Source organism: Uloborus diversus, chromosome 4 (assembly GCF_026930045.1).
Source record: "Uloborus diversus isolate 005 chromosome 4, Udiv.v.3.1, whole genome shotgun sequence".
In the NCBI taxonomy this organism is placed as follows: Eukaryota; Metazoa; Arthropoda; class Arachnida; order Araneae; family Uloboridae; genus Uloborus; species Uloborus diversus.
In genome coordinates this window covers 61,737,727-62,026,084 of record NC_072734.1, presented here as the reverse complement: position 1 = coordinate 62,026,084, position 288,358 = coordinate 61,737,727, and the positions used below count along the sequence as shown (strand labels likewise).

The 288,358-nt window shown below is 33.9% G+C and overlaps 5 protein-coding genes across 5 annotated transcripts in view; 2 read left to right on the top strand and 3 right to left on the bottom strand.

The window, feature by feature from the left end:
* Positions 1-17,471, bottom strand: part of LOC129221410 (vacuolar protein sorting-associated protein 45-like) — a 262,766-nt gene extending 245,295 nt beyond the window's left edge. The window contains exon 1 of the mRNA XM_054855891.1: positions 16,759-17,471. Coding sequence (XP_054711866.1) covers positions 16,759-17,421 — 663 coding nt within the window. The 5' untranslated portion in view covers positions 17,422-17,471. The remainder of the gene's footprint in view (positions 1-16,758) is intronic.
* A 104,936-nt stretch (positions 17,472-122,407) lies between these two features.
* LOC129221178 (XK-related protein 4-like) lies at positions 122,408-147,117 on the bottom strand. The gene is made up of 5 exons (XM_054855630.1): positions 147,046-147,117; positions 142,799-143,201; positions 136,728-136,930; positions 134,579-134,963; positions 122,408-123,295 (listed from the first exon to the last, which is right to left on the bottom strand). The coding sequence occupies exons 1-5, from the start codon at positions 147,056-147,058 to the stop codon at positions 122,995-122,997; spliced, it is 1,305 nt and encodes a 434-aa protein (XP_054711605.1). The 5' UTR covers positions 147,059-147,117; the 3' UTR covers positions 122,408-122,994.
* A 31,645-nt stretch (positions 147,118-178,762) lies between these two features.
* On the top strand, positions 178,763-190,782 carry LOC129220598 (uncharacterized). The gene is made up of 3 exons (XM_054855028.1): positions 178,763-178,809; positions 183,096-184,768; positions 190,705-190,782. The coding sequence occupies exons 2-3, from the start codon at positions 183,104-183,106 to the stop codon at positions 190,780-190,782; spliced, it is 1,743 nt and encodes a 580-aa protein (XP_054711003.1). The 5' UTR covers positions 178,763-178,809; positions 183,096-183,103.
* An 8,146-nt stretch (positions 190,783-198,928) lies between these two features.
* LOC129221528 (chitobiosyldiphosphodolichol beta-mannosyltransferase-like) lies at positions 198,929-264,603 on the bottom strand. The gene is made up of 13 exons (XM_054856018.1): positions 264,255-264,603; positions 250,137-250,217; positions 246,959-247,062; positions 235,665-235,813; positions 228,536-228,625; positions 226,284-226,394; positions 223,481-223,587; positions 221,005-221,043; positions 216,464-216,520; positions 211,630-211,740; positions 202,490-202,604; positions 201,412-201,487; positions 198,929-200,029 (listed from the first exon to the last, which is right to left on the bottom strand). The coding sequence occupies exons 1-13, from the start codon at positions 264,391-264,393 to the stop codon at positions 199,886-199,888; spliced, it is 1,323 nt and encodes a 440-aa protein (XP_054711993.1). The 5' UTR covers positions 264,394-264,603; the 3' UTR covers positions 198,929-199,885.
* Positions 264,604-265,206: 603 nt separating this feature from the next.
* LOC129220597 (uncharacterized) lies at positions 265,207-287,313 on the top strand. The gene is made up of 9 exons (XM_054855027.1): positions 265,207-265,282; positions 271,923-272,182; positions 272,361-272,420; positions 279,673-280,023; positions 280,142-280,246; positions 281,702-281,814; positions 283,110-283,272; positions 285,695-285,903; positions 287,056-287,313. Exons 4-9 carry the CDS (start codon positions 279,867-279,869, stop codon positions 287,311-287,313), a joined length of 1,005 nt encoding a protein of 334 aa, XP_054711002.1. The 5' UTR covers positions 265,207-265,282; positions 271,923-272,182; positions 272,361-272,420; positions 279,673-279,866.
* Positions 287,314-288,358: the final 1,045 nt, after the last annotated feature.

Genomic DNA, 288,358 nt, shown 5'->3' with positions numbered 1-288,358 from the left:
AATTTCAACTATTAGAGGTTGTATATTAAAAAATTGTCAAGTAAAAGGGTATTTCTTGCGACGGCAATCATTATATTAATTTCTTGTCATTTTAATCAGAAATAAATAATATCAGCTCTCTACAATGCTCCTTCAATTCTTTCCGCCAACCTTGTGCTAAGAAGTATTACTGAACTGTACTATTGGATCAATTCCCCTGTACCTTAGCAGAGCCTTTAAATGTAACCAAGTTTGGGTTTCACTTCGATGAAAATAAAACAATAAAACCACACCTGATGATGCAGTCGGTGTAATCAGAGAGTTTAATTCCATCCTGCGAAGCAAGAACTGTAAATAATCATCTTGTAAATGTTTTATTAATAATTCATCTTGCTGTAAATATTGTGCTTTTAAGACTAAAGCAAAAACCCATGAAATACAAAATAATCGGAAAACAGCGATTCAATTGAATAATTACAAGTCAACTAAAAGGGTTAATTAATACTAAGATTTTTAGTATTAATATATCAGAAATTCAGCTTTCAGAATGTCTGATATATTAATACTAAAAATCTTAGTCATTTTATGTATGCATATTGATATTCTACAGTTATTTTTGATACGCATTATTTTACTAATTTCATTCAATTGGTGATTTTTTAAAAAGAAATCTAGTTTATAATTTTATATTTATATTTGTTTTGATATAAGCTCAAAGATGCTTGTAATTTTTTATATTTATTTAGTACATATTACTTCTTGCAATATTGTTCCTTGTTGGGTAAATTATATAAAACAGGGCTGTCCAACTGCAAAGAGCTCACGGGCCAGAATTCCGGTCACTGATCACCTGGCGGGCCGCAGTTTGAAAAAGTTGAACAATACAGGGCCAGATGGGCCCATGGGGCACAGGCCCAGGGCACTAAGAATGGAGTACACCGAAAGAAAGGGGGGATTCGTTTGAGCACCAGCGTGTAGGGTAGGACTGCTTGAACTTGACCTGTAGATGTCCTGTACCTTTTTCTCCCAATACAATGAAAGGAGTAAAAGAGCGATCAAGACGGAATTTCGGGGACCCCGGCTTGACCAAGAATGGTAGTCTCGGATGCTTCTTGATACCATAAAATGTCGAAAAAAGAGATATGCTGCATAAGAAGTTAGCGGGCCGCACAATATGTGTTGGAAGGCCGCATGCGGCCCGCGGGCCGCCAGTTTGACAGCCCGATATAAAACAATACCAGCAATATTCATTTGTCCAAAGTAAAAATATAAATCAATAAAAATAAATTAAAATTACATTTGAATTGAAACTACCGTGGGCTTGATTTCCTAGTTCCTCTCAAATTTAAAGCAGTATATAACAAAATTATTCTTGCTATTTTTATTTCGCGTTTTAACGCATTTTTTCAACTTTATTGATTCTCTAAACGGTTAAATAACTATAATAAAGAACTTATCTTTGGAAAAAAAAATGCATATTTTATTTAAAATTTTTGCTTGGTTGTGAAAAAAGGAATTTTACTCAGAAACCAACAAAGATAGGACTATGAACATATTTAGGTTTTTCAAGCCCTTGTTCTGTTGCATCTATTGCCTCATTTTTCAGTGTTTTACGTCCTACGGTTTGCGAGTTATGAGTGTTTTAGTAAACGGCGCCCCCCCCCCCCACTCTTTACCCCCTCCCCCGGGGATGTCGACCACCGAGGGGGGAGACGATATGAGTTTTCATGATCACTATAGTGCCTGTGTAGCAATAATCGAAAATAATTTTGTATCAGGTTTTCCACACCAGGTCAAAACTTCCCTACAGAACCTGAACTATACTGCGAATCGGGTTTGAGCTTGCTACTGTCATTTTGTTTTTCAACGCGTTAATAATACATAAATAGCTTTAACAGACTGAATAATGATATTTAGGGTTTTATTTATTTGAAAAATATTTAAACAATTTTTATTTAGAATTTATCTTGATAAAAAAAGTGTGTTTTGAGTATTTTAAACAAATTTTTTGCTTTTTTGCAAGAAATGCAATTTTACTCAGAAACCAACAAAGATAGGACCATAATCATATTTAGCTTTTATAAAGCCCTTGTTTTTCTGAGTCGATGGCCACCTTTTTCAGTGTTTTATCTCAAATATTTTGCGAGTTTTGAGTGTTTTAGCAAACGGCTCCCCCCACTGCTTTCCCCTCTCCCCCAGAGTTGTCGACCACCCAGGGGGGCGACGACATGTGGTTTCATAATCACTATCGTGCCTGCAACATTAATCAGAAATAATATTGCGTCAGCCTTTCCATGCATGCTCAACCCTCTTCAGATCCTGGACTTATGAGAAAAGACACAGGTCATCATTTAAAAAATGATGGTAAAAAAATAATTTGAAAAATAAATAATTGCAGTGTTTTCTACAAATTTACCATATTGTCAGCAACATTCCCTGAATAAGGAATTTTTCGGAAGGTCACAGAGACTTCTCATCGAGGCACCCCTAGGTGTGAATGAAACCTGATTTTATTATCCCCCCCCCCAACCCTGAAAACTTACTTGATCTTTATTATACCCTAGGAAGAGGAATGGAAATAAACGACTCCTTTTTTCCATTGCTTTGTTGTCAACCGAAGGCATTATCTTCGCGCCATAAAAAAAGTTTTAATTTTTAAGAATAAATAGAAAAGAACTTTCTGTGCCTACATCGTCAAGAAAAATATCTTCTCGCATTCGAACTAAACATAATATTCCCCTCAAGACTGGATGGTTTTAAGGCATTATCCCCCCGTTCCACCCCATTTCTCTCGATTTCGTATCCGGCTCAGCCGAACACTCTCCTTTCTGTGTCCGGCCGGGAAGGGATTTCGTCCGGCACACCTCTTGATCGATGGGGACAGAGGGCTTTCTCTTTTCTTCCACGGATTATGTTTGATGGACACGGGAAGCTTTCCAGAAAAGGTTTGCTGATTTTACCCTCTTGAACAAACTCGCGACGCTGATGTCTGTTTCTATTTTTATTTCCCTTTTGAAAGTCTTGTTTTTCCTTTTCCGCTAAGACGCATTTTCAAAGGAAAAATAAACATACATCAATGCTAAGATGATAGTATATGTTTTGTGCTTCGCTGCAAAGAAAAATATCATTATCTGCTTGATATTTATCTCAAGCGTGATGTGTGAAGAATGGCTCCATCAGAAAGAATATATTCTAGTCTTAAGGGAAAAAAATCAAGTTATTTTCTTTTAAATAAGAATTTTATATCATACATTAAAATTTTAAGCAAGGGTAGAAATGTAAATAAATAAATAAGTCACTGGTCCGTCGGAACAGTAACTGCCAAATTTTACTGGTCAGTATACACTTCCTTTCTTGGTTTTAATGGTCTGCCTAAGCAGCAAAAGAAACCAAAATGTATCTCTGAAATATATTCGCAACTCCAGCGCTCGAATACGCTACATTGCGGTGATTTACAAAACTGCCGGAAAAACTAAAACTTTGCCACGTTGCGTTCCATGTGTGTCTGTTGACGTAAATACAGGCATTTTGTTCTGAGTATTTATTAACGCAATCGATGTGTCTTAGTTCGATTTCTGTAGCTTTCAGATACAGAAATTGTATCGTCCCTTAGTAGTATTCTCGAACTTCTCAGAATAATGTTAGTTTTCCTTATTTCCTTCTAAAATGTGAGTTGATTGAGAAATGGTTAAAGCGAAAACTCTGGATTAACAAACTTGGATAATGTTATACAAGGTAAAAAATTTTATTGTTTTGTATGAATTTGTAAGAATATGGGTTTTTTTTTAAATCTTAAATTAATTTAACTAACCAGCAGCATTTAATTTTACAGCAGCATTCAGTTGGAATGGACAGTATGCAAAATATTTTCTTGAATATATTATCGTAGAACAAAATGAAAAATGTCCGAGAAAGAATTTACTTTATTCCTTTTATTCTCAGTTGAAAGGTTTCGCCAAACTTGTTTAGGGTTACAGTTTTAGTATTGTGCGAGCAAAGCAACCTTGGCGAGATTTCGCGTTTTTAGTTAAACCATTTTTAATTTTTATCATGAGTGGAATAAAATGGTAGTAAGATTACAGAATTCGATAAGTTAAAAGCAGTAATGGTCATTCAACTGAAAAGAAAACTACTACCATATTTCCGTGAGAATTTTGTTGATGATTTGCATAACATGACATAATTAAATCGTAACTCAGAAATTAGAAACATCGAAACAGAAAAATTTTAAATTAACCGATTCGGGAATTTGAGAGAAATAACTCAGCTACAAATGCAAAACAATAAGCGCTAGCCAAGCAAGGCAAAGAAGTATTATCTTCTTTTGATAATAATTTGTAATGTCATATTAAATTTTTCTAGCATTAATTGTCATTCTTGTCAGGCCACAATTATTATTTAGTTTTATTAGTAAGAATTGATAAATATCGAATTCAACATCGTGGAAATGGCTGCTTAGAACTACGAACTACGTAGTGTGCATTAATGTTTGACGTTTAGTAATGCTTCTTGAATTCTAATCTCTTTCTACGTGGGCCAAAATATCCTCAGGACTTAAAATATTGATTTAAAAAGGATAAAACAAAAAAATCATACATACGAACAAAAATCACAACACTTTTAGCATTTTCTTCGTTACCACGTGCGTTTGTTTTAGTTTTTTCGTCCGCCATTAGAATGACTGCAGTGCCCCCTATAGTTCGTTGGAGTTGCGAATTTATACAATGCTTCAAGTATTGTTTGATTATATTTCTATTTTAACTTTTATATTATTTAACTTATTATAACTTTTAATTTAATTCTTAACTTCTACTTTACTTTAAAGAGGGCGCAGTTTTTGTTACTCAACGTTAAATCCCTGTTATTCGCAACTCCAGAGCTCGAATACGCTAACTTGAGGTGATTTAGAAAATTGCCGAAAAAAGTAAAACATTGCGTTCCACGTGTACCATTTTGGGCAAAACATGCAGTTTGTTATGTGTATTTTTTTTATTTGCGTGATTCATCCTTTGGAATCGTCATCCACAACAGCGTAACATCAAAAATATCTGCTAAAAAACTGTGAGTACGCATTTTTTGTTATATATGAGTGAATTTGAATAAATATTAGTTTTTCATTTCGATGAAAAAGAAGCGGAACTTAATAACATTAGGTGGGCACTGTTGGGGGGACATGCTGAAAAATTATTGCTTTTTCCAAGTAATTGATTTAAATAACCTTATTACTACAGCATCTAACTGAAATGGACAGTATGCAAATAAATATTCTTGAAAATATTTATCGCAGAATGGATTGAAAAATCCAGAAAGAACGTTAAAAATTTGAACAATAAATAATAAAAGCTTGGAACTTTAGGGTTATTGTTTTAGTATTGTGTGAAAGAATAATGTATCTTGACGAGATTTCGCTTATCAGATAAATTATTTCCATGACGAATGAATTAAATGTATGAGGATTTAAAACAGAACTGCCACTTCATATCCGTGAGTATTATTAGATAATTTTCACAGTATAGCATGACAGAATTTTATCATTTAGTTGAAAAATAGAAACATATGAAACGGCGAGAATTAAAATAAATCGATTCGAAGAAATAACTTAATTACATAAATAAAACAATTTGCGCCAGCTAAATAAAACAACGAAATATCATCTTCCTCTTTTGATAATTCAATTATAGTCATAGAAATAAATTATCTAGTACTGAATGTGTTACTCATGACAATCTTACGGTCACGTACAGTGCACAATGTGACAAAAATGTCAGCAAATGCCGGAAATGTCTCTAAACTGGACATAAGTACTAATATATAGAAAAAAAAAAGCAATATAAAATGAAATTGTTGTTCGAAGTGAACCAAAAAGTTTTGAATATCGAAGTCAACATCGTGAAAATGGCTGCTTCAGAACAACTTACTGTGTGTTTTGCATTAATTTTATATTTTCGTAATACTTTTTGATTTCTCATTTCTTTCTACATGGGTCAGAATAACAAAATAACTTTGAAAATTCTTTTCAGAAGAATGAAGAACAAAAAAAATCATGCTTACGAACAAAAATTTCTGCCATTTACTGAGCTTAGAAGCAATGTATACGTTGCAGCGTGCGTTTGTTTTTCCTTTTTCATCCGCCATTAGACAGTGGCTGCAGCGTCCTCTATAGTTCGTTGGAGTTGCGAATCACAAATTTGCCATTTCAACTGCGCTTGTGCGCGGACTTCGCTGATTTCAAAAATCTTGCTAAAATTAATGACAAATATTTTAAATTTGTTAATTCGCAACTCCAACGAACTATAGGGGGCACTGCAGTCACTGTCTAATGGCGAACGAAAAAACTAAAACAAACACATGTGGTAACGAAGAAAATGCTAAAAGTGTTGTGATTTTTGTTCGTATGTACGATTTTTTCGCTTTATTCTTTTTAAATTAATTTTCAAAGTCTTGGGGATATTCTGGCCCACGTAGAAAGAAATGAGAATTCAAAAAGCATTACTAAACGTCAAAGATTAATGCAAACTACGTAGTTCGTAATTCTAAGCAGCTATTTCCACGATGTTGAATTCGATATTTATCAATTCTTCATAAAACTAAATAATAATTGTGGCCTGACAAGAATAACAATTAATGTAAGAAAATTCAATATGACATTTCAAATTATTATCGAAAGAAGATGATACTTTTTTGCCTTGCTTGGCTAGCGCTTATTGTTTTACATTTGTAGCTGAGATATTTCTCTCGAATTCCCGAATCGGTTAATTTAAAATTTTTCTGTTTCGATTTTTCTAATTTCTGAGTTGCGATTTAATTACGTCACGTTATGCAAATCATCAACAAAATTCTCACGGATATATGGTGGTAGTTTTCTTTTCAGTTTGATTGACCATTATTTCTTTTTACTTATCGAATTCTGTAATCTTACTACCATTTTATTCCACTCATGATAAAAATTAAAAATGGTTTAACTAAAAACGCGAAATCTCGCCAAGGCTGCTTTGCTCGCACAATACTAAAACTATAACCCTAAACAAATTTGGCGAAACCTTTCAGCTGAGAATAAAAGGAATAAAGTAAATTCGGAACTCCAGTGCTCGAATACGCTACCTTGCGGTGATTTACAAAACTGCAAATGAAACTAAAACATTGCCACGTTGCGTTCCACGTATGTCTGTTGACGTAAACACAGGCAGTTTGTTCTGAGTATTTATTAACGCAATCTATGTGTCTTAGTTTGCTTTCAGCTCCAGAAATTAATTCGTCCCTTAGTAGTATTCTCGAGCTTCTCAAAATAATGTTAGTTTTCATTATTTCCTTAATAATTGGAGAAAGCGAAAATTCTGGATTAACAAACTTGGATAACATTATACAAGGTAAAAAATTTTACTGTTTTGTATGAATTTGCAAGAATATGGGGTTTTTTTTAATCTTAAATTAATTAAACTAACCATATTTTACAGCAGCATTTAGTTGGAATGGACAGTATGCAAAATATTTTCTTGAATATATTATCGTAGAACAAAATGAATAACCGAGAAAGAATTTACCTTATTCCTTTTATTCTCAGCTGAAAATTTTCGCCAAATTTGTTTAGGGTTATAGTTTTAGTATAGTGTGAACAAAGTAGCCTTGGCGAGATTTCGCGTTTTTAGTTAAACCTTTTTTAATTTTTATCATGAGTGGAATAAAATGGTAGTAAGATTACAGAATTCGATAAGTGAAAAGAAATAATGGTCAATCAACTGAAAAGAAAACTACCACCATATATCCGTGAGAATTTTGTTGATGATTTGCATAACATGACACAATTAAATCGTAACTCAGAAATTAGAAAAATCGAAACAGAAAATTTTTTAATTAACCGATTCGGGAATTCGAGAGAAATAACTCAGCTACAAATGGAAAACAATAAGCGCTAGCCAAGCAAGGCAAAAAAGTATCATCTTCTTTCGATAACAATTTGTAATGTCATATTGAATTTTCTAGCATTAATTGTTATTCTTGTCAGGCCACAATTATTATTTAGTTTTATCAAGAATTGATAAATATCGAATTCAACATCGTGGAAATAGCTGCTTAGAACTACGAACTACGTAGTTTGCATTAATCTTTGACGCTTAGTAATGCTTCTTGAATTCTCATTTCTTTCTACGTGGGCCAGAATATCCACAAGACTTTGAAAATTAATTTAAAAAGAATAAAGCGAAAAAATCCTACGTACGAACAAAAATCACACTTTTAGCATTTTCTTCGTTACCATGTGTGTTTGTTTTAGTTTTTAAGTCCGCCATTAGACAGTGACTTCAGTGCCCCCTATAGTTCGTTGGAGTTGCGAATTCTTTCTCGGTTAAACATTTTTCATTTTGTTCTACGATAATATATTCGAGAAAATATTTTGCATACTGTCCATTCCAACTAAATGCTGCTGTAAAATATGGTTAGTTTAATTAATTTAAGATTTTAAAAAAAACCCATATTCTTACAAATTCATACAAAACAATAAAATTTTTTACCTTGTATAACGTTATCCAAGTTTGTTAATCCAGAATTTTCGCTTTCACCAATTCTCAATCAACTCATATTTTAGAAGGAAATAATGAAAACTAACATTATTTTGAGAAGCTCGAGAATACTACTAAGGAACGAATTTATTTCCGTAGCTGAAAGCAAACTAAGACACATCGATTGCGTTAATAAATACTCAGAAAAAACTGCCTCTGTTTACGTCAGCAGACATACGTGGAACGCAATGTGGCAATGTTTTAGTTTTCCCGGCAGTTTTATAAATCACCGCAAGGTAGCGTATTCGAGCGCTGGAGTTGCGAATAAATATGAGATAGCAACAGATAAAAATTAGAAATCACAAAGCTTTCTCTGATTTAGTTTTTAGACCTCGGTCAAGATTGAGCTTTGCGTCTTAATTATTAACGGATTCGGTGTCTGATTTTTCTGTCCCTTTTCAGTGCCGAATTTTTAACCTCAGAAGAGCGTACTAGAATTGCAGCATCACTACCAATACAAAGCCAAACTCTCAACCTAAATAATAATGTATAATACTAAGCTGTTTACGCATAACGTAAAATATCCGCAAAAGACGGATTTCTGTAGTCATATTCCAATCATTTTTTAAATATAACTACAGACATCCGTGTTTAATTATTAACGGATTCAGTGTCTGATTTTTCTGTCCCTTTTCAGTGCCAAATTTTTAACCTCAGAAGAGCGTACTACAATTACAGCATCACTTCTAATACAAACACGGAAGACACCGAATCCGTTAATAATTAAACACGGATATCACGGATCCAGTTAAAACTTGTCCCCAGCATTTTGCGTCATTACCATCCGACAGTTTTTGCAGGCTTTCATGACCAATAGACTAGGTGCAGCTGGCAGTTCAAATAATTTTCAGTTTTAGAATCAGCCATCATAATTTTGTTAGTAAAATGCGAATTGTGTGTGCAGAAATTTTTAATCTTCCTGGTTAGGTCCATTTAATATCAAAGTAAATAGAAAAATATTTACGTCAGTCATTACCATCCTTACTCATAATGAGTTACTTAAAACGTTATTGTACAAGTTTTATGTCTTGTCAGATGAAATACATTAAAATGTCATTACCATCCCGCGCAAAAGTTATAACATGTAGTTGGTAATACGATAGACAGAAGATAAAATTATACAAAGTACATTATTTCTAATATTTAATATACTTAACTTTTTTGAAAGTTATTTTTTTTTAAACTTTAGAGGTTTTATTCTATAAGGACTCCATAAGGATCGGAGCTCTAATGAGCTCTGATTTAACGGAGCTCATAAGAAAAAATTAGTAGATAAGTATTTTTATTTATTTTTTTCTCTCCATATTTTAGCATTGTTAGTATATTTGTTCTGGTTTTAAATAATAAATTCGATGAAGGATTAATAAATTGATTGATTCATGGACTAAAATCAAGGAAAACTAACAAAATATTTTTTCCCATAAAATTTGTCAAATTTACAAATTTAACACTCAATATCTCTAAAATAAATGAAATTGTTTCACGAACTTTTGCAAATTAACAAAAATACATATCTTGCCGTTCTAAAAAATGCCAAATTGCTCTCATTGCTTGCGAAAAGTTGAAAAATTTAAAAGTTTGGAGTGAAAGATAACACTTTTTTAGAGAATTGCCTGTATGTGGGTGTGTGTGCGTCTGTGTTTATATATACAAAATCAATGAATAATTTTTTAACATTATTTAATCACTAGAAAATCGCCCGTCACGGTATGACGGGTGAAAATTGCTTCTACATTTGAGCGAAGCCATTGCCTGCTTGGGGGATATTTTGATAGTTGAAATTGCAACCCCAACTCCAGTGGATGAGCCCTAAACTCCAATAGGTAGCGTTCATTGTTGACCACTTTTTTGTTTCTTTATCCCCCTGAAATGAGTTTTACCAGTAAAACAATTAAGTTACCGGATCGAGTTCAGCCTCTTCACAATAAAGCCTTTCCCAGCATGTTAAACATTACCAAAACATATTATCATATTATCATGCAGTGGCGCGAGTTTCATTGTTGAAACTCGTGGGTTACTCGATCATTGGCTATTATATGTATGAAGAGTATTATGACGGTATAATTAAATCTTCTTGGATTACATTATGTTCTTTCCTAAAACTTTAGCAAAGAAAGCACATATGAAACTCGTTGCAGAGAACGTGGCCTTAAAAGTATTCTGATTGCATCCCCCCCCCCCCCAACTCATATCAGATACGACTTTCTAAACCTGACAACCCCTAGTTCTCTGATCATGCGTTACTGTCAATTACAGATTATTGCAATTTAATATCGTGTGGTTAATTAACTTTGAGTAATGAAACATATTTGATTGCAGTCGATAACCCCAGCTGTTGCTGTCTACGGACGAAGTTCCACATTGAAACAATGCAAAATGCGGAAGATATCTAGATTACGAATGTACTAGATAAGGGTGATGTGATTGAGATGCTCAATATAGAGTTTGCATTGTAGCTTGGGTGCATTAGTATTGATTTAAAGGCCGTATGTGTGAAATTTAGATTCAAGGAAAATAGGGTTGAAGAGATGAATTGTAATTAATGTAAAGCAGAGTATGTTGAAAAATAAAATGTTCGCTACTGCAATGGAAATCATAATACTTATACAGTGGCTCCCAAAAGTGTTCGTACAATTTGAAATGTTTTAGTAAAACCAAAATAACGCGAAACAGAATTCGAATATGAAGTTCAATATTTTTTCACATCATTCCTATGTCATTTTAAATACAACCCAGTAGTTTTTTTTAAATATTGACAAATCTTCTCTTTGAAATGGGTCAAAAAACGAAGAGACAGTGAAATAACACGCCACAAAAGTCATCGTACGCTCAACTATTTTCGAATAAATTCAAGATTAAAAGTATCATATGCCGTTTATTTAATATTTTTGCATTGTATTGTTCCTTAAAAGTCATTTGGCTTTAATTTTTTGTTTATTTATTTCTTAATATTGTGCTTATTACTTTAAAATGGCTGGTATGCGTAAAAAACAACAAACATCATTCGAAATTTGATTTTTTCCTCAAAGTAGCGATAAATTGGTTTCAAATGTCTCAAAATTAGATAATTTATACGTTTCCATAGGAAAGTGCTAGATAAAATGCTTTAAAGAAAAGAATCGGACCGAAAACAAGGTAAGAAAAGGTTAACTGGCAAAGTTAACAAAGCGTAATCGAAAATTTAAAGTTAAAAAAGTTATGAACAATACACATTTGAGTGCTGTAAATGTTTCTGCAGAGTTAAATGAAAAATTTTACATTTAATTTTTGCCTAAAATTGTTCACCAAGTTTTCTGATTAGCTGGATTAAATGGGACCTCTTCCCGCTGAAATTTTCTTGGTCGTGCGAAAAACAGAAAACTTACGCTTTTCGTCGCAAAATCAATGATAAATAAGCTCAAAACGTTTTACAATTACGTCTTACTTACAAATTAGAATGAATTTAACATTTTTGGTTAAATTGTTGTATAATTGTAAGTAGAAGAAAAAATTTGGAACTTAATCTTAAGAACTTAGTTGGATCAGTTAATCAGGACGGTGGATGTGTTACAGTGTGAGGGTGCATATCAGCATCAGGACTTGTTAGTTTGGAATTTTTTTATGAAATAATTAATCATACCGGTCCCTTAAATATTCTAAAACCTAATTTTGAACTCTTAGCCAAAAATTTGGTTATTGGAAACAACTTTGTTTTTTGTCATAGGTGTACAAACACTTTTGGGAATCACTGTATATATAATAGGGAATGATCGAGTAACGCTGACGTCATCAACAATGGAACTCGCGCCACGTCATAAAAATTTGATAATATATTTTGGTAGCGTTTCACATGCAAGGAAAGGTTTTAATGTGACGAGGCTGAACTGGATCCGATTACTTAACTGTTTTACTGGTAAAACTGTCATTTTAAGAGAGTGAAGAAACGAAAAAGTGGTCAGCAATGAACGCTACCTACTGGAGTTTAGGGTTAATCCACTGGAGAAACAGGCAATTGCTTCGTTAAAATGTGGAAGAGTAGAAGCAATTTTCACCCGTCATACCTTGACGGGCGTCCTTGCGATCTAGTTACAAATAAAAGTTTGATTTATAAAGGCTTTTAATTGATTGAAAATACAGTAGTTCAACGGTTGTTAAAAGTGCAGTAGAACTCAAAATATTCCGAATACATTGGGATCGGACCCCTTTCGGATGATCAAAAATTCAGACAGTTGGATTTTTCGGAAAAAGCGTCTATTTAAATTAGTTATTGCGTTTATGTCGAAAATGGAGGGGAAAAAACGATTTTTAAAGAAAGAGAGCTTTTAATTAATCAAATGAAAAGACAACACATTTATATGTAAAGTGTTCTTACAAGTGCTGTACATTAGAAACTAATAATAAAACTGCGCTATCAGACGATGACTTATCATCCCAGGAATGATCATGTTGAACTTACATTAGCATCGTAGTCTAATCTATTTTAAAAGTTGTCTCTTTTTTAACTATTTATTTATTTATTTATTTTATCTTCTAAAAGCGATTTTAATAGCCGGAGTTCGGATAATTGGAGTTCTACTGTAATGAAGAAAAAAAAATCAATAGCTGGAAGTCGAATTTAAGGAACACGAAAAATGATGAATTTGAAATTACGCTTTTTTAAAAGTATTTTTTAATTTCTGATTAAAGTAGAATTGTTCTAAAATATGTCTCCATATTTTATTTTTAAAAGCTAATTTTAATTAATCTCATTAAATTTCCTTTGTCAAATGTAAACTTTGTAATAAGTACTGCAATTGAAACAATTTTTTTCAATTTGAAGTCACACATTTCTTGGTTACAAAAACTCTCTATTAAGAGCACAAAAATTAATCTTCAAATAAATCATAATATCGCGAAGTATCAATAAAAAAACTAATAATATTTTGCTCGAAAAATGCATGAAAATTAGGTTAAAAAAATCGTTTTTGTTAGGTAAAAGGAAGCATAAATACGATTGCCACTCTTTTTAGGAAAAAAAAGGAGTAAGAGATGTTTTTCAAAAATTTCAAAATATATTTTTTAAATCACGGTTAAAAAGTTGTTTACATTTTAGTACAATAAAAGCGGCAAAAAGCAGACAGCAGAATGTCCTTGTTTATAGCGTTTTCTCTCTTTGAAAGTAAGCAAATGAAAAACATAGCTTGACTTTGGTAACTTGATGCCTGACCTTGTTCGAATTTATTTATGTTTCGGTTAAAAGAGGAGACATTCGTAGATGGGTACACCGAAATTAATCACTATCGCGGCGCAGACCAGTTTTCTTCACCCCTATTTAAATAAATGGAATCGTTTAAGCCTCAATGTTCAGAAAGTCAACTTATCTGGGATAGACTTTTATCGTATTTATTAGTAGGGAATTCGATCTAGAAAGTTGATGAACATTTACTAATAGCCAACAGTATTGCACGCTCGAGATTATTCTCTTCTTTTTTTTTTTTTTGAACTCCCCCCCCCCTCCCCCTCTTGTAGCCCCCTAAGAAACAAAAAGCGTTTTCAGTTTCACTGATATTTTTTTTAAATATTAATGCGCTAAATCAGGTTAAGTACAAAATATATTTAAGTTAGTAGACAAAAAAAGTTATTTAACTTTATTTTTTAAAATCATGCAAAAAATTGTATAAGTTATCAAAAATTGAATCCATTTTGATTTTCCGTTATTTTTGAGATAAAGAAAGATTTTTAAGCTCTTCTTCCCAAAGAACCACCAAATAGTGTATGGAAAAACACTAAAATAAGTGTCTATCGAAAGAATATATATTGAAACATTTTAAAGCAAAATTGTTTGCCCTCGTGTCCCCGTTGTAGCGTTATAAAGTTACAAAGTTTGCTAAAATTCTAAGAAAAGCGCCAAATTTGAAGTCTCGGCGAGTGATTGAAGTACCCTGTGATTCCACCGTCTGTATGTTGCAAGACTTTCATCTGCAAAACGTATGGAAGATGTCTTCCATTTCTCACCGGAACTCGCTAAATGTGGTGAATTTTCTTAAAAATTTCGGAAGATTTTATTTTGATAACGAGGACAAAAGAGCAAATATCTTTTTTGTGTCCAATAACATCTCTTTCGTTTGATACTTGGCTCAAATTGTTTTCATTGTTACATTGTCGTGTGGATTCCTGGTCAGAAGGAAATGCTGATTGTAGTTGACACACACTAAGTCGAAAATCATAGTTTTCATTGGTATGTTTTTCTATAAAAAGAAGAACATTTGATATAAATTCTAAAATTTGAAGAAAAACATGAAACACTTGTTAATATTATACTAGCTGCGTGCCCGGCGTTGCACGGGCTACCTAAAAAATGTAAGAGCAGTCCAGTTGATGCTTTTGTAGTACACTGACACTAGTTTCTAACGCGTTAAGGAATAAATAAATGCGCGTAAAGCAAGGTTTGCAAAACACCAGTAAAACATATTTTTGCCAAAACACCTCATCAACGTTAATAATCGTTATCAATGATACAAGTTATGAGTACATTTTCAGTCAGCACAAAAGGGGAAAATATATGCATTATCAACTATAATCTTTACTCACGTTAAACTGAATTACATCTGATAGACTATATCGGAAATATTTATGCACAATAACAATCCGCTTTTTACATAAAATAGTCTACTACCCGGCGTTGCCCGGGTGTTTATTAATGCAACATACCACTCAGATAAATATTTGGATGGATTCTATCCACATGGTCGTACAAGAATTACATCAATCCGTTTTCCAGGTACAAACCCTCAAAGAACTCAAATAACTTGTCAATCACTCATTTACTTTACGACGTGCACGGTCCTCCTCGAAAATGAAAGTTATGTCATGTGACGCGTATTTAACAATCAGGCTTGAACAAAAAAAAAAAAAAAAAACCAGCAAAATTTTGCTGCAGATTACGGCAAAATAATCGAAAAGTAAACAACTTAAACACCATGATTACAGGAAAAGCCTTAAAACAAAAGCCTAATTTTATTTCTTTATATTCGAGAAAAAAAATTGCAACAGATGTTTCTTTTCAATGATTTTCTTCACGCTGTAAATTTTAATAAAAGCGTTCATCCGGAAAGTTGAGTTGAAGCACTGAATAATAATTTGAATGGAGGAAAGCCTTCGAAAAATATGGATTTTATTTTGAAATCTAAGAGTCATAATTAATAATTTTTAATTGATATCTCCGCTAATTATTATCGGAGGATTATGTTAAATAGCCAAACATGAAGACGGGAAGATGACGAATCCATCGATACCTGGTTCGATGGTCAGTTCACTGTCGTTCGGGAGAAGAAGCTTGGACATAGATAGATAGATAGATACTCAGATTTTATATGTATAAGATTGCATGACTATATATATTTTTTCCAAATCAAATGGGAAGTGCTCAATTCGTCCACTTTTGAATGTACGACATTTGTACATGGTAGTTAAATTCCACTCTGAACTTTTTCAAGTGTGTCTGTGTCGGCTGATTCCAGATGGCTGTTATGAGGGAGCTTAGTTTGGCTAATGTAGTCTTTAGAGAAAGCTCACAGAACAGGCGTGGAATTGCACAAACCCCTACAAAAAGAGCTCGTACACTGTGAGATCCGCAGATCACGGAGGGCTGTAATGTTGAGTTAAAAAATCGTAGGAAAACACGAGATGTTCCACTACATCACCTTAAGTAGTTCTATAACTTTACGAGTATATAGGCTTCAGTTTTAATCCCAATGAAATGCCAGTCTTTTCCACTTCTTCATTTGTTTCAGGTCCTTTTTGACACTACCTTACCTGGTTTAAGAATCGTTCTGATATTCCAGGAAGTCATATTTGAATCCAATTTCCTTTTCCGATCTGATTTGCCTATGAACTATGTATATATATAGTCTATAGTATGTTTTTCTTCTACTGCTTCTGTAACAAGGTTTTTTTTAACGAGGTTGGGTGGTTAAACCAAAGTTTAACTGTCGAGGAAGGATTTAGTTATAACTCTGAACACTGAGCATCCGTTTTAGTCTCACGTTTGCTTTACTGCACGCATGGACTACGTTGGGACCTTGCTACTCCACTCAACACGCGGAGGCTTTCACTTACTGCTATTACATTATTCGATCAAAAGGGATTAAATTTTCGAAAAGTTATTATTTTTTATAATCGTATCATTGTATAGAAACACCCTGCATTACCAATGAGAATAAAGAATGGATTACGGATAAATAGAAAAATGAATGTTTTGACTCACCGCTAGAAGATGTCCCGCGACGTAAGCCATTCCGATGGAAAGGGCTCCAGTGCCCAGGGGCTCCCTGCCGGGTTCCATGTTTGCCAACACCGTGATAGCCACCACCGCCGATGCCAGAAACTCCAGCCCGAACGCTTCGCCGCCCCCGACCCAGGGCGGGGGCTCCGTCGCCCCCAATCCGGCGACCGCCCTTAACCCTGGGGGCGCCAGCCCGTACAGGATGGCTGCCCCGGCCAGGGCTCCGGCGCACTGGGCGCCCACGTAGGCTGCGCCCCGTGCCGCCCCGATGTGCCTCGTGACCAGAAGGGCGGCCGTCACGGCGGGGTTCATGTGCGCCCCGCTCACACCTCCCAGGCACCGGACGAGCGTCGCCACCGCCAGGCCAAAGGCGAGCGCCGCCCTCAGTTGGACGGCGGCGTCGTCGGGTGGCGGGGGCGGCGCCTTGGTGCGCAGGCTGGCCCCGCAGCCCAGCACAGTCAGCAGGAGCGTGGCGAGGAACTCGGCCCGTACGGCGCCCCAGAATTTCCGGTCTCTCAGTTCCTGTCTCAGGGGCGCCGGGTCTTGGGGCAGCGACTCCATGTACCGGCGCATCGCCTCGACGGGCGGCGGCGGCGGCGCCCCGGACTTGGAGTCCGGGATGCAGAACAGGCCGTCGGCGGACATCTCTGCCCGGACTCAGCTGCCTGGCATGGCACGCACATCCGCTCGCTCGGAGATCCGGGAGCCTTCTGTTTCGGATTTGGAGAGCGTGGGGATTTCTCTGCCGGAAAAAATCCCTTCTCCGGACAGCGGGGGAACTGAGATGCGCAGTTGCGGTTAAGCCCCTGTCCAATCTTTCCGTAGTTGTTTTAAAAAACGTATTTTGTATGATATTGTTACGAGGCCGCCTTCACCATTACTTCGGGCATTCTTTAAATCAGGAGTTCTCATCTTGGAGGGTGAAAGAATTTCAACGGAGACGGGCGCGCGTGATTTTATTCCAAAAATCAAGTAAAAAATTAAAACTAAAAGTTACTCCATTTTGAGGTGTGAATAGTTTTGTGATTTAGGTGTGAATATTTTTGTGATGTGAAGTTTTAGAATTTTTTATTTTCGAAGGAAACAGTTTTTATCCACATACCCCTCTGAATCTGTATTCGAAGCATTAGCAGGCATGACGTCAAAATATCGCGCGAGGAAAGACATTAAAAGTGACCTAAGGTGTGCTTTTTCACAAGTCCCAACTTAATACTCAAAAACTCGTCAAGAAGGAGCAACTTTGATCCTCGTTTCGATTTTGTGAAAGACACTGGTAAATATGCCAACCTCTCTTAGATCCTAGATTACTTCAAACTTCTTTGTATTTTTAGTTCTATGATTTTACGTGTTCTAACAAGACTATGGTCAACATAAAGTTATGTGTAGTAATATTAAATTTTGTTACTATATTATTGATCTTTTTATTTTATAACCAGTTTTAGTTATCCCAACTACCTTTAGTTTCGATTGTACTCCTGTTTTGACAACATATGGTGATTTGACGGGGGCGGGGAGGGGCATGAACTCACATTAGTGCTCAAAAGGGAGCGTAGAGCCTGAAGAGTTTAGAGCACTTGTTTTAAACAATAACTCTTTCTTGCGGAAAATACAGCAAATTCATTTACAAATATGTACAAGTCGTTAAAAATTGCTAAAAACATCCACGGCAGTCTCACAAGTCGCATAAATCGCCGCAAGCATAACAGTAAACACGTGTTCACTTCCGAATACAATAAAGCACTAATTTGTGCGTCATTTACCTCTTAGTTTGTACTTATACGAATAAATCCAGGGGAAAATATCAAATGAAACCTAATTGCTGAGCTAATTTGAAAATGGCGGGAAAACCTAGCACATAAAAATAAATTTTTAAAAAAAGAGGGAGAGGGTGTAAGTTAGTTCGAGTTTTGTGAGGCACACCTCTTGAATGTAAGCACACTTTCATGACCTTGCTTGAATTGTAGTCTCTATCATATAGGCGGCTCGTACGGGGGGTTAGAGGGGAGGGCAAGGCGGGGGGAGGACCCTGCCCCTTTACTTCCAAAAGTAAAGGAACCTTGCCCCCTCACTTTTCAGAGCTAAAAATTAATAATAGATTGAAAAATGATTTTTATAGGGTGGATTGATTTGTTTTACGAAAATAAAACTAAAAATATTCCAAATAAATGAATTTTTCCCTTCTTATTTCATACGAATGGAACTTTAAAATGGAAGAGGAAAGTCCACAGTGGCCACCCGTCTCAATTTCGATGCTATATCCCACATTTTTAGAAGTTATTTAATCAGTAATATTAAAAACCAGTTATATAGCTCAATTTTACAAAAAAAAAAAAAAAAAAAAAAATCAGCTTCAGGGCCACGCCTCCTATCCCCAACACTTCTCTTGACCCCCCCCCCCTTTTTGTGCAGCAGCCGCCTATGCATGATAACTATCAATGATATTAAGTTTTTGGCCGGTTGCTTTTTATATGTATACTAGCTGCGTTGCTCGACTTTGCCCAGTGTACTTTGAAAATGAAAATTGTGTCAAGTGACGTATATTATTCAACAATCAGGCTTAAATAAAAGTAAAAAAAAAAAAATCATGCAAAATTTCCCTTCCAAACAATGAAGACAGACATTAAAATCCCAACAAAACATAAATGTGAAAAAGAAGCCAAGTTCGGTTGAAATGAGGGGTGGGAAAGACGGTGTCACCGACAAAAAAAAGTTCAAATCTAAACAGTTACCAAGTTCCATAGCAGTTCCTCATAGAAGTTGGATTTTCCTATGTTCTTCAATTCCTTTAGAAAACAATTTTTTACTTGCTTTGATAATGGATTTTAAACTTACGGCAAGTTTTAGTCATCATTATTATTATTTTTTTTTTTTTTTCAAAGTTGCCAAGTTTTAAATCCAATAACAAAGAAAGTAAAAAATTCCGGTACCGTACCAGATTCAACCAATCACTGAGCGTCTTCAAATTTTACATCTTGTTTACTAACGCCATCAGGGGCGTAGATAAGGGGGGGGGTTTGGGACAACCCCCCCCCCCAAAAAAAACGTTAGTCTCAAAAAAAAGAAAAGAAAAAGAAGAGGGAAGAGAAAGAAAGAAAAAAAAATTAAGACGACTTTTTTCTGAGTAACAAAGGTCAAAAATTCACTTCGCTCCCCCCCCCCCCCCCAATGCCATTGAAAATTTGCTCCATGTGTGACCCTCAAATATAAAGACGTCTCCCTCTGCTGCGACAATTTTTTGATAATTGAGTGAAATTTGACACTTCGCTTTAGAAATGAGATTGATTTGTTAAATCCACCACGTATATGCAGCCTTTCTTTGTCATAGATTCTGCAAATTGTTAAATATATTTAATTGAATGAGCCGCGCAGTGGGAATATTGCATACAGTCGAATCTGTATATTTCGAATTTCACATTAAAGAAAAAAAATCGAGATAAAGAGTTTTGAAATACGGGGGCTTAAGAAACTTTTTATAGAAATTTGAAATATGAAAAATGATGGTGAAAATTTGAAATCGATACTAAAGACAATATGGGCTTTTGATTAAAATTCCTCTTTATTAGTTTTGTTAGGCATTTATTCTATTATTACATTATTGAGTGCTTCATTGCGAGTTTAAGGAATCATTTTGACAGTAAAAGAAACTTTAAGCATATCTTTTTCAGGAAAAAATCTTTTATTGCTTTTTGGTCCCTGATTTTTTTTTTTTATTCATTATTTATCCTCTTGAGGTTAGCAATTGTAGCAAATCTAACTTGGCCAGTATTCTACGATTTTCCTTTTTTCATCACTTGAAAAAATTTTATACTTTCTTTTCATTCCTATCATTTTGATTTTCTAAGGAATCGCAATTTTAAGAAAGAGAGCAATCAAAGAACAGTACTAATCCAGATAACAGCGAAATGGCTTTTAACTTGAAGGACCTTTAACCATGAACTTGAAATGTTCATCTTACATATGTCAAACTTGTGAATTTCACCCCTTTACTCTTCTTCCAAGAAAGTGCGCGAAACGACTGTCCTTTGGTTAATCTTCCTGGAAAGCCTATTCGTTTCTAACTAATATTTAAAATTTTTAAATCTAAAAAAGTTATTTATCTCAAAACAGTCTATTTATCTTTTAGATAAAAAGTCTGTTTCTAACTTTTTATCTAAAAAAAGTTAGAAATAGTTCGAAACGAATAGGAAAGCCTATTCGTTTCTAACTAATATTTAAAATTTTTAAATCTAAAAAAGTTATTTATCTCAAAACAGTCTATTTATCTTTTAGATAAAAAGTCTGTTTCTAACTTTTTTCCACTGCCTCCTCAGCTCTTGAAGACAATTCCTCTGTTTCTGAGTTGAAGAAAATGTTTTTGTTTGCTGCTTTAAAGATCATTGGGCTTCGAATCCAAAAATAATAGCATAACCGGAATTCGAGACGATAGAGGTTTTAGTTGCTCTGGTCTCGTGTGTGTCATAGGTCATAGTCAAAACGACCTTTACTAACCACAGTATCCATTGCAATCACATTGATTTTTCAGCCAGTATTTACTGAGTTTTCTTTTGGAAACGTACAGTCTGTTTAAAATAGTACATTCTAAGTGAAAGTTGTTGCATAATGAAGCGAGAAAAACCGATAACAAGCTTTTTTAAATCCAAAGAAAAAAATTAGAATGACGAAAAGGATTGCTGAAAAAAGAGAAACTTAACGTCGTGTGAAGAAAACGAAGTACAGTCTGCGAAGCAGCACTAGTCTCATCGGACCCTTCTGAAGGTAATTTTATTTTAATTCAAAAGAAAAACTGCATAGCATTACATGAATAAAATGTTTAAAAACGAAATGAATCTAGATTATTTCTATTAGCTTGGTTCGGATTAAAAGGTAGAAAATAAAAAAGACTTCTGTTTATAATACCCGAAATTGCTGTTGCTCTCTCAAAAAGATATTTATGTAAATTCTAAAGCAGCTAATAAAATTAAAAATAAAGACTTGAAAAGAGAATGGTATGATGGTATGATGTTGAGCGAATAAATTTCCACCGCCAATATTTCTTCCCTAACTTTTTTATTAAAATTTTATTAACTGCTTTAGAATTAGCATAAATGTAAATGCATAAAAAGCAACATATAAATATAACAATATGAAAAGCAATTTCATTTTTTGCTGGTTATAATTCACGAAGTCTTTTTTTATTTTGTTTCATACTTTTAGTGCAAACCAAGTTAGTAAAAATAGTCTTTATAGTCTGACCACCGATGAGATTGAAAGTCAAACATCCAGTTTACAGGCGGAAATGGAAGTATCTATTAGCTTTAAGGGATGCCAGCTTTTGTAGATGTGTGTTAGCCTCTAAATTAAGCAGCCACACTGAAATGAACGGAACAAGCTCATCAGATATTTGATATCCCCCTGATTTGGAAAGACTGGTTTTGACAAGACGTTGCTAGAAAATTTCACTTTAAATTAAATGGAGGGAAAAGAAAAAAAAGTTGAATTTTCCACAACACTAAAAAAATAAAAAATTCTTTGCTTTTGTTTTCTTTGACACAAGTATCGGAATTGGGGCACCCCATTCCAAAGTATGTAAGATTCACCTCCCTCTTATTTTTTTAATACTAAAAAAATTTACATATATACATATACATACGTACATATATATATATATATGTATAAACACACACACACATATATATATATATATATATATATATATATATATATATAAACACACATATATATATACATATATATATAGAAAAGAAGACCCCCCCCCCCCGGAAGTCGGGTCTAGCTACGCCTCTGACTGTGGAAGAGCGCATTGCCAATGTGGAAAATAAGTTCGAAGAAGAAGACAAGAAATTTACTTCATTTAAGGAAGAAATAATTAAGGACATGGAAAGGAGATTGGCGACCGTAGAAAGCAGCTCTGTACAGTTTGGCGCTCCCACATCGGTTGCTCGACCGTCCATTAAACTTGCCACATTCAATGGGAAAACTTCGTGGCAGGTTTACAAAACTCAATTCATGACAGTGGCGGAAGCGAACGGATTCAACTCTGCTACCAAGGCCTGCCATCTTGCAGCATCCCTGAGAGGTGACGCAGCGGACATTCTTCAGACCCTTCCGGACAGCCAGCGCCTGGATTTCGCCGCCCTCACATCTGTGTTGGAGCTTCGCTTCGGTGAGAAGTGCCAGAAAGATTCCAGCCGACTCCAGTTGAATTCCCGTTTCAGAAAACCGGAGAAACCCTGCAAGAGCTAGCGGCGGACGTCGAGAGACTGTCTCATCTTGCTTTTTGCGACTGTCCTGCGGATGTTCGAGACAACCTGGCACTCAACTACTACATCGAGATCCGGAAATCCAGAAAGCTCTACGGATGGCGGATGTCAAAGACCTGAATTCTGCTTCAGTATATGCGATGAGATACGAGGCCGCTCAAGAAGCAACCCGTGTGGATCGCCATCTAATCCGGACTCAGGAAGCTGAGGAGTCTGATTCCAGGTCGTCCCACCTCGCTGAACTTGAGAGACAACTCGGTGACTTGGCAAGACATCTGAACAGCATAACAGCCCAAAAGGAACAACAGCAGAAGTGCTGGAAATGCGGTAGTGAAGGCCACCTGCGAAGGAGTTGTCCGGCTCGCCAAGCTACGCGAGGGAAGGAAATCACCACCACCAGAGCTCTGCAGATTTCCTCTTCTAGTAGCGGCAGTAATGGACTTTTCATTTACGCACATATAAATGGGAACCCCTGCAGACTGATTGTCGACACTGGAGCCAATGTGACAATCATTAGGACAGATGTGGCTCGTGAATTTGGATTGAAACTGTTGTGGACATCGCCACGCGTAAGTCTCCAGACTGTGACAGGTGACAAAATCGAGATTAAAGGTAAAGTGAACTTGGAAATAATGTTTGGGAATGCCACCTACAATCATACGGCATTCGTCGCTGATATCACGGACCCCTTCATTCTCGGATTGGACTTTTTAAAGAAATATGACTTCACTCTCGACTTCAAGACTAATGAGCTGCACTCGACGAGGGAAGACATAGCCATCTTCAACGTTGAAAATGATGTAAAATCCGCTCATCAAATAATAGCCCAAACAGATTTATCGATTCCCTCAAGGTCAGAATCATTAATACCTGGCTCCATTGAAGAAAGCAATAGTTTTCGGTTTGGACTCATTGAATACCCTAACCTAAGCAATAGCCAAAAAGGAGTGCTGTATCATCTACGCTTGTGGACCTTTCTAAGGATGTAATTCCTGTAAGAGTCGTCAACGTGAGTGAAAGGCCAAGGAATATCCGGAAAGGTGAAGTGTTGGCAACTTGTACTCCAGTAAACTGCATCATTAGAAGAATCAATTCCCACGAGACTGTGTCTTCTGAGTCCTTGGCATCGAAGTTAATTGGGAGTGCACCCTTATCGAAAGATCAAAGAACTACTGCGGAACAATTGGTGGATGACTTCAAGCATCTGTTTTCATCGGAGTTATACGGTCTACATCGGAGGATGTTGGCCGTACGAATTTAACGCAGCATAGGATTAACACTGCAGAACACCCCCCCAAGAAGGAAGAGGTTGAGACCCTCCTGAAAGAGATGAAGTGGAATGATGTAATCGAACCCTCATCCAGTCCTTCGGCCTCTCCCATCGTCTTGGTCCGAAAGAAAGATGGCTCCACCAGATTTTGTGTCGATTACCGACGGCTGAATGAAATCACCAAGAAAGACAGTTACCCTCTTCCACGGATAGACGACCCCTTGGACACTCTTTCCGAACACAAGTGGTTTTCGACCCTGGACTTGAAGAGCGGCTACTGGCAGGTTGAGATACACCCTGATGACCGAGAGAAGACAGCGTTTACAACTGGACAAGGCTTATGGCAGTTTAAAGTGATGCCCTTCGGCCTCTGCAATGCACCAGCTACGTTTGAGCGTCTTATGGAGACAGTGTTAAGAGGACTTTCCTACGAATCCTGTCTGGTGTACTTAGACGATATCATCATCGTGGGACGCAGTTTCGAAGAACATCTGGCAAATCTTAGGAAGGTGCTGCAAAAGCTTAAGGAAGCCAATCTGAAGTTAAGCCCGTTCAAATGTAATTTGTTCCGCCGGGAAGTGAACTACCTTGGTCACATCATCGCTTCTGAAGGTGTACAAACCGATCCAGAAAAGGTATCTGCGGTCAAGAGTTGGAATCGTCCCGAAAACATCCATCAGCTGCGAAGTTTCCTGGGGCCCTGCACGTACTACAGGAAGTTTGTGAAGGTTTTTTCCAACATTGCACGACCTTTGCGTAAGCTGACGGAGAGCAAGCAAAAGTTTGAATATTCCATAGAATGCGAAGATGCATTTCTACTACTGAAGGAGGCTTTAACACCAACGCCTATCCTCAACCTGAAAAATCCTTCATCCTGGACACCGATGCGAGCAACGAGGGCATCGGAGCTGTTTTATCCCAAGAAATTGACGGCAATGAACATGTCATCGCTTACTGGAGCAAATGCTGATCAAAGTCGGAGCGAAATTACTGCGTCACCAGAAAGGAGTTACTGGCCATAGTGAAAGCTGTAGAACACTTCCATCATTACCTCTACGGCTGAAAATTTCTGCTTCGGACAGATCATGCCTCGTTAACTTGGCTTTTGAACCTCAAGAATCCAGAAGGCCAGATAACCAGGTGCATACAGCGGCTCCAGGAATATGACATGGAGATCAAGCACCGAAAAGGGTTGTCTCACGGTAATGCAGACGCTTTATCAAGGAGACCCTGTCCTGAGAACTGCAATTATTGTTCCCGAATCGAGAAACAGTATGGAACGACTAGCCCTACTGCCTATCAGGTGACAGTGACTCCAACATCATCAGAACCTGGTCCATGGAGTGACGGCCAAGTTCGAAAAGATCAACTTGAAGACCCCGACATAAAACCAATTTTGGAGTTCATGGAGAGTGACAGTCGGTGACCTAGCTGGCAGGACGTTTCCATCTTCAGTCCTGCAACAAAAAGATACTGGGCTTTATGGAACTCGCTCCATTTACGGAACGGCGTTCTACACCGAAAATGGGAATCTGAAGCCGGCAAAACATCTAGGTGGCTATTACTACTTCCCCGATCAAGGATTTCAGATGTTTTAAAAGAAATACATAGTAGTGCGACTGGAGGACATTTTGGTGTCTTGAAAACCCTCAATAAAGTTCGGGAGCGCTTCTTCTGGATCAAGGCGAAGGATGACGTGGAGAAGTGGTGTCATTCTTGTGACGCATGTGCTGCTCGTAAAGGACCGAAGAAGAGAAGCAGAGGGAAGCTACATCTGTACAACGTTGGAGCTCCTTTCGAACGAATTGGGATCGACATCCTGGGTCCTCTACCAAGAACTGCTGATGGGAACAAATACATTCTTGTTTCCATCGACTACTTCACCAAATGGCCGGAAGCATATCCCATTCCAGGTCAAGAAGCTACCACCGTAGCAGAGACTCTAGTCCAGCATTGGATCTCGAGATATGGAACACATTTGCAGATCCATTCCGATCAAGGGAGGAATTTAGTCTCTGCTGTGTTTAAGGACCTGTGTCAAATTCTCGGAATTGAGAAAACTAGGACAACACCACACTGTTAAAACCCGGGGTTCCAGACGAGTGAAAATATTCCCTCTAAGGTGAAAGCATAGTGCCTGAAGGTGCAACACAGGCTAGAAAATAGAGCAGAGGAGCCAGAACATCATGCAATCGCAGAAAGACTCATTGCGCATGCGCTTTTTGCCTTAGACATGCATTCAACCACCTCAATATGGCGGACAAATGATGATTGCGTTTGTGTGTCTTTCACATTGAATGAAGTACACTATTGGATTAAAACCCAACTTTTCTAGGATTAATTATCCGAAATGACAAGTAAGTACAGCTTTTGATCACTTTGTAGCTTTTAGGGCTTTCAAACATAGTTAAGTGTTTAAAAGTGCATTTATTGCTTTTCAGTAACCGTTAGTCTTCTAGTTCCCGTTTAGCGTTACTATCGTGAAATTTCCATCATTCAAAACGCTACTAAAAATATCTGTCATTATTTTCTTGAATACTTGATAAGCAGCTTTTATTAATCACCAAAAGAACCTTAATAAAAAGGTTTCTTGTGCTGTAATTATAACAGAAAGCTAGCGAGAAAAAAAAAATCTCTCTTAGTCTAGCTCTTTTTTTTTTTTTTTTTTTTGCTTTCTCATTCAAGTGTTAGAATCATTTCCTGTTAGCGGTTGATGCTCGATAGCGTTAGAAATTCCTTTTGGTTTTTTATTTAACTGGTTGAAAAACTTTATGTGCATTTATTTTGTTACTCTTTTTTAACGTTTATGAAACGATTTTGTTCTTCTGTAATTGTAATATCCCAGAATATTTTTGGCTCATCATGTAAATAATCCATAAGTACAGCTATGCTTCATTTTCGGAATACGTCATGTTTTAGTAAATGTATAATTTCTCACATGTTTTAAATAATTACTCGTTTTTAAATTATAACGTATTTGTGACAGATGTTTGATACCAAGTGGAGGGGTAGATATTTATTGTTTTATTAATTTTTAACATTACTTTTTGTTAAAAAAAACCATCAGAACCCTGAATTTTTTCACATGCTTTTTAACGGCCCCAGAGTTATTATTCATATTATTTATTTTATGAATTTTTAAGAAAACGATAAAGATTTCACCTGTCCGCAAAGTTTTTCATTTGCTTTTACCGCTCCCGTGAGTCAAAAGAGGTTGAGAAACACTGAGTTAGAGCACGATCAGATGAATTAAAGCTATGAGCACTTCTTAACTATGTTGAAAGCTCTGAAATATGATCAAATGCTGTAATTACATGTTTTAATCATTCCCAATACCGAGTTCAATGTGAAAATGTCCAAAACGTAGAATATCATAAATCAAAACAAAACTTAAAAAAAGAAAAAAAAAATACACAACTGTATAAAAAACGCACACAATACGGGGGAGGGGGGAGGAGGATCTATAGTAAGGGTGCCATTTCTCTCTCCGAAGGTTCCCTTTTTTCACTCCGGCTGTCTAGTTTTTAAAAGGTGCCTGTTTTTCACCCTATTTAGAGGTGCGTTTTCGGCTCCGTATTAGGTGCCGCTGGTGAACAAGCGTTTCTCCCCTGAAAGGTGCCGAATGCATCCTGTAGTTTTAACAGTGCACTACACCCACAATCGGACGGCATGGTGGAGAGATTTAACCGCACAATCCTGAATAATCTCTCGCTTATGGTCTCCAGAAATCAACAGGATTGGGACAAGAAGCTACCTTTGTTCCTGCTGGCCTACCGCAGTGCTGTCCACGAGACTACCGGATATGCCCCATCTCAGATGCTCTTCGGACGAGAGCCTCGGCTACCCTGTGATCTCGTCTTCGGTCGTCCTCCGGATGCGCCTTCATCACCTGAGGAGTACATCCAGGTTCTCCAGGCCCGGTTGGAAGACGTTCATAACTTCGCACAAGAGCGAATCAACATCGCGGCGGAGAAGATGAAGACCCGATACGACACAAGGTCTACTGGACATGAATTCAACGAAGGCGACAAGTTTTGGTTATGGAATCCCATCCGACGGAAAGGTCTTTCACCCAAATTGCAGTCGCATCGGGATGGACCCTACAAAGTCCTTAACCGACTGAATGACGTCGTAGTGAGGATCCAAAAATCACCTAATGCAAAACCTAGGGTTGTACATTATGATCGGTTAGCCCCTTACTATGGCCATAGCTCATGAGTATATACGTAAACAACCATGGTTGATAACATAAAAGTTGTATATAATTATTTTTCGCTTTTAATGTTTTGTAATATTTCTTGTTATTATTGTGTTTCCTATGCATTATTGGTTATTATTTAATGTGTGTATTTATGAACTTATGATAGAAGTTTGGCACTCTTTCTGGGGATTGTACTGCCCGGGACCTGCAGTCCTTATGAAGGGGGCGATGTTGCAAATTCTGTAAATAGTAATTATTGTAGTAACGTAACCTGTAAATAGTTTCCCGTAATGAATATACAGCCCCTGTACATTCGGCTGAAGTATACGAACCCCCTATTTTTTTTTCATTGATAAAATTTGTGAATGAAATCAGATAACGGTCTACGAATTTCGAGAAGGATTTCGAATGTTGTGGAAACTTTTCGATGTTTATAAAAGCGTCCCGCGTGATAAAAAGTTTAGTTTCGATTGAGAATTCGAACTGAGAGCGTATTTGCTCTGTTTATTGCGAGGCATTTCGCTGTGTTGTTTTTCGTATTTGGAAGTAAATACGTGTGTAAACGTTGAGTTTACGGTGTGGTGTGATATTTGCTTAATTGCTGATGATTAATTTTGCAGTTGTTGACGATCTTTCTTCTGTACATAGTGTAAATAAAGCTCCTGTGTTTTTATCAAGAACTGTGTCGTCCTTTCAAGAAAGTTGGAAGTCGCAGCGGATCTGCTACAATATGTACCATTAAAAGTCAAAAAGATATCTGCAAACGTTCAGAACTTAGTTTCAATATTAAAGCTTGCAGAGTCTAAGCAAAGTAAATAATATGAAAATGGAAGCTGCTCTTGTATTATAGATTAAAGAGATCAGGAAGAAAGGCCGTTCATGCCTCAAATAGAAAGTTATTAAAGAAAAGGCGAATCAACCGTATTTAAAAATGTGTTAGATAAAAATGACGATCTGATTATGAAGCATAAACCATCATTTTATATCTTATAAATATTATTACTGTATCTACTCTACACAGTACTATTATACTGCAGCATTTTATTATTACTACATACTGTGTATACCGTGTTTTATTTGGTCTTTCCCTCCCGTCGGTCATTTATTTTGTGCCTCTTTAGTATTTTAAGTTGAATAAAACAGCTTTTTTTATCTTTTAAATACAGTAAAAGTTCTGTTCTTTATGTAAGAAACTAATGTATAGTTAAGGAATGCTTGAAAGCAGTTTGAGGGGTTGTTTACAAATGTCTAAAAAAATTTGGTATGTTTCTAAAAAATTTGAAAATATACTTTTTTACACAACGCGAAATTTCGACTTACGGGAGGAGTCTTGGAACGCATCCCTCGCGTAAGTCGGGACTCGACTGTAGAAGAAAGTTTCGTGATGGCCACAACATACTAGTTTTTATAAGTATTCATATGTATTATGTTACAGTTAGGTCTCAAATGCCATTTAAAAAAAATCCCGGATAAAATAGCTTCTAGTGATTAAAGAAAAGTGGCTACTAAACTAAAAGTGTCCCGCAGTCACTAAGAACTTTAAAATGTTTAGGTCGATTGCGATCGCAATCAATTAAATTCCCCATCCATTATTGATCAAATAAGTTCAGTCTCAAATAATTGGCTTTTAATGGGAAAAATATGGAAGTAAGCTAGTATATGAACAGCAAAAAGGAGGACTTCGTTTTTGGGCTCCCACCTCTCCCCTTCACGCTTCTTTTCTTTTCCTTTCTCCAAAGCGCATAAACTAATCCCATTCCTGAAACGTAGCAGTGTCATTTTTCAGAATATTTTTTTTTTCAACCTCTCAGGAAAGTAACCATCCGCGTGGAAAAACAAACAGAAGCGTAAATCCCTCCTAGATAACACGTTACGCAAATTCCCCGTCTCGCAGGGGAAAATCCCCATCTCGGAGGAAACTCTTCTCTCGCCGGGGTGGGGGCGAGGGCAGGGGATTCCTGTCGGTGGTTTCCATCTGGACGATAAGGGGTGGAGTAGATGCTCCTGGTGATTTGGCTGGCTCTCTTTTTCGAATGACAAGAGCCTCGTTTGTTGTTGGTTGCTCCGATTAGAATTTTTTTTTCGTCTGGAATTGAACAAAATGTTTGCTGACGTACAGAAAATGAATCTTTTTTTTTTTTGTTCGAGAAAAAGAATGTGACGTAATTAATGCATAAATAAGCAAATGCTGCGCCGGTATGCTACGCTTTTCGAGTTCTTTATGAACCGTTTTTTTTATTTCGACAAAATAAAACTGACGTCCCTGCGATGTCATTCATTTTAATTATTTTTGTAGAAAAACGTTTCCACAACGTCATTTGTTTCATATGTCATTGTAGACCGACGTCTCCGAGCGTTTCTTACTTCAAGTACCATTGTTGACTGACGTCTTTGAGACGTTATTCATTTTAGGTGCCGTTATAGGCTGAAGTCTCCCTGTCGTCATTCATTTCAAATACCATTGGAGAATCATTTAGGCGATTACATTAATGACATTCGCTAATTCCTTTTATGTGCAATTATAGACTAACGTCTCCAAGCGTTTCTCATTTCAAGTACCAATGTATACTGGGTCTTTGAGGCGTCATTCATTTCATGTGTCATTACAAACCTAGATGTCTCCAAGACGTCATTTATTTCAAAGGCCATTTTAGGCTGAAGTCAATGACGCGTCATTCATTCCTCGTGACATTCTAGTTAAACGTTTCCCAGCCGTCATTCATTTCAAGTATGATTTTAGAATGACGTTTCCTCGACGTCATTCGTTTTATGTGCCATTATAGACTGATGTCTCCAAGCGTTTCTCATTTGCGAATACTAATGTAAACTTGCACCTTTGAGGCGTCATTCATGTCATTACAAACCTAGATGTCTCCGAGACGTCATTCATTCAAAGGCCACTTTCGACTGAAGTCTCCGACGCGTCGTTCATGCCATGTGCCATTGTAGACTTTGACGCCTTTTATTTCAAGTATCGTTGCAGAATGACGTTTCCGAGAAGTCACTCGTTTCATGTGCCATTGTAGACTGGTGTCTCTAAGGGTTTCTCATTTCAAGTATCATTGTAAACTAAACTGACATATCCGACCATGTCATTCATTTCATATGCCATTACAAAGCTAGATGTCTCTAGGCGTCATTTATTTCAAGTTCCATTATAGACTGAAGTCACTGACACGTCATTCAACTCGACATAAAATGCACGTCCTCTGCCTAAGGTACCCTTAGCCATCTTAAGAAATTACGACAACATTTTATTTGTCCCCACAAATCAAAGCTTGAAAATTTATGTAACTTAATTATTCTATCTCTTGCATGAGTTTTATTCGAAAAAGAAAAAAAAAAACATGTAAATGAAAATCAAATAAAAATTTCAAAATAGGATTTACTAATTTCATTTTATGGCTGTTTGTTAGGTGGTTTTAGCAGTTGTTCCCAGAACTACTAAGCTCCATAGACGCATTGTTTTATTAAGACAATCAGAAAGTGGACACCGTAGATGAGCACCCAACCTTCTCCCTATAACCAAAAATATCCTAAAATAGATTTTTTGGGACTTCCATTTCAAATATTTTTCTATAAGGAACCTCTCCCCTCTTCCCTAGTCTAACGTCGCCAAAAACAGCTTTTTTGAATTTTTTTCCCAGGGAACCGAGCGTAACTTTCTTAGTATTAAACTTAAATTAGAAGTTTGATATAGAAATCTAAAGGAATACGGTAAGGGCGGCTGTTTCAAGTCTCTGCCCCGCCTCGTGAAATCCGCGCTGTTTATATACGTCTACGTACGTATACATGCGCTTAAAAGTGAAAGTCCCTCCCCCTCCCCATGGAAAAATTTCTTGCTACGCCACTGAAAAGGTGTGAGGAGAGGGGGACGTTAAAATTGGCTTCATCCCTGTGTTCGGACAACGGTGTACAGCTTTCAGAAGAAAAAAAAAGCGATGAAGAAACGTGCAACAGTGAAAGGCACGAACATTTTGAGTCCGAAATTCGAGATTTGAACTATTATTTCAGGGTGCGTTTGCATTGCACCGCGGCACTGTAGCACCACCAAGGACCACTACCTCTGCAAATGCCGCACCAGCACAAAACTATGTCAGACTACTGCAACCGATTGGACTCCTCTAGAAAGCATTGGATGATGAAAAGGTGTAAAAGACGTAGGTATAGTTCTACTATGGCAAGTTAAAGTCTGACCTTGAGAGGGTTTTTTTTCCTTGAGGGGGCCCCTTTAAAGTGGGAAGGGTTATTTCCGCCGAGTTGAGTAGGATTGCCGTCGCAAAGTACTTTCTACAAAAAAATAGACTTTCTTTTTCACTGAACTACATAAAAAGGTATAGTCTCTCAAGATCAGGCCTTAACTTACCTAAAATCGAAAATACCAGTAATTTTTGTAAAGTTTTTTCATACTTTATTGTTCTTTTTTTTAACTGACTCATTGGTTAGTGCTCGGGGTTATATTTTTACTAATTTAATCCCTTTCACATATGTAGTGCAACAATATTTGCCTAATTACTTTAGCGTCAAATTAAAAAAAAAAAACATGCAAGTGTATTTTATTCATGACTAACTGTGTCGTCCCGCTTTGCACGGTCTACCTCGAAAATAGAAGTTACGTCAAGTGACGCATATTCAACAATCAGGCTTCAATTAGAGAAAAAAAATACTGTAAAATTTCCCGTCGAAGTAACCATTCTTAAAGAAAAGAAACGGCAAATCGAAAATTCCCGAACAAATTGAACGCAACCCTCTATAAAATACAACTAAAATCTTTGATTATCTTTTATTGGCAAAACAAAAAAAAAAGGACAAATCGTCAAATAATAATCAAAAGGAAATATGCCCCCCCCCCCAAAAAAAAAACGAAAACAGATTTTATTTAGACACAGTCGGGAATAAAAAGTGGCAACCTTCTGAATGGTTTTATTCACACTCTATATTGCTATTGAAGTACAAGCTTTTAAAAAACGTAGGCACACGTAATCCCCTACTGCGATTTAAAATGTTATTAAATTTGCATTAATCGTATTGGGATACCTTAAATGAGGCTCCCTCTTCCTACTTCGTAAAGCTGTATATTACTAATTTTCATCGAAGAGATAGTGTCGCCAAATACTGAAATACTTCTAGTGATTATAAAATGTTGCTACCCGAAATGTTTCCAATAGTAAAAATTTGGCAACTGTTTGAAATTGTTCGCAAAGACAAATTAATGGAAGTTTTTGTGCTGTTTATGGATTTGCTTGATTTAGTTGGCGAATAATTTTACGTGTTAACAAATTCAAAGAAAGAAATATTAAAGAAATGGCGATATTTGGTTACATGGTGAAAACCGAGAAACAGTATTGCGCACTCTTTAGCTTCACAAACAGCGACAGTTGAAAAAATTGCCAAATGCCTTAGCTATTAAAATGATTCTACAAAGAAAGTTTGGCTAGATTCCTGCTGATTGATTAAATACCCAGTCAACGCAAATAAATAAAAAAAAACGCATTAATTGCCTCAAAGTTGCATTAAAATGGAAAATAATCAGCCAAATCCATGTATTATCTGTCAATCTTGTGCAAAAATCTTACTTCTAAATTTTACTTGAGAAAAGCCTTGAACAGTCACGAAAAGCAAAGATAGTCAACACCATGGAGACTACACAATACAACAATTGTGGCTATCGACTGGGAGTTGAGATGATACACTAAATACTGTATTGAGTTGAGGAAAGCCTTCGAACATGGAACTAAAAAGCACATAGCTCGTTTTTTATTGTACTTAGAAATTTCGAACAGGTGCCAGCTTTTGCAGAAAAATTAGAGCTTTCGATGGACATATAATGTAAATATGTGCAAGTATTTTTTCATCCCCATATTGGAGAATTTATACGAAAATTGTGTTTTATTGCCCCCCTAAGGGGGTTTTGTCCCCAATAATGGGACGAAAACTACCCTATGTGTTATTCTGATGCATAAGCTATATTATTGTAAAGTTTCATCAAAATCCGTTTAGTAGTTTTTGCGTGAAAGAGTAACAAACATCCATACATCCATACAGACAAACTTTCGCATATATAATAGTAGTAAGATACTATTTTCAGTTTTAACATAAAGGCAATAATCGTACTTACTTCTACGAAACCCTAGACTTTCAATATAATCATTAAAAAATTCATACCAAGCGTGGACTCTCTTTTAGACCATATAATGCTTTGTTTAACTTATAAACACTATTGGATATTGGATTCATCATCATAAACTTGTGGCTGTCTTACATAAACTTCAGATAACACTTTACCATTTAAAATGCTGTCTCGACATCCATTTGATGTATGCTTAAACTATGCTGACAAGAATAAGAAAGTAACAGTTTTAAAGTTTGCATTTTAGCAACAGGTGAGTATGTATCATCAATGCTGTCTTTTGTTGGAACCCTCTAACAACTAACTTGGCCTTTAAAAAACATCCCCTGGTTTTCTTTTAATCACCATTTCACATCTAGAATTGCTTTATTCTGCGGTAATCTCAGTAGTGTCCAAGTATTGTTTTTGATAAGACGGTTCATCTCCCTGTCCATTGCCTCTTTCCATAGTTCAGCTTCATTGCATGTTATCGCCTCCTTGAAGTTATCTGGAATCGTAGCATCACAATAATTCGCGTCAACATTATATCCGAATTCTTCATCGAATCGAACGGGTGGTTTGACTTGCCTTTTCGGTCTCGTTTCACTTTTAATTTCATCATTTTTTTTTTTTTTTTTTTGCATTGTCTTTGAAACTCTTTTTATTACTTTGCCCATTTGACGCTTCTTCAGTTAGTGTCTTATCATTTGTATCATGACTGTCATCTTCCTCATCACAGTTTACACACATAACGTCTTCTTCAATTATGTCAACATGCCTGGCAACTATTATTCTATTATTGACCAAAACTCTGTACCGATCTTCCGTATATCCAAGCAAAATTACAAATTCAGCTTTTTTATCCTATTTGGTTTCTCTTTGTCCATCTGGTACTCTGACATACACTTTATTGCCATATAGTTTTGATTCTTTTGCAAAAGGTTTTTTTTTTGTCAAAAAATATTTCATAAGGTGTCTTCCTCAGTACAGTATTTGTCATTGTCCTGTTTTTCAGATAAACGGCTGTTTTAATTACTTAGGCCAATAACGCCTATCAACTTTTGCTTCTGCTAGGAGACATCTAGCGAGGCCTTCGAGATAGGAAGGCCATCCAACTAGCAAATGACGTCATCGTTTGTCGATCCACAATGATATTGGGAAGGGAGCACTTCGATTAATATTTTGGTTAAATAAAACTATTTGGTTTATTTATTATTGTCTTCTGTTATTCAAGTAGCATTACAAGTTCTACTTTTTCATTTGAAAACATAAAAAGGAACCGATAATCATACATTAAAAAATACACTGAGCTTAATTCATAGTCTTACAAAGTATTCAAATAACTAAACACGATTTTATTTTACAATCATGTTAAAACAAAGTGCTAAATAAACACAGTTTTATTTTTCATTAGAAATTGTTTTTTAACTAATCGCATTTTAAGTACTCGTATATTGTATTGAAACATTAAGTCTTAAGAAGTATTCAAATAAATAAATGAACTTTCATTTTACAATTACATTAAAACAAAAAATAATATTACTATTGTATTTGAATAAGAATTAAATGAAATTTTAAAAAATAAATAAACATTTTTACTTATGTAAACGGGAAACAGGACTGCAATATGTTTCAAAGACATAACATCAAATTAAAGTACATAATACCAGATTATTAATGTTAACTTAGCTGAGCAAATTTATGCTTTTAAAAAGACGTGAATGCTTGGGTGCCATCCCCAAAGTAGACGGTGCCCTACCCCCTTCAATTATGAAACCTTCAAAAAAAAAAAAAAACATCTCCATCTCTCTTAAAATTTCAAGGGCACAGTTATTTATAACTATAGCCGTTGAAAAGCTATCATTACTATGAGACTATGATTCCGACCCCCCCCCCTCTCTTCGGTGGGCACTCTCGAAAAATTACACAGGAATTCAACTTGAAAAACGTTAATTAAAGAATGAATGATACATCATGAATACTGTATGTTGTATATCAAAAAATGTATTCAATATCTAAACAGCGTTTTTTTTTTTTGGAATTCGGCTACTTTCCCATTTTTAGCTTTTTCTGCTGCTAATGATTCTTGTGTGTGTGGGGGGGGGGGGGCTTTAATTGTTCATCATTTTAGGCTTTTGAAAAATTATTTTTAAAAAAAGCATTAATTGATGACAAAGTAATATTTTTCAAAAAACTTTTCATAGAATGACCATTTTACCAACTTTCTTTAATACTTAAAACCTCATATATGTTAAATTTAGATCAACATTTTGCTAAGTATGCTCTTTTAGGAAATCAATGTGACAGTTTTGTGACAAGGGGAAGGGAGGGGATAACAAGAAGTGTGACATCACGCGTTGTTTATAACAAAATGCTCATGTTGAACAGCGTTACATGTAACAAGGAGGAGGGGGGGGGATTTGTTCAAAAGTTTGTAACATACTTTATAGACAGCCCTTTAATTCAATTTATGTTACAGTTTCAGAGTTCCTGAAAGCTTATTAACAGAAAACCCAAGGAGTTCAAAAAATATGTAGTTCAAGACATTTTGCCCTTTTTAAGCATAAACAAACAAGCATAGAGCATTTGGCAAAAACATGTTGTGTATCCACTGCTCAAAATTAATCTTTCGCAAGCCCAGAAATTATGAATACCGTTAACTTAACCACAATGTGTGCATAAATATCATAAAACCTAAAGACAACAGTGAAAAAAAAAACCATATATATATTTTTTAATTTACGCACAGAACCAGCTTGTTTGAATAACATTGCAGGGGCGTAGTTGGGGGGAAATGTTTAAGTATCGAACCCACGACCTCCGGCGTTCAAATCTAATCTTTTATCTCAGAACTACGAAAACCCATCAAGGAATGTTTTTTGATCAAAATAACACATGCTAGCGTATAAAACAATTTAATCGAAACCGAAAATATAAGATTAGTTCAGTTAAAAGCCTGTTTCAATAAACTTGTTTACATTTTTACTGAATATCAACACCAAGTTACGCTTCTGATAGCAACAAGTATATTCGCAGAAAATTTTGACATTTGTATATTGTTAGTTTGGAAAATCCATTTCGAATAAATGCGTGTTCAAAGTTGAAAAAATAAAGAAATAAAAAGTTGCAAGTTAACCGTTTCAAATATTAAAGCAGTATGCTGAAATTACAAATTACAGACAAAGATATCGGAAAGGAAACTGACAATTGTTTGTGTAATGGAGGAAAACTTAAGAAATCTTAACTGCATAAAATGTAAATTTGTTTATCTGAGAAAAGAGTACTTACCTCCGAACTTTAAAATTTATTCCATGAGGCGTCCAGCTTTTTGCTTTACATGCAGGTTGTTCGGCAGCGGAACTCGCTGACTCACTTTTCACTCAGCAGACACTTAAGACTTATATTATACATATATTTTTTAATTGCCTCTACATTCCGGCACGTGGGAAGGAAGAGATAAATCCAACAGAATTGTATTCAAAAATGTGCATCCGAAGTTACATATTTCCTATTTCATCTATATCAACCAGAGCAAGCAACACTACTGGTAAACTGCACTGTTTTTAAGTTTCGCGCCAATTCAAAGATCGACTACTGGTGGCGTAACGAAGCGGGGGGGAGGGGAGTTGTCTGGCCTGTTATCACGTGGGTCTCGCATCTAGCCATTAGGGTCTGGGGGGGGGGAGTAGTCAATGGGGTAAAGTGGTCATTCTTGTGGCTTGGATATAAATGTTCGAATGAATGTGAAAATCTCATTATAGAGTAGAGCAGTTAGAAACTACATTTTGAATACAAAATTTTACAGCTGGCAGCATTTTATTTGGTTAAAAAAAAATATTGTGTGTGAATATGAAAAGTTTTTAAATTGAAACACGTCTTTTAACTTCCTTGGGAAATTTTGTTTGTTAGAATTATGAACAGATTGACTGCATAGGAAGCTTCCTACATGTCTCAAGAACTCTTACACATTAACAGTTATCTGATTCTATTTTAGTTAATTTTTTAGAACAATTTAAATAAGATGGGCTAAAGTGTTTATAATATTAGGCTTAACAAATATTGTTCTTCTACTGTCACTTAATCGTTAAGTATAAAGCAGATATAAATTATTCATTTCACTTAATCTGCATTGTTGTTACAGTAAATGGGGTTACATATACGAGTGCGTGCGTATGTATACGCATATACTCGTGTAGGCACGTATATAGACGTATTCACATAAATGCACCAATAAATACGTATATGGGTATCTGCAAGTATTTTCAATCTATACAGATATACAGACATTCGACTATATACGTATATACCCGCTTATACTCGTACATATATAAACACCTGTATACTCAGGTAGACACGTATATACGCGTACGTACTCGAGTAGACACTTACATACAAGCATATGATAAAATACAAGTATACAGGGGAGTTGAAACTTTTGCGCAAATTATTAAAAGGTGTTAGAGGGGAGGATAAGAAGTAAGAGTCATGAGGAACATGGTCACTAACTCAATGCTGACGTGCTACATACACGCAATGCCAGAAACTACTGGATGCGAAATAGGTCACAAATTTATCACGCAAAGACAATTTTACACAACATTTTAGGTCTCAAGAAAGTTTTAAGGCGATTGATGAAATTTGCGGCCTTCAGCTTTAATACATGTGCGTCGCAATCACAAAGCACTCTCTGTTGCAATAACGAGATTTTTGAAAAACTTTCATCAGTCGCTGTGCCTTTGTTGCGATGCTTGTATTAGAGCTACTACAGGCTGTAACTTTTAACAACTGCTCTAAATATTTCTTAAAAACTAAAATGTTGAGTAAAATCATCTTTGTGTAACAAATTTGTGATTTGTTTTGTATCCATCATTTTCTGGCTTTGTGTGCATGTAGCGCGTCAGCGAACGTAAGTTCCTTATAATTCTTTGCTTCTTATCCTCCCCTCTCACACCCCTTAGATTTTTTCCCAAGAGCTTGGATTCACTCTGCAGGCACACATGTATATAAGCTTATATACTCGTGTATACCACGTAAATGTGCGTATATACACGTCTATACAGGTATATAATCGTATTTGCACGTTTTCCTACTTATATAATCGTGCTTCACAATATATACAGATATATGTGAGTAGACACGTACAAACACGCACTGGATGTATCCATGAATTAACTCGTGTATACTCGTATATGTGTATGTACGTGTATATGCGTACATACAGTGTACAGCAGACGTATACACGTATATATATGCGTGTATACGTCTACTGTACTCGTATATATTCAGATATGCACGAGTATACTCGAGATTCAAGTGCATACACGCATATGATGTTCGTTTACACGCTCATGTACCCGTACATCCAGAAACAAGTGTAAAAAATCGAGGAAGTTGAGAATTTCAGGGGTTTTTTCCGAAATTTTAAACATTTTTGGTTTAATGTACTTTTTCATGCTACAGAACGGAGAAGTTACGTTTAGTGAAGACTTCAAAGCAAAAAAAAAATCTTTTTGAAATAAAATAATATTTTCCGATCGCGCAACGAACCTACATATTTTTAAAAATGTGAACTTTAAGCCCTTTTTCAGCACTTTTTTTCTTTTAGTTTAACGATCCTCATAAGTTCGGTACGAAATACCAATGAAAGAACGTTTGTTTATAAAATAAATGTGATATTTTAGTACTAGCTTGCCTGTGAAATTGTCCACATGGCCCTTTAATCCCGCGAGACTCGTATTTGTTTATGCTGCTCAGTACAGTGTATGCATCTAATACACCCCATTACCGTCTCACGATCTTGAATTTATGAGCTTTTTAGTTGGTTTGTGTCTATAGGTATCTTACTTAAATGAATGAAGCAGTCGTGCTGGCATCAGTATTTCTCAATGTTTCTAATGTGCGTGTGATGTCTATTTGCTCTGTTTAATGTGTTTCAAACATGAATCCATCTTTGCAGAAAAGAATTACGAGAAAGTCCTTTGAGTGCCCTATATTTGGCCACCCGAGAGATTTGCCAACAAATAAGCTCCTTACTTATGAAAATGTACTTCAAAATTGCTTTCAAGAGAGATTTGAGTTACATAGAAAAGTCAATAATACGAAAATGAGTTTTTCCATTGTTAAGGACAAAAAGTTAAATGTATCTTTGATAAGGCCTCGATTCCTACAGTTTCCCTGAAAAGAATTACTCAGTTCATTGATATCTTCTACAAAAAAATCTCAATTTCATGAGATCTTACAACCGAGACAAGGATAAACCAAAGTTTAAAGAAAGGATTGATAAATTTAAAAGTGAAGAAGGAAACTCTTTGACGTCTCTGCCTGTAAGTGCGTAAAGAATGTTATTTGCACTTGTAAAAAGACCCCAGACATTTGTGAATGTCCAATTTACATGAAATGTGCGAGTGAAAAATCTGAAAAGATACTGATCTCTGAACAAAGATTTCTCTATCTTCAGAGGAAACATGGCATAGGAAAAATTGGAACTTTGGACCAAAAGGAAACAAAAAGGTTGAAAAAAAGATTTCAAAGAAAAGCCTATGCCTTAAAACGAAAAGTTTCTGAGTGCGTTTTAGTCATGAAAGATCAATCTGATCTTTCAAATGAAGAACAACCAAGTTCTTCAGTCAAGAGAGAAACTGATAATGATTACAAGTCAACCGACCCTGAGAGGAAAACCCGGTGGCAGATGAGGATTAAGCTGAAAACTACGACACTACAGCGTACCTGATCGTGCAACTGCTGCCATAGCATCCAGTGTGCTCCAAGACGTTGACTTAGTGACTGAAACAGATACTTCCAAAGTTGTTGATGGACAAAAAAAAAAAAAAAAAAATATAAAACATCTGCAAAGTGGCATTAAACAAGACTCCGTTCGGGGTATTTATTTTGACGGAAGAAAAGATGATACTTTATTTTTTAAATAAAAATGAATCCAAGCAATTTTGTCAAACAGTGAAAGAAGAGCATTATTCTATTATCAAAGAACCTGATTCCGTTTACATTGGCCACGTGTCTCTAAACTCTGGATCAGCCAAAGACATAGTGAATAGCATTGCATTATATCTAAATGAACAAAGAATTTCACTGGATGGTTTAGCCATCGTAGGTTGCGATGGTACTAAAATCAATACTGGGTGGAAAAGTGGCACGATTTGTCAATTTGAAATTTATATTGGACGACCATTGCAATGGGCTATTTGTTTATTACATTTCATTGAGTTTCCTTTTCGCCATCTTTTTCGGCATTTGTATGCTGTAACAACTGGCCCAAGTTCGTTTTCTGGATCAGTAGGAGAACAACTCAGAGGTTGCGAAGAATTGCCGGTTTTCAAGCAATTGACTGTACAATTCCAGATGTAAACAGAAAGAGCTTGAGCAAGGATCAAAGCTATCTTTTAGATATATCTCAAGCGATAAAGGGTGGCAATTGTCAAAATGATTTGTCAAACCGTGACCCCGGCCCACTCTCACATTCCAGATGGCTCACTTGTGCAAATAGAGTTCTTAGACTGTACGTAAGTGGATCGATCCCATCAGGTGAGTTAAAACACATAGTGACTTTTATTTTGCGATGTTACATGCCGGTCTGGTTTGAAATAAAGAACCGCAAAAATTTCACAGATGGTGCCATTCATGTTTACAGAACAATTCAAACCTGTCGATACTTACCTGACAATCTAAAACAAGTTGTTTACCCTGTCATTGAAAGAAACTCTTTATTTGCGCATCTTGAAAACTTATTAATGGCAATGGTGTTTGATGAAAGGAGGCACATAAGAGAACTAGCGTTTAAAAGTGTCTTAAAAGCCAGAGAGTTTCTTTCTAAAGGCAAAAGCATTAGAAACTTTGTCATTCCATCTCTAAATTTCGAAGCAGAAGATTACACAGAGATTATTAATTGGAACACACAAAGCTATCTTCTCCGCCTTTTCTTCGAAACGGTCATAACAAAGACATTGAAAATTTTATTGTAACAGGCACTATATCCGACTGGGATATAAAACTATTCCCCTGCCATACGCAAGCTGTCAAAAGATGTGTGAAGTTAGTGACGGAGGCTTCACTCAAAGTGTGTGGATTTAAATCAAGAGATGGCTACATAAAAGCAACATTGAAATCCAGATCAATTACGCCCGAATTTTCCGAAAAAATCTGATAATAAATTAGCTTCAACAAGAAACACTTAAAACAATAAGACTTGTATACTGGATTGTAAATTTGGTAAATATTTTATAACTTTCTATTATTTGAAAATATTTCATTATTGTAAAGAATGGTAGTTTTGCATGTTTAGAAGATACCTTAAAAGTCAAGAAATAAATTAATGTTTATGTGTAATATAGGGTTTTTTAAAAGGCTTTTCCCTGTAACACCGGGGGAAAAAACAGCAAGAACAATTTTACTTTTAATCACTAAGAAAAGATGAAATTCTCCCCTTTTTTTACTTTTCATTCTTGTTCCTGGATCAGATGGTATTATTCGATCTCAATGTTTTTTTTTTTTTTAATTCTGAAGGCTTCACCAATCGTAACTTTTCCGTCTTAGAATATTAAAAAGAAACGTTGGAGCAAAATTTTCAAAAAATCGCTAAAAAACATGAAATTTTTCATTTTTTTCAAATTTTTAGGCTCGTTGCGGGATCGGAAGATATTATCCGATTTAAAAAATTTTTGTTTTGTTATGTAAATCTTCACCAATCGCAACTTTTCTGCACTATTACAATTCGAAAATAAAAACTTTGTTTTTTTCGTTCCACCCTAGTGCGTATGTGTATATGAAAGTATGTGCGTATGTGTATATGTACGTATGTGCGTATGTGTATATGAAAGTATGTGCGTATGTGTATATGTACGTATGTGCGTATGTATCTCGCATAAATCAAAAACGGTATGTCCTAGAAAGTTGAAATTTGGTACGTAGACTCCTAGTGTGGTCTAGTTGTGCACCTTCTCTTTTGGTTGCATTTAGATGTTCCTAAAGGGGTCTTTTACTCCTTTTTGGGGCGAAATCATTGTTAATTTCAACGCTAACTCAAGTGGTGTTATAATTTGTCAAACATTTGGCGATATATCGATAACCTTTTGGCTTCCAAATTTTGCCGCCAACTTGTCGAAAAATTTGGCGATTTTTTTTTTTTAAATTTTTAAATCTGGTTTCAATTCGGCCAAATTTGGTGATGTTTAAAGAGTTAACCACTGAATCACATTAAAATTACCATTAATTGGGAAATAAATCTGTGTAAAACGTTTTTTGTGCTTCGGTTCGCAAGAAACTAGAGGCGAAAATATTTAGTGTTTCCTTGCTTACTCCAAGGCGCTTTTATCATTAAATTGGCGTAAACGGAAGTCATGTGATGCACACATCAGCTCGTTTTTGAAATGTAGTGTAGTATAAATGCATATCTTTCTGCAGTAGCACAGGCATCCCCCCCCCCCCCGCCTTTTTTTTGGCTTTCGAAAAAGACCTTATTTCCATCCTGGGTGCCCAAGTACCTCCCTGCCAAATTTGCTCGTGATCCGACGTAAACTGTTGATTTGTAAAGGGAACATGCACACACACATATATACACACATATTCTTTGTTTTATTTGTATAGATTATATTAATTTTTAGATTATTATAAGACAAAATGAAATAGATTGAGAACCTCCGGATTCTTTGATATGAAGATTCCCTTTTCACGCTTTGTCCACCTCCCTCTCGATGCACACAGCACGGGTCTGATAATCATTACTCTTGCATTAACAATTACATGATTCTGCAATTAACAATTTAATAGTAATAATTTTCTGTAATTAGTAGTGAAAATTTATGCTCAAGAAATTCATCGCGGAAAAAAAAATAAATAAATAAAACGCCTGAAAATCTTTTTCGTCTGTTATACAACTCAGTTTTTAAGCGCACTTGAAAATTGGTTAGCAGCTCATCATAACACATTTTGATCTATTCCAATTTAGGTAAAGAATTTTGCTGAAAGCAAGTAGCAAGATTATAACGTTAATAGCATTTTCTTCTGTATGCTCGAACAGTGCACAAATCCTTCATTTTTCGTCCATCCAATCAGAGGAATTTTCTTTAGTGTTCAGAATGTTCTTCAGGAATTTAGGGTTATAACCTAGAACAACCACGAAGGACTCGTAAAATGGAGCATCTTTAAATGGGTAAAAAAGAAAAGAAAAAAAAAACTTTCGAAAAGATTTTACTGCAGCTATTCAATACACTACTAGGGCTTCCTCCATTTTTTACTTCCTTGTACGACGTAAAGGACTCACGAAACATTTCCCACTCAAATTTCATCTTAAATCAGCATTTTGATCACTGAGTCAATTTTGTCTCATTTTGTCTTAAAAGTTTATACTCGTTCCAATTTCAAAAGCACTTATTTTTGCTAGCCGTAATTTTCCGAAAACTTAGATACGCGTGATTTCGCGAGTTGAAAATTTCGCAAGTTTTAATGAATAGAACCAAAAGTTGGAAAATTCGCTACGAAAAAATATTTCATGAGACTTAAACTTTCACTATTTCGAAGGACTCACGAAAATTAAAACCTCGCGAAAATTAGCGCTTTTACAGTATTCATTAGTCTTTCGAATGAAGGGGGGGGGGGGGTCATCCATGACTTTACAAACCAAACTCACACTTTGCATTGAAAAGAGGTACCTGGAAGTCACTAAATACGTGTTCGCAATCAGTTGCTAATTCGTGCTTTATCAACGTTGTTTACTACTGTTTCTTCTTGGAACTGTGCCTATTTCAACGAAATTAAAAAAAGGTGTTTTAAAAGTATTTTCATCATATCAAAGAACCATTACAACCAGCAAAGATACTAATAAGAAAGATAGCCAAAACGTACATAGAATAAAAGGGACACTCATTTCAAAATAGCGTCATAGAGTTGTACCTACAAACTTCCTCCTCCTTTGTTTGCAGTGGACATTATATTTAAAAACTGCTGTCTAGCAAGGACTAGTAGCAAAGGTCAGCTTCCTGTGTGAGGCAGATAATAATACTTCCAAAAAATTCGTTTTTTTTTTTTTTTGGAGTAATTACCAATTGTTTGTTTTCATTTAAGTTTATGACGTCTTTTGATTTTATTTTCCCTCCGCCTTCCTTTGCAGCACCACCGTCGACCGGCCCCTCCCGATGCTGCTCTTCTAGCGAGCACCGTCTCTAAGTTGCGTCCATATCCTGCAAACTCGCGTGCACACACACACTCCTACATACACACACACCACTGCGCACAACCCGCACGCATACACACACACACACGCGCGTGTACATAAAAGCACCAAACGCGGGTGTACACGCGCACGCGTAGATACACACGTCTGCATGCATACATGCGCCTACATATACGCACGCGCCTACATACACATACACACGCTCGTGATTGCGAAAAACATAATTTGAATTCAAGGTGCCGAAAATTCAATTTTTTTATTAATTTTTGAGATGCTCCCCTTCTACCTCTGCGATACAGTAGCCTCTCCAAAAAACCGGATTAGTGGGACTGATGGAAGGAAACTATCTCAATTTTGTTGAAACATGGAGCACCAAAGGTACAAAATACATGTCATTTATGCAAAATGCGGAATAATAGCGAGGGTTTTAGTTTTTTATTTAATATATATATATATATATATATATATATATATATATATATATATATATATATATATATATATATATATATATATATATATATATATATATATATATATATATAGATAAAAATGGAGTTTGGTAAATTTGTTCCCTAAGATCTCAGAAACTACCCGGCAGATTTGGCTGAAACTTTCACCGTTTGTTCAGTTTGGTACTGGGAAGGTTTATAGACCAGTTCGAAAAAAATCCGATTGATAGTTCCCTTTTTATTCCAATTTTAGTCCCAATTTTCGCATAAATGCTCCAATATGGGGGTGGAAAAAAACGTGCACATATTGACATTAAATGTCCATCGAAAGCGCAATTTTTCTGCTGAAGATAGCATCTGTTCAAAGTTTCTAAGTTGTATAAAAAACGAGTTATGAGCTTTTTTGTTCCCTGTTCGAAGGCTTTCATCAACCCAAGTCATTATTTAGTGTGTCATCTCAACTCCCAAGAATTGTTGTATTGTTGAATATTTTTGCGTTTCGTCTGACTTTTTGAGGCTTTTCTCAAGTCAAATTTTAAAGTAACGTTTTTCCACAAGATTGGCTAAAAATAAATGGATTTGGCTGATCATTTTACTTTTAAACGAAACTTATGTAATTAATGGTTTATTATTATTATTTATGCTGATTGGACACTCGCTTACTATATCCAACCAACCAGCAGAAATATCGCCAGAATTTTCTCAGAAAGATTTCAGTAGCTGATGCATTAATTTTTCTTTTTGCACGATTTCAAACAATCGCCAAATTTTACTACTTATTTTGGAAACATTTCGGATAAAACCGTTTAGCGCCATTTTTTTTTTTTTTTTTTTTTTTGACCAAAGGTATCTCAGCATCTGGCAACAATATTTCTATTAAAAAAAAATTAGTAAGGAGGGGGGTATTATCGAAAGTTTCCCGAAATGATTCTCGCAAATTTGGTAAGATTTTAGTCCGCACCAAGTGCCCACAAAAATTGAAATTTCCCAAAATAACTAAAGCAAGTGTAAGGGGAATACGGGCGGCTACATTTTTTAAAACAGTTCGTACATCAATAGCCATACAGAGAAGGTTTTAGATTTAAAAAAAAAAAAGTACTAACAGATAAATCTTTTTAAACATGTAAAGTTTATTTTCATATTTCGGAAATTCTTCAAATTTGTATATGCTTAAATGTCGTGCTTTCGTTTCTAATTGAATACTATTTTGTTCTTTATATTTATTGCTATTTTAGTTTAATGAGTAAGGAGGAAGCTCGATTTTTAATCACGTCAAAAAGGTTTGTTTTAAATTCTTTCGCTTAAAACAGAAAAAAAGGGCAAGTAACGATTGTTTCTCATAATTATTACTGACCCAGGCAACGCCGGGTATTTTTGCTAGTATATATATATAAATGGACTTTGGTAAATTTGTTCCCTAAGATCTCAGAAACTACCTGGCAGATTTGGCTGAAATTTTCAGCGTTTGTTCTTTTTGGTACTGGGGAGGTTTGTAGATCAGTTCGATAAAAATCCGATTGATAGTTCCTTTTTTATTCTAATTTGTCCAAATTTTCACATAAATGCCCCAATATGACGGTTAAAAAATACGTGCACATATTAAAATTATTTGTCCATCGAAAGAGCTTATTTTTCTGCTGAAGATGGCATCTGTTAGAAAGTTCTAAGTTGTATGAAAAACGAGCTATGGGCTTTTTTTGTTCCATGTTCGAAGGCTTTCCTCAACCCAATTCATTATTTAGTGTATCATCTCAACTCCCAGTTCATAGTTAGAATTGTTGAATGTTTTTACTTTCTTCTATATCTAATATATAGAAGAAATTATTGGATTCGTGCAAATTTTCGAATTTCGAATTATGACGGATTCGAACGTTTTGAGGTGTGCTGAGTCCATTTCGACTATTTTTGGAAAATGTCTGTGTGTACGTCTGTGTGTGTGTGTATGTGTGTGTGTCACGTCTGTGTGTGACCAGTTTTTTGTGGCCGCTCTACAGCAAAAACTACCGCATAAAATTGAACAAAATTTGGTACACATATGTGCCCCTATGTGAACTTGTGCCCATTGGTTTTTGGCGCGAATTCCTCCAAGGGGGGTGGAGTTTTTTGAGTTACGCGTGCTTGCTATTCCTCAGGAAGTAACTGGCGGAATCAAACAAAATTTGGTCCATATGTTGTCATCAACAGGAACAGGTGCTGATTCAATTTTGGTGTCAATAACTCAAACGGGGGTTGAGCTATAGAACGTTTTTTGTCGTCAAATGTGACTGCTGTATCTCAAGAAATAATGAACGAAATGAAAGAAAAATTTATCGGCAAGTAGCCCTTAGTGAGTATAAGAGCTGATTTCATTTTCGTGTCAACAGCTAAAAAGGGGGTAGCGCAATCGCCCGTTCTTTTTTTCCATTGTGAGTGCCCTATCTCAAGAACTAATGCTACGTTCTGGTTGAAATTTGGAATATATGTGAATCCATACGTAAACAGGCTTTGGTTCAATTTTGACTCCAATCGCTCCAAGAGGTGTTGATTTTTTTTTTTTTTTTTGAATAAAAATAGCTTTATTAATGCAACAATAAGAAAGATAAATCATAATAGATTGTCGTCTGCGTATTTCTCGTGATTTTAATTGTATGGAAATGATCGGAAATATTATCTCAATGATTTAAAATTTTTAACTGTTGCCATCTTATGTTTGTTAACAAGTAAAATATTTGTAATTAATTCAAGCAAGGCTTTTAAAATAACTTTCAATTTTCGCTCTCTGCTTTGCTTTTACAATTCGCAACTCCAGCGCTCGAATACGCTACCTTGCGGTGATTTAAAAAACTGCCGAAGAAACTAAAACATTGCCACGTTGCGTTCCACGTGTATCTGTTGACGTAAACACAGGCAGTTTGTTCTGAGTATTTATTAACGCAATCGATGTGTCTTAGTTTGCTTTCAGCTACAGAATTCGTCCGTTAGTAGTATTCTCGAGCTTCTCAAAATAATGTTAGTTTTCCTTATTTCCTTCTAAAATATGTGTTGATTGAGAAATGGTGAAGAGAACTCTGGATTAACAAACTTGGATAACGTTATACAAAGTAAAAAATTTTATTGTTTTGTATGAATTTGTAGGAATATGAGTTTTTTTAATCTTAAATTAATTCAACTAACCATATTTTACAACAGCATTTAGTTGGAATGGACAGTATGCAAAATATTTTCTTGAATATATTATCGTAGAACAAAATGAAAAATGTTTAACCGAGAAAGAATTTACTTTATTCATAGCTGCCAACCTCAAGATAAAAAAAATAGGAGCACTTAAGGGAAAATATAGGAGCAATGAGGGTTAAAATAGGAGCACCAAATCGTGCTAAACCTTCCTTCTGTACCGTAATCTTCTATAAGTTATAAGCACCATTACAATGAGTTTCTGAATTTTCATGTTAGATTTTCAACAGAACTACAACCAAGTTTAAAATAAAAATATTTTACATTAAAAAAGCATCATTATACATGATTACTGTTTGATTTAATAAAACTGCAACCCTTTTTAAAAATATTCTTTTATACATATCCTACATGTATTGAAAATGCATTGCATAAGAACAAATTGAAGATTAAAAAAAAAAAAAAAAAACACGATTACTTCTTATACTTGGAAGTAAAGCAACTTCATAGTAAAGGTCAATATTTGGAAATCTTCTAAGTGGCCACTAGACTCCAAAAACTTAGTGGCCACCACTGTCGCCAAATTTTGAAACACAAACTGGAGGGGGTATGGGGCAGTTTTTACAACGTTCATAAAAAAATATATATATATAGATGAATAGGACTTCACACATTCTAAAATAGAGTCATTCAATACTTTTTTGTACATGGAAAATTCAAGTTAAAATAGGTTTCTGATTTATTTTTTAAAAAATAATAATAAAATCAATAAATAAATGAGAAGTCAGCAGGAACCTTTATTTAGATGAAATAGACAGTTTTTAGCACATTAGCATCCAAACCAATGAGGATAACATAATATTCTGAAGAAAAAAATTTTGCATTTTTTAAGAAAAAAACTAAGAATTTTCCGAAAAAAAAGAAGCCCATTTTCGCATTATTTTCAATAGTTTGCATTGCAATAAAAATCTAATTCCGATTTTGAAAACTTGAGAGTTTTGTGTACTTAAATCTCGGAAATGACCAAATATGGCGACTAAGTCAAATATTCAGACATAAAATTTTGAATTTGTTACATGAAAATAATTTAAAAATAAAAAATCCCCATGAAACTACAATTTAATTGAGAATCTTTAGCACATTCGTGTCCAAAGCAATAGGGATAAGATGAAATTTTAAATAGTATAATTGTTTTCATTTCTCAATAAAATTATTTAAAATAACCAAAAAAAAAAAAAAACCATTTTGCAGCACATTTTGCTGTAGATTTTAAATCACGTCAAATAGGTGTGTTTTAAGTTCTTCCACTTAAAACAGAAAACAAATGCAAGTAACGATTGTTTCTCATATTACTGCTAACCCAGGCAACGCCGATTTTTTTTTTTTGCTAGTATATATATATTGCTGAATGTGGGTCCGAGTTTTTGAGATCCGGTTTTGAGAGAAACTGCTGTATGTAATAGATCATCATACATAGTTGTATGCACAAAATAGATTTTCCATTTGGTTTAATACATTGAATGACATGTGACTGAAATTCAGTAACTAAATTTCATCGAAGAATTAAAATACTCGCTAACTTGAAATCAGTTTTTCAGGGGTGACCACCTAAAAAGAAGGGAGGGGATGGGATCACGGCGCAGAGTGCGCCATTGAAATTTTTAGAGGGAAGTTTTTAGGGGAATTTTCTACTTTTTGAACGGGGAGGGGCTCTCAATCTTGAGGGGTCTTCGTGATAATTTTTGGGGAGAGAGGGAGTTTTAGTTTTCAGTTAAACGCGCCTTAAGTAAGTAATTAACGTATAGAGGAGTGGTGTAATTTTTTTTTTTTTTTTTTCACTCCTGCGTACATAGGATTAATTCTTTTAACTGTCTGAAAGTTATGTTGTAATATGGATAAAAAAAATTGGCAATGCCAGTAATAAGCTGGGATGTATTATATGTACTAATACTATATCACCATCAAAATGGCGCCCCAGTAACGGTTTCGTCCGAATAGGGATTTGTATTTTATGTCTTTCTGGAATTTTTCCGGTTCCAGAAAGCCAACAAAAAGATTCTCCTTCGATTTCGGAAGTTATTCTTCGGGAACGGAAGATTAGTTTTTTAACGACTTTGTATTCGTTTCGGAAGTGCAAAACGATCGATTTCTCCTACGCAGCTAATCTAAAAGAGCTGCCGAGATATTTGGGGTGTTCTCACTATCACATTTTGCTCGATACTGCATTTCCCCGAGGCCATTCCACGGAGTAAAATGTAGTTAGTAGAGACAATAAAGTCTTATTGTGTTATTTAAGGGATGAGTTCTTGGAATACAAAATCAAAGAGCGGAACTAATACTAAAACTTAACTTTAATGGATGTAAGAAAAAAATAGTGCATAAACTGAATTTGAATGCTAAGAGATTTTAGATCCCTTTTCTATCATTTTTTCACATTTAAAAAGTTTTATATTCTTTTTTAAAACAATAGAATCAAAGTGCGCATTCATTCGATTTTTTTTTCTTTCGAGATGGATGTTCTGGAAGTTTTTTTTTTAATTTTTTCCTGGAGCAATCTCGAATTCCTTATTATCCTCACTTGACCAATGTTGATATTTCTCTGTTTTTTCCAGATTGCCATGACGACGGACGGTTGTTTTTAATATTTATTTAGATAGTAAAATTTATCTTTATTACCACATCCTAGTCACCATTTTTCTGTGGATATGCCTCGTATTACCTATCTTAGAAAATCATCAGTCATAATATGACAGGTGCAAATTTCTTGGCCATTTCCTTTCCATTCCATTTGTAGAAACAAGAAAGCCAACGAGTACTTCCGGTAAAGTTTACATTGTGCAGTTTTTTAAAAGCTTTTGCCATGCTGCAAAAATCGAACACGTGTGACTTTTTTCGATGAAATACTCGCAAATTTCGATAAAATTGGAATAAAATTCTTGGAATACTTCTTTTCTGGATGAAAGGGTTTCCAATCCCGCTCCGATTTCAGTCCCGTGGGATTTCGTAATTGTAATGAGCCAGTCCCGCGGGATTGACTTTATTTTTTTAAAATAGAAAAAGTTGTGCTTTTTATGAAGGACTGCTTTTGTTACTTGAATTAGTAGTTTTTTGGATTTCGTACAGCAGTTGTACAGTAAGGTGGATCGAAAAAAACGAAATTTTGAATCTTGATTTGGAATACCTGCCAAAAGCTGTGCATGTGTAAGTGCAACACACATGTAAAATATTATCCAGTTTGAAAAACTCTTTGAGGGTCCTACCAAGGCTTAAATTTCTCCAAAAATAGAAAAAAAAGGTCAATTTTCCAAAATTTTTATGAAAATATTGGTGTTTAAAATTTTTGTTATAATACGGTTAAAATGCTTCCTTTGAACACTATTTTCATGTATCTTCCCAATTATTTACAGTCTTTGCACCATTAAGTTCGCACATAAGCCGTTGAATTTCGCGAAATTAACCAAAAACTGACTTTTTTAAAGCTTTTTTGCACATTGCAATATTTCTTCTTTTAAGGTCCAGTTTTCTTTTTTACAACGCCTGTACAGAATGTAGTTTTAAACGGAAGGGAAGTTAAACTTTATTACATTAACAGCCCAGAATTCAATAAAAAGAAATGGCTGCATTTCGAGTTCCATTCTACCTTTTCCATCTGCCGAGCCACATGTATTTAGTATAAATGTATTATTCATTTACATTAGAAGTAAACTATCAAAATGATTTAGTTGTATTAACTAAAACAAACATAGAGAGAAGTGCATTGGTTACAAAGAATGTATATTTACTCACACACAGTCACTCTGACATATAAACATCAATATTTCACAAAATGAGGGGCTTGAATAGTATCAGTTAGTTAAAGCCACATAAAATAGTCACTTCGTCACATCCATTCATGAAACCTCTTTGAAATCATTTTTTGATTCAAACGATGAGATGATACTTCGAGGTTTGATTTTTGTTCATATGAAGCCATCTTTTGCCGATTGACTAATCACAAACAAAGAAGCTTCTGTCACCATATTAGCACAGCGTTCCACAACCTGCGTGTGACAGGGCAACTAAACGAACGCAAAATCGGCGATGGTGTTTTTAATCTATTGTTGCACATTCTTGTCGGTTGATAACATCATAGTAGTCTGATGCATTAAAGTTAATCTTTGAATTATAGAATTCTCTCATTTCTTCATGAACAGAAACCACTTGTATTGCCTTCAAAATCTTCGCAAACCTAGTTCTCTGATGTACTTTCGTTTATCAGTGATCACTGCAAGAGAATTTTTTCCGGTTGACAAAAATAGGCATTTCGTTGAATGACAAGATCAATAATTTTTTCAGATTTTCACTTACGTAACGAGATGCTGTAATAACACTGATGAGGAACAGCAAAGTTTTGTTTCAATTCCAGAAGAAGAAAAATTTGCAACGGCTATACTCCCGCCAACAGAGTCATCAACAGCTTTTGGTGTTGATGGCACTTCAAAAGTGGAACAAATGAGGCTTTCTCTGCCAACGCTATCAACAGTGTGCTACCAGTACGGCATTTCTGACAGATGTGCGATGTGCTGCAGCAATTGCTTCAGAAACATTACAGGATTTTGGTACTGTGTCGAATAATTATTGCTCCAAAGTCCTTGATAGGAATAAAATTCGAAGACTGCGACAGAAGTGTCACAGGTGTCACAGACAAAGTAAGTGCTTCTTTTCAAAACCAGCAAACTAGAAGTGAAAGGGTTTGAAAAGTACATTTTTCGATAGTGGAAAAGAAACTATGACAAAAATAAATGGTTGGAAACGGATACTATAGAAGAGCCATAAGCGAGGAATCCATGGTTGAAAAATCCAATTCTCTTTATTTAGGTCATGTGACGCCAATTTCTGCTGGAACTGGAAAACATGTCACGACAGCAATGTGATTTTTGAACTGGAAATTTGTTTAAGCCTTAAGGATCTTTTAGCTTTGGCTGTGATGGCACGGCCACGAATACCAGAAAAAAGAACGGTGCAATTGCGGCCATAGAGAATTAAAATTGGACATCGTCCCATGGTTAATCTGCGAACTGCAAGCGAGCAGCCTTTGCGTCACCTGTTTACATTACTTGATGGTGAAACTGCTAGTCCATGTGAATTTTCGCAGGTCCAATAGGTAAATTGCTAGACAGATGCGACAATTTACCACTGGTCCGGTTTGAAGCAATTACGCTCCTTGTCGTAGGTGCTGGGCTGTTAATGTAATGAAGTGTAATTTCATTTCCATTTAAAACTTCATTCTGCTCATTCATTGTAAAAAGAAAAAAAAAGGACGTTAAAAGAAAAAATATTGCAATGTACAAAAAAGCTTAAAAAAAGTCAGTTTTTGTAAATTTCACGAAATTTTAGGAACTTGTGTGCGAACCTAATACTGCAAGGAATGTAAATAATTTTGAAGATACATGAAAAGCGTGTTAAAAGGAAACATTTTAATGGTATTACAACAAAAATTTTAAACCTAATTATTTTCATAAAAATTTTGGAAAATTGACCTTTTTTTCCTATTTTTGGAGAAATTCAAGCCTTGGTAGGACTTTCAAGGAGTTGTTTAAACTTGATAATATTTTACATGAGTATTGTTCTTACACATGCACAGCTTTTGGTTGGTATTCCAAATTAAGATTCAAAATTTCATTTTTTTCGATCCACCCTATTGTACAGCACTACAAAATCAGAATCCAATCCGTAATTACTGCTTAAAAATTTTTGCTTAAAACATAATGTGTTTGATGAAAACACGTGCTGTGGCTCCACTGCAGTTGGTTTTTCTGAGGTTAAATAACTGTGGACCTTTAAAAAAATATCACCATTGACTTCATCACCTTCTGAAATAGATTTTTTTTCCCCTATGCTTGGTTTGTGCTCAAGAACTGCAAATTTCGGACAGAAACGAGGTCTATTGGATATGTGTTTTGCTGCAACCAATTTAACTTGCATTGAAAATACCTTTGTGGCTTCATTAACTTTTGTCATTGTATCAGTGCATTAGATTCATTACAGCAAGGGGTGAGTTCTGCTTGGTTTCACCAAGTCGTAGTCTTAGTAAAAGTTTTTAGATAACTTCGCTAATTTTACCTCTCACTTGAAAGATGCATTCAAAAACTTAGCTTTAGCTTAACTTACTGCACTATCATGCGAGTCAATTAGTGTTTCATCTAAGTTTCTGTCGCCTCGTTTAGAGCCGTGCCGTATATAATACCGAAGTACCTAATATATAATGGCAGGTTTTACATGGGTTTCTTCTTTGGAGAAAAATATTGCGCACTTTTAAAGTTAAAGGTTTTGAGTAGATTCCTTAAGCTTGCAGAAGTTCTCCAACATTGCATTGAGGCTATCCCAGCGGATTTTGCAATCTGCAATACACTTTCCCTATTTTTTCTAAAGCATAATTTTCTGTATTTTAAACTTCAGTGACAGTTTTCGAAAATGTTTTTAAATTATACTCATTTTTTCAATTCTTGAACGTATGAAAACTGAAAACTTGAATGAGAATATCAATGGGGTTGTTTCCTTCAATCAAAAGTAGTACTTTTTAAACTGAAATTGATAGAATAAGCAAAAAAAAAAATAATAATAATAACATGGACACAGAAAATACTTTTATTTTCCCAACGGTTATTTTCTAATTAATTTTTTAAATGTCCGATTTTCAAACAAGGCGTAGTCTTGATGACGTCACAAATGATGCTCTTTGGCGCATTTTTCTACCACGTTTCCACGTTACGATAATTCCTATTCCTATTCCTATTCAGAGTCACAACTGACTACAACTGTATTTGTGTCGAGGACTGCATACTAAGTACCTTGCCTCCATTATTTTTATATACCGATAAATGGCAGCACCATCACCGGATCGAACAGTTAATGAGAATTTAGAAGTAGTCCAGGAGCTAATAAGCCACTAGAGATGAGTTCGGGCTCATTTTTGAGAGCCCGGGCCCGCCCGAGCCCGAAAATTTGTAACCGAGCCCGTCCGAGCCCGGGTGATATTGTCTTGGACCAAAATCCGAGCCCGCCCCGGACCCGAAGGAAACTTTCTTGTATCAAAAACCGAGCCTTCTACAGTCTGACAGTTCTCTGTTAATGAAAAATGTTATGTGGAATATTCTTCATTAACAGAAGTTTCTAAATTTTCTCAAAATGCTCCACTTCAAATGCAACACTTTATGACGAATTGCAATAGTAATCGAAAGAAAGCACTATAAGTAAACCGTTAATTTATTTTCTGTTTTTTTCTTTTTTGGGTTAAATTTTTACATTGATTGAACTGATTTAAATGTTCCTTTCATTTTCTCACAGTAGGAAAATGTTTATTTGCTTTGAGTTTGTTTGGAGATTGACGATTGAATATCTTTGCTTGAGTCCGAGCCCGAAACCTATTTTCGGTTCTAGAGCCCGAGCCCGCTTCGGGCTCGAGTTCGGGCTGTCGGGCCCGGGCTGAGCCCGTCTCTTCTCTAATAGCTACCTGGTGCTAGCACCCCCAGAGGTATCGTTTCACTTGGAGGACATTGAGACCACGAGCATATTTAACGTCGCCCAGTCCCCTTTAATGACGACGGTGGGTCTTCGACCATCGAGGTTCGAACTCAGGACCCTCTGGCCTCGAATCCGACACTCTACCGATCGGGCTACCACGGCCCTGCGTTACGATAATTAAGAAGCGAATTAAAATTGCGCTCTATGCTTGTTATCAACCATATCGTTGCCAATACACGTGAATAAAGATGCGAATTAAATATTTTGCACTGTGAATGTCAGCACTGAATGGCATTTCATCATTTTTGATGTCATCGGCAGAAGCGTAAACAATGAAAGCGCGCGGATTAAAGTAATTTTTTTAAAAGCAGTAAACTTAGTCAAATTATTTAAAAAATGGTCAGATCCTATGTTTTTAAGCATGCGCTTTCAGAAAAAAAATGCTTCTAAAATTTTTGAAACGACCCTATTCATTCACAGAAAAATATACTTAATTATTTTGTGTTCTTAAATGGTAAATCCACCGTTCATCATATGAAACGCAACGTTTTTCTTTCTCTTCTTGCAGATATACGAGGAAAGGGATTCAAACTTCAGATGATGCTTGTGAAAGTAGTAGTTTTAGGCGCGGAAAAAGTTGGAAAACGTTTGCAGGGAAAAAAATTGCGGGATTAATTCCGCTAAATATCACGCGGGATTCGGGATTGGAAACCCTATACCCTATGTTCTACTCTGTACTTCTGACAAAGTGTATGCAAAATTTCATGATGATCGGTTGAGTAGTTAAGGTGTGAAAACATTACAAATGAACAAATTCACTTTTGCATTTACATGTATTAGTAAGGATAAGGATGAACTAATACGTATTTAATTGAACGTGCAAGAAAATTCTATGGCGTCCGCATAAGATTTTTGCAAAAGTGTTTCTGCCGTTCATTCCAAGTTTACCTACAATAGTTCATTATTGCAATTGTTCGCTACATTTAGAATCGAATGGGCTTTTCTTTTCCAATCTCTCCTTTCGTTAGCTCAGCAACCACCGGGAACAAGCGTTTGCTTTCAAGGGCGTCAGTGTTCTCTTTTCATTCCAATCCCACTGATTGGATTAGGAACTCTCTCCTCACTGGAGAGGACGGAGGAAAGACAGAATTAGCACACTGGGAGAGAAGTGTCTGTCATTTCGTGAAAGAAGTTCCCGCGGAGAAAGCTAAAAAGAGAAATTCTATTATCCACATTATTTGTCCAACTTTTTCATCGGAAGCTTGTATCGCTTTCAATCCGTTGACATTGGTGACTGCGAAATTTGAAAAAAAAAAAAAAACTGTCACTAATCAGATGGTATTGCTTTCATTTTCGCAGAAAACATTTGGAATCACGTAACCACAGGTCTACGCGTAAGTAATGAATTTAAACAGCGAGACGATTAATAAAAGGAAGCGAAAAGTTGAGCCAGTTTGAGCTTTCTTTCAGACAGTGCCTCGTACTTCTAGCCCTTCTTTCATGTATACTTTATATTAAACGAGTCGGGGGGCGGGGGGAGCAGTGGCGTAGCCAAGGAGAGGGTCCATGGTGCCCATACTCTCCCCAAAAAGAGTAAAAGAAATCAAAACTGAAAATATTCATTTTTTCAAAGTTTAACTACTCGTATTACAAAAGAAAACTCGAATGTTGATTCATATTTCCTAATCCTCACATTATACTATAAGAAATATTGAATACATTTTTCCTTTCTTTTCCCACAAAAAAGAAAAAATAATAATAATAAGTAATAATTAGTATGAAAAAAAACATCATGTATTATTTCACTCAAAATTGCTGTTACGGCAAAATACACTTACGATGTAGTGTCTAGAAAGAAGCAACTTCAAGAAAACATGATCTGAGTCGTTTTGTTGAAAGTAGGTTGAGGTAAAACGTTTCAAAAACCAGAATTATTAGTTCACAAGCAAAATTAGATTTGTGAACATTTGTTATTGGGCTGGGGTTTTTCATTTTTTTTTTAAACTTTGTATGCAATTTTATATGTATAAAATTTATATTAAGTATTATCAAAATATGAATACATGGACCCCCTTCGAAATTAAATCCTGGCATTGTACTGACTGCTGTGTGTGAGAGGGGGGAGGTATCGGGTGTAGGAAGTCAAAGGGCTCTGATAATACTACTGAAAACATCATTAAACATGCACAAACATTTGTTCTTAGACGAAACACGCAGAAAAGCACATAACAAAGCATTTAGTTAATATCAATCCATATCTTCCTCGTACATCGTTAACACGCCGTCGATTCCTCTTTAATAGACTGTGTCACACTTCGAAACCATTTAGTTATTGTTATTAATATATTTCAAAAACATTTTACACTTAAACTGTTGTGTTTTCTAATTTGGTAAAAGAAAGTTAATCGCTTAAGACCACAAAGTTCTCGTGACTAACCTGAATGAAACTGCATTTTAACTTCATAACCCAACCCTTGGGCTTCAAAAGAATAATTGCAATTGTATTGCAATACTTATGCAGATAGGAACCTTACATAATTAAAAACTGAGCGTATGTACCTATCTATATCTATATGTATACTGTCTGACCATCGATTACATGGAAAGGCTAATATCCGGTTTATAGGTGGAAATGGAGTTATCTATTGGTGTATAGGGATGTTAGTTGGCTTGTTTTAAATGTGCACTTTTGTCTCTCTATTATTTAGCCTTAGTCTTTAAGAATTGAAAATTTGCTCACAGCAGCATTTTTTAAATCTAAAGCATATTCGATCCATATTCTCACGGCAAAAATTAATTGATTTATTCAATCGCAACAAAGTTCTGAGCTTACCATTTTGCTTTTACGTTCTTGAACGAAATGAAAATATTTTCTTTTCTTTTTGTTGTTTCCATGGTAACTATTTTTGTTTCCCCTTACTTTATTTTTGAGAATGCAATAAATGGATAAGGCACTAGTGATACAAAACGCGTGCATAAAAATCTCATCATCATTTTCCCTTCTCCCCTGCTAGATTCATTCAAATGGAATCGTCTTTACTTGGCAGATTGCCGAATTACATACAATCCGTGGTCAAACAGTGTATATATCTATCCATGTCCGAGTTACTTCTCCCAAACGCCAATAAACTGACCATCAAACCAGGTATCAATGGATTCGTAATTTTCTCGTCTTTATGGTTGGCTATTTAAAATAATCCTCCGATAATAATTAGCGGAGATATAAATTTAAAAATATTAATTAGGATACTTAGATTTCGACATAAAATCCCTATTTTTCGAAGGCTTTCCTCCATTTAAATTATTATTCAGTGCTTCATCTCAACTTTCCGCAACAATGTTTTATTGAAAATTGTAGCGTCATTGAGAAGAAAGATGTTGCCATTTTGATCCAAATATGAAGAAATAAAATTCTGGCTTTTGTTTTGAGGCTTTCCTGTAATCAGGGGGTTTGAAATGTTTCATTTTCGGTTATTTTTACCCAATCTGTCGCAAAATTTCACGGATTTTTTTTTTGTCAAGCCTGATTGTTGAACACGCGTTACTTGGCATACTTTTTTTTTTCTAGCTGCACCGTGCAAAGCCAGGCGACGCAGCTAGTGACTTATTAAAAATCATTGTTGTTACAGGACAGTAGAAGGGAACGGTTAACAAAAGTTTTAAAGTAAGCTGTAATTAGATGTGTAATGCTTTCTTCAACAATAAATTTCAATTGTGATCAGAGAACTTGTCCCAACCTAGCTCTAAGGACCCTCCCTATTCCAGAAAAAAAAGGGAGGGAGGTTATATTCTGCTTCGGATTGACGTCATCATAACTCCTCCCTCAAACCGTTTCTGGTTGCGTGATTTCTATGATGAGATGGTTTGAGTGGAGTGAAGAGTCATGACGTCAATCCGAATCAGAATGCTACCGAATATTTCCTGAAATATGATCTTTATTCCCACCTCATTAAAATGTTGAGAGCTTGAATGTCGAGAATTCTAGAGGAGAAGAAGGGTAAATAATGTTTCTTTTCTTCTTCTAAAAGAAGCGGGGGGAAACTAGTGGCTAGAACACCGAATTTGAGTCAAAGACCGAACCATCAAGTCCCACCAAGTACATTGTCAAGTCACCATGGGCCCGAAAACCCTATGCCAGCCTTATTGGGCCGGATAATCCCACAGTGGTCGTATAGTGCATTGTGTTTGTTTTATGGATAAACTGTTGAATATAGAGGAAATAATAGTTGGATTCACTATAGCACATTGAATGTTTATTAAATACACTGTAAAAAAAATCCGAAACGTTACTGGGTATTTCCGTGCTACGTTTCGGGATTTTAATGGTTTTTATCCACTTCCTGGAAAAATCAAGTATCACTGTCAAAAAGTTTCCTGAATGGTTACAACTTGCACGAATGCAGACTTTTCACTGTTGTGAGAAATATTTTTACTTCCCAGTTTAAAGATTGACTGAGCGTATTTATAAAGTGTATCGGCTTCAATTAAATTACGGCTTGTCCATGCTAATTAAACTCCCATAGGGAGCGAATAAGTATGGACTACGTTGCTTTTCAAGAATTGCAAGCGAGTAAAATACTCATTACTTTCTTGCAATTCTCGCTTAGCTTTGGTCATATTTGCAATAATGCTCTTGGAACTTCCCTGATGAATCAGGAAGATGCCAAGCTATTGTATTATACCTTCAAGTTCATTCTAATTTTCCAGAGACAACTGGCTTTTAACGGAAAGATTTCTGAATTTTTCAGGAGACTTCCAGGATAATATCGGGAAGGTTACTGAATTTTAACAGAAAACGTTCCTGGATTTTGCAAGATATGTTACTGTTAGAAATTTGGCACATCAGCTGCCCATTATTTTCCAGGAACGTTTCTGAATCGTTTTTGCAGTGTATAAAAGTATACATACAGTTCTAAACATAGACTAATAATAAGAATAGACCGAGCTATGGCAACCCTTTTGCTGCTCATAAACCAAACCATGTGACTGGTGGATATCCTAACAATAGCGGGCGTTGATCGTAGCAGACGATCAAACAAATAGCGAGAAATAAAATTAATGGTATTGATGGAACACGGAAGAATGATCTTATATGGAGTCCGATTTGTAAATTTCTTGTTCTAAGTTGTAAATATTTTGTTAATATAGTGAGTTTTTCGTTTAGATAGTATTGTGCCTTTTTTTTAGTCCATTTAAATAACTCTCTAAGCAATAAAGGATGCAAGCGCCCAAAAAGAATCGGCAAACGGTAAGATTTTTACCTACAATTTCAATTTAAGATACCGATTAGTACATTTTTGTGTTAACGGAAAACGTTTACGCCATTACGTTCACGCCAACGCTGACGTAGCAGTTCCAAATGAAATAAAAGTTACTGGAAACTGTGATGAAAAATTAATTACTAATGTCAAAATAATGCATAACTAAAAGAAAAACAGTTCAATCTCTGCACCTGGAAAAAAATTATAATGAAAACACATTATGTCTTAAAATACATGTCGAGTGCCAAACTATAGATAATGTTGCCATCTAGCAACCATGGTGCCAAAGTTTTCACCAAGCCTCCCACCAGTCACATGATGTATCCATGAACCAATTTTTTTCATCGGCAAGTCTGGGAAAGCTCGGTCTACTCTTATTATTAATCTATGGTTCTAAACTACACTGTAAACACGATTCAGGAACGTTCCTGGGATATAATGGGCAGCTGATGTGCCCAATTTCTGCCAGTAACATATCTTGCAAAATCGAGGAATGTTTTTCGTTGAAATTCAGTAACCATCCTGAAATTATCCTAGAAACGTCCTAAAATATTCAGAAATATTCCCGTTAAAAGCCAGTCGTGTCTCTGAAAAATTTGAGTAAACTTAAGAAGGTATAATATAATAGCTCGGCATCTTCGTGATTCATCAAGGAAGTTCCAAGAGCATCATTGCAAACGTGGCCAAAGCTTAGCAAGAATTGCTGGAAAGTAGCGAAAATTTTACTCGCCTGCAATTCTTGCAAAGCAACGTAGTCCATACTTATTCGTTCCCTGTGGGAGCTTAGTTAACATGGACGGGCCGTGCCTGAACTGAAGCCGATGCACTTTATAAATACGTTCAGTTATTCTTTAAACTGGGAACTAAAAATATTTTTCACTACGGTGAAAAGTCTGCATTCGTGCGACTTGTAGCAATTCAGGAAACTTTTTGACAATGATACTTGTTTTTTCCAGGAAGTGGATAAAAACCATTGAAATTCCGAAACGTAACACGGAAATATCTAGTAACGTTTCGGAATTTTTTTACAGTGTAAGCTTAGATAATATTTAACCTGATTAACTGAATAGTCCTTTAGTACATTAGCAGGGCGTATAAGACTTAGAACATAAAGGATTTCAAATTAAACACGTCGTAATTCCGCTCTTCAAAGAAATTAAACTTTAAAGCGATCCTGCAGATTTAAATTAAGTAATGGGAAGTGGGAGTTAAAATAGTACGCACCAAGATTTCGGCCCTTCATTCATAGTTAATCCAAGGGCACTCGCGCGCGTTTTCATCTCTGACTCCGGACTAAATGCCTCGGAGAGATCTACAGCTTTTGGTACACCTATAAGCTCTTGTGCACCAATCTATCCTCCGAAAAATCCTAACTCCCCGTTTTATACCGGGGGACGCATTCCTTGATCGGGATACATTCTTTGAGGATCATAGTTCAAACAACTGGAGAGCCAGCTTCCTGGAAAACCCTTTGTTTTATGGGATACGGTGCGTCGCACAGTATCACTATGGAGTTTTGTTATTTCTAAGATTTCTATTTTATGCACTCGGAACTGTCAAGACTTCAGGAGTTATATTTTGCAGTTGTAACTCAGGGACGGGAAATGTCTGAATTTTCCGAAAGAAGACAACCCCTTTTTGATCCAAGCGGGCATCACAGAGAGGAAAAACAAGCGGTGGGAGAACTTTCCCCCGTTGTGTGGGGGACAGAGAAAGTCAGAGTCGCGCGTTTGGCGTTCATCTGGTCTCACACAACGTTCACTGAGCAATGACAACGGCAGGGCAGTTCACTTATCGGCCATCCGTCCCGTCCATTCCGTTTTTTGACGTGACGGACTGCCGACGAAAACAGGGTAGCATTCACATACGGTCGCCGCACATCAATCACGTGGTTGAAATCACCCACCAGAGAAAAGAGTACGCTGCTTGGCGGGAACCAATGAAACGCTGTCCTGCTTTTGACGGGCATCAGATATCAAGGTTCTTCTGATCGAAACCGGTCCCGTTCAAGACGGCTTGCTGTCATGGTAACCAGCAAAGAAAACCTGTTTCGGGAGGAAAGAAACGTGATGGACGGAACGGACGGCCGATATGTGAACAGTGAATTTATACAGCGTCTGCACATTACGTTCGCCACGTAAAGCGGACAGAGCAACGTTTTCCGAAAAGGGAGAAGCATTCATACTTTGCGAACGCGAAAAAGGCACATGTCAGTCTCTCACTCAATAGAGAGAGCTCGCTCATCTCGTAGAGACCAATGAAATGCGACGTCCAACTCTACGGACGTCTGATATCTGGCTTCTCATCCCGTCGACGGGTCCCGTACAATACGGCTTGCTGTCATGGCAACGCAGGCCGAAAACTAGTTTTAGGGAGAAAAGTATACGTCGGTGACGGATGTGCAGACGCAGTGTAAATGTTGCATGAGACGGGAGAAAATTTCCCTCCCCGTCAGCCTCATGAGTTAATTGTGAAGTAGACATAATCGGTGGTGCTATCTCTCGATGGTTGAGGCAGTTTTTGTCGCTCTGTTAATGATGGGCGGGAATTAGATGCCCCTTAGCAAATTGCCATCTATAGCTACGCCGTTAACGAGGACAAATGCCGAAAAGTACGCACATCTGAGGGGAAAATATTTTTTTAATCAAAAATAATTCATTACATATGAGCCCAGGCCTTTTGTTTCAAAAACCTTCTGTTTTTTAAACCGTATTTTTTTCCATTTGTAGTCAAAAACTCACAGCTACAGATACGCCCATCATTTTTTTAAGGAAAGGGTCGGTGAGGGAGGGAGCACAGTTGCTTGCCCATGACTTTGAGAAATTTATTTATTTACGTAAAAGTGGGTGTGGTTTTTGTTGTTTTTCAGAAAATTTGCTTCTAGAACATGCCCTTTACCCCCGTTCGGAAAAATTCGAAATTTCTGACCAGGCTTTCGAAATGTTTTATTCATTCTGTTTTGACAAAATGAAGAGGCACCTGTTCATCTTTCACATTTTCCCTTTTGTTTCAAACGATGTGAAGACGCGTTAAATACAAAGAATGCGCCCACGGGAGAGGGAGGCTGGGGAAGTATAGGACGTGCACGCGAGGAAACTTTTGTCTCTCTTAAACAAGGCTGAGGGAAAAGACGCCGCTTTTTCGCTAATCTAATTCCTGAAAAGCCCTCTTCCGAAAGAAGCCTTTAAATATTTTCCGCTTAAAGAAGTCATTTAAACGTTAATGAGATTCCGGGAAGTAACAATAAATCACGTGTTATGCAGATTAAACTTCTGCCTCTTTAGGTGCTCGTTCCTATTTTTATCACGTGATCCGCTGGAGGAGGCTGCCGTTGTTAGGACTCTGGATTTCATGGAAAATTGCTTTCGTAGACGTTTTATTAACAAAAGTGGATTTCAAGCAAAAAAAAAAAAAAAAAACCTTTCAAGAGAGGAAGATTTTTTTTTAAATCTTCGAGGAGTTTTTAAAAAGGTCGTAGCGGTTATCAATGCTTTTTATCGGTATTATAAAGCATATCAGTGCACTAGGCTGTTGAATCAAATGAGTTGATTGGATATCGGTGAAGTTGAACGTGTTTACATGTTTTCTCCCTCCCCCCCCCCTCATTCGAATATTTTACGGGAAGGGAGGCGGAGAGGCTGATTACCTTTTGGAGGAAGTTTAATCAGTAAAAAAACCTTTCCCAAATGCCTTTTTGTATGATCTTTTTTTTTTTTTTTGAAAAAAAAACTATTATTTCCACAAAATTTGGAACTACACAAAAATTAACAGACATAAAAAAAATGTAAGTACAGTAGAACGTCAAGAATCCGAATGCCAAAAATTCGAAACGTCAAACATCCGAATGCACTTCCATGATGTTTAAACCAACAGTTTGACAATTACAAAGAAACAGATACATTTCTTGCGCTTTCTTTGAGTAAAGTTGGTGTACTTTTCAGAAAGTCATTCAATTCTTTTTGTTCAATCACTGATGAATAGTTTCTCACACAGTAAATAAAGTACAGTACAATTTCGTTTATATGAACTGGCACCAAATGCAATCCGGATAATCAGAGTAGTATAAGAAAAAGCAGAGAAATTTCTTAAATAAGTAGATTTATTGTTCATTACAACAAAAGTACTAGCCAAGGAAGGTGTCACTGAAGATTTGGTATCGAGAAGAACTTTGACAATCTCAGAAATTTGCTGTAACACGAAAACTTTGAACCAAGAGCTATGTAAGTCGTGCCGTTTCTATCAAAGCAGATCAAGTCATCCAAACAACAATTACTATGATTGAAAGTGGGTACATCAAGTGCCTTTCCTTTCACTCAGGTCAGAAAATTTATGAGACTTGTACTAAACGTAAATTAGTGCAGGCATCTCCCGATCATCTTTTACATTGTGCAGGACTTTACAGATATGACATCTATTCCAGTCCTCTCCTGGTGTACGATTTCTGGAAGATTCTTGGGCTCATGGACCTATTCTAGCCTGCTGATAGACATGAGGAATTAGTCCAAAAAAAAAAAAAAGTTTTGTAACAAAATGCATAGAATTGCGAAAAAGTGAAAAAGTGTTTTGAAATGTTTACAAGATAAAACATTTCAAAACACTTTTTCACATCATTTCTTAGCAAAAAAACTGTTTTTTTGATCAAACACGTGTGACGTTCAAATAAAGAACGATTGCGCAAACGCTTCATCTTAAATATATCAAAATAAAAAGCGAATGCTTAGTGCACTTATATTTCCGTTCTTACAATCATAGCTATGAACTATCTACACACATGTTTTAATGAACATAATATGTTTTAATGGCTAAAAATTTGATCCGGATAATCCGGAGATCCGGGTAAACGAGGGCCGGATAAGTGAGGTTCTTCTATACAGAGAATATTTTCCCCTTTTCCGTTCTTACAATCTTCCACGCTTACCATACTCTTTATACGCATCGGAAAATGTCTAAAAAGATATGCATTCAAGAAGTAGTGTTACTAATGTTTGTACATGAGTATAAGCACCCATATAGTTTTAAATTATCTATGTGAACATAATGTTTTTTAAAGGCTACAAATTTGTTCCGGAGAACAGGGTAAACAAGGATAAGCAAGGTTATATAGTACAGTGAATATTTTTCCTTTTTCCGTTCTTAAAATCATAGTTTTGAATTATCCATGTGAATATAATTGTTTTTAAGGCTGTTCCGGTAGAAAAACATGCTAAACTTGACTCTTTGGGAACAGCGACAAAAAAAATCTAATCGCCGGATTGCAATGAAACTTTTTACTATATCAGATGAATGTGTAAAAAACAACGTGCATGAAGTAAATTGCTGCTGAGTTACCTACATTTATCACAAAATGATATTAAAAAGTACTTTTTGTCAAATATGAAATATTTCTCTTAAACACATTCATGAAAAATCATCTAAACACAGAGATTCGAGATTTTTTTCTCTGAACCATAGAAACAATGTAGACGCATTGCAATTGAAATATTTTGTAAATATCATTAAAAAAATTTTCAATGCTCACGTGTTCTGAAACTTACTCGATTCTGTCCACTAATCTTATAGTTGCCTAAAGTGCCAATAGATGGCGTCAAAAACTCGAATAAGTAAGGATACGTGAAATTAAGGTCTATTTTATTAATAGCTCGGCTTTTTTTCTCATTTTTATGCTAATAAATGATTCCATATGGACCATAAACTTTCTGTAACAAGTTTCATTCCTTCATATTCTTCATAAATCAGTCTAGATTTTTTTTTCTCTAAAACCAATTGTTCGTGATCGCGTGGAGATCCCGCCGGACAAATATCGCCATCAGTCAGTTTTGCAGATGAACTAGATTTTTGCGAAAAAGTGAGGCTTTCCATGCGTGTGCCCGAAGTGATGGCCAGTGGTATCGGATGTCAGTGCTTGTAGCTTGGGCTCGAGGCGGCAGTGATTGTAGTCAAGGAAAGAGAAAGGGGGGAGGGAGGACGTCCCCGTGTGTATTTTCCGTGTTATTAGAAACAGGTGGGTGAACTAGAATTGGAGGGTTGGCCTACGAGTGCTCGCCACACAATCTTTCCTAATCCGCAATGAATATCTTTCTAAATTGACGCAACAGAGATCATTAAAATTTCGTGATATTTTATTTCAACAACGATTTTAACTATTTTTCAAGAAGTAATTAATATTTTCTAATGTTAACGAAGGACAAAGATGATCTGAAAATAGTTCTTATTTAATTAAAAAAACCTTGCTCAATCCATTTGCGCAGGTGTGACATCTTTGTGCATATATTTGCCCTTTATAACAAAGAGCAAAGTATTATGTATGATAATATATGAACTTTCAAAAAAAAAAAAAAAAAAATTGAACTTGAAAAGTAAAGATTTTTACATATTGTGTGCGTACGCGTAATAGGCTCAAATCATTACCTTGTAGACACGAAACTTTTTTAGAAAGTAGGTACTTCGTATATTATGTAACGTTTAATGGTTTTTATATTTGAATGTATCAAAATTTTAAGACAAAGCTTAAAATTCTGGGAATAAATTGCAAATACAAGCATAAAAATGTCAAATTTGTGCAAATGGATTAAATAAATCTTCATCTCAATTTTATACTTTAAAGTTTTAGACTTGGAAAAGTAACAGATTAAGTAAACATGATATTGATAAGCGTTTATTTAAATTGCACAGGAAGTATTATAGTGTGATCCGCGAGTTACTGACCATCAGCCAGTAAGTTGAACTAAGTTGTAACAAAGGTTTTGATTTGACCATTATGAAGGTTTACGTACGATATACTTACAGAGACATCTAGAAGTTTTCAAGGAAGTCACTTTTCTTACTGGTGCAAATTGTTATCAGATAAAATGTTGAATCACCTTTTTCTAGGTTAAATTTAATTTTACAGGTTCATTTACTGAGATATGCTGATCAATGCTTATTCTCAGTGAAGGAAAAAAAATGCATTTAATAACTATCCATTTATGCTGTTTGTTATTGAAGGTTGGTCGATTACATGCATTGATCTAAAATGCCTTCAACGCCAGTAATTAACAAACACGATCTACCTGTAGTAATGACATAGTTAAATGCTAGTTTTAAAGCTTTTTTCTTTATACCAAAGTAATTACAAACATTTTTATGCTAAAGATATGAATGTGTATAGTACAACTTTTATTGAGAAAAAAAATATTTTAACCATTAATTGACTAGCTTGGTTAATTACTAATGCTCCTGATCAGCGGTTCCCAATCAGCATGTTGTGACTTCCAAGGGAGTCGCGAAGAATTTCTTATAAGAGAACACATTCAAAAACATATCATTAAACAGTTTAAAAACTAAAATATGTAGAGGAAAAAAATCATTTTAGAGAAGCATCAATACTTGAGCGTAGTGGCGAATTTAAAGAGCCTGATTATCCCTCAGCATTATTACATTTTGGTTTACGGACTTGCATCCCTACAAATTGCCGCGAAAGAGTCGAAAAAAACCTCACTATAACATTATCTAAAATTGTCTGAAAGTTCGTTTTTGGAACTTCAATATCGAATTTTTTTGTGAGACAGTCTCTTAACCCCAACCCTCATCCTGAAAGATGTCATGTAATTGCGTTTTCAGGACTTAATTTTGGAAATATTTCGAGAAGTTCCTAGAACCCTATCCCATTCCCTAAAAATAGCAAAGAAATGGATTTTTAAGCTTTCAATTTCGGAAATATTTCACAGGAGTGCCTTCTATTCCTTTTGCATAATTAATAACCGTACAAACATTCCTTTTCAGGATTTAAATTTTAAAAAAAATTCCGGGTGAGGGTCTCCGATCGTTTCGCCTTGCCATCAAAGATAATCTACTATTCTATTTCTGAAACTTAAATTTCCAAAGTTTCCTTCATATTACCCCCAATCATTTCTCCCCCCCCCCAATCACTAAAACTTGATTAAAATACGTTTTGGTAACTTCAATTCCGGAAAAATTCCGGGGGAGAGGCTACCTATCCAAACATTTGCCTAATATTTAAAGGAACAAACAAAAAATACGAACAAAAAGACTACTTTTTTTAAAAATATTTCTAAAATCCAGGGGGTTCCAATGGCCCCTCCTCACCCTGATTTCCCAAATGACGGACCTGAAATAAACTTTGAAACGAAATCCAGGAAGGATAGATCGTTTTATTGATTTTTAAAATATTTTTGGGGGAATACCCCATTGGATCTCTCTTTTTGCTACATATTTTCCTGGTTTTCACCTCTCTAGCCCTTCCGAAGAATGCTCGTAGTCATAGTATATATTCCATTCTCCTCCAAATAAAAATGATGACAATCAAATGACTACTCATCATCGAAGGGGGGGGGGGAGTTCACTAATCTTGCTAAAACAAAAGGAAAAAAAATCAGTATTTAGTTAAAATTTCATCACGTTTGGGAAGCAGAGAAGTGCTTGAACTAAATCCAATAAGTAACTTTTCTAACTTGGTTGTCCGTTTTCTGCTCAAGTCATTGTGGCAAAACAAGACGCATGTTTTATTCTGATCAACGTTTTGAATACAACCAACTTTAAACTATAATACTCAAAAATATACTGTCGTGAAATGTATGATAAATTTACATTTTCCCCAATCAAAATTGAACATTTATATCTCTCATATACAGTCGGCTTCCGCTCCAAAGCGATTCAACTTACGCCAAATGCCTATAACGCGAGTTTTTCTCGAGTAACGAATGTTAGAGCTAACGCAAATTTCTCACCCACAACACGAAAACTTTTGGAAAGGAATCGTGGCGCAAAATGACGGCTTCGCTATTTACTACTAAATATTAGTTTCGTGAATATACTTTCATCCTTTTAGCATCACTAACTGCTCTAGTTCCCACCCAGCGCTAGTCAAAACATCGCTTTGTTAGTGTGTATAAATAACAACTCCACAATTTTCTTTTAATATTTTAAATTCTAAATATGAAAGGTGATGAAATATTCTGCACCAAAGCACGCTGTTTCATGCTATGTTTGTGAAGATAGAAAGAAAAAGTGAAAATTTGTGACAAGATAAGGAATTCTTGAACGCTTGAAACTCTAAAAAATGGTTCGAAGGCAGTGGCGGATTTACCAGGGGGGTGGTGGAGACGACCGCCCCCTCCGTAACTGTCATTTTCGAAAACCAATAATATAGAATTAAAGGAATTACTAGCTTTTGCTATTAATTTCAATCAAGTACATTCCACAAATTTGCTTTAAATTAAGTTGAGACAGTGTAGTCGAAGATGGACAGCATTACCCACTTTTTAATTTGAAACCGAAGCTCGCCCCTCCCCTCTTTTTTGAACATTAATAATTTTTATATTTCTATATGTATCTTCCAACCTTTTTCTTCCATGGACTACACTATACTGGTATGATGATACATTTTGCTATGATTTAGAACAGTGGTTTCTAAACCTGGGGGTGATAGCCACCAAAAGGGAGATTTAACTCTTGAGGGGAGCGATAAGTTTGTGAGGGGCGATAGGGGGTGATTAAAATTTAAAATACAGGCTAAAAGTGGGCAATTGATTCCCTCCCCCCTACATAGTGGGTTGAGGGGAGAAATATGGCTTCCACGTTTTTCAACCGCCACCCCCCTTGAAAAGAATGTAAATCCGCCACTGATCGAAGATAGCACAGCAATACTGTATAGTACTATTACAGTGTAGTGCTTTATTATTACTGCATACTGTATATGTACCGTACTGTTTTTTTTTTTTTTTCATGTCTCTCTCTCCCATTGATAATTGATATTGTGCATCGTTTGAATACTGCTGTTTTTTTTAAAATACGGTAAAAATTCAGCTGTTTATGCAAGAAACGGTAATATATTGTTAAGAAATGGTCTGGAACAGTTTAAAGGGTGTTTAAAAATGTCTTAAATAATTGGATAAGTTAATACAAAATTCGTATATTGTACACGTATATTTGTATATAACACACACACACAAAATCAACTCCTTCAAAGTTTCAGTAACGATACTAAAGTTAGTTGAAATCTATGATCTAATAAACTTTAATTTTAAAAGCACCAGCTTTGATACGGTGCTCCAAAACTTGAATTTGTTTATATATATATATATATGTTTTTGTTTTTTTTAATTATAAAATGAGAAAAAGCTTACTGATGATCAATTGGGTGACGGAGAATTAAAAACAGCAACAATAGCGATAATAATAATGAACAGAAATTTAAAATTAACTTTAAATTTCTTTCTATTAGAATTATGTTGTCTGAAAATTAATTTTTTTTCTCTCTTTTTTCTTCAAGTCCTTATTCTATTATACCCTTCTCAAATAGTTTCAATTATGCGTGCTCAGTCATTTAAAACGAGGGGCATCATGACCGGATAATTGGACAGTTCGGGCAATTAGAGTTTGGATAACTGGAATCCTACTTTGATATAACACAAATGTAATGTATCTTCAAACTCAGAAACCTGTAATTCTGTTATGGGGGAAAAATTCACTTCAGAGAACTCATAATTTAAAAATATTGATTTTATTTTTAAAAAACCATTTTTTGTGAAGTTATTTCTGAAATTAGATTTTTTTGGAGTTTTAAATAATAAAAAATGTAATAAACATCCATGGAATGACACAACCAATGATTAAAAAAATTATAATAACGAAAATTTAAAAAGAATCGCCGTTTTTGGTTCTGGACCAGAAATGGCAGCCGGGGGGGGGGGGGGATTTTGGAATGCCTCCCCTTTGTAAAATTTTTGTTTATACAATGTCTACAAGCATGCCGAGTTTCATAATTTTATCACAATTTGCAGTTTCTTCCCCCGTAGCCCCCCGACTATTTCCAAGTTAGGCGAAAACTAAGATCGATCTCGGGGGGGGGGGCTGTTCCTCCCCCTCTTTGCACGACTGGGCCCTGTTAAATGCCGTAAAAAACTATGTTTTCTTCTTCAAAATTTTAAAAGATTCGTACCACCAAGTTTTCTCTGTAATTCCATGGTAATTTTTGTGGACCTTTGTCATGAACAAAAGGTAAAATTCCTCGTAAAGATTAAAAAAATGTGACCTTTCAAACACAATTTTCTTTTAAACTGTCCAAGTCTGATTTAACAAACTTTCCAGTCTTTTCTATTACTATTTAGCAATTTCTATAAATGCAGCATGAAGGAAACAAAGCTTCTAAAGATTAATATTAAAAAAAAAAAAAAATACATTAGATTGACAACTTTTATTAGTAGATTTAATAGCCAAAAAGAAGACATTTCTAAAATATGTTGCGATAAATTTACCGAAGTTTCCGCGGTTAAAAAGATGAACCCTTAGTATAACGAAATCATTTCTGATCTAAACTTCAAATCGAAGCAAAAATGCTCTCATCTCATTTCTCTGCAGCGGTTTTGTTTGCTTTTCCGATTCCTTCGCGCTGTCAATGCCTGAAGGCACTTGAGGGGTGTGTTTCGAACAATGAAAGACATTCCTCACTGACTCCTCTGAAGAACAATATCTCCTCCACACAAATTCCGGTTTGTCCCCTTTTCTGGATGTCGCGTAAATCCTGTCAGTTGTAAAACTAGTTTGCGGCTAAAACGTACAACGAGCATGATGCTTTCGTCACAACCAGGGTGCAACATTTTGCGCCATCTATTGGGTAAAGGAAGTTTTTTTCATAAAATGGGACAGTCTTAAAGGCTACAAATTTGATCCCGAGAACCGAATAAACGAGGGCCGGATAAGCGAAGTTCTACTGCACAGAAAAACTTTTCCTTTTTCCTTCATGTTGAGAAAACCGCGGAAGTTAATTTTATTACATTTTGTTAAAAAATCTAGTAGTTACATATTGTTGCGTCCTTTTAGGACATCAAGAAACACATCCATATTATAAGACACATTTCACTCCAGGGTTCCCCGTACCTACCACTATTTTTGGTTTAACCCTGAATAACCCCTTGTGATATACGACCCTGAAAACAGCTCTGATTTTTTGATAAAGACCAAAAACCGAGCAAATTCCTGGTTCAGCACCCCCAGAGGTATCGTTTCACTTGCAGGACTTTGTGAGCACGAGCACATTTAACATTCCCCAGTCACTTTTAATGAAGACGGTGGATCTTCGACCGGCTAGGATCGAACCCGAGACCCTCCGGTCACAAGTTCGACGACTTACCGACCAGGCCACACAGCCCCAGATTCACGGAAGTCTTATAATAAGGATGTGTTTCTTGATCAAATGATGTCCGAGGAGCAAAAAAGTCCAATCCTTTTTCAATGTTATGTTCCGATCTGGAATCATCAATGAGAAATACGATCTTTACCGGAGTTTAATGACCATCTTTTCTCTCGTCGCGCTCATTAACGGGATGCTGCAAATCTCTATTTCCATTAAACAATGACTCGTGCCGGAGGAAGCCGCAACTTGTGATGCAAAACAAAAGACGTTGGGAAATTGCAAACCGGGAAGGAAGCCGTCGAAGTAGAGAAAAGAACTGAAGCCACTTTATCCATTAAAAGTCGAAAAGAGTGTACTTTGGGGGACTTTTTTTCTTCTTATTTCTCTCCGGAAAGTGGACGGAGAAGTATCTCATTCCATCCCGGAGCGGGGAGGAAGGGAGAATCTGGATTTGAGCCCAAAAGGCCGGGGGCACTCCTTGTCTCCCCCCTCCCTCCTCACCTAATCGAATGCGAATTTGGTCGGAGGAGGATGAGGTTTCGAGTCATCGTAAAACTAACTTTCGAATCGCACAGAGCGAATTCTTTTGGGATAATTGTATTTCGAAATGAGGTTCCGAACTAAATTCCTATTTATTCTTAAAAATGGGAAGTTAAAAATTAGTTTTGCTTCCTTAGCGACGTATATCGTAGTCCCATTTTTGAAACAAACTTAAGGAGACCCCCATTCAATGTGGGTATGGAAGAGGGGGGCAATTGCCACCCTAGCTTCAGAAATTGAGGTGTTTTACAAATATGTCATAAATTAAAAGTCTCTATAAATTTGTAAAATTAGAAAATAGAAGCAAACATAATAGCAATGTTAGCCTAATTTTTCAAATTTCGAAAGCGATGGTGTAAGTGAAATTTTTCAGTTTTCACTAAGGTAGAAAGAAAACAACTCATCAAGCGAAGTGACATATCTATACGGGAAAATATCGTAAGAGAAAATGTATTGGATTCTTAACGATATTGTCAAAACAAAACGATTATTATCGAAATCTCAACGATTGCGCCATTAAATATGTACCTCCTTCAAATCTTTACTAATATTATAAAGAGAGAGGTCGAATTTTTGTGTGTTTATATGTTCGAGGTAATCTCCGGAACCACTGCACCTATTTGAAAAATTCTTTCACTATATGAAAGGTGCTTTCTTACTGAGTAACATAGGCTATAATTCGAAAAAATCCGATAATTAGTTCTTTTTTTATTCAAATTTAGACCCAAATTTCAGGTAAATTGCCTATTATTGGCTATTAAAGGGGTGAAAAATTACTTGCACATATTGATATTATATATCATTGAAAAGGGTAGAATTTTCTGCGTTCTAAACAATTTATTTCAATGCTCTAACTTAATTACGGCGGGAGTAATTTGCGTTTTTAGCTCGAACTTTTTTAGGCTTAGCTGAAATTTTGGCACTACTTTCTTCATTAAATCTATCAATAAAAAGTGAAGGAATTGTCCTACAGTTTTCTTTTTGACAGCATTGGAAAAACCGAGATTTTTTACTTCAGATCTCTCTCGACCTGTGGTCGAAAAAAATTAGCTTCTACCTTCAAAGGAAAAAAAGTTACAAGCGTTTTTAAATCAATTTCGAAATACGTCATTTTGCCACGGAAGTATAAAGTTCATGCTTGTGGCACCTGGGGCGGAGCCCCGCATCCACTTGTGTGCTATATTTTGTTCAAATTTCCCCGAAGGGAGGCATAGCTGTGATTGGCCGAAGTGAAAGCCGATCGAGAGATCCTGGCGGCTCCAAGGGAGAACAATTAAGGGGGACACAGATGCATGGGAAAGAGGGGTGAAAAAAGGTACTTGAAAATGCGAAAGGAAAAACAGACAAATTAGTCCAAGTTGCTTAAAACTTGAACTATGGAAGATAATTTCTCTTAACAAGTTGCCTTGGCTTTACATTTTGACTCAGGTTTTCAACCATTTTATTTTCGCGTTTCCATGGTTACGCTTTTTGAATCCATCGTTTATTTCCATCTTTCTCATTCTTTCTTAAACTTATTTTATTTCATGTTTCCATGGTTACGCTTTTAAAATCCATCTTTCGCATTTTAATTTCTTAAAAATATTTTAATATCTGTCGTCATTGTTTGGAAGGATAATTTTGCATGGTGTTTTTTTTTATATTTAAGTTATTCTTTAAGTTATTAAGTTATTCTTTTAATTAATTGTTGAATATATGTCACTTGACAAATTTTTTGTTCTCAAGGTAAACCGGGCAAAGCCGGGCAAAGCAGCTCTTAAGACACGTTAGGCGCTGAGCAGTTCCGTCTAGGATTATTGTTTTAAGGCAACCGTTAATGTAATTCATTGTTTTGGCGATTTGTTTTGAAAGAAAAGAAACTTTTGATTTGTTTTTATCCGAGTGAAATGTACGACATTTTCCTTTTTTTTCCCCCGATGATTTTTGAATGTTCCACGGGATTTTTTTTTTTTTTTTTTTAGACGGATGGATTATGATAGCGTGGTTGCTGGGCAAGTTTGGCGATAAACAATAGAGCTGCGGAATTATTTTTACATTTGAAAGATATTATTTGATGTCTTTCTTTAATTATTTGGCGAAATATTTTAAATTGCAGTAAAAACCGCTTCACTCGCTAAATAGAGTTTTAAAGCAACTGTAAATATAATTTAATGATTTGACGCTAAGTTTTAAATCTCAAACAAACTTAAATAGTCAGTAAGTTACAACCCTAGTCTGGTCAGTGCTAATTCTATATTAGCTACCAGTTTGTTTGGCACTCTTGGCTTCCTTAAGAGGTTTTTCACCTCCAGCTCAGTTAGTCCTATGCCGGGCTGATGAGTGCTAATATGCACGAAACTGCAGTCCTCGGCTGGAATTGACTGAGCTGGCGGTGTATTTCATAAACTTAAATAGTATTTCCTCTTTTTTGAAAAGGTGTGTACGCATTTTATACAAAGAAAAATGATCATTTCACATCAGAAGGGGAGGGGGCGTCAGTTTTTTTTTTATTCAACGGACTTCCATTAAATTTTTAGCACGGGCATCGCTGTGCGGGTACTGCTAGTATGCAATAAAGCTATATATCTTATAAACAACAAGTGTTCCTTCCTAGACTTTTTTTTTCAATTCGGAGGAAGAGTAATGTTTGAACCCTTCTCGAAGTTTACCAACATTAAATATCTCAAAATTTTTTGTTGTAATGTGTAAAAATGCAAAAAGTAGTATCTTTATATATTAGTAGGCAAGCCGTTTTCTTTCGGTACCGTACCGATTCCGACGACCCGTTCCGATTTGTTACGACAATCCTTACAACTGCCAAGTAGGGAATCTCTGACGATTTTATTCGTCATAGCATTGGCTTTACAGCATGCAAGAAAGTCGAAGTACAACTGTTGAGAATGGCCGAGCATGGTGCTGACCAAGCCGAAGTTGCCGAACGCCTGGTGGAAATCCTGGGTGAGACAGCCTTTTATTCAGCCAGTATGGCCCCCCACCTCCAAACTCTAAAAGATGCTCAGTTGGAATTCTCCCCAGCTAAAAGAACTTGCAAAAGTCCCCCTCCTGCTACTTCACCTCTTATTGAGGTCAGCAATCAATTCTCATCTCTGGAAAAACAAGTGGAAGATAACCCCTCCCCCAGTCAGGAGCCCCCTCCCAAACTCCCCCCTATCGTGGTGCAAACACCACAAAATTATGCTGATTTTGTAAAGCATCTCACCCAAAACTGCAAGAATTTCCAAATCAGGAATAGGAGCAATAATGAAAGTGCAATTTTCGTGGATGATCCTACTGCACGTAATAAAGTTATCATGTATTTAAATCTGTTAACTTTCAATTCTACATTGGTAGACCCTATGGCCAAAAGGTCTTAAAATTTGTAATTAGAGGACTGCCCTCAACAACCTCCACTTCTGACCTGCTTGAAGAACTTACCGCGCAAGGATTTAAAATTAATAAGGTAGCACAGCTTAAAAGAAAGGACAAAACTCCACTCCCTCTTTTCCAGGTCCAACTCCCCCATTCCAAAGATTCGGCCGCTTTTTCGGACCTAGAAAGTATTCTGAACACAAAAATTTCTGTCGAAAAATATCGTAATCGTAAATCTATTCTGCAATGTTATGCATGCCAGGGTGAAGTGCCCTTCTCAGTCAAAATTATTACCACGTAATGATAATTCTCTAGTATTATATTTTCATCCATATTTTTAATGTCTTTTAATTCTTAAATTTAATTATTTTATTTCTATTTAACACAAACTGCCGAATGGCAACACGTAATTAAAAAAAGTGAAAAAGACGCACGAGATCGTGTTCCAAAAATTTGGTCTTGAGAAAATAAAAATGACGACTTCTTGAAGTATATGTGATGTAAATAAAGTTTTGTCGATTTTTATAAAATAATGGAGTCAAATTCTTATACAAAATTAGGGTGTTGTTATAAACCTTCACAACACTCTCAGTGGTGACCCACGTTTTGGACAAGAAAAAAAGGAAAAGAAAAAGAAGACGGACAATGCTTTATTCTATGGTATGCTCTTCACTTAAAGTCATTCACTTGAAGGGAAATGCTCTGGCCTAAATTTTATTTTCGTGTAAAGATAAATTTTATCTTTGACTAATTTTTCTTTGTTTTAATTTAATTGCATTTGTTTATTTTACTTGTAAATTCTCAGTTAAATTTTAAAATGTCGGTAGAAAGTTTAGATAATGTTGAATTTACCAATAATACTGTACAAAGTGACTCAGTTTTGAGAGTTGCAACCAGATTACCTCCACTATGGAAAAGTAATATAACAGTTTGGTTTATTCAAGTGGAGGCTAGTTTCAATGTTTCACGTATAACAAATGATGAGACGAAGTATAACTACTTGTTATCCGCCATTGACGCAGATACACTTAGCGCTGTTTCGGATTTAATTATAGCTCCTCCAGAGGGAAATAAATATCAAGCTTTAAAAGATAGATTAGTTAAAGAGTTTTCCGATTCGCAATCAAGCCAAATACGGAAACTTTTGTGTGAACTTACATTAGGTGATAAAAAACCATCTGTTTTACTTCGGCAAATGAAAGAACTTTCACGAAATTCAATTACTGACGAATTTTTAAAAACCATTTGGTTAGAGCGTTTGCCAACACATATTCAAGCCATTTTATCAGCATCAACTTCAGAGTTGACTGAACTGTCCATTTTAGCTGATAAAATTCATGAAATAAAAATGGAGCCATCAGTTTGCAAAATTTCAGAAACACTGAAACATAGTGAACAAACGACGCAAATATCAAATTTGCAAAATCAAATTGAGCATTTAACCATGCGAGTTTCTGAATTAACTAAAATGGTATCAAAACGTTCATTTTCAAGAGGTCGTAGTAATCATAGATATAGGTCCCAATCTAGGAGTAGACGAGTTCCAACACCCTCAGATAATCAAAATACATCTGAGTTTTGTTTTTATCATGAAAAATTCGGCGATAAAGCATTTAAATGTCGCCAACCATGCAGTTATGATGCAGTTCAAAAAAACTTGCCATAGCTGCTATGTCTAATAACGATATTTACCCTGACATAGCAGCACATAAACAGTGTAGATTACACATAATGGATAAAAGTACGGGATTCAATTTTTTGGTTGATAGTGGCAGTGATATTTCTTGCATTCCTGCCCATTTTTCATTCAAAGCAAAAACTCCCATCACTTACGTGTATGCTGCGAACGATTCAAAAATAGCTGTGTACGACCACAAGGTGTTAAATATCAACATGGGATTGCGTAGAATATATCAGTGGCCATTTGTTGTAGCAAATGTTTCTTGCCCAATTCTAGGAGCAGATTTTTTACAAAATTTTTCACTACTAGTAGATTTAAAGAAGTCGAGATTAATTGATTCAGTCACTGGTTTGACAACGAAGGGAGAGTTAACTAAAACTCAATATAGTGGAATTAAATTAGTCTCGGATAATATGGTGTGTGTAATTATTTAAAGATTTTCCCGAGTTATTGAATCCTATCCCAAATTTCAAAAAACCAGTCAGTCACGATACTGTCCATTATATAGAAACAAAAGGACCGCCTTTATTTTCTAAGCCCCGACGTTTACATCCAAAGGTATTAATCGAAGTTAAAAAAGAATTTCAATACCTTATGGATCAAGGAATATGCCGTCCTTCAAAATCTCCTTGGGCTTCTCCTATTCACGTGGTACCAAAAGCGGATGGATCTTACCGTATTTGTGGTGATTATCGAAGGTTAAATTCGGTCACTGTGCCTGACCGTTACCCTGTGCCACACATACACGATGTAACGAACATTTTACACGGCAAGAAAATTTTCTCTAAACTCGATATTGTTAGGGCATATTTTCACATTCCAGTTTTCAAAGATGATATTCAAAAAACTGCAGTTACCACACCGTTTGGTAGTTTCGAGTTCTTATATTTAAATTTCGGTTTAAAATGTGCAGCAAATACGTTCCAAAGATTTATTAACGAGGCACTTTCAAATGTAGATTTCGCTGTTGCTTATTTAGACGACATACTAATTTTTTCCGAAAATGAAACGGAACACTTAGAACACATGAAAATTGTATTAGGTAGGCTTGCCAAATATGGTTTAAATGTGAATATTTCCAAAAGTGTTTTTGCTCAAACTGAAGTATCATTTTTAGGACATGATATTTCTTTTGAAGGAATTAAACCTTTAAAATCAAAAGTTGAAACCATTCAAAATTATCCTAAGCCAAAAACAATATCAGAGCTTCGACGATTCATTGGATTAATAAATTATTTTAGAAGATTTGTTAAACATGCAGCAAGACTGCTTACCCCTTTAACAGATCAAGTAAGAGGATGTAAAAAGAATGATAGCACTCCTATTGAATGGTCTCCAATTTTGAATGACGCATTTGAGAAAGCTAAACAAAGTTTGATTGGCGCTGCATTGGTCTTTCCCTCGCAGGATGGGCAGTTAGCATTACACACTGATGCTAGTGATTTCTCCACTGGTTCAACCTTAAGTCTGCAGACTGAAGAAGGGTTGAAACCAATAGCATTTTTTTCAAAAAAACTGAATACTGCTCAGTTAAAGTACTCGGTTTTTGATAGGGAATTATTAGCCATTTATGAATCAGTAAAATATTTTCGACATTTCATCGAGGCGAAAGAATGTATAATATACACTGATCACAAACCAATAAAATTTGCTTTTCAAAAGAAACGAGATACCTACACAAATAGGCAAAGTAGATGGTTATCCTTTATCTCTGAGTTTACAACTGACATTGAATATTTGCAAGGTAGCTCAAATGAAGCAGCCGATGCCCTTTCTCGAATAAGTACAATTAAATTTCCTACTTCGCTAGATTACGCTAAGTTAGGTGTTGAACAAAAATCTGACTTAGAACTTAAATCTGCTTCAGAAAATAAGGAATCTAATTTAGTATTAAAATTACTTACTATGCCTGATTCAAAAACTGAAATATTTTGTGATATTTCTACAGGAAAAGCACGACCTTTTCTAATAAAAAGTTTTCGTAAACAAGTTTTTTTAAACCTACATAATTTAACACACCCAGGTATAAAAGGTTCGACTAAGCTTATTAAGCAGAGATTTGTTTGGCCTTCAATGGCTACGGATATCAAAGTATGGGTTAAAGAGTGTTTAAACTGCCAAAGATCAAAGGTTTTCAGGCACACTAAAACTAAAGAAGGAAAATTTGATATTAACACATCTAGGTTTGCCCATATACACATTGATCTAATAATACCACTACCAGAATCTGAAGGAAAGAATTACTGCTTAACGGTAATTGATAGGGCAACGCGATGGCCAGAAGCATATCCTATTTGTGATATGACAGCAGCAACTGTCGCTAAGACGTTGATGTCTGAATGGATTTCAAGATTTGGTTGTCCAGAAAAAATTACATCAGATCAAGGTCGTCAATTTGAGTCTGAGCTATTTCGACAATTAACTCGATTCATTGGTGCCGAAAAGATAAGAACTTCACCATACCATCCTCAATCAAATGGTCTTATTGAGAACTGGCATCGACCATTAAAATGTGCTTTAAAAGCTCGACGAAATGAAAAATGGACCGAAGTTCTTCCCACCATACTCCTAGGATTCCGTGCAGCAATTAAAACGGATCTGAATGTTTCACCAGCCGAACTTGTTTATGGAACTTCACTTCGACTTCCAGGAGATTTTTTCGATGAACATTCGGTTATAAAAAGCCCTGAAACTATGATACAGAAGCTAAGAGATATATTTCACGATTTTGCTCCTTCACCGACAAAATCACATTCTAATATTAAGCCTTTCGTATCACAAGACTTAAAAACTTGCACCCATGTTTTTATCAGAAATGATGGGGTGCGGAAAAGTCTTCAGCCGCCATACAACGGACCTTATGCAGTCATCAAGCGCGGCGCGAAAGTGTTCAAAGTAATGATAAAAGGCAAAAATGTCACTGTGTCTGTAGACAGGCTAAAACCAGCATTTCTGTCTGCTGACAAGGTCAATGTTAACCAACCTGAAGAAGAAATGCGTAAAAAAGATGAAGAAACTTCATATAGGACAAAATATGGACGAACAGTTCACTTCCCAAAGAATTATGGACATGTCATTCGTGGTTAATGCGTGACTTTCGGCAACGCATTTATTATCATCATTACTGGGAAGGGGGTACTGAAGTGCCCTTCTCAGTCAAAATTATTACCACGTAATGATAATTCTCTAGTATTATATTTTCATCCATATTTTTAATGTCTTTTAATTCTTAAATTTAATTATTTTATTTCTATTTAACACAAACTGCCGAATGGCAACACGTAATTAAAAAAAGTGAAAAAGACGCACGAGATCGTGTTCCAAAAATTTGGTCTTGAGAAAATAAAAATGACGACTTCTTGAAGTATATGTGATGTAAATAAAGTTTTGTCGATTTTTATAAAATAATGGAGTCAAATTCTTATACAAAATTAGGGTGTTGTTATAAACCTTCACAACACTCTCAGCCAATAATCAATGTTATGCATGCCAGGGGTTTAACCACCTGGCAGAGAATTGCTTCAGGCATGTCAGATGTGTGGTGTGCGGTGAAGCACACAACAAAGCAGATTGCCCTAACAGGCAAAATCAGAAAAATCTTGTTGCGCAAACTGCGGGGAGAATCATGCAGCCTCTTATAGGGGCTGTAAGGCCTTCCCAAAGCCCAAGATCAATTTAGGCAACCGGCGCTACTTCAACCGGGATACTGCCCGCGTTGACCCACGCTGCTCTTACTCTAATACCACTCAAGGCATTCCCGCCACTGAAAATGATCCCCATTTCAATAACTACCCTGAACAAAATTTCACCGATTTATTCTCAATTATACAGGAAATCAATAAAGTTTTCAACATCAATAAACTCATCTCCACTCTCAAGTCAATCCTCCCTATTCTAAAAAGCCAAGGCAACTTGTTAGAGAAATTATCTTCCATAGTTCAAGTTTTAAGCAACTTGGACTAATTTGTCTGTTTTTCCTTTCGCATTTTCAAGTACCTTTTTTCACCCCTCTTTCCCATGCATCTGTGTCCCCCTTAATTGTTCTCCCTTGGAGCCGCCAGGATCTCTCGATCGGCTTTCACTTCGGCCAATCACAGCTATGCCTCCTTTCGGGGAAATTTGAACAAAATATAGCACACAAGTGGATGCGGGGCTCCGCCCCAGGTGCCACAAGCATAAACTTTATACTTCCGTGGAATTATATGTTGCTGCAAATAGAATTCGTTCATTTGACTGTTGGAAATTTTATATTTCTAACGGCAACGATCATGCTTACTTTTACAAAAAATATTGTTTCTACTGAAGTTTTACGTATTAAAGGAATTTCGCGGTATCATTTCATTCAGGAAGACTTCCAAAATTGTGAAATTGGCGAACTTTATCCAGTGTTGGCACCAATATCAGGGCGAGAAATATATTTATTTTGCATTCGTAAAAAAAGAGTAGAGAAATGTCTATTTGCAAGGAGCTGACTACGAATGAATTCCCTCCCCCCCCCCACGACAAGGGGAAGAAATAAATGACAAGAGGGACATCAAGCCTTTTTTTTTGATAAGATCGTTTATGAAAACAGTGTGACATGTGGTAATGAAATTAAGGGGGTATGGTGAAGTGTGAAACTTTGTAACAAAGGGGAGAGGAATCAAAAATTTTGAAAAGTGCATTAGCTATCCCCTAAACCGTAAACAATTCACAAACACGATTTTTTTAAATAAAATTGCACTATTATTGCAACGTCCAGTGTTTTTGAATGGACAACTTTTAATGTGGCAAGTAGGATTCGTTCACTTTACTGTTTGAATTTTTATATTTCTAATGGCAGAGTTCAAGGCTACTTACTCAATAATATTAAACTTTTAAAACGAAATGTTGTTCATCCAGAAGTTTTACGTATAACCTGAGTTTTGCAGCATCGTTTTATTCGGGAAGATTTCGGTAATTGGGAAATTGGCGCTCTTCATCTATTAGCGTCAATTTTTTGGCACCAATTGCAGCGCGAGAAATGTTTTTTCTTTGCATACGAAAACAAAGAGTGGAGAAATGTATATTTGCTTACGGTTACCACAAAATAGGGGCAGTCCACGAATGAAGTCCCGCTTTAAGGTGGAGTTCACGAAATAGTAATAGTTTGTGACAAGGGAGAGGAAAGAAATGACATGAGAAACATACAGTAGGGAGAATGTGACAACAAGCCTTTTTTAATAGAAACGTAATGAAGAACAGCGTGACATGTGAAAAAATGAAGATGAGGTGTGGTGAAGTGCGAAACTTTGTGACAAAGGGGGGAAAGTGTCGAAAATGTTGAAAAGTCTGACATTAATTATGCACCACCCTTAACCATAAACAAATCAAAAAGACGACCTTTTTTTAAAAATGAACTATTATTACGACGGGTCCAGTGTTTTCGAATGGACAGTTGCCACGAGTAGAGTTCGTTCATTTGTTACTTGGAAATTTATATTTCTAATGACGAAGAAGCAACTTACTCAATAATAGTAGACGTTTTATAAATAATATTGTTCATACAGAAGTTTTACGTAGTAACTGAGTTTTTGATGCTTCATTTCATACAGGAAGATTTCGAAAATTGGATAATTGGCGGTTTTTATCCATTGGCGTCAAATTTGTTGTTCCCAATGCCAGGGCGAAAATGTTTTTCCTTTGCATACGTAAACAAAGAGTAGGGAAATATCTATTTGAATTGGGTTAGCACAAGGCAACATGTTATCTAAAATAAAATTGTTCAAGCCAGTGATATTTTGATGACAATAAATATGTCATACCATAACAAGACAGAACAGTTGCCATTGGTAAAAAAAATTAAACTATTCATGAACAAAAGACTTTCATCAAAAAAATACATTTGTTACTTCTACAAATGAAAATGAGTCTCTAAGTATAGATCAGGCTAATTCATTTGAAGTGAATTTAACGTTACTATGAAGGAATGAGAAGGAATGTGAAATGATGTGAAATAAGGAACATTAAAAGCTAAAAATAAGCTGTGCTAATAATTATTTGGGTTAATCAATTGCTTTTATGTTTCCAAGAGGGGAAAGCAAAAATATTAAATTCAAAAGAATTAAGAAGGCAGGGGAGACCTTCAATGTTTTCAGAGGCAAGTGTACATTCTGATCATCGTTAAAAGTTTACAAGATCATATTATTTCTATCTAATGATATTTTTTTCTTTATTGAGATGCAAAATAAACATGTTTAAAATGACAGTCGGTGTCCCAAACTATTATCTTTTGTGGAATGGATAAACGAAATGAACTATTTCACTTTGCCATGCATGCCCTTGACTAATTGAGTAAAATATTTAAAGTACAAATATATATAAGCTTAATGTTAACCAAATAAATACTTCACCGAATATTAGAAGGTCTGAATTAATATTTGAAATGTTGATAACAAGATCTTTATTATTTGATAATAACAAAAATAATTTTTGACTTACAACAAAATATTAAAATTTGAGTACCAATTTTTGAAAACTGCTTGTATTATGATATGCTTTGGTTTGACCGTCAGAGGTGTTTTTCTCCTGACTGGAATAGACCACATGTGCTACTACATAATTAAAACATTACCGGATAGATGGTGCTAAAAGCGAGGTAAATATTTCACCATTTCACTTTGCCACAAATTCCCCTACTTCTTTAAGTGCACATAACTCCAGTTCCACTCTTCGAATTTTTAGGGTGCTATTTAAATTACGTCTTAGTGGGCTTTGGTAAGTTGTGCTAATTTAACACTCCGACAAATAATAGACACTATGACTTTTTTAAGCACCAATTTAAAAATCAATATTTTTTGATATCGCAGAAGAAAACAAATGTTTAAAATTATGAGTAAAATTCCTTTTCCCAGATTTTCTTCGAAGTAAAATTCCTTTTCCCAGATTTTCTTCGAAGTAAAATTCCTCTTTTCAGATTTTATTCTACTACTAAAAATGATTATTCATGAGGAGCACCACTGCTAATCTTTTCAACTCGTAACCAACTGCTGGGTCATTACCTAAGGAAAATGCTCCGATCTGAGGTTCGTGGCTTGGTCAGGAGTCTGGAAAGGGATCGATGGCTTGGACTTCTGGTGATGAAAGCACCCTGCCAGAATGCTTTAATCCCCAAATCAACATCCGCCGTCCCGCACAAAACTCGGCCATTAATTCCTGGGCGCTGCCCCCTGGGAGTTCTTCTCTCCTCAGTCTTCGATTTGTCTTATTGGGAATGTCAGAGGTAGAGGCCTCTACTTTTGTTCTAAATAAAGCAGTCTTTATCCACCTGTTAATGAGACACCTCCCTTTAGTGATGCAGTAACGATGCTTGCTTTTTCCGAAGGACAGATCTATAATGAGAAACAGTTCATTTCACGTATTTTTGTATTTCCCTGTAGGAAATAGTGGAAGTTTTGTATTCCAGAAAAAAAAGAATCGCTTACTTTTCAACATAAATTTCAATTTTAATCTGCCAGAAAAAATCAAATTTCCTTTAGAAAATTTGATTTTTTCCACATGTCCGTACACACACACACACACACACACACACACACACACACACACACACACACACACACACATATATATATATATATATATATATATATATATATATATATATATAATGTCAGCGAAACGTTCGAAATCATGTGGTATGTAATTTTTCTCTTTTATTTTGCAGGTCAGAGCTGGAGGGTTGGTAATACATGACAGCATATTACTAAAAAACCTTACGCATACTATTTATACGTGTAAAATTTGTAGCATTTCATTCAAACAGTAAGCATATACAACATTTTATAATTTTCCTGCTTACTGTATTAAGCCTAATACGTAGCTACACTTATAAGTTCGTAAATTCAAATACACATACTTTTACTTTTAATTTTTGCTGCATGTATGATACTGACCCGCACAGAAACCTTGCAGAATATTTAATATGCCAGCTACTCCAGCTCTTCGTAAACGTAGCAGCCGATTGATACCCATGATTTCTTTAATTCTTATTTTTAATGTTCCTATAGTTTATTTTTTAATGTTCTAAGTTTGTTATTGTTGTTGTTTCTGTTGTTTATCTTCGTTGTTATATACACTTATCATTGTGCTACCTGTGTATGTGACACCACATACTTTACTACATATATATATATATATATATATATATATATATATATATATATATATATATACTAGCAGTACCCGCACAGCGATGCCCGTGCTAAAAATTTAATGGAAGTCCGTTGAATAAAAAAAACTGACGCCCCCTCCCCTTCTGATGTGAAACGATCGTTTTTCTTTGTATAAAATGCGTACACACCTTTTCAAAAAAAAAAAAGAAATACTATTTAAGTTTCTTCGGAATTTAAAACTTTTCGCCAAATCATTAAATTACATTTACAGTTGCTTTAAAACTCTATTTAGCGAGTGAAGCGGTTTTTACTGCAATTTAAAATATTTCGCCAAATAATTAAAGAAAGACATCAAATAATATCTTTCAAATGTAAAAATAATTCCGCAGCTCTATTGTTTATCGCCAAACTTGCCCAGCAACCACGCTATCATAATCCATCCGTCTAAAAAAAAAAAAAATCCCGTGGAACATTAAAAAATCATCGGGGGAAAAAAATTAAAATGTCGTACATTTCACTCGGATAAAAACAAATCAAAAGTTTCTTTTCTTTCAAAACAAATCGCCAAAACAATGAATTACATTAACGGTTGCCTTAAAACAATAATCCTAGACTGAACTGCTAAGCGCCTAACGTGCAAAGCGACCACGCTACCGGAAGCTAGCCCTTTTGTGAGTGAAGCGGATGTTTTTTCGTTGACAATAATAAATGTTTCACCAAACAAACAAAAAGGTATAAAATCACATTAACAGTAGCTCTCAAATTTTTATATATTAAGAGCTGCGTTGCCCGGCTTTGCCCGGTCTGCCTTGAGAACAAAAATTGTGACATATATTCAACAATTAATTGTAAGGATAACTTAATAACTTAAAGAATAACTTAAATAAAAGAAAAAAACACCATGCAAAATTACCCTTCCAAACAATGACGACCGATATTAAAATGCTTTTAAGAAATTAAAATGCGAAAGATGGGTTTTAAAAGCGTAACCATGGAAACATGAAATAAAATAAGATTAAGAAATCAGATGCAAAATAAAGAAATAAACAATGGATTCAAAAAGTGTAACCATGGAAGCCCGAAAATAAAATGGTTGACAACCTGAATCAAAATGACATATATCGAAATTGATTTAAAAACGCTTGTAACTTTTCTTCTTTTGAAGATAGAAGCTATTTTTTTCGACCATAGGTCGAGAGAGATCTGGAGTAAAAAATCTCGCTTTTTCCAATGCTGTCAAAAAGAAAACTGTGGGACAATTCCTTCACTTTTTATTGATAGATTTAATGAAGAAAGTAGTGCCTAAATTTCAGCTGAGCCTAAAAAAGTTCGAGCTAAAAACACAAATTACTCCGCCGTAATTAAGTTAGAGCATTGAAATAAAATGTTTAGAACGCAGAAAATTCTACCCTTTTTAACGATATATAATAATTATATGTGCAAGTAATTCTTCACCCCTTTAATAGACAATAATAGACAATTTACGTGAAATTTGAGCTTAAATTTGAATAAAAAAAGAACTATTTATCGTATTTTTTCCTAATTATAGCCTGTGTTACTCAGTAAGAAAGCACCTTTCATATAGTGAAAGAATTTTTCAAGTAGGTGCAGCGGTTCCGGAGATTGCCTCAAACATATAAACACACAAAAATCCACCATCTCTCTTTATAACATTAGTAAAGACATCTTAATATATAAAAATCTTCTGTGCTGACGTTTGTCACCATAAGGCTTTTAAACGGCTGGACCGATTTTGATCAAATTTTTTGAGTGTAATTAAGTTGTGGCAAGCATGGTTTCGAAGCGCGATGGACACAAGGTTCTTTATAAATAAGATATGTTTAGGAACGTGGAACAATGTTCTAATCTTATGTAGTCTTTTAAACCCATTTAATATTGGATAATAATTCATAATTCATTATGAAATATTCATGATTTAATTCACTACCATGAATTTTTTTTTTTCTGGTGCAAAATTGGTTCAAGTATATGGCTGTTTCCTGAATCAGGAAGACTCTCCCGTAGTACAACAGGATGTGTTCTAAGGTACAATAGGATGTTGTACCTTGGGACAGCTTGCAACTTTTACTTTAAATGGCTGGTAACATTTTGTTTCCAAACTGTCTGAATTTTAAAAAAATATTTTGCATAGAATTATGTTGGGATATTTTAATATGACTTTTAAATTTGATTCAAATAATTGACGTTAAAAATTAAAATATGAAAAGTGTCCCAATGTACAACACTCTCCCCTACTACTTTTAGTTTTTCTATTTGATTTTGGCTTTCTATGTATTTCTTGTATTTTACATTTTTTAACCCATTCCCTTGAGAAACGTAAAAACGGGGTTTCAGTGTAGATTATTTAACAGGTGTAAAAGAAGTAATTTGGAGTCCACATCAGGTATTTTAAACTTGCGCTGGTAACAGTTTAGGTTGATGCATTGTGTGATAGGCGGCTCGAAGAAAAACGCCGTTACTAAAAGATAGCTACCGGATGAAAAAAAAAAAAAAATATATATATATATATATATATATATAAATAATATATATAATAAATATATATATATATATATATAAATCCAATAATTGAAATTATTTAAATAATTAGTTTATAGACAAGTTAATGTTATTTGATTTTAACTTTTCGAGAGAAAAAAAGTGAGTCCAAAGACTTCATCAATTTAAAAAAAAAAAGCTCAAAAAATTTTCCTCATTTTTTTAAAAAATGAAAAATGAGAATCAATCGAGTTTATTAAACACCACCAGTCGTCCGATGGTACTTCTGTTCGTCTATTTTCTTGGGTGACTGTACAAGGTGCTTTTATTCTTCGTTAAATACGCATTTAATTTTGTTTTACATATAAAACTACACAGGAACTGAAGCGCTGTACTTTACAAAAATGTATCGCTTGTTTTTCTTCCATTCATCTGTAAAGAATAATAATAATAATAATTATAAATTACTAAGAGCGAGTAGGCCCGAAGAAAACAAATCTCGTTATCCAAAGATAATGGGGTTGTTTCCTTCAGTCATAAGTAGTACTTTTTGTCACTGAAATTAATAGAATAAATAAATTTCAAAAAAACATGGACCCGGAAAATAACTTCACTTTCCTAACAGTTATTTTTTAATTATTTTTTTTTAAAGTCCGATTTTTCAAACAAGGCGTGGTCTTGATGACGTCACAAATGATGCATTTTGGCGCATCTTTCTTTCCACGTTATGATAATCAAGGAGCGAATTAAAATTGCTCTCAGTGCTTGCTATCAACCATATCGTTGCCAATACACGTGAGTAAAAATGCGAATTAAATATTTTGCTCTGTGAATGGCAACACAGAATGGCATTTCATCATTTGTGATGTCATCGGACAGAAGCATAAACAATGAAAGCGCGCCGATTTAAAGAAAAAAAAAAAGCTTAGTGTGTGAATATGAAAATCAATAAAAAACTGAATTAAACATATATTGTGTTGGAAACGAAATGATTTCCCAGACAATCAATGTAAAAACCGTGTTCTGGCACCGATTCACACTTTGTACCTATGCGTATAATATACATGTGTGTGTGTTGCGAGGGCCCGATTAATGTATTGAGAAGCCCTAGGCCAATCCCCTTTTTCAGGGCCCCCAGTAGTCAATCGTTACAATTTTTGCCATTTGGTGCCCTCAAGGGAGAGCCCTAGGACACATCCGAGTTTGCTTATTCAATGATCAGGCCCTGTGTGTTACAGTACTCTACAGTGACTTTTGCAGAAACTAGGCAGATTCATGATTCCCCTCCCCACACTCACACTGAATAGTGAAGTAACAAAATAGTTTGTTAGTTTGTTACTTATGCACAGGGTCTGACTAATCCGGGTGCCAGGTCGTTAGAGTGAAATAAAACAAATTTCTTGTCGACCATATGCATCTGAACAAGAAACTAGATTGCACTGAACTTTCCTATAACATCTAAGAGAAAATGTCGGGCGCCTAAGTATTTTGCCTGGCTCTTAAGATTTTATGATTTTCGTCGGTCTCTGATTATATATATATCTTGCTTTAGTGCGATAGAAAATTAATTGATTTTTTTAGAACTTAAGCTACTCATTTGTTACCCTTCAAATTTTGGCACACTGGTGAAAGAAAACGGAGAGGCTGACGTCATCATTACCTGTGAAACCAGGGACACGTATTTTTCCACTAAAAATATCTGTATTTCGTTCGCAAATATTTAACTCAAGCCCTAAACACCTAGGCCCAAGCGTAGGTCCCCTCGAAGTTTATGGCCCTCATTTATTTTCAAAATAATATTTTATGTAACGGAAGATAAATGGAGAACAAAATGCAACAAGGATATTATTGGTTTCATGTTTAGAGCTTATGTAAAATATGCCCTTTAAATGCAAAAACTAATAAGGTAAAGGCGCCAAGTAGGACCACTTTATGGTTCATTGCCTTTTATTATTTTTATTATACACGTTAAGTTCATCAGTCCAATTCCTTGTTGCGTCGAAGTTTAATAAAATAACTAAGAAAAAAGCAGCCATTTTTTTTTCTTTTCACGTATTTTTCAGTCATTTGTGGTTTTAATTACACATTTGTATAATGAACTATATTGAAGCAAAAATTAAAATTACATTTCAGAGTTGTACGGAGCACTTTTTGTTGCATTCATTCCGGATATCTTTACAACTTTTGCCATAGATTTTCTAATTGAATTTAGAAGTAGGAACACAAATTAAGTGAAAATCAAAGAAACAAAAATGAGTATAAACGTAAATGTGTATTTATAGGTTCTTATAATACATACCAAAATACAAGAACTGCTTAAAATAATGGAATGATGATTGGAAAGATTGTGTGTTGTGTAGAGGAGGCAGGATCTGGCCCTCCGGGTCTAGGACTTTACTGTGACTTAATCGAGCTCTGGTTTATTGCTTTCAACTATCCTTAATTGACTTTGAAGCTCAGAAAACATGAGAATTTCGCTCAGAACTTGAGAAATTACAAAGAAAAAGTACATTGACCAAGAAATACCAGCGGATATCTTTATCATATAAACGTAATCAACAGAAACGTCAAAATGCAACTATTTTTCATAACGACCATATTAGTATTAACAGCAACTAGTATTAGTTGCTTGATAAGGTAACTTTTTGATGAACATCTTTTGTCGGATTTTGAAGCAGAAACACGGGCTCTTTTTACCGGCAAAGGCTATATTGTCATTGTATTATCCAGTTTACTCGATGATAATGGAAAGTTTTAGACTCGGAATTACAAGAATAATATGGTAAAAATTAACGTGATTACGAGACTGTACTTTTGTAGAATTCAAACTTTGTTTCTAGATGCATTTCTTATTTCGACGATTTTTTGTTTGTCATTGTATTATCCAGTTTACTCGATGATAATGGAAAGTTTTAGACTCGGAAATACAAGAATAATATGGTAAAAATTAACGTGATTCGAGACTGTACTTTTGTAGAATCCAAACTTTGTTTCTAGATGCATTTCTTATTTCGACGATTTTTTGTTTGTCATTGTATTATTCAGTTTACTCGATGATAATGGAAAGTTTTAGACTTGGAATTACAAGAATAATATGGTAAAAATTAACGTGATTACGATACTGTACTTTTGTAGAATCCAAACTTTGTTTATAGATGCATTTCTTATTTCGACGATTTTTTGCTTAAATATTCACATTCTACAGCATTTCTTTTTTTCCCCTGTAAGCTATCCTTTTCGCATCTAATTGATTTGGTTTTTTCTTTCATCTTATTTTTTATTTGTTTATCCCTCCTTCATGATATTTTATTTAAAAAACCGAACGTAAATTCTATTAGAATGATAAAACTTGTAGGTTCTACTTTTTTTCTTATATTTTGAAAATAAAACGTCTTTTTTTTTTTTTTTTCGTAGTAGGCAAAATATTATTATGGAACAAATTAGTCAAAGCAATCTATTTAGTTATTGCTGTATGTTGAAACTATAAACTTAATTAATATTAAAATATTAAGACATATGATCTCAAAATAGATATAGATAATTGTAAATTTTTCAGAAGTACGAAAACAAGCGAAATATCGTAAGATAAAAAGCCACTGTCGTTCCCAGAAAATGCATTTCTTTCCTTTTCAGATCATAGAATACCGCTGAAGGGGTGACACTCCCAAGTGATCCACCCTTTTGACACTAAACCAAAACCCTTTTCATCCTGAACCGGCGAATTCCAAAGAGGGGAACGAACACTGCGAGCTCTGCAGTGAAGCCCTCTGCCCCTAGTCTAGGAGCTCGGGTTCCACGGTTTGGGCCACTGCTTCAGTTTCCGAGATATCTCGGGTTCCACGTTTTACTGGTTAAGTAATTTTTTAAAAATATTAAACTTAAACAAATTATTTAAAAAATGGTCAGATCCTATGTTTTTAAGCATGCTCTTTCAGAAAAAAATACTTTTAAAATTTTGGAAACGAACCCATTGCCATATGAAAAGAAAAAATATGTCACGTCTTCCATTCTAATTACATATTTGAAATAAGGTTAAAATTAGATTTTCCAGTCAGTTTTGATTCGTTTTAACGTTTCAAGGCATGCCTAGAAAACAAAAGGGTGTCAGAGGCAGAAATTATATTTCTGTACCTCAGAGCCAGAATGACGTAAGTCCACAAACTGAGACTTTCTGTTGATTAGTGCATTGTATGTACACTAACTACAAATAAGTATTTGGACACCTATGCAAATGTCGATATCTGCGGTCCTAAGGTACGTCACGGCCTCCGCCGGTATTTATCGTGTAGGAAACAGCATCGACTTTAGTCGCATGCAAGATGCCTCGCAGTTCGGAGCTCTCTGATTTCGAGAAAGTTATAATTATCGGTATCACAAATGTGGCCGATCCTTAAGGGAAATTACTCGCGATCTGAAGTACCCAAAATTGACAGTGGCCTATGTGATTAAGAAGTGGAAAGTGAGTGGTCATTGTCGGAATGTGCCCCGAGTCGGCAGAGCCAAGAAACTGGAAGATAGAGACCGACGAATGCTGTAAAGAGAAATTCGGAAGAACCGCACCCAACCGATAGCCCTCATCCGCGAGGAGTTTCAACATTCATCCGGGCGTATTGTTTCATATAATACTATCCGTAAGGAAGCACATCTGCTTGGTTTTCATGGTCGTCTTGCTGCCCGTAAGCCTTTGATCACAAAGTCTAACCGCTCTGCTCGGTTAATGTGGTGCAAAGCACATTGAAATTGGACCGTAGATTAGTGGAAACAAGTTCTTTGGAGTGACGAATCAAGGTTCACCCTTTACCGTTCGGATGGCAGGATCTGGGTCTGGCGTCTACCTGGAGAACGTCTCCTGCCAGAATACATTGTGCCAACAGTCAAGTTCGGCGGAGGTGGAATTATGGTCTGGGGGTGTTTCTCTTGGTATGGGCTGGGACCCTTGGTCCCCATTCATGGTAAGCTCAACTCCGATGCTTACTGCACTATTTTGGATGACAATGTGCTTCTTACGTTGTGGCAGTTTTACGGGTTGGACCGCTGTTACTTTCAGGACGACAATGCCAGTTGTCATGTTTCGACGTTAACTAAAGCTTGGTATGGTGCCAATGGAGTTCATCGAATGGACTGGCCTGCCCAGAGCCCAGACCTGAACCCTATCGAGAGCCTCTGGGACGAGTTGCATCGCCGAATTCAGGGGTGCACTCCCCGTGCAAAATCGGTGAAGGAACTTCTATGCCTTCTCCAAGCTGAGTGGAAGAAAATACCACTAGCTGTCATATAAAGACTTGTGGAAAGTCTGCCCCGGAGGGTTCAAGCTGTAATTGCCTCTCGTGGAGGCTCTACCAACTATTGATTTTGAATAAAGTTAGTTTTTCTTTTCTATCACAGGTGTCCAAATACTTATTGGTAGTCAGTGTAGAAGCCTATTCCGCATCGAGCCATGCGAGCGTAATTCTTAAAAATATATCTTTTTCAATTTTTTACCAGTGTTAAAAGAGCATGTGTCCCATCCTTTGCATGGGCCAAAAATAGTTTTTCCTCTCTACTGTAAAATTATTATAATATGACTTACGTTCCTCTGGCTCTGAGATAGAGATTTGTTGATCACTAAATGGTATTTACCCCTCATGATCGTTTTTCTGTAAAACCATCAAAATGGCTAACATAGCTTTTTTGATACAATTAAGTGAAATGAAAATCAATTTTACATTTTATTTAAAATAAAATAAATAAAACATCAAAAAGAATTGTTTTTTTAAATACCACTGTAAATAGAGAAAAATAAGATCCTATCTGGTTATCAAACACCATCAGTCGTCCGATGGTTCTTCTGTTCGTCTATTTTCTTGGTAACTGCAATGAAAATACAGGGTGTTCGAAAAGTCCTTGATACATTTTAAAAATTTGTTGAAAGGCAACAAATTGTTGTATGAGTATGCGGTTTGCACTATAATTTTTCATAGGTTCAAGAATTTTTCATAACATCGTGAAAAAGAAAAAGAAAGGATAAAAAGAAAAAAAAAAAAATATATATATATATATATATATATAAAATTTATAGTCTTATAAACGCATTACCAAAGCACAAAACACCCAGTTCTCACTTATACTTGTGAGAATCAGTGGATCACTTGATAAATAGAATCCCAGCCAGGTTAATTATAAATGAAAAAAAGACTCAGAAACTTGTTATTAGCGAATAATTAATTTTTAGTTGAGTAGACAACATACGTAAAGTTACTGTTGACACACTTAAAGTCCACACAAGGACGTAACCAAGGGGGGGGGGTCCATGGGGTCCGGACCCCCCCCCCCCCTCTTTCCGAAAGACTACTGTCCTTTTTTTCTCAGTTGCAACTCGCATCAACAAAATTTTTCCGAAAGATAATGTCTTTATAAAACGCAGCATTTTCCCCTTAAATATTCCTATTAATCGGCAATTTTCTCAGCGCTTGAGTCAATTCAGAACACGAGAACCTCGTGCGACGACTACAGGTTCCCAACTTTCGTCTGCTTTTTGCTTTGTCCGAAACGGGGAAATGTCCCTTTCTTCTTTCAAACCAGCTGGGTCGTGTGACGTTGAAATTCAGCCCCGTCGCCTTCGGTCCATCAAATTGCCATCGGCAAAGTAAAAACAAGCATTTATTGCCACTTTCGTCGTATACCACAGTCTCATTGGCGTGGTTTTCCTTATTTCTTTTTCCTTTCTTTTTGGATTTTCGTGGATTTCGTAGACGCATGTTGTACGAAAGACAGCCAGAGTGAGATGTGTTCCTGGTGAATCAGTAATTGAATTCCGATTCTTTTCTGTTTTAAAACGCAGTTTTTATGTACTTCATACTTATAGGAAACATATCTTGAACAAAATTGTATGCGAAAGAAAATTAAGTGTACCCAAACTAGGTAAGTCGCAGTGCTCCCTTTTAAAGTTTTCTTAATAATACGAGCAATTTTACGTGTTAATGTGTTTTTCCATTTAAAAACTAATTTTAGATTCTAAGTCAGCGGCGAAAAAAGAAATTCTGCACATTTCGTGTGTTTGAGGATGAGAAAAAATAATTATTGATTTTTTTTCTCATTTTAACTCTCTATATTTTTGGCATGGTTCATTTCAAACTCATTTTATGTTTTGATAAAAGTTTTATTTGAACTTTTAGATTATTTTTAACATCTCTCTCCTTTCTGAGTAACAAATTACGTAGATTTTTTACTGATATTTTCCCCCCAATATTTAAGCATTATCAGGGAACATATTAAATGACCAAAAATAATTCGTGTTTGAAGGTAAAATGAATAAAACAAATGAATAAATAAAACTTGAAGTTGATGTAAAAAGCTTTTCGCGGTATCAAAATTTTATAGAAAAATGAAATTGAAAATTACTTGAATATTTTACTGTGATCAGTTTATGAAATTACAAGTTCGGGCATATTAACGCATGTAATGAGTAATTTATTAGAAATGGTTACTTTTAAATCTTACTGAATTGTGATTCTATGATCCCAAAAGAAAAACAGTCAGTTTTTAATTGACGAAAAAATCTATTATTCGAGGTTGTTCCATAAAACATATTTATATTTGCATCATTGGAATACATTTTCTGATTGTTATTCAGTGCCTTTGTACTAAGGAGTTATTTAATTAGCATCTATGCATCCATCTTTAGTAAATTGTGAAGGTAGCATTAAACGTAACAAAAAACAGACATCTGCATTTAACTATAAATTACTAGGTGAAAATTACCGCTATTTACTGCGTTACAAGCAAAAAAACAAAAAAGGTGAATACGAGGTAAATTCTTTTGAGTTTTTCGTTTCTATATTGCATTTTTTTTTAAACTCTTATTTTCTTCAAGCTAAAGATATTTACTATTTCTTGCAATAGAGTGTTTTGCTAACATCGTATTAAAGAGAAAAAAAATTCATTACCTGCGTCGTAAAATATGATATGTGTTGTTGTTAAAATTAACAACATGTTGTTAAAATAAAATTACACAGATCTTAATTTAATTCATTAGGTATACATTCCATTAATCGGCATGCAAAAGATCCCTTAGGTCGTTTGACTGTGAATGCTCTTGACAAAATTAAATTCCTTTCGCAGTTTCGCATCGAAGAGAGAGCTCAGGTGTCTCCATCTGGTGGAAACTGGGCATCAAATTTTCCTGTGGCATTCACATCCGCGCCTTAATGGTGGCATATGGGCATATGCCATATCGTTGGTTCGCACATGTTCCGCAAAAGGCTAAAGCCTCTAACACAGCCCCATTAGAAAGAAAATAATAATGATAAAAAAAAAAACGGCAATACGCCTTTTTCGGTATTTAAAATTTTTTTGAACAGCTTTCACCCTTTGAGAAATAGTGACTTCACTTGAGAACACCATTTATTTCTTGCTTCTCTTTTTTTTTTTTTTCAGCTAACTGAAATCACTGTGTCAGTTGGCTGAAGAAAGAAAAAATATATATATATATTAAAAATGGTTGCATCAAAGGAAGCCTCCGTCTCTCAAAGAGTTAATAGTTTGTTCAAGCTTTCAATTGATGATTAGGAATGATAATTAGAAAACGGATAAGATTGGAAATATCATTCTATTTCGTATTATCAAAAGAGTATTATGAATGTAAATAAATAAAAACTAATTCAAGCTTTTTAAATGAAATCTTGTTAATATTTTTGTTGAGAGAGTTGTAGGGTTTTGCCTGAAATGTTGTTCAAATCGGACAGGGTTACGTTATGTAACATTCATATAGTTATACATTCGACTCCATAGATGTAGATTTATTTATTTTCATATAAATAATGCCGATGATCGAGTAACCCGCGTGTTTCAACAATGAATTCGCGCCACGGCATGATACGTAATTTGATAATATGTTTTGGTAATGTTTAACCAAGGCTTCACTCGATGCGCGTCTTATCAGGCTCAGTCATTTCTCAAAAGATCAAAGGCGCCGACTTGCCCGTAAGAGTGCGCTGTAATATAACCGGGCGTTCCTTTGTTTACATTAGTTAACATATTATGCGTATTATTTCTGCTGCGAAACGGGACGTATTTTCTATCTTTAACGTAAAATTTCATTGACATGGTTAACCAATGAGTAGTACAGGGCGAATTGATGCTGGAATGGCGTATCACTTCTGTTTTTCAGGGGATTTTTTTTTTTTTTCGTTTCAGGTAAAGCTGGTCCCAACTTAGAATTCAACTATTTCTCATTGGCGTTCACTTCTGGGAAAATGCATCCCTGAAGCACAGGCATGCATTTTGGGTCCAAAGCATTGTGGCCCTTTAACCTCACTTTTAGTAAATCAGGCCATGGCCCCACAGAATGCGCTGGGGTTTACCAGGCCTTGAAAATTTTTGACTTTCCTGTGTTAAACCGGGGCAACTATTCCTTCACTTGAACATGGCCACACTAGATGGAAAAACTTCAAAACTTCATATTTGCCCATTCTGACCGCAAGGAGGCGCCACAAGCCACGGTTGCATCAACCAATCAACGACAAGTTTCAAAGCTTGTTTATTTTAATTAATAAATGAAACAGAAAACAAACATCAATATTTCGCAAGATGCTCAGAAATATTCGCAACTCCAACGAACTATAGGGGGCACTGCAGTCACTGACTAATGGCGAACGAAAAAACTAAAACAAACGCATGTGGTAACGAAGAAAATGGTAATAAGTCTAGTAAATTTTGTTCGTATGCATGATTTTTTCGCTTTATTCTTTTTAAATTAATTTTCAAAGTCTTGTGGATATTCTGGCCCACGTAGAAAGAAATGAGAATTCTATAAGCATTACTAAACGTCAAAGATTAATGCAAACTACGTAGTTCGTAGTTCTAAGCAGCTATTTCCACGATGTTGAATTCGATATTTATCAATTCTTGATAAAACTAAATAATAATTGTGGCCTGACAAGAATAACAATTAATGCTAGAAAATTTAATATGACATTACAAATTATTATCAAAAGAAGATGATACTTCTTTGCCTTGCTTGGCTAGCGCTTATTGTTTTGCATTTGTAGCTGAGTTATTTCTCTCGAATTCCCGAATCGGTTGATTTAAAATTTTTCTGTTTCGATTTTTCTAATTTCTGAGCTACGATTTAATTGTGTCATGTTATGCGAATCATCAACAAAATTCTCACGGATATATGGTGGTAGTTTTCTTTTCAGTTGATTGACCATTTTTCTTTTTACTTATCGAATTCTGTAATCTTACAACCATTTTATTCCACTCATGATAAAAATTAAAAATGGTTTAACTAAAAACGCGAAATCTCGCCAAGGATACTTAGCTCGCACAATACTAAAACTATAACCCTAAACAACTTTGGCGAAACCTTTCAGCTGAGAATAAAAGCAACAAAATAAATTCTTTCTCGGTTAAACATTTTTCATTTCGTTCTACGATAATATATTCACGAAAAAATTTTGCATACTGTCTATTCCAACTAAATGCTGCTGTAAAATATGGTTTGTTAAATTAATTTAAGATTTAAAAAAAAAACCATATTCTTACAAATTCACACAAAACAATAAAATTTTTACCTGGTATAACGTTATCTAAGTTTGTTAATCCAGAGTTTTCTGGTGTTAATGCGCTTTCACCATTTCTCAATCAAATCACTTTTTATAGGGAAATAATGAAAACTAACATTATTTTGAGGAGCTCGAACACTTTCTGTTGCTGAAAGCAATCCAAGACACATCGATTGCGTTAATAAATACTCAGAAGAAACTGCCTATGTTTAAGTCAACAGACTTACGTGAAACGCAATGTGGCAATGTTTTAGTTTTTCCGGCAGTTTTGTAAATCACCACAAGGTAGCGTATTCGAGCGCTGGAGTTGCGAATACCGAATCAACTAATTCAAATCGAATCAGTAATGTTATTCAGCTGATTATTTTTTTGCGTAAATGGAGCATCTAAAGTTGGTTTAGCAATTTCTTTTAATTTAATTTTACATGCTCATTTATAGTTTGTGCCTCATTTGTTGGATTATTTTACGCTTAATGGAGAGACTTAATTATTCAGAGGTTTATTTTATTTTAATGGACTTTTTGATCTTGTTTCTAGGCTTGCTTCGCTTATAAGCCTTTAAAAAGACAAAATAGTTTATGGTATTGCCAAATAAGTACTTTATATGTAACTTGAAATAGTCCCTGACAATAAATAAAATTGAAACTAATCGCCAGCTTAAAAAATGCACCGCTACGTACCTATAACGGAAAATTACCCCCTCCCCACCCTTTTTTTATTTTAAGAAATGCTAGATATTTAGAGCTGCTCCTAATGCTATACAATTAGAACAATATTACAAAATTTTGTAAACAGATCTTAGACTTCTGCAGATTCTTGACGGTCTACTGTGTGTGTGTATTTTATTTTTCCAACAGAAAATTCATATCCTAATTTTCGCAAACTTGGCGATCAAATTTCTTTCAAAGTTTCTGGTTCAAAGCTCCTTTCTCATTCATTTTTCAAGTGTAGAAAATAGTTTTTTATGACTAGAATTCAATGTTTACAGGATTTTACATCGCTAAATGTTTTCATTTTCTTAAAAATACAGTCGATTTGCGATACTCGAAGTCCGATAACTCAAATATTACTATAACTCGAAGTTTTTATCAAGTCCCGACTTTTTTGTCTTTAACTCCATTCTAATTATTCTAAATAACTCAAAGTTAACTTCTTTCAACTCGAAATTTTTTCCAAGATTACTCGAAATTTATTTCGAAAGAACGAAAAAAAAAAAGAAAGAAAGAAGTGACTATGGGAGAATAATTATTTCACCTTCACTTGCAATCCGAATTTTTAACGAATGAAGATGTGCACATTTCCTGAAGTAGATTCAGCTCTATTCAAGCGGTTCCAGCATGCTTTTGATTTTTTTCTATCAATACGTTTGATTAAACTGTGCATATTGTGCTAAAAAACTTAAGTTCTGTAATTTTGTCTGTTATATGTACATATTAATTAAAGTATTCGATGGTTTTTAATATTAAAATATCAAAAACCAAAACTATCGTTAAGTCAAACTTTCGATAAGTCGAAGTTTTCTGTCGGTCTTTTTACATTCGAGCTATCGCAAATCGAATGTATGTTTAAAAATATCTTAAAAATGGCAACTAAAAAAAAATCATATCATTGTTTTGCTTTTGCAAAGACAAAATAAATTTTGTACGGAACTCTACCCTGCTAGGATTTTACAAAATATCAACAGTGTTGATATTTTGTAAAATAATCTGTTCCCCATTTTTTTTTTTAAATCAGTTTCACAAATTCATGTGTAGATATATGAGGAGTTTCCCTATTGCATGTATTTGTTAAATGTTAAAAATAAATTTAAAATAATAATAATAATTTGAATTTTGACTCCTTGTGTTCGAATTAAGTTATTCACGATCATGAATTGCAATAGGATCCTACTCGTTGGGTTTCTTGTTTCTACAAATGGAATGAAATGTAAATGTCCAAGAAATTTGCACCCGTCATAATATGACTGTTGATTTTCTAGAATAGTTAATACGAGGCCGTAAATAAAATAAATATTATATGGCCGAATCTGACCTTTATCATAAAAATTATTTACTGTGTGAACACTTTGTAACAATTGAAAAATATATTGAAGTAATAGCACCTGGGATGCTATAGGTAAGGTGGGAGCCTGGGGGTGGGGATAGAACCTGAGCTAAAGTGAACGCTCTCCGGTCTGTGCGCCTTCCGATGTGTGTGTGTGCACCCAAACCTGTTTTTGTGCGGACTATTTTTTGTGTAGTTTATAAAAATTATTTATAAAACGAGCGAAAATTATTTATCAAACGAGTGCGTGATAGTATCATCAAGGGTCGACAGGGGCATCCGATGGGAAGTCACTATGACTTTCCAAAAATTTCTTAATTCGGGAAATTTTTCGGAAGTCGGCAAAATTATCATCGCTTGTTTTATTTTGATTTCGTTTAAATATAACAGTTTGGGTATTTTCTACGTGAGACTTTTTTTATGCAGTCCCTATCCACCGCATAAAAAAATATTTTTTAACTTAGTTGCGAAAACTTTTTAAAGCTACTGGTGAAGTTTCAAGCATTTTTTTTACACGATTTTTTTATGCGGGCCCTATCAACCGCATAAAAAGAGGATTGGGTGTATATATATACATTTTTTTAATGCTCAAAGCGTGTGAAGCAACAGGGTCGTTCCGAAAGTTTAAGGGTTTTTTTTTTTTGGAAAGAACATTTTTAAAATTATAGGATCTGACCATTTTTTAAAATAACTTGACTAAGTTTAATATTTAAAAAAAAATGCATTAATCGGTGCGCTTTCATTGTTTACGCTTCTGCCGATGACATCACAAATGATGAAATGCCATTCACTGATGCCACTCACAGAGCACAATATTCGATTAGTTTCTTTACTCACAAGTGTTGGCAACTATATGATTGATAGTAAGCGTAGAGTGCAATATGTAATTCGCTTCTTGATCATCATAACGTAGAAACGCGGTAGACAGATGCGCCAAAGTACATCATTTGTGACGTCATAAAGACCATGCCTTATTTTCAAAATCGGACATTTAAAAAAATAATTAAAAACTAAACTTCGGGAAAATGAAAGTTTTTTCTAGCTCCATGTTATTTTTTTTTTATTTTTTGATTATGCTATGAATTTCCTTTTGTGAGGAAAAAAATCTGCACTTTTTCGAAATAGCTCTTGTGCACTAAACGTTTGTGCATCTCTATGCGTATTGTGCACTAATATACTACTAAAATCTACACTAAAGTTATTATAACATGAGATGTGCTAAAAATAGAAGGGGAAAAAGATATATGACATTATTTTGGTGTCCGTAAAATATTGGTGCGAGAACCACGGACCCGTCGTAAAACCATGTATTAGTCACACTCTGATTTTAAATGTTTTTAAAATTATGTTAATGGTTCATTTTCTTTTATTGCCATCATATTTTTAACTTTTCTATTGTTCTTCATTTGAAAAAGAATATTCCTAACCAGACCTGTCAAGTGGGGATATCACGGGGGGGGGGGGGCAATTATGACACCCTTAAATTTTACAAACATACTAAAATTAGGCATTTTGATCGTATTTTGTTGTTTTTTCCGAACACAAAACCTTTGCCCCCCCCCCCCCCCCCCCCCACGAATTTTTAAATGTCGGACCAGTTCCCAAGCGTACATTTATAATTAAATTTTGTTCGTTGTAAAATATAAACTACATTACGAGCGAAAAGAATGGCAATTGCTAACGTAAATTCCTATACCCCCCCCCCCCCTCTAATCCCCATCAGGGTCAAAAGGGGCAATGAATGACCCTCTCAAGTTTTGAGAAATGAATGTATTTACAGATTGCGGAGCGCGTTTTTTTTTTCGATGTAATTTATTGAGCAGAAAAAATTCGCATGTAAATGAGCATGTAAAATTAGAAATGAGGGCTGCCTGCCATATATCATCAATCTTAGAACTGTTGTATCCCAAAAGGAAACCCCAGGGGATTTTCAATAAAAAATTTGAAAATCATTTGCAAAGCTTTCAAAAAAAAAAAAAAAATGCCTGAAAAAATATATTAAGAATTGCGCATTAATATTAAAAAAAAAATCATATGTTTTCTGTGTTTAGTTAAAATTTTTTATTACGCGTTATTTTTGATATGATATTAAAATAACAATAAGAAATGCTCTTCACCTTTGTAATTCGGAACTCCAGCGCTCGAATACGCTACCTTGCGGTGATTTACAAAACTGCCGATGAAACTAAAACATTGCCACGTTGCGTTCCACGTGTGTCTGTTGACGTAAACACAGGCAGTTTGTTCTGAGTATTTATTAACGCAATCGATGTGTCTTAGTTTGCTTTCAGCTACAGAAATTAATTCGTCCCTTAGTAGTATTCTCGGGCTTCTCAAAATAATGTTAGTTTTCCTTACTTCCTTCTAAAATATGAGTTGATTGAAAATGGCGAAAGCGAAAACTGGATTAACAAACTTGGATAACGTTATACAAGGTAAAAAATTTTATTGTTTTGTATGAATTTGTAAGAATATGAGTTTTTTTTAATCTTAAATTAATTTAACTAACCATCTTTTACAGCAGCATTTAGTTGAAATGGACGGTATGCAAAATATTTTCTTGAATATATTATCGTAGAACAAAATGAAAAATGTTTCACCGAGAAAGAATTTACTTTATTCCTTTTATTCTCAGCTGAAAGGTTTCGCCAAATTTGTTTAGGGTTATAGTTTTAGTATTGTGCGAGCAAAGTAGCCTTGGCGAGATTTCGCGTTTTTAGTTAGACCATTTTTAATTTTTATCATGAGTGGAATAAAATGGTAGTAAGATTACAGAATTCGATAAGTAAAAAGAAATAATGGTCAATCAATTGAAAAGAAAACTACCAACATATATCCGTAAGAATTCTGTAGATGATTTGCATAACTTGACATAATTAAATCGTAACTCAGAAATTAGAAAAATCGAAACAGAAAAATTTTAAATTAACCGATTCGGGAATTCGAGAGAAATAACTCAGCAACTAATGCAAAACAATAAGCGCTAGCCAAGCAAGGCAAAGAAGTATCATCTTCTTTTGATAATAATTTGTAATGTCATATTAAATTTTCTAGCATTAATTGTTATTCTTGTCAGGCCACAATTATTATTTAGTTTTATCAAGAATTGATAAATATCGAATTCAACATCGTGGAAATAGCTGCTTAGAACTACGAACTACGTAGTTTGCATTAATCTTTGACGTTTAGTAATGCTTCTTGAATTCTCATTTCCTTCTACGTGGGTCAGAATATCCACAAGACTTTGAAAATTAATTTAAAAAGAATAAAGCGAAAAATATCATATATACAAACAAAAATCACAACACTTTTAGCATTTTCTTCGTTCCCACTTGCGTTTGTTTTAGTTTTTAGTCGGTCATTAGACAGTGACTGCAGTGCCCCCTATAGTTCGTTGGAGTTGCGAATACAATGTTCCTTCTTTTGAAATAAAATTTTCGTCAAATGACGTACACCCGATAATAAGTCGAGAAATCACGTATTCACAGATGCCAAAGCGCCAACGCTCACAATCACGCCAAGTGGAAACAAAAACAGGGGTAGCCAGTGGCGCCTTCTTTGTTGCCATGAGTTTCAGCGATTGCCACGGCCGTTAAGTATTCAGTGGGGCCATGATACTTAAATCTAGGTTATCACAAATTTGCCATTTCAACTGCGCTTGCGCGCGGACTTAGCTTTTTGGGCTTTCTGTTTTAAGATTTCGTGTTGCTTGTTGAGCTTTTTGTTTTAAGATTTCGTGTTGCTTGTTTATATTTAGGCTGAGCGAGAGTCCCACCAAATTAATGAATGCGATTAGAATATTTTCACAGCGATTTCGTGATATATTATATGAAACTACGGCTTATATACTTGATACGGCTTATATACGGTATATACTCTTGACAACAATAAAAGCTTCATTTTATTGAAACCAAAAAACCAAATACGGGGGCAACAAATAAAATGAAAAATAATCGCCAAGATTTGAAAAACATCGTGACGCACGCATATGTAATCCTTTGGCGTCACAAAATTTGACAGCATTATGTTTCTTGCCATTTAATATTCACATTAAAATCAATGGAGAATTATCTCCTCGCGGAACATGAGAAGTTGGCGAAAAAAATTTCTGTTGCTAAAATTACTGTCGCCAATGTTTGTTCTTCTGATATTTTGATTGAATTTTTATTGTTTTTAAATTAATTGATACATTTATTTGGCGAATTATTTTACACTTTAATTGATCTTTGGCTGAATACAGTAACGTGGTAGCTTCCTAATACTGTTTAGTTTTGATTAGAGGACTACTTAATAACTTAATTTAACTTTCCAATATATTTTTTTTTCATTTTAATGTCACTTTTTATGCTATTTGAAGGCTTTTTTTTTTTTCGAAATTTGATTTTTAGCAAATAATTCAAAAGTTTGTGGAACTTTTTATATTTTTTTGTTGCATAATTTATTTATGTGGCGTGATTTCTCCCCTTTAAATTTCCTCACAATGCGTAAACATTGGAATACCGTTTACCTTTTTAACAGATTTGTTTTTATTTTTTAACTGTTATTATTACTTTTATTTATTTATTTTTTCGACAAGCAAAAGTTTAATTCTAAAAATATTAGAAGGAATTTTTATTATTATTTTTTCAAAGGCAGGAATGTAGGTTTTTTAAAATCTTTAAATAAAAAGCTACCATCTTATCATTTTTTGCAATTTTTATTGGCATGTTTCTTCTGGTGAATTCATTGTTTCAATGTATTTTTAAATGATTTCAATTTCTTGTTCTTTAACATACAACGTACTTCTTAATGATATAAAGTGTTATGTATAATGATCGATACTAACGATCAGTTTCATGGCAAAATTTTATTTGATATGTTTTCTAAATAATTTTATTTAAAATAATTGTGTTTCTATGCATTTTTTATGCTTTTTATTAGTTCTTATAGTGAAAAAAATAAAGATATCAAATTGAGCTATTCACCATTTTCAGAATATGTCCTAAAAAATAACTAATTTTGAATCAAACTTTAAAGTAAGAAAAAAAATTACTAAAAGCTTTTTTGAATGTTTCCATAAATATATTTATCAACTAACAAAAAAATATCCGGCGTTTCCTGGGTTAGTAATAATTATGAGAAACAATCGCTCATTACATTTCTTTTCTCTTTTAACTGACAAATATATTTATCAGTTGTGCTTGATGAAGCATATATAATTAATTTTTGCATAATGAAACAAAAAAATTTTTTTTTTCTTGATACAAATTATGGAGCATAGTTCATATGTTTAATAGACAGTATGGTTTCGTCCATAAAGTGTAATGATTAATTTTATAATATTATGCATAATTTCATTCAAAACCGAATTTCCAATAGTTGTTTCTTATTAATTGGAAGCAGAAATTCCCCCCCCCCCCTCCCCCCCCCAAAAAAAAAGAAAAAAATAACAGTATTTCCAAAACATTTTATTCACATACGTTTTCAAACAGCAAACTTCTTTTTAAGCTCGTTTGAATTGTTATCTAATGAATAAATTGCAATAAATGCTAACTCCTATTTATATTTATTGAAGGTTTGCAGTTACATTGCTCAAATAATTTTGAAAATGCTTCATTGCGAAAAGTTGGAATAGTTTATCACAAAATTTTTTCATACACCGAATTTACATTGATTTAACTAGATAAACATCTTTTTCAGTATATATTCATGTGATTTTGTTACAAAACTTAATTTTTCTTGAAAACAAAGTTTCATATTTTTTCACTTTTTACCTAAAATATCTTTACAAACACTTTTCCTCAGGAAGAAAAAATCCGCTCTTAAATTAACTAAAATACTTTTCAACTAAATTTTGAATACCCATTCTCTTTAAAAATAAACTTATCTGATGTTTATATAGTTAAAAATACTCAACGTTAAATCCCGGTTATCACGAATTTGCCATTTCAACTGCGCTTACGCGCGGACTTAGCTGATTTAAAAAATCTTGCTAAAATTAATTACAAACAGTTTACATTTGGTAATAAATATGAGATGGCAACAGATAAAAATTAGAAATCACAAAGTTTTCTCTAATTTAGTTTTTAGGCCTCGGTAAAGATTGAATTTTGCTTCTTAATTATTAATGGATTCGGTGTCTGATTTGTCTGTCCTTTTTCAGGACCAAATTTTTAACCTCAGAAGAGCGTACTAGAATTGCAGCATCACTTCTAATACAAAGCCGAACCCCCAACCTAAATAAAAATGTATAATACTAAGTTGTTTAGTCCTAACGTAAACTATCCGCAAAAGACGGATTTCTGTACCAATATTCCAATTATTTTTGAAGTACACAACGTGTTTCACATTTATGTTAAATAAATGTTTCCAAACTAATAAATATTGAAGTGTCATATTTCTCTTAAGATTATCAGTTATTCATATCCGTAGTTTCATATAATATATCACGAAATCGCTGTGAAAATATTCTAATCGCATTCATTAATTTGGTGGGACTCTCGCTCAGCCTAAATATAAACAAGCAACACGAAATCTCAAAACAGAAAGTCCAAAAAGCGAAGTCCGCGCGCAAGCGCAGTTGAAATGGCAAATTTGTGATAACCGGGATTTAACGTCTAGTGTTAAAAATTGCCACAAAACCCAACAGATGTCGCTGGAGTCTGACCAGGTTTTTTGTTTGATTGATTGTTTTTATACTACAACTTTTATTGAAATGACTGAGCCTGATTCACAACTCCAACGAACTATAGGGGGCACTGAAGTCACTGTCTAATGGCGGAATTGAAAACTAAAACAAACGCACATGGTAACGAAGAAAATGCTAAAAGTGTTGTGATTTTTGTTCGTACGTATGATTTTTTCGCTTTATTCTTTTTAAATTAATTTTCAAAGTCTTGTTGATATTCTGACCCACGTAGAAAGAAATGAGAATTCAAGAAGCATTACTAAACGTCAAACATCAATGCAAAGTTCATTCGGAACTCCAGCGCTCGAATACGCTACCTTGCGGTGATTTATAAAACTGCGTCTGCACCTAAAACATTGCCACGTTGCGCATCACGTGTGTCTGTTGACGTAAACACAGGCAGTTTGTTCTGAGTATTTATTAACGCAATCGATGTGTCTTAGTTTGCTTTCAGCTACAGAAATTAATTCGTCCCTTAGTAGTATTCTCGAGCTTCTCAAAATAATGTTAGTTTTTCTTATTTCTTTCAAAAAAGTATTAAATGGTGGAAGCGTAAACAAGAAAAGTCTGGATTAACAAAATTGGATAACGTAATACCAGGTAAAATTTTTTATTGTTTTGTATGAATTTGTAAGAATATGAGTTTTTTTTAATCTTAAATTAATTTAACTAATCATATTTTACAGCAGCATTTAGTTGGAATGGACAGTATGCAAAATATTTTCTTGAATTTATTATCGTAGAACAAAATGAAAAATGTTTAACCGAGAAAGAATTTACTTTATTCCTTTTATTCTCAGCTGAAAGGTTTCGCCAAATTTGTTTAGGGTTATAGTAGTTTTAGTATTGTGCAAGCAAAGTAGCCTTGGCGAGTTTTCGCATTTTTAGTTAAACCATTTTTAATTTTTATCATGAGTGGAATAAAATGATAGTAAGATTACAGAATTCGATAAGCAAAAAGAAATAATGGTCAATCAACTGAAAAGAAAACTACCACCATATATAAACTGTGAGTACACATTTTATTTATTTTGTTCTGAGTGAATTTGAATCAGTTTTTCAATTCGATGGAAAAAAAAAACGAACTTAACAACATTGACTGGACACTTTTCCTTAACCTAATTCCACATAAATGATTTAAATAACCTTTGTTACTACAGTATCCTACTGAAATAGACAGTATGCAAATAAATTTTCTTGAAAATATTTATCGCAGAACAGATTGAAAAATCCAGAAAGAACGTTAAGAATTTGAACAATAAAAAATAAAAGTTCGCCAAAAATCTGTTTATAGGCTTATGGTTTTAAAATTATGTGAAAGAATAATGTATCTTGACAAGATTTCGCATATCAGGTAAATCATTTCCATGACGAATGAATTAAATGCATGATTTCTTTGGATATCCAATCATATAGTCATAGAAATAAATTATCTAGTGTTAAACGTTACTCTTGACAGTCTGCCACGTATGTGCACTATGTGACAAAAATGTCAACAAATGCTGGAAATGTCACGAAACTGAACTTAATATGTACTAATGTATAGAAAAAATGGTACAAAATGAAAATGCCGTTCGAAGCGAACCAAAAATTTATGAATTCCGAATTCAACATCGTGAAAATGGCTGCTTCAGAACAACTTACTGTGTGTTCTGCATTAATTGTTTACTTTCGTAATACTTTTTGGTTTCTAATCTCTTTCTATATGGGTCAGAATAACCAAAAGACTTTGAAAAATCTTTTCAAATGAATAAAGCGAAAAAATCATACATACGAACAAAAATCACAACACTTTTAGCATTTTCTTCGTTACCACATGCGTTTGTTTTAGTTTTCAATTCCGCCATTAGACAGTGACTGCAGTGCCCCCTATAGTTCGTTGGAGTTGCGAATAGTTCTAAGCAACCATTTTCACGATGTTGAATTCGATATTTATCAATTCTTGATAAAACTAAATAATAATTGTGGCCTGACAAGAATAACAAATAATGCTAGAAAATTTAATATGACATTACAAATTATTACCAAAAGAAGATGATACTTCTTTGCTTTGCTTTGGCTAGCGCTTGTTTTCCATTTGTAGCTGAGTTATTTCTCTTGAATTCCCGAATCGGTTGATTTAAAAATTTTCTGTTTCGATTTTTCTAATTTCTGAGTTACGATTTAATTGTGTCATGTTATGCAAATCATCAAAAAAATTCTCACGGATATATGGTGGTAGTTTTCTTTTCAGTTGATTGACAATTATTTCTTTTTACTTATCGAATTCTGTAATCTTACTACCATTTTATTCCACTCATGATAAAAATTGAAAATGGTTTAACTAAAAACGCGAAATCTCGCCAAGGCTACTTTGCTCGCACAATACCAAAACTATAACCCTAAACAAATTTAGCGATACCTTTCAGCTGAGAATAAAAGGAATGAAGTAAATTCTTTCTCGGTTAAACATTTTTCATTTTGTTCTACGATAATATATTCAAGAAAATATTTTGCATACTGTCCATTCCAACTAAATGCTGCTGTAAAATATGGTAAGTTTAATTAATTTAAGATTAAAAAAAAACCCATATTCTTACAAATTCATACAAAACAATAAAATTTTTTACCTTGTATAACGTTATCCAAGTTTGTTAATCCAGTATTTTCGCTTTTACCAATTATTAAGGAAATAATGAAAACTAACATTATTTTGAGAAGCTCGAGAATACTACTAAGGGACGAATTAATTTCTGTAGCTGAAAGCAAACTAAGACACATCGATTGCGTTAATAAATACTCAGAAAAAACTGCCTGTGTTTACGTCAACAGACACACGTGGAACGCAACGTGGCAATGTTTTAGTTTCATTTGCAGTTTTGTAAATCACCGCAAGGTAGCGTATTCGAGCGCTGGAGTTCCGAATAAGACGCGTATCCAGTGAAGCTTTGGTTTAACATGCAGGGAAGGGCTTTATTGTGACAAGGCTGAACTCGATCCGGTTACTTAACAGTTTTACTGGTAAGACTGTGTCATCTCAGAGGAATGAAGAAACGAAAATAATGAACGCTATCTACTTGAGTTTAGGGTTAATCCACTGGTGTTAGAGTTAAAATTTCAACTATCATAAAAAATTTTTGAAAAAAAAAATAGAACCGACTTCAAAATTGCTCTAAAAAGTGAAAAATAATTTTATTCTTTAAACACCTTCGATAATACTTTTAAACATAATTTTTGAAGTTGGCGCAAAAACGATCGATAAAATCATTCACAGCCATAACTCAACTACAAGTATAAATTTAACCAGGTCCAGTTTCTTCACTACCACATGCATTACGCATTGATGACAGCATATTTGAGTAACGATATAAATGTTTCGTTCCTAAATTTGGATGATTTTTTGATAAAAATATGAACGAAGCATGGTTACAATGGATTTTACTTTTTGTTTTTGCGCCAACTTCAAAAATTATGTTTAAAAGTATTATCGAAGGTGTTTAAAGAATAAAATTATTTTTCACTTTTTAGAGCAATTTTGAAGTCGGTTCTATTTTTTTTTTTTTCAAAATTTTTTTATTTCATTCTTTTTAGTGTCAATGTAGATATTTCAGTAAAAGTAAGAAGTTACCTAGTAAGAAGTGCGGCTCTATATCACTGTATTGCTTTAGAAAAGCCTTTATTCAAAATTATCATTACAATTACTATTAATGTTACAGTTATATGGCACCAAACTTTTATAACAATGAGTTTCATATTGTCGCGTAGATGAAGATAGCGAAGACAATGTGAAAGCCAAATGTACGAATACTCGTTAGTCTCAACTCGAGATCTTTATTCAGAACCACGAATGAACGTTACATCTCCTTATATACAACTTGAAAAAGTGCTGGAACTTTCCAGACTTGAAAAGATACAGAAATTAATAGAACATTCGAGAAAATACGGGAAACAGTAGAAACGAAATTTTAGTAAAATTCACTTTGTCCTAGTCGGGATTTGAATCCGGGTTGCTCGTGTGGGAGACGGGAATTCTACCACTGAGCCACCGTTATCCACGGATGAAAAGAGCGAGCTTCGCTACAATATGATTTTAATCATTTAATAGGGAAATTTACTGTTTTTTGCCAATAACTTTTTATCTAAAGAACAAATATGGTCAAACAAAGTAATGGGACCTAAGTTGAGCCATCCTCTATCCATTAAAAAAAGAATCATCAAAATCGGTTCACTAGGTGAGACGCTATGAGTGGACAAACAAAAAAAAAAAAAACATACATACGGTATGAACTGATAACCGCCTCCTTTTTGAAGTCGGTTAAAAATTCACCAAACAGGCAATTCGCAACTCCAACGAACTATTCGCAACGCTAACAAACTATAGGGGGCGCTGCAGCCACTGTCTAATGGCCGATGAAAAAACTAAAACAAACGCACGCTGTAACATATAAATTGCTTCTAAACTTAGGAAATGAAAGATATTTTTGTTCAGTTGTTTGATTTTTTGTTCTTTATTCATTTGAAAAGATTTTTCAAAGTCTTTTGGTTATTCTGACCCATGTAGAAAGAGATTAGGAATCAAAAAGTATTACGAAAGTAAAAAATTATGCAGAACACACAGTAAGTTGTTCTGAAGCAGCCATTTTCACGATGTTGAATACGGAATTCATAAATTTTTGGTTCGCTTCGAACGGCATTTTCATTTTGTACCGTTTTTCTATACATTAGTACATATTAAGTTCAGTTTCGTGACATTTCCGGCATTTGTTGACATTTTTGTCACATAGTGCACATACGTGACAGACTGTCAAGAGTAACGTTTAACACTAGATAATTTATTTCTATGATTATATGATTGGATATCAAAAGAAATCATGCATTTAATTCATTCGTCATTTAAATGATTTACCTGATATGCGAAATCTTGTCAAGATACATTATTCTTTCACACAATTTTTAAACCATAACCCTATAAACAGATTTTTCGCGAACTTTTATTTTTTATTGCTCAAATTCTTAACGTTCTTTCTGGATTTTTCAACCTGTTCTGCGATAAATATTTTCAAGAAAATTTATTTGCATACTGTGTATTTCAGTAGGATACTGTAGTAACAAAGGTTATTTGAATCATTTATGTGGAATTAGGTTAAGGAAAAGTGTCCAGTCAATGTTGTTAAGTTTTTTTTTCATCGAATTGAGAAACTGATATTTATTCAAATTCAGTCAGAACAAGATAAATAAAATGTGTACTCACAGTTTATATCAGATATTTTTGAAGTTACGCTGTTGCGGATGACGATTCGAAATGATGAATTACGCAAATAAAAAAAATACACATAACAAACTATTTGTTTTGCCCAAAATGAATACATGGAACGCAATGTTTTAGTTATGTCGGCAGTTTTGTAAATCTCCGCAAGGTAACGTATTCGAGCGCTGGAGTTGCGAATAGGGGGCAATGCAGTCACTGTCTAATGGCGGACGAGAAAACTAAAACAAACGCACGTGGTAACGAAGAAAATGCTAATAAGTCTAGTAAATTGTGTTCGTATGCATGATTTTTTCGCTTTATTCTTTTTAAATTAATTTTCAAAGTCTTGTGGATATTCTGGCCCACGTAGAAAGAAATGAGAATTCAAGAAGCATTACTAAACGTCAAACATTAATGCAAACTACGTAATTCGTAGTTCTAAGCAGCCATTTCCACGATGTTGAATTCGATATTTATCAATTCTTGATGAAACTGAATAATAATTGTGGCCTGACAAGAATAACAATTAATGCTAGAGTATTTAATATGACATTACAAATTATTATCAAAAGAAGATGATACTTCTTTGCCTTGCTTGGCTAGCGCTTATTGTTTTGCATTTGTAGCTGAGTTATTTCTCTCAAATTCCCGAATCGGTTAATTTAAAATTTTTCTGTTTCGATGTTTCTAATTTCTGAGTTACGATTTAATTATGTCATGTTATGCAAATCATCAACAAAATTCTCACGGAAATATGGTAGTAGTTTTCTTTTCAGTTGAATGACCATTATTTCTTTTAACTTATCGAATTCTGTAATCTTACTACCATTTTATTCCACTCATGATAAAAATTAAAAATGGTTTTACTAAAAACGCGAAATCTCGACAAGGTTACTTTGCTCGCACAATACTAAAACTATAACCCTAAACAAATTTGGCGAAACCTTTCAGCTGAGAATAAAAGGAATAAAGTAAATTCTTTCTCGGTTAAACATTTTTCATTTTGTTCTACGATAATATATTCAAGAAAATATTTTGCATACTGTCTATTCCAACTGAATGCTGCTGTAAACTATGGTTAGTTAAATTAATTTAAGATTTAAAAAAAACCCATATTCTTACAAATTCATACAAAACAATAAAAAAATTTACCTTGTATAACGTAATCCAAGTTTGTTAATCCAGAGTTTTCGCTTTAACCATTTCTCAATCAACTCACATTTTAGAAGGAAATAAGGAAAACTAACTTTATTCTGAGAAGTTCGAGAATACTACTAAGGGACGATACAATTTTTGTAGCTGAAAGCTACAGAAATCGAATTAAGACACATCGATTGCGTTAATAAATACTCAGAACAAACTGCCTGTGTTTACGTCAACAGACACACATGGAACGCAACGTGGCAAAGTTTTAGTTTTTCCGACAGTTTTGTAACTCACCGCAAGGTAGCGTATTCGAGCGCTGGAGTTGCGAATTGCTTCGTTCAAATGAAGAAGAGTTGAAACAATTTGACGGGTGGCTTTCTAGTTTTCAAATAAAATGGCATAAGTACAAATGAAATATATTACAAAGCTTTAATATTTCATTAAATTATCGCATGCATTTTCCAAGTAATTTCTAGTGCAGTTTTCGTTTTCAGTTTTTCTTTTATTGTGTCCTTTTTACTAATAGAAAATATATCACTTATTTTCAGGAGGACAGAGGTTCACCCATATTTGGAAACTTTGTATGTGATAACTTTCAGTTTAATGTTAATTTACAAACTGACAATAATTAATTTACGACTTAACATAAAATTTTTGTTAACTAATTTTAACTAATGACTCTATTAATTTCAATTATTTAATTAATTTTAGTTAATTATCATATTTTAATAATCAGTTTTAATTGGATTTATCTTATCTTGTGTAATTATCAGCTACTAATTCTGCTTAGCATGCCTCCTCTTTTGAAGTTCGTGCAACCTTGGACCCTCCCCCTTAACAAAGTTCTAGCTACGTGCCTGATCCACAGCATACAGTTGATACAATGTATAACAGCTGAATCCAAATCACACTATCAAATGTTGACAGGCAAATGCTATCAAACGAAACGATGAATAACGAAAGTTTTTTGTTATGTTCTCTTAAAACAACTTTTTGTTAGTTTCTTTCGTATAATTTTCCTCGGTGGAAAGTTTGTTTTGTTAGATGAATACTTCAAGCCCACATTATTACATTGCTCCAAAAATTTCCTGGCAGATCAAAATACAAGTTGGTGAAATAAATAAAAATATATTAGTATATTTTCATGGAACCAGTAGAATTAGAGTAGGGAGCCGTTTTTGCCGAAGATAATAGTATATTCTATGAAACTACTGAAAGAGCAGCAGAAAATCTCTGACGATAAAAAAAAAAGAAAGAAAGAAACGAGCTGATGTGTGCCTCACATGACTTCCTTTTATTCCAGTTTAATGTCATTTTCCCATTATTGGTAATTTTAATGTGATTCAATAGTTTACTCTCTAAATATCACCAACAGTAGCCAATTTAAAATCAGATTTATAAAAAAAAAGAAAAATCCGCCAAATTTGTCGCCAAGTCGGCGACAAAACTTGGCGACCAAAAGACTGGCGATATATTGCCAAGTGTCCGCCAAATTGTAACACCACTTAAGTTTACATCGAAATTAACACTGATTTCCTTCCAAAAAAGGGCAAAAGACCCCCTTATAAACACCCGAATGCAACCAAAAGGGAGGTGCACAACTAGACTCCACTAGGAGTCTACGTACCAAATTTCAACTTTCTTCGTCAAATTTCAACTTCTTTTCAACCGTTCTTGAGTTATGTGACATACATACACACATACGAACAAACTCACATACATACATACTTACATACAGACGTCACGAGAAAACTCGTTGTAACTAATTCGGGAATCGTCAAAATGGATATTTTGCGTGTCTATACGTTCTTAGGCACTTATCCACGTGTGGTCGAGTCGGAAAAAAAAAAAAAAAACTCAACATTCATTCGGGGGTGAGCAAACTTGGAATTAAGGTCGATTTTTGAGTGAAAATATTTTCGCGAATACAATAATTCCTTTTTCGTAAAAGGAATTAAAAATTAATTTTAAAAAAAAACTTTGATTATGTTAAGAAAAGAATAGACATTTTATAAAACTTTGGAAGTCTAGTCAAATGGATTCGGATATTTGATGGTTTGATTTGGAATGAAATCTCATCAATTATAAGATAGCCAAACTTGGCATCACCACCGATGTAAAAAAGGCCTTTTTGCTGCTGCTACCTGTAGAATTGATCTTAATGGATTCCAATTGGTTGGCAACCAGCCAAAATAAAAATCTCTCCTCTACTAAAATTTTAGTTTCGGACAATAGATAATTAAATTTACAGCTTTCATCGAGCTAACTATTGATCCAGATATTTACAGTTCATAAATTCAAGCTAATTGAATGGATTATTTCAGAAAGGGCTTAAGTCCCATTTTTTGCGTTATTGAGTTAGATGTGGTTTCACCATATTTTTATGTAAATAGGAGGAAATGAATCTTTGTACAACGAAGCACTTTATTCATGAGCCACAATTTTCATTTAGTGCAAAAGGTCATAGGTCCCGGACTTACTCTGTTTCTGTTCTCAATGCGAATAAAAGAATAGTAAGACGCAATGTGAATATGGCATGGTCATAGAAGAAATAGAATTTTTGGCGTAATGATCTAAAAGCAAATAAATACTTTTACTCTAGCATTATTATGGTGGAGGCAGATTCGATATTTAGCGGCTTCATGGGGAAATTGCCCCTTCCCCCGACTTTGAAAAGTTAATTGTTTTTCATATAAGAGAGAGTTTGTTTGTTTTTTTTTTCCGATTTTGAAAAAACGATTCTTTGGGGATGACAAATGTTAACAATTCTCAACACTCATAATGTTTAAATATTAGATAGAGCACCAAAAGACGGTTTCAGACTAGCTATTTTACAGACGGTTTTCAAGAGCATACTTTCGTCTTGTCAGCTGAACTACATTTGTCAATCTTTACTAATAATAAAGCTGAAAGTATGTACATCTGGATCCCTGGATATCTAGATCTCTGGATGCCTGTTACGCTCCTAGCGCCTAGAAGTGAGCCTTTTCGTGAAATTTGGCAAAAAATCAGTTCATTGCATGGGTTTGAGCACCTGGAAGCGATTTTTCGGAAATTCGATTTTGTTCTTTTCTATTCTAATTTTAAGAACATTTAATTGAACAAATTATCATAACGTGAACAAGTAAATTATCATATTTTTCATCATCCATTATTACAGGCGAACCAAATAAACTTTTAATTTTCTACTACGGGCAAAGCAGTGCGGTTACCGCTAGTATTGAATAAAAAGGGAAAACTTTCATAATGTAGGAGGAAATAACCAATATCAAGATGATTATATATTCAGTGCAATTTTGAACATAATCATACTAATATGGCATTGTACTTGGTCTACAAAACTAGACAAGATAACGATAGAAAAAAAAAACATTTTCTTGGAGGATACACAGTGGACTCTCTCTATCTGAACACTCCTTAATGCGAACACCCCGATATTCTGAACACATTTTGATGGTCCCAGCGAAACTCCATAGACTTAGCATAGGCTGACCTCTCTGTACTCTGAACACCCTATAATATGAACACTGAAGTGGTTCAAATATACGTACATGTAAAAAAAAAAAAAAAGTTTCTCTTAGATAAACGGGACACCCCTCAATATTTTTAGACTTGTGGACAGTAATATACTGGAAGAATAATACTGGCTTTAGCTTCCTATTTCAACTGAAAAGGGTACTCAACCTCCTCCCCCAAACTTCATACCTATGGAGAAGGGAATTAAAAAAACATTAAACTGAAAAAACAATGCATTATACTATAATATACACTAGTAATATGCATCTATATTGCATTAAAATAATTATTTACAAAAAAAAAAAAAAAAAAAACAGCTAGGGGAATGAAATATTTCTAAACTTGTAGCATTTTCTATACTATGGCTTGTGTTAAATTAGGGGGTCATTGAGCACAATATTTGAGTAAGAAGCTAAAACTTTTACACCATAATACTATTAGTAAGTCTAAAAAAATAGGGGGTGTCCTGGACTTTAGCTCGAAAAAAAAATTTTGTGAACCACCCTAATGAATACCCGGTATTATGAACGCTATTTTTAACTCCCTTCAATTTTTACCTCTCTATATACTGAACTTGTTCAAAATCGGTACTCGGGAATTCCTATAAACCAAATTGGAAAAATTGAAATACCTTCACAGTTTTATCACAATGATTGAAGAGCGTTAAGGAGATGAAGAGAGGAAGACGAAAAAGTATTTTCTTGTACACTGCAGCATTACAAAAAATCAATCAGCTGAGCAATGTGAGCATGAAATTTCTGCCACTGAATTTTAAGAATCCATAACCATTGCATCAAGTAGTATTCAAGATCCTTAAAGCAAGATTATCTTCAAGCAATATGCGACGGGAAACCTTTTTGCTCAAACAATTGGATGATAATACGTACCTAGCACAAGAATACACATTACAAAAGCAGATTAAAATACTCTTTTTTTTTACAGATATTGTACGAATAATTGTATTGTTATGTTTTGTAGTTGAATGTTACGGCTAAAACTTTTTAACCGACTTCAAAAAGGAGGCGGTTATCAGTTCATACCGTATGTATGTTTTTTTTTTTTGTTTGTCCACTCATAGCGTCTCACCTAGTGAACCGATTTTGATGATTCTTTTTTTAATGGATAGGGGATGGCTCAACTTAGGTCCCATTACTTTGTTTGACCATATTTGTTCTTTAGAAAAAAAGTTATGGGCAAAAAACAGTAAATTTTATGCAATTTCCAATGATATTGTAGCGAAGTTCGCACTTTTCTTCCGTGGATAACGGTGGCTCAGTGGTAGAATTCTCGCCTCCCACACGAGCAACCCAGGTTCAAATCCCGACTAGGACAACGTGAGTTTTACTAAAATTTCGTTTCTACTGTTTTCCCGTATTTTCTCGAATGTTCTATTAATTTCTGTATCTTTCCAAGTCTGGAAAGTTCCAGCACTTTCTCAAGTTGTATATTAGGAGATGTAACGTTCATTCGTGGTTCTGAATAAAGATCTCGAGTTGAGACTAACGAGTATTCGCTTCATTTGGCTTTCACATTGTCTTCGCTATCATCATCTACGCGACAATAGGAAACTCATTGTTATAAAAGCTTGGTGCATAATTACAGTAACATTAATAGTAATTGTAATGATAATTTTGAATAAAGGCTTTTCTAAAGCAATACAGTGATATAGAGCCGAACTTCTTACTAGGTAACTTCTTACTTTTACTGAAATATCAACATTTACACTAAAAAGAATAAAATAAAAAAATTTTGAAAAAAAAATAGAACCGACTTCAAAATTGCTCTAAAAAGTGAAAAATAATTTTATTCTTTAAACACCATCGATAATACTTTTAAACATAATTTTTGAAGTTGGCGCAAAAACAAAAAGTAAAATCCATTGTAAGCATGCTTCGTTCATATTTTTATCAAAAAATCATCCAAAGTTAGGAACGAAACATTTATATCGTAACTCAAATATGCATGTGCTAGTGAAGAAACTGGACCTGGTTAAATTTATACTTGTAGTTGAGTTATGGCTGTGAATGATTTTATCGATCGTTTTTGCGCCAACTTCAAAAATTATGTTTAAAAGTATTATCGATGGTGTTTAAAAGTATTATCGATGGTGTTTAAAGAATAAAATTATTTTTCACTTTTTAGAGCAATTTTGAAGTCGGTTCTATTTTTTTTTTCAAAATTTTTTTTTAATTAAAAAAAGAAAGAAATGCAGGAGTTTCAGTCCTGCTGAGTTAAGTTGGACATTACACTTGCTGCCAATACAAAATTCAGCACTTCTATCTTAAAATTTGATACTGCTTGCTTGGCAAAGTTCTGAACATGATCCATCAACGCCATAGAATACATATGCACGCATTTCCATCTTCCCTATATAATGAACACCCCCAAAATCTGAACACTATTATTCGGTCCCATGAGTGTTGAGAACAAAGAGTTTTGGATGAACATGATGAGAGTATTGGATGAACATGATGAGAGTATTGGACGAATGAGAACTCGTGTTCACTGTATTGGATGAACATGAATAGTTTTATACACATGTAAAACTTAAGTTTTTCTCTCTGTTAGTTAGTTTTTACTTTTTATTAATTTTTTTACACCAGAATTTATTATTTAACAAAAGCAAGACGAGAGAAAGTGGAAAATACAAGAAGTAATTTCTTAAGGTTATGCATTCGGACTTCACTAATTATTTTTGTCACTTAGTTATAATATTTTTAGGGAAAATAAACCAGTTTAAAATAAATCTGTGTGACTTATTTTACATTTTCTTCACTCTAAATTGGACTTCAAGTTATTAATAACAAAAGAAGCATAAGTCCAAATTTTGTAAAAAAGAAATTAATTTCAGTAACGAACTGAAACGCAATTTAAGGTGAGGTAATTATCCTACTCATGGCTGGATTATTCTTAAAATTCTTGTAGAATTGAGTTCATTTACGAATGAAACGAACACTTTTTATTGAATACTGAACAGTTTCGTTAGTGGGAATTTTGTTCTTTCCGAAATAATGGATTCATTACAATAGCTTGTTTATTCTATTCGTAACAGAGTCCAAAATGTATAGCCAGACAGTGTTGGGAAAATGAACAGCGGTTCCCCAAAAATCGAAAGTTTTAATTAGCATATTGGGAACTGGGGACAAAGTTACACGAGCGGTGATTCAACCCTTATCATCGAAAATCTCTCGGACACAGACCGAAGACATTATATCGTCTTTGATTTTATTTCTATGTTTATTTTGGTGATGTCAGATCTTTCTCTAACGAATGAGAGCTCGTGTTCTCGTTGCATTCAATGTTTGACCTCTTGTAGCTAGCTAACGGCGCAAAACAAGAGCAACAGCAGATGGTTTATTCATCAGATATTGGAGAAAGTCTTCCGCTCTCCGTTATCGATGCAGATCTCTTTCTCCGCTGTGCTGCAGAAGTGATATATGCGGCTCTAACCACTTGGAGCTTCTGCCAGATCTTGTTGGGGTGGAGAAACTTGTAGTAAGCGCCCAACAACAGAAGTCCGGCCAAGAGACTGACCATCACGACGGAGAGCAGGGGAATCCGGAACCAAAGATCCGGATCAGCTTTAATGAACCATAGAGTAGACAAGGTTATGTTTTCAATCCAGATGATGAAGTAATAAAATGTGTACTTCCACCTAAGGACGAAAATAATAAAGTAAAAGTAATGCATGAAACTGGATAAGCGTTTAATTTGAATTAAAATGAAATAGGCACAATATTTGAAACACTATCGTGAGAGAGAGCGCAATCATTAAGCGAGGTGAGTCACAGGAAAGGGGGAAATCGGGGTTATCAGAACTGCAAGAACTGATCTTGTAATTTAATCTCTTGACATTAAAATCCATTTACAATTTGGATAAGTGTACTGAGAGATAAGTTCAACCTCTTGACATGCATTGACTTCTAGGAAACGTCATTCATCTTTTCTGCCATTGTAAAGTTTAATGTCTCTAAAACATCATTCATTTCAAGTTCCATTGCAGACTGACGTTTTCTAGAAGCCATTCATATACTGTTATAGACTTCGACGTCTCTAAAAGGTTATTCATTACAAGTTCCAACGTAGACTAACGTTTCTGAGACGTTATTCACGTTGCATTGTCGACATTGTCTTCTTCAAAAGGTCAATTGTTCCATTGAAGACCAACGTTTCAGCAACACCATTTATTTCATATTCTATTGCAGACTTTGCTGTCTCCAAGACATCATTCATTTCAAATGTCATCATAGGATGACGTTTCCGAGACGTCATTCATTTCCTATACCATTACAGTCTTTTTTGACTTTTACGAGACGTATTTTTTTAAGTGTAGGGTTACTGGTACACATGTAAAGAAATGCAAACATGAAGTCGCAAGTCTTTCGGAGGAATGCATTGAATCATATCTCAGCTCATTCGATAAAGCATACTATTGTGATATTGATGATACAACCAGAATTTTTCTCTTGTGGAGGGGAAGTATTTGGTTTAAAGAAGGCATTTGGTTTTGGAAGTTTGAAAGAAGTTTTAGAAGAAGCAGTACCTGCAGAAATAAGTTTTCGGGATATTTGTAGAAACGCGTTTTGAATTTAATACTAACAATAGGGAAAAGTCGAAATTAGACGCTTTTTTTTCAGCGGAAACCAAATAAGCAGGCTTGTACATAAATCTTAAGTACAATAAATAATAAAAATGCAAAAAAAGGAATGAAAAATTTGCAGTTACTGTTTTTTCCTGCACACTGCAGAATATATTATTAACATGCTAGGAATAGCAATATGGCTTAAAACTCAAGGATTCCAGTGTTATTGAACTACGAAAACATGACAACAAAACATAATGCAACATAATAACGAAACATAAGGGGCACCACTCCTTTGGTTGCGACCCTGGTACATGATTCAGTTCATGTGACAGAAATAATCATCCCTAAAAGAAAAACCTTGAAGCCCGAGGGCCGAAACCGATTGACTTGTTTATTCCACGTGGCAATATGTACTTAATTCAAAGGTGCTTCAGAAGCAGTCCTCTTGCCAAAAATTCTGATAGTGATGAAGGTCATTACGGGCAAGATGTGACAAATAGAATACCGAAACCAAAAGACAATTGTTTGAATCTTAAAAAGTTGAGATCGATAAGTTCTTACATGTAGAAAGGAGAATCAAGTCTTATCTGTTGCCTGGTTATATCGTATGACTGGAAGCATAGTGAAAACACCTGATTATGAGTCAACTATTCAACAAAGAGCAACAGATATGCACAATATTCTCAAAAGCAGTAGGAATCGCCCTCTCGAATACAAGTGCATGAGATGCATGTTGTTAGCTCCTTATTTTCTGACAGGATTTCTCAATGTGTCAGTTCTCTTGTTTTCCTTTTTTTTTTTAGTTCCTAATAGGACTGCGTGAGAGGAAAACCCTTTTTCATACCTAGTACGATCAGGGCTGTATCCAGAGGGGAGGCTCGACGTGCCGCCCCCTCCCCGAAACCCGAAATGTTTTGTACCATAAAACAGAAGAAAGTTTTTTTTCTTCTTCTTCTTTTTTTAACCGACTTCAAAAAGGAGGCGGTTATCAGTTCATACCGTATGTATGTTTTTTTTTTTTTGTTTGTCCACTCATAGCGTCCCACCTAGTGAACCGATTTTGATGATTCTTTTTTTAATGGATAGAGGATGGCTCAACTTAGGTCCCATTACTTTGTTTGACCATATTTGTTCTTTAGAAAAAAAGTTATGGGCAAAAAACAGTAAATTTCCCTATTAAATGATTAAAATGATATTGTAGCGAAGTTCGCACTTTTCATCCGTGGATAACGGTGGCTCAGGGGTAGAATTCTCGTCTCCCACACGAGCTACCCGGGTTCAAATCCCGACTAGGACAAAGTGAATTTTACTAAAATTTCGTTTCTACTGTTTCCCGTATTTTCTCGAATGTTCTATTAATTTCTGTATCTTTTCAAGTCTGGAAAGTTCCAGCACTTTTTCAAGTTGTATATAAGGAGATGTAACGTTCATTCGTGGTTCTGAATAAAGATCTCGAGTTGAGACTAACGAGTATTCGCTTCATTTGGCTTTCACATTGTCTTCGCTATCTTCATCTACGCGACAATATGAAACTCATTGTTATAAAAGTTTGGTGCCATATAACTGTAACATTAATAGTAATTGTAATGATAATTTTGAATAAAGGCTTTTCTAAAGCAATACAGTGATATAGAGCCGCACTTCTTATTAGGTAACTTCTTACTTTTACTGAAATATCTACATTTACACTAAAAAGAATGAAATAAAAAAATTTTGAAAAAAAAAATAGAACCAACTTCAAAATTGCTCTAAAAAGTGAAAAATAATTTTATTCTTTAAACACCATCGATAATACTTTTAAACATAATTTTTGAAGTTGGCGCAAAAACAAAAAGTAAAATCCTTTGTAACCATGCTTCGTTCATATTTTTATCAAAAAATCATCCAAACTTAGGAACGGAACATTTATATCGTTACTCAAATATGCTGTCATCAATGCGTAATGCATGTGGTAGTGAAGAAACTCGACGTGGTTAAATTTATACTTGTAGTTGAGTTATGGCTGTGAATGATTTTATCGATCGTTTTTGCGCCAACTTCAAAAATTATGTTTAAAAGTATTATCGATGGTGTTTAAAGAATAAAATTATTTTTCACTTTTTAGAGCAATTTTGAAGTTGGTTCTATTTTTTTTTTTTTCAAAATTTTTTTTATTTCTAATGTCAGAAAAGGAAAGTCACAAAAGTTATCCGTTTTTTAATTTTGTAACTATTAAACGAGTGAAAATTTGATGAAATACAGAAAAAATCAATTCTAGTTCTCATTAGCTACAAAGCATACTTGAAATTTAGGCCCTTAATTAGGACTTCCTGCTCTCTTTCCCAATTCAATTCAGGGCCAATACAGGCCCCTCTGTCAGTTGGGTAAACCTGCCCTCCTCCTTAGGCGATCACAGAAATTTTGGTTCCCGTCACAAATTACTTTTTGTGACGGGAACAAAAATTTCTTTTTTGAGCCCCCTTCCAAATTGTTTAGCCCTATTTTCACCCTTAGTTAAACCTTATTAAAACTCTTATAAAACTAACATTGCACTGATTTCGAGCAAGGGATTCTCCAAGAGCAGGATTCCTAGTTTCCGATTAGGCTAGTATCTGGTTACCAAGATTTGCCAAATTCAGCTCCTTGATACATCCTTTGTAAAAAATGCAAAAATCATGATTCTCACGTTTTTGTCGCATATTTTTCAAGATAAATTTTTGCGACTGATATGTTCCTTGCCTTGACATTTATTTACTACCGAATTCTGTATTTTGGAAGTTCTTTTGTTATTGCTTATTTTTAACTTACTTCTACTGCATACTGTTGATATCTTAAGTATGAGAAAAAAAATATTACATACTCTACTCTATTTAATTTTCTGCGCTACTTGTGAATGAAAAAAAAATCGTTTACTTTGAGAAATATTTCGTTATACATTTATTTTTAACTTGAAATGGGTGTGTCTTACAAAGTTATAATCATTTTGTAAGACTGTGCAAACAACTTCCGTTAAGTTCAAGTAAAGTGCTTTAAATAATTTCAACTGTTCTAGAGTCTTTGAAAATTATTTTAGTTTTTGAAATTCCTTAAAAAGTTCTTCAAGTTTGTCTCTTATCAAGAAAATCAAGTATGAATTGTTCAAATGGCCAGAATATTACTATTTCGTTTTTATTTTCTGAATCTCTACACCATTGCTTTTAAACCATTTTATACAATTTTTATACTGTAGAGCATTTGATAAAAAAAAGGGGGGGGGGGGATGCTGGAGAAGTGATCAAAAACAAACTACACTAAATGCCGATATGAGCAAATGACGATGTGCTTGATTTGCAAAAGAATGCATAACTTTTAAAAGACTTTGTTTGCCTGTTTTCTTCATTTGTAGTCTCAATTACCGTATATAAGGCCTCAAAATACAGATTTTTATATCTATTTTTCAAAAAATTTCCCGGGGGAGAAACCCCCAGACCCCCTGAAATTATGGATGTTCTACATCCGACTTAAAGGGACACTCTCCTGTTATCCTTCCCATTACAAGGTGAGTAAAAAATTACTTTTAAATTAAAAAAAAAACCGCCTTCAAAAAATACCCAGTAACTAAAAAGCAAAAAATAACTGATTACACTTACATTCTATATTTCCTACCCAAAGATAGAAATGAAATTTTTTTTACAATTCCAGTACAAAAATCAACTAAACTAAACACCGAATTATAAAATAAACACTGATTTAAATTACTATACGATGAATTATTTTAAATACCTAACTAATTATATACGATCTCTTAATTTTTGATAACCTTTTGAAGTCGCAGCCTTTTATAAACAATTACATAACGTAACTGACAATCCACCGAATCCTGAATTAAACACTAATTTAACTATACGCGAAATTAGTCTTTAAAACTAAACCTACTCAGTTACGTTAGGTAGTAGTTTATAGGTGGCCCCCGACTTCAAAAGGTTATTAAAAATTAAGAGATCGTATATAATTCGTTAGGTATTTAAAATAATTCATCGTATAGGGTCTGGTGGGGGAAAGTGGTCAATGGGGTAAAGTGGTCATAATTCAAATAAATGGCTATACCTTAGAAATAAATGTTCGAATGAATGTGAAAATTTTATTTTAGAGTAGTGAAGTTAGAAACTACATTTTGAATACAAAATTTTACAACTGGCAAAATTTTATTTGGTAAAAAAAAAATATTTTGTGTGATTATGAATTTTTTAAAAAGATAAACACCTTTTTTAACTTCCTTGGGAAATTTTGTTTGTTAGAATTATGAACAGATTGACTGCGCAGGAAGCTTCCTACATGTCTCAAGAACTCATACTCATTAGCAGTTAGCTGAATCTATTTTGAATAATTTTTTAGAACAATTTTAGTAAGATGGGGTAAAGTGGTCATAATATTAGGCTTAACAAATATTGTTCTTTTAAAATCACTTAATCTTTAAGTATAAGGCAGATATAAATTAAATATTAATTTCACTTAATATGTATTGTTTTTACCGTAAACAAGGTTAAATATATGAGTATATGCGCATGCATACGCATATACTCGTGTAGGCACGTATATATACGTATTCACATAAATGCACCAATAAACACGTATTTGGGAATCTCGTAATATTTTTTTTCTATTCAGATATACATTCGACTTTACACGTATATACCCGCTTATACTCAAACATATACGAACACTTATATACTCAGGTAGACACGACGTATATACGCGTACGTACTCGAGCTGACACTTACATACTAGCATATGATATACATGTATGAAGTGTGAGTTTAAACTCTTGGGCAAAATTTTAAAAGGTGTTAGAGAAGAGGATAAGAAGCAAGAATCATAAGAAACATATGGCCACAAATTCAACGCTGACGCGCTACATGCACGCAAAGACAGAAACTAATGAATGCAAAACAGGTCACAAATTTATTACAAAAAAGACAATTTTACACAACGACTTAAGAAAGTTTTAAAGTGATTGATGAAACTTGCGGCCAGCATCTGTAATACATGCGTCGGCAATCACTCTGTTGCAATTACGAGACTGTTGAAAAACTTTCACCAGCCGCTGCGCCTTTGTTGCGATGCGTGTATTAGAGCTACTACCGGCCTTACTTTTTAACAACTGTCTAAATATTTCTTAAGAACTAAAATGTTGGGTAAAATCATGTTTGTGTAACAAATTTGTGACCTGTTTTCATTCCATCGATTTCTGGCTTTGTGTGCATGTAGCGCGTCAACGACCATAAGTTCCTTATGATTCTTTGCTTCTTATCCTCCCCTTTCACACCACTTAGATTTTGCCCATGATCTTGGATTCACTATGTAAGCATACATGTATATTAGCGGATATACTCGTAGATATACGTGGATACATGTACTGGTGTTTACACGTAAATGTACGTTATACGTCTAACAAGTATAGAATCGTGTTTACACGTAAGCTTACGTATTTACTCTTGCTTCCACATATATATACGTGAGTAGACACGTACCAAACACGTACTGGATATATCCACGAATTAACTCGTGTATACCCGTATATGTATGTAAGTACACTACTGGCCGTTAAAATTGCTACACCAAGAAAGAATAGTCTGAATGAAACAAAATTTTGCACACGTGATAGCAACATTGACACTAGAAAACGATTACAAAATGAAAGCAAAATGATAATTTATTACTGGAAAAATCTCACATGAATGGAGGTTTAAGTACACTGTTGCGCCACCTCTAGTTGGAATTTAAGAACCGATACGGTCGAGCATCGAGATACAGCAGTTTCGTACGATGTCTTACGTCTTCTCGTACCACAGTTCCTGTAAACGCGCCACTAATTTGATCAAACTTACAGGCTGTCCAATTTACCGTTTCAAGTGATCCCAGATATGCTCACTTTGTGACAAGTCACAAATCGCAGACCAGAGAAAGTGATAATGCGGAAGAGGAAATCCCTTTACACCCTTGCTGTGTTTGACCGAGCATTGTCATGTTAAAAAATGGTTCCTGGGAGCCCTGTCGTGAGTGCTAACACGTATGAGTTAGATCGAATGAGTGGCACGTTTACAGCAACTGTGGTACGAGATGACGCAGGATATCGTAGGAGACTGTTATGTCTCAATGCCCGATTGTTTCGCTTCAAGTACATCATACATTCACGCTAGAGGTGGTTTAACAGGGTACTTAAACCTCCATTTATTCGAGATTTTTCCAACCATAAATGATCAATTCGCTTTAATTTTGTAATCACTTTCTAATGTCAATTTTATTATCACGTGTGTAAAATTTAGCTTCATTCTGGTAATTTCTTCTTGGTGTAGCAATTTTAATGGCCAGTAGTGTATCTATGTACCCTTATATCTGCGTATATGCGTCGACTATACACGTACATACTCAGAAACTCAGGTATGCACGTATATGCTCGAGACACATGAGCAAACAAGCAAATGATGTTCGTTTTGCGCGTATATACTCGCATATACACGTGACTCGTATATACTCGTGTAGACACGTATACACTCCTTTAGGCAATCACGTATACATGCTTATATGCTCGTGTATACACGAATATACTTGAGTAGGCACATGCATGCATGTATCTGATGTATACATGTATTTATTCATATATGAACATGTTTACTCTTGTTTACACGACACGTATATACTCGTGCATACCCGCCTATACTCGTACATATACTTGTAACTATAAAAATAACCGAAATATACAAATAATAGGGTTATTTGTAACAGTTTTGCAGCTGTTTTTAACTATGACCACTTTACCCCATGCTATGACCACTTTCCCCCACCCCATGGGGTAAAGTGGTCATAAATACAAAGGGAAATGAAAATGTTATAAAACTACTTAAATCAATATTTTTTCCCCTGAAATTCAATGTACGTGTTCTTTAATAATGCAATGTAAAATAATAACAAAAAAAGTTGAAGTATTTAAAGAATTTATTGTATTTATTATCCACATAAGTTGAAAACCTACGATTTTATGACCACTTTACCCCACCAGACCCTAGTAATTTAAATCAGTGTTTATTTTATAATTCAGTGTTTAGTTTAGTTGATTTTTGTACTGGAATTGTAAAATAAATTTCATTTCTATGTTTGGGTAGGAAATAGAATGTAAGTGTAATCAGTTATTTTTTGCTTCTTAATTCCTGGGTATTTTTTCAAGGCGTTTTTTTTTATATTTTATTTAAAAGTAATTTATTTTTTGCTAACACGGCGAGCATCTCGGAGACTTCCGACGACTGTGAAGAAAGGCTTTTTCAAATGCGTAACTAATGTGCAAAAAAAAATTGTCTTCATCATTTGTTCAACTTCATCAAAGTTTGCTTTACGAAAGCAAATACACGAGTCATTAAAAAAAAAAAAAACGAAATCGCTTTAAGTTTAAATTTGTAAAATTGTAAATTTCAGAATTGTAATATTGTAAATTATAATTTATGTTTCGCAATTAGTGTCATGTAACTCGAGATAAAAGTCGCATGTTTCTTCACATGGCCCCACTATAGATGAAGATTAAAAATTCCGCTACAATGAATTTTATGTTTGCTTCAGAGAATCCTTAATTCAAAATTTTCATTATCATTACTCTTAATAATATATATTTTTAGTACTTTCTTTAACTATAGGTAAAGAAAGTATAAACCTTTGTTTCATGGTCTTTCTTTATCAATGGGTTTTATATTTAATCGTTTGTGAAGGAAATTGCATGAAATTTATTGTTTTACTCTTAACTTTTCTCTAAAGAACAAATAGGGTAAATCAAAGATTTGGAACCTAAATTAGACCACCCCTAAACAAAACCACCACCACTAAACAAAACAAAAAAAGCATAAAAACCGGTTCACTAAGTGAGACACAATATACAAAGTTAATAAAGTACAAATCGATTTAAATGTAAATATGATATTTGAAGAGTTCCCTCAATTTCATCAAACCTGAATTTGATTAACATTAGACCGCCGAAGAACTATGCTGTTTCAAACAAAAAAAGACTTTTCCGGTGACTGTATCGGTACAGGCAGGGGCGTGCACAGAAATTTGGGAGCCCATCACAAATGACTTTTCCGGACCCCTCTCCATATTGTTTACCCCTATATTTCACCGTTAGTTACAAAAATATTGGGCCCCCTCCAGGCTCGGGTCCGGGCCAACAGGTGTCCCTCCCCCGTCCCTGTGCACGCCCCTGGGTACAGGTGTCTTCGAGTATTTATGGAACATTGTACAAAGGAAAAACAAATTCGACGAGTTCAGGACCTCCTCCTTTTTTTGAAGCCTGCTAATTAATATAACCCTAATTTCAAATTGAACTGGTGGCATCGTGAAATAGTAAATCTGGAATATTGGTCAAACTTCAGAAATCATACACAGTGATAATGTATATTATTAAAGAATATAAATTAAATCGTGGGGGAGGGGTGTTCTGTATTCAATTCCCCCTCATTAGAACACTAAATATATTTAAAAATTGGAATATTAAATAAAGAACTTTATATTTTAGTGCCTAAATAAAGTTATTTATTAATAAATAAAATATTAAGGTAACTGATTCAACTATTAAAGTAGCAAAATATATTTAATTTACTGCTTTGCTACGCAGTAATAAATACATTAGTAACACCTATAATAGAAAAATTACCATGCTGCGCAGCGTTGAGAAAATTAATCATCCATGTGCCGCGAGACTTAAATATCGTTCAAGAGAAAGCCAAAACCTTAGGTGTGAAAATACACCGATCACAGCAACACCACGTGACCATGACGTATGAAATTTAAAGTTTCTTGGATTTCTCTGGGACACCTTATCAGATCCAGACCAATTACAATGGGACCATCTGGGAAGTATACCCTTCCAAACAAAAACAAAAAAAAATCAAATCAAATCGGTCCAGTAGTGTTGGAATAATTCGAAAACACACATAAAAAGTCGAAATCATAACCTCCTTTTTTGAAGTCGGTTAAATATAATAAGAAATTAAAATAAAAATAACAACATTCCAACAGTAGACATCATTAAAAATCTAGACAAGAAAACATCTTCTATGTTAAATATTTTTATGCGTGTATGTGTGTCTATATGTATGTGTGTGTTAGGGCAATGTGCGACTCCGGGCCCCTCCCGAAAAAAATTTCTGGATACGGCCTTGAGGACGATCCCCCGATATAGCATCCATTCGTTCATGTAGCCCCACTGTCGGTGGTGCCGTATCGTGGTAATGGAAACACTGTCGGAGGTGCCATTACCACGATAAACTTGGCGTCCAATTTTCCCATTAGATGGAGACACCCAGACACCTGGACATTCTTTGTTGTGAAACTGCACCAGGAATTCAATTTTGCCAAGAGCACTCCAATCCAATCGAGGGCTCGAGGGATCTTTCACATGCCCCATAATCATACGACATAGACGCTGTCTATGTTCTGCCTCTTGAAAATTTGCGTAAGAGACCAGCGTCTAACCACTGCACCGCTGTCTTTCGTTTGTTTTTTGTCGTATCGCTTTTAAGTTCAGAGAGATTTTTTCAAGTCATACCCTTCAATTAATGGATGTCATTGCAAGTTGATTGGCTGTTGCCTAATTAAAAGTTAAACAAGATTTTAAAACTTTCAAAAAAATAGGTTGATATGAGATAACAAGTGCTTTTTGGTTGTTTAAGAATAAATGTCTGTACAAATTTCCTTAACATTTTTTTTTTAATTTGCATGTTCACACCGTTCCTTTAAATGTTGTGAGTCAGAAATTTTGTTATTAAAACTATTTTAAAAGTATTTGGAAAGACTAATGCTAGATTTAACACCTAAAAAAATAATGAACCTAATAGCAGAAATAATATTAAGATGAATTTCGTGGATCAGAAAACACATAAAACATAAACACATGGTTTTTTTTTCTTTTTTTTTCTCCTAGATAACATTGGAAACACGGAACAGGAAAGATAACACCAGAATTAAGAGGGAAAATTAAAAATCCTTTTAAAAGCCTTTCTTATATGCTGAAATGAATTACAAGTACTAATTTATTTGAAAACAAATAAAAAACGGTAACATAAAAATTTGAAATGCTTGAGTTTTCCTGCCTTGTCGGACAACAATGAAATCATTATTAATTGCTTCAACAAAGAGGCTTAGAATTGTATTGAAGATCAGTTTTAAAAGGTGACAATTCGAGCTCTAAATAACTTGAAAGTTCCAAACTAATTTCATCATACGCACAAAAATTTGCTCTTTCGATTGGTATTAATATTTGAAGTGTACAAGTATATTTTAAGTACCAAAACTGCGGAATTTTGACAATGTTAATGTTAATTATCAGACAATTGATTTTGCTTTTACACTTACCTCGTGGGTTCGTCCTTGACATTCACGAAACAGAAGATGTAAATGACACCGACCACAAAGTTGAAGACGAGTTCCTCGAGCAGCCTCGGACGTCCCGTGGCCGTCGCACAGACGTCCGTGCTTTGGACGACCAACCAGAAGCTCATGAGGAGCCAGTGGCAAGCAACAACGACCAGCATCCAGCTGCGGTATTCACTGGCGAAGGCTGCCAGTGCCAGCACTCTGGAGGCTATGACGCAGCAGTGGCTGAGGAATTGAACTAATGCTCCAAGACGGGTCATGTTGTGTTTCAAGGGTGTGGATCGGCGCAGGGCACGGTGGTAAGAGCACTGAGACAGGGACAACTCAACCAGGGAAGACACTAAACTCACTGCCTGGGCACGTGCTAAGAAAAGATTTTCGATTGGTATTACAAAGACTTGTTAATTAAACCTATGAAATCATGTTTTTGAAAGTAGCATAACAAATAAAAATAATTATCGGTTCACGACAGAGGCGAAACTTTCTCTATAGCTTTTTCGGCCTATGCACATTACATATTGCTGCCAATGCCCAATCGCATTGTCGGAAAGAAATTTCGAAGGGGGTTACTTTTTGTCTTTTGTACAGTCAAAATGAAAATTTTCTGAGTTTCAGGGCGGAGAATATTTTTAAATACACTCCCACTCACGTCCCTCGATACTCCCAGGGATGTGGCGTTGAAGATTTAGGAATTAAATAATTTAGCTATGTTCTATCGCTGATGCCAAGCCAATCAAAGAAGTCTTCGAAAAACATTACTGGCGCTGTATAATTATTACCATGCCTTCATGTTGCGTATCGATTGCTTATTGGCAGTCATTTTTTTCTAGCCTTAAAAATCGTGTTCACTTTACTCTGTTTCAAAAGATCCCTTGATTTCCCATCCGTGAAAAACTGAACCGGAAGTTATCGAAAGGGTTGTGCAAGTCTACTAAGCAACGCTCCGTTAGGCAACAGCGACAGCAACTATGTACTTTCTCACATTTGAAAAATAGCTCCGCCGAGCCCTGCCATGCGGGAATCCTTCATGTGGTAAAACCTAAGGTGCATTGCTAACAGATGTGGTAAGGTGAAGAAAAATCTAAGAATAACCATGCTTATTAGGCCCAATGAAGTCCACACTGTCTTTCTATGAAACGATCCGTGTTCAAGTTCCAGAATAGGTTTAAAACAACCAACTTCTCACGCGTTATATGGCAATCGTAAGGTTTCACGTTAAAAGTGGAACTTGCTGAAGAAAAGTATAAGAATAGTTCAGCTATCCATCTTGACATTTGCTTATCCAAACAATAATCAGTTGTCTAGCAAGTGGGTACATCAAGTGCCTTTCCTTTCATTTTGGTGAGAAAAATTTTGACACTTGTTCTAAATGTAGATTAGTGCAGGCATCTCCAGATCATCTTTTGCTTTTGCATTGTGCGATGTGCGGGACTTGACAGAGAGGACATTTATTCCAGTTCTTTCCTTATGTGTGATTTTTTGAAGACTCTTGGGCTCATGGACCTGGTCTAGGCTGCGGCTAGATAGGAGAAATAAGTTATCCTCATCATCATCACATTTATTATGGAACGGTCAACGTTTCAAGAAAATTATCTTACATCTCCTGAATCTAAAATTATATTTAAAAGTGATAGTTGTTGAGCTTGTACTTAGATTATTCAATTTAGGAAAAAGAACCAAAATAGCCTTAGAGAAAGGATTCCAGTAGACAAATCATTCCCTTTTAGAATTAAGAGCAGTCTTTGCTAAGACATGTCATTTTTTTTCCTGTGTCACGTAACTGGTCTTCGCTTTCACTTCACCCGAAAATTCATTGGCGATCATCGGATATTGCTGTTGTTCAATTAGGTCAAATCGAACTATACAAAACATTTATAATCAAAGAAGCGCTATACACAGAATTCAAACTTCGTTAAAATTCGGATTCGTTGAATGTCACGTGATAGTAAAGAAAAAAAATGTTTTTAATGTTGACGATGAAGAATCAGCCTGTGACCTAATCAAATTGATGGCTTCTCTGAAATCTTACCCGACTGTGCGAGTAAGTATAAGATGGCAAACTGTTTTATGTAATATTTTTTTCCTCTTTTACCATTGAAGAAAGATAGGAATGGTAGGACTTACTTACTGGTGGAGTCGTCGATGGGTATTCTGTTCTGGGTCAAGATGTACATTTGGAGCACGAGCAGCGGTGAAGATTTGATGAAGCTGCCCACCAGACTAAGAAGGGCAGTGTCACGGTCCTCCTGCAGAAACAACAGCACGAACTGTTCTCGGTTCGGGTCCTTCTTGTCGACTGCGTGGAGCCCATACAGGAACAACTCCGCATACCTGCATTGAAGAGTTTATGTCAATTAGAACTGAAGGAAGAATGTTATACGCAATTTAAGCTTATGCAGCTCAGTAGAACAGGAATTCTCAATTGTTTGTCCAGCGAAAAACTGTGTTCAACAGATATTTAGTCTGCTTTAAAAGTAAAGAATAAATGGTTAAAAATATAGACGATGATCATGATCATGGTAAAATATTGTTCTGTATTTTAATGTCATAATTTCGGGACCTTTGAGTTCATATGTACTCAAATGGATAATGGGCAGACCTACAACTTTGAGCTGATTCAAATCCCTGTAACATGCTCGGAAAATGTGCTATACGAATCGATAACATCCATGCTTTAACCAATATTCGAACACGGGTTCCTCTCAGGGGCGGATACCAAACTATCATTTTAGGGGGGATCATGCTGAAAAATATAGAGTTATGGGTACGAAAAATTTCTAGAACTGTTTGCGTGTCAATAAAAATATACCAAATCGACCAGGAATAAGGCAGTTGCTAAAGCGTAAACTTCATTAACCAATTTCCTAAGAAATAAAAGGAAGCAATGTTTAAAATATTTAGGGGATCTAGGGTCCATATAAAAAGTAATGTTTCGTATTTTTTTAATCATTTTTATTTTTATTTCAAACTTTCAATATCTTAATTCTGCATCTGATTTTGAACATTTTTGCAAATGGAAGTATACATCTAGGACTAATGGTTGCGAAAATAAAGGTCTTGAAGGTTAAAACGGAGCACCCTGTACATATATTCATATATATATATATATATATATATATATATATATATATATATATATATATATATATATATATATATATATATATATATATATATATATATATTAGGGTGGTCCTTATTTTTAAAGTTGCAAATATTTTACGCGACGCCCCGTCAATTTGTTCCATTATACAAATAAATGATCCTTGCAAAATTTTAAGTTAATCCATGAATATTAACACGTGCCCCTAGGGCCCCCTTCTTTGAGTTTCGAAGACAAAATTGCTGATTTTCTCATTTTTATGTAAAAATATTCTAACGTTTTATATTTAAAGTAATTTTGAACCCCGATAGGTGCTGCTACTTCCAGACCGACCATTCTCTCACTTTCATTCTGTAAAATTTAACATGTTACAGAGAATAAAATGTACACCAAAGGCCTTGGGTCAAGCGTACCGCTCTTCTGCGCTTGTTCCAACAAGCGGCAGGGAACGTTTCTTCTCACCAAGATAGATAGACACAAGGGATTCTATAGGCCATTAATGAATTATCTTTGACAGCAAGAAATTGCCTGTTCCAGGCTTTGGGGGTGTTGATTTACAAACTTTCCTGCGTATGTAATAGGTGTAGCAAATAGGGTCGCTAGGCTTCAATGCTATAAATATAAGTCATGGCAATTATATTTTAATTCGCTTTTCTTTAGTTATAAACATATCTAAATGCTTATGCAATTTTTAATTTTTAGAATATAAATTTCGAAAAATCCTAGATTACTCCTAACATAAAAGTATACTGTATTTTCAATAGCTAAAATGTAAAATTAAAAGAAAATACCCAGATCGGAACAATGTAGAAATCTATACTTTAAATTAATTTTCTTCTATTTCAGAGCATTGTCCTTTATTATCATCAAATTTTTGCGATTCACAAGATTTAGAAACCAAAATGGGTATCTATCCTATAACCTGTTGAACTTTTGTTTTCTACAGCTGGTCTACCACAATGCAAAAAAGCTTGACAACTACCGATATCTGCTGGCGTTTCATCACTGTTAGACAAATGCCATATTAGGGATAAACAACATGTTGTTCATTTATTTACAGACTATGTATATGCAGTAAATTTAAATCCAAATGACCTAGTGATCAATCATACATTCCTTAAGAGAGCAGGAGAAAATCTTCGAGAGGTAAAATTAAATTTCATGAATTTAAATTTTAATTTTGTAGTTATTCACTGATATTCAAAGCTACATCTAGATGTAACTGGACAAAGAACGCCGACAGGATTACCGTGATAGCCTCAAGTCTTAATATTAAACAGCTACTCCGAATTCCTTAGATACTTCTTCAGTTGTGTATGATATCTTAGATGATAGCTCTTTATTGCTAACTGTTCTAGCTGTAGTGTTTGATTGTGCAATTTTTTGGAACAAAAACTGAACGGTGATATATTACATTTGCATTGCCATCATCATACACTTGAAATCGTACTGCAGAGTGTGTCCTTAAAGAAGTTCTTTCTTAGTTCTAGATCAGATATTCAATTGTTTAAGCACTTCAAAATTTTGTGGAAAGATCTCCATCATTCAGAACTTATAACATTTCAATCAAGTACACATACCACTTAAATTCTAAAAGACGAAGTTGATGACATATTATTGTTCGTAAAAAGCAGACTTGAGAAAGATTACGGAGAATTCTCATAACTTGTAATAATATTTCGTGGTGAATTTCCTCCTACACTGATATGACTTCGACAACCTGGAGCTTATCCCTGAGCCAGATGGGTGGCAAAAGGAATTTTTGTTTGAAAATTTTACATTTAGGAAACAATTTAAATTGACCTTACATGAAAAGAAAGCCCTTCTATGCTGTTTTTTAAAGCTGATTTACAATTAAATGCTGTATGAAGATATATTTTTTCACAACAACCAAATCGGGGCTCTTTGAATAATATAATATGTCTGAGAAACTAGCAGCGTACAAAATGACGACAAACATGCAGTAGAAGCAGTGATTGGAAAATTCATAAATCACTTATGGTATTTAGGGGATAAGCTAGTAGCTTTGTCCGTATTGGTCGAAGGAATTAACTTTGAAGATGGGTAAAGACTAGTCCAAAAAATGTATGTGATAAGGAAGACGTGTCTGATGACTGTTTAACAAATTTGAGATAACAGATGATTTGGATGATACATGATTTGGAATACTTTCTTAGTAAAGATCTTCCTCTTTATAGAATCACTTACGAGTCAATAAAACTGTTTGATAAGTTGCAAATACTAAAAGATTTTTTCCTATTTGATCCTGATTCACGGCAAAATGAAGGAAGTTATTTAAACGGAAGAGAGATTGTTAAAATACTGAAAATTGTGAATGATACAACTGAAAGAGAAGCACAATATTAATCGAAGAATTTCACAACTGATTTACCAAATATGAGTCAAAAAACAATTTATTTTACTGACCGTTCAAGACTATCGGGAAAAAATACACACTATCGAGATACATTGAGAAAAGCGTACGATTGAAGAAAGTTTCTAAAGCATTATTTCATTTTTATTCAACGTAAAATATTTAGATGATATAAAGTAATTAAAAAGATTAAATTTAGTGCTACTTCACTGTAAAAATATTTTGTAAACTTAGGAGAAACGATGTACTGGGTCTGAAGTAAAAACCCGAAGATTTGTGGGAAAATTATCAAAAGTGTTAAAGTTCAACGGCCTAGGGGCACGTGTTATTATTGACCGATCGCGTTCAAATTTTGCACACGTTACTTTTTATTATAGTGTCACAAAACTAGGGGGCGTCACTTGTTGAATTCCGAAAAAAAAAAATTCCATATACATAAGGACCAACCTAATATATATATATATAGTATATATATATTCAAAAACAAGGACCAGTGACGGGACTGTTCCGAGAAGTCAGATTTCTTTATGACAATGCTCAAAAAATGCAGAACAATTGACCTTTTCGAATTAGAATATAGGAATCTTGAAACTGCTGCAATTTTCAACATTTCATTTAATTATTATTACTTTTTGCTAGTTAAAGAATTGTATGTGATTTGATTAAGAGACAGTTTATCCTTCATCTGAAATTACTTACACATTTTCCATATCCCTTGAGAGAGAGTGAAATCAATTTATAAAGCAGTGCAAATACAATTTACAAAAAAAAAACTAATCTAAAGTTAAAATTTTAAAAGAACTTCGACTCTAAGTAGCACTCTCGATCAAGGCACCTTGCAAAAAAAAAAAAAAAAATCAAAATCGGTTCACCTACATATGTAGGAGCTACGATGCCACTGATAGATACACAGATACATGTACCAAATTTGTAAATCACTCTTATGTGTCAGAGGTTCAAAATGAGAAAAATTAATATTGCTGTAGCACATTATCATTGACTGCGCAAAAGCGCAATGTGTTATTTATTAAAAAGTTCTTTCTTTATTTTTTGCCCCTTCTTTTCCTTCTTCCTTTTCCTTTTCTGCTACTTTTATTTTTCCATTTTTCTATTCCGCATAAACGTCCATGCATGCCATGAGAACACCGATCCATAACCAGCATAATTATCAATTCCATCGGTAAAAGATAAATTTTTTATCTTTATTAGTACCTATTGTAATGAATAAAATGAGCACAATTACTATCCGCTATTAGATCGATGATGTCGGATTTTATGATGCTCCAATAATTTAGTCAGGCACATTACTTGAACTTTAATCTTTTTTTAAAAACTTTTATTGGGTTTTCTTTTTAAGTCTGTAGAACAGAGTATAAACTTTATTTCCTGCTAGTGTCTTAGCAGAACAGAAAGCTTTTCAGTATTTTTTTAGATGCAGACTTAATGGAGAAATTAACCATAATTTTTAATATAAAGCATCTGAAATTTCCGTTACCCCATGCAGGGTCCCTGATGGGAGGTCATGGGAAGTCGCTATGACCACCAAAAGAATTCCCTTAATGGGAAAACTTTGTCTGAAGATTCGACAAACTTGAGGACGTAATTGCAATTTTTAAGCACCTGAATGTCCATTTTCATTGTATGTACTTATGTGTGCATTCCTGTATTTTATCATTCGGAAAATTTTAGAATGCCTTAATGCAAATTGAGAAATTCCGCGATAAGAAAAATTTAATTTCGGGACGGCTCTGACTCCATGCTCAAAAAAAAAAAAAAAAAAAAATCGACAGTCATTTTATTATATCCTGTATTTTAGTAAATCAAAATACTCTTCTTTCGAAAAAGAAAAAAAAAATCAGTCTTTACAAAATAAACGGAGAAATACATAATTGCTTTCAAACGTCTAAACGGACGTCCAGTTGCAAGAGGAGCACAACTAGTCGCTGTGCAGATCGTATATACGCATTTAAACCATTTACAACTAATCGTTTTTGCACTGGCGTACATAGACTAAGTGCAAGACCCCCTGCAAGTTTTATAAGTGCGCAGTTTCTTAGATTCACCCCAAAAAAGTTAAAATTGTAATCTGAAATCTAAAATTCTAATGTGAAAAAGACTTCCAATCCTTGAGTAAATGAATTGTTTAATATGTTAAAATCGTGAGAAAATCCAGTTTTCTTTTTCGATAACGATTGGCGTTATGTGAATAATAGAATTTCTCCTTTCTCAGCCGAAAAATAGAGGAGCTCATCCAAGGTCATCACATTCATACTATACTTCCTGCATCAGAAATAAATAATAAAGGAATTTCGTAGATTACATCCACGCAATGAAGATTATTTTTGTTTTTCTCCGAAAAGGCGCTAAAGACCGCGTAGTTTTAGCTGCATCGTGGGTCTCATACACGCGTTCTCGTTTTAATTATTAAATGTTAGTTAACTACTCATAGCCAAGAAATCAACAGAAGTGTCATTGCACGGTATTTTTGGCATAGAAGTTGAGTCCGTAACATGACCTTTTTTTGCCATAACTTTTTAGCTTACTGTTTGGTTAGCATATTATTGAATTTTGAGCTTTTCCTACCAACACACCAACTCAAATTAAAATAATTTGCAAATCAAACAGTAAATTAATAAGTTATGGCAAAAAAAAAAGGTCACGTTACGGACTCAACATAAATGTCAAATATACCGTGAAATGACCCAGAAACTAGTGATCTCACCGAATGATTGGACCAAGAAGCGTCACGTGGAACGTCAGCCTAATTATCCAGTGCGAACCAGATGCTGGCAGCAGATGATCCTTTTGCTCGTACAAATCGTGGATGTACCATCGAATGCTGAAAATGTTCACCACCAACAAAGACAGGCAAAGAGGGACGAGGCTGACCCACCACCACCACTTGCCATAGAGCATGTAACAGACGACAGCCGAAGACACGATGTCGTTGGTGTAGGAGAAAAGAGAGACGGCGGACATGAGTAGGGATAGAAGGGTCACGGGATCCTCTTCGTCTTCTTTCAAGAGATCCTTCTCGACCTGGGAGAAGGAAGGGCGGTCCGGGTGGTCTCCACTCACTTCTAGCTCCGCCCCTTGGGGTCGGGCTAGCAGATGCCGACGGGGACCTGCAGAGAAACGAATAGATGATTCCTTCAACATATCATGAACTAATGCAGAAATAAAGACAATATATATGAAAAACTGAAGAGAGCTAAATGGAAAGAAACGTGCAGCAGTTTGAACTCAAGGACAAATAACTCTAAACTATGGAGAGTTCTCAAGAATATTAACAAAGAACCAGTGGTATTCCCATAGGGTATAACTCCATATACGACGTATACTCTCAAACTTTTTTTAGACATATAGCGTATAACCTCAAGCTTCAAAAATTTCCATATTATGACATATTATGTATATGATTGCATATTGTGCAAAACTGATTACCGGGAGTAGACCCTCAGAAAAATTGATGGGAACATTACTGCAAAGAACAGGAACAGTGTGAGGAATGTAACTCTCTTCATTACCAAATATTTTGACAAACTTTCTAGCTATGATCAACACCCTAAAACTTCTTTTTAACTCAATAACTGGCGTTCAAATCAAAGGATTAAGAAAAATAGTCCCTTCAGTCATGCTGAACCTATGCGCTTGCCCAATGAGGATGTGGAACCTCACTCGTTAAAATCTTGTCTGCGTCCCCCAGAGGGACTCCCCAGAGTCCATTTCTACTTTGACAACCTTTCTATCCGTGCCACCAAGAAAGACTTGATTTCCGCTCATCTCAGACAGTTGGCGTTGAAGATGAACGAAATTCCCGATAATACCGTCAAAATCATTGCGGACGTCAATAGACTGACGATTACGCCGGTAGTGGCATCTGCATTCAAAAAACGAAGGAAAAACTCTTTATCAGCCTCCGTAACTCTGATTTTTCATTAGTCTTCAAAAGCGATTAAATCGCAATTCACCATGGGCTTGAAGCTATTCTCAATGATAACGATTTCGGGGATCTGTGGATCCTTTCGGATAGTCACAATTCCTTTCAAAATCTCCACAATTGGATCACAGTAGAAGATAAAACAAGTATTTCTCAAACTTAGGCTTATTTCAGTCCCACCACGTTCAATTACAGTGCACCACCGCACGTCGACATTTACGGCAATAAGCTAGCCGATAGCTTAGCCAAAGAAGGTTGCAGCTTCTTAATTTCTTCCTTTTTCATCCCTCACCTTTTCAAAATAACAATCAGTAGTTATCAATTCTAGCCATCACTGGTGTGGTGTGTCTAGTCATCACTGGTCAGGTATCACCTGGGGATAAAGAGCCGGGCTCTTCTTTTGATCTTCATGTGACAGAGCCTATCGAATGGTAATTTCACTATTTGCAAGCGATCATACTAAAAGCTTCTCTTTTTTGAGGGCAGAAAGATTTTGCAGTCTGCTCGAAGCCTCCAAGTGTCAAGTTCAGCAAGCTTCTGCTGAGCACATCCTGAACTGTTTGAGATTTTCCAAAGAGGACATTTACTCTTTCCCTCTTCTCGTCCTCGATTTTCTCATAATCGACGGTCTTTTGAATCTTGTCTGACTTTGTCAGATAGCTGGAGGATAAACTACAACAACGACAATATATCAGACAGTTTTGTACAAAAAGAGTTGCATTTATATATGGAGCAGTCCAGTCATTTAGGGGCTGAGAGGGCCAACTCTCGCCTTAGATTTGTAGGATTGATGAGTTAACACGTAAATAAGAGTGTTTTTTGCTATTTTTTCTATATAATTTACATTGATTGAACACCCCCTTGCCCAGGGCTAGATTCAAACTTAACGGGGCCCTAAGCTATTTCTGGTGTGGGGACCCTTTAGTAGTTTTCGGACAACTTTCTGTCGGTGGCAAAACAAGCTATCTTTAAAGTTTTTTTTTTTACTTCACTAGGGGGCTCTGCCCCTGCTCGCTGACGCTCACCAACCCCCGAAGATTTCTTCGCAATTTTATTTGATTCGCAAAGGTTTAAATCGTCAATTAGAAGGAAACAGATTGAAATTTGTTTCTTTCTAATTGACGAGGAGTTTATTTTTCTGTCGTGTAAAATCTTGTATTCTTACTGTATAAGCAAGCTTTATGCAACTACGTACATGCGTGAAAACTGTCTCATGCTCTACAGCTTTTTTAGAATGCCAAAGTTTAGTGATAAATTTCTTAAATAAGACCCACTCCCGTAGACCTTCATTTGAATCTCATAGAACCCTAATTTTTGTTTCCATCGAAATGGACCTCTTAGAGACCTACGTGGAACCCAGGGCGTCCATGTGAACCTTTGGGAACCCCATCTCTAGACTAGAGGAAAAATGTGATACTAAAATACATGTGCAGTTATTGCAGAGGAATTGAACGGTAGTTCTCTGACAAAATTGTACACTTATTTTTCTTTGCAATGAATGAAATGAATATCGAAATTTTTAAAATTGTATGTTTTCAAAGTTACCGATGGGTCTCTACTGCGTGATAGCCAAAACGCAGGTGCCGGAGTTTACTCCCAGTTGTTCTCATTTTTATTCCCCTGTGGAACGAGGTACACTGTTAAAAATTCAGGAAGTTTTTCTGGTAATTGTTACTGTAAAATGGCGGGTTAACGCATCGCCGATTTTTACGGTAATTTTTACCGGAGAAATAAGCGATCCCAGCGCCAATTGGTTGCTGCGGCCTACCAAGGAAACCGTAAAATTTTACAGTAACATTTGATTTTTACGGTAATAGTTACTGGCAACATGGACGCCAGTAACAATTACCGTAAATTTTCCGGAAAATTTTTAACAGTGTACTGCGTTTGACGGAGAGGTTGCTGCGATTTGTGCAGCCTTAGCTCAGCTTCATTACCACCTGGACAGTTTCACAAGAGTAGTAGTACTCTCCGACTCTAGAGTTTCCCTAATGGCTATTGTATCTGATAACCACCCATTGATACATAACATACTGGATTGTTGTCATCACTTTCAGAATCTAGCTACTCTCAAGAAATCTATCGTCCTCCAGTGGGTTCCTGCCCACTGTGGGGTACCTGGTAATGAGATTGCAGATTACCTGGTCGAAAAGGGTGTTCTGGTCATACAGAGTATTCCCCGACCAATGCCTTTTTGGGGTATTAAAAAACATCTTAATGATGCAGTCAGTGTCCGTGCACGAGACGAACTTAACACCCGTGTACTCTATAAAAACTGGCAAGGTGCTGTTCTGATGTTACTTAATGGCGGCTCAAGACGCAGAGCAGTTGCGGAATTCCGCCTGGCCACCGGTCATGACCAGCTCAATGGCGAAAACACCTTTTCAGAATCGGAGTCGTTCCCTCACCCTCATGTAATCTGTGTGACTCGGGAGAGGACATGGACCGCGCCCACCTACTGCACTGTAATAACGCGCTGTGCAAGACCTCCCTTGCTGAGCGCTTTGGAAGGCTAGAGACAATATTGATTAATGAACTTTGTTGCAGCATTTTTCTGTTCTCTGTTCCTCTTTTCTTTTTTGTATCCTGTTATTATCATGTTGTTGCTGTTCATAATCTGCTATTGGAAATTTAAAAAAAAAAACATGTTTTCAAGGAAAACCTTGAACGTTATGTAAGACTGTCGAACAGAAACATTAACATCCACCTGACTTTTCAAAACACCGACGGCAGTAACAAAGTTGCATAATTGTTTTTTAAAATCATAGTAATCAAAACAAAAAACAGAAATGTTTAACGATTAAAATCAATGCACCATCAACGAAACAGAAAACGGTAAAAAAGGATTAGCGTAAAGTTGTTTTGGGGCAGTTGGAACCGGTACGATTTCTCTTGAAAATATTTTAAACTAGTTATTCGTTTTCTGTGGTAACGGGTAAATATTTTCTTTCCTGTGCCATAAGCTAACTTACAGGTGAAAACCTGTGAGCAAAAGAGAGAGAAAGAGAAACATGAAATGGGGTACTTACCCAACTGCTTCATGTAAACACCCGAATCATTTAATCTTGCTATCAAAATCTAACCTAAAACAAGAGGTGTAGGTTGCTTTTTATCTTATCTGAACCTGCAGAATTAGATTACTACTGAAGAATTTTTTCAATTTTGTGCGGTAATGCTTTCCTTATCTTATAAATCGAAATGTGACGCTGATCGCTTCGGTTCTGACATTAGTCATGTAAGAAACGAAATCTAACAACCTTGTTGAAATGTTTGTTTGGCTTCGTTCTTAGCAGAAATTTCGTAAGGTTTTCATGTGAGCCTGTATCACAGAGTTGTTGCAAACTCCCTGTTTTTCCTCGTTGATTCTCGGCTTAAAACACGATTATGTAAGATTTTTTAAGATGATACCATTGCTCATTGCTCAAAAAAAAAAAAAAATTCTGTGTTCTTAATATGGAACAAGCTATTTAAAATTAAAATCGAATTAAAATTAAAAATATGCTTGTTAAACAAGTTTTTTTTTTCTTTTTCTTTTTCTTTTTTTTTTGAAAAAAATTCAAATGGTTGGTTGTTGTCCAAAAATAACTACGTAACCAACTCTTGCTGTCGTGATAAGTATAATGAATATGAATGAGATAACTTATCTCAGTGCTATTATTAAAGAGTGCTAAATGTACAAAAAAAAAAACATTGAAATGTTTAATTACAGATCTGCAGTGTTCATAAATGTATTAATCATTCAAATCAATCAGTTAAAGGTTTAATTGCGAACTAACAAAAATTAGTCAGTTAATAGCTAAAACAGACTTTTTTTTTTGAGTAACGTAATTTGCATTTACAACAATAAAAAGCATTGAAATTTTGAAATTGTTAAAATACAAATAAAGTTTTCCTTCCTTAAATTACTTCAAAATTACTAGAAAAAAACTGTTATGACTAGAAAAAAACTGTTTTAAATATTTTTGACCATAAGTTTTTGTGTGAGCACCCCCAAAAAAACTCTAAAAATGATAAAAAGTAAAGTTTCAGTACTTAAAAAAAAAACATTTCTCAGCTCCTATGAGGCCAAGAGTTTTGACTAGGTGTTCTTTAAAGCTCTTGGGAAAGGATTTAATATGGTATGTCAGTATTTTTTATTCGAACACTTTGCTAAGTTATGCGACACTAATATTTCAAGCTCCTAAAAGCAGAGTTTGGTATATTCAGAAGAAAAGAAAAAACAATAAATGGCTCATATGTGGTTTTAATTTTTAGAACGGGATTTTAAAGGATTCTTTCTAATAAGTAGTAATAAAACTTTGCGATAGAGATTTACAGATACTGCAATTTTTTCCGCCATGCAAAGGTTAATAACAGTAATTGAAAATGTGACAAGAAGTAGCTACTTTCACTACTGTAGATGTAGTAGATAAAAATTCAGACCGGGATTGTAATTGGCTTATAATGAAAAAAATTGCTTTTTACTGTCTTACCATTTAACTTTACTTTAAGTAATGACCCAAAGATAGTGGTATCTTCTGAAGATATTTATAGAAAAATCGCAGAGGGGGAAAATACTCTTAATACCATATGGTAAGCATAGTTCACTTCTTTTCTTGAGTGGTTCTGACCCCTCTCTTTTGTTTTTCTCCTGCGGTCAACTTTTGAAATCACATTATTCACAGATGCATTAAGAAATGTTTTTTAAAGTTCGGGTATTAGAAGGAAAATGACGCTCCACGTGAATGTAAAAATTTTCCCTTCATTGCTTGATTTTACTCAGCCGTTTCTAAACCCCACCCTTACAACCCTTTCAAACATAACTGCAGAGATCAAGAATCCAACTGATTTTGAGCGAAAATTGTGCTCTACTGCTGAATTAATACTTTCAATTGCCCCTTTTTCTTGTTCAATGGAATAAAAAGAGTGCAGTCTATGAGTACCTGAGTTCCCAATGTTATTTTCCTGTGTTTCAGAGCATCTTCACGTTTTTACTGTGCAATTGTACTGTGATGAAAATGTGTTAACCTTATTTGTTCATTTGCCCTACTAAACCAATGTTGTGGAATCATGACATGGATATTGGAGGTCATTTAAAACTTAGCTCTAGCTGAAACTATTTTAACAGTCCCTTAGACGCCATACGAAATTTTGCCATGTTGCAAGCAAAAAAAAAATCCATTTTGTTTTGACCAGAATATCTTCAATCATGGTGACTAAGATTAGGAAAACTGCCACTATTTTTATACTGAGAATGTAATCCAGTCACTTTAGTGATTTCATAAAGGACTAGAGTTCTGACCAATATACTTATACCAACTATATTTACATTCTCTTACCATGTGTTTTGCGTATTTTTACTACTTTGAACTTAGACAAGGAATAATAGAAAGAATGAATTTTTATTTTTGCTTATCGATTAATTAACCCATAGCGGAAAATATGCGATATTCTGATGAATCTGAACGCTTTAGTGTATTTCTATCTAGACTTATTACCTTTTTGAAACCTCATTCTGAAATTCTTTGTTACATATACACCCAGTTGCGTAGCCAGAAATTACGTGCAGAATGGGGGTTTTGATCAGAACTACTTTTAAATGCTTATAAACTACCATGTTAAAATTTAAAATACATGCTAAAACCAAGTGTTCCAGAGAAGGTTTTCTCCACTGAAGACACCTCATTAGCTGTGGTGTGTGTGTTTTTTAAACAACAAATGCTCTTTATGACCTTGAATTACAAATTTTGCATAACCTTCCGAAGTGACTCTAGCTCCCCTACGAACTGGGGAAAAAAAATTAAGTATTGGGATTTCACGTTTTACCATTGCTCGAACTTTTGGAGGGGTGCTCACACAAAAACTAATGATCAAAAATATCTAAAACAGTTTTTAAGTCATCCTAGGCCCTAGCCTATAGGCTATCTCTAGGCTATCGCTTAGAGGCCCTAGCCTATAGGCGCCTCTATAGAGGCCAAGCCAAAAAGGGCGAATATTACGGTGTAAAACAAATTAAGAAATAGCTCTTTGGGAAACAACAGCAATTCGGTACGCTAGTATATGGAATGGAAAAATTCAACTAGAACGGATTGCAACCTGCCTGCAGAACAAAAAAAAAAAAAAAAGCAATTGGAGGGTTGTAATGCTTGAGTCGAGATAATCCCTTTTCTAGTCAAATAGATTAACTTAATAGATTAACAACTGATAATTTTCAGTATTTTTTATTCGAACAATCATCTCTTGAAAATGTATGTTTGTTGAAGTATAAAAAAAATATTAAATGCAAGTTACATACAGGAAAATTAGTTAAAGCAAAAAATGGTACAAAAAATGTCCATTTATAAAACTTGTGTAGAGAAAAAAATTAAAAAAAAAAAAACTAGCACTAAAACTTATTAACGTTGCAAATATACACTGCTGGTCTCTAGGAAGGGGCACATCATATTTTGCTGCTGAGACGCCCGAAATTGATAGATCCGGGTTTGCATCAGAGGTAACCAAAGTTCAAATTTTTAAGAGGGGAAGTACTAAATTAATGAAACTTCAAATTTTACCGAATGAAAAAATACGAACATCTACTATGCACGTACCAAAATCAAAAGAAAAAAGACATTAGAAAAAAAATGTTGTCTCTAAATTTGCCAAGAAACTTTTAGGAAGGGCACGGTGAACTACCGTAACCTTCCATTGAAGTTCATCTGCCAATCATATCACCTATTTTGAACACAAAATATTCACCATGGAATGCTTTAATTCTCTATATACACATGCCTTGCATACAAGATCATAAAAAAAAATTTTTTTATACACGCTTTTATGTACGAGGATCAGTCAGAAAGTTAGTTGCACTGCTCAAGAAAACAAAAAAAAAGATAGAGATTTTACAATAACTTGTGTAAATAATGTAATTTTAAAGTTCCTTTCAAAATCTACTTTTTAACGTAGCCACCTCCATTATTTAAGCATTTGTCGAGGCGTCGTACACGTTTTTCAATGCCTCCTGCAAAGAAATCTCGTCCACAGGCCCGGATTACCCAATAGGCAAAACTAGGCCCTGTTCTAGGGGCGTAAGCCGAAAAGGGCGTACGTCGCAGAGGGGAAAAAAATAAACAGCTTGCTGAGAGAAAAAAAAGTGACGCGTTAGTATATGGAGAAGCAAAATTTATCTAGAAAAGATTGCAACCAGTGCGATAGGCATAAAAACAGCAATTGAAGGGGGGGGGGGGGTTGTGGTGCTTGAGTCGAGGGCCTTTTCCGGTCAAAGCATGTATTTTTCAATATCATTGATTTGAACAATAATTTCTTAAAAATAAAGCTTTGACCACAGGCGGACGGAGTCCTCCAAGAGGATGCCAACCTTAACTCCTAAAAAGCGCAAAAAAAGTTCGAGGGTGCCAAAAGAAAGGGGAAAAAAACCCGGAGTCCCACAGGTTTGAGAGCAAAAAAAAAAAAAAAAAGGAAGGCGCACAAGGACGAGGGCGCACCGAGCTAGTTCGCCCCTGGCTTTTCCAAATTAAGTACTTATTAGAGGTAAGTCACACACAGAAAAATTAGTAAAAATCACGACCTAGAAAATGTTTAGTTATAAAAACCCCTTGTTACTGTAACTTTTTTTTCTCTTGATTCTCTAAATTGCGTCACTATGTGTTTTGCAGTTAATAATTTATTAATTCATATTTATTTATGACTGACAATCATCAGGGGCACCGGATTTTTTTTTTTTTGGGGGGGGGGGGATTGTCAGTTTACTAAATAAAACTTCAAATCTTACCGAATGACAAAATACGAGCATGCACATCACGTATTAACATCTAACAAAAAGAGAAATCAGAAATTAGACATCTTTACCCAAATAAAAATATTGTTATGTTGTCTCCAAATTTTCCGAACCGTCGGATATTTTTTGTCAAATAAGGAAAGTTTGGATGTAACAGTGATCTCCCGTGACCCTCCATACGTATTTTGCACAAAATTTTCACCATAGACTGCTTTAATTCTCTACACGCACATGCATTGCATGCAAGTTCCTAATAAATATTCTATTATACATGTTTTTATATATTTTTATTTATAAATGTATCGGTTATCGAAGTTTGCTTCCAACATATTATTTTTGTGAATATTTTTATTTAAAATATCATCACGAAGATCACAAAAAAGTAGATAAAATGCATGGGATGGCCCGAAATATGTTTTAAATAGAAGAAAAATTAAAGTAGAGAAAGAGACACCAGCAGTTCTAAATCTTTCTAAGCTAAAAATGAATGAAACACGTAAGTGTATCATTCAAGAGCCATGATATTTAAATTTAAATAAAACGGAAAAAAATACATAATATATCACTGCTAAAGATCTCCTCAGTTCAAAGCGTCACAAGTTTTTTTTTCTGTGGCCAGAAACGTTTGTTTCTCAAACAGACAAGAATTTGAGGGAGAAATCTGAAAATAACAGAAAAACTAAAACAGTTAAATATTTTTGGGAAAGAAAAAGTGGGGGAAGGATGTTTTACAAAATATTTTTAAAAATGAACGAGCTGATGTGTGCATCAGATGACTTCCTTTTACACCAATGTAATATTATTTCCCCATTATTGCAATTTTAATGAGATTCAAGAGTTAACTCTCTAAATATCACCAACAGAAACCAGATTTTTTTAAATATCGCCAAATTTGTCGCCAAGTTGGCGACAAAACTTGGCGACCAAAAGACTGGCGATAAATTGTCAAGTGTCCGCCAAATTGTAACACCACTTGAGTTTGCATCGAAATTAACAATGAATTCCCCACAAAAAGATGCAAAAGACCCCTTTAGAAACAACCGAATGCAACCAAAAAGGGAGGTGCACAACTAGACCCCACTAGGAGTCTAAGTACCAAATTTCAATTTTCTAGGACATACCGTTCTTGAGTTATGCGACATACATACACACGTACAGACAAACGTCACGAGAAAACTCGTTGTTATTAACTCGGGAAACGTCAAAATGGATATTTCGGGCGTCTATACGTTCTTAGGTACATATGTACGTGTGGTTGGGTCGAAAAAAAAAACTCAACATTCATTTGGGGGTGAGCAAAATGGAAATTAAGGCCGATTTTTGAGTGAAATTTTTTTCGCGAATACAATACTTCTTTTTTTGTAAAAGGAAGTAAAAAACATTGCGAACACAGCAAAATAAAGGGAGGGAACAAACCCCCATCTTTTTACTTCACCAAAGGTAGCCTAAAATAACGTTTTTATAACTTTAATTTCATAAAAACTTCAGAGGAAATTCCATGAACACGCTTCCACTATTATTTTCAAAAATTATTTCCCTTTTTTTTAAACATATATATATATACTAGTGGCACCCGCACGGCTTCGCCCGTAATAGAAAAATTAAAGGTCTTTTGGTTCGCTTGTATATTTACAAATAATGTATAGTGAATTTTCTCGCCAGTTGGCTTGTACCGACATTACGGTTCCACGTTATGATAACTTCGTATCTCGCCAATTGGTTTGTGCCCATGTTACGGTTCCACGTTACGATAATTTCGTAATTTATGATACTTTTTTTTCTTAAAATTGGAATAAAAAAAGAACCACATCGAATTTTCGAAAAATCGCTTCGAGGTGCACACCCCCATGCTACATACTAACTTTGTGCCAAATTTCATGAAAATCGGCCGAACGGTTTAAGCGCTATGCGCGTCACAGACATCCTACGGACATCCTACAGACATCCTACAGACATCCAGACATCCTCCGGACAGAGAGACTTTCTGCTTTATTATTAGTAAAGATATATATATATATATATGGAGAGAGAGAGAGAGAGAGAGAAAGAGTGTTCTTGTCGATCCCCGCCTTTTCCCAACACTTGGAAGATCATTTAAAATTTCAAAAAATTTCCGCTGGAAAGTCCCAAAAACCCATCCCGTCAGCCAGCACTATCGGATGCATTAAAGGTAGTACAAATGCACATTTACAGTTTTTATTTCCAATTTTTTCCAGGGGAAAGATCTCTAACGCCCCACTTTCACATCATAACAGATCTTCTAAAATTTCGTTTTTAGAACCCAAGTTTGAAAACTTCCCTAATTTCAGGCCTCCTCCAACCTTTTTGAAATTCTTCTAAGATTTGTTTTTAAGACTAATTGCGACGTGGGGGGAGGGGGGAGAGGCCCTGAATTCATCCCTTTCTGTAACATTAAAGATAAGATGCAATTAAGTATGTTACGTATTTCAGTTTCGAAAACTTTCCACGGCTAGTTCCAAATGCCGTTATTTCCCGTTAAATCACCTTTCATGGCCTAAAACTGCATTTCCAACTCTTCAATTTCTAAATATTCACGGGGGAACCCCTCTCCCCCACCCATTTGAACATCATCGAACGAAAACAAAAAAATCCATCTCTAATTTTGTCAAAACTCAGGGGAGAGCGAAATCTTCACCTCGCACTGACCGCTGCTAAGATTCTGGGAATAGCTGGGGGTAGGGTCAATATAGTTCAGATATGTGAGATGGGGCTCAATCTCTAAGTTTGGCCAAGGGGCGTAAATAGATGTTAATCCTGCCCTGGGGATCTATTTCTTTAAAAAAAAAAAGAAAAAGAAAGCAAAACTACAATAACAATAACATAAAATACGGTATTGTTTACATGAATTTTGTGTTTAATTTCGAAATCTTCTGTGTTTTTTTCCATTGTTTATTAGTTATGTTTAATTAAGCAACAATTAACAATTTTAACTTTTAAATATATTTTCTAACAGTTATTTAAAACCAAGTAAAGTTTTATTCATATATTTATCTATGCATTAATTATGAATTATAATTTGCAAAAAAGAAAAGAATATCCAAACCCGTACACTAAACGTAGACGTTTTCAATGGTACCAGAGTTTTATTTATTTATGTTTTTATTCTTATTTATTTGTTTATTTATTTGCCATAAAAGGAAAGGAAAACATTTTTCTAGCTTGTTTTAACGGTCCGCGAGTAGAAGTTTCTCTCAGGCTCTCTTTGTTTCAAAGATCTATAACTTGAATGCGGGTACGATCAGATTACCTTAGGTTCAAATCTTGACGGTGAGATAAAAAGTAGTTGATTGAAAGTAGTTCAAGTACACTCTATGACAAAAAAACCGACGCACCAAGAAGGAATTGTTCGATTGAGACGAAAATTGGTGGATAGGAAGACAATGTACAGAATAGTAAATGATTAAAATCTCAGAACAATTAAATAATTTATGTCAGAGTTACAGTAACAAGTTCAATATGGTGTTGACCCGCCTCTAGCCTGGATACAAGCAAAGGCACGGCGTGGCATAAACCAATAAAGCTCCCGTATGGTGTCCTACGGTATTTCCTGCCAAATTCGCTCCAAATATCGAACAAGGTCATCAACATTCCATGCCAGATGCAATCGCCCTCCCATCATATCCCAGACATGCTCGATGGAAGAGAGATCTGGCGATCTGGCAGGCCAACGAAGTGTTTGACAAGCTTGCAGATAGATCATAGCAACACGTGCCATATGTGGTCTGGCATTGTCATGCTGAAAAAACAGCCGATTGTACTGCAAAAGGAACGGTAGCAAAACAGGTAGTAGGATGTCGTTAACGTGTCACTGTGCAGTAAGTGCACCTCTAATTACTAATAAAGGAGCCCGGCTATCAAAGGAAATGGCACCCCAGACCATAATGCCTTGTTGAGGGCCGGTGTGGCGTGCAATAGTGGAAGTAGGATCCCACCTCTGCCCTGGGTGTCCCCAAACACGTCTTCGGTTATCTTCAGGGCACAGTTGGAAGCAGGATTCGTCACTAAAGACTATACGTCCCCAGTCGGCATCATTCCAACCTGATCGAGCCATGCACCACTGTAATCTGGCTCACCAGTGTGCAGGCGTCAGTGGCAGGTGGCGTAACGGTCGGCGCGAGCGTAGATTTCTCTTACTCAACCGGTTGTAAATGGTCATGAAGGACACTGGTGTTTGGGTTGAATATCTGATGGTTGATAGAGATGAAGAAGCCGCTGTGACAGCTGATATCGGACAATCACTCTGTCCTCACGATCTGTTGTGGCCCTAGGTCGACCGCTACCATCCTAACGCTAAACTCTGCCATTTTTTACCCATCCTTGCCACCATCTTTGAATCTCCGCATCGTTTTGACTCAAATGACGAGCGGTTCTCCGATTTTTCCAACCGGCCTCTTTCAATCCAATGATCGACCTCTCTCAAACTCTGACAATAGCTCGTATTGAGCACGAACCCTGCTGCGTCGAGGCTTTTTTTAAGATATTGAAAGGTAATCTGAAAGATAATCAAACCGAAATGTTCAACAACCGTTGAAGAACTGCTCCTTATATACATCTGCTGGATGTGCAGTTCTGATGCGCTGGAGATCACACTATTCATTCATTGGACCCCAAATTTCAATTGTTTGCATATCTGGTCAAAACACTCATGCATACAAAATTTCAAAGCAATCGGATGATTGCTTCTTGGTGCGCCGAGTTTTTTTGTTATAGAGTGTATTTAAAAAACATTGACGTTGCCCAAAATATTTGCTGATTTTTTCGTATTTTAAAATGATCTATTTAGAAAGCAGGGCCGGGTTGGACCGTTAAAACGACCCGGGCGATAGTACAAAACCAACCCTTAGCTCCCCTCCCCCACTTACACAATCTTGCATGTTTAAGAGTTTTTTTTAATGGAAGGGGAAAAGAGAATGAAAAGAATGCTGGGTCATCCCCAAAAACTTGGGGAGTGTGTATTTGGCAGCCCTTTGATTTGTAACGCATTTTAACAGAGAGAGAGAGAGAGGGGAGCGAGAAGGATTTCGTCCTCTAATTTAGGAGGGTGTCATTACAAAATTGAAGGATTAGCAATATATAAAGCTAATCGTAAGTGTAATATTATCTCAGATAAAGAGAGTTCGGGGGTTTCTCCCCCGGAAAGTTTCCGAAATTGTAGTTTTATAAACGCCGTTTAAGACAATCTTTGATAAAGCTAAGGAAGGGGGGAGGGCAGAAAAGTTCGAGGGCCCTAGCCCGGCTAGTTTTTTTGAAGTTGAAACTTTAAAAACACGCGTGCAGATTATCTCCGAGTATGTAGTGAAGAGGGGTAAGGGATCTCCATTGGAAAAATTTTGAAATTGTAGTTCTAAAAATGCAGATTCAGGCAATCTTTGGTGGTGGTGTGGGAGAAGAGATTTGGAGGCTCTCCTCCGGCAATGTTTCAAAATTGAATTCTTAAAGAATCTCGAAATTCAGTGGAGAAGTTTTCTGAGAGTCTCTTCTCGGAAATTTGCCGAAATTGTAGTTTTAAAAACGCAGTTTTATACAGGACCCAATGTTCCCGGCACCCAATATGCTCGGCGCCCAATGTTCCCGGCGCCCAAAATGCTCGGCGCCCAAAGTGCTTGGCACCCAATGTTCTCGGCGCCCAATTTTCCCGGCGCCCAATTTTCCCGGCGCCCAATTGACGGCGCCAAATCTTCCCATTTCGTTGTAGATAGAGCGTGATTAACAAATGGTCTCGCAGGTCCGTGGACCTGGGCACCACAATTTTAAGGGAACAAAAATAAGGTACTTCTCTTTCCTTTTTTGAAAAATATTGCCTTGAAAATGCGGTTTTTCTTGTGAGAACTGCACCAAATTCCACCCCAGAACCTGAGCATAACTTTATCTTAATCGGGTCTTAGATGTAGATGATCTCCAATGATGTTATGGTTAAGCTTCAAATAATGATGAAGAAGGGGTATTTCTAGTCTTCTTTATCGAAATTGAATTTATTCAAAGTTGTTAGTTGCTGTAGTGGGATTTGAAAACTCTCCCCCGAAGTGCTTCCAAAACCAAAGCAGGGCCACATCCATAGGGAGGCCCGGTGGGCCCGCCCTCCCCCCTGAAAAACTTATTGATCTATGCTTCTTAATAAGAAGTCAGGATTTAAAGTTTAGTCAACAGTGCAGCATAGCTAGTAACAAAGTCAATAAGATGCTTATGTTTATCAGTAGATCTATTTCAAACAAATCTAAAGAAGTTCTTCTCTGCCCTTATATAGAAGTTTGGTTAAGACCTCATTTGAAGTATGCTGTTCAGTTTTGTTCTCCTTATCTTAAGAAAGATATTAATGTATTGGAAAGAGTTCAAAGGCAGGCTACAAGGCTAATAAATGGATTTTCTCATTTAGACTACGATTCTGGGCTTAGAATGCTAAAAATGTACAGTCTTGAGCAAAGAAGAGACCGGAGGGGACATGATTCAGTTGTTTAAATTTATTAAAATAAGAGATGTTACGGGGCTAAAGTTTAGCACAGAAAACAGGACAAGGGGTCATTGTTTTAAGCTATTTAAATCTCAGGCTAACATGGATATTAGGAAAAATTATTATTTTAGCAGGGTAGTGGAACCTTGGAACAACTTACCGGAAGAGGTGGTAATGAGCAAGGGAGTAGATAGTTTTAAGAGGGCCATTGATCTTCACTGGGGATTGTAGCTTGAGCTGGGCCCAGAGCCTGTTGCTCGTCGTCACTTTTGTATTTGTATAATATTTCATGATCACCCCTACAGGTATAAGAGAGCGAAAATGCTCTCAATACAGCTCAACAGGTACAGGGTATCATAGTCACTCAGCACTGCACAAATCTTTTTTAGGGAAACCTAGAGTCCCTAGGGACTGAAGGGAAATCTGGTGATCAGGGGCGTGCACGGGGGGGGGGGAGAAGGTACACCTGTTGACCCGGGACCGAGCCAGAAGGAGGCCCAATATTTTTTAAACTACGAGTGAAATATAGGGTTAAGCAATATGGAGGGGCCCCGGATAGTCATTTGTGACGGGTCCCAAAATTTCTCTGCACGCCCCTGCTAGTGAGAGGAACCCCAATTCACTGAATTTTCTGAGGGAGGAGCTCCTTCCCAATCCTCATCGTAAGATCGAAAATGTTATTAGCTAGTATTTTGACGCCTATTCGGAACTCCAGCGCTCGAATACGCTACCTTGCGGTGATTTACAAAACTGCCGATGAAACTAAAACATTGCCACGTTGCGTTCCACGTATGTCTGTTGACGTAAACACAGGCAGTTTGTTCTGAGTATTTATTAACGCAATCGATGAGTCTTAGTTTGCTTTCAGCTACAGAAATTAATTCGTCCCTTAGTAGTATTCTCGAGCTTCTCAAAATAATGTTAGTTTTCCTTATTTCCTTCTAAAATATGAGTTGATTGAAAATGGTGAAAGCGAAAACTGGATTAACAAACTTGGATAACGTTATACAAGGTAAAAAATTTTATTGTTTTGTATGAATTTGTAAGAATATGAGTTTTTTTTTAATCTTAAATTAATTTAACTAACCATCTTTTACATCAGCATTTAGTTGGAATGGACGGTATGCAAAATATTTTCTTGAATATACTATCGTAGAACAAAATGAAAAATGTTTCACGGAGAAAGAATTTACTTTATTCCTTTTATTCTCAGCTGAAAGGTTTCGCCAAATTTGTTTAGGGTTATAGTTTTAGTATTGTGCGAGCAAAGTAGCCTTCGCGAGATTTCGCGTTTTTAGTTAAACCATTTTTAATTTTTATCATGAGTGGGATAAAATGGTAGTAAGATTACAGAATTCGATAAGTAAAAAGAAATAATAGTCAATCAACTGAAAAAGAAAACTACCACCATATATCCGTGAGAATTTTGTTGATGATTTGCATAACATGACATAATTAAATCATAACTCAGAAATTAGAAAAATCGAAACAGAAAAATTCGAAACAAGCGCTAGCCAAGCAAGGCAAAAAAGTATCATCTTCTTTCGATAATAATTTGTAATGTCATATTGAATTTTCTAGCATTAATTGTTGTTTATGTCAGGCCACAATTATTATTTAGTTTTATCAAGAATTGATAAATATCGAATTCAACATCGTGGAAATAGCTGCTTAGAACTACGAATTATGTAGTTTGCATTAATCTTTGACGTTTAGTAATGCTTCTTGAATTCTCATTTCTTTCTACGTGGCCAGAAGACTTTGAAAATTAATTTAAAAAGAATAAAGCGAAAACTATCATACATACGAACAAAAATCACAACACTTTTAGCATTTTCTTCGTTACCGCATGCGTTTGTTTTAGTTTTTAAGTGACTGCGGTGCCCCCTATAGTTCGTTGGAGTTGCGAATAAAGGCATTGAAGTATTTGAAGAGGAAATTTTAAATAATCTCGTGAGAAACTACAAAAAAGGAAATAAAGATTAAAGTCGCATTATTCGCAACTCCAACGAACTATAGGGGGCACTGCAGTCACTGTCTAATGGCGGACTTAAAAACTAAAACAAACGCACATGGTAACGAAGAAAATGCTAAAAGTGTTGTGATTTTTGTTCGTACGAATGATGTTTTCGCTTTATTCTTTTTAAATTAATTTTCAAAGTCTTGTGGATATTTTGGCCCACGTAGAAAGAAATGAGAATTCAAGAAGCATTACTAAACGTCAAAAATTAATGCAAACTACGTAGTTCGTAGTTCTAAGCAGCTATTTCCACGATGTTGAATTCGATATTTATCAATTCTTGATAAAACTAAATAATAATTGGGGCCTGACAAGAATAACAATTAATGCTAGAAAATTCAATATGACATTACAAATTGTTATCGAAAGAAGATGATACTTTTTTGCCTTGCTTGGCTAGCGCTTATTGTTTTCCATTTGTAGCTGAGTTATTTCTCTCGAATTCCCGAATCGGTTAATTTAAAAATTTTCTGTTTCGATTTTTCTAATTTCTGAGTTACGATTTAATTGTGTCATGTTATGCAAATCATCAACAAAATTCTCACGGATATATGGTGGTAGTTTTCTTTTCAGTTGATTGACCATTATTTCTTTTCACTTATCGAATTCTGTAATCTTACTACCATTTTATTCCACTCATGATAAAAATTAAAAATGGTTTAACTAAAAACGCGAAATCTCGCCAAAGCTACTTTGCTCGCACTATACTAAAATTATAACCCTAAACAAATTTGGCGGAACCTTTCAGCTGAGAATAAAAGGAATAAAGTTAATTCTTTCTCGGTTATTCATTTTGTTCTACGATAATATATTCAAGAAAATATTTTGCATACTGTCCATTCCAACTAAATGCTGCTGTAAAATATGGTAAGTTTAATTAATTTAAGATTAAAAAAACCCCCATATTCTTACAACTTCATACAAAACAATAAAAATTTTTACCTTGTATAACGTTATCCAAGTTTGTTAATCCAGAATTTTCGCTTTCACCAATTATTAAGGAAATAATGAAAACTAACATTATTTTGAGAAGCTCGAGAACACTACTAAGGGACGAATTAATTTCTGTAGCTGAAAGCAAACTAAGACACATCGATTGCGTTAATAAATACTCAGAACAAACTGCCTGTGTTTACGTCAACAGACACACGTCGAACGCAACGTGGCAATGTTGTAGTTTTATTTGCAGTTTTGTAAATCACCGCAAGGTAGCGTATTCGAGCGCTGGAGTTCTGAATAAATGAAACTTCATTTTTTCTTCTCTCTTTTCCCTTGCCCTCCTTTTTTTTTTTTTTTGAAACAACTCCACACTTCATTGGCATTGTTTATGTTGGATTTTTGCGCGCCAATTTCCGTTGACGTTTTTTGATGCTGAAACGAATATTATTGTCTAATATTATAACTTCTAAAATAAAATACCGTGTGTTATTTTCTTTTCAATGCAAATTTTAGACTTTTGAAATAAGTATGTCGGAATCTCCATAAATACGATTCTATTTCTCATTGCTATCTTCAAAGCAGAACCGAAGTGTCAGAATTAGAACAGTATGTTATGCTGTCAAGTTCTATGATGATATTATTATTTAATCAATCCTAATTTTCAGTTTGACTGATCACTAATGAATAAATTATCTAGTGCTATTTCAAATCTCGTAAATGGAATATCGCCATTTAAACACTAAAAAACAAACGAACTATACATTTAACATTCTACTCGTATTGTTCTATGTGTTAAACTCAAACCTTATTTCCTATTTATGTCGCCCGGATTCATCTGACTCATTTTCCTATTTATGCAGCTGTTTTGTCTCTATTGTTAAATTTTTTAAGTAGAAGCAAGCAAAAAACGATTTGAATTTGAGATCCTAATCAGTATAAAGGCGACTACTCTAGTCAAATGCTCTATTTATTAGCGGAAATATAATCAGTGTTGCCAGATGGTCACACACAAATCCAGATTTCCCCACTTCCAACTTTTCCCCAAGAAGCGATGTTTTCTATCAAAATTCCCCCAACTCAAAAATCATTTTTCCACTAATATTTTCATAAAATGAATATAGACTTCTTGTGATATTTTTTTCTCTTAAATTTTTTTCACCCTAACAACCAAATTTTCTTCTAAAATTCGCCAACTTTTTTTTTTTTTTAACTTTATAAATACAAGCACCTGCATCAAGAAAGGACTTTTACTCAGGTTGCGTTCGACGAACCTCACCGGTCGACCGGTAAGTAACCGGTTACAAACCGCAGCGTTCTATCATCTATCGGTTACCTCACCAGTTACCATTTTAAGCTGTTGATTGGTGGATTGGAGCACGTGATTAACTAACCGGTCGAACATGAGTTCATATTCGCAACTCCAGAGCTTAAATACGCTACCTTGCGGTGATTAACAATACTACTGAAAAAGGTAAAACATCCCATTCCACGTGTCTTCTTTGAGGAAATTGCAGGCTTCAGACAGTTTTTGGTGTAATTTAATTTCAGAAGAATAGAAAAGAGAGCTTCCCACAAACAATGAAAAATTACTGTCATTCACAAAGCTTTCAAATCAAGTTATAAGTTACGGCATTTGTTTGTTTTACCTTTTTCATCCACCATTAGACTAGCTGCAGCGCTCCCTATAGTTTATTGGAGTTGCAAATTGGATTTGAATGGATGGCTCTGGCGGACTGAGAGATAAGAAATAGCAAAATATTTTTTTTCTACTCACATCTACTACTCTGCTTCTCTACATTTAAACTATGAACTTTGTATATATTTATCCAAGAACATTCTTCACCACACTCAATTATTTTTACCCATTTCACGCATCAACTAGTCACTCACATAGAACATTAATGCGAATTCTGTAACGTTTGCAAAATGCGAATTTCGTAACATTTGTGAAATGCGAATTCCATAAAGTTGAGCAGGGGCGGCAAATAGGGGGAGCGAGAGGGGGCAGTTGCACCCCCAAATTTTTTGCACAGAATGATAAGAAACGGGCAAATTTAGTTTACGTAAATTGCAAATCAGCAACCACATCGTCGCCTCAGAGCAACACTAAGACATTTAGTCCCAGAAATAACACTAAGATAGCCTACTGTTGCTCTGAAGCGACGATATGCCAAAGGTTTTTTTTTTACAAAACATGCCCACTGATTCTCGATAATAGTCAATGAATCTTGAGACATTTCTACTATACAAGCGGATCTTGCTATTTGGATGTAACTTAGAAAATTGTAAATCATTTTTAAAGGGTATTAGTCATTTTAGTTGAAGAATGTGTTTATTTTACAACGGGAGGGGCGGGGCGATGAGTGATTTTCGCCTTATTCAAAGAACTGTTTTTAGCTTTATAATTTTTTTAAGCAATATCCTTTCGATTGTTTTATTCTTTTTCATATGGGGGATGCTGCAGCGGGATTTTCTGTTTGTTCTAGAAGGGTAGTTAGTTTTTTACACTTAATATTTGAGGACGCTTTTGAGTATGACTGAAGGAATGGGTCAAAGTACGCACACCAAGTACGGGGAAAAAATATTTAATAAAACAACGGCTCAGTGAACATTAGATAAATTAAGTTGTAATAAATATACGCATTCTGACACCAAGCAGCTTAAATCATTTTCTTTTTACTTTTTTTTTTCAAAAAAACGGTTCAAACACTTGTTAGTTTATTGAAATTTTTTAACTTTTCAATTTACAAAGTTTGAACAGAACAACGTCTCTGCCGGGTCCTCTAGTATATATACATATATATATTAGAGTGGTCCTTATTTTTGAAGTTGCAGATATTTTACGCGACGCCCCCTCAATTTGTTCTATTGTACAAATAAATGATCCTTGCAAAATTTAAAGTCAATCCATGAATATTAACACGTGTCCCTAGGGCCCCCTTTTTTGAGTTTCGAAGAAAAAAATGCGGATTTTCTCATTTTTATGTAAAAATATTCTAACGTTTTATATTTAAGGTAATTTTGAACCTCAATAGGTGCTGCTACTTCCAGACCGACCATTCTCTTACTTTCATTCTGTAAAATTTAACATGTTACAGAGAATAAAATGTACACCAATGGCCCCTTGGGTCAAGCGTATCGCTCCTCTGCGCTTGTTCCAACCAAGCGGCAGGGGAACGTTTCTTCCCATCAAGATGGACACAAGGGATTCTATATTCCTGGAAAAAGAACGCCGACAGGATTACCGTGATAGCTTCAGGTCCTAATATTGAACAGCTACTCGGAATGCCTTAGATATTTCTTCAGTTGCATATGATATCTTAGATGATAGCTCTTTATTGCTAACTGTTCTAGCTGTAGTGTTTGATACAATGACTTGCAATACTAACCGTATAAATTGTGCATGCAATATTTTAGAGCAAAAACTGAACGGTGATATATTACATTTGGATTGCCATCGTCTCGCACTTGAAATCGTACTGCAGAGTGTGTCCTAAAGAAGTTCTTGCCTTTCTTAGTTCTAGATCAGATATTCAATTATTTAAGCTCTTCAAAATTTTGTGGAAAGATCTCTATCATTCAGAACTTATAACATTTCAATCAAGTACACATACCACTTAAATTCCAAAACACGAAGTTGATTACATATTATTGTTTGTAAAAAGCGGAATTGAGAAAGATTACAGAGAATTCTCATAACTTGTAATAATATTTCCTTGTGAATTTCCTCCTACAGGGATATGTTTTTGGCAACCACCCATGTGGCTTATCACTGAGCCACATGGGTGGCAAAAGGAATTTTTATTTAAAAATTTTTATATTTAGGAAACAATTTAAATTGACCTTACATGAAAAGAAAGCCCTTCAATGCTGTTTTACAATTAAATGCTGTATGAAGATATGGTTTTTCGCAGCAACCCAATCGAGGCTCCTTTGAATAATATAATATGTCTGAAAAACTAGCAGCGTTCAAAATGACGACAAACATGCAGCAGAAGCAGTAATTGGAAAATTCATAAATTACTTATGGTATTTAGGGGTTAAACTAGTAGCTTTGTCCGTATTGGATGAAGGAATTAACTTTGAAGATAGGAAAAGACTAATCCAAAAAATGCTTGTGATAAGAAAGACGTGTCTGATGACTGTTTAACAAATTTCAGATAACAGTAGATGTTTTGGAATACTTTCTTAATAAAGATCTTCCTCTTTATAGAATCAATTATTAGTCAATAAAACTGTTTGATAAGGTACAAATTAGAGACGTACCGAGTAGCACTTTGGCCGAGTACCGAGTACTCGGCCTTTTATTACTCGGCCGAGTACCGAGTTACCGAGTACTCGGCCTTTCACTACTCGGCCGAGTTCCAAGTACCAATTATGTTTTAAGAAGAACCACCGACACACATGTGATGAATTTTGAACTTATTGGAATAGTAGTATAAACCTCCTTGTCCATATAATAGTCTTTTAAACTAAATTCCTGCTGAAATTTAACTATGCATTATATATGTACAGTTTTGTTTGTGTCAAAAATTTTACAAAAAAAAAATTTTTTTAATTAAAAATAAATAAATAAAAGGTATGATTAATCAAGTTGGAATTAAAACAAATTACAGTAAAATCCCTCTAATGCGGACACTAACAGGACAAAAATTTTCTGCAATATAGAGGTGTCCACAGGACAGGGGTTTAATAATGTAATTTGCATTGGAACTGGGGAATTAAAAATTGTCCGCATAAGAGGGGTGTCCGCCTTTGAGGGGTGTCCGTTAGGAGGGGTTTTACTGTATACCAATCAATTATAGTTCTAATCTGCCAAACATAAATAATTTTTAAAAGCAGATAAAACAAATGTGCAGGAACACTCCAAACACGTGTTTCTGCCCCCCCCCCCCCCCCCCCCCCGTTACAAGGAACGTCTTTTTCAGTGCATAACATGTGAGCAAAAGAATGTAAAGACATTCAACAAAAAAATAAGACTTTTGTCGGATGCCTTTAAATCTACGAGCCCCCATTTTGTGCATTGAAAAAGGAATTCCTTGTAATGCCAAAACACATGTCTGCAGAGTTCCTGCACTGTACTTTTAAGGTTGTTTTATTTTTTAAGCAAAGGTATTTTTACATTTTTTATCACTAATTTTTGTTTGTAGCAAAAATCCATTTTGAATATAAAGATTCCATATTTTCTATACTTACATTTTTGGCGTAATAAGTCTTATTAACTTTGGGGACATTAAAATAAAGATTTATTCCATTGAAGCATTACAAACTTCATTATTCTCAAAATTTAAATTTGACTTATAAATTTTAGTTGTAAATGATTGCAGAATATAATGCTTGCTCTTTTTTTATAAATTTTAGTATCTGTCTTGGACAATATTCAATTTTTTGCAACTACTCGGTATTGGCCGAGTATCTGATCAGAATTTGGCCGAGTACCGAGTACTCGGCAAATTGGCCGAGTAGGCCGAGTACCGAGTAGTTACCGAGTACTCGGTACGTCTCTAGTACAAATACTAAAAGATTTTTTCCTATTTGATCCTGATTCACAGCAAAATGAAGGAAGCTATTTAAAGGAAGGAGAGATTGTTAAAATACTGAAAATTGTGAATGATGCAACTGAAAGAAGAGCACAATTAATCAATCGAAGAATTTCACAACTAATTTACCAAATATGAGTCACAAGGCAATTTATTTTACAGACCGATCAAGACTATCGAAAAAATACACACTATCGAGATACATTGAGAAAAGCGTAGGATTGAAGAAAATTTCTAAAGCATTATTTCATTCTTATTCAACATAAAATCTTTAGATGACATAAAGTAATTAAAAAGATTAATTTTAGTGTTACCTTACTAAAATTATTTTGCAAAGCTAGAAGAAACGATGTACTGGGTTTGAAGTAAAAACACAAAGATTTGTGGGAAAATTATCAAAAGTGTTAAAATTCAACGGCTCAGGGGCACGTGTTATTATTGACCGATCGAGTTCAAATTTTGCATGCGTTAACTTTTTATTATAGTGTCACAAAACTAGGGGGCGTCACTTGTTGAATTCCAAAAAAAAATTTTCCCATATAAATAAGGACCACCCTATATATATATATATATATATATATATATATATACACACACACACACACACACAGAAACATTTAAAATTCAAAAATAGAAAGAAACGAACCAAAGATGTTCTGAAGCATGGACCTTGCGAACTAAGTGGCTGGTCTACCCCTGGTAATGTATCAGTCATTAGTTCGCTTATTTCATTTTGATATTTTGACTTTCTTTTTATTGTATTTCAAGCATATGTATTGAGTGTGAGAAGAAAAAAAAATGTTACAGCTGTTTTACAATGTTTTAATTTAAAAAACAAAACTATTTAATACTAAACATAAATGCAATACAACATAAATGTTAGCATAAAAATACTTGACCATTCCTTTTTCAGTAAAATGTGTTTGAAGATGTTTAAAATGAATTATAAAGAAAAGAAACTGCTGAGAAGGTTTGTTTCAAAATGATAAAGAACTGCTAATGAGAAAGAAAAGTTAAAGATAGCTGCACGTGCAGCAGGAAGGAATTTTAATACTGTCTCAAATGTTTTAAAAAGTTTTTTTTTTAAAAAAAAAGAAAATCATCACCTGTTGATACCACCAATTTTTTTTTTTTTTTCCCAAAATGCGCAATTACTGGTGGATTTACCCTGCCTTCAGATAAATACCCAAAAAAATATTTACCTTCCCACCCTAACCTCCCATGACTAACCTAGATTGTGATTTTGAAATCCTGAAGTTCATCATTGAATAACTTATATTTCTCCAATTATGACATTGAAAAGAAAGATTCTTTGGTTCACGATATGTTTCTTTTATAATTTCATCAAATCTTTCAATAAAAAATATTATAAACTGTGTAATATATATGTATGTATCAGTTTTACCAATTATTTCATATTTAGATTTAAGGGAAAAAAAATTCCCCATTCACTCTTTCCATTTTTTGTAATATACCCAGGCCTTGGGTATATACCTGGGTAAATACCCAAAAAATATTTACCTACCCACTGGGTATTTGCCCGATCCACATCACTAGTTACATCTCGCTTTCGGATATATAGCGCTTTTTCTATGTCCCCCAAAACGAGCGATATAACTAGGGGTTACTGTAGGCGAATTTAAATACGATTTTTTTCCTCAGGTTTTCCATAAGAAAAAAATTTTCCCCTAAGAATTCCCCTTAAAACCCATTTCCCCAACCTGGTAACACTGAGTATAATCATCACTGCTGTATTCTGCACCCTTACCTTAGACGGTGAATTTTCATGTGATTTTTCAGGTTTTATTTCCGACTCTTCCCTTGTAAGACTTCAAAATGATTTGTAAACATATTTTCTTTCCTTATAAAGTAAACACTACAAAATTGCAAACAGCATTAACTTTCTAATGGAGAACATTATTTTCTAATTCTCATTACAGGATTTATATTCAAGATGTCCATAGCTCTAGAAAAAAAACCAGCGAAATGCAAGGCGATCTGACTTATTTTTCCTGCTGACTGATCTGACGCAAAAGAGATTTTTATGTCTAATAGGTTCATTTAAGGTAAAAATTCTTCAGTTTTTTATTTATTTATTTATTTACATTATTTTATTTATTTATTTATTTATTTATTTATTTTTTTTTTTTGAAGAGATTGGTAATTTTGATTCAGGGTTCTTACGGGTCATGGAAATCCTGGAAAGTCGAGGAAAAAAATAAACTAATTTCAGACCTGGAAAAGTCGAAGAAAATTAATATTTTCATTTAAAAGTCATGAAAATTTATTTCAGTCAAGGAAAAAAGTTTTGAGCAGTAATAAATTAATATTAGCTAAAAGAAATTTTGAGTGATTTGTAACAGTAGGGGAGGCTGGGGTAATGGCAGTCACCTAAGGGAAAATGAATGTAAAACTTTACTTTGTTAAGTTTGAAACGCAATCATGCAAAATTGCTTACATATAGTATATTTTACCTATTGGAGACTCAAATTCTGTACCTCAGAGCCAGAAGTACGTAAGTCACATTATGATAATTTTACAGTAGAGAGTAAAAACTTTTTTCTGGCTCATGCAAAGAATGGGATGCGCGCTCTTTTACCCTGGTAAAAAATTTAAAAGGATATTTTTTTAAGAATTATGTTCACATGGCTCCATGCGGAATAGACTTCTGCGTACAATGCACTATTAAACGGAAAATCACAATTTTTGGACTTATGTCCATCTGGCTGTGAGGTACAGAATTGAGCCTTAATTAATCTTACCTATTGGAAACATAAAAAAAGTATTGCAAAATCAGTTTAATCGATATTACCCATACCCTGAGGTAATGGCAGTCAGTAATATCATTTACTACTTAATGGTTGTAAAATAAGAAATGTGAAGATTTTCAATGACATAAGTACGTTAAATTGGAATCTTTATGTTTAGTTTATTACATTATTCCTCATTTTAAATGTTACAAAAAAGAATTGAAAGTATCGACATAATATGAATACAATGATTTAAAGAAGCATCTTTTTTGTAGTAAAAAAAGGGATTACAAATATAAGGGCAATGTCAATATGTTTACATAAGTTTATGAGCTTTTAGAAGCTCAAGTTAATTTTACTTTCCAGAGCACTTGTTACATAAATACCTTTCAGGGGGCGCCGCCATTACCTTGAGTGTGGGGACCACCATTAGGGTGGATCGAAAAAAATGAAATTTCGAATCTTAATTTGGAATACCCACCGAATGCTGTGCATGTGTAAGAACAATACACATGTAAAATATTATCAAGTTTGAACAACTCCTTGAAGGTCCTACCAAGGCTTGAATTTCTCCAAAAATAGGAAAAAAGGTCAATTTTTCAAAATTTTTATGAAAATAATAAGGTTTAAAATTTTTGTTCTAATACCATTAAAATGTTTCCTTTTAACACGCTTTTCAAGTGTCTTCAAAATTATTTACATTTTTTGCAGTATTAAGATCGCGCACAAGTTCGTAAAATTTTGTGAAATTTCCTAAAACTGACTTTTTTAAAGCTTTTTTGCACATTGCAATATTTTTCTTTTAATTTTTTTTTTTTTTTTTTTTTGCAATGCCCGTGCAGAATGCAGTTTTAAATGGAAAGAAAATTATACTTTATTACATTAACAGCCCAGCACCTATGACAAGGAGCATAATTGCTTCAATTGTCGCACCTGTCTAGCAATTTACCTATTGGTCCTGCGAAAATTCACATGGACCAGCAGTTTCGCCATCAAGTAATGTGAACAAGTGAAGCAAAGGCGGCTCGCATGTAGTTTGCAGATTAACCATGGGACAGGATGTCCAATTTTATTCTCTATGACCGCAATTGCACCGTTCTTTTTCTGGTATTCGTGACCGTGCCATCACAGCCAAAAGCTAAAATATCTTTAACGCTTAAACAAATTTTCAGTTCAAAAATCACATTGCTGTCGCGACATGTTTTCCTGTTCCAGAAGTTGGCGTCCCATGACCCAAATAAAGAGAATTGGATTTTTCAATCATGGATTCCTCGCTTATGGTTCTTCTATGGTATCTGTCTCCAACCATTTCTTTTTGTCACAGTTTTGTCTTTTCAGATATCGAAAAATGTACTTTTCAAACCCTTTCACTTCTAATTTGCAGGTTTTAAAGTGAAGCACATACTTCGTCTGTGACACGTGTGACACTTCTGTCACTGTCTTCGAATTTTATTCCTATCAACGACTTTAGAGCGATAATTATTTGACACAGTACCAAAATCCTGTAAGGTTGCTAAAGCAATTGCAGCAGCACATCGCACATCTGTCAAATGCCGTACTGGTCATACACTCTTGATAGCGTTGGCAGAGAAAGCCTCATTTGTTCCACTTTTGATGTGACATCAACACCAAAAGATGTTGATGGCTCTGTTGGCGGGAGTATAGCCGTTGCAATTTTTTCTTCTTCTGGAATTGAAACAAAACTTAGCTGTTCCTCATCAGTGTTATTACAGTATCTCGTTACGCAAGTGAAAATCTGAAAACATTATTGATCCTGTCATTCAACGAAATGCCTATTTTTGCCACCCGGAAAATATTCTTTTAACCGTGATCACTGATGAACGAAAGTACATCAGAGAACTGGCTTTGCGAAGATTTTGAAGGCCAGACGACAAGTGACTTCTGTTCATGAAGAAATAAGAAAATTCTATAATTCAAAGATTAACTTTAATGCATCAGATTACTCTGATGTTATCAACCGGCAATGTGCAATAACTGCCACTTCTCTCCTATTTCAGCTGGCATATCTAATGAAAGTCTTCAACAATAGATTGAAAACACCAACGCCGATTTTGCATTCATTTAGTTCCCCTGTCACACTCAGGTGGTGGAATGCTGAGCTAATATGGTGACAGAAGCTTCTTTGTTTGTCAATCGGCAAGCGATGGCTTCATATGAGCAAAAATCAAATCTCAAAGTATCATGTCATCTTTTGAGTCAAAAAAAGATTTCAAAGAGGTTTCATGAATGGATGTAACGAACTGACTATTTTCTGTGGCTTTAAGTAAGTGATACTTTTCAAGTCCATCATTTTGTGAAATATTGATGCTTATATGTCAGAACGAATGTGTGTGAATAAATATGCATTCTTTGTAACCAATGCACTTCTCTCTATGTCTTTTTTAGTTAATACAACTAAATCATTTTGATAGTTTACTTCTAATGTAAAATGAATGATACATTTATACTTAATATGTGTGGCTCGGCAGAATGGAACTCGAAATGCAGCCACCTCTTTTTAGTGGATGCTGGGCTGTTAATGTAATAAAGTTTAACTTCACTTCCATTTAAAACTGCATTCTGTACAGGCGTTGTAAAAAAGAACACTGGACTTTAAAAGAAAAAATATTGCAATGTGCAAAAAAGCTTTACAAAAGTCAGTTTTTGGTTAATTTTGCGAAATATAACGGCTTATGTGCGAACTCAATGGTTCAAAGACTGTAAATAATTGTGAAGATACATGAAAAGAGTGTTCAAAGGAAGCATTTTAACCATATTATAACAAAAATTTTAAACACTAGTATTTTCATTAAAATTTTGGAAAATTAAAATTTTTTTCTATTTTTGGAGAAATTCAAGCCTTGGTAGGACCCTCAAAGAATTGTTCAAGCTTGATAATATTTTACATGTGTGTTATACTTACACATGCACAGCTTTTGGCAATTATTCCAAATTAAGATTTAAAATTTTGTTTTTTTTTTTTTCGATCCACCCTAACCACCATTACCCCAACCGCATATTTTCATTCAACGGCTAAAAAAGAAAATACCAATGCTTCAAACGTTACAAGAACACTATGTGATACAACAATATGGCTTACCTCGTTCTTATGAGATCATTCTCGTTCTTAAAAAGGTAAACAGTAAGAGCTGACAGGGGATTAAACGATTCTCTTTCTTATAAGGCAAAACGTCAAAATGGTATTTCTTACAGAACAGGCAATCGACGACTGGCAAAATGGGCAGTGCTTCAGTCGTACATCTATAAACTGCCGTGAAATGGCAGTGCCAATCAGTTTAAATCTGAGTTATTCCTTTACGAGAAATCATAGTGACCGCCATTATCCTAGTCTCCCCTATTACACGCTAAAGCTATTGATACTCGAAAATTGAGCGATCCGCAAAACAAATCTGAGTTGAGGAAATCTTATCGCATCCACTTCTGTAACGACCTCCCGCCTTTTGTAATGTGATTTTACTGCCGGGACATCATTAATTTTGAATTCACCATTGTTTTCTGCACTTCTTATATTTTATATTTTGTAGTAATGGACTTGCATGTTCTTGATTTTACCACGCCCACTCAACGTATAAATCCAATTATTTGTTTCAATCACTCGTATTAAAAAAAGCAATTTATCACAGTTAATCTTAATTTGTTGAAGTCTTTAGAAAATAAAGAATTTAGTCAGGTGACCAAACATAGAAACAGGGAAATTCTAATTACTCTAAAATAGTGGTGCCCAATATACAGCTTGCTAAACTGATTCATGTGGCCAGCTGAAATATCTAGTTCAGAAAAATGAATTTATCGTCAAATATGACTTCACTTTAATGAATAAAATTCTTTTAAGTTACATGGATGATTAGAAGCAATGTTGACAACAAAGGGCAATATTTTAATGAAGTAAATTCATTATTATAAACTTAATGATTCATTCAACCTTTGTCCAATTTATTACTTTTCTTCCCTATTTAATATCAGCATTTTTAAACATCAGCATGTTGCTTTGCTATATTTTTACTTTGCTTAAATTTATATCATAAAACTTATAAGAATAGTTTCTGCAGTGTGCACTGATATTTTTTCAGTCACAAAAAAGTGCTTCAATGAGGTAGTGACATTCAGTAAAAGTTTTGCTATTGCTCATTTCCGAAAATTAGCAAGTTTGACATGAAATAGTACTACTCATTTTGTGTAACAAGGTTATGAAAGTTTTTTATGAAATCATGAAAAAGTCTTATAAAAGTCATGGACTTCTTTTATCCAAATTGAGTAAGAACCCTGTTTATAACATATGGATGAGTTGGGTAAAGTAGGCTGGTAGGAACTTTTAACATCATGACCTGGGTTATGAAGAAATCAAAATTAGTTATTTGCACTAGCAAATTATTAATAATGTATATTAAAAAAGTAATTTGAATGTTTTTACTGCTCGTACATGGAGGTGCATATGGTACGACTTTTATAATTTAGAATCAAGTTTTTCAGTTTCTGTTTCAGAGATTTCATAGGATGGGAGGTCACTGTGACCTCCCAAAATTCTCTGTATTCAGCAAATTTAGTCTGAGGATTTGGCAATTCTAAAAACAGTTGTGCAATAGTTTTTTTTTTTTTTTAAATAATCCTGAAATTTAATTTCATTAACTTTTGGTATGCAAACAATGCATGCTTGGGCTTTATCCAGAGCCTTGGAGCCGGACTGATATTGAGGTAAAGGGGAGTTGGAGTTGGTCATTTTCCCCTAAAGTCTGCAACTCTGCCAGTGTTATCAGAGTCCAACTGATTTTGACCTAAAAGAGTCGGCTCTAAAATTCCCTGGTGTCAGAGTCTCGTTTTTTCCTCTGACTCCACAGCCCTGGTTTTATCATTAGGCAGAATTCTCAATTTCATTTGGTAAATAGAGATTTTTCTCCCCCCATAAAAATTGTAGTTTAGGGCATCCCTGTATAGTTTAATAGTTTCAGGGAACAAAATTTTAATGTGATAAATTTAGAATGTTCAGAAATGCTCAAAATTATCATCTATTATTTTTCTTTTTTCAAAGTTCTTTTTTCTTTTGCTCAGCATCAAAAATCAATCATTAGTAAATATTTTATTTTACATCCATTCCTTTTATAAACCAATTAGATGCATAGTGTAATTTTTCTCGGTTTTTACGATGTATAATTAATAAAAACACGTGTGTGATATTTATTTAATTTTCAGTTGTTATGCTTTGTCAATGCTTGCATATTTTTGCACTTTCACTTGTATTTTGATCAAGGTTGGCAGCTTTCGTTGAGGTGGTTAAAACCACTGGTAAAAGCTGGTTAAAACCGACTGGGGGCGGGGAGAGAAAAAACCTTTCTGCCACATTTAGCAAAATCTGGCTGAAACTCGGAAAATAACGTAAGAGTAATTATTGACATATAATGTACAAGGCAAACACTTTAAATCAGTATTGGGTTTTGAACTGTCCAAGAGGTCTAGTCTCTGCTCATACCTAAATAGCATATATTAATCATGACGTCATTGTTTGAAGGCATCGTAACGAACCCTAGTGACCTATGCTTACCGGACGTACGGTAACCGTTGTAGTCTCTGCCCAAAAATACCGGAAGTTCGTTAATACTCACTGGGATAACAAACATACGGAAGACATTGAGCCACGTCTTTCTTCCTGTCCCTGTAAGCCAATGGAAAATTAGAATCGTTGGCCTGGAGATTAAGTAACAAGTTCCTAAATATTAAAATAGGAACTGGCAAAGAAAACAAAGTAAGGGATGGTTCTAACTAAATTCATTTCTAATGTTTCTTCATTGATCTGTCATTATGAAAATGAAATTACAAAATATCCTAATGTATCAAAATATCATTCTTTGAAACATACCATGTATTTTGAATTGTTTTGTAAATTATCGACATAGCTTTATTACTATAATATTTTTAAGAATTTGGCTCAGAATACTTTTGTACTAGATCTCAAATAAAAAACAGGCACCTCTGGCCACATGGACATATCCACAGGGGGGCAAGGGAAGGCATTTGTCAATGAGTTTGAAAGTGTATACATCTTCTTCGGAGTCTATTAAAAAGAAAAAATTATTGGTGTTGAGTTAATACTGTTATCATTTTAGAATTACATTGTTTCCAAAATCTTGGGAAGAGGGCCAACAGACCAGTCCCCAAATTGTCCAAATAATGGCTCTGCCCAGGAGAACCCTGAACAGATCCCCTCTCTGATCTTTGGGAGGGGAAAAAGTCTCAATTATTTGCCAAATGGAACGCCACAAATATTGTTGTTGAATGAAAATAATTTTGCCCAATAGAACTCCAAATTTTTCTGAATCGGCAGAAACATTTGTCGAATAAGGAAAATTTTGGGAGGAGCCACAATGAGATATCTCGTTGTGGCCCAAAAGATTTGTCTGATTGTGGCCCAAACAACAAAATGAAGAATTTTGCTTCATTAAAATATACCATGAGTTAAAAATTAGGGCTCAACCGATGGCATTTTTTGGCCGATGGGCCGATGCCAATTGTTCAAAGATGGCCGATGGCCAATTGTTTTTCTAAAAATGGCTGATGGTTCAAAAAAAAAAAAATCAAATGGAAATACATTTTTAAGATTGTCAGGGATTTGAACGAATTGTAATCACAAAAAAAGTAGTAGTAATAATAATAATAATAATCAATTTTCAACCTAAATTTCTATTTTACGATCACGAACTTTAAAGTTCACCAGTTATTTCAGCACATCTGTATGTGCATATGTACCTAAGGGTGATTCTCCAAATCCTAACAATATTATGTCACAGTACCACAAAAACTGTTTAACTCAAAAAGTGTTTTCATTTTTTTAATAGTTAGAAATAACTTATCTGATGTTATTCTACTCTTATCAAAACAATAACTCATTTAGTTTTTCCTCCAAAAATTTTTAAATGACCAGAAATTCACTTTTGGCATGTCCCCAATCGTTTTTCAAATGGACTTAAATTGTTTAAAAATTTTATATCAACATTCCACAAATTTAATTTGTAGTACAAAATTAAACATACTTAAAGATATAAAATATAGTATTGTTTAAATAAATTATTTAAGTCATCAAGGTACATCGTTTTAAAATTTGTCCCCAGGTTTTCATGTCATTCTCCTGTCCTAGGAATGAGTTCAACTATCTTAATATGTAAAAATCTTCTGTGCGTACGTTTGTCACAATAGGGCATTTAAACGGCTGAACCGATTTTGGTCAAATTTTTTGTGTGTAATTAAGTTGTGGCAAGCATGGTTTCGAAGCGCGATGGACCGAATCCGAAATGTTTTTGTTAATTAATTAATTTAAGCATTGGATGGTTATATCTCCCAAATGATTAATATTTATTTTAACCTATTGTTGAGCGAGAACTGAAATAAATATTTAACCCGTTGCCAAAGGACAATAAGAAAGCCAGCTCTGCTTTTTGTAATGAAATTTCATACTGTGATATGTCAATTGAGAATACATAAAACGTAGAGAGAGAGAGAGCGAAGCCTTCATTTCTCTCTCTCTTTCTTGAAAGCAACGATTTTAGGTCCCCTGATAGATTTTTAAAGTCAAGTACTGAAAGGTTCACGCAAAACGTGTGTTCTGTCGTCGTAGTTGAACCATGTGACCGGATTGTGCTTTAGGTTTTCCTAACCAAATGAAAAGAAAGTACCGTATCTAGCAACATTTGTTTCTCGGCTGAAATCCATCTGAGTTTTGACACCAATGTCAAGAATACTTTAAGGATTATCAAAATAATCAGTACATTATTAAAGGAAAAGATTATGGAATTTAAAGACGAAACAAATTTTATTTTCGTCCAGATAAATTACAACAGGGTAGTTCTGTACACAAAAGATCAGTTCAGTGGAAGATCTTTATCTTGGTAGAAAGAACAAATTAGGCAATTTATGAAGTTTTAAAAGTTTTCATTCAAAAGATCAAACTGCTAATCCGTCGGAGATGGTTTCGCTCACTGATTGGCTGGATTACAGTAACGTGGTGACTTGGCGACTTTGACTATAAATAATAGAGTTGCGTGATCATTTGTTTACATTTTAAAGCTACTGTTAATGTAATTTATTGTATTTTTTGTTTATTAGGCAAAATATTTCAAATTGCAAAGAATTGCTTTTCGTTTTTAAAGAGTTTTTAGTCATTTTAGTTGAAGAATGTGTTTATTTTACATCGGGAGGAAGGGGAAAGGGAGATATGAGTGATTTTCGCTTATTCAGAGAACTGTTTTCACCTTTATCATTTTTTAAAAATGAAATCCTTTCAATTGTTTTATTTTTCATATGGGGGGATGTTGCAGTGGGATTTCCCGTTTGTTCTAGATGGGTAGTTAGATTTTTACACTTAATATCTGAAGTCACTTTTTATCCTTTGAGTATGGCTGAGGGAACAAACCAGCAAGTACGGGAGAAAAAATAGTTAATAAAACAACTGCTCAGTGGGCATTTGATAAATCAAATTGTAATAAATATACTCATTCTGACACCGTAGCAGCTTAAAACATTTTTTTCAACAGAACGGTTCAAACATTGGATAGTTTACTGAAATTTTTTAACTTTTCAATCTACAAAGTTTGAACAGAACAACGTGTGTCGGGTCCTCTAGTAATAGATAAAAAAAAGGAATTTTTAATCTGCTGTACCTACTATAAAACTGTTGATTATCACCATCTTGTTGGATTCCTTAAGTATTTTGTTAATATGCAGACTTGCCAACTTTCCGGATTTATCCCAGTAATGCCGAATTTTTGCCGTGTCTTCCGGGAAGTCTTACAGTGTTGATCATCCATTCATTATAGAATCAAGAAAATGTCAACAGTTTGCGTTTTGCTCTTCGTGCTGTTGCGATTTTTCCCATAAAGGGATAAGAGATGTTAATTCTCATATTCGCACGAACAAACACCTGGACAGTAAGCAAAGTGTTGAAGATAATCAAACTTTAAGTTTTTCCCGACCTTAGTAGCTCTTCCAATGATGGTATCCAAGCTGAGTGTTTGTTCACATCGTTCTCAATTGAACACAACATACAAGGGGTCACTGCTGTGATCAGAAATTTGACTCTGACTTTTTGAGAAGAACAACAATCAATGGAATGTTGTGGGGATGTCTCAGTAAATTAACTCCGGTAAATATTACGGAATTTGTTTCCTTAGTATTCAATGCAATTTTGCTGTAATATGTGTTGATCACAATTTTTTAGTACTTGTTGGAATAGTTGCAGGATTTTTCATTTTTCAAGGTTGGCAGGTCTGAATATGATTTGTCTGCTGTTCTCATTTTGAAGTTCAAGAATAGGGTATGTAACATTTTCTCTGTCATTCTCCTGGTCAATATTTCTGTTTTAAATAAACAAAAAAGTTTAACTCTACTCATAGGGTGTGGTTGAATTACGAGGTTAGAAGAGAAAAATAACATTATTTACCTCACACAAATATAATCCTTGGCCTACGTTACAGGCTCATAGAATAGAAGGATTTATTTCCAATACATTAGTTGAAAATAAGATTGATTGAAAAAAAGTAAGTTAAATTTGACAAAGGATAAATAAAAAATGTGTCAGTGGAATAATTCTATTTATTTATTCATTTGTTTTTTTTTTTTTTTTTTTTTTTTTTTTTTTTGTTTTTTTTTTTTTTTTGTTCAGGCAAATCCTTCCAAAAGAGATTTACTGGTTAGACATTTGTTTATTTAAATGTTGCTCGAAAAGGTTAGTGAAGTTGCCATAAATTTCGTAGTTGTTTTAAATTAAAAGTAAAATATGTTATTCATATTGCTGATTCCCTATTTGTTTTATGTTTTTATTTCCCAAACCATAAAATAATTCCCAGGTAATGAGAAGGTAACTTTTCTTTTTGTAAATCTTTACTAATAATAAAGCTGAAAGTCTCTTCTGTCTGGATATCTGAATCTCTCTCTGTCTGGATGTCCGAATCTCTGTGATGCGCATAGCGCATAGACAGTTCGGTTGATTTTCATGTAATTTGGCACAAAATTAGTCTGTAGCATGGCGGCATGCCCCTCGAAGCAATTTTTTGAAAATTCTATTTGTTTCTTTTCTATTCCAATTTTAAGAAAATTTTCATAATGTGGAACCGTAACATGGGCGAGAATTTCATAATCTATTATTTGTAAATATACAGGCGAACCCAATGTTTAATTTTCTACTACAGGCAAAGCCGTGCAGTTACCACTAGTTTTATCATACTGTGTTTGGCTAACTTAAAGAAAGTTTTAATGCAGCAATCATTTTTTTTTCCGTTGAAATGAATGTCCGTTATTCGGAGTGGTTCATGGATGTACGTAGTAGCTCAACATGACCCTTTGAAGGTGGACGTGCTTCGGTAATGTGAACTGGGTAAGGTTTTATACAGCTTGTCCCTGAACTTTAGGATTGCTTTACATACAATCTGTATAGGGTGTAGTTATGCTTCTCCTTTTTTGACTGCTGTGTGATGAAAGAGAAGAACAGCCAAAAAAAAAAAAAAAAGAAAAGAAAAGAAAAAGACACTGTTTAATAACCAATTGATTATTTTTTTTTTAATTGAACACATAACTAAGACTTCAGTAATAATATAATAATATATGGATTTAGGTATACTATATATAGTTAATTAATATTAAATCATGTTGTTTAATCATTCAAAAAAATTAAGAATTAAAAAAAACAATGAAACCGTCAACAAATTACACAGCAAAAGTGAAAAGATTGCACATAGACATTTTTAGTCATCAAATTAAACAAAAAAGGTAACAGATAAATCATAATAGAAATATTTTTATACTTATTTAAAATTTATGAATAGAAATGTTTATATTTTTTATAAAAGCCATAACAGTGACATAACTTTTTTGCTGAAAAAAGAAATAGCCATGAAAAGAACAATGTTCTTAAAATGCAGCTCCAATAAACTCGATATTTATACTAAGTTAATAATAATTTAATGCATATACTACTTGATCTGATGTTTATTATCACACATATTATTGAACAATTTGATTGTTTAATCTTGTTTTAAGCATCATAAACAAGTTCAAATCAACTTTTTCAATTCAACAATTTTCTGAAATTTAAAAAATTGCATAATAGAAAATCCTTGAAACTTTTCTACGTCTTATTATTCAAAATATGATGGAAACAAAAATAACTTTATTCATTGATTTTATAAAAATACATAAAAATAGTTTCTTATTTAATAGAAAAAAATCGATCTCTATAAATGATGCAAAAAAGATGGCGCATTATGAACTATAGGTGAAACAAGTATGAGAAATACAATGCAAAATGACATTTCTTGGGAAAAATAATCACTAAATATTTAAGAAATGCTTGAAATGACAAGGGAAGGGGGTGGGGGTTCAACTTCTGATTTTGGAGTAACTCGCATCATTAAACTTCGGCCTTATGTTTTCAATACAGAACTGCTACCACCAACGCCTCGGAAGAGTTTCTGAATCTACTTCAGCACTTCCGAAGAAAAAATTCAAAAATATCCTTGATTTCCAAATTATGACACCATCCGAAACCTCTTTAATCAATTTCTTACATTAATGCTCTAAATTCTTCCTAAACAATAGATAAAGCTTGAGTACTCTAATTCCCTACGTTTTTTCCGCCAATTATCTGTTTAAAAAAAGGTAAAATTAATGAGGTGCGATTATACACTGCCACATATTTGTGCATCTTTTTTCCTCAACGTCAAAGTATTGAATCTTACTTATTAACCACAGGATGAACTTCCTAACATTGCTTCTGTGTCTGTTAAGTTGTTTATTTTACCTACCTTGAAATTTCCTTCCATGCTTTCAATGCTACATAAAATAAACAAATATACAGGCAAAGAAAAAGCCTTCATTAATGCCTTAGCTCCTTTGCCTTTATTCCATTGTCTCGAAGTAATTAGCATACTGTAATCACGATTTCATGAAGAAATCTTTGGTTTTTGAATTAATACAGATAAAAACTTAAAAGTTATTACTTCTTTGCATTTTTAATTTAATTGCTAAAATAGAACTTTCAATCAAAAAAAACTTTGTTTTTTGCCATTATACTATTTGTTGTTGCCACAGATTATAAAGGTTTACTTTTCTTCAGACTTAAATGATTCTTTTATTTTATAACCAAGTTGTATTCTTCTTTTATACATTTTGAAATTAACTCTAATTGCTTTTTTTTCCTTGCATTTCAAAGTTGTTTGTTACAAAAGCAATCTAAGCTTTTTTTTTTTTGCTTACATACTGAAATCATTTGAAATAGAGTTTAACTTATGTACTTAAGTAGATATTCATTCATTAAAACCTATGTTCTTGACTAGAGAAAAGCTCCCTATAAATGAATGTCAAATGCTTTCATCTGTTTTGCATAAATATGTAAATTAATTATATAAGAATAACTACGTTACTTCTCTTTCACTATTTCTTGCAACAATTATCATACTCAGTAAATTACCGCCCAATAGCCATGGCTAAAGCAGAAATACGTGATATACACCACCAGCTCAGTCATTTCCAGCCGAGGACTGCAGTTTCATGCTTATTAGCACTCATCAGCCCGGCATAGAAAAGTGACTGAGCTGGAGATGGAAAACCTCTTTAAGGAAGCCAAGAGTGCGAAACAAACTGGTAGCTAATATAGAATTAGCAGACCAGACTAGTGACCGAAGCAATGGTTCGGTTAAACTCAAAGATTGAACACGAGGCAAGGTATATTCACGTATTTCTGCTTTAGCCCTGGCTAATGGGCGGTAATTTACTGAATATACCTTGCCTCGCGTTCAATCTTCGAGTTGAACCGAACTATTGCTCCGGTCACTCGTCTGGTCTGCTAATTCTATATTAGCTACCAGTTTGTTTCGCACTCTTGGCTTCCTGAAGAGGTTTTCCATCTCCAGCTCAGTCACCTTCCTATGCCGGGCTGATGAGTGCTAATAAGCACGAAACTGCAGTCCTCGACTGGAAATGACTGAGCTGGCGGTGTATTTCACGAATTATTATACTGTTTGAAAATTTAGTTCAAAATAATTTCTTAAAATTAAGTAATGAAGAATCATTTATGATTTACCGTAGTGATAATAAATATAATACCAGCAAAATGTATTAACATATATTTCTTGTATTCCCCCTATAATCGAATACTCCACTTAATCAAATAAATCAGGTCTGAACCATTGATATTCATTTAAGCGGAGCTGACTGTATTTTAATTAGTTTGCTGTTTGGTAGCCAAATATTTATTTAGCCAGACCAAATATTTGGTTTGTCTGCCAGATAGGCAGCACACCGAATATTTGGTGCATTGCTAGTACAGTTTAGTGTTATAGTAGTGAACTTTTTAAATGAAAATAACTCCAAAATTGGCTTAAGATTTCTTTAAAAAATTAATCTAAGATATTTCTTTATTAATTTTTCGTTTGGCAAAAATTGCAGCAAATTCGGGCTAATAGAAAATTTTCCTATTTTATTTCTTTACTCAAGAAAAAAAGTAGTATTTTGATGAGTTAATATTTATACTATGCAGTATTTTCTTATAAGAAGTTGCTGCGTCTATTTTCAAATGTTACCTTTAAATTATATGATATTTTTCAGGTCTAACTATGCGTCGTCTACGAAGTCAGTCTGCATTACAAGAGAATCCTAATGTTTTAAAAGCTGTAAACGTAAATAAAGTTAGAGAAAAAGAAAATGTATGTATTACATCTAAGAAGAAATCTGATACAAGTACAATTGTTGATCAGATGCACATAAATTTAAATGTGAAAGCATCACATCATAAAACCCAAAAATCTAATAAAGAAAACTTAGCTTTTCAAAATTACAAAAGTGTGGTAAAAGAAAATAAGGAACTAAACACTTTTAAAACACAGAGTTCAAAAATTTCATGCAAAAAGCGAGTATCAGAAAGTAAAGCAAATTGTGCACCAATTAAAGATGACATTGATCGCCAAGCCTCCTCACATTGTAGAAAAGATTCTGAAATAATTTCTGATAAACTACCCGTGAAGTCAAAGCGAAAGAAATCCAGCCCAAGCCATTTGGAAAATGCAACAGTGAAGAAAGATGCACAAAATAGCAGAATTGAGAAAAAATTACATACGTTGCGGCCAAGGAATAATAATTTGCAAGTAGAAGACAAAAAGTCTGTGTCTGTTGTAAAGCAGCCCTCAATAAAAAAAACTGTTGATAAGAATTGTGGCAAAACGAAAATTGCCAAACAGAACTCCAACAAGATTGACAAGCTTAGAAAAACTCAGAGTGATTCAAAACTAAAATTGGGGAATAATCATACAATAGAAGAAATAATTAGAAATAAGAAATCTGTATCAAAACTGTGTGACAGTTTTAATTACAAAATCGATTCATATTTTGTAAAAAAGACTGTATTACCACCTACTGATCTTCTCAAGAAGCATTGTCCAATATGGAAAAAAGAACCAAAATTAATGTCTAAAAGAAAGTCTGAATATGATATATATGACATATTACAGGATGAAGACATGGCTTCCGAAACGCCAGTGAAGGTTAAAAGAAGACGTATGCCTGCAAAGGACAGAATTAAGATTAAAAAAGTTTATAAACCAAAAGAAAAAAATGTAAATGCTGTAAAAGATACAAAAAAGAGAGTAAATGATATTTCAGATATAGATTCAGCTGAAATTCCAATAGATCTGCAGGAATGTGAGTTAGAAGTCATAGATGATAATTCCAAAACTGTGTTGACTAGCCCTTGGAAACAAGTACTTAGCAATCCCAGTACAGAACCTGAGACTGTAGTCTCAAATCTGCTTAAAGAACTGGATGAATCTTTTCCCAAAACGTCTACTCCTCAAAAAAGATTGTTTGAGAAAAAATTAGATCTGCTTGGTAAAAATTTTGGGGAAGATACAAGTACTATAGCAGAAATATCTTGCATACCAAATACAAACTCTTGTAACTTTGTGGAAACTATTTTTCAAACTCCTAAAGTTTCTCCAAAAAGAAATATACAACAAAACAATGCAATCTATATTGAAAAACCAGAAACTAAATGTAAATATAATTTTGTAGTTAATCTTTTTGAATCTCCCCCTAAAGATTTAAAAAAGCAGCGAAAAATGGTATTGGACTTGAGTGAAACAAAATGTAAGAAGTTATTAGTTGATGAGCCTAACAGTTGTTTTTTAAAACCAAGAAAATCATATATTTCACCTGATCTTGTAACAAAACATATTGCCAAAACTAAAAGGACTAATATTCCTGAGAAACAAAAACCAGCATCAAAGGTAAGTTTTTTTTTTTTTAATAGGTTAAAATTAGCGTAAATATACAAACCAGCCTATAAATTATTCTTATCAAAGTATGTAACATTTTCATTTACGTAAAATTACAGTTGAAATTCATTTGCTGTAAGTAACTTTATAATTTAACTTAAATAAACTGAATTCATACTCAAAAGTGTAATAAAGATCAATCACATGTAAGATAAAGCAAAGTATTTGATTTAAGAAACACTACATTAGAGGTTGTAATTGTTTTTATGTAACTGCTGAAAAATATTTTCTTACATTTTGCAACTTTTTCTGATATTACTGATTTTTCAAAATGTATATATTTTATTTCTCCTTTTCAACTAGAATACAGTATTACCAAGATGTCTCTCTTTTCCCAAAGGAAATTCTCTCTAAATCTCTACCAAGTCAACACCAATTTTATTATTCGGCTGACGTTCTTCCATATTGTTTCTGTACAAACCTAATTTTTTGCCATTTACTTTGTGAAATATTTTGCAGCATTAATCTGCAAATAGTGTCCCCCCCCCCCTTACAGCTTATTTTCTCTGCATATTGCAGTCAGAGTCCCACATTTAGATAATGCCATCGTTGCTATCTGGCAAGGGCAGATCTAGAAATGCGTCAAGGAGGGGGCGGTTGGTTTTTAGCCAACCTCTTACTATGTATATGTTTCATACATGCTTGAAGGGGAGGGGGGCTGCCACAGCATTTTCATCTAGAGCAACTAAATTATAGAAATTTAGCTAAAGACGTCCCTGAACCTATTTTCCTTTTTCGTTGATACCAGAAGTATCTAAAATTGCATTTTAGAACTTCAATTTCATAATAATTCCGTTGCCCCCCCCCCCCCCCTTTGTAAAATTTGTGTATAACACAACGCAAGTTTCAAATTTGTAATTACATTAGCTTAGAAATTAGAATCAGAACACAAGGGTGGAAGCATTTCCGAAACAGCTGATTTTGTGAACTGTACCGTGCATGGCATAATGGGACTGTCCAAAATCAGCGACCTGGCAAATGTGGTGCACCACAGGCCATAGATGACATAGGCGAACGACGGTTGCGGATCTGCGTTCGGGCAGATAGACGGGCTACCGTTGAGCAACTGACCACCAAAATGAACCAAGGGGCTACCAAAAGTGTCTCCCAAACTACTATTCAGCGAACATTGCTGCGTCTGGGCCTCCGAAGCAGACACCTGTTTCGTGCACCTATGCTGACTGCTGTTTAGCGACGACGAAGGCTAGAATTTACACGCCAGTACAGCAGCTGGACGTCCACTGAGTGGCGACAGGTAGCGTTTTCAGGTGAATCGCGTTTTATGCTGCATCGGACAGATAGACGTTGGCGGTTTGAAATAACTATTAATTTTAATTTATTCTCTTTTTCCAAATGATGATCAAACAAAAGTGCTAATTTCATTCAAGTTCAGTCTGCAAAAAATATTTATCAATATTTCATTAAGAATAAATTAAAATAAAATGGTATTCTAAGCTAATATGATAAAAATAACTTCCACATTTAAAACTAATTGAAATATTTGCAGGATAGAATAGGATTATAATTTCAATTTTGAGAAGAAAAAACTTTTTAAGCTAAGTTTTACTTCAGTTTGGAAACAAAACTGAAAAATTCCTCAAAATATCTAACAAAAATAATAAATAAATTACGCAAAAGGATTGAAATCTGAAATGCAGCAAGCAATTTTCTGCGAAACATGTTGCAATGTTTGCATACATCTTTTTATTACTTAATTCTTTTTAAATTAATTTCAAATAATAAATCAAATGCTTATTTGTTTCAAATATGGTACTTTCCTCAAAGTAAGTTTATTGCAATGCAAAAGCCATTTCATACAAGGATGTGATAGTTTTTGAACTTAATAATTGTATTATTTTCGGATGAAACAGGATTGAAGACTAAAATACAACAATCAGTTCTCTGCGAAGCTCAAGTTAAATCAGGGGTGCCCCCTCCCCCTTAGAAAAAGGGCCCACCGCTACTAAATTTTGCAAAGACTCCCACCCCCACAAAAAAAGCAAGAGCCCCCCACCTCTAAATATGAAAAAAAAAAACCCTCTCAAAACAACCCTCCCTAAAAATTAAATCTTACATGGAAAATAAATTTGCAAAAAGAAAAAAAAGATAATAAAAAAAAATTAAAATACATTATTGCAGTATAAAAAGCTATCCTATACTTCCATATGAGAGCTTCGAAAGTAAAAAAATACATGAAATATTTGAAGGATGCAAAAAGATTGAAATCTAATACACAGCGATCAATTTTTGGCGAAGCACGTGGCTTCGTGTTCACAAACTTTTATTTTTCCATTACTTTATTTATTTTAAACAGCTTTTCAATAAATGTTCTATTTTAGCTCAAAACAAATTAAAAATTTAATGCTTACGCCTTTCCGATTCGATGTTTTCCTGAAATTAAGTTCACAAAGAGAAAATAATTATAATAATCATAAAATAATATTTAAATAAAAAAAGCTGTCCTACATTTGCATATAATAGCATCCAAACTGAAAAATAATTGAAATATTTGAAGGATGCAAAGAGATTGAAATTTCATACACAGCGACCAATTCTCACGTGGTTCCATGTTTGCATGTTTTTATTCTTCCGAAATTTAAGTTCACAAAAATAAAATTAATTATAACAAAAACAAAAGCTATCCTTCATTAACATATAATAGCTTCCAAACTGAAAACTAATTTAAATATTTGAAAGATGCAAAAAGATTGAAAGCTTATACACAGCGATCAACTTTCCGCGAAGCACGTGGCTCCATGATCGCATACTTTTATTCTTCCATTACTTTAATTTAATATAAACAGCTTTTCAATAAATGTAAAATCAAATGCTTATGCCTTTTCGATCCGATGTTTCCCTGAAAAAAAGTTCACAAAAAGAAAAAATAATACTCATAAAATAAATTATGAAAATGAAAAAAGCTGTCCTACATTTGCATATAAGAGCTTCCAAACTGAAAAATAACTGAAATATTTGAAGGATGCAAAAAGATTGATATCTTATACACAGCAATTAATTTTCCGTGAAGCACGTGGCTCCATGTTTGCACTTTTTTTATCGGTTTAATCTTCCATTTTTTAACAGGTTTTCAACAAGTATTCTATTTTAATTCAGAAGTAATTGAAAAGCAAATGTTTATCCCTTTCAAATTCGATACTCCTCCCTGAAATTAGGTTCACAAAAGCAAAGCAAAACAAAAAAGAAAAATAAATAAAACTACATTTGCACAATAAAAAAAGTCTATTCTGTATTGATAGCTTCTGAACTTTACGGCTTATCCTAGAATTGGCGACGCAGAGGGCTTAAGGATTATCCCCCCCCCCCCTCAAGCTTCACACAATGGCTCTTTGAAAAAAAAACTGCACATAGGGGAGTGGTTTTCAGCCATTTTTCTGATCATTAGAAGCGATCTGATTGGTCAAGCTGCGTACGTTTGCTAAATGAAATTCCGCGAACTGAAATTGTTTCAACAGGCGTCGAAAGTAAGATTTTTATAGCACTTGCGGGAAAAAAAAGAGATTTTAGAGGCTAAATCATGAAAATAGAGACTTAAGAGACACTCAAAAAAAAAAAAGAGAGAGAAATAGCTAGATAAGAGACTAGTTCCGAGGCCTGCGGGTCAGCAAATTTTAGGTTTTTTCTCCCCTATAAGTTATAATAATAATAATACAAAAAAATAAATAACAGTAACTCAGGATGTATTTACTATTAAAGTGCTGATCGAAAACATCGGATATATACATACAGTGGCTCCTAAAAGTGTTCGTACACTTTGAAATTTTTTAGTAAAACCAAAATAACTCAAAACTGAATTTGAATATGAAGTCCAATATTTTTTCACATCATTCCTATGTCATTCTAAATACAACCCTTTGGTTTTTTCAAAATATTTACGGATCTTCTTTTTGAAATGGGCCAAAAACGAAGAGACAGAGAAATAACACACCACAAAAGTCATCGTACACTCGAATATTTTCGAATAAATTCATGATAAAATTATCATATGCCGTTTTATTAATATTTTTGCATTATTTTGACCCTTATAAGTCATTTGGCTTTAATTTTTTGTTTATTTATTCCTTAATATTGTGCTTATTACTATAAAATTGCTGGTATTCGTAAAAAAAAACGCAAACACCATTCGAAAATTGAATTTTTTCCCCACAGTAGGGGTAAATTGGTTTGAAATGTCTCTAAGATAGTTAATTTATTTATTTGTATAGTAATGTGCTTAATAAAATGCTTTAAAGAAAGGAATCGGACCGAAAACAAGGTACGAAAAGGTCAACCGGCAAAGTTGACAAAATGTGATCGGAGATTTAAAGTTAAAAAAATTATGAAAAATACACATTTGAGTGCTGTAAAAGTATCTACAGAGTTAAAAGAAAAATTTTACATTTAATTTTCACCAAGTTCTCTGATTAACTGGATTAAATGGGACCTCTTCCCGCAGAAATTTTCTTGGTCGTGCGAAAAACAGAAAACTTACGCTTTTCATTGCAAAACCAATGATAAATAAGCTTAAAACGTTTTAGAATTACGTCTTACTTACAGACAAAAATGAATTCAACGTTTTTGGTTAAATTGTTGTATAATTGTAAGTAGAAGAAAAAAATAGGAACTTAATCTTAAGAACTTAGTTGGATCAGTTAAACAGGACGGTGGAGATGTTCTAGTGTGAGGGTGCATATCAGCATCAGAACTTGGTAGTTTGGAATTTTTTGATGAAATAATGAATCATGCTATTCCTTTAAATATTTTAAAAACCAATTTTGAACTCTTAGCCAAAAATTTGGTTATTGGAAACAACTTTGTTTTTTTATCAAGATAACAATAAGAAGCACACGGTTTTCAACATTTGCGTTTAGTCCCTCGAAAATTGTCCTAAACTTTAGAAAATACCCCCTCAATCTCCAGATTTGAACTTAATGTAACGTATTTAGAGATATTTGGACGCTAGATTACGAAAATACGGCTTAAAAACGAAAATAGAGAAGTTTTAATATTTTTTAAAAACTTTTCATGTAGTTTTGTTAAATATTGATCACAGATCTTATAATTAAATACCTATTCCAAAATATTAATTCTAACTAATGGAATGGGGCCTATTTCGTTGAAAGTCGTAGGTGTACGAAGACTTTTGGGAGCCACTGTATATATCAAAATATTCGGATGTATATCAAAGTATCGGATATTTTTGAAAATATGATGATCTTTTCGAACCCTGATTAGGGGCCTCCACACTTCCAAGTCCGGCCGTGTGCATATTACAAACAAAGCTAGTATCTGTTTCACTAAATATGATACTCTTTTTTTTGTTATGCCAATTGTCAATTTTTGCCTTGTCAATTTTTTAAATTTTTGTCAGTATTTTATAAATTTTGGTCAGTAAAGTCAGTATTTTTGACCCTCCAAACAGTTTTATCCCCCAATGTAAATACGAATGCAAATAAAGTATTTGTGGAAAAGCATAAATAATTTAATTTTTACAGCCTGTTAAGTTTTTTTGGATTTCATAGCTTCTTGCTTTTTTCTCACTGGTAGTCTCGCCCTATAATGAAAAATTATCCCTGCTTCTTTGTGTTTTCTGTCATTCTATGTTTAAAAAGGACAAGGAAAACTAGGGAATTGTTTTCTGGAAATTTATGTAGCAATCTTGAATGTGCATTAAAAGTTGCTGAATGCAGAAAATGTCTACTTATGCTTTAAATTATTAAAATGTCTACTTATGCGTTATATTACTAACTCCACTGAGTTTAGATTTCATTTAAGACTTGTCACTTGTAATATGCTTTTTAATTTTGAACTTTTTTTTTTTTTTTTTTTTTGGTCTCTCGAAATGTAAGTCAAATATTGGTTTTAATAATGTTTTATTGTTTTTCTTCCAGAGCAGACAAGAATTATTGATTGAAAAAATGAATAAGGAATTTGATGATATAAGCAGCCTGGAATTATGTATTGAATAGTTGCAGTTACAGTAAGTTTGTTTCTTTTTTATTTTTAGTTCATTGATTTTGCTTTCCTTATTAGCAATGGTTATACATTTCTATTAAAATAGTCCAAAGGTGGCAGTTGTTCTAACATCTGATTTTCCTAAAAAATATTTATCTTGATTTTTTTTTTTTTGCTTTTGTCCTCATATTCCTTGTTAAAAAAAAAATATCTGTATTGTGTTCAATTCCTTTTTCAAGCAGTTCAGATGCTAATGCTGCTCACCATAATGCTTTTTTTTTTCTTTTTTTGTCCTTCAACTCGCATCATACTGGCTATTTTCTTAAATATTATAGTATGGTTTGTGAAACATAACATTTTGTCTAATAACTGGTTGCATGTGACTAGCAAATTTCCCCCTTCTCCTCTTATATTTTATATCCAGATTCATACCATAAACATTCAAAAGCAAAACTTAACACTTTTGTGAGTAGAAAAAGTTCATGTTTGGACGCAACTTTTTTATCTCTAATTTACTTTTTAAACCATCGAGTAATATTACTTGCTGAGACAACTGCACAACATGTTATTGATTTCATAAATAGAATGTGTTAAGTGACACTAATATTATATTTTTAAGTATTCATTTTATTTTTCAGATTATTTTTTGGTGGGTACATGATTGTAAAGTACTTTGAAGAAAATTCCCCATTCACCCTTTTAAAATGTACTAATTTGTAATGTGATTTATGCATGTGTAAGAAATTAAGTAATTCATTTAATTTTTTTAAGTTCTTTTTTGATGTGCACTTACATACTCTCACACATGTGGTATATTGAAAGAGTCAACCTTAAAAATTAACTGGAGTGAATAGTACTTTTAAAAAAGCAGCTATTGTGTTGGAAAATTGTTTTTAGATACAGTATTTTTTTTTTTTTTTAATTTTTATATAAGTTTATTTTGTTACTTTGATTAATGCACTTGTGTTATGCAAGCTGGTCACAACTTTTGAATTTGCATTTAGTTGGTTTGAAATGTTTCAAATTGTATGCTTACTATGAAAGTTTAAAAAAAATTATGATTAATTGGGACGGTCAAGTAACAAAAGGGGGTTACATTACATTTAAAAAATGATCGCAATTGACTTCCTAAAACTGGGATTCCCAAAACTATTTGATCTCCTTGTGTTTGTGCAGAACTTTTGCATATCAAACTATACCTTTTATTTCTTGTTTTTCCGCTTTATTTTATAGTCATTGTTAGAGTGTTCTAAAATTTTAATGACTATGGAGGTTACATTTTGTCAAACTAGCAGTTATTTTCTGGTGAAACTGATTAAGAATAGTTACTAAATTTTTTTTGGATATGCATGAGGGAAAATCCTAGCTTTTGTCAAGCCCAAATTTTCAGTTTTCTGTTTTGTATGCTACCATCATTAATTTTTGCCAAATAAAGAAAAGTCTAGAACTGCACCCGTAAAATGTTCATGCCTCGAGGCAGTGTATGTGTATTTATGTACAGTAGTCTCACACACTTAAGTGTTTCTCTCAGTTGACTAGAGTCTAGAGTTCTGACTAAAACAAATAAAAATAATATGTACTTTAAAATGTTTTTCCCAGAACTTCTTTTTCTCAATACTTACAATTTTCAAAAATGATCCGGTGCAAAAGACAGAATTCTGCTCTCCTAATTCAACGTCTGAACATTTGAATGACTTGAAAAAGTTTTATAAAACTATCTTAACTTATAAAATACTTCTCAAAAATTTGTGAACTGTTTAAGTTGTGTGCATTTTAGTTGATTTCTGTTAATGTCACTTTGAACCAGCAATCACTAACATAAATTTTCTAATGCTTCGACAATTTTTTCATATATTCTTTCACTTTAAACTTAAGATTTAAATTGTGCTGAAATGAAGCTGAGCTTCATTTACAGTCCTCTCTCACTAGTGCATCTTTTTTTGTCAGCCCTCTACGCCTACATATAAATGAGAAATTACTAACTGTGTGAATATGTAGTCAAAATACAACACAATACTTAGTAGCTCAAAGTTGTATTTTGAAACTTTTTTTCTTATTTTATTTTGTTGCTTTTTAGTCATTCATCCTGCTGATACTCTCTTAAGGCCACTTTCATTTTAAGCAATATAACTTTACTTAAAATTTGAAAAATTTTTGTATGGTAACAACACTAAAACTGTGTCGAAGAACAGCAGCAGAAAACTTTCTGGAAAGAAAGGGTGGCAGGATGAGCCACTCTCTGCATACAAAGATAATTTACTCCACAGGGTGGCACAAAAGTAATGTCATAATTTGAATTGACTGTCATCTTTCCTGATAATGCCAAATGTCACTGCTTTGATATTTATGATGTAAATATGTAGCGAATTAGTTGTCAACAAGCCATAGAGCTATACACACCTCAAGAACATGGATTTATTGTTACTGCTTATTTGACAAATTTTAAATCTTGTTAAAACCAGTGGCGGCATTACATTTGTGGGGTCGAGTTTCTTAAATATGTATTTCCACACTGCGGTACCAAAACACATTAAGTAACAGGAAGTGGTCATAAAATCGATTTAATATGAATAAAAATTAATGTTTAGAAACAATTAAAATTTTGATTCATTTTTTAATAAGTTATCATACAAAACATCTTGATGCTAAAGTTTTATACCCTTTGGAAAAGTTTTAATGCATGATTTTTGGAATTCAGAAGAACAGGGAATCTTGTTACTAAGCTATCAGTGCCCAGTATGGTGCTGTTTTGCCACTACAGCTGAGAAGTTTTTTTTTTTTTTTTTTTAACCATTTGTGCTTTGAAAATAATTCTCTAACCTCCTGAGACATAAAAAAAATCTTTCTCAACTAGCTGAGCTGATTAGGATAGTTAAAACATAATTGAAGTACCAAAGTTATGTATGAAAGCACTTTTTAGATCTTACTCTATAAAATCACCCAGGCAACTTCAAAATTGTTCATCACTGAATAATCTAGTCTCTTTGGCGCTCTCAGCTTCAATGAGATGGCATCTGCTTCCAGCTCTGTTATTCACTATTCCAGACTAATGAGTTCATAACAAGGACGAAACTGCAGTCTCTGGATGTGATAACCGGTCTGTTGGTATATTGCTTGTAATTTTTCTTGCCTCATGCTAAAAATTTTACTCATAATTGAAACATTTTATTTTTCATTTTCAAAATCCAATCCAGATAATATAGAGCCAACCATACAGAAAAATAATTATCATCAAATCTTGTGTTAATTTCATTCAAAACTAAATCTATTTCTTCATACAAAATATTAAAAAATCAATGTTTGACTACACATCATCATGTGGATTTTTGTCACTTTTTTTTTCTTTTTTTTTGCGCCTTTTTAAAATTGGCTTGAAGGAAAAAAATTTCGACAAGTTTTACGATTGATTGAAATATGCATCTATGTAAAATCTATTTTCAGTTTCAATTGTTGATTGAACTATAGTAGTATAATGCACAGATCAATTGTAGATTGAACTGTGGCTTGGATAGTCCCAAAATTAAGGGTAGGGAATTGAAGATGTTTTGATAGAGTAAAGCATTTTTCAAAAACTTTCCTCAATACAAACAAATTGAATAAAAATTCAAACGAGGTCATACATGCTAAAGGGCATGAGCTTTTTTTCATCATTGAAAGAATCGTTTGGCAATAATTCTTCCAGTCATCAAATCACTGCTTTAAAGATATAGAGAAATAATTTTATGGTTTTAACTCTTGAAGATCATCTTGTGTCACTCCGAGGTTGCATAATTATAGAGCCCAATAAAAGGTATTTGTTGATATGTTTTTAAATATTCAATAATCACATGCATTTTTAAGAAGTTTCTATGAAAGCAAATAATGCATTGAGCAGCTGAAACATGTTTCTAGCAGAAAAAAGCGATGAACACTCATTAAATAAATATACACTTAAAAAATGAATGTAAAATATCAACGAATTTTCTTGTGAAAACCATGCTGCCACACCACTTTGCACGGGCCTCTCATATTAAACATACCATCGTTACACTGGGCACACAAGTATGAAATATTTAACCTATATGAGGAAATGTCTTCTTTAGTTAAAATTAATCATGGTTCTCTCAGTTTTTTATGTTTTGAAAACGCCGGAAAATACTTCCTGAATTTCTAAGTCATCATCCAAATAATGAAAAGCACTTTTTCTAGTCGAGGAATGTGTCGAGTTTTATCAAATAGTTACTGAGAACCAGCGAGATTTTTTTCAAATGAACATTGATTTCCGACTTACATAAATTGAATTCAATCATTTACTATCATTCTGCTCAAAAAATTTGGAGGTGCGACTGCAACCTCTTGACCCCCCCTATTTGCCGCCCCTACCACGAACCTTGAAAGTCTTAAAAGCTATCAGTGAAGAAGAAATCTCCAATTTGGAGCCAGATGTTTTGCAAGCAACAATTGAAAATTCTATAAAACGAGCGCAATTATGCATCAACTCGGGAGGTAGTCATTTGAGCAATGTATTTTTTTCCAAGCAATGTCAACAATTTTATTTTCCAATAAACTTTTGATTAAAACAAGTTCTTTTTCTTTTATTTATAAAAAAAAAATGGCAGCCAATTCAAATTATGACATTAGTTTGTGCCACCTTGTATAAACAATCATGGATACAGAAATAAAATATTGCATTACATTATTTTTAAGTTCATATTAAGTCCATTCCAAAGAATATTTAGTCAAGTTTATTGATAATGACATTTATTATCCTTTTATATAAAAATATTTATATAATGTTCTTTTAAGTGTTTCATTTCGTAGTAAAATCTTATCATATTTGTTTTGATGTTAGCATGGAGTAGTTTAAGATGTAGTATTCAAAGAATCTACGCCTTTTAGAAAACATGAAAAGGTTTGATTTCATTGTACTTGTGTTACAGCAACATCTAAAAGCATTTTGCTAATGAAGTTTTTGAATAGATAAAAATTATGTAAATATCATCTTATTGTGTATCATTTTGTAGTTCCTAGGTGATTCAGTGAAATTCAAGAGAAAAGCATTTGTTTAAACATTACATTAAATGTGCAATTTATAATTTTAGTTTCTAGTTGTGTTATTTTATTGTGTGTGATGTTAAATTGTGTGGACAATAGCAACTTTTGATTATTAACATAACTAAATTGCTTGGTTTAGTTATTAACTTAATGTTGAAGATATACTATAGTTGTAAATTTGCTCTATTCAACAAGGAAGCAATTTAATTTGTATTTTTAAATAATCATTTTTCTGTATTTTCAATTAACTTAGCATCAGCATAATTTTAGTAGAGTTTTTAACACATGTAAACAGTAATAGTTTTTTTTTTTTATTATTATTTATTACCCATTCATTTTACTTTCTAAAAGATTTGCTACTGTTGGAATGTAAACTTTTTATTGTTTCATAAAATTAAAGAATTTTTCAACTTTTTTGGTTTTAATAAGTTACTTTGTATTCTGAAAATGTTACTGTGATAAAAAACGCAGCTGAAGAATCTTGTGTGTGGTTTTTTTCCCTCCACAAATGGACAGAATTAATGGCAAAAAAGAAAAAAAAAATCTATTTAAATGAATATTCAAAAGACGTCTTAAACATACAGTCTTATACAAAAGAAGTTCAGAAAAAACAATGAGAAATGAATACAGAAAAATTAATATCTCATCGTCTGTAAATATGGCAATAGATTGCACAGAATTTGTAGATTACTGCATACACGTACTATTTCAGGGTTATATGCAACATCTTTTTCTAGTTTTTTGTGGGATGTCTTTTCATCTCTCACTTATTTTGCATTGAAAAAGGGATTCCTTGTAACTCTGAAACAAATGCATGCAGTAATGTGCAATTATAAGTTGTTATTTCTGATTTTTACTTTTCATGCACAAAACAATACATTATTTTTGTGTACTCCAGAGGTAAAGTGACATAGCAAGCAAATATAATATCCAGATCTCGATTCAAAGAGCTTCACTTTTCGTCTGTAAATTTCAAGTAGCCTATGTAGTTAAGCTTTTCCAGCTTAAAACTATAAAGGCTATGTACTGCGGTGGAAAAGGTAAGGGGCTACATATGCTAATTTTTCTTTTCTTTATTTCATACATTTTTGTCATCTATTGTATTTGATTAAATGAATCAATTAACCAACGTTTTGAAGCACAAAAATTGCAAATTACTTCATACACGTATTTTGGTGTTACAAAGGAACATCTTTTTCAATGCAAAGAAGGGTAAGCTTCTGGATGAAAAGTCCGTAACACCGAAACATGTGTCTGAAGTAATTTGCAATTTTTGTGCTTCAAAACCTTGGTTAATTGATTCATTTAATTTTCAGCACAAAGGTATTTATTCGTTATTGAGCTTGATTGTAACAAGCTTTTTTATTTGGTTTCTGCCAAAAATAAAGCATACCCAAAAAATTTCAAATTCCAACATTTCCTTTCTTAGTATAGAATCCAAAACATGTTTCAAATATCTCAAAAATTCATTTCTGCAGATTTTGCCCTTTACCTTCCCACAGCAATGCATGTTTCAGACATAGCTTAATTGCAGCTTTTGAGCTGAAATTATGTAAGTAGCGCAAGATAAAAAAAAAAAAAAAGTTACTGTAGAGATCCTGATCAATCCAAATATTACAAACAAATACCAAAACAGTCTGTTGTGACATTCAAAAAATGCAGTTTCACCTTCATTAGTGATCCATTATTTGCTTGCCGTCCTGACTTGCTCTCTGGCCAGGGCTGCCATTACACTCAGCATTATAATCCAATATTGTCATGACAATTTACCCATAGAGTACTACACATTTCAGCTTGAAATGCTGTGAAATTGAACCTAAAGGCCTACATGAAATATTTTTCGTTATAATTAGCATTAAAAATAACTTTAAAGGTATCCAAACAGTTTTCATTTTTAAACAAATTGTCAGATTAAGAACAAAATAAATTACACATCTATAACCTGCGTACTAAACAGGAATTACTGTAGAAGAATGTAATGTTCATTTGTTAAAATTATTTGAATATAGCTTCACAAACATTTCCATTCCTGAATAAGTAACGTAAAAGAAAGAGAAATCTTAGTCATATGAGCAAACCTACACAACTGGAATGTGTAAAAAGGTATGAATGTCTACTAATTTGTTTAAAACCATTTAATATTGTAAGCTCTGAAATTAATAATGGTTTTTTTTAACATGATTTTTTTAAATAAATAAAAATCTATTTCATTGAAAAGCACTTTGTTCAGGTATGTTGCCATTAAATACGTTCGACAAGGTCATTAATCATTTTGAAAAAAAGATTTTCATTAAATAAAAAGGAGAAAGTCAGGATATTTTCTAGAGACCTGATTTCGACCTTTCCTGTACTTCAAAACTTAACTTGCACTTAAGATGTCTGCCTGCTTATCTTGTTTTGGGCAGGATGTTATTAAGATCAAGCAATAAAGCAAAAACGAATTTCATAAAATTACATGGATCTATACAATTTACAACACGCACCCACAGTTTATTCCCTCTAACCTGTTAACCCTTTTCCTATAATTCACCATGGCCTTTGCGAGACATAATTGTGGTTGTCCTGATTAAGAATAATTTGTCCTGATTTTCTTAAAAGTCATTTTCAGAAGTCCCAATGGGTTTTCAGTTTGTCCCCGGGGGAAACGAGACCTTAGTCTTAATTTTTAAAGGTTAAAATTTGCGATACACTTGGTAATCGGTAATCAACCACTTGTTGATTAACCTATCAGACAATATTGACTTATTACTCCACTAAAAAAATTTTTATGCAAAAACTATTTACACTTAGAACAAGTTACGATGCTGAATGAGTTTTAGTTCTTTCTCAATGTGCTCTGCAACATGACATAAACTTAAATAGAATAATTATGAGGCTGTTGAGTCATTGGACACAAAACAAAGTATTACCGTATATACTTGCGTGGGGCCGTGGTGACCTGACCGTTAAGGACTCGGACTCATTACTGAATTGTCCTGAGTTGGATGACAGCCGGTTGAAGATTCTCCGTGTTCGTGACTGGGGGGGGGGGTCCTAAATATATCATGGTCAAAGTCCTTCAAGCAAAACAATACCTCCGGGGGCGCTGAACCAGGAATTGCTTCACTTCTGGTCCGGATCAAAAAACTTTATTGGTATTAATTCAAAATCAAAGCAACAAGTAACAAAAATGGTATCAGCGAAATTGAACCCTTCACAAAAATTGTTCACAAAAATGAACCCTTTTTGACCGAAAGGATAAAAATCTTACATTTTTTAACATAAGAATGTGCGTTACATTTCATTTTCTTTCTTTATTTTAATAGTTTTTACACTCAAAGATCACCTCAACTTATATTCAGGTTTTCGATTTTTTCCCGATTTTTCTCTTAAAAGTAGGGTGGTTGATTTATAATATGCAAGATCAAATTATACGCGAGTGTATACGGTTTTTCTGGCATTTAGCTTAATTTATTATTTAATTTACTCTCACCCATAAGGATTCTGGTATAGATTCTAAATGAAGGATGAGAAAAATCTTATATAAAACCAGTAAAATGCAGGATTAAAACTTTTACAGGCCATGGAGTTCTCAGTTTTATTAACTCTAAAGCCTTTAGAATACCCCACTAATATTTTCAGTTGGTTGGCATGGTTGTAAAAAGGGACGTTTTACTCTGGTACAACAGATGAACCAGAGATGTAGCACTAAATTAAATTGATATACAGTTGACACTCCATTTTACAAACATTTAATACACTAACACTCAGGTTAATCCGTAAACAGCTTGCCAGTCTCAAAAAATCTGTGTTGACAACAATGTTGAAAACAATACTATTCCATTATAAAAACTCTCAATGTTATGCATTTTTTGTTTCAAACAGTTCATAAAATCCAGTGTCAACTCTGTATTTCACTGTTTAAATTAACTGTGTTGTTTAACCATGTAAAATTCAAGAGCATAGTTTTAGAAGAAAGACTTTTTGGGTAATGTTCAGAATCATAGGATATTTATATCTTTCTTCCATTATCACATTAAGATGGCCCCCATTTTTAAGTAATACACTAAACATATTTCCTTCGCCTTGAGGCTAGACACACTTTTATCTGCGATCCAAGACTTCCTTTAGCATTGGATAAATGATGTTGTTCCAATTTTCTTCCCAATGCAGATGTCTAAACTGAATCAAATTCTTTTTAAGTCTTGACAACTGAGTCGCTGTTTCTGGAAACCCCTTAAACAGAGCCTAGTGAAAAACAAGCAGATAAGTTTGGATTTGATAAAAAGGCAAGTTAGAAACAATTTCTATTTTATGTATAGCTGATATATTAGTTAACTTTAATTGTTTTTAATAATAGGGAAATGTGGGGCAAAGTAAAATAGTTAGATAGCATATCTTTTTCAAAATGAGGAAATTAGAAATTAAAAATTAGCACATAGGGAAATAACAATGTATTTTATTGGAAAAATCTTGCAATAAAATATTGTATTTGATTTTTGGTAGTAAATTTGCACCTTCAAAAAGGGGGGGGGGGATTTTTGCTAAAAAAACAAAATTAGTAACACTAATTTTAAAAAATCTGAGGACACCTCACTGCTTCATTTTTATATGTATTAAATAATGCATGTTTTTTGAATAACTAAAAAAACAAGGAAACACTCAATTAAATATTTTCTTTCCTAGTTTAACGTGAACCCATGCAAAAAAGCATTTTATAGAGAATATGTTCCCAATATTGACAACTTTTACATGATTCAATGGATAATTCTCTAAATAACGCCAAATTGAAACCAGATTGGAATAATAACCTTTTTTACCAATTTGGCGACAAAACCAAGCGATCAAAAGCTTGGCGATATACCACCAATTGTTCGCCAAATTATAGCATCACTTGAGTTTGCATTGAAATTAACACATTTTCCCCAAAAAGGTTAAACATAACCCTTCTGTAACATCTGGATGCAACTAAAAGGGGAGGTGCACAACTAGACCCCACTAGGAATCTACATACCAAATTTCAGCTTTCTACTGCATACTGGTCTTGAGTTATGTGAAATACACGCATTTATACATATATACAGACATCACAAGAAAATTCGTGGTAATTAACTCTGGGATCAATCAAAATGCACATTTTGGGCATCTCTGTGTTCTTAGGTACATATGCATGTGCAGTCGGGCCGAAGAAAAAAACTTCAGGGGTAAGCAAAATGAAAATTTAGGCCGATTTTTTAGTGAAAACTTTATAAATATAATACTTTTTTTACTATGTAAAAGTAAAGTAAAAATTTATCACACTGTGTAAAAATAAAAAATTAAGTGAGACTTTTTTCTAGATATAATATTTTTGTTTAGAAATAAATTAATTCTAAATGAAAGAACCCTTTAATTTTATATCCATCAAGCATTTAATTACCATTGAGCAAAATTATTTTTCCATGCTATAAACTGATATTACTTGTCTACTCAATTTACAGGCATTTAGAAATTTTGCAGACTATTTTACAAGTCTTCTTCAAATGAAGTTCAATTTTTTTTTTCCAACTTCAATTAATTCTTTTAAATATTCATCAAGAGTTTTATGAATGTGTAGAACTTTGTGAAGGTTATAAAGTTTTCCAAGTTACCTGCAATTGCTGGCTGAGTTGAATGCTGTTGATGAACACTTTGCCATTAATGTCGTCTTTTACAAGCTCTGATAAACTGAAATGAAAAAGAATAAAGCCAATGAGTATTATGTTCATATTTTGATATAAAACATGTATATTGAGTACTGTTTTTCTCAGTTTTGGTACAATGACTCTAATATCTGTAAATGAGCTTAATAGATTTTTTCTGGTTACATCCATTTATCTATCCTTGCCCCAAAATTATATTCACATAAAAGTCACACATTTTTAGTCTAAATTACAAAAATGGTAAAATATGCAATAGTTTTCTTCTTGAGTTATCAGCACTACAAATAATGTCTTGAGAAAAGCTTGATCTTTTTGTTCTTGGCGTGTGTCCGTAATAAACTACTTCGGAAAGATTGGTGCCATTGCCTCGAAAGGTTGGACTTCTTTGTTAATAGATAAGACAACACAAGAAAGATTTACAATACATAGAGAGGAAATAACACCAGCACCGGCGGGAACCGAACCCGCAACCTCCGGCATATGAAGCGAAGCTTCTACCATAGTGCCACGGAGGCCCCGCTTGATCTTTTTCAAAAAAAATAAGAGTTAATTTTGCATTTGAAAATACTTTTGTGCACTCAGCCACTTAAATTCAAAATTTTTTAACAATAGTAACATTCCTAAGAAATAAAGACCTTTGTGCTGAAAAGTTAAAAAAGGTTAAAGAAAATTGTAAATGCATAAATTTGAAAAATTCCACACATGTTTCAAGGTCAGTAGTGGATGTACAAGTTTTGGGGCCTGTCATGATATCATTGGGGGGGGCTATTTGTCTATAACAAAACTAAAGAAAACATCACTTATAGACACATTTTTATCCCCTACAAGGTCCTCATGTATGTGGGGTGGAGGGCCCTTGCAGTGTGACATTTACGATACGGTGAATCTGTCACTGTTCAATGTCCTGTCTAAGGAATCTCTTTGTAAATGCAAAAAGAAGTGAACTTGTGGATGTAAAGACATCCAAAAGCTTTTGCTAATTAGTGAATTATATTTTTAACAAAATTTTAAATGAGGAAATACTGACCATGGAAATGAAATAGCACACACCGGAAGACAGCATCCAAACATATCAACTACCTTCATTGGCAAGTCCAGACCACTAGAGGAAGTATGTAGACTTACTCCTAAGTCAGCACACCCTAAAAGGGAATTATACATTGTTTGTTGAATTGGCTGAACATTTGAAAACAGAGTGAAAAGGCTTCAAAATGACTTGAAAAAAAAAGGTCTTCCACTTGAAACTTGATTTTGATCACTATTTCAAAGGAAAATCAATGACATAAGATGATATGAATAACTTGGTGGTAGTGCTACTTCCGTTAAAAAAAATTTGTTTATCAAAACATTTTCAACTTTTTTTCTTTTTAACATTAAACTTTGAGAGTAAATGCTTTATCTTCTATGGTCAAACTTTAAAATCAAAGAGTTAAGAATATTTTGCATCGTGATTTTCAGGCTAGGGGAGAAAAAAATGACTGCTTTTCTGTTAATCATACTACAGCTTCAACAAATGACATGCAATTTGCATGATGAAACTTTCAAATCAACGATGAAAAAAAAAACAATACCTATTTTGGCTTGTTAGGAAAAGTCGTATTTGCACTTTTTATCAAAATAGAGTTATGGTCACCAGGAGTTTCTTTGTCACCTATTTTACCTAAATACAATGTTTCATGGTCATATGTCAATGCAGGGATGAAAACAGTCCAAAGTAAAAAAAGAGGAAAAATTGTGTAGCTTAAAATTTGGATTTTTTAAAAAAATTTACGCAAAATTATACATATATATTGATACTATGCTGTCTTTTAAATATTAGTAGAAAATATTTGTTTTATTCTCCGGTCCACAAAATAGGTGAAATTAAAACTTTATAATGCGACGTCAAATGTTATAAAACTTCCATATAACTAAACACTCAATACAAGCTGAATCGTTAGACACCATAATTACAAAATGAAAATATCAGTGTTGCCAATCTTGGAGAAACTATTTGAGGAGCACTTGTGGTGATTTTGAGAAGCATTTTGAAGTTTTGTAGAGCAGCTGGGTATATTGTATACAAATCAATAAACTTAAAAAAAAAGAAAAAAAAAAACTAAAACCAATCTGAAACTGTTTCTAAGATGGCCATTTTAAGCATTAGCATAAAAATAATTACTTTAAAATTAATAAAACAGCTTTAAACACTATGTCATGCTTGGAGAGTAGAAGCATCTTTAATTTCCTATATTTACATGCATTATATCATAATAAAATAGCACAATATAATTGAAATAAATTAGAATTCATTAAAATCTTCAAGAGCTATATCTCTGGTAAGCATTAAAACTGTATCTGACAAATGATGTTGGCTTGAATGGGTGTGGCAGTCTTCAGGAGAAAAATATATATATGTAAGAAGAGTTGAAAATAATAGTCTACAAAAAGGTATTAATGTCTAAGCAGTAGAATGGCATAGCAGACAAAAATGAGAGAGTGTTAAAGCCGATGCAGTCAGATTTCAAAAGCTACATCTAATGATTGCACCGTCACTCTCCTGCGTGTCCCCCCCCCCCCCCCAACAGCTAGTTACTTCCATCAGTTACTTAGCGTCGTTCGTAGAAACTACAATTTTTTTTTGTAGCAGTTGGCAGCTGTGGATGAAACACATTTAACACAGAAATGAAAAACGTGGAGAAGCTAGTTAAAAAATTGTAATTTTTTAAAAATGGTTTAGAATTAAAAGATTTTTGGTCTCTTACGAAGCCTAACTGCTTTCTCTACCTTACAAAAAAGATGTCCACGAGGTGGGGGGGGGGGATCATTGCACAGATTTAGCCATTGAAATATCTAAGGAGGTTGTTTTTAGGGGTATTTTTCTGATTTGGGAGGAGGGAGTCAGTGGTATTTGGGAGAGTGCCCCATCACTCGGGGCGATGGGCACCCTGCTTAATATCGATAAAAATAATAGCAGAGGTAAACAAAGGAATGTTGACCGTACTGTTTTATGCTTGTCAGTAGAAAGACTGCCATTTTGAGAACACTTGGTGGTACTTAACCTTTTTTGACTTTTTCTAAAGTCATATTAAAAATCCTTTTTATTAAGCAGTTGGTATCTTTTGAAAAAAGAAAAAATAACCTTCTTTTTTGGATAAATGACACATGTCTGTGGCAACTTTATCTGAATCATAATCAAATGCTAAAGAAAAGAAAGAAAAAAAGCTTGCTACTAAGCTACGTTTAATATCAACAGATTAGCGAACCATCGGGAAAAGATTTAAATGTGGCAAACATTGGTGAAAAAACAGCAGCTCATTCTCCAAGAATAAGGCATAGAGACACCCAATCAGACTTTTTACATCCCTTTTTTTTTTCCTTACGCGATGAAACAAAATAAATTGGTTATTGTCCTTGAAAAGTTATTGCTCGTGTTCATGTTCAGGTAAGAAGCACAATCATATTCTAAGATTCTATACTCTGTTCACCAAAATGATAGACCTTTAAATAAACAAATGGGTTACCATATCCTAAGATCCTATAATCTGTTCACCAAAAAGATATACCATGAGTAAACAAATGGGTTGCCATAAGATTGGTACTTTTGGGGATTTTCTATGCAATAAAAATAAAATAAATCAATATTTGTCTGCTCGGCACTGAGCTGCTGTTGTCTGTTAAATTCCTAGTTGAACTTGCATAAAAGTCTTTCCTATTTAAGATGTTTTATTTAGCTTTAATTATTTCAAACTATTAAAATATAACTTCAGATGTAAATGAAGAGGCTGATTTTACACATAAACAGTTTGAAAAAAAAAAAAATTACAAGTCAAGATTTTTCTTCACAAACTAAATGAGATAGATACGTTATTCTATTAAACTGTAAAAGTATTCACTTCCAATAATACGTGATGAGTTAGGTTTAATATAATTGAGTATACTCTAATAACATATTCTGTTCAAACTTTTTTGGTCTCTAATGGGCATGTTCTTGAAATACGTAAACGAAAAGATCCAATGACTGTATTATTTCTTAACAAATTGATTGAAATATTTCCATTCGAAATTATATTTCATATTTCGTAGACATACCATTGATCTGTGCAAAGTTTACCACAATCATCTTTTCACATTATTCTAGTTTGTCCCTAATTTCTAAACAGTATCCCTTTGGCTCAGCTGTTTTTCCACCCTAATGTTATAGTATCTGGTGTAATGGTAATTCATTTGTATATCTTCTTAATATATAAAAATGGAGTTTGGTAAATTTGTTCCCTAAGATCTCAGAAACTACCCGGCAGATTTGACTGAAACTTTCACTGTTTGTTCAGTTTGGTACTGGGAAGGTTTATAGACCAGTTCGAAAAAAATCCAATTGATAGTTCCCTTTTTATTCCAATTTTAGTCCCAATTTTCGCATAAATGCCCCAACATGGGGGTGGAAAAAAACGTGCACATATTGACATTATATGTCCATCGAAAGCGCCAATTTTTCTGCTGAAGATAGCATCTGTTCGAAGTTTCTACGTTGTATAAAAAACGAGTTATGAGCTTTTTTGTTCCCTGTTCGAAGGCTTTCATCAACCCAAGTCATTATTTAGTGTGTCATCTCAACTCCCAAGAATTGTTGTATTGTTAAATATTTTTGCGTTTCGTCTGACTTTTTGAGGCTTTTCTCAAGTCAAATCTTAAAGTAACGTTTTCCCACAAGATTGGCTAAAAATAAATGGATTTGGCTGATCATTTTACTTTTAAACGGAACTTATGTAATTAATGGTTTATTATTATTATTTATGCTGATTGGACACTTGCTCACTATATCCAACCAACCAGCAGAAATATCACCAGAATTTTTTCAAAAAGATTTCAGTAGCTGATGCATTTGGCAGTTTTTTTCCACTGTCGCTGTTTTTGAGCCCAAAGACTACGTAATAATGTTTCTCAGCTTTCACCAAATAAACAAAATATCGCCAATCAAAGATACTTAAAAAAAAAAAAAAAATACTATGTAAAATAATTCAACAACTAAATTAGGCAAACCCATAAACCGCACTAAAACTTCCATTAATTTTTCTTTTTGCACGATTTCAAACAATCGCCAAATTTTACTACTTATTTTGGAAACATTTCGGATGAAACAGTTTAGCGCCATTTTATTTTGACCAAAAGTATCTCAGCATCTGGCAACAATATTTCTATAATAAAAATTAGTAAAGAGGGGGAGTATTATCGAAAGTGTCCCAAAATGATTCTCGCAAATTTGGTAAGATTTTAAACCGCACCAAGTGCCCATAAAAATTGAAATTTCCCAAAATAACTAAAGCAAGTGTAAGGGGAACACGGGCGGCTACATTTTTTAAAACAGTTCGTACATCAATAGCTATAGAGAGAAAGTTTTAGATTTTAAAAAAAGTACTAACGGATAAATCTTTTTAAACATGTAAAGTTTAATTTCATATTTTGGAAATTCTTCAAATTTGTATACACTTCGTGTTTTCGTTTCTAAATGAATACTATTTTGCTCTTTTTACTTACTGCTACTTTAGTTTTATGAGTAAGGAAGAAGCTAGATTTTAAATCACGTCAAAAAGGTGTGTTTTAAGTTCTTTCACTGAAAACAGAAAACAAATGCAAGTAACGATTGTTTCTCATAATTATTGCTGCCCCAGGCAACGCCGGGTATTTTTGCTAGTACAGTAAAACCTGTAAAGTTGACCACCTTTGTAAGTTGACCACCCGTCTATGTTGACCGCTTTTGTCAAGAACGGAATTAGTCCTATCTTATATAATGAAAGAAAACCTCTGTAACTTGACCACCTCTCTATCTTGACCACTAATGAACCCCAAGTTTGGTTTGGAGTATCGTAAAAAACCCTTTGTAAGTTGACCACTTGGTTTATTTTTAAAAATTTTATTCAACAAATTATTATTTTTATTATTTTTTTTATAGCTTTCCAAGAATATTTTTGATGCCAGACCACCATTTTACCAACTAATGAAACAGCAGCATAACTAAACCTCCTTTTGAGTTGAACCACATGGGAAAACTACTAAGAACCCTTTTATTCTCCAAACTTGTTTTTCTTTTGTTGTTAAACGAAAAATTTTTTATTTTTTGATTAACTATAATTTTTTAGGAACTATTAATATAAAATGATTAACTTTTCATAAACAATAAGACTTTTTTTTATCAATTTACTGAAATTTTAAATTTTCATAACATACTATACATCATTCTGGGAAAATAATCTCTAAAAATATTCGAATAACATTTTATATTATTGATTCAAAGTAATGCTAAACAATGAAAGTGAGTTGAACAGAAAGAGTAAGTGTCAATTAGGCAAAAAATGAATGCATGGTGCAAGACTTACAAAAAAAAAAAAAAAATAATAATAATAATAATCATTACCCCCTTTATAAGTTGACCACCTGTCTAAGTTGACCACCAAAGTATTTCACCGCAAGTGGTCAACTTACACAGGTTTCACTGTAACTAATAAATGAATGTTCAATGTAATTCTCAATTTTCCTTATAACTCCATTTTCATAAAACATGTATTGATCACTGTTTGCACTTAACCCATAGTTCGTAACTTAGAAACATCAATATCTTTCTTTCAAAATGCTGTTATTCTTATCTTAATCTTATGAGAGCTACCAGACACAGGAGGGTATGGTACATTATACTTTGAAACAGGTTACAAGAGTAGAGTCAAACAACTTGGTCTTATGTTGTCTTTCTGGCTTTTTTTTTTTTTTTTTTCAGTCCTTAATTTTAATCAAAGTATTGCCTCTTTGACCGTTAAAGTAGGGGAGACCGGGGTTAGTTGTTACAATTTTTTTCAATATTTTTTTACGCTAAACTATTTAAATTATTTAGATGCGTGAAACTTTAAAATGTATCTAGATTGTTTAACATTCATAACATATTTTTTAAAAGTGATTACAAACCACTACTCCAAAATATTTCAGGGTTTTTGAATAGATGTAGATTGTAACAACTTACCCCTCCACGGGGCATGTTGTTACATGAGATATATTTTAGTGATGAAATGAATTTTACACATTTTCTGGTTTGTTCTGTTAAATTTTAAAAATTCTTAACTGCGTTAAAAATCAAAAACTTTTTGGCTTTACAAATTTACTTCATTAATGACTTATTCTAATAAAATATCATTATCATTGTCTGAATTACAATTTTCACAAGCATATAATTTATCAAACTTAGCACATCGGTCATGTACCCATTTGTCAAAATTACAACATTGAAGGTGTTTAGTTGGTTTTTTGGATTCTGTGTACGGTTTAGAGCACTCTATGCAGAACCAGTCTTCATCATGTTCATCCAAAGGACGCACGCACTGTTTGGACACAGATTTTTTTTTTTTTTGCCTGTGTGTCTGTTGATTTCTTCTCTGTTAGACACAATTTCCTTTTCACAGATTTTTGTTTCCCAGCTTCGGCTTGCAAAATATTTTTTTACTGGTGTATCTATTAAAGTGGCGCTGACCTATGGTTTCCGCTTGCGAACCGTCTTCACTTCTGCACTCCTGCTGCGTGGAGAAAAACCTACATTCGAATAATACATTATTTATTATTATCATTGTTGTAATTATTATTATTATTTATTCAACCATACATATTAACAATAAATTAATCATAGAATGAAAGAGATCAGAATTATTACTTTTATTGCTATTGTCATTTAACTACAGTACTTTATATGAATTAAATCATGCAATAAAACAGATCAGAAATAAGACTTACCATCACTAGCATTTTTCATCTTACTACAGAATCTCTCTAGTGTGTCATGAAATTCATCGGCTGTCTTTCGTAATGAACTACCTGCAATTACTTCTTTATCCACATCCAGATATGTTTCTTTAGGTGCATTGCACCTGCCCGTCTTGTTTTTATAGTCTCCCACCATATCACATTTAAAAAGAAAACATAATATTAAATTAAAACTTGCATGGGGCAAGTTGTTACTTGTAACAACTAACCCCAACAAAATTGTAACAACTTGCCCCATACGATGCCACTTTAGTTCTTGGTTCATATTACTGGTATTATATCTTTATATACCTTTTTATTTTAAATATGTTAGCACTTACCTAAAAATGTAGGCTTTCACGTGGTACAGAAATAAATTCGTTATCTGCAACGGCTTCGTCACAAATAGAAAAATAACAGCGGAAAGAAAAATTACTTCCAGACTCAAAAAACCATTTTCCTAGAGCACTCTCCATGCTACTGACTGCAAGCACTCCAGTAATTGTCAGGGAATGCAGATGGGTGAGTGCTATCATCTACTACAAGTAAAGTCAGTTTCTCCTGGCGGTTATTTTTAAATTCGAATGTAACAACTAACCCTGGTGTCCTCTACATCATATTCTGCTGAAAATGTTATTCTTCATTTTTCCTTTTAAGTCAATGGCTTTTTTTTCTTCTTTACCTTTTGATTTTGCTATTGACCACCTTGGCTTAATCTTCTTTGGTAATTATTCCCATATCTTTCAAAGCAGCATTCATAATAATTGAGGCTGATGTATCGGACAGGGGCAGATACAAACTACCACATTAAGAAGGGGGAATCATGCTGAAAATTACCCCCCCCCCCCTCCCCGCATACACGAGCGATCCTACGGTCTGGGATACGAACAATTTCTGATGCTTGGGTATCAATAAAAAGCAGCAAATCGGCCACGAATAAAGTGCTAAGCAGGGCACAAACGTTAGTAATTAATCTCACAAGCAATAAAAAGAAGAAATGTTTTAGATATTTAATTTAAAAAATAATAAATGGAAAAAAATTACTGAAATCGTTTTTTTTCCTTTCAAGTATTTTTTACATGTAAAAACAATGTCTTCGTTTACATTTGAAAAGAAAGAATACAGTCATTGCAGAAGGTTAACGACAGCTAAGAGATCTTTTCGGTTATGTATTTCAAGAAAATGCCCATCAGAGAACCTGAAAGTTTCAACAGAATATGTTATTATATTATACATACTCTATAAAATAAGACCTAATTCATCATGTATTATTGGAAGTGTATACTTTTACAGTGTAATTAGAATAACTTACAGAATAGAATAGAGTAACGTCAAGAAAACATTATATTGGTCAATTCTGGTCAACAATAGAAAACATATGAGAGAGCTGGCTGAGCCCTCAAGAGCGTTAAAGGGGATAAATGGCTGAACTCGGTAATTATGTTTCAAAATTCAAGATTGTTTCAATATATTTCAATGGAATTCAGCTGCTTGATGCTTATCTCATTTACTTTGGTGAAGAAAAATCTTGACTTCTAATTGTGTTTTTTTTTTCTTTTCAAACTTTTTATGTGTAAAAACAAGCTTTTTCATTTACATTTGAAGTTATAATTTAATAGTTTGAAATAATTCAAGCTAAATAGAACATTTCAAATAAGAAAGACAACAAACTAGAACAAAGAACCCCGTTGATAGCGGTGATCGCAAGGAAAGGACAAGTCAGAGCTGAGACAGCACATGCGATGTGTGATCTTGATGCACATTTGAAAACCATTTCGCAATTACCTAGAACATTCAACTAACTGTACATTAATTATTTAACTCTCCAGAGTTTAATTTCAACAATTCATAGATTCAAATGGGAGATAATTATATTTTATCCGCTCATTTTCGCGAGTTTAGTGAAAAATGAGGCTAAATACTTAAAATTGAACCTCAAATGGGCAGCTAAAGATATTGTTTAATTTAGCTGAAATTTTGTATGATAAATAGGCTTAGTAAGAGGCAACTTTTCTGCATACAGGCTAAACATATTTCTCAATTTCGTTTTTTTTTTCACTCCACCCTAATGCATAATCCTATAAAGATAAGGAAAAAAGTACTCCAAAGTTTCAATCTATCCATATATGTGGTTAATACCTCCAAATGGCGCCTGTTTTTCTTTCTTTCTTTTTTTTTTTTTTTTTTTTTAACATCTAGTTATCTTTTCCATGAAAGCAATATAAGGACATAATTTTATATCACCTTAACCATTAATGTTCATCAAACCTTCTAAAAGACTGTACATTACTCATATAGTTGAAAATTAAGTACAAATACTAAAAGAAAACAAGTATAATAATTATGGAAAAACTTAGAATATCAGATATTTAGAGTTGATTTTAAAATTCATTGAGAATATTTACAAACCAAGAAACAACGGATAATCCGCAGCTGGTAACCACAAAGTCAATACCTCTACATGGGAAAATCCTTTGTCTTTAATTACTTTTTCATAGTGTTCTTTTAGTGGTCCTTTGCCTAGTCAAAAAAAGAATTTCAAGAAAAATGCACAAGAAAAGCTTTTTCATGTCAATAAAAGGAGAAAATCTGTTAATTTAATTAATTATTCATAAACAAGAAAAGGGATAAATAATGTTTAAGTTGTTAAATAATTTACTTCAAATAAGCAAAAAAAGACATTTTTAATGGCCAAAAACTTTGAATGGGAAAAATCCTTACATTAATGCTCGAATTTGATTTCAGTGGTACACAAGACATTTCTAAAGGGTTAGATTTTGTTAGTTACGATTTACTTTAACACATGCAGATATGCTTAAATACACACATACATATATAAGCTGATTCAAAAAAGTGGACAAAATGACATAGCAGAGCAGCCATAAAACAATAATCAAAAATCACACAGGAACAGAGAGACGCAAACACAATACTGACACACAGGGGCGAATCTAGAGGGGAGCCATGGCCCCTCCCAAAACCTTGTGATTGTAGGAATTTTTTTCAGAAGAAAAAAAAATGAAAGAAAATATTATGAGAAGATAACAAAATTTAACTTATGTTTTATTTTAAAAGCAATTTAGGTCTTAATTGGGAGAGAAATTATATTCCCCTCCTTAAAACAGAACTATTATTTCCATAATTTTGCTCTAGCTTTTGCATCATTCTTTATTCTAACTTCAGACACTTGGACATTCTCTAAATGCTGCTTTCCTCAGAGTACACCTTTTGCTCAAGAGACAAAAGAAAGCCTAAATTTGCGTTTTTATGGCTTTAATTTCGAAACTTTTCAGGAGAAGAGTCCCCGTTTCCTATGCTTCTTCACAAATGTTACAAAAAGTAACCAAAAAATTGCATTTCAGAACTTTAGTTTGGAAAATTTTTCAACAGAGATTAGCTTACTCAGCCCTTGTCCCTTAACTTTCTTAAAAGCAGCATAAATGTCCTTTTTTGGGGCTTCAATTACAAATAATTTCCGATAGAAGTCCCCCTAAGCCCCAGTTAATATCGTGATGATAACTTTAAAATAAGGTTTTTGGAGCTCAGCTCATAAATCTTCTATACCTTTCTCTGCAACGTCAAAAAAAAGCTTGAAATTGGATTTTTAGAGCCTTAGTGGCAAAATATTTCCAAGAAGTGGAGATTCCAAGCACTCCCACTGTTTCTTCAATAGTAGCAAATATTACCTAAAGGTGCATTTTTAGGCTCAAGAACAGAAGAGCACCCAACCCCTGTCCTAATTTCTCAACATATAATGGCAGAATATTTCAGTTTCTAAGCTTACCTAGTTCTGAACTATTTTCTCGGTGCAAAGAAATCCATGAATGGCTACAGCACAGTGGTCAAAATTCTTACAAACAATAAATGAAAATTTAAAAAAAAAGAAAAACTAAAAAAAACTTAATTCAGCTATTTTTGAAATCCCTCCCCCCCCTCGCATCCCACTCCTTTCATCGCTGTCACACGTATTCGTCACACAGAATTGAGCTACTTCCAGAAAATTCATAATAAGTTAAAATGAAATAAAATCGCTTGAACCTTCTTTGCAACGGACATTTAACTCCATCCCGTCTTTGAGGTTGTCTTTGTTAGAAAACAGACACGACTACAAAATGTTTGGAAGCAGATATTTTCTTTTTCCAAAAATTTCATAAGAAAAAAAAATCTCCCCCCCCCCCTCCAAAAAAAAATTTCTGCTTTAGCCCTGGCTATTGGGCAGTAATTTACTGAATACACCATGCCTTGCCTTCAATCCTCGAGTTGAACCGAACCATTGCTTCGGTCACTAGTCTGGTCTGCGCTAATTCTGTATTAGCTACCAGTTTGTTTGGCACTCTTGGCTTCCTTAAGAGGTTTTTCATCTCCAGCTCAGTCACTTTCCTATGCCGTGCTGATGAGTGCTAATAAGCACGAAACTGCAGTCCTCGGCTAGAAATGACTGAGCTGGCGGTATATTTTATGTATTTCTGCTTTAGCCCTGGCTATTGGGCGGTAATTTACTGAATATACCATGCCTTGCCTTCAATCCTCGAGTTGAACCGAACCATTGCATCGGTCACTCGTCTGGTCTGCGCTAATTCTGTATTAGCTACCAGTTTGTTTGGCACTCTTGGCTTCCTTAAGAGGTTTTTCATCTCCAGCTCAGTCACTTTCCTATGCCGGGATGATGAGTGCTAATAAGCACGAAACTGCAGTCCTCGGCTGGAAATGACTGAGCTGGCGGTGTATTTCATGTATCAATTTAAGTATTCAATTAAAAATAATAGAAAGATTTAAATAAAATTGCCTCATAAAAGTCGTTAGTTAATGGGTAATCGAGGACTGCTCAATGTTATTGCCTCTTCATTCGCTGTTTTCGCTTCTCGTATATTCAAAGGCTGTAAATCAGGAGTATATACAGGGAGGGGTGATTTAGAGTTACCGCCCCCCCCCCTCAGTTTCATTTTTTTTTACCATAGAAAAGCACTAAAACTAACAATCCTCATCCAAAATTTAACCATATATCCTTTTCTGATTTTTTTTTTTGGCTACATCCAGGCCTATCATTTAGAATTTTCCCACGGAGGGGCAAAGGGCATGAATTCAATGCACACTGTACTGAAGAAGAACCAAAAGCAAAATTAGGGGGCGGGGTATTTGTCCCCTCCTGACACCCAAATGTCAGTCCTGGCTAAGCCAGTTTTAAATGAAAATGTAGGATTCATGATTTTTTTTTTTTTTTACACAACACTCTGTTCTTTTTATTTTTAAGAATAACCTCTGCATCTGTCAGTTTCATCTTAATGTGATTGTTGTGGAGGGGGCGTAACTTGATAAGGCAACACATTTTTAAAGTAAAATTCAAATTTTTAAAACGTTTTTCAAAGCCTGTTAGTGGTTTTTCTAAGGTACAAGAGCCATAGGCATGTGATTTATGTGATTGATGACTAGTTATGTCACTCGTACAGCTGTTTTTAGAGCTGGCAATAAGTAGTTATAAAAAAAATAGCAAGACATGTTTATTTTTGTTTTCACACAGTTTACAAAACATGGTATAAGAAGACTATACTAACGAAACTGCAAACATGGGAGTACACAATCAGTAATTTATTCATTTCCAGGCTGCTGCAGTACTTAAAACTAGAAAATCTTTTCACTTTTATAGTCATGCATTTTTTAGCCTACTTTCCCAGTAAAAGTCAGAGAAAGAAGAAAAAAGCATGAAAGAAGGCTTAATGCATCTTGAAAACATTGCAAAAAACAAAAAAAAAGTCAAAAATAAAACTAATAATAAAATGAATATTGAAAACTTAAAAATTGGAAAGTAGGGTATTGAGCTGGGGGAAAATGTGTCTGTTCCCCCCCCCCCCCCCAAATAACATTTGAGTGAATAGTCCGATTCAAGCAATTTTTTTTGTTTGAAAGATCTCGGCGAGGACACCTCATTCCTATATTTCACTTTTTGATTCGAACTATTTTTTGTTCAATTTTGAACAGTTCAAAAAAACTTAACATTAGAGGCTACGGGGGAATTCAAGGCAATTCCGAACTTAGAGGCAAATTTGCTTCAAACAATTTTTGTAGGAAAAAGCTTTTGATGAAAAATATGTATATAAAATAATTTTTTGATTTGAACAATTTTCCGTTAAATTTTGAACAGTTCAAATCCTTTAACATTAGCGCCTACGGGGAAACTGAAAGTCAATGTAGATTCCGCACTTGAAGGCGGATTTACTTCAAACAAATTTTGTTGGAAATGGCACTTGACGACAAACTCCCGATTCTGAGAATATTGGGGCACCTGACTGCAGCTCCTGTGCCTGACAATTAGTCGGACTTCGACTCCCTGACTTTGACTCTGATTTTGTAGCTTTGGCAAAAATTTATGCACGGAGTAAAAATGGCCGACTCCAATTCTTCGATATTTGACTCTGGTTTTGACTCCATTATCCCAAAATAAAACCAACTCCGCAAACATTGGCAGAGTTGCGGACTCTAAGGGAAATGAACAATTCCAACTCTGAGTCTTTGAATTAAATACCTTTGGCTCCCAAATCTGACTCTTATCACAAAATGAGATGACTCCGACTCTGCAGACATGCTTTTAACTGTGAAATAATTATTGTTAATATGACTTGTTTTTATTTTCACTCTAAAGTTTTTAATTTATGTATTCAGTTTTCGACGGATAAACTCGAAGTCCTTTATGTTTCTACATACAGATAAGTGCAGACGATTTTTTTTTTTTTTTTTGGTAATAAAAGTTATTTCTTTAAGTTGACATTTTATTATTTTTATTTATTTTGGAAAGTACATCAATTCATATAAAAAATTATTTTTGGCAATAGGGAAAAAACAATTTTTTTTTTTGATATGATGTATTTATTTTTATGAGCTTATTAATTTTAATTATTCTTTTTTTCTTTTTGAAAGCGGTTAAAGAATTTTTTTCTTTTTTTTTAATGGAAAAAAGTGTATCAGCTACGTTGTTTAATAGGTGCTGCTATTTTATTGGTTTTTTTTTTATGCAACTAATTTTTTAGATGAGTGAGGAAAATCTTATTCCTAGAAATCAGCTTAAAATATTAAAAAATTATGTTTGAAACAATTTGCAATTTTAGCTATTTTTGAGAATGTTGATCAGATACTAGAAAGTAGATATGGGTATACGGGAAAGTAGGCTTGTTTAGTTCCAGACAGAACTTCTTGTTTAAATGTCATAAAAACTAATTAACCGTGATAGCATAAGACTCGAAATGCTTACCAGTAATGGCAACAACCAGATGAGGCAAATTCTGAAGTTTAGCAGCTTGCTCATAATCTTTAAAAAATAAATAAATAAATATTGTCATTAAAAGCACTTGAGCAACAGATATACATTTAAAATATTATTGTGAGATATAATAAAATTTCAATGAACGAATAAAATACAGCATAAAAGAATTAGTATTAATTTAATTTTTCATATTTATTAGGATCGAGGTATGTATGGATCAACTATCATGTCCCCCTCCCCCCCCCCCACACACACAAAATGAAGTACATACTCATTTGTAGAAATAATGAAGAAAAAAAAAGAAGAAGAAGAAATGCATCTCTTCACAAGGCCCAAATATTAATGAAGACATCCGCAGTTCCTGAAGGAAGCCTTGATAAAAGACTCCAAAAAAGGAGAGAAAGTATTCAACTACATTTTTGCTCTGCCATAGTTGAAGGAGGGTTGGGGGGGGGGGGGGGTGAGAGGCGGAATTTTGAAACTTTTAGATATAATAATACAAGAACTAATAAATATATACCATAATATCTCAGTATCGGAGCTTAGTGGCAACACTTCCATGCCACTGATGCGGGTTCGACTCCCGGTTTGGGCACGGTCGACTCAACTTTTCATCCCTTCAGTGGGTTGATAAAATGAGTAATAAGTCTGCTTGGTAATTAAACACTGGGGATTCCGCTTTTGATTGACCACCAAACCAAAACATCAGTATTTGCACCCCAGAGCTCTAGGCTACAAAAACAGAGATGGCCATAGTAGGCCATGGGTTTTGCATCACTGAGTTTAGTTACATCTCTGTATCTGATGTAACAACTAACAAAAAAGGTGTACAAATGCAACAGAAGCAGAGCCGTGTCCAAGGGGAGGGTTTTAGGGGTTAAACCCCTCCCATAGTGGAAACAATAAAAACCAAAGAAATGTGTCAATTTGACTTAAAATTAACTTTAATGTTGAAGTTTGTTTATGGTACTTAAAAAAACAAAACATTCTCATTGAAGTTTCCCAGTATTTTTTTTCCTTTTTTCTAGTTTGTCTGAAAATAAGAAAATCTTCTTCAAAATGCTACAGCTACAACCCCCCCCCCCCCCCCCCAATAGCATTACGGAGCATTTCAAACTTTGGTTTCCAGATCTTCAGTTTCGCAAAATTTCTAGAAAAATCCCCCGAACAACATCGCTTATTCTATCAACATTGCTTAAAATTGCATCGCCGAAACTCGGGTTTGGTTTTGTTTCGGTTTTAAAAGGGCCCTAATTTTACCAAATATGGTCGTACAACTGCATTTTTGAGACTCCAGTTTCAGAAAAAATGCGAGCAAGAGTCCTCGAATCGCCTTCGTTTAATATCATCAAAAATTAGGTTCTTCAAACAAAACTAACTAAAAATTTAAGTAGAATAACCTCTGAACCCCTCCTCCTAATATCTTAGAATACTGCTTAAAGTTTTAAAACTTTTTAGGAAAATCCAGGAGTTAGCATCAGAATCCCCTCCTCGTAAAAATCTTCAAAGTTAATCTGCAATTGCGTTTTTGGAACTTCAATTTCAAAAATTTGAAAGGGAGATTAAAAATAAATTTTAATCTATTTTTCAAGAAAAAAAAACGATTAGGGAGAGTCTCTGAGCCTCATTCCTTGCCATAACGTCAATAAATATGGCCTATAATCACGTTCCACGCCTTTAATTTCTACAAATTTCCGCCTAAAAATAGACCGTCTAAAATTCCGTTTTCAGTACTAAAAATTTCAAAATTTTCCGGGGGAGGAACCCCGGCACCCTTATCAGATTAGATTATTTTTCAACATGTCTCCCTTAAAACTTATTTTCTAGTTGCAGCACTGTTTTGCACTCACAGTTTTAAATTATTATTTAAGTAAATATATATTTTTTGACTATACAAGTTTGATCCGGATAAACATGACGCGAATAAAAATTAGGCATGTCTACTGTATATAAAATATACAATAATAGAATTGGTAATATCACTTGAAAACACATCTTCCGAGATTTTGTACCCCCCCCCCCCCCCACTTCCCACACACACCACTATGCCCCTCATTATAGCCGTTAAACAGAAATGAATTATTTGAGCCACTGTTGTGTTTTTCTGACAGTGCAAGTAAGAATGAAAAAACATTGAAACCAAAACCCCTCCCTTTATGAAATTCTGGACACGGGCCTAAACAGAAGTAACAACTTTAATTAATTTAATATAAAGATGTTGCAATTCTTGAAAAATGACAAAATTAAATCACATTGTTTTTCAAAACCTTTTTGGATTGCAAAATATATATATTAGGAATGTTCAAATAAAAAGGCACCAAAAGTCACAACAAAATAACATATTTGCGTATGCCACTGTGGGAGAACATAGCGAGACATCCAGGGATGCGATTGGAAGTGTACAGCGCGGATCAAAACATGAGCGGGCACTGGAGAGATCTACAAAGAGCACCAAACCAATTGATGCAGCAGTACATCTTTTTCGTTGTATGAGGTCCGCTACTTGTTGAATTCCTTGAGCACAGGAGAACTAGTGATATGCCAGATCGTTAAAAAAGTAGATCTGCAGATACGGATACGGATCATTAGTGTCAAGATCCGTGGATACGGAGCTCAAGATTTTTATACCTAACTCAACTATCCAAGTGTAAAATTTGTTACAGAAGGATTTCCCGTCAGGGTAATGGCACTGTTTCCTCAAAAAATATCATCTACGGCAAAAATATAATCAAGACTCTGATTTATTTTTTAAAGAAATCTCCGTTACAATAGAGGGTGAGTTGGAAGGAATGGGCCAGCGCTGCATTAATGCTTAGATAGAATGTAAAATCTTATTTCTAGCTTAGTCGGTAGATGTAGGATACAGGAGCAAGAGTGTAAAGTTGCAACAGGGCAGGTTAGAAATAATTTTTCCCATTTTATTTCAGCATAAATGCAGCGCTGACCCATTCCACCCAAATAACTCCGACCGACGAAATAACAGAGGAGGAAACACCTTTACAAACAGTAAATAGATAATTTAGTATCATTTTTTTTTGAAGGATGCCGAGAAAAACCAAAATGTAGAATAACACAAACCCCAAATCAATAACAAAAAAATTAATATTAAATTAAACATTAAAAAAAATGTAATGTCCCAGAGGGAAGACTTCATATTAAGATGAATTTTGCTTTCATTGAGAATTCTTTCTTTGAAATCATTGAGCTTTTTCTCCTTATCTTCCGACTATGAAATCGCTACCAATCACGTGTATAAATGCTTAGAATTGCATTTAAAATTTACTTAAAAGGGTTATAGCTCCTACTGCATGTAACGTGGAAGTTCCAAATAAATATCAAACGCTGGAAACTTCGTTCTTCCAATCAGGGCCAATATTTTTAACGTTCGGTTAAGTTTTTACTACCATAATTGTGAAAAGCGTTAAGTCGGTTTTTAATAAATATCTCCTGTAATTTATGTTCTACAAAAACGAGGCCAAGCTAAGAACGCTTTCAATCAAGTCACCTTTGTAACGAAAAAAGAACTATCAAAATCGGTTCATCTACTTAGGAGCTACTATGCCAAAAATAGACACACAGATCACAGATACACACTTTTAAAACTTATTACTCTTTCCTTTTTGCGACGGGGGGAATGAATTGGCTCCTGAAATGGTACCTTATAGTTTAAATTGGGAATAAGAATAAAACCTAATTTAAACGGAATTTAAGAGTCTATTATTCAAATATTTAAATTTTTTTAGAATAGAAAAGATCCGTTTTAGATTCGCCAAAAAAGTAACAGATACGAATACGGATACAGATCTTTATTTTCCCTCGGATATCCGCAGATACGGATATCCGGAACATCACTAAGGAGAACCACTGATTCCGATATGTATTATGAGACTCCAAAGCCTATGCATCTTCATCAACACAAAAAAAGGAGGGGGGGGTTGCTCATGAAGGGTGTGGTTCTGCTCCATGACAATGCACATCCACACCTCTCCAGGGTCACTCTGGCGGCACTGGGGGCACTGGCCCAGTTCCAAGTGGGAGCAGCTTGACCAAATACCCTACAGCCTGGACATGTCTCCCTGAAATTTCCATGGTCTTGATTATTTGAAAAAGCATATAAAAGGAAGTGCTTCAACTCAGACAACAAACTCAAAGATACTGTGTATGACTGGGTGTTGTAATTGCAACAGAAACTCTAGGAACAAGGGATCCTGCAGTTAGTTAATCAGTGGAATCATGGTGCTCAGGCCTATGGTGCATACTTTGAATAAAGTCTTCGTTTTGACCCATAGTATTGTTTGGTACCTTATCATTTGAATTCCCTTACGTTAGAAGTTAAAAACAAATTTTACAGAAAAGAAATTTTTTTTTAATAAGTAATAAAATATATTTTCAGAAAATATGAAAAAAGAAGGAAAAAAAAAGAATTAGTGTGAGTCTTAACGAAAATATTTATAATTTGATCACTTATTAATCTGTAAAATAGTTTAAACAAAGCTCCAGTAATTTTAAAGTTTTTTAGCTTCTCTTACCATTTAGGGCTTCCAGAAGTACTGAAAAATCTTCATCCTCTGAAAAACAATAAAATTATTTTTATCAAACAAAATCTTAATTTTGGACTTTAAGCACCATTTGAAACATTCACTGATTAGTGCAAAGAAAATGCAACTCAAAGCCTAAAAATATAAAAAGGTATCAAAAGAGATTGATTTCAGTCAATAAAAAAACATCTTCAATACTGGAATTCTTGCAGGCTAATGTTTCAATTCATAGAAAACTACACTTTCAGTGTCACTTACATGCATCAATTTATACTAAACTAGCTGCATTGCCCGGCTTTGCCCAGTCTACCTTGAGAATAAAAATTGTGTCAAGTGTGTGCTCAACAATTGAGGCAGTGAGAAGCAACGGGATGTAAGTGGACTATTTTAAGTTTCAAGTAAAACACGTTTCATCAGATCAGATCCTAGGTAGGCTTTCATCAAATTTTTTTTCTAAATCATGCTGTACAGCAGCACCTACCAGGGCTACTAGTATAATCTCTTGCCCCAAGACAGAGGAGAGGTTCACCTACTATTTGTACTGGTTATCTCCAAATTTTTAATTTTGCCACTTGTATCCCTTTGCTTCTCACTACCTCAATTAGACATAAATAAAAGAAAAAAAAAGCCACCATGTAAAACTTCCCTCCAAAACAATGAGGAGATATTAAAATATTTGAGAAATTAAAATGGGAAAGATGGATTTTAAAAGCGTAAACATAGAAACATGAAATAAAAAAAGTTTAAGAAATTAAATGCAAAATATGGAAAGAAACAAAGGATTCAAAAAGTGTAAATGTGGAAACACGAAAAAAAAATGGTTAACAACTTGAATGAAGATGACATTTTTTGAACTTGATTTAAAAAGGCTTGTAACTTTTTTTCCTTTGGAGATGGAAGCTTAGTTTTTCGACTAAAGGTCAAGGTAGATCTGGAGTAAAAAAACGTTACTTTTTTGTCACTGTGTCAAAAAAAAAAAAAAAAAACTGAGGGACAACTCCTTCACTTTTTATTGATAAATTTAATGAAGAAAGTGCTGCTTAAATTTCAGCTAAGCCTAAACAAATTCTAGCTAAAAACGTAAATAAGTTCCACCCTAATTAAGTTAGAGCACTGAAACAAATTGCGTAGAACGCAGAAAATTCTACTCTTTTCAATTACAGTGAAACCTGTGTAAGTTGACCACTTGTGGTGCACTACTTTAGTGGTCAACTTAAACAGGAGGTCAACATATAGAGGTTCAATTATATGATATAGATCTAATTCCGTGCCTGAAAATAGCGGTCAACTTAAACAGGTGGTCAACTTACAAGGGTGGTCAACTTTACAGGTTTTACTGTATATAATACTAATATGTGCAAGTAATTTTTCATCCTAATATTCAGGAATTTATATGAAAATTGGACCTAAATTGGAATTAAAAAAAGAACTATTCATCAAAATTTTTTTGAACTGGTCTGCAAACCTCTTTGGGACTTGAAAAGGAACAAATTGTGAAAATTTCAGCGAAATCTGCCGGATAATTCTCTAGTTTTGCGAGTTCAAACACACAGACGCTTTTTGGAAACTTCATTTTATACTATGTAGAGAAACAGAAGAAATTATCCTGTATGCATTTTGTTATGAATCCAATATCTACCTAAATTTAATGAATTTCTAAATAGTTCAATCAATGTTCAGTTTTTTCTCATTTGATTGCATTAATTTAGAAAATATAAGTAAACCAGGGCATACAACTGGTTAGTAAAAGCAAAAGTATTGAATAGAAGAAAACCAAAAAGATATCAATGAGACTAATGAAGTTTTAGACAAAATGTCAAACAACCACTTCCAGTCTTCATCTCTCAAAGCAGCAACCCCATTTCATTTTGAATCCCTTTCTTTGATGCTTAGATATTCCATTCCAAGCCAAATGGGTTGAAGTTAAGCCTCGGTAAGAAATATAAAGCAAAAAATCATGATAAACTGATGTTTCGCATTAAATAATTTTTCAAAAATGCAATTTTTTTCTGCAAATCGATTTTTACTTTCAATTTGTTAAGCAGTAATTTACCGCCCTTGAGCCAGAGCTGCATGCAATATAACAATAGCTTGGTTATCCCATTCAGGGCCTGTAGTTTCATCCTTAATCATCCCAGACTCATTAGTTTGGAATAGTGAATAACCGAGCTGGAAGTAGATGTCAGCTTCAACGAGATATTTGCCTCCAGCTCGGTTATTCACTATTCCACTGTGTTGATGAGTGCATAACAAGGATGAAACTACAGTCTCTGGATGTGATAACCACGTGGACGGCATATTGCATACATTTAACCTCATTGTTTTCTAAATCTTTTAAACAAAAGTCCTCTTCATAAAAATTGTCATTTATTTATTTTTTTATGATACCACATCATTATTTAATGTGAAGAAAAAGTATGCATACAAATACTCAGAGAATCTACAAATTAAGAGTATTTATACTTACCAGTCCAACTGGTACTACTGACAATGAGGGCTGGTCGATCATACAACATTTCTACAAACCCTTCAAACATTTTAGTGAACCTTGTTTCTTCTGAATTCCCTGAAGACCTAAAGAAAGAGTATTTCAGATAAAGGTTTTGAATTGGATCATAATGTAGGATCAGGAGAGTCTCAAAAATACAAAGTGTTTGGGGCTCAAAGTCACCGATTACTGAAAACTCTACTTAGTTATGCAGAAAATCTTTTTGATTAAAAAAACTCTTTATTCAAGAAATAATGTTTCATTTGACATTTTAAAATTTAATTCTGATTGATACCAAGGCAGCTTTAACAGGCTGCGAATCTAGCTGCCAAATGGTAGCTAATATTTCTAAAAAAATTGATCTCTTTCTTAAACATCTCATCTAATATTGCATCATAAATATTGTTTTTGTTACAAATAGAGGTAAATTATTTTTGAAAAATTATTTAACCTAAATTTGCATTCGTTCTTTCTGTCATGCAACAAGATTACGTCAGCAGAATATGCAAATTGCCAGTAGCATTTAAATTCCCGCCACTTTGCTTCATTCTCTTTCTTTTCAATTGCAACTGAAATCAGAATTGGTTGTTTTTTGGCAGCTCAGTGCAGTCTGTCTGTTTTTGCCAATAGCTTAGGCTTTTTGCTCTTGAATGCAACTCATAGTTCTAAATGATTAAAAACACACTTCAAGCTTCAACTTGGAAGCTTTTTGCTTTAGAAGTCATTCGAAGTACGATGAGCTACTCATTTTTCGTAAAGAGCTTATTTTCAATATTTCTTTACACATGTCATTGTATATGACATGTAATAAACATAGCCATAATAAATAAGTCATTTTTAACTTTGGCTCTTCTTGATATTTCACAAGATAACGACATAAGATTCTTTTTCAAGAACTATCACACATCCTGGTTGAGTTTCCACTAAAAGTTAATAGGCTGAGCACTCATAAAAGCTCGCAACTAAACAGTTTCATATTGCTTAATGTTTGACAGGTAACTTTTTTTTTTCTTTTTTGCTATATTTATCATATTTCTCTCATCCCCTAAGAGCAAGGGCGCACCCCCACCCCTAAATATTGTGAAGACCCCCTAAAGCAAGAGCCCCCTCTAAAATCGGAAAAATACCGATCAAAACACCCCCTAAAAATTCTAATGGTGCAGTCCGTATCACGACCCCCCTCCTCTAGATGGGCCCCCCTGTTTCTCAGTAAATATGATTTCTGACTGAACGTACGGCCTGTGATCCGTGACAGCAGCCAATTTTCCGGCAAACTGGCTGGGTGGGTCGGATGCAGTATGTTGGCCAGAAATCCATTGCAAATAATGAACCTTTTTAAGAGTTTTTTTATACCAAGATTTTTTTTAAAAGAAAAAACCTGTAGAAATTTAAAAAGTGAAAGTTTTTAATGAATTTTAGAAAAAACCTGTATTAGCACAAAGTTTTTTTTCTCAAATTTTTGTTGCTCAGCAGGCCAAAAGAGGTTGAGAAACAGTTTTGGACCATCTGAGATAAAATACTTCCAACTAGAAAAATGGCCTACTATAATGATCATTTTTATTTGCTATTGAGAAAACATTATCAGAATTTTCTTAAATTCACAAATGAAGGAAAGAAAACAAGTACAGTGAAACTTCTCTAGAGCAACCACTCTGTGTTCTGCGAAAAAGCAGTCGTTAAAAGGGGTGATCACTCAAAGAGGTGTCAACTTAAAATTGTCAAAAGAATTTTCCCAAAAATAATACTGTAAATTTATAAATTTTATAAAATAAAGGAATACAAAAGTTAATTGTCTTTGCTATTTATCAAATACTACATCATATAAGCACTACTACATGCATTTCTTAAACTTTTGCAAAATATGAGATTGTTTCATATTTTTTGCTTTTTGTGACACAATACATGTCTCCCTATAAAACATTTCCATTCGACTTCTCTTTACACCTTGATGTTTGAAAGTTCCCCACTGTTAATGAACTTTAATTTCATATTTCAAAATTTTAGTAATTTGAGTTTTTACACAACCGAAAACACCTGCTAACTTCCTTTCTGAATTTCCTTTTTTGTAGGAATCAATCACTTTCTGAGAATCAATCACGCAGCTCCAAAGTTAAAGTAACTCGTCTATTAGACACGTTTTAAGCAATAGTTTAGACAATTTTAGCTGAAGTGCACTGTCATTCCTCTTGTACACCCCTTGAATTCTCACCAAACGTGCTTACCTAGGGATAGAGACCCAAGGGATTATCAGCAATGTGACTTTTCACTTTTCATTCCATCTTCAGGGGTGCCCCCCCCCCCAAATTTTGTGGAGACCCCTCCCCACCAAATGAGAAAAATACCCCTCAAAACAACCCTCTCTAACAATTTTAACGGGCTATGATCCCCCAAAGTGGCACCTCTGCCACCCTTACACCTGTTGCCCATCAGTTAACAATGCGTCAAGGTCGACTAACCAGTTTGGAATGTGATTTTTTGGAGGAGTATGCAAGAAAATTTTTTGACGAAGAACCAGCCTGTGGTTGTTCATAGAGGTTTGACTATGGCTGACTGGTTGCTTCTAGAAGACTTTTGATATTGAGTAGATAGGGGAAAAAATAGATGCTATGGAAAATTGGTTGTTAATGGAGGAGGTGGCTGTATAGAGGTAATTACTTTTTGAAGTTTCACTGTATGTACAATTTATTTTCTTTTTTTTTTCCTTTCTTTTGTTTAATGCAAAAAAAAAAACATTCAATAACTTGTTTAGAGGGCAAATCAGTGGAAAAAATAATGCAATTACCTTGATTGAAATTCTGGAATGCTTTCTTTGAGTTTTATGAAAAATGAATGTTTTTCTTCTATGGAAATGGGACGGAATATGTCTGGAGCACAGTCATAAAAGGTGAAAGCCCTAAAAACAAATGTAATAGAAATGGAAATATTATTTCACAAATGAATTTGAAAGTTGCCACCACACTTTAGACACTAAAAGAATATTACAGAAATGATTGTTTAAAAATGTTTATTTAATTTGATATTGCACTTTAATGACTTAAAACAAAATGTACTAAATCTGAGCGCGAAGAGTTGACCATTCGCCCCTTCCTGTTTCAGAAGTGTCCATTTACTTAAAGAATGGAATTGGCAAGTGTGTTATTGGCTTTAGAGCTTGAATACGTCACCTTGAAATTTAAGAAATTAGCCAAAGAGGTGAAACATTTCAATTTTGTGCTCTATAGGTAGATGTCTCATTGGACAGGTAACATGAGTAAGTGGGTCTGTCTTGGTTGAAACTTTTTCAGCAGCTATTGGTCAGAGAAAACAGCGCCTCCTATAATTAATGGGAATTGAAAACTGGCAAGAGTAGGGTTGCAATAAAGAATGCAAAGCTTGTCATTTGCCAACTTGTGCTTTGCTTTTTTGCCAACCCGATGCAATTATTGGTGACACTTAAATCTTCCAGGTCTAAATAATCACATCATGAAAATATACTAACGGTACTTTTTTTTCATATCTCCAAAATGTTGCTAAGCTCCAAAATAGGCAGACGTCCTTTCTTCCTTCTCTACCTATTTTAAGGAATGGACTTGTTTTCTCAAATGATTGACAAGGTTCATGTGTTCGCGGTTGGACTATAACAAAGGTGATATCAAATTCACACCAATAAAAAAAAGTAGAAAAATTAATACTTATCAACTGTGGTAATATTTGAGAATTTAATCTGAATTACAACCCTACAACTACATGTCAATATTTTCCACTTCAAACCAATGCACCACCAACAACAGTGATTCTTTCTCTGCTAAAAAAGAAAATTTAACTACTTAAGATTTCCAATGTTATTTAGAAAGTACAAATAAATTAAAACCTACATTTTCTCTAAAATCCTGAAACAACAGCCTGTAAGGTAAAATTTTCTTTTTGAATGTTAGCTTAAAAAATACTATTGCGTATTATGTTTTTTTCTGGGGGGGGGGGGATTTGCGCCATTGAACTTGAAGGGGATGGGCACCTCTGGGAACACATGCATCAAATTTTTATTTTTCCCCTTATTCAGATAGACTCATTTTAACTGGGCATTTGCCAATTCCATACAATCAGTGGTTGGACAGTAAAACATTACTTAAATTTTCATCTACTTTTTTATAATGATGAATTTAAATGAAGTAGTGTCTTGCAGTTACCACATAAATAAGGAGAAGATCTGTATTTTTAATTTGAGCGTTGCAATAGTTGCCTTCAGAAATGGGGTGACATGGAGGTGTTATAACAGATTGCCTAACCCTCATTGGGATGTCTTAATGCTTTTTTCCTTATTCGTAGCATAATTGTGAGGTAGTCACAATTAACAGCTCAATGAATTTCCAAATGAAGGCTCACCTATATTTTAGCATGGAATTACTTAAATACAATTATAATTCACTTTCTAATAATTTTGGAACAAATTTTATCTGATACAGGAAAATCAGGGGTTTCTATACACATTTCATTCTAATTTTTGAAAGCATTTTTTTTTTTTTTTGTCTTCATATTAGAGGATTTATGCAAAAATGTTAATTAAAATTGGAATAAATTATTATTAATGGATAATTAGTTAATTTGATTATAGAATATTGCATTGTCATTGGGTCTGAGGTGGCATACCAAATTTCAAAAGAATCTGATCACAGGAAGTGGGTGAAAATTGAGTTGCAAAATTTGAAGAAGATATGGAAGATTGAGAACTAATAGTAAGAATTGAAAAACATCAGAACCAATTTTTGGAAGAAAAAGTAAGAGGCTGTAAACAAATCATGTGACACTTTGAGGGAGGAAGAGGGGAGGGGTTTGATATTGTGACAAAGAGAGAGAGAGGAAGAGAGGTCAAATATGAAGAAATGTGACATGATTCATGGACAACCCCTACCATCTACCAAAGGATTCAAATAACATTAATAGAAGCTTTTGGTACATTTAAATCATAAAATTAGGAAGATTAGATAGTTTACAAGCCAAGAACCAACAAAATATTATTTATTCTTTTTTGTAGTAAGTAACTTTTCGACTCTTTACTTAACATTCCAATTCTGCAACAAATCACTCTTCATAGCTTTTGTCACACAAAAACATAAGTCTGCCTTTCTGCTGAAGAACTTTTCACACCTAATTGAAAAAAGATACTAGTTAATTTATTAACCTAAAGATTATTACTATTTTTTATTATTTTTGCAAACATTATTCATAACTGGAACTATTTATAAATAAGTACACAAATAGAAAAGCCAATTACAAATCTTGAAATAAATTTCTTAAGATCTAATTAATTCAGATTTGAAAAGTTATTGCATGTTTAACAGGCATGAGCAATATAGCACCAATTTTAATTGTGCAGGAACATGACATCAGTGCTAGGGTATACTGACCAGTGAATGAACAGCTCACATTGTTTTTTTGAAAAAATGAGGTTTCGAAAAAATTTTCTTAGATGAATTAGCAGTAGTTACTTTCTTTTCTACAATTTTAGAAAGAAAACAACTACCAACCCGCATTACCCTAACCCCGCATTAGCCAGCATGCTGGGAAAAAGAGAAGTTGACTAACATGGCGGGAAATTTGAATTTTCCATCATGCCGGATAATTCAAGGTTTATTTTGCAACAAAACAAAAGTCAATTTCCTTATTTAGTGTTCCAATCATAAAGAAAACCACTGTTAGGAAATATTTAATAAATCCCGAAATTAGCTTTCTTGAAAAAAATAGTGTATTGCATATAATATGTGCATCCTCATAGGTAAGATTGTCATCCTCACATATAATAGCAAATGATTGACATCACGCAGTTTGGTGCTATTTACCGCGTAATATTGAATCCATGTTATGATTATCGCAAATAACGAAACCGTTTTAGAGATATTAATGGGACAAAGAGATTGCTGGAACAGAAACGGTTAAGATCAAATTTAGCCTAGGATAACCCGTTACTTGGAAAGTAACCCATGTGTTTCAACAATGAAACTCGCGCCACAGCATGATAATTTGATAATATAATCGACATGCAGGGAAAATCTTTATTGTGACAAGGCTTAACTTGATCCGGCGACTTAACAGTTTTACTGGTAAGACTGTCATTTCAGGAAAACGAAAGAACCAAAACAATTCGCAACTCCAATATACTATAGGGGGAGGTGCAGTAACTGTCTAATGGCGGATGAAAAAGGTAAAACAAACAAATGCTGTAACTTATAACTTGCTTTGAAGATTAGTGAATGGCGGTAATTTAGCATAGTGTTTGTAGGAAGCTTTCTTTTCTTTTGGTCTGAAATTAAATTACACTATAAACTATCTGAAGCCTGTAATTTACCCAAAAAAAACATGTGAAATGGAATGTTTTACCTTTTTCGGTGGTATTGTAAATCACAGCAAGGTAGCGTATTTGAGCTCTGGAGATGCAAATTGATGCTATCTACTGGAGTTTAGGGTTAATCCACTGGTGTTAGGGTTAAATTTTTAACTATCAAAGTATCCTCAAACAGGCAATTGCTTCGTTCAAATGTAGAAATAATTTTCACCCGTCATACCATGACGGGCGGCTTTCTAAATTTTAATAATAACTGGACAATACTACTATGATTAATATACTTCTTATATTGAAAATACCATAGTTGAAAAAATAAGTATCGAAAAAATCAAGATATGATATTTTCAAAATAAATATCGGATATATATCATGATACAGTGAAGCACTGTTTATATGATTTTGAAGGGACTGTGTGAAAAAAGCGTACAAATGAAAAAACGTATAATAGGTATATGTTAGTGTGTATTAGACTTTGCAGGGGCTAATTTAAAAAACATACAATTGATATAAATGTATAAAAGAGAAATGTATAAACGGTTCTTCACTGTACATATCGACAAACCCTGATAGAACTTACATCTATTTTTAAGTTGAACATATATTTTTTACAGTATCATTTTTTCCCCCTAACCTTGATTTTTCCGTCATGCTGGAAAGGACAACACAAGGGTTTTTAAAATCTGGTGACCCCCGAATTTTGTGGCATCTAATGCGGGGTAATACATTATAAATTGCTGTGTATCTCCAGTGCTTCAGGAGTTCATTCACTGGGTTGGGACGGGGGTTTTTTCATTTCAACCCCCCAAAAGAGCTTGATGTAGAACCATAAAAGTTCTCCTGTTTTTTAAAAAATTACATCATCAAAAAGCTTTTACTCTCATGTACAGTCATAGAAAAAAAAAAACGAAACACTGGATCGTATTCAAAGACTATTGACACTAGAGACACGTGTAAGGTGTCATTGTTTCAGAAATAAAAAGTTCTACATAATTATGGTAAAAAATATTTGTTAAGGGGTCGTCTTCATATTAAAACGAGCATCAACTTCAAATTTTTCAATGAGAACCCCCCTTTTTTATCACATATTTGTGATCAGCATTCTTTTTTAACTTTGTATACAAAGTTTTGTTTAATTCGATCCAGCCGTTACTTCAGAATCAAGTTTTGAAAAATTCCTCTCATAATGTTAAAACGTATTTTGATATTTTTACTAATAACACAAAAACTATATTAGTCACGGCAAAGATTGTTTTTTTATATCAAAATATGAACCGACCCAATAATAAAAACATAATTTACAACACCTAAAATGAAATTTTAGTTTTTTTATGAATTATTTTAATATTTTTTGAAAAAAATATGATCTGAAACCACATTAAATTTTAACAGAAAAACAATCTGGAAGAGCTTTTATGTGGGAATCCAAAATTTGAGCTCCAAATATTCAGTAACTTTTGCGCTATGCAAAAAAATTCATTTTTTCCTACTTTAGGGGAACGTATACTTCTTTAAAACAGAAATTAAGAAAGTTGGTTTCTTCCTAAAAAAAGAAAGAAATTGTTCAACAAAATAAGCAAACCAATTATAACGTGGATTTTCAACATTAGAGTTCGTGTATGAATTTCTTAAATGCATAAATTTATTCGCTGTCTCTGCAGAAGAACAACACAATATTGCAAACGTCAGTTTTTTGTGGATATCGTTCAGACGTCAATGTGTAAATAATGCGAAACACTACTTCATTGTCTAATAAAAGAATATTTTATAGAACTTTTTAAATTAAAAGTTACACTTAAAATATTTCTGTGTGTGTGTGTGTGTGTTTTTTTTTTTTTTTTTTTTTTTTTGCGTTTAGCCATTGCCTTTTGTAAAACAATAACTCAAAAAATAAATAAATAAACATGCACAACTTTTTCACAGAAACATACAACAAAACCTCATTGTCTTGCTAGTCATGTTGCAATAGACAGTGTAGAATTAATTGCTCTTTCCAGTGATAATTTACTAAAAGGAAAAAATATTGCCTTGCCTAAATCAGGAAAAAGTACTCGAAAAATAGCCGACAGTGTGAAGTTTCGCCTTTAACAATATCCAGATGGGTCATAAAGTAATATTTGCTCTTAGATAAGTTTACTGGTTTTCAGGAATTATTATTATTATTATTTTTTTTTTTTTTTTTTTTTTTTTGTATAGTGTTTGAATAATTTTCAATGTGTTAAGATGTAGGAAAGGAAATGTCGGTCGCAGTAGTGGGCCGCATGTTTTGAGCCCGAATTCTGCACGCAAAGTAATTGTTGTGGCTAATTGTGAACTTTTTTTTTTTTTTTGACTTCGTCAAAGATTTAACAAAACATTAATTTGGGTGTTAGATTAAGTTGAGTTTTTTTCTATTCTTAATTATAATTTAAATACTATTTTTCTATTTACTTTCTCAGTCATTGTCGGTGCATTTCACATTAAAATCATTCCCGCAAGACAAAGATAAAATTTCAAATAATTTTCTTCTTTTTTGAATAACATGGAAAAATATCGACAAAGAAAGAAAAAGAAAGTTATAATAAATTATTGTTATCAATTATAGATGCCTATCTTATTATATGCATGTTTTTCAGAATCCAATATCTGAATATTCGGCTCCAATGTTATGCCACTGGAACTATTTTTAATTTCTGATCTTATTCTTTAAGCAAACAAGGGGCCCCACGGACCGGCTTCGCGGACTGAATGCGTCCCGTGTCTTAACTGCGAGGCAACTACGGTTTGGTAATCCCATTCGATGGTTGCTGTGGGTCCTAATAATGGGCCCAACAGCCCTGAACTAGGTTTAACCGAACAATGAAGCAGGTGTCATGTCATTGAAGCGAAGAGTGCCTAAAAACTGGTGGATGAAGAAAATTTATCTGACCAGTGAGAGGCCGTAAACATACAGCAGATAAATTTACTTTACCTACCAGTTTATTCAAAATTTCAGCTTCAATAAGATGACTTCTGCATCCAGCACGATTAGTTCCGATTCCAGTCTGAGAAATCTATCATGAGGACGAAATTGTAGGCTCTGGATAGATCAACTCGCCTGTCGGGTATGCCGCGTATAGTATTGCTATAGGTGAGTCATCCTGATACCAGAGAAAATATTAGTTTGCTGGTATATAGATCGCAAAACAAAATCAAATAATGCGAGGTTTTGTTAGCAATCTTACAAAATCAGCGAAATGACAAGAAGTCAGATTTCGGTTCACCTTTGTTTGAGCTAAAATTACTTTTGTCTTTTTTTAATTACGGGTTGGACCATCTCGAATCTCGTTGCTAGAAGCAGCATTGGGAAATTACTTTCCTAAATTGCTTTTATGAGCCATTACATGTTCAACTAAAACCGCCGATTGTGTTATGCTTTTTAAATAATACCACGCATTATGATCTTTCGCATCAAATTTGGATTTAAAACTCTTTTTTTTTTATTACAAAAAAGCCGCTAGAACAATTACTGTGTTTGTCCACTGTGTTAATTCAAATAACCAAATTTTTCCCAAATAAAGTTCGAATACGAACGGTTTGCTCATTAATGGGTATTTATATTCTCCTGTTTCTGTTTTATTTTTTAGATTGATACTTCTTTCATTTTATGTATTTAGAGCAAATTTTCACGGAATAAATTGACCTTGCTTTGCTCGAGTCTCCAATCTATTTAATGCTGCGTCTTCCCACGTAGTGCGGTATATTTTTTATATTTTTGTGTGCGATGACCCTAACTTCTGCCGATGTTCTGCGAAATTAGAAACGCGCAATTCCATTTTACATCAAAAGACTTTCTATTCATTCCAAAATAAACCTGCAACATAGAAGCAATACATTTATCAAATATATTCACATCATCTTTCTAGGTATAAGGTTGGATATTTACATTTTTATGAGTCTAATTTGCTTAATATAAGCAATCTAATAGGTTCATATTAAAAAAGGCAAAAAGTTCCATTACTTTTAATTTTTCATTATTCGATTTACTAAACAACGATCTATACGATGGACGAGCCAAACCCCATATATCTTTCTTGGGTTAATCCAGATAAACAAAAAATCAGTAAATATTTTAACTTTTTTTTTTTCAAAAAAAAAAAAAGACCTTAAATCGCTTTTTGCCGCAACATAATCGGCTAAAAGTATCGAAGAGAACTTCAAAAAATCATGAATTGAGCTGGATAATCTCGATTTTTTCTTTGTTTACATTCCATGTAAGCCGTGACCTTGAAAGAAGCGTTTTCAATGTGGAGACGGTCCCTAAAACGTTTTTTGTTAATAACTCCTGTTCTACTGCACGGAATACAGTAAAATTTCGTATATTGGCTGTATTTTGCTGTCTAAACATAATTATGTAGCAAAGATTAGGGGTTCCCATTTGAAAATCAAGAGTTGGTGCTCATTTTGCTTTGTATATGGTCCCTTATCAAAATTTTACCTACGTAGTTTTAAAGAAGACTTTAAACCAAGTTGGATGACTTCTTTCTTTCCTTTCTAGCATGTATAATGGCCGAATAATTAAAAGTGTTTCGTTTTTTTTCTATGACTGTACCAAATGAGACAGTTTCTAACAATGCTATGAATTTCGAAAAATTGTGCTTCAGTGCTCACTGTTCACTCACAGGTCGATCCACATTATAACATTTAACTTAATAGGCATAAAGATTGGCGTTTCAACTATATAGCACTAACTGAAGACCATTTTCACAAAAGTTGAATCTCAAAATGAAACTTTAAAATCTGAGAGAAAATATATAAAGGGAAAATAACTTCATAATTCACAAACTGGCACACAAGTCTGTTGACGGTGACTTCTGCCTACATTTCGAAAGGCAATACAGTAGAAGACCATTATAACACACACCTTGGGGCCAGAGCTTTTGAATTATAAAGGTTTTTGCATTATATAGGTCATTTCACAACTTTTGAAGCTAATATTCAGAATATACCTATATATTAGCACTTTAGAATGAGTTTCATCTGCAATGTGTATTAAAGCACTAATATTACAGTTAGTCATTCACAAATAAATATGTTTCACAATAAAAAGAAAGTGAAATATCCTGCACTTATGCTAGCTTTATGGTTTGCATAACAGCTGCATCTTCAAGAGCCATCTGGTATTTTCTGCTTACTATGAATACTAATTTTCATTTAAAAGCTTTGAATTGAGATGGAAAGATGAAAAACGATTTCAAAATTTAATTTGCCTAACAATTTTTATGTTTGCAAGGAAAAACAGAGGGATTTTTTTTATACTTCAAAATCTATTGTTTACTTCTGAAAAGTGCTGTTTACAGAGACGTTATACAGGTCGGCGGTATAATGGATTCTGGTGTAGTGACTTTCTCACATTAAAAAAGCGCTTCCTTGTAACCCAGAAATATGGAAGTGCAACAGATTTGAAATTTAGTGCAGTATTGGGAAACTGCACACAGCTTTGTAGATTCATGTCATCAGAAATCTGGACTCTCAACTTTAAGTCAGTTCATTGCAGTTCTGGACTTCAGCTGGTTCATTGCATGAACATAACATTTTTATTTAATAATTTTCTTACTACAGCCAGAGGTGCCCCGATGGGCGGTCACGAAAGCTCACTCCGACCTTCAAAGATTTCCTTGTTCAGCAAGTTTTGTCTGACAATTAGGAAAAACTACCACCTTTCGGCAAAACTTTTTAGTTTTATTCGGCAGGATTATCATCATTTGGCAAAACTTGGAGTTCCATTTGACAAATTGAGAGTTTTTGCCTTCCCAAAAATTTAAGTTCAGGGTGACCTTGACCACAGCATACAATTTGAAAACGGTTAACACAATAACGCTTACTAACCATTTTGAAAATTTAACAAGCAGGCTACGAGAACCAGCAGAAAGCCCTAGAATGGTATAACCATAATTGTGAAAATCTATCACCATGCAACTTCTTCTCAGTCTGCAAATGCACCAAGCAATAGGTAAGGTAGGAATAGAAGGAGGATTCTGAAATACAGTAAAAAATCACATTGAAAGCAAAATATTACTCAACGTTTGAAACAAACTATTGATGAAATGTTTCACTAGGTATGCAGCTGAAATTCTTATGCAAAAAAAAGGGCACATTAAAACATAAGGCAAATGAGAATTTTAAAATATTTATGCAAACTAAAATATTTACTCCTGCATATTAATTGCCCTTGCAAAATACATGTTCGTTTTTAAGCAGCAAAATGCACCAAAATGTTTTCCCTGCATAAAAATTGTAGTCTATTTTTTTTCTCCATAATTGAATCAATTATTTTAGAAGGGGCATAAGTCCAACTGATGAAACTTTTCAGGGTTCAATAATAAGTGCTCACTTTATTCATAAATGGACTAATTTCTACCAGAATATTTTTGACTAAACAAGACATAAAAAGGATCATTACCTCACCTTTCATTTTGTCACTGAAATTAATTAAAATTTGTAAAAATTTTTGAATGTATGCCCTTTCTGCAATGAATAACCTGAAAATCTAGTTTTGGATGATGAAATGCAAATAGCGTAAAACAGATTTATTTTAAACTGATTTATTATTAATAAAAATAATATAATGAAGTGATAAGAATAAAAAATGTGAAGTCTGTATGCATAAAATCATAATCTTAAGAAAATACATCTTTCCCTCCTTCTCTCGTCTTGTTTTTGTGAAATAATAAAGTCTGATGTAAAAACTAACAAACTAATGAAAACTAATTTTAAAAAAGCATAAATTTCACATGTGCATAAAACTATCAATGCATATTCTTCATATACGTCCTCCATTGAAATATTTTTGTATCCTTCGCTGTCTAGTTTTATGGGCCAAGTTTGATGTACAAGCTAATAAAAATTGCACCAAACAATCATCTTGTCATAGATTATTTCCCTTTGTACTCAGGGTTGGCAAGGTAGTTCAGCTGACAAGTGCAACTTTGCAAGCACGACAGTATGCTCTTGAAAAGTCTATTAAATGGCTTACCTAAACCATCTCTTGGTGTTCTATAAAATATTTAAACATTAAATATTGAATTATTTGAATTGTTTTTCTAAAGTCAGAAAGTAATAAAAAGCTCGCCCAATTATGTGAAAAAGAATTAACTTTTCAAAATTGAGGCCAAGGGGCAATTCCCTCCTCTTCCAACTCATCTAAATAAAGGACCTGCCTCTACCATAAGAATGCTTAAGTAAAGGTGTTATTTTCAGTACCGTATTTTCCTGCGTATAATACGCGTATTATCAGCTAAAAAAGGAAAAGTTTATGAGGTGCGAATTATACGCAGCCGTGGATTATCTGTGGGTTTTTTTTTCCCCTTAACACCAACGCATTGAACCTCAATATTTTTACAGTAGAATTCACCAATCGAGATCGCACGCCAACTGAATGTTGTTTATTTTACGAAGCGTGCATGTTCTTCCTCACTGCCTGCCTGTATGTTGGTTATTTTACGTTGCTTGAATGTTCCTCTTGGCGATTCAGGTCATGTAAAATAAGCAAGATTACAGTGAAATAGGTAGCCATTTGCACAAGATTAGACCGTTTGCTCCTTTGTCTTGACTCTTTATTTTTCAAATAATTAGAGTACTATAATCAAGATTTCAAGAAGAAATCATTATATTTTAGATTATACTAGCAAAAATACCCGGCGTTGCCTGGGTTAGCTATAATTATGAGAAACAATCGTTACTTGCATTTGTTTTCTGTTTTAAGTGAAAGAATTTAAAACACACCTTTTTGACTTGATTTAAAATCTAGCTTCTTCCTTACTCATAAAACTAAAGTAGAAGTAATTAAAAAGAGCAAAACAGTATTCATTTAGAAACGAAAACACAAAATTTAACCATATACAAATTTGAAGAATTTCCGAAATATGAAATTAAACTTCACATGTTTAAAATGATTTATCAGTTAATACTTTTTTTTTTTACATGGAGTCTTATCTTCTTTGTATGTCTATTGAAATGTGAACTGTTTTAAAAAAATGTAGCCGCACGCCCGTAATCCCCTTAACCATGCTTTAGTTATTTTGGAAAATTTCAATTATTGTAGGTTCTTGGTGCGATTTAAAATGGTACTGAATTTGCGGGAATCGTTTTGGGATACCTTGGATAATGCTCCCCCTCCTTACTTTGTAAAACGGCATGTTACTAATTTTTGTAAAAGAGATATTGTCGCCAGATGCTGAGATACTTTTGATCACCACAAAATGACGCTAAATAATTTCATCCGAAATGTTTCCAAAATAAGTAGTAACATTTGGCGATGGTTTGAATTTGTGCACGAAGTCACATTAATGGTAGTTTTTGTGCTGTTTATGGATTTGCCTAATTTAGTTGCTGGATTATTTTACAGTAAAAAAGTTTTTAAAGATTCTTTGATTGGCGATATTTTGTGCACATGGTGAAAGCTGACAAACATTAATACGTAGTCTTTGGCTTCAAAAACCGCAACAGTTGAAAAAAAAAAGCCAAATGCATCCGCTACTGAAATCTTTCCGCATAAATTTTGGCGAAGTTTCTGCTGTTAGATTAGATAATGATTAAGTGTCCAATCAGCACAAATAATTAAAAAAAACATTAACTACACTAAAGTTCCGTTTAAATGGAAAATAATCAGCCAAATCTAGTTATTATTAGCCAATCCTGGGGGGAAAATGTTACTTTGAGATTTGACTTGAGAAAAGCCTCAAACAGTCAGACGAAACACAAAAATATTCAACAATTCTAGCTATGAGCTGGGAGTTGAGATGATACACTAAATAATGAATTGGGTTGAGGAAAGCCTTCGAACATGGAACAAAAAAAGCTCATAACTCGTTTTTCTTACAACTTAGAACTTTTTAACAGATGCCATCTTCAGCAGAAAAATAAGCGCTTTCGATGGACACATAATTTTAATATGTGAATGTATTTTTTCACCGTCATATTGAGGCATTTATGCGAATATTGGGACTAAAATTGGAATAAAAAGGAAACTATCAATCGGATTTTTTTCCAACTAGTCTATAAACCTTCCCAGTACCAAACTGAACAAACGGTGAAAGTTTCAGCCAAATCTGCCAGGTAGTTTCTGAGATCTTAGGGAACAAATTTATCAAACTCCATTTTTATATATATAGATTTCAGATTAATTTTCATTATGCCTTCAAAGCAGGGCTGTCGGATTTTAGCCGGGCCAAAAAAAGCCGGCCGGCTTTTTTTGGTTTAAACCACTTTAAAAAGGCCAGCTTTTATTAAAAAAGCCGGCTTTTTTAGAAAAAATACTTTTTGGTATTTTTAGTGTGATTTAATCAAAATGAAAATTATATATCATTAATGCAATTACTACTCTTTTAATAAAATGGTTAAAAATTAGACAGTTAGATAACAATGTGCAGTACAAAAAAAAAAACATAACAAAACAAACTATTGCTCTATATTATGAAATTATTGAATGGAATTTAAATGATTAGAAATTATTTTCAGTTCAAGTATTCAAAAGATCACAAAACACTGCTGCTTTTAGTACCAGTCATTTGGTTCAGTTTTTAAATAACAGTATACTCTTACCTTTTTTTCTGCTTTTGTTTAATCACCCAAACAGTAAACCACCAACACATTAAAATTTTGCTACATCACAAAAATAGAGAAAAAAAACTTATTTATTAGGGACATGATCCTTTTTGATACAATTTAAATTATTATAAAGGAATGTTTCACTATGTATATAAAAGATCACATACGACTGCTGCTGTATTAAATAAATTACCAATCATTTGGTTGAGCCTTTAAATATCGGTACACTTTCACTAATTTTTCGGCTTTTTCTGCACCTAAGCTGTTTCTGACTTTGCTCCAAATAAAGCCATAATTTGAGAAAATCCTCTCAATGGATGCAGAAGATGGAGGACAACTATGTAATTTTATAAAAAAATCACAAAAATCATCAGATATTGAACTCTTGATTTTTGAAGCCTTGATTTTTACTAAATTCCACCATTTTCTTGCTGGAAATTGTTCGATAACGTTTACAGAAAAAAGTAATGGTGAATAGGTTTCGGAATCTTTTATCTTGAATTTTAGTACACCGGGTAGAAATTGAGGGTACTTTTCTGCAAGCCACATTTCCGCTTCATTTTCCTGTAGATTTGTCAATCGCTTGCCAAAGTATTTGGGATCTGTCATGTGAGCTAGCAGATGAAACGGCTCAATGTGTTGATTAAATCTTTTTCTAATTTTTGCTTCATGGCTTTCTAAAGATGAGTCTCCTATAACATTCAACCATGTCTCCACTGCTTTCGACAAAGTAGCGTTGTCGCTTTGAAGTTCATTGATTGCTTTTGAAATAATTTCAAGCTGCTTACGTAGGTAAACAACTTGAGTATAGATACCAACATTTGTCAGTATACTTCCAATCTGCTGATCAAACTCATCCAAGTGCTCTAATCTGATTTCATTATACTTGCGAAAATTAATGATGAAAGTTCTTAGACATTCATCTTGTGAATTCCATCTAGTGTCATTGGGTATCTGAGGCATTAAGCCATTTTTCTCCTTTAGCCACCCATGAGCATTGTGCTTATTCCTGAAATATTTTTGCACTTCTAAGACATGTTTAATTAAACTATTTGGTATGATGTCTTTAACACAAAGATTTAGCATGTGTGCTGAGCATCCATAAATCAAAAGTGACTGGTGAGTTTCCTGAATTTGATTTCCCATAGCAGTCATCTTATTTTCATTATCTGTACAAATAGCGAACACTTTCTTATTATACTTGATCTCGACTTCCTCTAGTGTTTCCTTCGCAAAATTAGCACAAAACTCTGCTGTTTTCTTTTCCGAACCACAGTCCATAGCCTTGAAAAGGTAAGATTTAACTCCGGTATGAATACTGCAGGCAAAAATTGGGTCATTTTTTACACTTGACCATCCATCAAGGATTAAAGTTAGAGCTGCTTCATCGACAAGTTCTTTCTTTAAGCAGTTTTCAATATCATCGCAAGCTTCATCAAGTAATTTCCCCGAAAGTTGATGCCTGTTAGGAGGAACGTAACCAGGTCTTAAATCTTCAACCATTTTTTTAAATTCTACATTGCTTGAAACATTGAAAGCTATGTTGTTTGCATAAAAAAATCTAGCAACAGATTTATCCAAATTTTGTTTCTGAGATGCTGTTGTAACTACACCGTAAGAAAATATGGATTTCTGCTTTTGTTCTTTGCTTGAAGAAGGAACTTCTGCACAGTCATTATTGCACTCTTCAACTCTGGGCACTTTAGTAGGAGGCTCAATCTCTGCAATATCAGTTTCTTCAATAGTCCTAGAGGCAATATTCCTTTTGCACTTTTTTAAATGTTCTTTTATTCTTACAGCTCTTTTGCTAACAACAGTTTCGCAATGTTTGCACTTCACTTTTGTGCCAAATTCAGTAAACTCATTCCATTCTGAAGCTTGTTTTCTCCCACATCCTGAAGCCATTATAACTTTGGGAAAATAATAGTGATCACTAAAAATTTGAACTGAGCTACTCAAAGGTTCAAAATGGTTTTAAAGCAGAAAAGAATTGTGATACCATTTTCAATCTGCAATTCCATTCTTTTAAGAGGTGCTATTTTATTGGTTATTGGAACTAGATCAGTAACCAATAGTTGTCAGATAAATTTTTTATTCCCCCAGACTTGGATGGGAGGGTGACCTGTCTGCCCTTCCATTCCTGAAAGGTACCCTTCTTCCCCTTTTATTTGTCAAATGGTTCTGTTCTTGCCTGTTTGATGAGAAACCAGAACCCTGTTGATTTTGAACACAAAAGTGAATAAAATGCAGCAGTACCTTCCTCACTCTATTTCTGCAATCTTTCTCTCCTCCCCTCCCCCCCCCCCCTCCTACTCAACTAGGATTGTCATTGACTATTGCTCATTCACCAGCTCCCCAATTCTGGAACAAGGAAGGAACATTCTTTCAGGATAATAATACTCTGCCACCTGTTTTTATCTTTAGTTGCACCTTTAATACTTTTGTATGTCACTGCTCCTGTCACTCAAACTAGAGGATCATTCCCATTGATATCCACTCTTTCTTTCTGACTAGCCTCTGCTGAATTCTGAGTAATTGTAAGTTTCTAGAATTGCCTTGAAACCACTAAAGAATACTGGTCATGACCCTCCTTATCACCTTACAAATAGTGCAGAATGGGTTTCTTTGTCCAATTGACATACCTCTGAATGCAATTCCAATGTTTATCTTTTCAGCAGAGTTTAAGTAAAGGGAAGGTGTCTTTTTCCATTTTATAACATTTCATTCAAATTCAAAGCAAGTAATTCAGCAATGATGTATTTTATTTACTATTTATCTACTTGGAAATAAAATAATTAAATTCATTTGAAATAAATTATTTTTTAAACTTTAGAATATAAAAAAAGTAAGAGTTCTGCATTTTAGCAGTGACCTGTTTTTAAGATCAGCTGACCTGTATCTGCTCCCTTCCCCCAGGCGTGCTTTTGATATGAAGTCCTGGAATTATTCAGCTAATATATGATAGCACTTAATTTTGAAGCTAATAAATTAGTAATATTTCAAGCATCAGTTCTTTTCTTCTACTAATCTTGGTTTTTTGCTAAATTCAGAAGGGTGCCATTTGATTATTTTGTAGTATATGTTTTTTTTTAAACATAGAATAGTCTTTAAAAAAATAAATACTGTACACACAAAAAATACTATGCAGATGTTGTTTTAAGCTGTAACACAATCATTCAAAAGAAACAATTTGACAAAAAATGAGAAATTTTTATCACATTTCAATGAAGCATTTTTTTTTTTTTTTTTTCACTGTCTTCCTAAGAAAACTGATTTTTTTTAAGTTTAAATTTTCCCAGTTTGTTCTGAGTCACTATACTACATACTTTCTTGTGTTGTAATCAAAGATAAACTTGTTTAAAGTCATATTGTCGTCTCTGAGCAACAGTAGGATATCATATTGTTATTTCTGGGATTAGATGTCTTACTGTTGCTCTGAGGCGACAATATGGAAGCACTTTTCCATGCTGAAGGTGGAAGAGTAAGCAACAAAAGCGTAAGGATTCTCTCAGACATTTGAAATCATTTGCAGTTTTTGTTTGTATATTCTTTTTATCACCATATTTTCAGCATAAGCATTGCTTTATTACTTGAATTAACATTGGTTATCCTGTTAAAATGTAAGGAGGTCATTAGTATAAGTAGTAAAGTATGTAATGCAAAAAAGCCAAAAAAGACCGGCTTTTTTTAAAAAAAGGCCAAATAAAGCCGGCATTTTTAATAAAAGCCGGCCGGTCTGGCTTTTTTTTAAAAAAGCCGGCTTTTTTACAGCCCTGCTTCAAAGTAATTACTTTTTCACGTTTTTAGTTTAGTTGCTCAACTGGTATGTTAAATTCAAACTTTATCTTTTTACATCATATTATCCACGGATTATACAAAGCTTTTTTTTTCTGCAGGCCGATTTTAGGACCTGCGGATTATAGGCCGCCCGCGGATAATACGCAGGAAAATACAGTAAGTTACAACCGTCTGGTCAATGCTAATTCTGTATTAGCTACCAGTTTGTTTGGCACTCTAGGCTTCCTTATGAGATTTTCCACCTCCAGCTCAGTTACTCCTATGCCGGGCTAATGAGTGCTAATAAGCACGAAACTGCAGTCCTCGGCTGGAATTGACTGAGCTGGTGGTGTATTTCATGTAAAGATGTTATTTGTTTTTACTTCCTTATGCCAAAAAATCTAGTTCTTCTTGCGATCATGCTTTATGCATCTTACTATTCATTCATTCGCGTCGAGAACACAGAACGGGCATAAGTCCGGGAATTTGCCCTGTGAAAAACACCCCTAAGAACTGGACTGCACTGAGCAGTTAATTTACTATAAATTAGCCTTACTTGCGGCAGGCTTTAGAATTTAATCGCAATAACAGTTTTTAGCAGTTCATGACATTTTGTGCAGTTAATTTTGCAGTAATGAAATCTTATACATGTGTTTGTTATCTAACAAGTTTCTCAGTTAAAAGTTCCTGTGTTCGTCAAAGTGTGCTCATGTAATAATTTCTACAAGGAAGAATATCCAAAGATCAGTTCAAATGGTTTCATTGCCCCGCTACTTTTGGAAAGCCCTAAAGATGTTAAATGTGTGGTAAGAATTTTTGAATTTAGAAACTTACTTTGACGTGAAACATGCCCTTTCTGCAATAAACAAAAATTGTGGTCCCTAAATAAAGTGCTTTGTTGTACAAGACACCTCCCCCCCCCTCCTTTTTTTTTTTTTTTTTTTTGAAACAGATGACAGTAGTGCAGTTTTTGAAATATTTGAAGCATTTGCAATAGAAATTGTTACATCATCGGTAGCTCCCAGCTTAGGTTTCATTGTAAAGAATAAATTTTGTTAAGTTATAGAGATGTGATAGAAAGCTGAACACAAAAGACGAAACAAATATTATGTTTAAATCACATTTCTTCCTTTGTAATACAAACATAAAATAAATGGACATGGAACAGGATCTAAATCCTACACAACTGGTCTGTAAGCACTAGCAAACTTTCAAGTAAACCTAGTTCCATTCAAAAACTAGTCAATCAATTAAAGTCAATAATTTGTAGAATATATACATTTTACCTTATCATACCCATACATTTTAGCCTTATCAAAAAAGTATATTTTTTTCTCACTTTTAAACTTACCTAAGATCTTAACAAACACAACTATGAATTTGCATTGAATTGAGCACCCAAATTTGCTCCATTTAGAACCTTGATTTATGAAAAAAATAAACAAACAGCAAAGACACTGAATCTACATTTTCACCCAAAGCTTCTATTGTTCGAGGCACGTTTTTTAAAGTACCATTTTGAAATTAAAAAAAAACAAAAAAAACAAGTACAGATAGAGCAAAGAAATTTATTGGACAAAAATCTACCACACTTACGCTATTTTTGGACATTGCTCTTGGATTTTCCAAGCATTTGTCAAAGCGTGGTACAGGTTTTTGCATACTCTATTCGTAGAAAATTGCCGCCTGTGAAGATAACCATGAGGACTCTTACAGGGCTTTGGCTTAGAAGTTTTGGTACAGATGTGATATACCCCCCCCCCCCCCATTTGGCGACATCCGATTTTTTGCACAAAATTGAAATATTTTTCTCGCCAATGAGGCGATAAATTTTTAAGCATGGCATCCCTGGTGAAACTAACCTGCGGTTGGCAACGCGAAGGCAAACTTGTTCGAACTTGTTTACTTGGGTTCTTTACTTGGTTTTACGCAGGAGAGATACGTGTTGTTTTGTGCAATATACCTTACAGGAATGCTTATTTTGTGTTAGTTTAGATTCAGTAGTTGTGTTTTGAAGTAAAAACATTAGAAAATGCCAGTTTCTTCAAACTTGAAGGTTAATTAAAAGTTAACTCCAACGTGGTGTGTATCTGTAACGCGCCATTGTCAGATGATGTTTTGTTTTGGACTGAGTGTGAGGATTTATACCATAAAAAGGTAAGTTCTTTATTTTAGAATTCACATAAAAATTCTCACTTCGGAAATTCTTTGTTTTTTACAAATCCTTGAGGAGTTCTTGTAGCTTTTAACTTTATTTTTACTGTATGTTAATTAATTTTACAAAAATAGTTCGGTTATTTCGTTCTAAAAGTTAATTCTTATCGATGCCACGAATTATTTAGACATTAACCTGCCTCCTTTAGGTACTGAATTTTATGTTAACAATTGAAAGTTCTTTCGGTTGTACTCTTAAAAATGAAGAATTTTATTAATAAATCTGCACAATAATGGTGCATATTTCACACTTAAAACTGTGTCATTATTGTACACTGAACGGAAGGAGCCACCCTTGGGTGTACATACACATGAATATGCATAATATACATAAATATACATAATTGTGACCATACTCCGACTGTAATGTATATTAACAGTCGGAGGGATAACGGACCGAGCGGAGCGAGGTCCTGGCGAGCCAGAGGTCTCATAGTACTTTCGTAATGAGACCGAGGCAGGGTCGGCGAGCCGAGGTCTCATTACGAAAGTACTATGAGACCGAGGGCTCGTATCCCGGAGAAATGATGAAAAAACAATTAATGCATTAATTTCGACTTGTAATTAATACAATAATTTATTTCATTGTATTTTAATATGTTTACAAAAAACCCCGGCCCTGTACATTTTTGAAGCATATATTCGTGATGTTTTTTGTTGTGCTTTTATGTTGTTTTTATATATATTGTGTTCTGAAGTGCTTTGATCATGTTTTTTTATCTGATTTTTTCCTGTTGGCGCTAAAAAAGCATCGCTAAGAACGATGTATGACATATGTCGTCATACATCGTTTTCTTGGCGACGCTTTCTTGGCACCAACAGGAAAAAGTCGCCAAGGGTGGGGTATATCACATCAGTTCCGAAGTTTTTGAACATCCTCCTGAACTGCCTGACCTAGCTTGCAGCAACTTTCATTTGTTCCGGCATCTAAAGTCTTTCCTTGGCGGTCGATGGCACAACATCAATGATGATCTCAGAGAACCAGATAGTTGACTACACAGGCGGCAACTTTCTACAAACAAGTATACAAAAACCTGTACCATACTATGACAAATGCTTGGAAAATCATGGGAGCAATGTCGAAAAATAGAGTAAGTGTGGTAGATTTTTGTGCAATACATTTCTTTGCTCTATCTGTACCTGTTCTTTTTTTATTTCAAAATGGTACTTACTTTAAAAACATGCCTCGTACTTCGTGGCTTCAGTCAGTCAACTCCAAATCAAGTCAGAAGTTTTTCTCTACATGCAAATATTGGCAGTTTTATTTAGTAGTGAGCAAAAAATTTTAACAAAAAAAAAATCAGAATCATGCCCTTCATTTACGAGGTCAAATGCACCCCTTGTCTGGCTTTGGAACTGTAATGTTTTTACTCGTGAATGGGAGTGATTTTGCTGTTTTTCGATAAAATGACAGCATACTTTATTGTTGCGATGTTTCTTTACTTCATTAACATAAAAAGAATAAATTGCACAGGGGGTTTTTTGTTTCAGAACAAGAGTGAAAATGCATTGATTTTGTTTGAATCACAATGGGACAGATTACAAAAAAAAAAAAAAAAATCGGAAAAAGTCAAAAATATCACCTGAATTAATAGACAGTCCATTTTTGGAATCTGCATAAGAGTATAAAATAAGAACCAACTTTGCCAAAGGGTCTTTAAAACATATCTCACCACTCCAGGAAGATCTTAAGAAAAGAAGATTGATAATGCATAACAATGGGAATATTGTAACGATATAAATCTCAATTCATGTAAAATAATCTGAAACTGATCAGCTGAATTTGACAATCACATTCATGAAAAAACATTCATCAATCTTACAATAATTAGTGCTAAGAAGTAAAATGACATGACCTAACTAATAATACAAATGAAAATGATGGCATAATAGTCTAGTTACTGATTTATTGGTACATTTAATTACATTAAATCATTTCAATTTTCATATATATGAGCAATCAAAGTAATACAGTAACCCCTCGTTATATTGCGTTTCTTGTGAGACATCAAAAAAATGCGGTATATCAGAAAACCCGGAGTGGGTTATCGCGAGTCGTCAAACAATCAGGAACATGTATTTTTGTAGCAAAGTGTTGTGAAATGTTTCATAGAAACCTCAATGTGTGTTTTTTTTTATCATTTATTTATTTGCTTATTTATTTATTAATTTATTGCACTTTCTTCATCGAGCATACACTTGTTCTTCATTGAGCTTAAGTTCTGTTCGGTAAAAATATAAAACATTTTTACTGTACTGTATATATTTTCACTGTTTGTATAAAGTATTATGCATCAATAAAGTGAAGTTTTTGAGGAACACCAAATTTTCTCTCATTAATATCTCATTTTAGCCTTTTTGCAGTTTATCCGGGATTGTTATTATCCACTGCACTTGTGCCACTCAATTCCGTGGATAATCAAGAGTTTACTGTATAACCGAGATCTTAAAAAGTAACGATTCAATTAATGTACAAATTAATGACATACTCACCTACAAAAATATTAGTGTATTATCATATTAAGACGATTTACCTTTAAAATCAAAGAAAATTAGCCTACCATTTTTTTTCTTTTTAAATAAAATAAATTTTTTAAAAATCTGAAAATATTTCTGTTGTTTTATAGTGGACTGCAAATGAAAAATTGCAGCTTAAACAGCAACAAATTAATGGTATGAAAATCTTACCAGCTTTGTTCATTAATTCATGAGGGAAAAAATAAAAATGTTTTTTTAGAAATGTAACATTTTAATTAATGTTTTTAAATGTGAAACGTAAAGCAACATTTTTTTAAATGTAATTTTCGGGAGACAAAAGAAAAGTGCAATATATCCGAATGAGCAATATAATGAGACACGATGTAACGAGGAGTCACTGTACTTCTTAAATTCATATTTTTCGACCTCTATAAATTTTTGGCACTTTCAAATTTTAATGTTTTTGTTAGCATTATTTATTTGAAATATGACGGGAAATGCTGTATTGTTTTGAAAGATTAAGAAATGATATTTGCAATAACAATTTTAAAACAAATACTGCATACAAAGCAGACTTTGTACAGTACTTCAATAATAAAAATTTCATTTTCAAATAAAATTTAAAAAGTAATAATAATTAATTAAAATAGTAATTTTTTTTTCACCAAAAAAAGTATAAAAAACACTTTTTGAAACAGTTCAGAAAAATTTTAGAAGAGGTTTGAACTCTAAAAACTCATTCCTTAAATGACACAGTGTTCCCACTGTGTGTATACATACGAAAATAAAAAAAAATGCATCACTTGCAAAAATTCACATTTTAAAGAATTTACCAAGAAATAACAGAACAATTGCTCTGTAACTTTAGCAACATTAAAAAGTATGCTTCAATCAGCATGTTTCAGTAATCAGTTTACATACTACTTGCAATAATTTTATATGTTTTGGTTAAAGTATCACTTATATTCATAAAAATATAAGCATTTCTTCTAAAAATATTAATTTTGGTTGCATGTTTTTGGCTCATAACATGCCGAGTTTTCTATCCTGACTTACCAAACTTTCAGACATAAAAGAGAATCATTATACTAACATTTGAAATACAGTAGACCCTCGTTTTATGGGGGGGGGGGTTACGTTAAATGGAAATGCCGGGTAAATCGAAACCGCGTAAATTGAGACTTAATAGTAGTGTTAAAATAGGGGTTAGGTTCCGTAGATAAAATAACTACTTCATTCTAGTGATGACTAATTGTATAATAAGTTTAGTGTGTACTTATATCGATTTTTATGCACAAAATGCATAAAGAAAACATAAATTAATTTTGTGTTCTTGTTATAAAGAGGAGCTGGCTATGACAGTCTTTTGGCAGTCATTAAGAATTTTTCTCTGTAATTCTTTGCAGAGCAGTAACGCATCCACGACCACTTACATCCTTTCAATGACAGACTCTTCCTTCACTAACAAATCAGAAAGATCATTTCTATTGTCTAGGAATGGCTCAAAATTTTCAATGTGAACGTTTTTGGTTGTGTGTCACTGATGTTGATGTCCTCATTGGTTTTGGACACCTTCGTCACTTCTAAAAGCTCTTCTTCAAGTGAGTTCTGAACTGTGTGAGTTTAATAACTTCACTTCTGAAAAGAGCTCTGGAACCAATCGCATAAAATGTCTCCAATGGCCCAAGCTCAATTATTAGCATGTCAAAATGCAGTTTATTGCATGTAATCTGCAATCTTTCAGAGTTTGGATTTTGAAAGAGGGGAAAATTTTATCCCTTTGTATTGCCCCATACGCGTAAAAACCGAAACTCATCCGCGTAAAATAAAATACAGGTGTCAAATCTTAAACCGTGTATAATCGAAACCACGCAAAACAAACCTGCGCAAAAAGAGGGTCTACTGTACATGTTTTCTAAGTTTCATGAAATATGAACATTTAAAGCAATTTCACTGTGCATGCACAAAAGATAGAAAATTATAACTTTTACAATTTCTTAGGCAAAAAATTTGGCAATTTTTAAAAATAAATTTCATTTGAGTATCTAAGAAAATTTAAAAAGTAGAGGCAGCCTAATGAGTTGTATTTTAATTAATCTCAGATAAGCAACCAATCTTAAGGGATTGTTCACAAATAACCTTTTTTTATTATGAATCACATTGAACACTTGCAGGCAAGTGTTGCAAATTTGTGAAAGATTCCTTACGATTCATTGCCAGTCTGAGAATACCCGAAATGTATCGACACAGGAGTATATTTAATATATACACATATATACATACTGACAATAACTTTCGGAACATCACGCATGTAATGTAGGGTAATGTTTTCACTGCTTACAATTGATTCTAAAGGATCAGCTCCTAAAAAATAAAGATTTTATGTTATAATAAATAATACCAATAAGTAGAATTGTAACAACTTTATGTGACCCCAAATTCGAAACGATCATGATTGTAGTCTTTTTGGATTTACCCAATAGTTTTCATATATGTCCAGTGCTCAAATTATGAAAAGTAGTACCAAATTATTGTGCTGAAGAAACATTGTTATCAATGTTTAAAAAACAATAATAATAATACAGAATCAGCAACAGTTTCTGAAGAATATTCAAGAAACTACATGAACGATAACATACAAGAACATTTGAAATGAATAATGTCTACAATTGACTGTCTGCAAACTGAAATAATTTCTTTAAAATTTTCATTAATAAAAATGCAGTGCACCTCCTGAATCCTTCATACAAATAATAGCAAAAAAATATAAAGTTATATGCGACTATGAGACCCAGTGTGGTTTCAAAAACATCATGATTAAAAAACTTCTTAGTTTCATACACAACAGAAGTTATTTCCCCATGACTAACAAAATCAAGACACATAATAGAAATAAAAGAAGTAAAGAAATTTGTTTAAAAACAAATATCTGAACTTTCTGCAAATTTGGAAAATTTTCTGTGAACAACATGTACGTGTTTGTCTATTAAGTGGATCTGTCTTTCAGTTCCAGAAAACAACTTACCTCCCATACTTGTGAAGATTGTCTAAAATTTTGTTTTCAGGACCTCATTTTCAAAAACACTCTGGAAGAGAACCTCCAACCTCAGCAATGTGTCAAAATTATTAAAAAACCATCTAAGTTTTTGTTTTCAGGACTGTAATATCAAAAAACTTCCAGGTGAAAGTTTCCGAATCCCAATCCTTTTACAGTCCCCTAAGATAGCTTACTGTTGCATATTTGACACTTATTTCGAAAAAAATTTGTGAAGAGCCTCAAACCCCTCTTTCTAACATCACCAAAGGAAGATTTAAAAAGAAAACATCTCTCTTGTTTCGACAAACAGGAGGGAGCACAAAAGATTTAGTTTTTCCACTGCGCTGAAGATTATTTACTCCTCTGATGCAAAATTAGGCAAATTTAATTTAGTCAAGCTTGGTATATAGGGAAGGGGATACGAAAATAGGACAGGGCGCCGGTCAAGTGCTTTGCCTGGTACACATTTTTGACCCAGTATGCCACTGCTATAAAACTAACACTAATGAATCATTTTGAGCATACACTTTGTCCTCATGGCAGAAAGCTGCCGGCACGGCGACATTGTCACAGAATGAGAGAGTCTGTGCAGAAAGATTTTAAAATAAGGGGGGGAAAAGTTAGCAATAAAACCATTCAGCAGATAGCTGTTTCGCCATAAAAAAAATAACTCGACTACAAGTTAAGGAAAAGGCCTGATTTTCTGCGAAAAATAAAATAATTGCGACATTTTACAAAAATTAAACTTTGGCGAGCACCAAATCGAACGATCAAAACCAGTTTTAACCAGAACTTCTTCCCACGTGTGAGCGATTTTGATGAAAACTGAATTTTAAATTGATAGTTTGCAACGCTGTTTACGCATCACACTTTGCTAATTTATTAGCTTTGAAATATTAGCATTCTTAGCAAAACTTGGACGATTACTACTCATACAATATGCTAAAGTATTATAGTCCATCAATGGTTATGGAAGCAAAGATTATAGAGATAGTCAATTATCAGCTGAATTATGATTTTGAGAATTTTTAATTTGGATTATCGGAAATCTAATTTTTATCGATTTTCAACACTTAGATTAAAGAAGAGTAAAAAGACTTTTTCTAAATATTTGAACTTTTCCTACAAATGTTTCCAAGATTTAATGAATTTTTCAAAATTTGAACTTTTTTTCGAGTGATTCCCTTTTTCAAGAATTGGAGATAGTTAGTGATGGGGGGGGGCATTCACTAATTTACAAGATGAATAGAGTGAATTGATGGAGCCGAGAGTCAACTATTTTCGTATTTATGACTATTTTAGTTAAAAACTTAAAAATTGAAAAAAATTTTTGAAAAATGGCAAGTTCTACCTACACCATCAAAAAACTGAATAGCAGTAACTACACTGAATGAGCGGTCAACATTAAATGTCTATTAATGAAAAAGGGCAGCTAGGAGATAAAGGTTCTGAAGAGCTTCCAGTAATTGCTACAGGTTCTGTGTAACAAAACGCGACATCAAAGATGTTCTCCACCGTAAGAGACTTGCACTGTCGTTAATTTTTCTTAACATTGAGCAATAATTTAAGAAGATTATTGAGAATACTAAGAACCTACATTATCATGGCAGAAACTTAAAGATCATTTTTATCCAGACAACCACTGTATTCAAATGCAGCTATATGCAGAACTAAACAATTGCAGATTAGAACCAGGTGAAAAATTAAATTTATATGCTGCCCGTTTAACGCGTATTTTTGAAAAGATAAAAATTGCACACAAAAATTTTCCTGAAGATTTTATAATTTTTCAATTGTTACAAAATTTACCTTTGGAATATGATCATATTGTTCAATCCATATTAGTCAGACCAGACAAGACATTCAAGTTTGAAGATATTATCGTTGATATCATTATAGAAGAAGGATGTCTCGTGTTAAGGGAAAATTTTGCTACCAAACCAGAGGTAGCTCATATTGAGAATAAAATTCCGTTATGTTACGTTTGCAAGCAACCAGGTCATTTTAAACGTAATTGCCCACAGCTAGGAAAGAAAGCACCCTTCCAGGACAAGCTACGTCAAGGATCCCAGGACAACTATAAAAGAAGAGAATGGAGCCCATACAAAAGGAATCGACATTTTTCAAGGGAGAGGACTCGTTCGTCTTTAAGTACCCGATGTGAGTACAAGAACATTTTCACTTGTGAAGCTAATTTAAATCATGTAGAAGAAGAACCCTCTGTTGAAGATTTAGAGACATCATAAGCGCTTTGAGCATGTCAATATTGATAGTATTAAGAAAACTAGTAAAGTGGAAAGTGCAAGAGGTTTACCAAAGTTTAAAAATTCCAAAGTTCAGTGTGACGATTGTAAAATTGGAAAGTTTAAACGAGTCAGTTTTAAATCGTTAACTGAAAAACGTAGTAAATACCCGTTACAGCTTATGCATGCTGATGTCTGGGGCCCTTGCAATATCACTGGTAGAAATGGGGAAAGATTTTACTTATCTATCATTGATGACTATTCTTGACATGCATCTTTGTATCCTACAAAGTCAAAGAGCCAGGTCGCAGAAATTTTTAAACAGCACATTACTAGGGTTGAAAGATTTTTGGATAAGAAAGTACAAGTCATTAGGACAGATAATGAGAAGGAATTTGTTAATCATAATTTAGATAATTTTTGTAAAAAACTTGGTATTAAACATGAACTGACTAATTATTACACGCCAGAGCAAAATGGTTCAGCAGAAAACTATAACAGAATTGTTGCTGATTCTACCCATGTCTTAATAGAAAGTGGTTGACCAAAGAAATTTTGGCCAGATTCAATGTTATACTTTTAACAGGGTATGCCATACAAATCAGGACAAAACTTCATTTGAACTCTATGGCGGTAATAAACCATCTGTAAAACGCCATAAACCTTTTGGCACGATTTCATTTGTGGGTATTCCCGACAGCATAAGTACAAATTGGATGCTAAACAGGGCTGTCGCATTTTAGCCGGGCCAAAAAAAGCCGGCCGGCTTTTTTTGGTTTAAACCACTTTAAAAAGGCCGGCTTTTATTAAAAAAGCCGGCTTTTTCAGAAAAAATACTTTTTGGTATTTTTAGTGTGATTTAATCAAAATGAAAATTATATATCATTAATGCAATTACTACTCTTTTAATAAAATGGTTAAAAATTAGACAGTTAGATAACAATGTGCAGTACAAAAAAAAAAAAAAAACATAACAAAACAAACTATTGCTCTATATTATGAAATTAGTGAATGGAATTTAAATGATTAGAAATTATTTTCAGTTCAAGTATTCAAAAGATCACAAAACACTGCTGCTTTTAGTACCAGTCATTTGGTTCAGTTTTTAAATAACAGTATACTCTTACCTTTTTTTCTGCTTTTGTTTAATCACCCAAACAGTAAACCACCAACACATTAAAATTTTGCTACATCACAAAAATAGAGAAAAAAAACTTATTTATTAGGGACATGATTCTTTTTGATACAATTTAAATTATTATAAAGGAATGTTTCACTATGTATATAAAAGATCACATACGACTGCTGCTGTATTAAATAAATTACCAATCATTTGGTTGAGCCTTTAAATATCGGTACACTTTCACTAATTTTTCGGCTTTTTCTGCACCTAAGCTGTTTCTGACTTTGCTCCAAATAAAGCCATAATTTGAGAAAATCCTCTCAATGGATGCAGAAGATGGAGGACAACTATGTAATTTTATAAAAAAATCACAAAAATCATCAGATATTGAACTCTTGGTTTTTGAAGCCTTGATTTTTACTAAATTCCACCATTTTCTTGCTGGAAATTGTTCGATAACGTTTTCAGAAAAAAGTAATGGTGAATAGGTTTCGGAATCTTTTATCTTGAATTTTAGTACACCGGGTAGAAATTGAGGGTACTTTTCTGCAAGCCACATTTCCGCTTCATTTTCCTGTAGATTTGTCAATCGCTTGCCAAAGTATTTGGGATCTGTCATGTGAGCTAGCAGATGAAACGGCTCAATGTGTTGATTAAATCTTTTTCTAATTTTTGCTTCATGGCTTTCTAAAGATGAGTCTCCTATAACATTCAACCATGTCTCCACTGCTTTCGACAAAGTAGCGTTGTCGCTTTGAAGTTCATTGATTGCTTTTGAAATAATTTCAAGCTGCTTACGTAGGTAAACAACTTGAGTATAGATACCAACATTTGTCAGTATACTTCCAATCTGCTGATCAAACTCATCCAAGTGCTCTAATCTGATTTCATTATACTTGTGAAAATTAATGATGAAAGTTCTTAGACATTCATCTTGTGAATTCCATCTAGTGTCATTGGGTATCTGAGGCATTAAGCCATTTTTCTCCTTTAGCCACCCATGAGCATTGTGCTTATTCCTGAAATATTTTTGCACTTCTAAGACATGTTTAATTAAACTATTTGGTATGATGTCTTTAACACAAAGATTTAGCATGTGTGCTGAGCATCCATAAATCAAAAGTGACTGGTGAGTTTCCTGAATTTGATTTCCCATAGCAGTCATCTTATTTTCATTATCTGTACAAATAGCGAACACTTTCTTATTATACTTGATCTCGACTTCCTCTAGTGTTTCCTTCGCAAAATTAGCACAAAACTCTGCTGTTTTCTTTTCCGAACCACAGTCCATAGCCTTGAAAAGGTAAGATTTAACTCCGGTATGAATACTGCAGGCAAAAATTGGGTCATTTTTTACACTTGACCATCCATCAAGGATTAAAGTTAGAGCTGCTTCATCGACAAGTTCTTTCTTTAAGCAGTTTTCAATATCATCGCAAGCTTCATCAAGTAATTTCCCCGAAAGTTGATGCCTGTTAGGAGGAACGTAACCAGGTCTTAAATCTTCAACCATTTTTTTAAATTCTACATTGCTTGAAACATTGAAAGCTATGTTGTTTGCATAAAAAAATCTAGCAACAGATTTATCCAAATTTTGTTTCTGAGATGCTGTTGTAACTACACCGTAAGAAAATATGGATTTCTGCTTTTGTTCTTTGCTTGAAGAAGGAACTTCTGCACAGTCATTATTGCACTCTTCAACTCTGGGCACTTTAGTAGGAGGCTCAATCTCTGCAATATCAGTTTCTTCAATAGTCCTAGAGGCAATATTCCTTTTGCACTTTTTTAAATGTTCTTTTATTCTTACAGCTCTTTTGCTAACAACAGTTTCGCAATGTTTGCACTTCACTTTTGTGCCAAATTCAGTAAACTCATTCCATTCTGAAGCTTGTTTTCTCCCACATCCTGAAGCCATTATAACTTTGGGAAAATAATAGTGATCACTAAAAATTTGAACTGAGCTACTCAAAGGTTCAAAATGGTTTTAAAGCAGAAAAGAATTGTGATACCATTTTCAATCTGCAATTCCATTCTTTTAAGAGGTGCTATTTTATTGGTTATTGGAACTAGATCAGTAACCAATAGTTGTCAGATAAATTTTTTATTCCCCCAGACTTGGATGGGAGGGTGACCTGTCTGCCCTTCCATTCCTGAAAGGTACCCTTCTTCCCCTTTTATTTGTCAAATGGTTCTGTTCTTGCCTGTTTGATGAGAAACCAGAACCCTGTTGATTTTGAACACAAAAGTGAATAAAATGCAGCAGTACCTTCCTCACTCTATTTCTGCAATCTTTCTCTCCTCCCCTCCCCCCCCCCCCTCCTACTCAACTAGGATTGTCATTGACTATTGCTCATTCACCAGCTCCCCAATTCTGGAACAAGGAAGGAACATTCTTTCAGGATAATAATACTCTGCCACCTGTTTTAATCTTTAGTTGCACCTTTAATACTTTTGTATGTCACTGCTCCTGTCACTCAAACTAGAGGATCATTCCCATTGATATCCACTCTTTCTTTCTGACTAGCCTCTGCTGAATTCTGAGTGATTGTAAGTTTCTAGAATTGCCTTGAAACCACGAAAGAATACTGGTCATGACCCTCCTTATCACCTTACAAATAGTGCAGAATGGGTTTCTTTGTCCAATTGACATACCTCTGAATGCAATTCCAATGTTTATCTTTTCAGCAGAGTTTAAGTAAAGGGAAGGTGTCTTTTTCCATTTTATAACATTTCATTCAAATTCAAAGCAAGTAATTCAGCAATGATGTATTTTATTTACTATTTATCTACTTGGAAATAAAATAATTAAATTCATTTGAAATAAATTATTTTTTAAACTTTAGAATATAAAAAAAGTAAGAGTTCTGCATTTTAGCAGTGACCTGTTTTTAAGATCAGCTGACCTGTATCTGCTCCCTTCCCCCAGGCGCACTTTTGATATGAAGTCCTGGAATTATTCAGCTAATGAATGATAGCACTTAATTTTGAAGCTAATAAATTAGTAATATTTCAAGCATCAGTTCTTTTCTTCTACTAATCTTGGTTTTTTGCTAAATTCAGAAGGGTGCCATTTGATTATTTTGTAGTATATGTTTTTTTTTAAACATAGAATAGTCTTTAAAAAAATAAATACTGTACACACAAAAAATACTATGCAGATGTTGTTTTAAGCTGTAACACAATCATTCAAAAGAAACAATTTGACAAAAAATGAGAAATTTTTATCACATTTCAATGAAGCATTTTTTTTTTTTTTTTTTTTCACTGTCTTCCTAAGAAAACTGATTTTTTTTAAGTTTAAATTTTCCCAGTTTGTTCTGAGTCACTATACTACATACTTTCTTGTGTTGTAATCAAAGATAAACATGTTTAAAGTCATATTGTTGTCTCTGAGCAACAGTAGGATATCATATTGTTATTTCTGGGATTAGATGTCTTACTGTTGCTCTGAGGCGACAATATGGAAGCACTTTTCCATGCTGAAGGTGGAAGAGTAAGCAACAAAAGCGTAAGGATTCTCTCAGACATTTGAAATCATTTGCAGTTTTTGTTTGTATATTCTTTTTATCACCATATTTTCAGCATAAGCATTGCTTTATTACTTGAATTAACATTGGTTATCCTGTTAAAATGTAAGGAGGTCATTAGTATAAGTAGTAAAGTATGTAATGCAAAAAAGCCAAAAAAGACCGGCTTTTTTTAAAAAAGGCCAAATAAAGCCGGCTTTTTTAATAAAAGCCGGCCGGTCTGGCTTTTTTTTAAAAAAGCCGGCTTTTTTACAGCCCTGATGCTAAAGCCCAAAAGGGTATTATGATTGGATACGCATTTAGTCTTAAAGGTTATCATATTTACCAGAAACTAATGCAATAATTGAATCTATTAATATTTCTTTTAAAGAATGTCATTTTTACAAAGACCATTTTCATACCAAATTGGATAATAGCACTTTAACTAGGCATTTAACCTCTTGTCCAATCAAAAGTGATTTGGATTTAGAAACTGAGGGGGGGGGGCAGAGTCAATCTGACGTTGATGTACCAGCAATCTCTAACAGAGAATCTTACTCTTATAATGAATCAGATTCTGATAGAGAATCAGATAGAGGGGGGAAACGTCAGACAATGACAACTTCAATACTACGAGGATTCCAACCATGGGTCAGAAAAGCTGTTAAAAGACTTGATGGGTCAAGAAATGATGTCTATTATTTTGAAAAGGGTCAATCTAAAAGGTTAAGATCTGTTCATGATGTAAGAAAATACTGTGATAAGTTGAATCTTGCTTTTGAACCATCCTTATTTAATTTTCAAGGAAAAGACACCTTTCAGGGGGAAATTGCAAGCCATAACTCTAGTTCAAGTGTATCTTGACTAGAAAAAGATATTAAAATTCCATACACTTCAGGGGTCTGTCCAAGATTTTTCACAGTGTCCATTTTTTGTGAAAAAATCAAATAATTTTGTGAAAAAAGAATTAATTTTGTAAAAAATCAAATAATTTCGCAAAAAAAAAAATTTTGTTAAAACAAAATGTTATAACTTAGAGAGGGCACAAACTGCATCATTTAAACTTAAAGTTGAGTATTTTTCTCTTCTATGTTGAGAATATCATTCTGGGGTGTTTTTTTAGTATTTAGCGGGGAGGGGGGGGGGGCATCGCTGTCTCAGGTAGCAATATTTATCTACAAGTCTACATTATCTTAAATTATACTAGAAATATTTCTGTACAGCATTTAAAATAACTGTATCAAAAAAAAAAACAGACGAGGGGGGGGGGGTCAGCATTTAACTTTTTGACCCAAGACACTCTTAAAAAGCACAAAATTTTGTTTAAAACTTATAAATTATACGATTTCAACAAAAATAAAAAGAGATTTTATTTGTTTATCTCTTAACAAAGCGTACTAAACATCAAAAATTCAAAAAATCGGATTCCCATAGCAGATGCAAAGAGATCGCTATTCTCGAAGTGAAGGCATCAAAAGTATAAAAACGGCTTGTAAAAGAAATATTTTTGATAAAATTATTTTAAAATTGCATTTTAGAGTCCTATGATAAACATATCATTAATATCTGTAGACACAGTCGAAGCAAAAAAAAAAAAAAAAAAATTAAATCATAGATTCAGCATTTTAATTTTTGACTCATAAAAGAAAATGGAATTTGCTTTAAAAACTTAAAATGAGTGTTCTAACAAAATAGAGACTTTTCATTTATTTGCATCCTAATAATAAATCCTTAATTCAAGGTTTGTCCTTAATTCAAATTAGCTTGAAAAAAGAACAAAATATGATTATCATATTGGATGTTCAAAGATTGTATTTTTCAAAATGTAGAGATCTAAAGAAAAAAAAACGGCAAGTAAAAGAGTTTATTTAAAGTTAATCATCCTTGTGTTAACATCGTAAAATAAAACCCATATATGTAATTTTCTCCCAAAATAACAGTTAAACATCGCACAGCACCATAAAAACGTAAACATTGACAAGCTTGTAAAATGAGAATATTTTCTAATCAAGTCATTATAAAGGTTTAACACCAGACGCTAAATGGCGATAATTTTGAAGTTGGTAACCCTATCTGAAGCGATCATATTTTTCCCCCACCCTTACTATCCCTTTGCAGTTCTAAGTTCACTTCGCTGATATATATTATTGTTATTGTTTATTAAATCAGGAGCAGGGAGAAAAGTGCTTACCAATGCTTTTTCAGAAAAGTTTCAACAACACCGCTGCTAATTAGCTGTGATAAAATAAACAAAATTATTTAAAACCAAACTTTTTTTCAGCTGTTAATTTCTTTCCCAGAAACAAACAACACTCATTATATTTATTTGGCAGTAGCAAATTATCGCTTGCAGGAGCATCACAAGAGTGCCGATTTTTTTTTCAATGTGTTTGTGTGAGCATATCCCTCTAATTTGACTTTAAAAAAGGTTCCAAAAATTATGGGTTTAATATGCGTTATTTTGCTTTCAGATTTGCTCTTTCAACAAACAATATGTGAAAGATCTGGTCTTGTTTATCAGAATTTTGTGAAGGGTCCGTTTTGGTTGATCGGGATTTTGTGAAAGGTCCGTTTTGTTTGATCGGGATTTTGTGAAAGGTCCGTTTTGGTTGATCGTATTTTTGTGAAGGGTCCATTAACGGACCCAAATATCCTCTGGCCAGACCCCTGCATTTATAAACAGACTCTTAAGTCAACAGAGCGAGATGAATGGCATGATGCAATGAAATTGGAGCTTAAGTTATGCAGGATAGAAATGTTTGGACTTTGGCCAAATTACCTGCGAATACTACCCCAATAGGTAGTCGCTGGTTGTACACAATTAAGAAAAACGAACAGGGGGATATTATAAGACATAAGACAAGGCTTTGTGCTAAAGGTTTTTCTCAAATTAAAGGATTAACTTTTGAGGATACCATTTCTCCGGTAGTTCGATTCGGTATCATTCATTTTTTCTTCACCTTATTAGTAGTATGCTTAAAAAGGCTAAATGTTCCATGTGATGTAAAAAATGCCTATTTGTATGCTCCAATTGACGAACAAATATACATGTGTCAACCCAAGTTTTGTTGAAAAAGGAAAGGAAAATCTATATTGGAAGATTTCACTATACTACAGACGTCCACTTTGATGTAAACCATAGATTGCCTTATTTAAGGCAATCTATGGTTTACATCAAAGTGGACGTCTGTAGTATAGTGAAATTTTCAATGTTTTATCAAAATTGGGTTTTAACAAATTTTCATGTTGCAATTGTGCTTTTTATAATTCAGGTGAAATTTTATTATTATATGTTGATGGCATCGTCATTTTTGGTAAAAAGGACTCTGATATTAAAAATTGTTTAAAATTATTAAGTAAACATTTTGAGTTAAAAGTATTGGGTAAGACAAGGAAATTACTAGGTGTTTGAAGAAAGCGAAAATAGCTTTCACCTACATCAATCTAACGATATTGAAGAAGTATATAAAAGATTTAGTGATTATAATTTTCCCATTTTGTCATTACCAATAAGTAAAGGTATTATCTATTCAACTATCTATATTCAACTAAAGATTGTCCTAAAAATTGCGATGAGATCAAACAAATGTCAAAATTACCATAAAGTCACCGTATGTCAAAATTACCTATTAGGATGCCTTAAGTTTCATTGCAAATAGTACCAGGCCAGATATATCTTACGCAATTAACATTTTCAGCCAATTTCAAATTAATCCAGACATTACTCATTGGAATGGATTATTAAGATTACTAGGTTATATTTCAAATGCAAAGAATTTAAAATTAAAGTTAAATTGTAACAAAATCCAAATCATTGCTCATACTGATGCTGACTTTGCGTCAAACAGAGATGATGGAACATTAGTGGGCGGTGAAATAGTCTTGCTAGACAATTTGCCCATAGAATGGCGCACTTTTAAAGAAACATGTGCGAGTCTGTCAACTATGGAGGCGGAATTTGACGCAATGACTGAAACCGTCAAAGAATTGCTATGGTTTGATAGGATTTTGAAGGAGTGTATTGAAACTAAAATTGTTAAAAGTAAAGTAAAATCTTCATTATTTGTCAGGCTGCTATTTAATTTGTTACGTCATCAGTTGAAAACCACAAAAGTAAACACATGGATGTTAAATTGTTTTCTATTAGAGATTTGACATTTAAAGATTTTAACATTAAATATGGCAGAAGTAAAGATAATTTGTCAGATATATTTACAAAACCAATGACCCGCATAGAATTGTTAAAATTTATTGAAATCTTTTTCGCAAATTATAAATGTATAACATAATGTTTTTAGCGTATTATTGAATTAAAACATAAATTTTTTGTCTTTCAATGTGATTACACTACTAAAAATTTTTAAGTGCTTATGCATCGTGTGCTGATTTGAGCAGTTACTTTTTGTATGTTATTGTTGCAATTTTCAGACTGATTGTGCCTATGGACTGATATGTAGGACCAGTGGTTGGAAAAACTACATTTTTTTTGTAGCGAACTACAACTACAACTACTTTAACACAAATGTAGTTAACTACAACTACAACTACTTTTTTCAAAATGTAGCAACTACAAACTACTTTTGAAATGTAGTCGCTACTTCGCTACTTTTCAAAAAATAAATAAATAACATACACATAATACACACCGTTTGCGGATTGAATAAAAAAAATGTTGAGATTGATATATTGGTTCATTTGAACATGGAATATTGCTATAAATTATCTATTCTTTCTTTCCTTTACTGAAACGATTCGTCAATTCAAACATTGTATACCATTTGCAAATATTCCCTGCAAGAAAGGACTTAAATGTGGAAGGAATTCAACTTTCAAATTTTTAATCCTTTCCTGACAGTAAATAGTATTTCATTCAAGAAGTGTAACTCGGCTACTTGAAATTGAGATAAATCTAGTCATAATTTGATTTAAATTTTACATAGACATACATATACATAAAATTTATTTAGATGATGAAAAGCATCATCTTTTAAACAAAAGAGAAGAACTTTAATTTTCATTATATGAGTTAATTTTAGAAGAACTTATATTTCGTAGGAATTAATTGCTTTTGAGCTTCAAGCTACGGTTCCGGACCTGGACACATCTCTTTTCTAATGCCCCTGACAAAATAAAATAACGAATTTTTCAATTTTACCGAATAATCTCAAAAACTCAGAACATTTAATAATTGACTTTTAATATGTTAATAAATGAACACCCAATCAGTAAAAAAGAAATATGAAAAATACCCCAAACGGTTCTACTAATTATCCGAAACATGTAACATAACTAAAAACTTACTTTACTTCAATGTGCATTTTTTAGCAACAGTGGACTCGGGCTACAACGCAATTCGACTAACACGAAATGTCTATATAGCGAGTTTTACTCGAGAAACGAATTTTGCAGCTGACGCGAATTCCTCACCCGCTATACGAAAAGTTTTGGAGCAGAAGCGCAGGGTTTATATCACCCTCTTTCTTGGGTACTAAATATTAGTTTCGTGAATGGAATTTCCCTTTGGCATCACTGAAAGCCAAAATTCCCCGCACCGTAGAGTCGAAACATCAGATTGCTAACGTACAAATCGCCGCTCCGCATTTTTTTTTTCGAAATATTAAGTTGATGAAACATAATTTCACATAAGCGGGCTGTTTATCTAAAGTTAGAAATGTATCCCTCGCGTAAGTTGAGGTTCGACTGCATGTGCAAATGGCATTGATACCGAAAGCTTTTTGCTTAACGGGCAAAGTTTGCATGAAACGGAATAAATTCGTTTTTTTCTTTCTAAGCCATGCTCTACTCAAGGGGAATATTGGGAAAATGTTAAAGTTTCTATGCCAAACAAACTAATGGCGTCAAACAGATACAACGTATGGCGTCAAACAGATACTACGTATGGCGTCAAAATAATATATCAGAGGTCAGCTCATATTTTTCAGTGTTACGAATCTCATTGGTGCAAATTTTACTCGCGTAATAATTGCACCAGTCAGATTCGTTTGAAAACGCGTTTTTTTTTTTTTTTTTTTTAACTTTATTCAAAAGTAGTTTCCAGAAATCGCTACAAACTACTTTTTTTTGTAGCGAACTACTCGCTACTCTACTTTTTTTAAAAAGTAGTGCGCTACACTACAAACTACTAAAAAATGTAGTTACTACAGTAGCGTCGCTACTTGTAGCGCGCTACTTCCAACCACTGTGTAGGACTAATTATTGTTGTTGAAGGATAAAGGTCATTTTCTCTACAATGTTTCGAGAAAAAATTTTGTGATATAGGTTATGTAAATTTTATAGCACCTGCACAATTTTAACGTCATTTTAATGTTTTTACTTGTTTGCAAAAAGATAAACATTTTAACTGCACAACACTTTTAATTTTATAATTTTATTCCTACTCAGTATTACATGAAAGCTAGTAAGACTGCTTAACACGTTTTCCAGATATAATACTGCAGTACACACATTTATAAGTCCAAAGGAAATCATTACCTTTATAAGCTACTACATCCACCCACAGCTTTCTTTTTGAGAGCGACAAAGTGTGATACTGCATGCGAGGACTGCGGCCAAAATCACCCAGCACGAGAACCGTAACACGTTTACGTGTACTTTCTTCGGAAACATTCATAGTAAAGATTTTTAAAAAAATAACTTAACAAATAACTACCGTCTTAGAGCTGAAGAACCACTTAAGAAATTTTAAGTTTTAAACTCAATATTGTATCAAAATTCACATTATTAAAGTTCGAGATAGTCATCATATCATTTTAAAGAAAGTCAAAAATATCTACGCTTCTTTTGTATCGTTAAAAGACAAACACTAAAACGCAAAATTGATGAAAAATCAAGTTTCACTGACGTAAACTAGAGTGATCCGCCGGAAAGATCAAATTTAAATGTAAACAAAAAATTTGTGACAGTTACAGTGAAATTTATCAATTGAAGAATTTTAATTTTAATAAAACCAGTTAATTTCAGTCGAGCTTTTTTGCATTAAAAAATATATGATTCAATCTTTTTTAATTCAAATCATTTTTGTAGCACTTAAGATGGCAGGAAATATGCAGATCCTAAACCGTTCGAGGCTAACTATGCTTACGTTCGACGAGCTCGACCGGGAGCGACCGGTTAGTTAATCACGTGACAGCTAATGATCACGTGCTCCAATCAATCAATCAAGAGCTTAAAATGGTACGTTCGGATAAATCTGCAACATATGTCATTAGAGTTCACTAGGAACTCGGAAATACGCAAATCTGATTGGCTAGTTCGTGATCACGTGATGTCACGTGATAGTTTTCTGACGTCATATCACGTGGTCTTCTCGTTGTGTAGGGTTCCTTAGTTTGAACTTTTATCGCCAGAAAAAAATTACTTGTCTTGAGTGCTTAGTGCTTGTAAAAAAAAATAACGATTCCTTCACTAAGCATCGGACAGATCGGCGTTCACGGAGCCAGCCGTAGCCATGGATGGGAGGTATAAACAAGGCTGGAAATCAGTGTTCCTGCTCCGAATTCGTAAGTTTTAGTGAAGTATTTTAGGATCTTTTAATAAGTTTTGAACTCATTGCAGCTGCAATTCTTATTGTATTCATTATTTAAAAACTCGCTGCTAACAGGAGGTTTGAAATAGAGAAAATGCTTTGCGGCTATTCCATTGTGACGGGTGTGACATTCAGACACTATTTTTGCTGGTTAACCAGCATTTTGAGCACTAAATCGTTGACAAATACTAACAAAGTATTTCAATCATATTTAACTATGATTTGCTTGAATAATTTAATTGAAGCAAAACTGTAGGACTTTTTTTTTTAAAGAAATTTTTAAAATCTTGTGACGTTTGCGATACATGAGTGTATCACATCTTTTCAGAGACCTTACTACTTCAAATTGAACCAAAACAATTTAAGTGTCAAACACTGACTTTGGTCGAGCTCTGATTTCAGTGTGTCAGTTAAAAAAGTTTCATATAAAAAGTGCAAAAATATTTTTTCTTGTTATAAACAATTAGGTAAGTGTTAAATTTCTGTATCTTGTAGAAATTTTTTTGTTATGGTACATTGCCTTGCTGTAGAAAAGAATGCAAATCTGTGTTCAATTTGACCTAACTTTAATATTTTCTTTTATTATGTAATCATATAATTGTTTCATGTGTGGTTTATCATATTTATCATAGAAGTTTAAAGTGAGAAGTTCAATCTTATAAAGTTTGATAAGATATAGCTTGTAGTGAGCGTAGAACCACAAATAGGGCATTTTTTGTGTTGAGACCAGTAACTAAACTAAAGTTTAGGAAGTGTTTTGATTCAAATTTGACAATTCTGAAATAATTTTATCAAAAATATTTCTTTTACAAGCTGTTTTTGTACTTTTGATGCCTTCACTTTGCGGATTGCGATTTCTCTGCATCCACTATGGAAATCAGATTTCTCGAATTTTTGATGTTTAGTACGCTTTGTTAAGAAGTAAACAAATGAAATCCCTTTTATTATTTTTAATACTATACAAAAAACACTTCTAGTACAATTGAACAGAATGTAGAATGGTAAATAAATATTGATACTTGAGGGTTGGCCATCTCCAAGAAAGCAATACCGCATCCCCCCCCCCCCCCCCAAATACTAGAAAAACATTCAATAATGATATTCTCAACAGAATAGAGTTAAATACTCAACTTTAAGTTCCAATGATGCAGTATTTGCGCCAGCAAAATTATGAAAGTTTTGGTTTTACAATTTTTTTTTTTTTTGCAAAATTAGATGATTTTTACAAAATTAATTGATTTTTCACAAAATTATTTCATTTTTCACAAAAAATGGACGTTGTGAAAAACCCTGGACAGACCCCTGGACAGTGGCAGATACAAGGGGAGGGTTATAGGGGTCATGACCCTCCCCCCCAAACCGTCGACCATGTTATTCGTCCACATTGTGTTCAAGCCAGTGGTTGGAAAAACTACATTTTTTTTGTAGCGAACTACAACTACTTTGTTACAACTACTTTTTTCAAAATGTAGCAACTACAAACTACTTTTGAAATGTAGTTGCTACTTCGCTACTTTCCAAGAAATAAGTAGTAAATACAAAGCATATACAATAGGTTGTCCCTCAGAAAATGAAAGTCAATTTTTCAAGTCGCATACACTCTTGTATTTTTCCTCTTGTGTCAAAACAATCGTGAAAAAAAGTCTCATATAATTTGCACAACGGCAACCCGTGCCGACTTGCACCTGAAAGTGTAAAACAGTACTTGTATGCTAGGCCAAATAAAAAAAAAAACTTTTTTTAGAAACTCGAAATTCCTGTTGATAAAACGTTGTCCCTGTACCCAACACCCCACATGTACCACAAGAACATTTATTCAAATTAAAAAACATTTTAATATGCCACACTTGACCTAAAATTTATAATTTTATTTAAAAAAATAATTTTTTTTTTCAGTTATCTTTCAAAAAATTACATACAAATTTAAATAGAATATCAAGTTCAAAAATTACTGGCGAACACATTTACAGATCAACAATTACAAACGAATAATAAAAACATAATATATTTTAAATGAAAAATTTAACTCAACCTGGAAAAAATCCATATCTTTGAGTACTATGTGGGAGACTTAAAAATTGCAGGAAAACAAAAATTTATATTTAACGCTAATTACCTACTTTTCTACTTTACTGTTTATATTTTTTAGCTTGATAATTTCGTAAAATCTTACATATCTGAAAATATGTATCAAAAATTTAATTTTTGAAGAAAATTATAAATGTTAGGCCACGTGTGGGATATCTAAATGATTTTTAATTTGAATAAATATTTTTGTGGTGCACATGTGGGGTATAGGAGCAACGATTTATCAACAGAAATTTTGAGTTTCTAAAAAAACATTTTATTTTAATTTGGCCTAGCACTACACAAGTGCTGGTTCACTCTTTCAGACATAATCGGCACTTGTTGCCGTTGTTCAAATTATATGATTTTTTTTTTTTGACGTAAAAGGATAAAATATAAAAGAGTGTGCGACTTGAAAAATCAACTTTCGATTTTTTTTTTGGGGGGGGGGACACCCCTATACACAAACACACCGTAAGAGAAACCGTAAGAACAAAAAAAGATTGATAGATTAGCTCATCAAAAGACACTAAGAAAAATGTCCGTTATCATACTCTCAAACATGTAATGCTCGCATTTATTGTAAGTCCTCCAGAACAGTTCAATTTCATCCTTTTCTATAACAGTTTCAGTAGCTTCTTTTTATTTGGTGAATACTGTTGAAAATTTAAGCCTCGCTAAAATATTTTTGTTTTTTAATCTTCGGTCTGTTCATATAAAATTCACCAAATTTTCAACTCGTGAAATCACCGATATCTTCATTTTCGCGAAAATAAGTGCTTTTTTCAATATAAATATTGGTAAAATATGGAAATTACGATGGCAAACTAATGGCGGCGAACAGATAGAACGTATGGCGTCAAAATGAAATGCCTGAGGTCAGCTCGTATTTCTATGAGTCTTATTTCTCATTGCATCCGCTGATGTACTTGTGTAAAATTTGCGCCAGTCAAATTCGTTTGAACCTTGATTTTTTTTTTTTTTCAGTTTATTTAAAAGTAGTTTAAAGAAATCGCTACAAACTACTATTTTTTTGTAGTTAACTACTCACTACACTACTTTTTTTAAAAAGTAGTGCGCTACACTACAAACTACTCAAAAATGTAGCTACTACAGTAGCGTCGCTACTTGTAGCGCGCTACTTCCAACCACTGGTTCAAGCGCTTGATAAATAAAGTGTAACCGGTTTCAGTAATCTTATCAATTCTTTAATTTTTTTAAATGTAAATATTTGAAATATTGTTTCATTCCAATCCTTATGAAATTAATTAGTAACGTTTATGCTCTACTAAGTATCTTATTCCTGGTCGATTCAGTGCTTTTTATTGATCCCCAAGCAGTTTTAGAAATTTTTAGTGCCAAAACTGCAAGTTTATTCCGGGGTGGGGAATGGTAGTCTGTATCCGCCTTCAATGGAATGGCAGGATCATGAACCAACCATGAATCGAAAGTATCATTGTAGTTTGATTTGAATGAGGAATAAATGCCCACTTTTTTAGTAACTGAAATTTGTCACTTGTGTGAGGCGGTATGTAACTATAGTACTAACCCCATTTTCTTGTGCCATGTTGAGTGTTTCTATGGTTACATGACTCTTTTGATTGTTGAAGTTCAAAAGTGTTGGATTGTCAATAGAAGTTTCACTGTGGTGTATGAAATGCTTCATGATACGAGGAAAAACATCACTAGTCATCCATCCTAAACCTATAACAAAACCAAGAGTTCCTGAAGGAGCCCAGCTTATCATGTGTTCCTTAAATTTCTTTTGAGGAAATACCGTAGCTGGTGGTATTGTGTTTCCAAATGCACTTATTACTTACAACAAGTTGTAACTAGTTGACATCTATCACCACTAGTACATTGGTTAACTTGTTTGCTCCCTTTCAAGCTAGAACTTTCTTTGGTTGCTGTACTGTTGATGTTCCAGTTTCATCCAAGTTGTATACTCTACTTCCATTTGCAAATTTTTCAGATCTGTTGTAAGCATCTTGCATATATTCGTCGAATGGGGGATAGATCATGGGATTTCAGGTCCCTTTATCTTGTCTCATTTTTAAAATTACAGTTAAGTCAATTTAAAGTTGAGAAACTTTTAAATTGTATCATCACGGTCACAAGTTAAGCTTGCGCCATCTAGTGAACTGCTTCAGAAAAGTTTTATTTGTTATTAAGTGTTTAACTATTGGGATAATTTAGTATTTAAATTTAAAATTTAAATAATTTCGAATTATGATGCATCTCATTTAGTACAAAATTCAAGTTCTCTGATTGGGAGAATGCAATGAAACCGGGGAGCGCTCTCATTGACTGACTGCAAAGCCGGTTGGCCTCTTTTCAGGGAATTGTTATTAACTTTTTAATTTTATTTTTTTAGATTGAAAAAATCGATAATTAATGAGTTATTTATTACTAATGGTAATTATAGAGAAAGGTCGAGTCACCGTAGCAACATTTAGTATGGTGGTGTTGCTGTGATATTAGAACTTGGAGTGATATTCATTTTTCCAAGTTCTTGTATTATTGTTTTGATAGTGGTTGTTAGAGTTTGTAGAAGGGGATTTTCTGGAATGTTTAGGACTTCATTAGTATTTTCAGTTTGAGGAATTTTTAAAGTCCTGGGAATAGTGTTTTCATTTTTATTTTTTAGATTTTTCTTAAATCTAATTTTTTCAATGATTGCCAGTCTAGCTGGACAGTTTGAATAATTTGCAGTGTGTTGAGCACCACAGTTAATGCATTTGGGGGTTATTTTTGTATTGTTTTTGCTGCAATGTGATGTTTTGTGTTCCCCAGCGCATACTAAGCAAACTGGGGGACGATTACATCCCAATGAGAAGTGATTGTATTGCTGACAGTTCCAGCATTGTTTGATATTGTTTAATGTTTTCAATTTTTCTGTGGAGATTGGAAAATCTCCCAAATTTTTTTATTTCTCAAATATTTTTATTTGAGCTATTTTCATTTAAGTGAATTAGGAACAATGGAAGTTTTCTTTTTTCTGGTCCTTTGTGTAGTTGTGATAGGTGTATGATTGAAAGATTATTTTCTTCAAGTTTTCCTTTTATCCAATCTAGGTTGGCACTAATTGGGAGGCCTCATAGGATAACTTTCATGATTTTTTCAGTTTTGAGTCTTATAGTGTGGTGTGACATTTTATTTTCTGTGAGAAAATCTTTGAGTTTATGGTATGCTTCAATATTAGGTGCATAGCATAATAGTTTATCATTCTTAATTTTTCCAGTTATGATTTCATTTGCAATGTTTGAGAAAATTTTTAGTTTTTCTAATGTGTTTTTTATGTTATCTACCCAAATGGGTGGGATTTGAGTTCTTTTTAGTTTTTCAGAATCCTGAAATGAGCTTATTTTGTTATCAGGAGTTAAATTTTCTGAAGTGTTTGGATCAGGTTCATCCTTGTCATGAGATGTTATGCATGATTCATTATCATCTGAATCAGTGTTTAATTTTTCATTTTCCCCTTTCAAAAGGTTTTGAGTCCCAGGGATGTCATTAATTTGGGAGTTTGTGTCATTTGTATCATTTGGTTTTTTTTGCTCAGTTAAAGTAGTGTTCTGAGCTTTACTTTCATTTTTGATATTTGGAGTCATAGTTTCTTCAATTGTGTTAATTTCGGTATTCAGAACCGTTTCTTTTGCCTTTTGGGCTTTTTGTTTTTTATTTTTCTTTTTTTACTGCCGTTGGCAGAATTTTTAGCTTCGGAATTGTCCTGCGGTTTACAGTTGGTATTTATGGATTTTATCCGTTTTTCTTCAGGGGGATTCCCTATTTGTTTTTGAGCAAATCAATATTATTTTTGAGTTTTTCAACTTCTGCAAATTTACTTTCATTGATTTTTTCCATGAGGAAATCATATTCATCTTTACGTCTTCTTTCAGCGGCAATTAACTTATATTGCAGTTTACCGTTAAGTAAAAGCTGTTCGTCAAGGTTACTTTGTAATTTAAACATAATAGCATTTAGTTTGTTGTACCTAATCAGAGATGCATCATATCTGATTGTTTGCAAATCATATAGAATTTCTTTATCAGTATCATTAAGTTTATTAAAGGAAGTAATGTCAAAATATGCATTAATTGAATCATTGGTAAAACTAATTATTTCCTCATAATTAGCATTTTCAGGATTATCATATAATTCAAACTTAATTAAATTAATCTTAGATAAGTAATCTTTAATGAGACAAGAATCATTAAAGGAACCAGAACTCACCTCCGTACAAGGCCCCAAAATTGGAACGCTCGGCGGGAGATTCGTTGACTGGGAAATAGACTCATTTTTTCCAGCCGTGCAAACGGCGTTGTCGTAATTAGTTGGAGCGGATATTTTGACATCCTTCCTCTGTGGATCCTCTGTCCGCTCATCTTGCATATTTTCAAAAAACATGTTGGCATTTGTTTTGTTGTATAAAGCTATGAAGTAAAATAAAAAGTTCACTTATAATAATTAGTTAAAATATAAATATTTTTAAATGAAGTCTATTTTTTATTGTTAAATTTATTTTTTGTAAACTATTTTGCTTCCAGAAGATTTTTGCTTCATGTCATTAAACTAAACCATGAGCAGGGTGGCAAAAAGGAAGGAGCCTCGTCTCCTTTGGCAGCGGAGCGAAAAAGTGACCGGATTATTCCAGCGCCACTGGTGGCGCTAGTGTTCTATCTCTCAGTTTGCTTGACCGACCCTCAATATTCGACTGGAGTGGATGCCGGCAGTTAGATGGTTTGGTACCAAAACGATTTGATACAAAAAATTTGTTGGAACTTGATAATCCCACGCGGTCATCACGATGGTAACTAATAATCTTTAACAATCTCATCCTAAAATCACTTTCTTTCTTATATTTATTCTAGAATTTAGATATTAATTCTGTGTGTTAGCCATTAGAATTATTATTTTTATAATTTTATGAATTTTATTAAGTTAGAAAAATAACCATGATGTTCATTGTTTTCTATCTTATTCCTAAGATTAACAGAGAACAGAGAAAACTAGAAGGAATGAAACTCTGCGCTTTATTTTCAGCAAAGGTAAGTTTGAAAAAACCCTTAGTTTTAGTCATTCATAAATAATGTTTCAGTACAGGGTTGGCCGGATTGGACCCAATGGGTTTTTTTGAAAAAAAAAACCATTTAAAAAAACCCATTATTGAGCCCACTTTTGGGTTTTTTAAAATTTTCCGAGAAGTTTTTAAAAAAATTAATTAATTTAAATACTTTAACAATTTAAACTTCTTTTTTATTTGTTCTTCACCACAGCCAATGGACATAAAAAATGAATTTTGAACTTTAATAGTATTTTTTAACTCTTAACAGCATTAAAAAATACTTCAAAGATTTTAAATAAATATTTTTAACTTTTTTCTTTAACTGGTCAATAAATAACTCAAATTATCTTGACTAAGTCCTGTCATGTCTGATTTTCTCAATATTTGTAGATTGTACAGAGGAAACTACTCTAGCTAAAAGGCTTTCATGTGAATTAAAGCAAACCAATTTTCTGCCAACCAACAAGTCACAAATCTCAAATAAACAAGGTATATTTTTTAGAAATTAACAGGTTTCACAAACGGTCGGACAGGAAACAGAATAGGATGTACAGTATTTTCATTATCTTACGAAAAAGTTCAATATTTCTTACTCTGTACACAGAAATAGAAAAACAGGTAAAATAAAATTCAAAGAAATGTTTTGATTAAGCTGAAATTTAGTAAAAAGGGATTTAAACTATTTGAGGTTCTACAGTAGTTTTGCGTAACAAAATGAAATACAATAAAGTAAAATGCAAAAAAAAAAATGTAGTAATTACAAACGAACAATAGATTTTATAACTCGAGAAGTAACTTTTTCTTAACTGTTGGCAATCATGGAAACTAAAAAATCTGAAACTTCACCATTCTTGGGTTTTATCGTCTTTTTTACTTTTCTTCAGAAAACGCTAAATTTCCCAGCTTTTTTTACTCCAAGACGATTTTTTTGCTTTGTCCATATACTTACACTACAATATGCTACAAGTACCCCACATTTTCCCTTAAAAAAAGACAAAAAACCCACATTTCTTTTTAAAAAACCCAGCTTTAGTTGGGGTTTTTTTAAAAAAAACCCAAAAAACCCTGGGTCTATGGGCTTTTTTAAAAAAACCCGGGTTTTTGCCAACCCTGTTTCAGTAAGCTAATTTTTTAATTATATAATTTTCGATATATTGTATGTGCATACATATCTATATCTCTGTATATTTAAGGGTATTTCTGTGTAGGAAAAAAACTCCCTTTACCCAATAGATAGCACAAAATGTTGCACCCTGGTTGTGACGAAAGCATCCTGCTCAGTTGTACGTTTTAGCCACAAACTAGATTTACAACTGACAGGATTTATGTGACATCCAGAATAGGGGACCGCTGAACCAGAAATTTGTGTGGAAGGGGGAAGATAGTATTCATCAGAGGAGTCAGTGAGGAATGTCTTTCATTATTCGAAATACACCCCTCAAGTGCCTTCAGGCATTGACAACACAAAGGAATCAGAAAAGCAAACAAAACCATTGTAGAGAAATGAGATGAGGGCATTTTTGCTTCGATTTCAAGTTTTGATCTGAAATGATTTCGTTATAACAAGGGTACACCTTTTTAACTGCGGAAACTTCGGTAAATTTATCGCAACATAATTTAGAAATGTCTTCTTTTTGGCTATTGAATCTACGTTCAAAAGTTGTCAATATAATGCAGTTTTTTTTTTTTTTTTTTTTGAAATATTAATCTTTAAAAGCTTTGTTTTCTTTATGCTGCTTTTATAGAAATCGCTAAATAATAATAGAAAAGCCCGAAAAGTTTGTTAAATCAGACTTGGACAGTTTAAAAAAAAAAAAAGATTGTCTCTGAAAGGTCACATTTTTTAAATTTTTACGAGGAATTTTGCCTTTTGTTCTTGACAAAGGTCCACAAAAATTACCATGGATTTACAGAGAAAACTTGGTGCAACTTTTTAAAATTTTGAAGAAGATAACATTTTTTTTTTTCGGCATTTAACAGGACCCATCGTGCAAAGTGGGGGAGGGTCAGCCCCCCCCCCCCAAGATTGATCTTAGTTTTCATGCAACTTGGAAAGTAGATCAGTGTTTCGTTTCGGTTGCCTATCGATGATAGAGTTTCCCTTTATTGCAAGGGTAGTGATGGGGCAGGTCACAATTTATGACGATATTGGGATTCAGTAACTGAGAGACTTTTCTCTCTTGGTAACAGGGTGGCGACAGATCAGGGAGATCAGGGAAAAGTCAGGGAACTTTTTTAATCAGGGAAATATCAGGGAATTTCGAAAAAATAACAAAAAATCAGGGAAAATTGATTTTATGAAGTAAAAAAAATTTTTTTTTTGCTTTATAAAATTAAGTACTCTAATTCCCTACGCATTTTCCGCCAATTCTGTTGAAAAAAAAAGTAAAATTAATGAAATGCGATTATACACTGCCGCATATTTGTGCATCTTTTTTCCTCAATGTCAAAGTATTGAATCTTACGTATTAACCACAGGATGAACTTCCTAAGATTGCTTCTGTGTTTGTTTATTTTACCTAGCTTGAAATTTCCTTCCACGCTTTCAATGCTACGTAAAATAAATAACCATACAGGCAAAGAGGAAGCCTTCATTAATGCCTTAGCTCCTTTTCCTTTATTCCATTATCTCGAAATAATTAGCATACTGTAATCACAATTTCAAGAAGAAATCTTTGGTTTTTGAATTAATACTTATAAAAGCTTAAAAGTTATTACTTCTTCGCGTTTTTAATTCAATTGCTAAAATTGAACTTTCAATAAAAAAACTTAGTTTTTTGCCGTTATACTATTTGTTATCGCCTCAGATTATAAAGGTTTTCTTTTCTTCAGGCTTAAATGATTCTTTTGTTTCATAATCTAGTTGTATTCTTCTTTTATATATTTTTAAATTAAGTAATTGATTTTTTTTTCTGTTTCTTTTCTTGCATTTCAAAGTTGTTTGTTACAAAAATAATCTAAGTTTTTTTTTCGTTACATACTTAAATCATTTGAAATAGAGTTAACTTGTGTACTTAAGTAAATATCTTTATTTTTTTTATTGTTAAAATGCTGTATTCATTCATTAAAGCATATGTTTTTGATTAGAGAAAAGCTTCCTATGAATGGATGTCAAATGGTTTCATCTGTTTTACATAAATATGTCAATTAGTTATATAAGAATAACTACATTACTTCTATTTGTTCACTATTACTTGTTATTCTTGCAACAATTATTATACTGTTTGAAAATTTTGTTCAAAATAATTTCAATTACTTTTGAGTTTTATCGTAAATACCCATATGTTTTTTAGGACTCGACCGATGCATCGGCGCCGATGGTTCAACAATTTAGCCATCGGCATCGGCGGCCGATGCTAAATTGCAAGAAACATCGGCCCATCGGCCTTAAAAACTTCGAAAAGCCGATGGAATTGGCCGATGTTTTTGAAAAAAAAAAAAGACCTTTGATGTTTTACCTTTTAATACAAAGTAAAGGTTGTTTTCATATAAAATTGTTTACTTAAATTTCAGTATGAATTTATATTTTAGTCACCCCTGAAAGAGATTTTAATACTGCATTCAGGTACCAAACAAGTTAATTATTGCGTTGTTTCTTGCGGCTGGATGTACGTATGTATCTTTCATAAGTCATAACTCAAAAATAGTAAGCTGTAGAAGGCTAAATTTTCGCATGTTGGATGTGCGTACACTCCAGTTGTGCACTTCCCTTTTTGTTTTCGATCGGGTGTTCTGAAAAACCTGTTTACTCATTTTTTGTGGCTATTAATTACTTATTTCAATGCAAAACTAAGATAGCGTCTCAGACTGACGGTCATTTGGTGATAAATTGCCGAATTGGAGACTATGGAAACAAATATGAGATGGCAAAACCCTGCTATTCATTTTAAAACACTCTGTATTTTAAATCCGCCACTGCAAGTCAATACAAACTCGGGTGCAAGTTTCGGAAGGGTTTTTTTGCTCAATGTTTATGATTATTTTAAACTATTTTTTACGACTATTTTGAATTTCCGAGAACACTTGTGTGCCCCTCCTCCCACTCCCTCAGTTTCTGAAATTAAACTCTAGTTATACTCCTGAGTTGTTTAAAACTAACACCATTCATAAAATTAGAGATTTTTTTTTTCAAACTTTATCTATTGTTTAGAAAGAATTTAGAGCATTAATTTAAGAAATTGATTAAAGAAAGACATTTTGAATGGTGACACAATTCGGAAATCGAAGGGACTTTTGAATTTTTTCTTCGGAAGTACTGAAATAGATTCAGAAACTCTTCCGAGGTGTTGGTTTTAGCGGTTCTGTACTACAAATATTAGGCCGAGGTTGGGGCCAAAGTGTGAGTTACTGCAAAATCAGAGGATGACCCCCCCCCCCCTCCATTTCGTAATGCGCCATCTTTTTTGTATCATTAATAGCGATCGATTTTTTTTCTGTTGTAAGTAACAATTTTTATGTATTTATATAAAATCAATGAATAAGTTATTTTTGTTTTTTATAGAAAAGATTCAAGGATTTTCTATTATGCAATTTTTTAAATTTCAGAAAATTACTGTTAAATTGAACAATTTAATTTGAACTTGTTTGTAAAGCTTCATAAAAGATTAAACAATCTAATTGTTCAATATTATGTATGCAAACATCAGATCAAGTAGTCATATGTATTCAGTTATTAACTTTGTGTAAGTATTGATTTTGTTTATAGCTGCGTTTTAAGAACCTCGCTCTTTTCATGACAATTTTTTTTCCAGCAAAATTTATGTCACTGTTTTAGTTTTTTGAAAAATGCAAAATTTTCTATTCATAGATTTTAAATAAGAAAAAAATATTTCTTTTATGATTTAGTATTGTAATTTATCTGTTATCTTTTCTTTAATTTGATGACTAAAAAATGTCTATGTGCAATCTTTCCAATTTAATTGCGTAATTTGTTGACGGTTTCATAGTTTTATTCTTATTTTTTTTGAATGATTTAACAACATAATTTAATGTTTTTTAACTATGTTTAGTGAACTTAAATCCATACATCATTACAATATTACTGAAATCTTAGTTATATGTTCAATTTAAAAAAAAAATCAATTGTTTATTAAACAGTCTTTTTGTTTTTCTTCCTTTTTTTTTGGCTGTTGTTCTTTATCTTTCATTGTACAGCAGTCAAAAAAGGAGAAGCATAACTACACCCTATATAGATTGTACGTAGTACGATCCAAAAGTTCGGGACAAGCTGTATAAAATCTTACCCAGAATAGTTCACATTACAGAAGCACATCCACCTTCAAAAGTTTACCTTGAGGGACTATGTACTTCTGCCAGTGTTCATATAACTTTTGGAAACACTTCTGAAAGCCATTTTTCGCTACTTTCTATGATGCAGCTTTATCTTCTCCTGACGGAGGAAAGCATCGTCCATGCAAATGTTTTTTTGCTGGGAACAGGTACAGGTCACACGGAGCTAAGTCCGACGAAACGTTATGTTATTTGTTTGTCATATCAGAGTATTGACCAATCGAACCATGCATCCTCAACATGAAAGTCGCCTTCTTCCCTACGATGAAGTTAAAGCAGCAGCGCAAGAGGCCTTACAGGAAGTTGCGAAAATGTCTTCCAGGAGCGCTTCTAAAAGCTATACGAACATTGGCAGAAGTGCATAGTCGTTCAAGGTGACTGTTTTGTAGATAGATTTGCTTCGGTAATGTGAACTATTCAGGGTAAGGTTTTATACAACTTGTCCTCTAACCTTTAGATCATACTACGTACGTATGAGTTTTCAACTTACTATTTCATAACGTTTTTGAGTGACGTAAGTTTACGCGCATGAAGACATCACACGAGAATTTGCGATAATTAACTGAGGAAGCGTTCAAAATGGATATTTCGGTCATCTACATGTTCTTAGGTACATATGCATGTACAGATGTGCCGAAAAAACTTGTGAAGTTTAAATTGGGTGATCGTAAAATAAAAATTTAGGTGAAAATCTGATTTTTTTATATTTTTTTGTGATTGCAATTCCTTATTTGTAGAAAGGAAGTAAAGTGAAATGAATCAATCATCCTTTAAATCTCTGACAATTTTATCGATTTATTTTTGTTTGATTTTTTTTCCATCGGCCAACGACATCGGCAATCGGCCATTTGGAGGAAAACAATCGGCCATCTTTGAACAATCGGCCAACAATCGGCATCGGCCCATCGGCCAAAAAATGCCATCGGTCGAGCCCTAATGTTTTTAATAGTGATTTTAATGGTTTCTTAAAATTCTTATGCTAAGTGTTTTCTGGAAGTAAAATTTTTTTTATAAATTTTCTATTATCTTTCCATGTAGAAAAATTTAATATACTGTTTTGTAGGGGTTTTTTTTTTCCAAAAAAATTGACTTGGTATGGTTTTTTTTAACCATTTTATTAAAAAAGTAGCATCTTTTCAAAATATATTTTTAGTTCAACAACTTTACACAACTTAAAACGCTTAAAATACTGCATTTGATGCAAACATACAATGGATTTCAAGTAGAACCAAGAAAGAAAACCATTATCGTTGGTAACGTAAATCAGGGAAATTTGGTGAACTTAATCAGGGAAAAGTCAGGGAACTTTTCTTCACAGTTCCTGTCGCCACCCTGGGTAACTGCAGGGCCCACAAGAGCCCTGGACTGCCTAGTCGGAAACTGGGGGGGGGGGGGGCGTGCTTGGAATCTATTAGGGAAAGTGTCATCTTTTAGGGAAAGTGTGCTGGGTCTTAGCTCTCGCCGACCTGACAGATTAATGCTTAGTTGCAAAATTCAAACTCCTAAAATTTTATATATTTTGATCCCTTGAATTTTAACTACTATGTTTATCGAGCTAAGTCTTGGTACTACTGAAAATATTACATGTCAACTTTTCAAAATAAAACAAAATGAGTAGTCAACAGAGAATGCTTTTTATATTGGGCAGTTAAATGTACAAAGCATCAAAATAATGATAGTTGACTGTCTACTATCACATTGATGCAAATATTTTTGATAGGGTTAGTTTTCAGTGAATGAAATAACTTCAAAATCAGAAAGCGGTGAACTAGTAATGGGGTCATTTCCATCAATCAAAAGCACACTGTGAACCTTGAAAATTAGCTTGAAATTTTAAAAATATCCCAATAGAAAGTTCTGAGTTTCTCAAAAGTGTTTCTGAATTATGTGCAAAGAATCAAAAACTTCTCATTGTGGGTAAGCATATTTTATTTTTATTTTTTCAGAAAGTTTTGAACATGCTAGAAAAAAGATAAAAAAGGCTGAGGGCGCTAGTGATGTGGAGAAGGTCTACTTCTCCACTACAGATTCGGAGCAGTGTGGCAGGGGAAAGAGGAAAAGGTGGGCCAGAACTCACGACTCGTCCTCTGAATCGGATGATGAGTTGCTCACCAAAAGACCCTCCTCAAACATTGTAAATATGTTGCCCGAGGCACCGGTGCAACCAGGTGCACCGGTACATCTGCCACGGACTTCAAGCCAAAGTTCGCCACTTGTTATGACTCCTGCAACGCCAACTACAAGCCAGAATGCGCTTCATCAGTCGCCTGCTATGCAGATCTCCAGCAGTGAACAAAGTATGAAAAATTTATTTTAACAATACAAAATGGTCTTATCCCTTTCAAATTTGATTTGGATTGCGTAGTAAACTTTGTTGATTTAAGTATTTATTTTCATAATTAATATTTATTTCAGATCTTTTCCAGAAGCTGCTGAGGAGTTTCCATCTGCTAAGGATGGAAGTAAAAGAGATTAAAGCGACATTGGACTTGCTCGTTGAGCAGTCAAACAACAGTAGGAGTAAGTGTCATTAAGATTTTTACCATTTTGTGCTATCATAATGCTATAAATTAATTTGAGAGAAGTAGTACTTTATTATTTATTTATATAATACAAAACTGCTAAACATTTACTTTTGAAATGAACTATGATTGGGGGTGTCATAATGCTGCAATTAAGATATAGGTAGCCTTCACAATGCTGACTAGTTATGTTTGTTCCAACTGTGGATATGCAGATCAATTAATTGCATGTTATATATATATATATACAGAAGGTATTTTTATTAATGATATTCATGAAAATATTTCTGAAAACATGTTTTGTTATTGATGTAATGGAGGTCAAGTAATGGGGCTTGTTAAAAATGAACAAATAAAACTGCAAGAGGATTTAGATCATATAAGTAGGCAAATACAAGGGCACCCATATAGAGGGGCAAGTGGGGGCTCAAGCCCTCCCCCCTTAGAAATATGAACTTCCTTGCTTTTAGTGCTTTTTTTCTTTGCAAAAATGTAAAAAAAAATATTTTCCAGCTATTAATGAATAAGTTATTAAAAATGTCAAATTTTAATATCTAATCTGTACTGAAATCAGTTTCCATGGGGAAAATGTTCTGCTAAACCATGGGGAAAGTTTGAGCCCCCCCCCCCTTAAAATTTTGTGTATGGGCGCCCATGGGCAGATAAGTGGTGGCAGTTAATGGAGAAATGCCAACAGCTACATTTAGGTCATTAATATAAGCGTATCAGTCATTAATCAGGCAGAAAATGTTATTGATCTGGGTGTTGTAGATCATTACTTCAAGTTTAGGGCAGGATTGCAGTATGGCAAGTAACAAAGCTAATAGAATGTTAGTGTTTATCAATAGATTTATTTCAAACATATGAGGGTTCTTCTGTCTTTATATAGAGGTTTGATCAGAGTTCATTTGGAGTATGCTGCTCAATTTCCATACCTCAAGAAATTTCTTTTCAAGAAAATGTTCAAAGGCTCTCTACTAGGCTAGTAAAAAGACTTTTAAACATAGATTGATTCTAAACTTTAAAGGCGCAGCATGTATAGCCTGGAACAAAGGAGGGTCAAAGGGGACATGATTCAGTTGTTTAAATTTATCAAAATGAAAGATGTTAATTGGTTAAATTTTTGAACGGAAAGCTAGACGAGGTCATTGTTTTAGCCATCAAAATTTTGGGCTCATCTTAAAATTAGAAAAAAATTGTTCCTTTAGTGGGGTAGCATTGGAACAGCTTATTGGAAGAGGCTGTAATGAGCAAGGGGGTAGATAGCTTAAAGAAGGGCCATTGATTTTCATTAGTGACTAATAAATTAATGAGAACAGGCCTACCTGGGCCCAGAGCTTGCTTCTGGTCGTCACATTTGTGTTTGTAAATTCTGGCTTTACTAGTTAAATGTATGCACACACACACATATGAGTTAGGTTGTTTGTAAATTTTATATGATCTTGTATTTCAGATCAATCTTCTGTAGCTGTGACAAACATAGATGTTAAACTTCCTCTGGAAGATTTTGAAGGTGTTCAAAATCTAGAGAGGTTGCTAGAAGAAGAGCGCAACAAAAACTACTTGGTAAGCTTAATTTTTCGACAAAAGTATAATGATTTGTCAATGCACTACCATGGAAAAATAGGTCATGATAAGGAATTGGCTATTGGGAGACTTGTTAGCAAAATCTGAGCTAAAAATTAAGTAAAACTTTATTGTATACCACTAAACATGATTATTTTATTTCATGCAATTATGACATGTATTTGACTCTACTTATGAAAGTGTTTGGAATATTATTGATTGTTTAGGGCTTCCATAAAGATCCAAAACTCAAAACGATTTTTGCGAGTAAGTGTTTCTAATGTTATACATAGGCAAGAGCAGTGTTAGAGGCTATTTTGAGCTTTACATGTATAGTCTTGAACAAGGGCAGCAGAATTAAGGAAGCCTGGGCTTTTCGGGGGGAGGGGGGGGGGGGGGAATCCACACTTTTGGTTTTACTGTGTTTCAAATTTAGTATTCAATTTTAGAAGATAATTGATTGTTAAGAGCCTCTAAATTTAAATATTCATAGTAAAATCTTGAATCATCAAGCATATTTTTTTAAAAATATTTCCATAGTATCTCTTGTAAAATATGAAGTTCTGATATGAATTCTGCTCAAAAAATGAGTCATTTTTTCCAGAGATGGTTAAAAGCTTCAGTCAACTAATAGCCGGAGCTTCATCTGCTCTGTATGTTGAGTTTCAGCATTAAATGCATATAACATGTCGTAATTCTCTACATGCATTTCAAGTATTAATCCAGAAAGTGTTTTACTTTAATCCACTAATCTGGTACAAATTTTTTTATTTTAATTATTTATAATGTAAATATAGGGTGGATGTGCTCTTAATGGACTGGACGCCTTCCCCATGTTTTGATTTACTCACAAAAAAATTCATTGAAATATAGCTTCAATTTATGTGTTGACAATTATTACCTGCTTGTTTTACAGGTCTGGTTTATTGTTGATCTTGATCAATGAATACAAAATAGGTTAAATGTGTTGACAGATTAATGTATCTATTTAAAAAACTGAAATATTGTACCTATAACTATTAAATAAAATATAATTCAAAATCAAAATGTTTCAAGGCTAGACATATTTGAAGAATGTTTAATGCAGTATATTTATATAGGTTATTTTAAAACAAGTTTTTGTAACCTAATGTAACTTCCGATAGAATATATTGTTAATAAGCATTTTATTAATTGTTGAATTAATTCTGGTTTAAAGTGTCAAGTACAAAAAGCTGTTTGCTCAGCATTTGAAATTCTAATTTCTGCACATTACTTAAAACATGCCATTTTTATATAAGTACTCTTTTTTACAGCTTAACAAGTGCAAGAATTTTGGGGGCAGTTGCTTCCAGGATCATACCAGGAGGATTCTGAAACATTTATTCACAGATGAAACTGCAGAACTGTTTTCGTGGACTGGCAGCAAAGGAGGAAAAAGAAAATTTATGAGTCTGAAAATCGCTGACCTTGTTATTGGTTAGTAGTTTTTCAGTTTATAGTTGATTTATTTTCATAACATTGCTATAAATTCTGTCTATAAATTGTTATCTGATCCAGCATTATCACTTTGATTGAAATTAAAACAATTCGGTGAGGTGTTAAAGTGTATTAAGCTACCCTATCACTTTCCTCAAATTTATTTAACAGATTTAGTGTATAAAAAAATATTGCCCCTCTTCCAAATTTGAGCGTCTGTTTTTTCCATGCGCTTCTTACTGTTAGACTGAGACGGCTTAAACTCTGGATCATTCAAAATTTCAGTTGTGTATTGTAAAATTACTCAGGCCCAAGTACTTCAGTTAGTTTATGGATATGTTTCTGGTCTTCCAGAGTTTTAAACTACAAGACTAACTCCAGAGACATCTTTTTTCTTTTCTTTTTTTATAATTACCTGTAAAAAAAAGCATGATAAAAACTCTCTGCATTACTTTTTCAATTAATTAGCATTTTAGCCTGCATTTTCTCCATAAATGTAGTTTTTTTTTAAATATAGTACAGTTTTAATTTGAATGATTGTCTTAAGTGACAAGTGCCTTTATATTGCGTATTGTGTTCTTTATTACTTCAATAGTTTTGAGGGATCGTTACTGCTGCATTTTTCTTTGTGTTGAATAATGTTAATAATAGTGCTGGGGGGGGGGGGCGACTAATATTTCAACTCCTGAATTTGCTAATTTTCTTTCACACAAACACAAAGTTAGCTCAAAATCCTTTAATTTTGAATTTATTATTCCTTATTGGAAGGCATTAAAAATATAAGTGATAATGCACAGAAGACTAGGCATTCAACTCCCTGTTTCTATTATGCCTACGCTGACATGCATCCTGTATAATTGTTTATTTAGAGGGGTAGGAGTTGTCCTAAAAATTCCTAAAGTTTTCATTATTTATTTGCTATTTACGCAGGAAAATAATATTTAACCTAAAAATGGAACTTTTCATAATATGCCTATATTTTACAATAAAATAAACTTTGTAGACTATAAGAAATTTTCTCTAAAAAAAGAAATAAGTTTGCTGCTGCTTTTTTTCTGGGGGGTCGGGGGGGGGAGCATGCAGTTAACCAAAACACATTCTCAATAAAAAGCTGTTTGTTTTATTCATTCTCTTCTGCAACAAAATTTTGCAAATAAAATAATAAAGAAATTAAAAAGTTGTGCTTTTGCAGAGAAGGAGTTTTAAGGTTAAGCATTATGTTGTGATGTTTTTGATTTTTCCCCTTTTAAAAATATGTGAACCAGGGGCAGGAGGGGGGGTGAAAGGTATCATAGCTAATTGAAATACAATGTGTTGAGTTAGAACCCAAATATAGATACTTGTTCAAAAAATTTATTTTCACCAAATTTAAATTATTTGTCCACAGGTGGGAAGGAATTTTTTTTTATAGTGCTTATCTTATGTGCAGTTTGAGCATTAGTTTGTTCTTACGCTACAAAGAGTCAGTTTGCTTTGTGTTTCTGTTCAGTGAAGTTGGAATATTTCTTATACATAGGCACTAACGTTTAGCTTTAAAAATGTAAATAGGAATGTTTTATTAAAATGGCATGGGGGAAAACGAAATTCTCTTCCTTGTGGTTTGAAGAAGCAGTCAGAAATGGATGCAAGATCAGCATATGGGGCGTGCAGAAAAAGATAAATTCAAAGCCTTTTGTTCTGTTTGTACATTATCTTTCTAATATTGATAATTAAGGGTTTTCACAGGTATTGTCCCATGCTGATGTTGTGAGACATAAGAGGTTGACAAGTAGCTTGAAAAATCAAGCTGCGTTTTTAATTCCTTGTTCTTGGTCTTCTACTGGAAACAAATTTATTATGATGAAGCAATCCAAAGCTTTTATTCCAAATTTACTCAAAAATAAAATGTCAAAAGCGGAGGGTTTCTTAGTTTTACTTTTGAATACATATATATTCATTTTAATCTTTACATGATTTATCTAATTTACAGTGATATTTTTGATTCTGAGACAGCAAAAAGTATTAAATTATCTGATAAAAGTTAAGTGCATAATAAGTTTTGGACTCTTGCACCTTACTTTAAATCCCTCCTTACTAAGGATATTTTTTCGTTCTTTGTTATTCGCTTTGATGAAACAAGGCAAGCAAAGAAGCAATTGGACATACATTTATCCTATTGATATGTTGTAATACTACTACTTCATAATGCGTCACTGTGTTGAAGAATAAAAAATTGAATGCATTTCATTGTAGATTTCAAGAATAAATTTGAAAAGTTTTATCATCCTATACAAAAATCAAACTTGTAAGTTACGTTTAAGTTTAAAAAAGACTTATAAGTTATTTGTCCTAAAATTTTATCGCCACTCCAACCCCTGGTTTATTATCTGATTTACTTAGAACATATTTATTAGAATTATAAATGTACAATTTCTTTTTTTAGAAGCTGTTCTTAAAGAAAGTGGCCAAACTACAAGAGCAGATGTGGAAAATGTTATGAAAAATTGGCTACGCCATGCAAAGGATCGTGCCGACTACAGAAAGTTCGGACAGTACAAAAAAAAAAACTCCCCCCAATGCAAGATGCCCCTCCCTCTTGTTAATTTACTCCCCCCAATGCAAGATGGCCCTCCCTCTTGTTGTTTTAGATTGGTTACCTATTGTTTTAATAAAAAATATTTTCTGTACTTGTTGCGTTCTATCTTTTCTTTCAAACAAGGTTCATGATTAAAAGAATCAGCATTTTTAAGTAAATGTTTACACACTATTTAAAGATTACACCCAACTTAAAGTGAGCACTTTTAAATACTTTTTCATTAAGTGAATTTTATCTTCTGAAACTTTGTTGCAATGAGGGAAAATAACTCTTAAATTTCAAAAATGCATTCGCTATAATAGCAGCAAATTTATTTTAAAAAAAAATCATTTTTTTTTTAATTTTAAATCTTTAGAATGGTGGGCAGGCATAGTGATAAAAAAAAATTTCAGACATGTGGAAGATATTTTTTTTATACTAATCTACTCATTTTTTTTTCAATATATATATAATCTGTTTTGTTTTGAGTACAAATTTTCTTTATTTGTATTGCTAAGGCAAAATTGTGCAGTTGAAATATAGTGAGTGAGAAAGAAAGTTGGAGGCTATTTAACTTAACTCGATCTGAAGTTCGTTTAAAACTCGACTTCGATTGATTTTAACTGAACAAGTTCTATTTTTTTTACTCGTGTGCACTAGTAATTTTGAAATGTTAAAAAGCTATATTTGAATAGAAAAATCGATTATGTTATCTACATGGTTTTACGCTGATGATTCTCCACCGGAAGTAAAAATTCAGTGTGTTTCTACACAAAAATTAGTAAAATGAAAAATATAGTTAATCCAAATTCAACCCTATTTTGCCAAGAACTTTAAAAAAATGGTTTGGTTTTATTCATTGAAGTGTTATGTATGCGGTTGTGCATTTTTTTTTTTAATTATGAGAAAGATGAAGAGGCTCCATCAAAAGATAACTAGGATAGTTTTCGGATGAAAACTATTATCCAGAGACTTATAAGACATGTATAGGTTAAGTTTCTGGATTATCTATCCAGAAAGCTTTATTGTAAAGATATCAGTAGGAGCGTTTCTGGATCAAGAGCCGTCTAGAAAGTGTGTTATAGGATACCATTAAGATCGTTTCTGGATAAGGATGAAGTCGATCATCCAGAAAACGTATAATAAAATACCAATAGGATCATTTCCGGATCATCCAGAAGCTGTATTAAGGTATTGGTAGGAGAGTTTTCGGATCAATTGTCATCCAGAAACTGTACTATTGGATACCTTTAGGATCTATTTTGGATGACAGTTGTCCGAAAGACGTCCTAAGGCTAGTTTTCGGACCAAGATGTGTTTCCGTGCATCCTAGAATTGTCTTAATATTATCCAACAAGTGTCAGATGCAGGGTGTCTTGTGGATGACATCAGGAGTGTACTTTTTGACAAAGACAAGTGTAGGAGCATTATTGGACTGCCAGCGGATGTCAGATTATCCTGAAGATAATATCCGCAGGAGTCCCTAAGGATGTCATTGTGTTGTTGGGGAGCATGGGCGGATTTACGGGGGTGCCACGCCGCACCCCCAAAATTTTCGATTGGGTTTTGAAAAAAATTAGTTTAGTATATTTCACTCAGAAATGCAGTTGGGGAAAAAAAAATCATAGCTGCTATACTAGTAAATTTACTTGAATCCAGTGTATCACCACACGTCGCTAGTGCAAGAAAAACATAACTGTGCTCATATTAAGAATTAAAGTAATTTTATCCATTTGGAAAAAAAAAACCTAATAAATTATTTCATGCAAATAAAGAAACTTCTCAAACAATTTATTGTTCAGTGCTGTGTTATTGTATAAAATAATTGCATGTTCTGAAATTGGGTATTTATTCGTATATCAATACCAATTCTTCTATTTTAAAACAACAATGGCTAATAAAGTCAAAAAAAAAAAAAAAAAACATGGCTATTGCAAGAAACTTTATCAATAAAATCTACACCGAAATCAACCAAAAACCAACATTTTTAATGTAAATTTTCAAAAATTTTTGAAGGAGGACTCCCAGACATTTTGCTGCAGTGGTGCATCCAGGGGGAGGGGCACAAGACTGGTGACCCTCCCCACAAAATGCTGAGTAGATATTCTTTATAAAAAATATTCTTTATTATTGAAGAGAAGAAAAGATCTGATTTTGGGAAAACGCAGTTATTTTAAGGAAAAAAAAAGAATGTTAGGAAAAAATCTTAATTTCTTTCAAAAAGAAATATTGACATTTAAATTTTTCAACAGCTTCAGGTTATTGGCGGCGAACTGTATGCCTCCTCGCACAATCCTCTTTCTTTCATATCTCCCCCTCCCCCTTTTTTTTTAATTTTTTCTATTTCGTTTTCATTTTTTCTATTAGTCTTCAAAATGTTTCTTCTCTAAAGCCCTTTCTCCAACCAAAGTTATTACAGAGTACCTCAAATTTCGTTACTTGGGCTTCACTTTCGCAAAAGGAAGATCTTCTAATCATCTAAATACATCAAAAATCGTTTAAAATTGCGTTTTTGAAGCTTCAGTTTTGAAA

Bases quoted from the DNA above. Each gene is read 5' to 3' on its own strand.
- LOC129221528 (XM_054856018.1), bottom strand. From the start codon at position 264,393: ATGAATGTTTCCGAAGAAAGTACACGTAAACGTGTTACGGTTCTCGTG. The intron at 226,395-228,535 runs GTAAAGAGTCGA...ATTTGTTTTTAG, and splicing joins TTGCAGAATTGGAATGTTAA to GGCTTTCACCTTTTATGACT. The intron at 223,588-226,283 runs GTAATTGCATTA...CTCTTTCTTTAG, and splicing joins ATTCCAGAATTTCAATCAAG to GTCTTCAGGGAATTCAGAAG.
- LOC129220598 (XM_054855028.1), top strand. From the start codon at position 183,104: ATGCGTCGTCTACGAAGTCAGTCTGCATTACAAGAGAATCCTAATGTT. The intron at 184,769-190,704 runs GTAAGTTTTTTT...TTTTTCTTCCAG, and splicing joins AACAAAAACCAGCATCAAAG to AGCAGACAAGAATTATTGAT.
- LOC129220597 (XM_054855027.1), top strand. From the start codon at position 279,867: ATGTTGCCCGAGGCACCGGTGCAACCAGGTGCACCGGTACATCTGCCA. The intron at 280,247-281,701 runs GTAAGTGTCATT...CTTGTATTTCAG, and splicing joins GCAGTCAAACAACAGTAGGA to ATCAATCTTCTGTAGCTGTG. The intron at 285,904-287,055 runs GTTACCTATTGT...ATTGTCATCCAG, and splicing joins CCTCTTGTTGTTTTAGATTG to AAACTGTACTATTGGATACC.
- LOC129221178 (XM_054855630.1), bottom strand. The intron at 134,964-136,727 runs GTAAGTAAGTCC...ATCTTTTCTTAG, and splicing joins ACCCATCGACGACTCCACCA to CACGTGCCCAGGCAGTGAGT. The intron at 123,296-134,578 runs GTAAGTGTAAAA...TTTCGTCCTTAG, and splicing joins GTCAAGGACGAACCCACGAG to GTGGAAGTACACATTTTATT.